Consider the following 238,295-nt stretch of genomic DNA (forward strand, 5'->3'; position numbering starts at 1 on the left):
CAGGACATTTGCACTATGCCTGTCCCCTTTGCATAAGCTTTCATGTGAGCCTATTCATTAGCTGGCACCAAGGTGTAGATTTGCTGCCCTCAGCCTTTAGTGTTTATTAACTCTAAAAAGAGAGTCCCATCTGATTCACAACCAGCTGGGGGCAAGTACTGCTGATGGGAAGTCATTTCCTAGAAGAACAGTAATGAAGAAAGTGAGGGGAGCGGTGTGTGCAGAAAACAAAGGCGCAAAGTTCATTTAGATTGAGCAACCTCTGCTGGACCAAAATGCAAAATCTAAGTGTCTGTCACATTACTGCGAAGCCCGACCTCGGTCTTACAAATAGCAAATAGCTAAACATATAAATGTGGAACAGGAGGGTTTATACTCTCAGGAAGGTTTGAAAATTTCTACTCTTAGAACAGTGAAGGGTAGGAGCAAAGCTACAAATATTTAATAACAGGCCCCACTACTTGTTAGCAACAGGAAGCTGGTGGGCAGTCCGTCCATCAGTAGGGTGAGGAACGAATTGCTTGTAAGGAATGGTCTTTTCAGTCTCACCTAAATACACTGGTAACATTTCAATATCTACAGATATGAAATGCATTGGTTTGTGCAGGGGGGAAAGATAGCTGTTCTGTCCTTTATTCCCAGAGAGTAGAGGCTCTTTGCTTTTAGGGATGGTAATTTTTTATGCTTAATTAGACAATAACCAGCCGGAAAAAAGAAGGTGATAGACTACTGTGCCTAAAGACTAATAGACCGAATATTTGGATTCAAGTTGAGGCCTTATGTTGGTTTGTCTTTACTAGGTGAACATTTGAGGCTCACAAAGTACACTTATTAGGCATGTTGGTCGGGCTTCCCTGGTGGCGCAGTGGTTAAGAATCCGCCTGCCAAGGCAGGGGACACGGGGTTCGAGCCCTGGTCTGGGAAGATCCCACACACTGCGGAACAACTAAACCCGTGCACCACAACTACTGAGCCAGCTCTCTAGAGCCTGTGAGCCACAACTCGTGAAGCCCACGCGCCTAGAGCCTGTGCTCCGCAATGAGACAAGCCACCGCAATGAGAAGCTCGTGCACTGCAATGAAGAGTAGCCACCCGCTCGCTGCAGCTAGAGAAAGCCTGCACGCAGCAATGAAGACCCAACGCAGCCAAAAATAAATTAAAAAGGGCTTCCCTGGTGGCGCAGTGGTTGAGAGTCCGCCTGGCGATGCAAGGGACACGGGTTCATGCCCCGGTCCGGGAAGATCCCACATGCTGCAGAGCGGCTGGGCCCGTGAGCCATGGCCGCTGAGCCTGCGCGTTCAGAGCCTGTGCTCCACAACAGGAGAGACCACAACAGTGAGAGGACCGCGTACCAAAAAAATAAATAAATAAATACATAAAATAAATTAAAAAAAAAAAAAGATGTGTTGGTCTGTCAAAACACTCAGCCAAAGAAATGAATAATTATTTCTTTATATTGTTCCCAAGCACAGTACAGACAAGGTTCCTTGATGTAGGGAGCATGTACGTATCAGATGCTGCAGAAACCAACACTCTAGGGACAGGTTGGCGGCGAGTCAGATGTTCAAAGCTGCACATAACCCACTCAGGACACAAAATATGTATATCCACTGCTCTACAAAATGCTTTCATCATTGTGTTTAATAATTCCTTATTATCTCCAAAGTAAACTTAAATGACAAGTTGCTTGCCACAGTGAAAGAGGAGAATGGCACAAGACCACGGCATGCTTCGTCTGCTGCTCTCTTAGCCTCTGTGTCACTGTCTATCCTCAGAGAAGTTCGAGTTGTGTCACATGTAAACAGGATGACAAACATAAGGACCGATGCAAAAGGCAATTTTTTGAACTTTCTATATGACTGGAAGTTATTAGTGTTTAAAATTTGGTTTTCAAAACACAAAAAGAATTGGTTCTTATTTTTTCTGTACTAAAAAAAAAAAATCTCTTCTTTATTCAGTACAAAGTCTTTTCCTTTCTCTCCCATTCTCACCTTGTACCTGCTCAATTTGTAGGCAGGAGGCCCTCTTATAGGGTAAAATCTGAGGACCACTGTTGCCATAACTACTTCAAAATAGCTTTCCTTCCCTGCAGCCTGCTGTGGCTCCACTGTTGTTTCATACTTGGCCTGAATATTTTACTGTTAGAGTTATCCCTTTGGTACAGAGGATAGAGATTTTTTTTTCCTCCAGAAAGCAACTATTTAAAGATACATATATGTCTGGGAGCACAGAGAGGCCCTCCCCAAAGCTGAAAGGGTAAAATATAGGATCATATATTTATTGAGTGAAGAGTGAAAAGAGGGTTGGTAGCATTGGAGTTGCGGTGGAGATGGGGAAATAGGAGTGGCTATCAATGGGAGGGAAAGTCCTGGGTTCAGTCTTTACACATTTATTTATTCATGCAGTATTTGTTGAGCATCTACACATGGCAGCTACTATGCTAGGTGGGAGTGGTTCACAGTGACCTCCTTTCCCTCCTGGAATTTATGGCCATGTTGGGACTGGGGCTGGCCTAGCATAGGTCAAGAAACGTCTCCTTGAGTTTGGGATTAGCAGATACAAACTACTATATATAAAATAGATAAACAACAAGGTCCCACTGTATAGCACAGGGAACTATATTCAATATGCTGTAATAAACTATAAAAGAAAAAAATATGAAAAAGAATATGTATATATATGTTAAACTGAATCATTGTGCTGTACACCAGAAACTAACACAACATTGTAAATCAACTACACTTCAGTAAAAGGAAATGGTACTCATATGTACCAAAGCACAAAGAAGTATCCTGTGATCAAGGAATAGGGAGAGGGCCTGTGTGTGGTGGAAGCTCAGTTGGCAAAGGAAGTTCAAGGTCAGACTGGAGCCGGATCATGCAAGGCCTTGTAGCCATGCTAAAGATTTTGAACTTCATCAGGAAAACAAAGAGGAGTCCGTTGAACAGAAGAGGTGTGACAAGATCAGTCCATTTTAAGAAGATCCCTCTAGCTGCTGTGTGGGCAATGGATTGGCAGTGGTAGGGAAAGCGTGAATGAGAGCCCACTTGGAGGTTAGTGCTGAAGTCATGGTGAGGGCTGATGACGGGTTAAACTGGAGCAGAATAGTGGAGAGGGTGGGAAGTGGGGAGATTCAAGGTATGGTCTGAGGGCGGAAACAACGTGGACTGAATGTGAGGGATAAAGGAGAGCACCATGGTGTCAAGGATACTCTTAAGTTTCTGGTATAAGCAACTTGGTGGAGTGGTGCCAGCTATTGACAGAGGAAAGGCAGATTTGGGGACCTATTAAGTGTGAGATGGTTTGTGCAGAATTGGTGCAAGGTCTACTGAAACCATGGAACACACCATGATAGTTTCTCTCCCTTTCACTTTCCCTCCCTCCAAATCTTGGTCTCTGTGTCTGTCCAGTAACATTGCCTCATTCCTTCAGAATTTTCCATGGGATGGGTGAAGGATGATGCTAACATTTTTAAGGTCACATCCTTACAGCTCTTGATCCAACAGGAAAGAAAGAGCTTCCCTTCATTTCCAATTCAGAAAGTTTCAGAGAAGGACTCCAATTGGCTCAGCTCAGGTCACATCCTCTTCTTAGCCAATGGTCAAGAGAACACAGCACTTAAATTGATCAAGCTTGGGTTCATGTCTCCCCTGTTTGTTTTTTTGTGGAGGGGAAAGGGTAGAATACTATAATTGGTAACCTCATCAGCACCTCTGGTGGGTAGAGGGTGGGGAGGAGCAGTTCCCCAAAGGGCAGAGACAGTGCTGGGCTGTCAGAACTAACAGATGTTTCCTGCCTCCTAAGCCTTCAGTGTTTCATTCTGTGTTAATCCTGCAGTAATACTGCTATCTAGAAATGCAGAATGTTCCAACTCTGAGCTAATGGGGTAGTTAAGGGCCTGGCTATGTTGATGAACTTATTGTAATTTTGAACTATAAAAACAATATATTTATGAAAATTTTGAAAAAAGGAAAAGCATCCACTATTTCACACTGACACCTTTTCATTTTATGCATTCCTTTCCCACATTTATCCTTAAGCATATACCTTTCTTTTTTCCCTCCTTGCATGCGGGAATCTCAGTTCCCTGGTCTCAGTTCCCCAACCAGGGATCCAACCCGTGCCCCCTGCAGTGGAAGCACGGAGTCTTAACCGCTGGACCACCAGGGAAGTCTCTTAATTCGTTTATTATTTTTAAAAATATTTATTTAGTTATTTATTTTGGTTGCGCTGGGTCTTAGTTGTGGCAGGCGGGCACCTTAGTTGTGGCTTGCCGGCTCCCCAGCTGTGGCATGTGAATTCTTAGTTGCGGCATGCACGTGGGATCTAGCTCCCCGACCAGGGATGGAACCTCTGGCCCCCTGCACTGGGAGTCCCAACCACTCTGCCACCAGGGAAGTCCCAATTCATTTGTTTAAACATCAATATTTACATGAAAATAACTTGAATATGTAAGTTTGTTGTATTGGTATGCGCTGGGAAACTGGAGGGACAAGCTGGTAACTGTATTGCAGAATATTGCTTGAGCTCTTGTTATGGGCATGGTAGCCTGGAAGCTGATGGAGATACAGACATCATTAAAATCTATTTCTGGCCTTTAAAAGTTCATAATCTCATGACTTTTGATAAAATTAAAGTATTCCTCAATTGTAACTAAAAACAGTTATTAAATCAAAAGAGCAATATGGACATTGGAGGATATAAATACAGTAAAAAAAAAAAGTATCTTGTATCCTTGCATAGGGAAGGGAAAGAAAAGTGAGGGGAGGGCTTCCCTGGTGGCGCAGTGGTTGAGAGTCCGCCTGCTGATGTAGGGGACACGGGTTCGTGCCCAGGTCCGGGAAGATCCCACATGCCGCGGAGCGGCTGGGCCCGTGAGCCATGGCCGCTGAACCTGCGCGTCCAGAGCCTGTGCTCCGCAACAGGAGAGGCCACAACAGTGAGAGGCCCACGTACCGCAAAAAAAAAAAAAAAAAAAAAAAAAGAAAGAAAAGTGAGGGGAGTGGAAGAGGATGGGACAGAAAAGGAGTGAAAAGGCTGGGGAAAGCGGGGCAGTAAGGCCTCTAAACTGTGGTTAGTGTCACCCCATGCAATTGTTAAGTTAAATGTTGAAAGTGAGACCACACTTGAAGACACGCGTCCCTTTAAAAGGGAAGGTGGGTGTTCAGAGCAATTCTCATTTTGCCTAAAAGGGGCTGTTTCTCTCTATACTCTCTCCAGACGGAGCCAGATTAGCAGACATAGGCAGACTTTGTATAGAAACATTTTAATCAAGGGCACCCTTCTCCCCAGAAAAATGCACTCACTACCAATACAAACAGTATTCTAAGTTTAACCCAGAGGACCATCCCTGGGCTCTCTGGGCTCGGTGGATCCAGGTTAGACAGGCCCCCAGTTCAACGGTGGGCCTAGCTGCTTCAAAGGTAGCAATACTCCCAGCTCCAAGACTCAGGAAGACCACGCCTCTAAATGTTTTGCAACCTCGTCTATTTCAGATTTTTCAGGGGTCCTGGGTAAATCGGTCTCACCAAGAATTCCGCCCCATGTGGCTGCTCCCATTTTTAAACACAGACCCGTGCGTGGGAGAGGCCATTATTTTTACGGGATCACTGTGCTTCTGGAGCAGCTAGGGACAGGCAGAGTTGCTTTACCGCAACGCCGGGTCCATCCTTAGCCCGGGCTCCGCCCTCAGGCCGCCTCCTCAATCCGAGCCCCCTCCCCTCCTCCCCTGCCAACCCCCGACCCGCTCCACCCCTTTGCTCTGAGAGCCCCTCGACCACTACCCGCGACCGGGTTCCACCTGCCCATCTCGTGGCTCCGCCCCGGGGTCACTGGTCCCGCCCCCTTCCGAGGGGCCCAATGAGCGTGCCCGAGCACTCCACAGCCCCCCAACTCAACTGGAATCCCCGCCCTCTGGCCGATTTAACCAATGAGAGCCACAGGGTGTTCCTGGCCACGCCCGCTACGCATCATCAGGTCACGCCCCCGGTGCCCGCCCCCCCCCGGGGCGTTGCCGTGGCCGCGCCTCCGCCGCCCGAGCGGAGCCAGATGCCGCCCCCTCCGCCGGTCCCTCCCCCGGCGGCCTGGCGCCTCCCTCCCTCCCCGCCGCGGTGACTCACTGAACGGGAGGCGGAGGCTGAAGCGGTTGCTCCCGCTGTTGCTGCTGCTGCCGCTACCGCTGTTGCTGCTGCCGCCGCCGCGGCTGCTCGGGCTGTGCGCGCCCCGGAACAGGCCGCCGCGCGCCGCTATCGGACCCGCAGCCCCCGCCCGCCCGGCCGGGTCGGGCGGCCCAGGTAAGCGCCGAGGCCGGCCCTCGTCCGCAGCGCATGGGCCCGCGCCGCGCCGGGGCTCGGGGGAGCCGCCGGCCCTTTGTCTCTCGGGGAGGGGCCGTGGAGGGCGCCCCCGACCCCGCTCGGACCTACCGGCCGGACCCCCGGCATGGCGCCCTGGTCTGGGCCGGGCCTCCTGCCCCACCTGGCCCCCGCTGCTCCTGCCGCCCCCGCCCCCGCGGCAGACCACCATCCAGCGGTCCTCAACCCCCCTTGTCCCGGGGGTCGCCTCCACAGGTGTCCGAGCCATCCACTCTGTTGCTCACCCCACCGCGTCGGCGGGGTTGTCACCGTCTGTCGGCACTCCAGGTCCCGTGCCCTCTTGTCTCTTCCCTCACCTGCGCCCTGCTCTCAGCATCCTGACCCTCTGTATAGAGCCCTCCCATATTTTCCCAAACTAAATGCTGCCAAGGTCTGGTCACTGGGCCACGGTTCCTCTCCCTAGTCTGGTTGAACTGTCGTGTCCCCATCCCACCTCTCCTAGTGAGTGTTCCTAGACGGTGCACATTGTAGGCGTACGTCTCACCTGTATGGCAGGCGTGTGTATGTGAACCTGCAAGATTAACCACTCAGAGCGCCAGACTGCACTTCTCTCCTCCTTTCCTTCATCCCCACCCCGACCATTTTCCTTTTTCTTGAACCTGGTAACCGAGACACTTAGGTCTGATACCCAAACTCTGTTAGGCCCCGCATGCCTGCCTCTCTCGTGTGTGCTGAACTTGTCTGAGCAGTACCTGCTGTCAGGTTAGCCCCTGGGAAGGCCCAGGAGGCCTGTGTTGGCCGCAGATGAAGAGCTTTATGAATAATGAGATGTGAGGCTGGCAGCACCTCCTATCTGAGGATCTAAGTACACTATAGCTGTTAATTACTTTGTCTCCTGTCACTCACACTACTTAGGGAAGTGTGCCTGGCCGACCGCTGGGTAAATTGAGGCACAGGGTGTGTGGGCAAGGGACCCGGAGGCAAGTCAGAGTTTGTCCTGAGGTTCTGCTCCCAAGTGTCTTGGCTCTTAGCTCCCTGCTACAACTACTGGGCTCTAGTTCCTGGCTTTAGACTCTAAGTGATACTGATCTCTTGGGCCATTAAAGTGTCCAGAGAGACCAAGTTTCCTTTGATTTAAAGCAGGACTTTGAATTATAAATAAAGGTGCTGGCTGTTAAATGCCAGTGTGTCATTCATGGTTTCCTGGTGGAGTGAGTGGTCCTTGTATATGTGTCAGGCAGCATTCCAAGCACCGGGGGCTACAGTGGTGAAGAGAGACACAGCCCCTGCCCTCCTGTAGCTGACCTTCTGAAGAGAAGGGATTGAACAAGTAAGTGGACAAAATAATTTTAGTCATGGTAAGTGCTGTGAAGGTGGGAAGAGCCAGTTTGGATTTTATTCCAAGTGCAGTTAGAAACCACTGGAGGATTTTAAGTAAAGAGGTGATAAGATCTGATTTGTTTTCAAAGATCATCCTGGCTGCTATATTGAGACTGGATTGTAAGGAGCAGGGGTAGGAGCAGGGATACTAATTGGTGGACAGAGTGTTGCCGCTGCCGGGCAAGAGAGGATGGTGGCTTGGACCAGAGTAGGGGTAGCAGGAGTAAATAGGTAAAACCAGTCTGCTCCCCCTGAGAGAGGCTCAGAGCTTTAAAGCAAAACTTCAGGGAACACCGACTTCGATTGAAACTTCTGGCAGAGAATTTCTAGACCTGACCATGCTCAGGTTTAGCTCAGGAAACCTTACTGAGCTCCTGCTGTGGGCCGGGTACTGGGCTAAACTTGAGAGACACTGATGTGAGCAGGGCGAACAGGGCGCAGTCTCCGTGTTCTAACAAGGTGCTCACAGAAACGTCACCCACCCCCTCCTTGAGGGAGGAGGGTTTGTAGGCTTAAAAATCAGTTGGAGGTGGAGGAGGGCAGAGCACACTGGGCTTCATTCCCACATCCGGCTGCATTATTTAAATGAGAGCGTCATTGCCCTGCCTCTGCTGTACGATGTTGCCCAAAGATACTGGGACTGGTCTCATGGTGGGTGGGAGAGCAGCTCAGTGGCCATGAACTTGAACCATTAACCAGAATAAAACTTGATCTCCACACTGCTCCAAGTCTGTGCTGTCAGAACACGTCCGAGCTAAAGGACCTCGGGGCCGGGCCCCTTTTACGGTTGGGCACCTGTGGTCCCTAGAGAGTGAGTAACTCTTTTGAAATCCCAAAGCAGTTTGTACATTTGCTAATGGCATCCGTCACTTTCTACCTCTCTTTCAGCTTCGTATGCACTTGCATGACCCTAAGCTTTCTGAGGCCAGGGTCTCTATTGGATTCAGCTTTTCCATCCCTCACAGCATCTAGATCCTGCCCCAAAAGTACACTCATCAGGTACTGGTTGACTTGCCTGGGTGTCTCACAGCACCTAAAACTAGAGCCCTGGAATCCTGACCTTGTCCATGTCTTTTTTTTTTTTTTTTGCTGTACGCAGGCCTCTCACTGTTGTGGCCTCTCCCATTGCGGAGCACAGGCTCTGGACGCGCAGGCTCAGCGGCCATGGCTCACGGGCCCAGCCGCTCCGCGGCACGTGGGATCCTCCCGGACTGGGGTATGAACCCGTGTCCCCTGCATCGGCAGGCAGACGCCCAACCACTGAGCCACCAGGGAAGACCTGTTCATGTCTTTTCATTAGATTCCTCTTCAACCAGAGTGTACCACGGGGGTCACCCCAGCAGACTCCGTGTCACTGAGCTCACAGCTCTTCCTTGATGGGTCTGCTCTCTTTCCAGCTCTGCCTACAAGGAACAGCTGCTGAGGGTGCTGACCAAGTAGTTACTCGACACTCTTCAGATAGGAAGCAGAGCTCTTAATCAGAGCATGGACTTCGTACTAAAACTACCTGGGTTTGGAGCTTGGATCTGCCATCATGAGCTTCGTGACCTTCAGCAATAACTTAACCTCTCTGTGCCTCAGTTTCCCCATATATAAAATATTAATACTTCCTTCATAGAGTTGTTGGGAGGCTTAAATTAAGTAATACCTATTCGATGCTTAGAACAGCACTGAACACCTTGGTATGGCTTGGTTGAAGTAGTAGCTGTTATTTCGCTATTATTTATTTATCTGCTTTTTATCTCCCATCAGAATTTAAGCTCTTTTAGGGCAGAGATTTTGTCTTTTTTTTTTTGGTCTACAGTTAGACTTTGTAGGCACTCAATAAATATTTCTTAAATTGAATGGCTTATTGAACACCTACTGTGTGCCAGGCACTGTTGTAGATCCTGGGGATATAGCCAAGAACAAGATCACCAAGTTGCATGATCTAATGAAGTTTACATTCTAGTGGGAGAGACAGACGGTAAATGAGTATACAAGTGAACAAAATAATGTAGGATGGTGAAAAGAGATGCAGGGAGAATAAAACAGGGCCATGAGGTGGAGAGTGCCTGGGTCATAACTTTAGCGAACTCTGAGGAGGTAACTTTGAACGGAGACCCAGCTGACGGGCAAAGAGGACAGTAGAAGCAAGAAGCCTGTGGTGGCTGGAGTGGACTGAATGAGGAGCTGGCAGGAGTTGGGTCTGTGGCCACGGTGAGGAGTTTGGATTTTACTCTTCAATTCTGAACAGTGGGAAGTCACTGCACAGGAACCTTTCCTGGGGGTCCAGACTAGGAGAAAGATCTGGACACTTGGAAGAGCAGTGAGCGGGCTCTCCTTGTCCTGGGAAGGCTTTTGGAGGCCAGCAGTGTTGCATTTATTCCCCTCCGGTTTCTCATGTCTCTGACCTAGGTACCCAGGAGATATGGGATCCATGAGCTAGCTTAAGGAAGGTCCAGGTGTGTGTGTGTCTGTGTGTCCTGCAGATTCCATCAAGCCGTCTTTCTCCCCTGAGTATGTAGGTCATCGGTCAATGTTTCTTGAGTTGAATGAATGAGCATCACCAGCTCTTAGCATCTTGTCCTGTACAGCGGCTTGTCGTATGTTCTCTGCATAAGGAAAAGCTTCTTGTCACGGTAGTGACTCTGGCGTAACCTTGGAGTTTTGCTGCTGTTCTTATGTGCATCAAGGACCTCCACATACCTGTGTGTCACAGTGTTGTGTGTTTTTGGCTTCACCGCTCGGCTTGCGGGATCTTAGTTCCCTGGCCAGGAATTGAACCAGGCCCTCGGCAGCGAGAGCACAAGAGTGCTAACCGCTGGACCGCCGGGGACTCCCTGTCACAGTGTCTTTGTTGCAAGTGTACCGAGATTGACTGGGCAGCTTTCCTCCCCCCCGACCCCATCCCCGTTTCTCTTTCAGTCCCTGCTGAGTACCACCAGGCCACACTGTCACCTCTGAACGCTTCCTGTATCATTACAGGATCTACACTCCTGCACATCACTTGATCCAAGTATGATGGTACCTGGAAAGCGCTGGCCGTCTTTAGTCTGGGCTGAGTGGCCTTGGGAAGCTCAGCAGAAATGGAGTTTCAAACCCAGAGTTCAAGTCACCAGGAGTCCAAAGTTGGCCTCTTCAGACTGAGGGCAGTTGGCCAGCCTTTCAAATCCTCACTCAGGCATCCCCTTGTCTGTCAGTGTCCGTGATGCCACCCTGCTCTGCTGACCTCGAGAGGCCAGTGAGAGTTGGTAGGAATCAAATAGGACTTTTGTGCTGCAAGTCACTCTCAGGGTTCTGGCGTATTTCGGTGGCCGAATCGGAGATGCTCATTAGTCACATGTCGCCTGTCTCCTTGTAAAAACTACCCGGAGTGGGTACAGCCTTTTTCTCTCGTTACTGTTGTTCTTTTTTTTGTTTTTTGAATTATGAGAGTGATATGTACTCATTTAGAAAATGAGAAAATGAATGATGACATTTCCTGTACTTTTTCTCATTTAGTCTTCACTGTAGTTTCTGAGATAAGTGGCATTATTACCATTTTGCATATTCAGAAGCTGAGGCCTGGAAAGGTTAAGTACAATAAGCTGTTTGAAGTGAAGATAGTTGGGAACAAAGTCAAGATTCAGACCCAGTTGGTGGGACTCCTGTGTGTGAGTTCTGGGCACCATATTAGATGCTGCCTTTCAGCAGAAACAACAGAGAAGAAAAGACATCTCCCTTAAGCCCAGCGTGGGTGACATTGTGAAGGTGGCCAGAGTGAGCGCACTGGCTGCTGCAAAGAGTTTGAATCCTGTGCCTTTTCCCTGTCTCATCTGACCTTGGGCAAGCTAAGTAACCTCCCTTTGCCTTACTTTCCTCAATTGTAAATGGGGATAACGATCCTTGTGCCTTAATAGCTCCCAGGGGCATCATGATGTTTGGGCCAAAGTTCTTTTGAACTTCTTTTATGAAAGGGCACTGAGCCCCGACTGCTGTTATACTCTGTTATTAAAGACCTATTATGTTCTGATCCTGCACAGAGCCTTGCTAGAGGGGGAAGACAGACAGCCCCCAGAGGGAAAGGTGTCCTTCTGCGGTGGGCGTGGCTGGAACAAACATCGTGTTCCTCCTTCCGAAGTTTCTTAAGGATTGAAGGTCGTGAAAGTTTCTCCATTTTTCATGTTCGTGTTGTTCTGTAGAAGCTTCTGGAAGCAGGCATGTGAACTGCATCATAACAGGTTCCAGGACCATTGATGGCAGGGCAGGGAAGGGGGTTGTAGGGCTTGGTTTCTAATCCCAGCTGTGATGTCTTTGTAATATAAACCAAGAACACAGAGATAACAAGAAGTAATGACTATCTTCCATTCATCCTTCCTTTCCTCACTGTTGTGGCCTCTCCCGCTGCGGGGCACAGGCTCCGGACGCGCAGGCTCAGCGGCCATGGCTCACGGGCCCAGCCGCACCGCGGCATGTGGGATCTTCCCGGACCGGGGCACGAACCCGTGTTCCGTGTCCCCTGCATCGGCAGGCGGACCCTCAACCACTGCGCCACCAGGGAAGCCCCCTCCTTCCTTCTAATGACTCACTGATTCAAGTAATAACTATTTACTGAACTTTTATTACGATCTGGGCCCCATGGTAGGCCCTGGGAATACTGTGGTGAGCAGGGTAGAATTAGTTCTTATCATACAAAACTTAGAGTCTAGGGCCAAGAGGCTTATTATCTAGTTGGAGTCGTGTGAATAAAGCAAGAACACGTTGGTGAGTGTTTTGAACTCTCAGGAGGAGAGTCAGGATATAATTTCCAGATGTCCACATCAGCCGCATGGGTACCTGCCCTGGACGGACGTTATGGTGGAGGGTTGTGTTTGGCTTCCCAGAAGAGCAGGGGAAGAGTTAGTAGATTAGAGCCCTTGTGTGTCACACTTAACAAAAGCTGTGCTAGTGTGGGCATCTGTAGAAACAGTTAGCACCTTGGCAGTCCCAGTTAGTAAGAACTACGTTTCCACTTAAAGGCTTATTAACCCTTTGTTACCCGAGTTCAAGTCAGGGAAGAATGATCATGGCATTGAGCTCTTTCCACAGTTTTTTTAGAAAATAAATTTTATTTATTTATTTATTTAGTTTTGGCTGTGTTGGGTCTTCGTTGTTGCGTGCGGGCTTTCTCTAGTTGCGGCGAGCTGGGGCTACTCTGTTGTGGTCCACGGGCTTCTCTTTGCAGTGGCTTCTCTTGTTGCGGAGCACGGGCTCTAGGCACGCGGGCTTCAGTAGTTGTGGCATGTGGGCTCTGTAGTTGTGGCGCACGGGCTTAGTTGCTCTGCGGCATGTGGGATCTTCCCGGCCCAGGGCTCGAACCCATGTCCCCTGCATTGGCAGGCGGATTCTTAACCACTGCGCCACCAGGGAAGTCCCCACAGCTTTCTGAAGTTATGCCATCAATCCAGTGCCTTTCTTATGAGAAGACCATCAGCGCTTGTCTCTCCGGAATTCCCTGCCTGCCTGACAGGTCTCCCTTGGGCAACTTTGGAAAGCAGGCATATGGCGGCAGGCAGGCTGTGGGGCTGGCTGCATCGGTGCTCTCGGCATGATGCCAGGGACACCTGTGTCTGCGAGTCCCCGCTGGGGTCAGTTTACGCAGAGTGGGGTGGGGGAGGGTTCTTTCTTCCCCAGATCTGCCCAGCCACAGGCCTCGGGATCCCTCCAAAGAGCGTGGTCGGGGAGGCCCAGCAGTTTCTGCAAAAGCACTCAGTGTTCTTCTACTTGCCCTCAGGCCGGGGCTGGGGTGGAGAGGGCACAGGACTGGCAGAGGCGCCTGCCCACATCCAGAGTGAGAGGAAGGTGCCGGGACAGGGCTCCGCTCCCGAGCAATGCCACTTTCACCAGCCCCTGCAGTGACACTGCCTTCCTGGTGCTGACCAGCTGCCCCTTCAGCCTGGAGGGCCTCAGAACCATGCAGCATCTGACCAGGAGGGAGGGAAAGGCCAGCCTGGTGAGGAGACCAGGTCACTCAGTGCCCTGGAACTTGTTCATGTGTGGTCGGAGCCCACCGTGATGCCGGTTCAGCTGGGAGAATGTGACCCACTTCCATCTCGTCTCCCACGTGGAGAGCTGGGTGGGAGGCTTTTGGAGACCAGCTCCAGTTAAGGCTTTTGCAGCCTGAGTATCTCCTGAGTATCCAACCCACGTGTTTCCTGCTGCTGGAGTCCTGTGGTCCGTGTCCTTGAACTGAATAACAACTCCAAAACAGATGAAGTTACCGCCTTGTCGTTCTGCAGTTCTGGCTTCCGCGAGCGGGGCTTCCTTCGGGGGTCAGGGTCCCTTTGGATTCAGACACCTTTCACAGTGTGGGCCCCACCCTTGTTCTTCCGGCTAAATCACCTGACAAACCAGGGGCCCAGTTTCCAAAGAGATGGGTTAGCCTTGACCTCCCTGCCCAGACCAAGGCCTCCCCGCCCCCTGCCCCAGGCAGCCCTGGCTTCCACGATCCATCCTGACCCTTGTCCTCACAGTATGTCCTTCTGCTGCAGGAACAGGAACTAAAATGTGTTTCGGACCCTCTAGGTTTCTTCCATTCTCTCCAGGTGTAGAGGGCATTTGGATGATTTTCCATTTATAATTTTATGTTTCTCATGTGGCGGGGCTGGGGGGAGCGGGGGGTGGAGCAAGACAGTTTAAACACACGAGGCTGTGGGTGCTGCCGGGATGATCTGGAGATTTTAAATGGTGAGGGGGTAGTTCTGAGCCCCTGAATGATGCAGTCTTACTTACTAAGGAAGGAGCAGAGGTGATAGAGAAACCATCAAGGTCAGGTCCGCTAGGCTGTGGTCTCAGACCTCTGTGAGTGCTGTTCCCCACCATGCGCTCCACAGCCGATCGCTGGAGTTGCAGGAGGATGGGGTGCTGGTGATTTTTAGAGGGAGCACGGTGGGGCCTACAGGCTGGTAAGCTGGCTTACGGGTGTCTCTCCAGGGCCCTGGCTCTACTTTCCTGCACAGAACAGCCTCCCGGTGCTTACGGTGGGACATGGCGGGGCGGAGTCAGCCAGCACAGGGGCAGAGTCCTTCATCCCTACCCCAGGGAAGCTGCGGCTGCCACCTGAGCGCCATCACTTTACGTCTGCTCCGGGTGCTGGCCGTCCGCCCTCACTTCCCGTCCCCGAGGAAGGGAAGAGGTCTCGCAGGCCTGTGAGCGATGGTGGCAGAGCTTGGATCCTCACCATCAGCCACGGCACTGGACCTGCGGGCGGGGCAGCCAGCCACCGACGTGGAGGAAGATCTTTTATTCTCCTCTTCTGACCCGATTCCACGTCCTTTAAAAGAAATACCGTTGGGATTTTTTGGAGTAGGTAATATATACATAGTACAGAACTCAAAAGGCTAATTGGTGAAAACGAAGTCTTCCTCCCTCCCTGAAAGAGACGCCTCGAAACAGACGTCTGTTAGTGGATGTCTTGTGCATCTTAACCAGAGACCTCCTACACACGTCCAAGTGCATCAGGTACGCGCTGACTGCACGCGTGCCGACACGCGCTGTTTTTCTTCCACACTGTAATACACACTGTTGTGCACCTTACTTTTTTCACTTCACGGTAAATACTGGAACTTATTCTATTCCACCATCATCATCGTTGTCATCATTTGGCTAATACCGCTTCACTTCCCCTGTGCTGGGTATTGTTAAAAGTGCTTTGCTTGTGGTAATGCATTCCTTCCTCACAACAAACCTGTGAACTAAGGATTGTTATTGTCCACAGTTTGCAGATGAGCAAACTGAGGTACAGAGCCATTAAGTTACTGTCTGAGGTCATTTACAGCTACCCCATTCCTTTTAATGGTTCCCTGGCATTCTTTTGATTGGTTATACTTATGCTGAGCGATTTGAAAGCAAGTTGTGGGCTTCCCTGGTGGTGCAGTGGTTAAGAATACGCCTTACAGTGCAGGGGACACGGGTTTGAGCCCTGGTCCGGGAAGATCCCACGTGCCACAGAGCAACTAAGCCCATACGCCACAACTACTGAGCCCACGTGCCACAACTACTGAAGCCCGTGCTCCTAGAGCCTGTACTCCGCAGCAAGAGAGGCTGCCGCAATGAGAAGACTGTGCACCGCAATGAAGAGTAGCCCCCGCTCGCCGCAACTAGAGAAAGCCAACGCATAGCAACGAAGACCCAACGCAGCCAAAAATAAATTTATTTTTTAAAAAAAGAAAGCTGAAGAGCTGCCCTTATTAAAAAAAAAAAAAAAAAAAAAAAAAAAAGCAAGTTGCAGGTATCAGATACTTTGCATCTCCTAAGGCCATGCTCCGACATTATCCCAATACTATTTTCAGCCCCAAGGAATTTACTGTTGACCCAGCAGTGTTCTCTGATGTACAGCCCACATACAACTTTCCCAACCACGCCCCTTACTTTGGCCTGCACCAGTTTTTAATCTGGGATCCAATCGAAGATCTCAACTTCACTAGGTTCCCAAGCTCTTTCCTCTCCCTTAGCCTAGAGTGTTCACTAGCTTTTCTTTGTCTATCACGACATTAACATTTTTTTAGAGTCCAGGACCGTTGACTATTAGTCTGGTTTTCCTTAGAATTGGAGTAAGGGTAAACATTTTGGTGAGAAATGATTGTAGCTGACGTTGTCCACGTCCCACTGGAGGCACACAATGCCAACCTGCCCCACTTCTGGTGAGGCTGGTTTGTGGATCACTCAGTTATGGAGCAAAGTTTTAAAAGTACAAACTAGTAAGTATATTAAAAGAAAACAGTGGGAGAAGGAAATAATACGAAATGAAATCTGTAAGTTATAAAATAAAAGATGTTAAAATATGATTACATAAAAATCAAAACTCTACATGGATAAAACAATACAATCGAAAGAACAATGACAAGTTGGGGAAATATGTGTAACAAATATCATAGCCATAGGACAAACTGCCTTGATATATAAAGAACATCTGTAGATCAACAAGAAGACTGCCAACCCAAGAAAGAAATGGGCAAACGACATAACAGATTGCTCTTAATGATCTAAAATGATGCTCTATTTCCTCATCAGGAAATGCAAATTAAAACTATAATGATAATACCACTTCCTACCTATCAGATTAGCAACAAATCAACTTCTGCCAAGGTATGGGGAAAAACAGATGTTCTTGCACAATTTTGGTGGGCACATAAAAGGTCACCATGTCCATAGAGGGCAACTTGGCAAAATACTAAACATTTAAACACATGCACCCTTTGCTGTAGCAACTAAGACTGTAGGGATTTATCCTATAGACAGACAAAAGCATAAAGATACATGTAGGAAAATACTGCTTCTTAACAGCAATGAAAGAGAGGGAGTTCCCTGGTGCTCTAGTGGTTAAGATTTGGCACTTTCGGGACTTCCCTGGCGGTTCAGTGGCTAAGACTCCATGCTCCCAATGCAGGGAGCCTGAGTTCGATTCCTGGTCAGAGAACTAAGATCCTGCATGCATGCCACAACTAAAGATCCCATGTGCCACAACTAAGACCTGGAGCAGCCAAATAAATAAATTTTTAAAAAAAGAGAAAGATTTGGCACTTTCACTGCTGTGGCCCAGGTTCAATCCCTGGTTGGGGAACTGAGCTCCTGCAGCCAAAAAAAAAAAAAAAAAAAATTGGGCTTCCTTGGTGGCGCAGTGGTTAAGAATCTGCCTGCCAATGCAGGGGACATGGGTTCGAGCCCTGGTCCAGGAAGATCCCACATGCCGTGGAGCAACTAAGCCTGTGCACCACAACTACTGAGCCCGTGTGCTGCAACTACTGAAGCCCATGCTCCGCAGCAAGAGAAGTCACTAGAATGAGAAGCCTGCACACCACAACAAAGAGTAGTCCCCACTCACCACAACTGGAGAAAGCCCACGCGCAGCAACAAAGACCCAGCGCAGCCAAAAATAGATAAATAAAATAAATTTTAAAAAATATTCAAAAACAATAACAGTAATAAAAGACAGAAAATTTAAGTGCTCAGCAACTGGTTAAAAAAATTCTTTTTTTTTTTTTGGCTGCATTGGGTCTTTGTTGCTGCACACAAGTTTTCTCTAGTTGTGGTGAGCGGGGGCTACTCTTTGTTGCGGTGCACAGGCTTCTCATTGCGGTGGCTTCTCTTGCTGCAGAGCACAAGAGCCTGGGCTCTAGGCATGCAGGCTTCAGTAGTTGTGGCGCATGGGCTCAGTGATGTGGTTCGTGGGCCCTAGAGTGCAGGCTCGGTAGTTGTGGTGCACGGGCTTAGTTGCTCCGCGGTATGTGGGCTCTTCCGGACCGGATCGAACCCGTGTCCCCTGCGGATTCTTAACCACTGTGCCACCAGGGAAGTCCTGGAACTTCTTCTTTGGGTGAGTTATTCTATTTGGGACTTGGAAGTCTTATGACTGAGTTACTTTCTGGCAGGCTTACATGACTTTTCTAGAAGCAGGTAAGAACCAGTGTGCCTTGGTGCCTATATTTTCTGTTTTTGTTTTGTTTTAACATTGTGTCATGTGCACCAGGTAAATTTGCAAGGAAGTTTAGTTCTCTGAGACTTAAAGTCTTAATTCTCAGGAATACCATCAAACTAATGTGTAGTGTAACTAACCTCTCTCTCTCCCTAACCTCCATATAAGCTTTTTCCTCTCAGCTGAGAGTTTTTGCAAGAGGTCAGGTTTTGCTTGCATTCTGTGGATATGGGCTTGTGAAAGGTCCTGGCTTTCATTTTATGAAATTTAACAGTCTGGGGTGAATAGCTGGCCTGTAAAACCAGGAGTCTTTTTGCCAGGGGAGCGCTTGCAGGCCAGTTTTGCTGGGAGCTTCTCCCTCTCTGTGACTTTGGTGACTAATGGTTTCGTGGCTTTGGGGGTGGAGGGTGTCATGACAAATGGATGATGGGGCTTTGGCTTCTGAACTGGATTATCTGGGTGTGCTGAGTGGGTGGGGAGCAGAATATGCCATCCCCAAATATACCACTTTGGCATATTGATTATTTTGAATTATAGTTTCCTGAGAAACAGCCAGTGCAGGAAGGACACTCTGACCCTCCTTTATCCCCCTGAAAGAAGGAAATAAATCTCCCATGTGAAAGGTACCTTCCCTGTACCAGGGGGTAGAAGGCATCCTTATCACCAGAGACAGGGGATTCAAGGCTGAGAAGGCTGTATAAACAAACCTTGTTACTTCCTTACTAATTTACTACTCCAAGCGCAAACTTCTTTGTCTTGTCAGTTCTTCACAAATTTATCGTTTCTTTGTCTAAAAGATATAAGAGATGCCTGCTCTGGTCACTTCTTCAAGCCACATATCTTTGGGGCTCCCTTATGTAGGAAATTAAGTTTGTTTTTCTCTTGTTAATGTCTCCTGTCAATTTAATTATTAGACTAACCAAAGACCTTAATGGGAAGAAGGGAAACGTTTTCCTCCCCTACACTGGTCTGGGTGTTTGTGTCCAGCCCGTTGGGACTGGGGGGAGTTTCCTTCTTAGAGCTTTCACACAGGCCCCTAAGGCCTCGCATCCGTTTCTGTCCAGTCTCCTGAGCTTTTCCACAGTGGCCCTGGCCCTGAGCAGGTACCTGTGCGTGGATTCCTGCTGTCTGGGGTGCTGTGTTTTCCCGTCTCCGTCTCCGCAGAGCCTGTGCATTTTCCCTGATCGTCCGTCCCTTCCCCTCCAGCGTCCGGCATCATTGTCTCCAGACTGGATGAGTTTTGTGACCCATCAGAAGTTCTCATCTTCATGCGACTTCCCCAGCAAGTTAATGGAACGAACACATGTAGATTCTGAAGTTGCCTCTGTTTAAAATCTTTTTTATTTTGATTATTAGCTTGTTAAACATTTAGGGAGGAAGGAAACAGTGTTCCGCAGCCTCTTTGGGGGAGGTTTCCTTCTTCCTTGGATTATTTTTTGTTCTGAGGTGGCTGGAGGGAAAGGAGAGGGAAGGTCATGGCCTGTGTCACGGAGCAGAAGCCGTTATCCAAACAAACAAACAGTGTGGCTTATGTGACATGCGGGTGTAATGAATGCTTGCAGTGTATTGCAATCGTATGGATGTGTTTTCGAGGTAAACAAACGTAGCTTTATTTTTATGCAGATTGGCACATACCTGTATGCTGAAAGCCTATGGGAAAGAGGAGGCAGTAATCCTAGAACTTAGGTTCTTAAGAGTTTATAAGAATTTTCACCCAGGAGGCCAGGCCTGGGGCCTCTCAGCTGGTTCCTGAGGACAGCCATCCCCAGAGCTGGGCAGTGAGGAGGGGGCTGGCTCTGGAGGCTGAGCCATTGCCCTGCGAGCAGCCCAGTTGGTTTCATGACCTAATTCTCACAACAGGAAGCTGGAGGCCTTTCTGGCCCCGTTCTGAGGGGATGCAGTGAGCCTGGTCCGGGAAGCTTATTTATTTGAACCAATTATAGGAGACTTCAACGGAGGGAAGGGATGGAGGGAGAGTCGGGGCAGAGCTGGAGAGGGCGGTGGTCCTTGAGCAGCCCACCTGCTGGCAGGCATCGGAAGACCTGGGCCACCTTGTCTGGGCCTGCCCCTGAGAGCAAGGCCTGTCCCCTTCAGCAGGAGGCTGCTGTGAACAAGCCCAGGTGGCTCCGAGTGAAGGGACCTTATGTAGCTCCTGATAAATAAACAGCACTGTGTCAGTTTTTCCCCTTCCTCATTAAAAAAAAAAAAACAAAAAAACAGCCTCGCCACCAAAAAAACAACAACTTTTAAATTTCCCAATTTAATTAACGTTTTAAATGGTGACCCTGCAAGAGTTGGCATAGCTGTGGGCAGTGGGGTTGATGGAGCTTCCGTGGGTTAAAATTTCCATTCTGGCCTCTTTCTCTGGAGGTGACCCAAGGTCTGTGAAACCTGGCCAGGCTCCTTCCCCGGGATTATTAGGCTTGGAACTGGTCCTTCCGGCCCAAATTTGACTTCAGCCCGATCCCTAAGAAGGCTGACCAGCAGTGCAAATTGAGTTTTCCCTCTCGGCGGGGGGGGGGGGGGCGGGGGGGCGGTGGTGGGTTGTCAGCACGCTGGGGGCATCTCAGATGTTGATCTAGGTCACAGGAGAGAAGAAGTGTTTCTTCTGCCACCAGCCTGCACAGGTGAGCTTTTGACACCGCCAGGTGCGCTCAGCCCGCGGTGAAGAGAGAGCCTGCCCAGGAGAGGGAGGCGGTGCTTGCACCCGCTCGAGTGCTGAGAGCGCCTGCCCTTACATCCACTCATAAACAGACAAGGGCTCTGGAGTCTGCATTACCCACCCCCTTGGAACCTGCAAGAGGCCAAAGGTCAGACTGAATCAGAGGAAAATCCGGAGCTGGATTTTGTAGGCGCACTGGTTCCTGATTTCAGGTCTCAGGCTCCGGTTTGGCCAGGTTCCAGGCCTCCAGCTGTTCTCTGCGAAGGAAAAAAGAACCTCTTTTAAAATTAGGTCAGAAGATGCCTTTCTTTCCTTCTGTCCTTGTCCCCCGACTGTGCAGGGATAAAACCAGCCACCTGCACGTCCCTCGGTCAGAACTACAGAGCTTAAGGACTTCGCCCGGGACCAGAGTGTCCCAGTGCAGCCGAGAAAACTTCCCCCGGCTCCGCGTTCCCTTCCTGTTTGCATTGTGCTGGCTGAACTGCAGAGGCTGTCAGAGCAGGCCTGCCAGGTACTCTTGCTTAGCTGTAAAAAGGACTTGAAGAGACAGGGAGCTCTGGGTAACCTTTTCTACCAATCAGGCCAAAATCACAGGATAAATTTTTTTTTTAACCAGAAGTTTTTGTTTTTATTATTATCATTATTATTGGCCATGCCGCATGCGGGATCTTAGTTCCTTGACCCGGGATCGAACCTGGGCCCCCTGCAGTGGAAGCGCAGAGTCTTAACCACTGGACCGCCAGGGAAGTCCCCAGAAGTTTTAAACAGATGCCTTTTACCAGTCCAGTTACATCAACACTTATAGTCTGTACATGCAGGCTCCTTCAGTTCCTTGATGGCTTAGGTTCTCTGAGGTGAGGACATTCTGAGGCTTGGGGCTTCCTTCGTGGTTCCCAGGTGAATCTGAAATCTGTTCATTCACTTAACTGTGCATGGGACTCCAGATGCGACTGACAGCAGCAGGAACCCACCGGAGTCCTCAGCACAGAGCCTACAGTCTTCAAGCTTTTCGAGGGTCCACAAAAATACTGGAGACCTGAAAAGAAAAAGTGTCTGCTCCCTCTACTCATAGGAGTTCTATGAGAATCCTATTTAATGAGAGATATGGGTCCATTTTATTATTTATCTATTTATTTATTTGGCTGCACCGGGTCTTCGTTGTGGCACGCGGGATCTAGCTCCCTGACCAGGGACCGCACCGGGGCCCCCTGCACTGGGCGCGCGGAGTCTTAACCACTGGACTGCCAGGGAGGTCCCTGGGTCCATTTTAATATGTCTGTGAGAATAAGGCTGCCTGGGCCCACGAAGGACTTAAACCACCTTGTGGCCTGCCCTCAGAGGGCTTCCAGTTTGGAGGTGGAAATAGAGGCACAGACACCCAGGTGCAGTGCTTGTGCAGTGCTTTGAGTAGAGGAAGTTTGGGTGAGTGTGCAAACACAGGCTTCAAAAAGCTAACGATTGAACAGTGAACAGTAAATAGGGAGGAACGTTCTAGGCTGAGGGTACAGCGGATGTGAAGGCTGGAGATGCTGAAGGAGCCTGGTGCAAGTGGTAACGAAGGTGGCCAGCCGGCGGGGTTTCTCGTCCTCGGCGCCATGGGCGTGGAGCTGGGGGGACGGGGCGCGTCCGTGCACTGCAGGTGGTTCTTTTCCAGGAGCATCCTCCCGGCTGTGACAATCAAAACTCCTCCTTTCTCCAGACATTGCCAAATGCCCCCGTCTGAGAACCAGCGCCGAGCGGGGACCGTGGTGAGTGGCCAGGGGCTGCCTGCCCACCCCTGCCCAAGGGCGCAGTGGAGGGAGCCCCTTCCTGTCCAGCATGCAGGTCTGTGCCTGCCCCCGTGTACTCTGGTTTGTGTGACGCTCCATGTGCAGGAGTGGCCGGCAGGCTCCGTCCGAGGGGAGTCAGGCCACGGAAAGGAGGGTGCACCCCGAAGCCCCCTTCCCAGGCTGACTGTGGTTTTCTGTGTTGATGCCTTTCCCCCTGTTGTCTGGGCAGCCAGGCAGGGTGGCTGCGCTCCGGACGTTGGGCTGTTTTGAATGGTGTCATGTGGACTTGATTTTAATGCTTCGAGAAGTTCACCGGAGGGCCTTCATCAGAGCAGCTCACACCTGGAAGAGAAAGTGCCCTGTTGCTGTGAAGGGGCAGGTGGCAGCTCTGAGGTAGAAGGTGTTGGGAGGGTGGGTGTTGAGAGTTCCAGAATCTCCTGTGCAGCAGACCTGTGGCCGGGGAGGAGGGCCTGTTGGTGTCTGGGCTTCCCAGCTGCTCCCCACCGGATGAGGGCCGCCCTGGGGCCTCCAGAGCAACTGCAGCCTCTCCTGCTGCGACCCCACTTCCCAGGGGCTTTTTAACGTTTTCCTGACCTTTAATTTTGATTTCAAATCTACAGAAAACTTGGAATAGTGCAGTGAACACACCTGTGCCCTTTACCTGGATTCACCAGTGTTAACCTTTGCCGTATTTGCTCACGCACTGTGTCTCTGTTCATACTCACACTCACACACATTTCCGCATACACACACACACACACACAAACACACATAAACACACACACATACTCTAACACAAACACGTGCATATACAGACACGCTCACACACATATACACATACACACACCCATATACACATACACACCTGCACACACACACATATACACACGCACACTAATACAAACACACACATATATACACATACATATATACATACAGCACTCACACACACTGACATACACACATACACTCACATATACATGCTCGCACATATACACATACACATACTCACACACATGCCTACATATACACACACACTCATACACACACTTTTTTTCCAGAACCATTTCAGAGTAAGTTGCAAAGCATTGAGACATTTCACCGTTAAATACTCAGCCTGTATCTCTCAAGAACCAGGATATTTTCCAATGTAACCACAATATATTCAACACATATAACATTGATACAATACTAATATTTAATAAATACTCCCTATTAAATTTTCTCCGGTTGCCCAACAGCGGCCTATGATGCCCTCACCTCTCCCCTCCCTGGATTCCATCAAGAACCATTCCCTGTATTTAGTTCTTATACTGCCTTATTTCATTTTCTGATTAGCAGTTATTTGGGGCTCTGGCTTGCCTTTTTGCTGTAAAGTGGATTTTCATTTCAATTTCAGTTAAAATGGCTAATGGGACTTCCCTGGCAGTCCCGTGGTTAGGACTCCGTGCTTCCAGTGCAGGGGGCACAGGTTCGATCCCTGGTTGGGGAACTAAGATCCCACATGCCATGGGGTGTGGCCAAAAAAATAAAATAAAATAAAATGGCTAATGTTTCTATCAGCTTCTGAACTAGACGGGGCTGGTAGGATGGAGAGAAAGCATGGGTTTTCAAATCCAGGCTTGTCACCTGTTAGCTCCATGGCCTTGAGCAGGTTACTTACCTTCTCTTAGCCTTGGTTGTCTCATCTATAAAATGGGAATAATTCCTGCCTTGCAGGCTTGTCATGAGGACCCCACGTGCTCAACAGGCCTGACATTGTGCCTGGCCCTTAGGAATGCTCTAGCAACCACAGTAATTATCACTGTGGTTCTGCAACTTCACCTGGCTTCGCAGGGCAGGAAGGAGCTTTGGGGCAGGTTGGAATTTGGGTTGGTGACCTCAGGACAAATTCCTTATCCCGAGCTCATCACCTACGAATGGTGCTGCGTCCTGCAAACTGCCTGAGCTGCAGAGCCGTCATTACACCTGTTTTGCTCCTGCTGGTGGAGTGCGGTTCAAGAACGCCGAGCCTGGCTTTGGGTGGAGGAGGCTGAAATGTGGAATTTATTAATTAAGGTGGTTGCTCATGAGGCCCTAGAGTCCGGGAGGTTGCGGTTTAATTACTGAGAGTGGAGCTCGTGGAAGTTCTCTCTGGTGCCCCAGCTTTGATGTCGCTGGGGGACCTGAGGCGCCGCCCCAAGTGGGACTCGCAGCCGGGGCTGCAGATGAGGCTCAGGGCGGCCTCCCTCTGCTGAGCGTGTTTCTGTCCACTTACTTGTTTACTGGAGAGCAGTGTAGCATGGGGGGGGGGGGGGGGTACCTGGACGTTCTGGGTTCGAATCCTGCCCCAGAATGGACTAGGACGGGCTAGCTGGGTGAGCATAGACTAGTGCCCTCATCTGTAAAACCTTATAGGGATGCTTGTTGCAAAGACTGAATGATTCATATACGTGGAGGGTTCAGAGCAGCGCCCGGCCAACAGCAGGCCAGAATATATGTCAGCCATTTCTTTCTTTATTTTTTCCGGTACGCGGGCCTCTCACTGTCGCGGCCCCTCCCGTCGCGGAGCACAGGCTCCGGACGCGCAGGCTCAGCGGCCACGGCTCACGGGCCCAGCCGCTCCGCGGCACGTGGGATCTTCCCGGACCGGGGCACGAACCCGCGTCCCCTGCATTGGCGGGCGGACTCTCGACCACTGCGCCACCGGGGAAGCCCCCTCAGCTGTTTCTTTAAAGCAGTGTTCTCACCTGGTGGGGATTTTACCCCCCAGGGAGCACGTGGCAAAGTCTGGAGACATGCTTGGTTGTCACAACCAAGGGGGAGGTGCTTTTGCCTGGTAGAGCCCAGGGATGCTGCTAAATAACCGCCCATGGGTGGCACAGTCACCGCAACAGAGAACTATTCAGTCCAGAATGTCACTAGTGCTGAGGTTGAGAAACCAAGGATTTTGGGCAGCACGTGGAACATGGAAGGAGGTCCTGCTCCTCACCACCCCCACCCTTATCCTTCTTTTGATCCGCTCCCCTCCCGCTCCTCCCCTCGCCGGTGTCCCTCCCGCTGCGCCCAGGGCCCCAGTCCAGCTCCCCCAGGCTTCCCCTGGCTCACCCGCTCACCTGACCGCTGACACCTCCTTTTCCCCTCAGCCAGCTCGGCTTTTTATCAGAGTGCCTATCTCCTTCCTCCTTACTAGGTTATTTACCCACTGATTACTTCTTGTTTATTTCATTTTGTCTGTTCTCCCTTCTCCCCAGAATGTACATAGGGGCTTTTGCCTGTTTTTGCACTGCTGTATCCCAGTCCCAGTAAGTGCTCGGAACGTCTGTCGATTGAATGAATGAACGCGTTCCCCAAGGCCACACGGCTGGTACGTGATATGCCAGGATGTCAGTTCTTTGCCATCACACGTCACTCCTTCTCCCCAAAGTGCCCCCCATAGCCCCCCGCCCCATCCAACACAGCGTCTCCTGGAAGTGCCCCGATGTCTCCTGGATCTGCTCAGTCGCCACGTTCTGACTCCGTCTCCAGAACGCTTTGTGGATGTGCGCGGTGGTACCGACTTCATCTGAAGGACGAGCCTGCTCTGTTTCCACCCAGGGGCTTCTCCGTGGCCCGGGGAGCCCAGCCCCAGCTGTTGGCCTGTCTTCAGGGCCGTCACTGGCAGACCGGCAGCTGGCACATCATACCCACACCCCCTCCCGCAGCTGCAGTGGCAGTCCAGGCTCCGAGGCTGCTCCTGTCCCGCAGTTCCACCTGCCGAAGTGTCCCAAGCCCTCCCATCCTCACTGTCCCTTCTCCGTCACCCCGCAGCCCAAGCCCCGGCCCTCCCCTGGCCCAGCAGGGACCTCCCCTCCAGCTCCTCCCCATCTCTCCTCACACCGCAGCCCTCACGCCACAGCCACAGGGGTCTCGGGCTTTACCCGACTCTCCCGCTTGAACCTCTCCTCACCCTGCCGAGACCCATGTGGCCCAGCATCTTGACCCCCCTCACCCGCCTCCCCGACCTCAGCTACACCTTCTTCCTCCGGTTTTCCCAAAGGCCCAGTCTCTCCCTGTTTGAGGACCTTTACACGTGTGCGTGTGCGTGTGCGTGTCCCAGCCCAGCTTCTCCTGACCTGGGTAGCAGCTCAGAAGTCACCTCCAAGGGTGCCTGCCCCCAGGGCGAGGTCAGATTCCCAGCTGCGCGTCCTAGGGCACCTTGCACTTACCACCCCCGGCCCCCATCATTTATCATCATCTGAGGCTCCGTTTACCGGGGTGTGACTTGCTTCGTGCCCGTCTCCCCTGATCACGGGGAGCCATCATCACAAGCTGCTCGCCGGTGTTTCCTCAGTGCCCAGCACAGGGCCCAGCATATAACAAGCAGATGCTCGGTAATTGTTTGTTCAAAGGACGTCTGTTCCCTCTGCTTGCAGCGCCCTTCCGCATCTTCTCTACCAGCGTCTCCTACTAGGCATCCTTCAAGACCCAGTTTCAGGGTCCCCTGCTGGGAGCCGGCCCCTCCCCTTCCTCTGTGTCGTCACAGAGCTTTGCACACCTCCTTACTCTGCCAGTCAGCTACACCGGGTCGAGGCCCTGGGTGTTTTCCTCCCACCTCTGAGCTGCTCAGGGGGAGGTGCCGGGCACGGCACGTTACATGCAGTTGGCACTCTTGGAAGTGTTTGTGTTTTTAACCTGACCTGCCTTTTTGGTTCATTGTTACATATGATCTGTGTTGTTTTCCATTTGCCTTGTGCAGTGTGGTTTCCTCAGCCATTCTGGTAGCTCCTGGAAGGCAGGCTTAGTGTCACAGCCCCACCTTTGTAGCTCCTGCTTCCTGAGCCTGACACAGGGCTGTGTTCACCTGGAGAGGTTTTATTTTAGTAAATCTTTCCTGAGTCCATGTGATGTCTGCTTGAGGTTACCGGCCCCTTGGCGGTTGAGAGAGCCTGACATCCTTTCCCTCATTCTGGACTGGCTACATAGTTTGTGGCACCCGATGCAGGACCCCTTGTTAAAAAATCATTCAGAATTGTAAGACGGCCACGGGAGAGCATTAAACCAAGAGTAGGGCCCTTATGAATGCTCGGACCGGTGCTGGTGCCCAGGCCTCATCCCCTTGCGGCCTCCGAGGGAGGACACGGTAGAGGTCCTGATTTCCTTTTGACCAGTGGCAAACTGGAGGGCTCAGAGGGCAGTGACTGACCTCAGGTTTGCACCGCTGACCATCGACAGGGTAGAACGGGAAACAGAGTCCAGCTCCGGGAGCGTGCTCTCTGTCTCCACCGGCTCTGGGGCCCCAGGAGCTTTGGTCCTCGGCTTCCTCCTCTGTAAATTGGGAACATTGACCTGATCATCGGGTGGCAAATGGCACAGCTGGAGTGAGTCCCCAGATGGTCCCGTCAGGAGACATCTCATCCCGCAGGCGCCCTCTCCTTCAAGTCATGAAGCCAGGGTTCCTCTCTGCTTCTTGGACAGTCGGAGCCCTGTAGACAGTAGGAGGCTAATTGGCTGTTGTGATAGTTGGAGAAATTAAAGCCCCTCAGAAGTGGGAGAAGGTTGTCTCTTTTCATCTCTTTTTGAAGGAATGTGGGGACTTGGGTAGAAGGTTCCCCAGGGCTCCTTGGTATTTCAGTGCTTTGAAGTCTAGAGGAATAAAAGAGCAATTAATCGCTGTAAATGTCTTTCCGGTACGGTAGGCTGAGGTGGGGGGGTGACAGTGGCGGGTGACTGCTCTTCCATCCCAGGGCCATCACTGGTCAAAGGGCTCTGCAGACCAGAGACCCAGGGTCAGAGCAGCATCTCCCTGTAGGGGAGGCTTCTAAATCTCACTTCCTCCGGAAAGCACATTTTCCTCAGCCTCTCGGGTGAGTGAGTAGCAGAGATTGCTGAAGACAGATGGGTTGCAGAGCTCCCCTTGGTCCTCTAGAATAGGTTTCTCAATTTATCCAAAGACATCTGTCCTCGCCGCAGGGCTGAGAGCCAGGAGTCCACCTTTAAACCAAGTGCTCCGAGGCCCACGCGCCGCAGTGGAGGGGTGGCCGGGCTGCCACGGGCAGGCGAGACTCCGGCCCCCCCGCCTGCACCTCCACCCACCATTAGCAGCCTCCCTCCTGCCCGGTCAACCTGCAGAGGACCCAAACGATGAGGGTGTGTGTGGAAGGCCAAAGAAGAGAAGAGAATGTTCTCTGATTCCTAGAAGAGGTGTGTTTGGGGCAAGCAGACCTGTGGCCAGACTAGCAGGCTGTAAATTATCTGCATCTGTGTGTGTGTGTGTGTGTGTGTGTGTGTGTGTGTGTGTGTGTGTAAACTTATGTTTCCATATACAACTACAGATGTTCCCCAAGCACACAAACACCATGCAAGTCTGAGCACAAAGTGGGCGGAGCGCCGAGGTAGCTGTGCCTGGCTCGTTGTGCTGTTTGCTTCTCGGGCAGGTGCAGGACTTGCCCATCAGCTGCCCGGGAGTGATTCACTCTGGTCCTCGACCTCTCCCAGCACGGCTCTCAATTGGCCTCGGTGACTAACCCAAGGGGAGGAGGGTGTGTGGTGACCTGCTTTGGCTGGAAATGACAGTGCATAGCTGCAGTCAGCACCTTATCCCAGGGTGCTGGTGCAAGTTCCTGGGCTGGCCAGACATACAGATATTTCTGGACCGTGCAGGTCCCTTGGCCACAAGCTTCCCACCGTCCGCCTGTATCCCACAGCACCGGCCATGGGCTCCTCCGGCTCCTCCCGTGACCCGGGTTCTGTGTTTCCACAGGGCTGCACCTTCCTCCTTCTCCCCGGCCACAACCTGCCCATCACAGTTGAGCACCTGTTTTCCTGAAGGTGATTTCCAGAAGCAGGTAAGGACCCCAGGGGAAGGACGTCTGGTAGAGTGGGCATAGAACGGTGCTGAGGAGAGGGCCTTGGGTACCGGCTCTAGGGCTGACCGTGAAGCTGGCACATCTCATATCCTTTCTTCATTGTCCTGATAATGCTCATTGCTTCAGCTGTGTGGGTTCTTAACAGTGAGCGTTGTGGTTCTGCTGATGTCTTTTAGGCTGTTAAGATGTGTAAGGTCTGAATTCATATTTTATATTAGCTCTGTGAATCACACAATTATATGCCATGGTATTTTCATACAGTGTAAACATTGTACAGATGAAAATGTACATTTTAAAACATGAACATTTAAAATATATCACTTTTTTTTTTTAATGGACAAAAGTCAAGTGCTGGGACCCATGGGGGAGAGGTGGCTTGTGTACCTATAGCCCCCCCTGTTTTCTGGCCAAACCTGAGGTCAGGCAGCATTTCCAAGCAGGTGGTAGGCCACCCTGGGTATAAACGTATATTCCAATTTACATAAGTGTGGGTGTTAAACAGCATTAGCTTTAAGTTTATAAACCAAAAGGAGTGCAGGTCGCCGTGTTTGTATTTGCCCCCCCCCCCGACCCCCCGCCTGTCAAAGGGAGGCCAGCTTTCAAAGTCGTTTATCAGAATGGGTCTGACTTCTGCGTGTTCTGCTCTCTGGGTCTTTCCTGCTCTACCTCCCAGTTCTTCCAGAGTGAGATCAGCTGTTTCCAAGCTGGAGCTCATGTGCATAGAGATTAGGTTCCTCTAATCTCTGGGCAGGAACGTGGTATCTTATGGACGGACGACCTCGATGCCTCCCAGAAAATGCGGTGTGGCCTCCCAGGCCATGAGCCACATTTGTCACTTTGTATGCATCCTTCCCAGTGGTTGGGAACCCCTTCCTGACTGTCTTCTACCTACCAACCTTCCTTCAACAGAGATGCAGGCTCAGAACCAACAGAAGTGTGTGGAAGGGGTGTGGGGGGATGAATGCATCTGTCTGTCTGCAATGAATGTATGGACCTCAGTTTCTCTGAAGTGCATTTGTCCCAATCAGGTGTAATTTCCTGGAATCACACCCATTTTTGCATAGGCCGTGGATATCTGTGACACAACATCCATTTAGCCACAAGCCTCTCCCCTCGCCTTTTGTTTGCATAGTTGCCTGCTTCTTTCCATTTTCTATTTTTTGGCTCATGTATTTGTCGTTTCCCTGTTTAGCTTCCAGAATGTTATATCTTTTTTTTTTTTTTTTTTTTGTGGTACACGGGCCTCTCACTGTCGCGGCCCCTCCCGTCGCGGAGCACAGGCTCAGGACGCGCAGGCTCAGCGGCCATGGCTCACAGGCCCAGCCGCTCCGCGGCATGTGGGATCTTCCCGGACCGGGGCACGAACCCGTATCCCCTACATCGGCAGGCGGATTCTCAACCACCGCGCCACCAGGGAAGCCCCAGAATGTTATATCTTAAGACAGGGAGCAGGTCTGTCTCTGACTTGGGCAGTTAACACTGAGGGATTTTCTTAGGATTTAGGATGGAAGCTCCACCATCTTAGGCGGTGGTGTGTTTATGGGGTCACCAGGGGACCATAACTGAGAGGCAGCGTTACCTTACCTTCGACTCTCACGGCTGAGGACTGAATGAATAATGATTGTGTCCAAATTCTTTGCAGTTTGCACTTAGGTAATTTAAACACATTTTAGTGGGGACCAGTTCTTGATCCCTACAGGGAGGAATAAGAATTCTCAAGTGAAGTTAATCTGATGTGTGTCAAAACTGTGATGAAAACTTAACCACATGTTCGCTTGGACAGGCGCCAAACTCAAACACACTGTAACACACTTGCGGCATACCAGCGACTGAAAGGTCGTCGTTGTTTGGGTTGATTGTGATTTATTCTCTTCAATTATTTCCTTCACGTTGGCACCCTTGATGCAGCTTCTGTTTAGGACGGAATTAAGTAAACAGGTCCCAGTGTTCTCACCCATCAGGATTGGAGTGTGGAGGGCAGGAGCACGTGTTCACACCACAGTCTGCCCTGACCCATCCCTGGGTGTTCTCTCTGTCAGGCAGCAGGGTGCAGTCAGCTCAAACTAGAGCTCGAAGAATCCTAGAAGACCAGAATTTTTAGGAATGGCAGGAGTCCTCCCAAGGCAAGGAGAAACAGTTTAAGAACTGGTCTCTGCCAGGGAAGTGTGAACAGGGAGTGACCTGGCCCCAAAGACCCACTGAGGCACCAGTGACACCCCAGGCCCACGGCTGGGTGTGTGAGGCCCCCTGGTAATCACAGTGTGAGTGTGGTGGGTGCCCGGGGATAGTGGAGCTACAGTGGAACAGCACCGGTCTGTACAGGACGCCAAGGGTAGGATTATTGGGAGGAGCAAAGTTCTGTGAAATAGACCCCGTGTAAAATGATTGACACGGGCACCCCCTCACACACACACTCCTGTGGGTTCTGAGCCCTCATATCCCTGTTGGAGGAAGCTTGGCTGGTCAGGAAAGGACAGTGAGGAAGGAGCTCTCAACCTCTGTGAAGCCAGCGTCCCGAGGTTCTGGGACGCACAGCAAAACCAGAGACATATCCTTGCCTGGGTAGAGCTGGCCCCTAAATGGGGGGATAGAGCTTGCTCTGGGACCCGGGACTGGGGGTGGTTTGTGACAGTAGGACCACTACGAAGCCTTGAACCAGAAGGGCCTTTGGGGGGCTTGTGTTGGGGGCCGAGGGGGTGGGGGGTGAGGGGGCAGTAGCACGGGGGTAGGGGAGCGGGTGGGCGTGGCCCTGGAGCTCTGTTTCTTGTGTGTGTGGCGACATCTAGTGGCCAGTCCCTTGTCTTCCACAAGGAGAGGGCCAACTGACCATTAGCCCTTGGACGCGGGACAGAATCAGAAGACTTTTACCCCTGGAAGCCCTAATTCCCAATTTGAAGGCTTCGTGGAGCATTTCAGATGACCTCGGAGAACACGACAGCCCAAGGCACACAAAATACTCAGGAATGAGAGTCTTTGGAAAAGCTAAATTTGGTTATGGAGACTGGATTAGGGACTTGCATTTGACCGTAAGTGATGTGGACATGGTAGGACGTGGAAGTCCAGGACCCACAGGCTGTCTGGGTTCTCTCTTCAGCCAACTGGCCAGGGCTGCGGGAAGATGGGGCAAGTGAAGCAGCCGCGGCCCCGGCCCTCCAGCAGGTGCAGGAAGACCGTGAGCTCGCACCCTGGCAGGTGCTCTAGGAAGTGGACGAGGGACTTCCCTGGCGGCCCAGTGGTTAAGATTACACGCTCCCAATGCAGGGGGCACAGGTTCAGTCCCTGGTCGGGGAACTAAGATCTGCATGCTGCATGGTACAGCCCAAAAAAAACAAAAGAAAAAGAAACTGGGACGTGATGGGACCGCATGCCGAAGAGGGCCTGGGTGGGGCGCGTGACCTGCTTCGGTCATGCAGTCAGGAAAGGCTCCCCAGGAACTCATCTAAGCGAGCGGAAAAGAAGCCAGTTCCAGCCTGGGGGGCCCAGTGCAAAGGCTGCTGGGGAGGAGCTTCTTGGCAGGTCCTAGAAACAGACTGGGGGCCAGCGAGACGGAGGGGAGGAGTGGGAGCGAGAGGCATGGCCGGCCATGTGGGGTCCTGGCAAGGGCGTGAAGCGTATCCTGGGGTAGGTTGGAGTGGGGAGAAATGTCATCCATTCTGGCTTTTAAAAAGATCATTCCGGTTAGGTAGCCGCACCCACCAAAGGGCAGACAGCAGAAGCAAGAAGAACTATAATACTGCATGCAGCCTGTGGAACAAAAACCACATTCACAGAAAGATAGACAAGATGAAAAGGCAGAGGGCTATGTACCAGATGAAGGAACAAGATAAAACCCCAGAAAAACAACTAAATGAAGTGGAGATAGGCAACTTTCCAGAAAAAGAATTCAGAATAATGATAGTGAAGATGAGCCAGGACCTCAGAAAAAGAATGGAGGCAAAGATTGAGAAGATGCAAGAAATGTTTAACAAAGACCTAGAAGAACAAACAAACAGAGATGAACAATACAATAACAAATGAAAACTACACTAGAAGGAATCAATAGCAGAATAACTGAGGCAGAAGAACGGATAAGTGACCTGGAAGACAGAATGGTGGAATTCACTGCCACGGAACAGAATAAAGAAAAAAGAATGAAAAGAAATGAAGACAGCCTAAGAGATCTCTGGGATAGCATTAAACGCAACAACATTCGCATTATAGGGGTCCCAGAAGGAGAAGAGAGAGAGAAAGGACCAGAGAAGATATTTGAAGAGATTATAGTCAGAAACTTCCCTAACGTGCGAAAGGAAATAGCCACCCAAGTCCAGAAAGCAGAGAGTCCCATACAGGATAAACCCAAGGAGAAACACACCAAGACACATAGTAATCAAATTGGCAAAAATTAAAGACAAAGAAAAGTTATTGAAAGCAGCAAGGGAAAAACGACAAATAACATACAAGGGAACTCCCATAAGGTTAACAGCTGATTTCTCAGCAGAAACTCTACAAGCCAGAAGGAAGTGGCATGATATACTTAAAGGGATGAAAGGGAAGAACCTAAAACCAAAATTACTCTACCCAGCAAGGATCTCATTCAGTTTCTATGGAGAAATCAAAAGCTTTACAGACAAGCAAAAGCTAAGAGAATTCAGCACCACCAAACCAGCTCTACAGCAAATGCTAAAGGAACTTCTCTAAGTGGGAAACACAAGAGAAGAAAAGGACCTACAAAAACAAATCCAAAACAATTAAGACAATGGTCATAGGAACATACATCTCGATAATTACCTTAAATGTGAATGGATTAAATGCTCCAACCAAAAGACACAGGCTCGCTGAATGGATACAAAAATAAGACCCATCTATATGCTGCTTACAAGAGACCCACTTCAGACCTAGAGACACATGCAGACTGAAAGTGAGGGGATGGAAAAAGATATTCCATGCAAATGGAAACCAAAAGAAAGCTGGAGTAGCAATACTCATATCAGATAAAATAGACTTTAAAATAAAGAATGTTACAAGAGACAAGGAAGGACACTACATAATGACCAAGGGATCAATCCAAGAAGAAAATATAACAATTATAAATATGTATGCACCCAACATAGGAGCACCTCAATACGTAAGGCAACTGCTAACAGCTATAAAAGAGGAAATCAACAGTAACACAGTAATAGTGGGGGACTTTAACACCTCACTTACACCAATGGACAGGTCATCCAAAATGAAAATAAATAAGGAAACAGAAGTTTAAATGATGCAATACACCAGATAGATTTAATTGATATTTATAGGACATTCCATCCAAAAACAGCAGATTACACTTTCTTCTGAAGTGCACACGGAACATTCTCCAGGATCGATCACATCTTGGGTCACAAATCAAGCCTCAGTAAATTTAAGAAAATTGAATCATAGCAAGCATCTTTTCTGACCACAACGCTATGAGATTAGAAATGAATTACAGGGAAAAAAATGTAAAAAACACCAACACATGGAGGCTAAACAATACATTACTAAATAACCAAGAGATCACTGAAGAAATCAAAGAGGAAATAAAAAAATACCTAGAGACAAATGGCAATGAAAACACGAAGATCCAAAACCTATGGGATGCAGCAAAAGTAGTTCTAAGAGGGAATTTTATAGCTATACAAGCCTACCTCAAGAAACAAGAAAAATCTCAAACAATCTAACCTTACACCTAAAGGAACTAGAGAAAGAAGAACAAACAAAACCCAAAGTTAGCAGAAGGAAAGAAATTGTAAAGATCAGAGCAGAAATAAATGAAATAGAAACAAAGAAAACAATAGCAAAGATCAATTAAACTAAAAGCTGGTTCTTTGAGAAGATAAACAAAATTGACAAACCATTAGACAGACTCATTAAGAAAAAGAGGGGGCTTCCCTGGTGGTGCAGTGGTTAAGAATCCGTCTGGCAGTGCAGGGGACGCAGGTTCGTGCCCTGGTCTGGGAAGATCCCACATGCTGAGGAGCAACTAAGCCCATGCACCACAACTACTGAGCCTGTGCTCTAGAGCCCACGAGCCACAGCTACTGAGCCTGTGTGCCACAACTACTGAAGCCTGGGCTCCACAACAAGAGAAGCCACCGCAATGAGAAGCCCGCGCACCACAACAAAGAGTAACCTCCGCTTGCCACAACTAGAGAAAGCCTGTGTGCAACAACGAAGACCCAACATAGCCAAAAATAAATAAATAAAGTAAATAAATAAATTTTTTTAAAAAAAAGAAAAAGAGGGAGAGGACTCAAATCAATAAAATTAGAGATGAAAAAGGAGAGGTTACCACAGACACCGCAGAAATACAAAGCATCCTAAGAGACTACTACAAGCAACTCTATGCCAATAAATTGGACAACCTGGAAGAAATGGACAAATTCTTAGAAATGCACAAGCTGCCGAGACTGAACCAGGAAGAAACAGAAAATATGAACAGACCAATCACAAGTAATGAAATTGAAACTGTGATTAAAAATCTTCCAACAAATAAAAGTCCAGGACCAGATGGCTTCACAGGTGAATTCTATCAAACATTTAAAGAAGAGCTAACACCCATCCTTCTCAAACTCTTCCAAAAAATTGCAGAGGAAGGAACACTCCCAAACTCCTTCTATGAGGCCACCATCACCCTGATACCAAAACCAGACAAAGATACTACAAAAAAATGAAAATTACAGACCAATATCACTGATGAATATAGATGCAAAAATCCTCAACAAAATACTATCAAACAGAATCCAACAACACATTAAAAGGATCATACACCACGATCAAGTGGGATTTATCCCAGGGATGCAAGGATTCTTCAATATATGCAAATCAATCAATGTGATACACCATATTAACAAATTGAAGAAGAAAAACCATATGATCATTTCAATAGATGCAGAAAAAGCTTTTGACAAAATTCAACGCCCATTTATGATAAAAACTCTCCAGAAAGTAGGCATAGAGGAAACCTACCTCAACATAATAAAGGCCATATACGACAAACACACAGCAAACATCGTTCTCAATGCTGAAAAACTGAAAGCATTTCCTCTAAGATCAGGAACAAGACAAGGATGTCCACTCTCACCACTATTATTCAACATAGTTTTGGAAGTCCTAGCCAAGGCAATCAGAGAAGGAAAAAAAATAAAAGGAATACAAATTGGAAAAGAAGAAGTATCACTGTTTGCAGATGACATGATACTATACATAGAGAATCCTAAAAATGCCACCAGAAAACTACTAGAGCTAATGAATGAATTTGGTAAAGTTGCAGGATACAAAATTAATGCACAGAAATCTTTTGCATTCCTATACACTAATGATGAAAATATGAAAGAGAAATTAAGGAAACACTCCCATTTACCATTGCAACAAAAAGAATAAAATACCTAGGAATAAACCTACCTAGGGAGACAAAAGACCTGTATGCAGAAAACTACAAGACACTGATGAAATAAATTAAAGATGATACCAACAGATGGAGAGATATACCATGTTCTTGGATTGGAAGAATCAATATTGTGAAAATGACTTTGGTACCGAAAGCAATCTACAGATTCAGTGCAATCCCTATCGAACTACCAATGGCATCCTTTATGGAACTAGAACAAAAAAATCTTAAAATTTGTATGGAGACACAAAAGACCACGAATAGCCAAAGCGGTCTTGAGGGAAAAAAACGGAGCTAGAGGAATCAGACTCTGGCTTCAGACTATACTACAAAGCTACAGTAATCAAGACAATATGTTACTGGCACAAAAACAGAAATATAGATCAATGGAACAAGATAGAAAGCCCAGAGATAAACCCACGCACCTATGGTCAACTAATCTAAGACAAAGGAGGCAAGGATATATATACAATGGAGAAAAGACAGTCACTTCAATAAGTGGTGCTGGGAAAACTGGACAGCTACATGTAAAAGAATGAAATTGGAACACTCTCTAACACCATACACAAAAATAAACTCAAAATGGATTCGCGACCTAAATGTAAGACTGGGCACTATAAAACTCTTAGAGGAAAGCATAAGAAGAACACTCTTTAACATAAATCACAGCAAGATCTTTTTTGACCCACCTCCTATAGAGTAATGGAAATATAAACAAAAATAAACAAATGGGACCTAACGAAACTTCAAAGCTTTTGCACAGGAAAGGTAACCATAAACAAGACGAAAAGATAACCCTCAGAGTGGGAGAAAATATTTGCAAATGAATCAACAGACAAAGGATTAATCTCCAAAATATATAAACAGCTCATGCAGCTCAATACTAAAGAAACAACGCAATCCAAAAATAGGCAGAAGACCTAGATAGACATTTCTCCAAAGAAGACATATAGAAGGCCAAGAAGCACATGAAAAATTGCTCAACATCTCTAATTATTAGAGAAATGCAAATCAAAACTACAGTGAGGTATCCCCTCACACCAGTTAGAATGGGCATCATCAGAAAATCTACAAACAAATGCTGGAGAGGGTGTGGAGAAGAGGGAACCCTCTTGCACTGTTGGTGGGAATGTAAATTGATACAGCCACTATGGAGAACAGTATGGAGGTTCCTTAAAAAATGAAAAATAGAATTACCATACGACCCAGCAATCCCACTACTGGACATATACCCAGAGAAAACCATAATTCAAAAAGACACATGCACCCCAATGTTCATTGCAGCACTGGTTACAATAGCCAGGTCATGGAAGCAACCTAAATTCCCATTGACAGACGAATGGATAAAGATGTGGTACATATATACAATGGAATATTACTCAGCGGCCATAAAAAGGAACAAAATTGAGTCATTTGTTGAGACGTGGATGGGTCTGGAGAGTGTCATACAGAGTGAAGTAAGTCAGAAAGAGAAAAACAAATATCGTATATTAATGCATGTATGTGGAACCTAGAAAAATGGTCCAGATGAACCGGTTTACAGGGCAGAAGTTGAGACACAGATGTAGAGAACAAACATATGGACACCAAGGGGGAAAGCCACAGGGGCGTGGGGATGGTGGTGTGCTGAATTGGGAGATTGGGATTGACTTGTACACACTGATGTGTATACAATTGATGACTAATAAGAACCTGCTGTATAAAGAAATAAAGTTCAAAAATAAAGAAAAACCACACAACTTATTTTTTAAAATAAATAAATAAAAATAATTTTTTAAAAAAGATCATTCCGGCTACTTGCACTGGGTGGTGGAGTGGAAGGAAGTGAGAAGGGGTGGACAGGAGGAGGAGTGATCCCCCAGAACCAAGCCTCCCCACTCAGCTGTGCTGGGAACTGAGGGCTGGCCGCTGCACGGGTGCACCTGGCCCCAGGGGACGGCTGGCTGCCTCTCACCAGAGGTCGTTCTGCAGGCAGCTCACCCCTCCTTCCTGGTTACCAGTTCTTAATTAGACCCTTTTCTGAACCAGGAGGAGGTGACAGGGTAGCAGACAGTAGAAGAGGGAGCCTGGGCTTTGGTGATGGAAAGGAAGGACCTGTAAGAAGACGGCACTGCACTGAGTGCACAACTGCTACGTTCTTTTGCAGCTATGCGTATTGCTATGCAATACGCATTTTGCCCTATTGTGCAGGCATTTAGGGCCGCAGCCCCTGTTAGCTTCTGGGGACTGAGCGGTTGACAGGAGCCTCCAGGGAGGCAGCCGCCCAGGGCTCTGGCGCCTTTCTGAGTCTGCCCTTCGCCTGGGAGAGCCTGCCGGTCCGAGGCGTGCTGGCCCCTGAGGGATGGGCGGTGTGAGGAGTGCCCATGGCCGGCAAGCCCGGCTCCCCTGGTCCTCCGAGTGCGGCTCCTTGGTACCAGGGCTGCCAGGGCTCCGCCCCCACCAGCTGCTGCGTTATTTCTGACTCATCCAGGAGTTACAAGTGTGTAACCCAAACCCCTCCACGCCCGGCTTCCTCGCCCCCAGCTCCTCCCAGAGGGAGGAAACCCTGGGACTTCTCTCCTGGGACCTTCCTGCAGGTCGGGTCCCTGCTGCACCGGGACTCAGCTGCCGCGTGCAGGAGCCACCCTGTGACAGGTGGGTGGGCTTGTGAGGGTGGCGGCAGCAAGCCCGGGCGGGTGTGTGTGCCCGGAACCCCGGGGGACTCTTTGGAGCCCAGCCCAGGAGGCAGCCTCTTGAACTCGTCAGGGACTTTTGCAGAGGAAGCTGTCTTGGTGTTTGGGGGCTGGGTCCTGATCCCATGGCTTCTCCAGCTACAGGCTCCAGTCGGCTGCCTCTGGTCACGTCACTTTGCTCGTGGAAGTTGCTGGCTTTGAAAGACGGGGACACTTTGGCTTTCATGCAGCACGTCTCCTGGGCTCATAGCAGGAGCCTTGCTGAGGGGTGGCTGGAAGGCAGAGCTGGCCAGGAGTCTGGGTGAGCTCAGCCACCTGGGCCTGACAGCTCCACACGCAGAGGGCCACCGGTGCCTGCCCCGGGGAGATCCCTGCTCAGTCTGGCTGTCGGGCCAGCAGGCGTGAGGCAGGAACGGGCAACTCGCCACCTGCTCTGGGCTCTCAGAAACTAGCCCCTGATGCAACATGGGCGGCCTGACAACTCGTCCTGACACCGCCCCACCCCGCGCTTCTCCTTGCTCTGCAGGAGTCCCCAGAGCTGGCCAGGGGATGAACCGCGAGGGGGCCCCCGGGAAGAGTCCGGAGGAGATGTACATTCAGCAGAAGGTCCGGGTGCTGCTTATGCTGAGGAAGATGGGCTCCAACGTGAGTACCTCTGGGGCGTCGAGCAGCAGGCCCCCCCCAGGGAGGGTGCCTGGTGCAGGCGGGCAGAGGGGCTGTAACCACCTTCTGTAGCAGCTGTGGTCTGGGGAGGGGGATGCCAGGCCTCTGGCTTGGCTGTGGCTAATTCAGGCTCCCGGGCACAGGCACCGGCATGTCCAGTTCGGCGGGGAACTGAGGCTCCAAGTTTGGACCAAGTGGGTGAGGGTCCTAAAGGCCCTGACCTTCCTCTCCTCCACTCTCCGAGAGTCTTCTCTTCGTGGTGACCCGGGGGCAGGAGTGCCGCCGAGAGGGCAGCAGATGTGCAGTGGCCCTTCTCAAGAGGAGAGGGAGGGGCTCCCCAAGCAGGGCCCGCCCTACGCTGGAATCCCCGTCCCCGATCCGATCCCGGTGGCGAGGCCTGTGGGCCCCGTGGACCAAGTTTCAGGGATGGGAGCAGAGGGGAGAGGGTGCTCAGCCTGGAACTAAAAGGTCAGTTCTCAACAACAGAGGCCCAGGGAGCGGGTGCGGGCCGCCCTTCACCCAGCCCTTTCGCCCTCGCAGCTGACGGCCAGCGAGGAGGAGTTCCTGCGCACCTACGCGGGGGTGGTCAACAGTCAGCTCAGCCAGCTACCCCAGCACTCCATCGACCAGGGTGAGTCCATCGACCAGGGTGAGTGAGGCCATGGACCAGGGTGAGTCGTCGAGGGCCCGCATGGCCAGCGACAGCAAGTTGTGACTCCTTTAGAAAGCGTAGCTCCAGCCCTTCCAGATGGGTGGTCCATGAGAGAGAGATTTCGGGGCTGCAGCTCCCTCACCCACAGAGCTGAGCCCCGGGTGGCGGCAGTGTCCAGACGTGGAGCCTGCGGAGCCTCCAGAGCCTCCAGGCCGGTCCCTTCTCCTTCCCCAGCTGGGAGCCAAGGACCCAGCCAGGTAATGGTGGGGGGGGATCCCTTTCTAGGCCTGGGGGAGGAAGAGGAAGAAATGGAGGTGTCTGGGGGCCCCATAGCTGCAGAGGCTCTGGTGGTTGCATTTCTTCAGCCTTTGCCTGCCCCCCGCCCCAGTAGCCTGTTCAGGACAAGGAGACCACCCTCGTGTGCAGGGGCCTGCTCTGGGCGCAGGCTGCACGGTGGCTGCTGTGCTCCTGGCTGTGCCCGGGAAGGTGGCCCCAGTGGCCCTGGAGGTCTCCACGTGCCCAGGGGAGTTACTGCTCTTGGGTACCCTCAGCCGGTTGTAATGATGGTAGTGAGTAACGCTGAGTGTTTATTGTCTAGTAGGCTCGAGCTGCCGGCTTTATTACTTCTACTTAGCAGGCAAGGAAACTGGGGTTCAGAAGCAATAAGCCACTGCAGCCAGTTGCTGGGGGGCCCAGGATGCAAACCTGCAGCCCGATTGCAGAGCTGGGTTTGTCTCTGTCCTGGAGCCGCAGGAAGCTGCCGGGCACCCAATGGACTCTCCCTTCCTGGAAGCCTTATCCTGAGCCTGTAGCCCAGGACCCTGACCACCAGTTTCCAGTTGCTTGGAATTCTTGGCCGTTAAATGGTGCAGCCGGCGGCCTTTCTGGTGTGAGTGGGCTCCCAGGAGCAGAGTGCTGATGGGTGTGTTTGCTGATCCCTGAGGCCGGGGAGGTGAGCAGACCTGGCACGCGGCCCTGCTTTTCCTAGGCTGCCCTTCTCCCGGATGTCACACGCAGGGCTCTGCCCTGGCGCAGGGCCCGGCTCCCGAGCTCTGACGCTGGGTGTGACCCAGCCTGTGCGTCCAAGTCAGCAGAAATGTACAGGGTGTTGCTGCGGCCCCAGCAGCTCCCAGGGACAGCCGCTCGCCCGGGCCACCCTCGTGCCGCAGCCTGTCTGCGCTGAGGAGGAGATAAGGGGTGTGGAGTCTGCCCCCACCCCCACCCCGTCCTGGGATATTTCTTCTGGGAGAGGTCTTTTCTCCTCCAGGGCTGATCTGGGTTTTAGCGTGGTCCCTCTCCCCTGCTCCCGAACTGTATTCCCTTGAAACCCTCAGGCTTCTGAGTCCCTGGGGCATCACCTTTTCTCCCAGCCTGGTCTTGGGTCACTGGGTTAACCTGAATTTGAGCTGCAGGGGTGAGAATGCCTCTAAGTAGAGAGCTGTTAATGGGAACGTAAATCAAAAGAAGCTATAGAACTGTATGTCAGTATAGGAAACACCACCACATACACTCTCCACCCCCCGCCCATATATACACACGCACGAATGTATGTGTATAGAGCAAAAGAAGCTGAAAGAATATTTACCAGGTTGTTTGTAGAAAATTTTGATAGAGGGTAGAACCACATAAGGGACTTTGACTTTCCAAGTCACACATCTTTTTGTAAAACTAATTTTTTTTAACATTGCGCATACATTTCTTTCACAATAAGGGAAGTTTTTTTTTAGATTCTGAATTTCTTTTTGGTTTCCTATTTTTCTTTTCCTTTTTTTTTAATTGAAGTATAGTTGATTTACAGTGTTGTGTTAATTTCTACTGTACAGCAAAGTGATCTAGTTTTACACACATATACATTCTTTTTTAAAATATTCTTTTCCATTATGGTTTATCAGAGGATATTGAATATAGTTCTCTGTGCTCTACAGTAGGACCTTGTTGTTCAAAGGGGAAGTTTTAAAAAGTGTTTTTAAGAGAACTCTTTTTGTCTTGCTCAGCTAAACCAACAACTGAAAATAAAAATGAGCTCTGCTGAGTCATTTAAGGCGGTCACGGTGACCTCACCTGGCCTGAAACTGCTGAGCAGTCAGGAGTGAGCCGTGGGCATGTGGGTGTGATTTCGTGGCCCTGGAATCCGGGCCCTCCTGGGTGTGGGGCGTCCGCAGGCAGACAGGCTGGCCTTGGGCGCTTCTCTCCGGGAAGCAGCCTCCTGGGAGTGAACCGGGAGCTGGGTGAGAATCCCTGGGGAGCTGGTCCTCCGCTGCTGGGCTGCCCTTCAGCCTGCCCCCCGCCCCACGGCCACCTCCAGCGACAGGCCTCACAGGCATACCGTATTTTCTCTGTGCCGACAACACAACAAGCAGTCCAGTCTCTCCCACTGTGGAGGTTCCAGCCTGAGAGCAGGACCCTACAATTCTGCCCGCGCCATGGGGCCAAATGGGGCTTTGATAAAATTCCAGCCTGCCCACCTTCCCCGTTGGCAGAGCTGACCTCAGCTGATGCCACAGGGCATGTTGCTGTCAGAGTCTCAGGTGCCACCCAGGTGGCAAGAGCCCTGGATCATTGCTTCCAGTGCTCTGGACCCCAGCATGAAAGGCCCAGAAAGGCCTAGGAGCATTCGGGGTGATGGGCCGGGCCGTCCCATAGAAGCCTGGTGTGAGCGCCTCCTGCCACTAGGCGGCACTGTCTCTCAGCGAATGCCTGTGCTCTGCTCCGCCGGCCCCCGCAACTCTGACCTGCTCCAGCTGTTCCACCTGCCCTCAGTAGGGGGCCTGAGGCCGCCCCACCAGTGGGTCAGTGCTTGGCCGTCCTTCCCGGGGTCCTGCCCACCACCTTGGACCCGCACACGCTTCCCCTCTGGGGCTGGAGGGGTCTGGTGCCGGGAGCACTGCTTGCCCTCCCCAGACCCAGGTAGGAGAGCGGCAGGCTGGGCATCCATCCCTCAACACACGCCTCCCGGCCGCCCCCGATCCCATTCTCCCCTCGGTGAACACGTGTTCAGTATCTGCGGGGTCCGGGTAGGTGCTGGAGACCCTGGTGCACGGGCCTGCACCATAGGGCCTCACCAAATGGTTCCAGGAGAGGGCCCCAGAGGCCCCCCCAGTGCTGCACTGGACAGTGGGTAGACCTGCCTGGCCTGTGCTGTTCCAAGACCACCCTCGAAAGCCTCCTTCTGGAAGCCCTCCTTTCCCTCCCTTGTCTTCCATACGACACCCCCCCCTCCCCCCTCCCCTGTTTTCTGCCTCTCTCTGCTCACTGTCCCCCTCCCCCCACCCCAGCACCTCCTTTCCCCTCACCGTGGTCACGCTGGTGTTCTCCATATTCTGTCCTCTCCTCTCAGTGTCACACGCTCTCCCTGGGAGGTCACATACACTCCCGTGACTCCAACGGAGCTCTGGTCGACGCCTTCCAAATACACCCCCTCAGCCCAGACCCCCTGCTGACCCCAGGTTGATGCGTGCTCTCCACTGGCCGTCCGGCTGCACACGGCCCACATTCAGCAGGTCCAGGGTCGTAACCTCTCCCCACCCTGGGATCTGTGCTCCCGCCTGTATTCTCTGTCGTGAGGATGTGCCACCCATGAGCCCAGTGTCCTGGGGACCAACCACTGACTCCCGTCTTCCCCAGGTATCAAGGAGGTGACCAAGTCCTCTTGATTCTCCCGCCTTAATGCTCCCCACATCTGCTTTGTCTTCTGCATCTTGGTTTGAACCCCCACTTTGGTCTGAGCCCCTGTTAATTCTTGCCTTGATCACCACAAGCAGCCCCTAACTGGCATCTTGACTTCTCGTCTTGCCCTCTCCGTGCACTTTCTACCCTGTACCCAGAGTGAGTATCGAAGGCTACATCAGCGGGTCTCTTCCCGACTTAAAATCTTTCAGTGGCTCTCTACTGCCTTGAGGATAAAATCCAAGCCCCTTCGCTTGATGAGCAGGACCCCTGCCCGCCCGACACCAGGACCTCATGCTCCACAAACAGCCACAGTGAATGGCTTTCAGCTCCCGTCTCATGCGTTCAGGCCTCGTGCATTCTCATCTTTCCGTCCCTGCATTTGCCTCTCGGCTGCCAGGAGCCCAGCCCTGAGCCCACCCCCTCCCCTGCCTCCCACAGGCAGGGCCAGGCCCTCCTGTGATTCCCCACCGCACACATGTACCTCGGCCCTGCTACTCCCCGCACTGTCTCCTGGTCCATCTCTTGACCAACTCTGAGCCCCTTGCGGCTTCCCTCTTTGTATTTGTGGGGCTGGGTCCCCCAGAGCGCCAGCATGTTCTTGGGTGAATGAAGGGACCAGGCTCTGGGTCTGGGAGCGCTTAGTCCCCCGGAAAGGCAGGAACATGGAGCGCTTGTCTCCTGGTCCCCAGGGTGGCTGAGCAGGCCCAACATTCTCGCTGGACTGACTTTGAACCAATGGCAATCATGGCTTCTCTGGGAAGGTCGCCTTGCTGAGAAGCCCCAGCTGTAGGCTCGGGGGCGGAGAGCTGTAGCTTCCAAAGCAGGCTCAACAGAATGCTGAGTTCGTGCCTTTCTTGTTGTCAGTGCTGTTCTCTCCATAACATATGTCGATCGTTTTTCCTGGCTATAAAAGAATGCATAGTCATTGTGGAAAGTCATTGGGAAAGACAAACAGCAGAAAAGCTTAGAGGATTGACTCCTACTATGTAGCTAGAATCACTATTCCCTTGCATTAAGTTCCCAGCAGACTTTAAAAAATGTATGCGTGCATTTTCATTACAGAGTTGGCGACCATACAGTGTAAACGTTGTAATATCCATTTTAACATCCATTTTCTTACTTATGATAATTTTACCATGTCCTCAAACGATTTTCAAGAAAACATTTTAGCAGTCGCATGATATGCAGCCATGTGGCTGTGCTATCATTTTTTGACCGATCCTTTACGTTTTTTTTTTTTTTTGGTGGCCGCGCCGGGTCTTAGTTGCGGCACGTGGGATCTTTAGTTGTGGCGCACCCTTAGTTGCAGCACGCATGTGGGATCTAGTTCCCCGACCAGGGATCAAACCCAGGCCCCCTGCATTAGGAGTGAGGAGTCTTACCCACTGGACCACCAGGGAAGTCCCCTGATCCTTTACTACTCGACATTTGTTTTTCATTTTTGCTATTAATTATAATTAATTTAATTTATTGAGCTCCTCCTGTGTGCCACGTTCCATGTCAAATAGCACATAAAGTTATCCCAGAGAACCTTCATGACAGCCCTGTGAGGCAGCCACTGTCACAGGCCCACTTTCACGATGAGAAAACAGGCCCTGAGAGGTTGAGTAAGACCCTCAAGGTCATAGAACGGGTCACGTGGGTCCAGGGTGTGGTAAACAAAGACCGTCTAGGAGTGGCTTATAGGCCATGTGCTTTTTTTTTTTTTTTTTTTTTTTGCGGTACGCAGGCCTCTCACTGCCGTGGCCTCTCCCGTTGCGGAGCACAGGCTCCAGACGCGCAGGCTCAGCGGCCGTGGCTCACGGGCCCAGCCGCTCCGCGGCATGTGGGATCCTCCCGGACCGGGGCACGAACCCGCGTCCCCCGCATCGGCAGGCAGACTCTCAACCACTGCGCCACCAGGGAAGCCCCCATGTGCATTTTTAAGCAGAACAGTGTTTTACCTGAGGAGCAGGTGTGATGTAGGCAGTTAGCATGGTATTTCAGGAGGGCGTGAGAAAATTGGAAGGGTTTCCTGCTGCCTTCTTTCTCTGGGCCTTTCACCTCCAGGTGCCTTTGAACGTGCTGGTTCTCTTTGAGCTCCAGGTCTCTCCCTGCCCCAGCACCACACCGGGGGTGGATGCGGCGAGTGCCAGTTCCGGGCCCCTGGTACGCTGGGCAAAGGCCTCCTCATGGCCAGTCGCCTGCAGAACTGCCATCCTCGAGTCATGCTTCGTATAGACCCTTGTCCAGCTGTCCCGGGGCTGGAGGGACCCTGTCTTGATGTGGCCCGTTTTGTCAAGGAAGCCCTCGTCCTTTCTCTTCCCCTCTTCCTGGCCCTGGAGCTGCGGTGCTGGCACGCTGGCTCCCCAGGCCTGTTCCAGCCTCCGTCTGATCACACTCTTGCTCGAAGAGACTTTCCAGGGAAGGTCCCCAGCCTGAGCCAGCTGGGCGGTCCCAGGGCTCTTCTGGCTTTTCCCCTGCGGAAGCCAAGGCTGCGGGCTCAGGGTCCACTGCCAGCAAGCCTAAAATAGGTCATTTGGTTTCAGGGTTACACTGAGAACCTTGTTAAAATAGCTGTGGTCATGGGCAACCCAGCAGGGAGCCAGCGGCCCAAGGGGAGGGCCGCGCCCGCCCCCAGTGCGCGGCTCTCCCAGGTCCCGCCCAGTGCGCGGCTCTCCCAGGGCCCCCCCGGTGCGCGGCTCTCCCAGGTCCCCCCCCAGTGCGCGGCTCTCCCAGGTCCCGCCCAGTGCGCGGCTCTCCCAGGTCCCCCCCGGTGCGCGGCTCTCCCAGGTCCCCCCCCAGTGCGCGGCTCTCCCAGGTCCCGCCCCCAGTGCGCGGCTCTCCCAGGTCCCGCCCAGTGCGCGGCTCTCCCAGGGCCCCCCCAGTGCGCGTCTCTCCCAGGTCCCCCCCCCCCCAGTGCGCGGCTCTCCCAGGTCCCCCCCCAGTGCGCGGCTCTCCCAGGTCCCCCCCGGTGCGCGGCTCTCCCAGGGACCAAGAAAGCTCACCCCTCTGCTCATCACCCCACTTGACCCTCTCAGCGGCCTTCGAGTGGGGTGCTGGCACAATCTCCGTTTTACAGCCGGCATTCTTCCTGGAATCCTTTCCCACACCATCTGGCCTCTGCTCTTTCGCTTCCTCTGCCGCCCTCTCTGCCCTTCCAGGGTCGGCCCGCTTTCCTCCTCTGGCTCCTGAACTGCCTGCGGATCTTCCGTCCCGTGTAGCGGTTATCACATCAGGTCAGGATCCCCTAGGGGCCACGGTCCGTGCTGCGCTCTCAGTCTCACATGTCCCCGCGGTCCAGCTCTGGCACAGAGTGGGGTCTGTCAGATCCCTATGTAGACCGAGGCTCCCCTCTGTGTGGACCAGCTGCTGGGGTCCCGGGACCCCCATCTGCTCACGTGCGGCTCTGAGGCTTCTCTCCCAGAGGCTCCAGGTGATAACCAACTCTGGACTGAAATTACTGTCAGGCCCCGGGAGAATTCCAGTCAGTGGGATGGGAAGCTAATCTTTTTAAACTTTAATCAACACTTTCATGAGAATTACCTGTAACCCAATAATAATGAAATTGAACCCAAAAATCTCATATACGTAGGATCCGACTGAAAAATCGACCAGAAGGACTTGGTACGTGATAACTTGTATCACAGAAAAAGAAAAAAAATACCCCGTGTCGAGGGGGATGAATTGGGAGACTGGGATACACACTACTGACACCATATATGCCACTGTATATACACTATTGATACCATGTACAAAATAGGTGACTAATGAGAACCTACTGTACAGCACAGGGAACTCTACTCAGTGCTCTTCGGTGACCTAAATGGGAAGGAAATCCAAAAAAGAGGGTAGATATGTATACATAGGGCTGATTCACTTTGCCGTGCAGCAGAAACTAACACAACAGTGTAAAGCAACTATACTCCAGTAAAAGTTAATGTAAAAAAATAACCCCGAGAAAGGGGAAGAGCTCAAGAGCAGGGCCGGTTGCTCAGTTTGGCCTCTGGTTCCGGCCGGTGAAGGGCTGCCTTGACCCCCCTTCACCAGCGTGATGGGTTCTGTCGTGTAGAGCTGAGAGCAGGGGCCTCCGAGCCCTCGTGCACCTCTGCTTCCGCCTCCTGGCACCCAGAAGGGGCAGACCTCTGTCCCGGAGGAGAGCGTCAAGGGCCAGCTGGGCCAGCGATGGCACAGTCCGCTCACAGTAGCCCATTGATCTGGATGCCAGGCGACCGCCCCCCGGCCTCGAGCTGCCAGCCCAGCAGGGCAGACGGAAACAGGAGCAAACACGTAAAGAATTTTGAGTGCAGATCACAGATGACTGACCCTGAGGGAAGGGAACCCCCGCCAGAAAGCCCCCGAGGTAGGATGTGTGTGCTGGGCTCAGTGGGGTATTGGGGGGGTGAGGTGGGTTTGGGGCACGTGGGACTAGAGCAGAGCAGGTGTACTAGCACCTTGAGGGGTGGCCCCACGAGATGCTGTTTGTGATGCTTTATGCTGCGGACGTTATCCGGGTCAGTGAGATGGGCAGGATACGTGTGTTTTGCAAGTGAGGAAAGGGAGGTGGATGTGCAGGGACTTGCCCAGTATCGCACGGGTAGGCCGGGGTCAGACCCAGGCCCCGGTACCGGGATCCACCAAGGGAGCCCAAGCCTGGGGCGGCCCTCGTTGGTCTGTCAGGAGGCCCAGGACCTCTGCCGGGAGCCGCCTCACACCTGGGCCCAGTAGGCGTCACCAAGCCTGGAGCCTGCCTTGGCTGCTGAGACCTTGGTGGATCCGGGGCGCTGTCCTCATGGCGATGAGTGTCGTGCTGTCTCTGGGTAAAAGCCATCCTCTGGGAACTTTGGGCGGCAGAGCTGAGCTGTATAGCACCCCTGGGCTCCTAGGCCACGGCTGCTAAAAGCAGCACATGCCACCAAGCGGGTTTGGGCTTGTCTGGGGGGAGACCTAGTCCGGGTTGGTGCCCGAGTCTCACCCCCGTGGAGACTTTTGCCCTTGCAGGGGTGTCTGGGACCTGTTTTTCTGGGAGCCTCGCTGCCTGGCTCATGTCCCCAGAGCCGGTAGCTGAGCCGTGCAGTTTTCGGGTAGGCCGGTAGCCGAGTAGCAGATGCTGGTTGGTATGCACAGCAAGTTAGCGAGCTCAGGGGGCAAAGAGGAGGCACCAAAGCCAAAAACCATGTGGTCGGACAAGGGCAGACGTCGGGAATGGGAATCATTCCCTGGACGCTTTGGTGCGTGTGACCGTGTTTCCTCTCCAGCCGGTCGGCCGTGTGTGTGGATAACCCGGGCTTGGCAGGTCGGGTTCCCTGGACGGTTTTGAAGAACTTTTGCCAAAGTTAACTCCCTATGCGAAGGTAACTTTGCCAGAGTTAACTTCCAGAGTTAGCCTCCAGCAGGAATGGGGAGACTCTGGGGTGTCGGGGTCATATTTCAGAGTTTTCCAGGCCCCGGTCACTGGCCCTCATTGGGGAGGTGTTAGGCCCATCAGGAGGTCAGGAGGTCAGGAGACCCCCGAGCCCAGAATGCAGTAGTCCTGTTCAGCCCCGGCCAGGGATGGGCTTGAGGGTTTCAGAGAGGCTGGGGAGCTGCTGCCCTTGGAGGAGCCCAGGACCCTGAATCGGGTGACGTGGGTGTCCCCACCTGCGGCTGATGCTGGTGCTGGGAGGCCCCCCCCTTTTCTCTGGTGACATCTGTACCGGGCTGTGTCCTGAACTGTGGGGCACTGGGGCTGGCAGGCTCTGGAAGCTGGCCCAGGCTTTTGTACCTTGTGTTGGTTTCTTGGGGAGGGTTTACTCTCAGGGCTATTGCCTCTCTCCAGCCATCTATGAGCATCCACTCCTCCCGGCCGGACTCCGCAGGAGCTGGAAGAGCTCTCCGCAGCCCGTTCCCCCGCAGCCAGGCGCTTTGCTGGGCTGTAGCACGGTCCGCGCATCCCTGCTGCCCGAGGAGGCCTCGTCCCTTCCTTCCGCTGCCTGGTCTCTCTCTCGGCAGGGTCCCTCCTGGAGAGGGAGTGGTGGTGGTGTCTGGAGCAGTCCTCGTCCGCCCTGGAACCGGGCCGAGCTCCATGGGAGCTTCAGGGTCTGTGCCTTTCCTGGAAAAGGGCAAAGGGCTCCACTAGGACGTCCCCGGCCAGGTCTGAGAAGTAGAGGCCGGGTGTACACCCGGCCGGACGTACGCTGTCCATCACCTTAGGGCTGCAGCCGTCTCCCTGTTCCTCTTTCCTGTCCTTTCTCATTCCGGGGCCTTTCTCCAAACCACACTGCTCCCTGCCCCCTGTGCCCCAGCGCCCTGTAGTGAGTGAGCCGGCTTCCCGAGGGCAGCACGCTGGTTCCCTTCGGTGAGCGGGACGTGGGCTGAGGGTGGTGCTGGCGTGCGGAGCCTGGGCTGGGCTTGTGATTCTGCTCGTGTGAATTCATCCTGAGCTTGCAAACAGACCAGTGAGCCCATTGTCTGTCTCCCGCCCCCAGCTAGGGGCCAGCCTCCCTTTTCTAAGCTCCTGAATATTTGTCATTTTTCTCTCCCCAGTCACTTGACGGGACGCCATTAAAGGGGCAGAGCTGGCACGGCCCGTGGGGTGGGATGGCCCCCTCGGTGCCCTGCCCTGGTTCGCAGAGCTGTGCCCTCGCCAGTGCCTTGGCCCTGCTCCCCGTGGCAGGGGAGCCATGGGACTAGGGGGGCACCTGGCAGAACAGTAGGCGGGGGCAGGGGGTGGGCGTCTGGGCTCCTCCCAGGTTGGCCTTCTGGATTCCGTGTTGAATTTTCTCCAAGGTACCCCAGGGCTGCTCTGGTGTTGCTTTATAAATCCTGGGTCTTGGTTCCATTCTAATGGGAGTAGATGGGTTACTGCAGTCTCTGCCGGGAGGCCTGAGCAGCCTCAGTGCTCGGGGTAACTGGAGCAGGACCGTTACTTCCTCTTCCTAATAGAAAACGACAGAACGTGTAGTGTAGCATGGTCTCCGGAGTCTGTGTCGGGGCCTCCCTCTGCCTCTGGTTCACCGAGTTGCTTCATCTCTCTGAGCTTCAGGCTCCTCACCTATAACGATTCCTCCCGTATCACTGGGTTAGATGCTGTGGTCAGGGAGGGCCTGGGGAGGTGATTTTACACAGACTGGCATGAAGTGCGAGAGCTGTGAGAGAGACTTGGGGGGAAGAGCATTGAGGCAAAGGAAACGGCAGGTGCAAAGGTCCTGGGGTGCAAGTTCCTGTGCCTGAAGGACAGCCAGGAGCCCATGTGGCTGGAGCGGAGTGAGGGGTGGGAGGAGGCCTATAAAAAGGGGTGAAAAGACGGTGAGAGGCCAGATCATGGTGGGTCTTGAAGCCACGGTGTAGAGCTTGGAGTTTCCCTTGAGTATGCGGAGAAATCTTATAATAAGCCACCTTTGGAGAGTTTTGAGCAAAGGAGTGGCAGGATCTGACTCATGTTTTTAAGAACTTCCTCCTGACTGCCATGTGGAGAATGGACCCTTGGGGTCCAGAGAGGGGAAATCCAGGAAAAGAGGGTAGAGGAAGCTAGTGAGAGGGGTAGTGGTGGTTTGGACCAGGGTGGTAGTAGGGGAAATGGTAATGTATTCAGGATACATTTTAAAAGTATAGTCAGCAGGATTTGCTGACGTGTTACACGTGGAGTGTGTGTGTGAGTGAGGGAATCGGGAAGACCCCAGGGTTTTTGACCTGAGCAACCAGGGGATGGAGGTGCCATCGGCTGAGATGGGGAAGGCTGCAAGTGGAGCAGGCTTGGGGCTGCACCATTTGACATTCCACCAGCAAAGTCTGAGGGCTCAAACTTTTCCACATCCTTGCTAATGCTTGTTATTGTCTGTCTTTTTTTTTTTTTTTTTTTTTTTGTGGTATGTGGGTCTCTCACTGTTGTGGCCTCTCCCATTGTGGAGCACAGGCTCCAGACGTGCAGGCTCAGCGGCCATGGCTCATGGGCCCAGCTGCTCCGCGGCACGTGGGATCCTCCCGGACCGGGGCACGAACCCGCGTCCCCTGCATCGGCAGGCGGACTCTCAACCACTGCGCCACCAGGAAAGCCCTATTGTCTGTCTTTTTGATTCCAGCTGTCCATTAGGTATGAAGCGGTGTCTCATTGTGGTTTTGATTTGCATTTCCATAATGACTGATGATATTGAGCATCTTTTCATGCCCTTGTTGACCATTCATATATCTTTTCTGGAGAAATGTCTATTCGAGTTCTTTGCCCATTTAAAAAATTGAGTTGTTTAACTTTTTATTATTATTGAGTTATATATATATATAAGTATATATATAAATAATATATTATTTATATATTCTAGATAGGAGTCCCTTACCAGATATATGATTTGCAGATATTTTCTCCCATTCTGTAGGTTGTCTTTTCAATTTTTTTGATAGTGGTTTTTGAAGCATAAAAGCTTTTAACTTTGGGGGCTTCCCTGGCGGTCCAGTGGTTAAGACTCCATGCTTCCAATGAAGGGGGTGCGGGTTTGCTCCCTGGTCGGGGAACTAAGATCCCACATGCGGCGTGGCCAAATTGTAGGGAAAAAAAAAAAAAGAGAAAGAAAGAAAGAAAGGCTTTTAACTTTGATAAAGCCCAATTTATTTATTATTTTCTTTTGTTGATGGTGCTTTGGGTGTCATATCTAAGAAACCATTTCCTAACCCAAGACTATGAAGATTTACTCCTGTGTTTTCTTCTAAGAATTTCATAACTTCAGCTCTTATATTTAGGTCATTCCTCCATTTTGAGTTAATTTTTGTATATGGTGCAAGGTAAGGGCTCAACTTCATCTTTTACTTGTGAGTATGTCTAGTTGTCCCAGCACCATTTGTTCAGTTCTTTCCCACTGAACCCTCGGCACCTTTGTCAAAACTTAACTGACCATAAATGGGAGGGTTTATTTCCAGCTTCTCAATTCTATTCCATTGATCTATGCCAATTCCACCCAAACTTGTTTACTGTAGCTTTGTAGGAAGTTTTGAAATTCAAAAGTGTGGGTCCAACCTTGTTCTTTCTTCTCAAGATTGTTTTGGCTATTCTGGATCCTTTGCGTTTCCATATGAATTTTAGGAGCAGGTTGTCAATTTCTGCAAGAAAGGCAGCAGGGATTTGATAGAAATTGTGTTGAATTTCGTTCAGCGATGTTTTAGACATTGATGTTTTGTTCTTTTTAGGGTACAAACTTCATACTTCACTTGTTAAATTTATTCCTAAGTATTTTATTATTTTTGCTGCTACTGTAAATGAAATTGTTTTCTTAATTTCATTTTCAGATTATTCATTTCTAGTTTATAGAAATACAAATGATTTTTGTACATTGACCTTATATTCCTGCAACTTTAACTTGTTTATTAGTTCTAATAGGCTTTTAGTGGCTTCCTCAGGATTTTCTGTATGTAAGATCCATGTCATCTACAAATATAGTTTTATCAATACTTCTTTCCAGTTTGGATGCCTTTTATTTCTTTTTCTTGCCAAATTGCCCTGGATAGAACCTTCAACACAGTATTGAAGAGAAATGGTGAGAGTGGACATTGTTTTCTTGTTCCTAATCTTGAAGGGGGAGAGCTTTCAATCTTTCACCATTAAGTATGATAGTAACTGTGGGTTTTTAGTAAATGCCCTTTATCAGATTGAGGAAGTTCCCTTTTATTCCTAGTGTGTTGGGTGTTTTTATCATGAAGGGGTATTGAATTTTGTCAGATGTGTTTTCTGTGTCTATTCAGATGATTATATGGTTTTTGTCCTTTTTTCTATTGATAGGATATATTACATTAATTGATTTTTGGATATTAAACCAACCTTGCATTCCTGGGATAAACGTCACTCGGTCAGAGTATATAATCCTTTTTATACGTTGATGTATTCCGTTTGCTACTATTTTGTGAGTATTTTTGCATGTCATAGGTATTATGAATGTCTATATTCATAAGAGAGACTGGTCTGTAGTTCTCTTTCCTTGCGACGTCTTCATCTGGTTTTGGCTTTCTTTATCTTTTAATGGGTCAGAGAGTATGGAACAGGAGAGACTGATCATCTTCTCCCCTCCTGTGCTCATGGCATCTGGTGGGAGAGGACAAACAGAAAGGACAAACTCTGAACCCAAGTCCAGACAGCGTCAGCAGGGGTACCAGTGGGGTGGACCAGCCTTGTCGGTAAAACGGGATAGTAAATCTAGCTGACGGCGCAGAGGCAGTGGGCTCGGCCTGCTGGCTTCCTTGTAGCATCTTCCTGTTGTGAGCCCTGCGTCTCCAGGACAGTGAGAGCATCTGAGGGAGCCCCCACATCCTACCCTTTAAGGGAGAAGGGAGGGACCGTGAGGATTAACCTTGGAGACCCCTCCTGGCTCTCAAGCTCTAAGAGCTTGAATCTTCGTAACTAACTAAGCAGCTCACCCTCCCTGTTAGGTAACTGGACCAAGTTCTGTGGAAAAGAGGAAAGGGAAGGGCAGCATCCTCACCTAGAGGCCTGTGGGGCTCAGGTCAGGCCCTTGTTGAATGATGAGTACCAGGCCAACCAGTGATAATGACAGGTCAGACAATGCTCTGGAAGAGCCTGCCCCCTCTTGGGCCCCAGAGGAAAGCAGATCCCTGGTGGTGAGGCCTGGAAAACAGCAAGTCCTTTAGGGACAGAACAGAGTACGGATGGACAGCAGCTCTGTGGGCCCTTTCCGCACCCAGCTAGCAGCAGAGTGGGAGGCTCTATAAATGGGAGCTGCAGATTCCTAGCCTTCCCCACCCCAGCCAGGGATGGGGCCGCCAGCTGGTGTTGCAGCACTGCCTCAGGTGTCTTGCTAAATGGTTGTTGGAGTCCCTGCGTGACCTTGAGGAGGTGACTTCTTTCTCCACCGCTCAGGGTGTAGCCCAGCTACACACACTGGGCAGCCCCTGAGTCCGGGCTCCTCCAAAGAGCCAGTGGCCTTTCGCTCTGCGGACTCACCCTTCCCTCCTGGGGCAGCTGGTGCTATTTTTGTGCCTGCAGCTCAGCACAGAGGCCCAAGGTCCCTTCGAGAAAGCCCACGAGACAGGCAAGGAAAGAAGTGAGTGGGCTGTCCCTGTTCCTTGCATCTTTTGCTCACAAGTCCCTTTTCGTGGTCTCTCTGCAGCCCCCTCCTGCTCAGCGAGCTGGAGAGGCGGCACTCGGGAAGAGCCGGCATCTGTTAGGTAACCAGCTCAGCTGCCGTGCAGGGTATGATGTAACCTTGGATTCTGTGGTTGCTAGGAAAATTCTGCCTGCAGTGATATTGCGTGGTCCGAGGACTGAGGCGAGAACAGAATGTTCCCAGGACGACAGGGGAAGGATTGGTAGGGCTTCCCAAGCAAAGGAGCCCAGTCCCGAGAGGTCGGACGATTTGAGCGCCTTTCTTGAAGCTCCTTCCCCTTTGCGGGAATAGAGGTTGTGCTGGTAACAGCAGAACCCCATCGAGGCAGATGGGGCACGTGTGGCAGGGTTACTCCCCTGGGTAGCACCTTGGCCCTCTGGTGCCAAACCGAAGGACACATCTGTAATGTTACCTCCTTGTGGACGGTCCCCCCTTCTACAGCACCCATGGCTGCACGCCTCCTCCACGTGGCAGGGCAGTTAGGAAGGTCAGGACGAGGCTGCCAGTGGGAAGGGGTGACTCCCTGTGGCGTGGACGGAGGTGGAGGCGCCAACACCACGCCCCGGGGTGGGGGCCGGCCGTGGTGGCATCCTGCCCTCTCCCTGACTCCGTTTCACGTGTCAGCAGCTCCACCCCGCCCCGCTGCCTGCGCCCCCCCGAGGGGCCTTTCCTGTTTCTGCTGCTTCGACCCTCCCCTCCCCGGGAAGAATTCCTCCAGCAGAACAGAAGTTCGTCTTAAAGGCCATGGGCAACCGACTGTTACTTCACGTTCAGGGTGCCACCAGGAACCATCCTTTAGGAAGAGGGGAGAGCGGGACTTCCTGGGTGGTCCAGTGGGGAAGACTCTGCGTTTCCACCGCAGGGAGCACGGGTTCGATCCCTGGTTGGGGAACTAAGATCCCACATGCTGTGCAGCCAAAAAAAGCGGGGGAGGGGGCAGGGGGAAAGGGGAGAAAGTGGCAGGGCCCAGGCAGGGTCCGGGCCCAGGAGGTGGGGTGGGACCTGCAGGTCACCTCACCTGCCCTGCAGGGTCTGTCACTCAGTCCCTCCCGCCCAGCAGCTTCAGGTGGGGGAGGCAGGTCAGCGTTTCAGGCTCTTTCCCTCTCCTTCCTGCCTTTTCTGGCTGCATGTCAGAGCCTGTCTTATGGAAAACAAGACAAAGGAAGTGATTTCATGAGTGCCTGGACCGGAATCCTCAAATCCACCATTAAAAATAACAACAAAAAGATTATGGCCATTATCTGTCTCCATGGGAGCCGAGCCGACCACGGGCTGGAAAGGGGCCTGGCTGCGCTCCCCTGAGCAGGTGTTGGGTTTGGGCAAAGAGGACTGGCTGTTAGAAATTATGAGCAAGATCCTCCAGAGGGATCAAAACAAGAGTCTTAAGAAGGAAGAGAGAAGTTCCCAAGGGCCCCCGGCTTTGGTGACCTTGGAACAAGGGTCACAAGCAGAGCCCTGCTCCAGGACAGCAGCCTGGGTTCTTGGCATGCTCACCTCTTCACCGTGTGGTCTTGAGCAAGCCTCTGAGCCTCACCCCTGCAGCCTGCAGCCCACAGCCGTGCAGCAGGGCTGCTGGCCTACCCTGGCCAGGCTGTAGGGGAGGCCCAGGCCCGAGGGGAGGTGGGCTTCCCCAGAAGCACTTTGTTCTCGGAAAGCACCCCGCTACAGTGGACTGACTGACACTGCATCGGGGGCCGCAGCCTCCTCGCCTTGTCCCAGGTTGCAGCCCAGGGCCAGAGGACCATCCAGCAGCAATTCTTTCGCCCTGGTCTGCAGGTGCAGAGGATGTGGTGATGGCGTTTTCCAGGTCGGAGACGGAGGACCGGAGGCAGTAGCTGCAAACCCCTTGGAATACCCTGGAGGCTGGCAAAGGCCAGGAGATCTGTGTGGACCTCACCGGCTAAGTGGCAGAGGGTCACCTTCCCTACCCCGACCCCCCACCCCACCCCTTCCCGTCCCGCCCCGCCCCACGGCCACTCAGCATCCTCGAGGGAGACACCAGTGGTGCAGTTATGATTGGCTTAAAGGGACGGACTCATGATTGGCTGCGGGAAGAAACCTTTTTATTTTTAAATCTCGACCAACACAAACCTTTTTATTTTTATTTCTGACTCTTTTTTTTTTAATTGCGCCTCGGTGTATGGCTTCTCAGGAAGCTCTCCGAGCTCTGGTGCTTTATTTCGGTCACGTTTTAGGAATGTGAAGAGGTCCGATTGGCTGCTTAAACTGGAAAAGGATTTTGATTGGCTGGCTAATGGGAAACGGTTTTTTTTTTTTGATTGGCTGCAGGTGTTCTGCTGATGGCAACAGCTCCTCTCTTTTGAACGCTGAAAACAGGGTTTGGGACGTTGGTTGTTATATTTGACTTGAAAAAAGAAAGAAAGAAAGAAACCAAGTGCGCTTTGCAATATTTATTACACAAAGAGCTTGCTGCTGCTGCTTTGACGTGTTTTTGTTTGTGTTTGCATTTGATTGGCTTTCGATATGTGTGTTTGGTTTCCCATTGGCTCACCCATGACTCCCGTTGCCATGGGCTGCCCACCCCCCTGCTGCGTGCAGGCCCTCTCCAGCCCGGGGGTCCACCTAGAGAGTGCTTTTGCGTTAATGACCACGCCAGGCTCCATCAAGCAAGGGGACCCCTAGGACGCCAAGCAGGGCCCACAGCTGGAAGACAGGGCTCCAAGGAGGTTTGTGTTGTCCTGAACGAGCAGCCCAGAGCTTAGAGGTGACCATTAGCCAGGATTTAGATGCATCACTTCATGAGCTGGCAACCAGCCAGCATCCCTTGGTGAGAATGGAATCGCTCACATGCGCCATCCGGGCCTCTCCGGCCTGCCCGCGCTGAGCCATTCCCTCCATATTCTACTTCCTGAGGCCTCATGGTGGGGGGGCTCCTCCTATAAGGGGCAGGAGCTGCTCCCAGCTCTGAGACCCCCAAACATTGCAGAGGTCTCTGCCCCAGAGCCCAGAACCCACACAAAGGCCCCAGCTTGGCTCACAAGGCCCAGGAGGCCTTTGGCGCTGAGCGCACCCTCCCACCTCCCCCAGCCTCCACCCGAGGTGTGTGCTGCCAGCGCAGTGGGTCCTGACCAGCCCTGGGAGCTCTCTCATCCGAGGCCGTGCCCTTCACTGCACTGCCTTCAGAAGGGTCTCTCTCCACAGCAGCCTGGAAGGGACAGTGTCATTATTTATGAAGTGCCCACTGGGACCGCTGGCTGGGTCTTCAGTGAGCGAGTCCCACCAGGCTGGCCCTCAACCCCACCCCCAGAAAGACATTGCAGAGCAGTGGTCTTCGAAGGGCTGCAGGAGCCCCAAGTCTTCCGACCCTGCCCTCCTCCCCCTGGAGGCGGCCCGTCCTCTCCCTGCGTCTCTCGCAGGAGTGGAATCTGGGTGGGGAGTTGGAGGAAGATGCGGGCCTGGGGAGGGGAAGCCTCCCCACGCCCCCGCCGCCACCTCCCACCCCCATCCCGGAGGTAGTAGATGGCTGAGGCCCCCTTCTCACCCCAGGTACCCAGAGCCCAGGAGAAGACGCTCCGAGCCAAACTTCCCCCTTGTCAGGGCTCGGGGCTGTCGTGGAGCAAGGGAGCTGAACGCCAGCATGTCCTGGGCCTCAGCCCCCGGGAGCCCGGTGGCCCCGTGGCCGTTCACACTGTGCTCTGAGCTTCCTCTGAGCCTCGACCCAGCGGAGGACTTGACACGACCTAGACACCCCATCCTCCTACACACACGGCCCCCCCCCCGCCCTTGTTAGCTGGCCATTAGTCTGAAAAGGCCGTTGATCCCCAGGGGACGAGGACTGTGCGGACCCCAGCAGGGGCCTGAGAGCATCTTCCTCCAGGAGGGGCAGTGCGTGTACGCACACACGTGTGACCGTACTCATTCCCAGCTCAGTGGCCTGCGGCTCCAGCTGAGCCCCTGGGGAAAGGGGAGTTTTGTTCAGTCTCCCCCCACCACCCAGGTTGTAACATCTGTTATCAGCTGTCGTTGCCAGTGTTGCCGGCTGGCCCCTCTCCTTGTACCTGTAGCTCCCATCAAGGGTCCGAGTCCTGGCTGATGGTGTGTTCCTGCCCCAGTCTGTCCTTGTCAGGGTCATGGGCCTCCCTCTTAAAACTGCGATGGCCCTGATCTGTCTCATCTTCTGCAGAAGAAAAGTGGAAATGTTGCTGTGGCTTTGTATTTCAACTAAAAATATTTCTGTTGAAGAAAATAATTAACAATAAAGATTTTTAATAGTTTGGCTCGTGAGCTGATTTCCCCGCATCACGTGGGCTCTGCTGCTGGGGCCCGCCCTCCCCAAGGAGGGGTGAAAACACCATGTGTGCTAGTTGAATTGTCTATGACCTGGAGTGGAGCTGGGGGTTTGGGAGAATTCCCAGATCTACCCACCCCAGCTGACATGTCTGTAGGAAGGGTGAGTCCCCTTTTTGACCTGGAGGTTCCCCATATTGTCCTAGTTGGGCTGAGGTCGGTACTCCTCAGACGTGGCCTCCCCCCTCCATGCTCTTAAACAGACACTGAGCACCCCGTCTGTCCTAGACACCCCAACATCCTGTGTGATGGCAGTGGTCTTAGAATGCTTGTAACAAAAGTCCGAACGGAGCATCCGTCCCGTCCATCATCCCAGAAACAGAAGATCCGTTGGTGTTCGGCTGTATATTCAACTTCGGAAGCCAAGGTCATTTCTGCTTGAGGAATTTTTGCTTTGGAAGCATTTTCTAGAATTTTTCATTTCCACCCTTCATCGTCCCATTTTAGGTCTTTATATTTTTTTTTCTGCTTACATGGACTCGGTGCTTCTATTTCCTTTTCAAAGCGTTTCACTGGGTGCTGAATGCTATGAGGTTTATAGAACATGGGGACTGATGGAACAATTGACAAAATTAAATCCTAGGGTTGGAAGAGATTTCGGAGGTTATCTGGCAGCCCATGTAGTAGCCGGATGTGTGAGCCCCCTCTGAAACATCTCAGAAAGGGCTTGTCTGGCCTTTGCTTGAATACCCCCTAGGACTGGGGAACTCACTACCTCACAAGATAGCCCATTCTACCTTCAGGTAATTTATGCTCGGCCTTATATTGAGTTGGTCTGCCCTTCTCTGTAACTTCCTTTTCCAGGAAGGAAATTACAGTTCTTGAGAGAAAGACAAAAAAAGACAGCTGTGTTAGCCAAAAGCTACGTATCAAGGGACTCATGTTAGGTAAATGATGTATAGAATCTCCCCACCCCCAGCGGGTGTTCTGAGTGGCACTGTCGCTAGCTAACCTTGGACTTAAACAGCTCTTCTAAGCTGGGCCATCGTGCAGAGGGAGGGATTGGCTGGCCCTGATACCACCTGCCCAGCCCCCAGCAGAGAGCCTGGCACTGGAGCTGGGAGGGAGGAGTCGCCCAGAGCTGTCTGATGGGAATTAGGCTACTTCAGCAGGGGAAGGGGAACACTGGGGGGCAGGCCTGGGTCTCCCGGGGTCCGTCAGCCCACACAGCAGGCAGCCTTCTGGGTTCACCTTCCTAGGTACAGGGGCGGGGGCCAGCAAAGACCCCAACCTCAGGCTTGGGACTGCTGAGGCCTGAGACAGCTGGGGGCCAGGCTGAGCCTGGGGGAGGCCAGGGTGGGCCTAGGAGGGAGGCAGGGCACCTGCACTTGCTGGTGTTTCCCAGGCCTGGGGGGAGGGTGGTGGAGAATGAATGAAGCCTTCTCCCTGGCCCCGCAGTGAATAGCACCCGTGAGTGCTATATCCAGGCTGCTCCTGCCTTTGAACAGGGCCCTTTGTGACAGGGAAAAACGATCCCTCCTGGGCACCTGGTTCAGTGGTGGTGGCGGCTTCCGGAGCAGGGGAGCTGGCTGGGCCCCAGGGGACCACCCCCCCCCCATCACCCACCTGCCCCTCCCGCTCAGTCTCTTTCCCTCCCTCCCTCCTCTCTCTGTCTCTCTGGCTCGCTCGCTCGCTCCTGGCTGCCCACTCGTCTTTTGGAGGATGAGCTAGGCCTAGACTATCCTGAGGCCATGGTTAGAAAACACTTCTGGCAAGTTACCCGGTGGTCTAGTGGTTAGGATTTCAGGCTTTCACTGCTGTGGCCCGGGTTCAATCCCTGGTTGGGGGGGACTGAGATCCCGCCAACCCCAACCTGCCCCCCCCAAAAAAAAACAACCCCAAAACACTTCTCCATCCAATGAAGCAACTTTCTCTTCTGGGGCAACGAGTGGTGTGTACAAGACGTGGGGGCTTGGGGCACCATGACTGCAGAAAGTCCTCATCAAAGGACGAGGGCAGTAAAAATGCCTTTTGAATACCAGCCAGTGCATCGCCTTGGCTTGGGACTGAACCTCACGGATGGTTTCCGAGTGGCGGGGGCGGAGAGGTCAGGGAAGGAGGAGAGCGTGCGGCAGGTGGCCACCCCGTTGGCACACCTGTGGGAGGCCCGCCGCACCTGCACAGCCCCAGAGCCTCTGAGAGTTTTCTCCTCTGGGCCCTCGGCCTTGGCCGTGGAAGGAGGTGGGTTTTCGCAAACATCTTTCATGCAGGTGACACCCGCACCCGCATAAAGGATTTTTTAAAAAAATCTTTTGGCTGCACGGTATGTGGGATCCTAGTTCCCCGACCAGGGATCGAACCCACGCCCCCCTGCGTTGGCAGCGTGGAGGCTTAACCGCTGCACCGCCAGGGAAGTCCTGTGGTCCCAGTCTTAATAACACAGTGAACGTGTCTTGGGTGGGTGTTACGTGTGTACAGGTGCGTAGTACTTTATGTCCACCGTCTTCAGTCATGTGTGAGCTAATATGTTATTATCCCCATTTTACAGATGAGGAAGTGGGGGTTACATAGTTTGCTACAGGTCAGCATGGTACAGCCAGAACTTGGACGCAGGTTGTCTGACCCCAGACTCCATGCGTACAGCCACTACTTCCAGCTTTGACGGGAGGGGGCGGGCGGGGCCTGGGGGTAAATCCTGCGCGGCCAGGCAGCCCCGTACCTTTTCCCGAGGGCCACTCTGGCGTTGCGCTCGTTCTCCAAGCCCCTTTGTGTGCGACTCTAGTAGGTTGTTAACAGGTATCTGTCAGGCGGGTTAAGCCACTGCTGGGTCCTCGGCACAGCCCTCACCTCCAGGGTGAAGCTGCTGCCCCAACCTGTCCATTCTGATGCCGGCTCCTCACCTTTCACCCGTTCTGAGGCCTCCTCGTGCGGACCTTGCGGTTCTCCAGGCTAAGCTGGTTTTTCTAGAATAAGTTCCTCTTCCACTTTGCCCTAACTCTTCCTGTTCACAGCCCCCCGCCAACACCTGGCAGTCCCACCTTGAAGCACACCTGTGTCCAAGTGAGGGCAGCGGGAGAGCTCTGAATCTGGGGACAGTAGGCCAGGTTTGTGACCCTCTGTACCTCTGGGCAGGTCTCAGCCTGATTTTTCTCATCTGTAAAATGGCAATAACAATAGAAACTAGTGGACCTTTGACAAACTACATGAAAACGCTTTGAACCCAATAAAGCTCTGGACAAGCATGGTTCTCTCCTGACCTTATTTTATGCTGTTTACTCCCATAGTATAAATCATTACATCTTTATGTCCTTGGGGGCTGGGGAGACATTAAGGGTCCACAGCAAGAACTCTGAAGGCCACCTGGTGGGACTGAAGCAGCTGTGTGACTTGGGGCAAATTACCCACCATTAGAAAGACAGAATAAAGCAGAGCATCTATTCTATAAGGCTGTTGCTGAGAATTAACGAGATAAGGCACATGACAAGCTTAGCCGAGTGACCTGCCCCCAGTGGGCGGTCAGCACGTGTGGCCATCATTAAGTCACCGTGATGGTGTCCTCCACCCCCACCTTCCCTGCTTATAAGTCACGCAGAGCCAGGTCTTGTCTGCAGCTCCCGGCGTGCGTGGGGGGAACGAGCCTCAGGTCCGATCAGATGCTTGTTGAACGCTTTTCTGATGAGGATGAAAGAGCCGAGAGGCTCCCTTGTTGAGGCCAGAGCTGCCTCCTGCTTCCGCCCCCCCAGGGCCTCTCCCTCTGCTAAGCAGCTTTGCACGCAGGAAGAGCTGTAATTGGAGCAGAGTCCCTCAGCCTTCCGGAGCCTGCAGAGCTGAGGGGGGTCCCCCAGATGGACCTCGTCATGGCTGGACAGGCAGGGAGGGGCCTCTCGGAGCCTGGGGGTGGGCCGTTCTGCCAGGGTTCCAAGGGCCCTCCTGCTCACTGGCTCTGCTTCAACTCTAAATAGAATCAGAGGCAGCCAGGGAAGGGGATAAAATTAAATCCTTGATCATGATCAAGTGGTTAAAGAAAAGCCCATCCCAGCCGGAGGCTCCTTCCCACAGCGCTGGCTCCGCCTGAGAGCAAACCGAAGAAGATGGAGCCGCTGGCTATGAGCGCCCAGCCCCCTCCTGCCCCTCCTCCCTCATCAGAGATCCCCCCACGCCGCACCCCCCACACCTGAGGTCCCCCAGCCAGAGCCGTGGAGTGGAGCAAAGCCCCCGTCAGTCCCTGGGGTGGCCGCGGGCGGGGCAGGCCCTCCCGGACTCTGGACTCGGGAGCTGCACAGACCCGGGTTCAAACCCAGGCTCTTGCCAGTTACCAGCTGCGTGACCCAGACGAGTCACTGAAGGGCGCCAAGCCTCTGCTTCCTACTCTGGAACGCGAGGGTGATGACAGCGCCTGCCTCCTGGGCTGCGGTCTGGGTGCAGTGCGTGGACACGAGCAGTGGCGGGCCCAGGGTGGGCCGCCGGTGGGAGCAGCCTGCCTGGGGTCGGGCGTGTGTTGACTAGAGGGAGTTTCAAAACAGTAAAACTGGCTAAAGTTCCGGTCTGCTCCCCCCCCCCCCCCCGGCGCCCCGTCTCCACGCACCAGCAACTTGACCTCCGCTCAGGCAGCCTCTTCTGAGCAGGTCTCACTCAAGACTCTGGCTGAGATGCCACCGAGGTGATGGGCCTCCCGGGCCCTCCGTGCACTTCCCCGGCCCCAGGGCCACCTCGGGCAGCGCAGGGACAGCCTCCTGTCCCCACCCGTAGCCCGGCCTGTCGGAGGCAGCTGCTAGGGAGAGGTGAGGGCTGAGCCGCTGGCACCTGGCAGCCTAGCCCGTGAGAGGAGGAGGCCTGAGGTGTACCTTGGCCGGGAGCTGGGACGCTGGGAGAGGAAACAGTGAGGCTGTAAAACTAGCCTTTGTTTCCCAAAGCCTGCACGTCCTCCCGCGTCCTGGCTCACAAGAGAAGCACCCACCGCCCCGGGGAGCCAGAGGCCCAGGCCTGGGCGTGGGGCAGGGGCCCGGATGAGGGGGAGGCCGACGGGTCCCCGGTGGCACCAGCCTCACCCTCAGCTGTTTTCACAGACCCTCCCAACACCCCGACGGTGCCCAAGGCAGCCTCTGCCGGGCCTCCCTGGCCTGGCGTGGCCCCTCCTGGCCAGGCCTGTTGTGCTGTCCCTGCTGTTCTCCGTCAGAAGCACTCTGCGCCCCCCACCCCCCAAGACTCCAGCCCAGGGGAGGCCGGGGGAGGCCGGAGGCGGGGGGCTGGCTGCCCCTGCCCCCCCCCCCCCCCCGCCTTCTCAGCCAGACTGCTCCTGCCCGCTCGCTTGCCCCCCTGGGAACTGGGCCAGCATCCCAGGGGAAGGTGGTCTGTGGGCTTTCCTCTGGCTGAGTCACCCGCCCAGGCCACGTCCGAAACTGCTGAGGCCGCAGGGAGGCCATGCCCTGGGAGCGGCAGCCTGGACTCTGGCCCCTCAAGGTTTCTATCTAGAACCTTCCTTAGTGGCTCCCACGGGTCCCCCCAGCTCAGGTGGCCAGCTGCAGAAGGGGAGCCCTGAGACCTCTGGCTGGCCCCCCGGACCTCTCCAGACTTCCAGGGAGTTAACCCGTCTGAGGACCTCCTGCGTGTGAGCTGGAAGGTGGCGAGTGATGAGAGGGACCCAGCCCCGGCAGACTGATCTGGAAACAGGCCACAGTGCAGTGTCCTGGGAGGGAGCAAAACCCCTGTCACGGAGGAGGCAGATGCGGAGCTGGCGGACTCAGGCCCGTTGCCGGGAGCCCAGGCACTCAGAAGGGTCCCTCGGAGCTCGGGCACGTGGCCGTGGGGCTGTCCTCCTGGCCTGTTGTGAGGCCCAGGGGGCGGGGCGGGGCGGGGCATCAGGGCAGGGCAGTGGCAGAAGCCCGCGGGTCCACTGGGGTCGCTGGTCCCTGGCTTCTCTCCGGCAGCCAGACCCAGAGAGGGCAGCCGGAGGAGCCCGGGAAACTGCTTGTGAAGGAGAAAGCGTCCGGGGGCGATGCGCCGGGGCCAGCCCGGGAGCTCAGGCTGGAGCCTGGCGGTTGCCGGAGAGCTGGCAATGCACCCGCACCGCCCTGGCCCGCCTGGCGGATTCCTGCTGCTGCTGGATGGGCAGCTGCCAGCACTAGCTCGGGCCTGCTCTGGCCGCCCCCTCTCCAGGCTGTGTGATCTATTCAGGGCCCAGACATTTCTCCTGGGGGACTAGGAGGGTGAGAGGGGGTGTCCCAGTACCCTGTCCCTTCTCTGAGACGTCGGGAGGACGAGCTCATGCTAGTATGTGCAGGGCACAAGCAGCTTATGAGATTAAGCTCTTAAAGGTCATTAGGCAGAAGAGGAGGCTGGGGTAGGGTGGGGAGGGGGCGGGGCATCGCAGAGGGAGCACTGGACCGCGCCCAGCGTCTGGGTGCTGTGGCTGCGTCCGCCGCTAACCTTGAGTGATTCCATCCCGTGTGTCTGAGCCTCGGTTTCCCACCCGTGAAGCAGGGGCTTGGAGGAGTCATTGGTGCTGCTCTCCAAACACTCCTGAGCTCTCTCCCTTCCAGGCACGCAGGAGGATTGTGTCCCCCTCGCCCTCTTTTTTCAGTTAAGCGTGACCCTGACTTGCTCTGGCCAATGAAACGTGGGCAGAAGTGCTGGGCCATTTCAGGCGGAGGCTTTTTAAGAGCTGCTTGGTAATCTTCCAGAGGCGTCTGGCCTATCAGCCTGGGCCCTGGCAGAGCCCTTGTGCCGGTCTACCAAGGAGGAAAGAAGTGTGTTGTTGTTTTGTGCCCTGAGGGTCTTGGGCCTGTTTGTTTCTGCAGCATCACCTGGCCTCTCCTGACCACTAGATAGCACCGGTGATCTCGAGCCTTTGAGGCTGAGTGGCATTCTGACTCTTGCTGGATCAGAGAAGGCTCTGTTCTGCTCACCGCCCAAGGGCTCCCCTGAAACCTTGTGTCTGGGAGCTGCTTGCCTTTCCGGTAGCTGAGAAAACACAAGTAAGGCTGCCCGCATTCCCACCCTGTACCCTGCAAGGCAGTGGCTGCCCTTTGCACGCAGGATACAAATCTCCCCACCCTTGGGTAGGCAGCCCAAGGCCCTGGTGACGGGGCTCCTGCTAGCCTCTGACCTCATCTCCTGCCACTCTTCCCTGCCCTCCACACCCAGCCCCTTGTCTCCTTTCATCACCCAGACACGCTGAGCCTGCCCCCACCTCAGGCCTTGTGTGCTGGCTCTTCTTTCTACCTGCAATTCTTCTCCACGTGGCTGAATCCTCAGTTTTCAGATGTCAGCTCAAATGTCTGTTTGACACTCCCTGTCTCAGTCTGTTCAGGCTGCTATAACAAAATATCACAGACCGGGTGGCTTATAAACAACAGCAATTTATTTCTCACACTTCTGGAGGCTGCAAGTCCAAGATCAGGGTGCCAGCACGGTCCGGTTCTGGTCTCACCAGCCCTTTTCTGGGAGCAGACTGCCAGCTTCTCCCGGTGTCCTCTTGAGGTGGAAGCAGGGAGGGAGCTCTGTGGGGTCTCTTTTATAAAAGCACTAATCCACATTCATGAGGCCTCCACCCTCGTGACCTAATCACCTCCCAAAAGCCCCACCTCCTAACACCATCACATTGGGTGTTAGGATTGCAACATACAAATTTTTTTTTGTGGGGAGGGACACAAACATTCAGACCATAGCTCCCCCTTGAAGGGTCTTCACTGACCACCCTATTTTCTTATCTTTTTAAAAATTTATTACTTATTTATTTATTTTTTTGCGGTACGTGGGACTCCCACTGCTGTGGCCTCTCCCGTTGCAGAGCACAGACTCCGGACGCGCAGGCTCAGCGGCCAAGGCTCACGGGCCCAGCCGCTCCGCGGCATGTGGGATCTTCCCGGACCGGGGCACGAACCCGCGTCCCCCACAGCGGCAGGCGGACTCCCAACCACTGCACCACCAGGGAAGCCCCTGACCACCCAATTTTACTTTCTCCTCCCTGACATGCTCTATCCCATTTTTCTGTTTATTTTCTTTACCTGAAAAAGCCTTATTTATGAATTTCTTCCTTTGCTTGTTTATCTCTCATTCCTCCCACTAGAAGGTAAGCTCGTGGGAACAGGAACCTTGTCTGACTTCTGCACTGCTATGTCTCCAGTACCTGACATATTGTAGGCCCTCAATAAAGATTTGTGAAATGAATGAATAACCTTGACCTTGAAATAGCTCCTCTGCTGAGCCCTCTGTGACCCACAGATACAGTGACCCTATTTTCTGAACAAAAACAAAGAAATTTGGGACCTACAGAGAGAAGGGCATTGTCTGTTTCTCTGGCTGAGGCCTCAGGGCACGTTTCAGCGGGGCTGGGCCCTGACATCTGTGTGGCAACCCACACCCACAGCCCCGTTGGGCCTGTCTTGGCCGGTAAAGCAACTCCAGGCTCAGGGACGTGCAGTGGTCACAACCTTCTGACTTGCAGGCAGCAGAAACCCATCTCCAACTGGATCCCATCGCTGGGGAGGCTCTGGGGGTAAGCTTGTAGGATGAAGGCAATTGCTGCAGGAACCAGGGCCTCAGGGACTGGAACCGGGGACTCAGTGCTTTTGAGGAGATTCTCCTCTTCTAGGTCCATCGCTGCTTGTTTCTGCTTCACCATTTGGTCTTATCATCTCCTTTCAGACTGACCTCCTCCTATAGCAGCCTCAGTGCCCCAAACAATCCCAGGGCAGCGTCTGATTGGCCCTGCTTGGGTAATGTGCCACCTTTGGACCAATCACAGTTGCTGGGGCCTTAGCCACATCCCCTTCCTGTGACCAGGGTGGGACAGGCTCTTGAGGGCATCATCGCCACCAGGGCCACATGCAGAACAGCAGTGGTGCCTAAAGGGGATGATGCTGTGTGACCGGGGACAAGCCGTCCACCACTGGGCTCTGGTGCTGGCTGAACCCCAGGGGGTGAGAAATCCCACGGTGACATCGATCCTGGGTGCTCAGCTAACCTGCCACGGGAGTAGGAAGGGGACCTGCCCCTTGAGATCAGGGTTTTCTTCTTGCGCATGTAGACCTGGTTTTGCCATCCTAGAGCAGCACTGTGGTGTCATGTAGCCCCTACCTAGGAGGGCAGGTGTCCCACAAGAGTAAAAGAAGGCCGGAAAATGCTCCATGCTGCACACATTCTTTTGGAGGGTGGCAGAGTATACTGAAGGTTCTGAGAAGTCCTGCAATAAAGACACATCCATCTCGTTTAGCTTTTCATCTGGCTTCTCACCTATTGGAACACAGAACTCAAGTTCTGAGCCCTGCTGCTTATGGGTTGTGTGTGACTTCTCCAAGCCTCAGTTTCCCCACCTGTGAAATGAGTGATAATACCAACCCCCACAGGGTGGTTTCCAGAGTGGAATGGAAGCAGGTCTTTGGTAAGTATCTTGTGAGCCTGAAAGCGCTGTGCAGACACCTGACCATTTTCCGGTTTAACCCGGGAAATAACACATACTCTGTTTACCTTACACAAGGTAAGTAATCCTGAGTCATTAAGATTAGGGGATGACAGAGGGAAAGGAGGTGACGCATCCAGGATTGGCCAGACGGGTGACTAATTCGAGGTGGGTGCAGAGGAATTCCAACAGCAGTGCCGTGGAGACTAAAGGCTCGGGGGCCAGGAGAACAGAGGCCACGGTGATGGGAAACGCTGGGAAGAGGCGCTGGGCAGGAGGGAGGTGCTGGCTATCACTGCTGAGTCTTTCTCAAGCCTTCTAATCAGACAGCATCACTGGCGTCCACTCCCCGAGCCTTCCTTGTCCCCCATGGGGAACTGTGCGTAGGATAGAGGTGGGTCTATGAGTTCGCTTGGGCTGCCTTAACAAACACCATAATTGACTTAAGAGAAATTCATTTTCTAGGGAAGTCCCTGGCGGTCCAGAGGTTAGGACTCCATGCTTCCACTGTGGGGGGCGTGGGTTTGATCCTTGGTCGGGAACTAAGATCCCGAAAGAAATTCCTTTTCTCACAGTTCTGGAGGCTAGATGTCCAAAATCAAGGTGTTGGCAGCGTTGGTCCTGCTGAGGACTGTGAAGGAGAAATCTGCTCCAGGCCTCTCTCCTTGGCTTGTAGATGGCTGTCCTCTCCCACGTCTCTTCACATCATCCATCTTCCCTCTACGTGGCTAAATTTCCCAATTTTTATGAGGATGGCAGTCATATTGGATTAAGGCCCACCCACAATGACATCATTTTAACTTGGTTCCTTCTGTCGAGACCCCCTCCCTCCACATAAGGTCGCATTCTGAGTTACTAAGGGTTAAGACTTAAACATAACGAACTTTGGAGAGGCACATTCTACCCATAATGGCAGGCATCCTCCCGAGTAGGAATCTCCCCCCATCTCACCAGCCCAACTCCTTGGCCAAAAGCATGTGGATTGTGGCCTCCTGGAAGAGAGATGGAGCCCGTAATTGTGTTAATTGCCACAATACCAAATCTGCAATTAATATGCCACGGGAACATAGAACAAATGCACTAATAGCACATAATTGGACCTAAACTATACCCTCAGCAGGGCCGTGCGACTGAGCTCCGCTGTTCATGCTCCGTTCCAAATTAGCAAAGACGGGCGAATTCACATCCGTTTCCCCTTCACCCTGCTCCGAGGGGAGCTGAGGGGGAAACTCGGGGAGGGGGGATGCTTGGCAGGCACCCTAGTTGGAACCCGTCCAGAGCCAGGCACCAGGCTGGCCTTTGGAGATGTGGGCAAGAGGAGGGTGTTGAAGGAGTGAGGGATCCAGAGCTTTCCACAAGTCCTGACACTGGGGCTTTGGCTGACCCCCCCCCCCCCCCAACCAGGATGGCAGAGAGTCTGGTGACTAGGGCATGACTCACATGCAAGTGGCAACTATTTTGGGCCTGGGGCAGGATGGGTTCGGCTTTGGAAACTTGAGGCCTGGTGCTGGGATCTCTCGTCCTTATTCCTGAGGTGGTGGCCAAGTCTTGGGGCAGCTGGCAACCCTCCTCAGAAGGGCAGATACAAGCTCCTCTGCCCTTTCCGCACGCAGGCCTGACAGCCTTGTGTCTCCTCGGCCCCAGGGAAAGCTTTCTGGAGCCTCCTCTGCCCGTGCTTGCCTCCTTCAGCTGCAAGGTGCCCTGCTCGGGCCTGCTGGCAGCCACAGCCGGAGCTTCTGTCCTAACACGTGGCATCCCCGGCCCAGCCAGCGCCCCGCAGAGCCTCCACCTCCTCCACCCACCACGGGTGATACAGCTGTGGAGATGAGTAGATGTTATAGAGCCCAGGACTCCTCTCAAAGTTTCGGGTATGATGCCAAACAAAACACCTCTCCAGGGCTTCCCTGGTGGCGCAGTGGTTGAGAGTCCGCTTGCCGGTGCAGGGGACGTGGGTTCGTGCCCCGGTCCGGGAGGATCCCACATGCTGCGGAGCGGCTGGGCCCGTGAGCCATGGCCGCTGAGCCTGCGCGTCCGGAGCCTGTGCTCGGTAACGGGAGAGGCCACAGCAGTGAGAATCCTGCGTACCGCAAAAAAAACCCCAAAACAAAACACACCTCTCTGTGGGTCCAGTCCAGACTCCAGCCCATTCGCAGCCATTACTACTTATCTGAATCAAGTGCCACAAACTTCAAGGAGCTGCACGCTTGGACCTGGTGTGGGAGTCCTTTCTGCAGCTACCTCCACCACCATGCGTCTGGGGCTCCCTGTCTTCATCCTTGGCCGCCCCATCTGCTTCTTCCTTCTTCCCAGCTCCTAGGTCCCCAGGGACACAGGAATGGACCGAGCCCGTGGCCTGCGCTTCAGATGGTCTTCCCTCGCCCATCTGTCCGGGCTCCTAGCTGGGCCTGTGCAGCTGGGGGGAGTAGGATTCACAGCCTCCTCAGCTGGCGCCCTCCCCTCCCCTCCAGGCCACTAGGGTGCTCCTGCCCCCCAGGGCCTGGGCAGAGGGCGAGGGAGGCCCTTCTCGCTCCAGCGCCTTCCTGCAATTTGCTTACCTGCCTTTCCCAGGCTGTGCTGGGCCTCCTGCCTGGCTCCTGCTAAGCCAGCCACAGCAGAGCTCATTAATTCTTGGGTCCTGTCTGCGGTTGGTCCATGGCTTGGTGTCGGGGAGACTGTCTGCCTCTTGACAGTCAGCTTCCTCATTTGCATCCCCTAAATCAATGCCTTCAGATACTGGAAGCCCAGCGCAGCAACTGAGGCCAGCAGGGGAGAGGAAAAAGGGCTTCCTGCTGCCCCTTGGGGCCCAGGGGTGACTGGAAACAGGAGGCCGAGGGAGGGCACAAAGAGGCAGGGGCAGAAGTCCCTCCCTAGGCCTTCCCTGGTCCTTCCGACCTGCTGGACAGGGAAGGAGGGGGCGGCACCAGCCCTGTGGCTTGCTGTGACATTCTGGGCCCTGAAGATGCCTAGGGCTCTGACCCAGGGCCAATCCTGACCATGCATCCACCATACCAGGAGCTCCCAGAGCTGGAAGAGGTATTGGACAGGACGGAGATCAGCCAAGCACTTCTGTCTGGATGCCCCTCTGACTTTTCCTGGTCTTGCGGAAACTTTCACCATCAGAGCAGTTTCCGGGAGCTAGTGATGTTGTGGGTAAGAGCTTCAGCTTTACGGCCAGACAGATCTAGGTTTGAATCCTGGCTCTACCACTGAGCTTTGTGACCCTGGGGCAAATCACTTTACCTTTCTCAGCCCCAGCGTCTTCCTCTGTAAAAGCAGGATAATCACGGTATTCATTGCGTGATTGCTGCTAGCATTGAAATCAGATAATGCACAGAATGCTTCCTGCACAGCAGACACTCACTATGTGAGTCATGCTTGTTATTTCTTGATTTCTGGGCGTGATTAATCCCTGCTCCGCAGATGAGGAAGGAGGGGAAAAAGGTATCCCTGAGCAATAAATGAGCTGGAGGCTTGAAAGAGCCAGAATTTCTCAAATCTGGCTCTTGATTTTTATTGTCATTTGCTGGTCCAGGAGAAAACACAAAAAGGCCAGAGGAGCCTCTGCTAATTCTAGGCTGCACGGTCTTGGCAAGTCACTCAACCTCTCTGAACTCCTGTTTCCCATGAGTTAAATAAAAACCCCTATGGGGGAGATTGTTGTGAGTCCCAAACGCACGAGATGCCCTTGAGAAAGGAAGTATGCTAAACAGATGCAAAATCTAAAGGTATGAAGGTAGTTATTAGAACCACCATCAACTCCTTAGGCATCTCAAGTACATTCATATACATCATCAGCACCACCACCATCATCGTGCGAGCAGTTACCACTAACTGAGCAGCTGATATGTGTCTCTGGCTGAGCTAAACCCTTTATATGCATTCTCTCGCTTGATCCTCACAATAATCTAAATGAGGTATGGGACTTCCTTGGCGGTCCAGTGGTTAAGCCTCCGAGCTTCCATTGCAGGGGGCACGGGTTTGATCCCTGGTCGGGGAACTAAGATCCTGCCTGCTGCATGTCGTGGCCAAAAAAAAAAAAAAAAAAAAAATCTAAAGGAGGTTGATGGTGATGGTGACCCTTTTACAGATGAGGAAACTGAAGCTCAGAGCATCTAGGTGGTCTGGTCTTTTCTGCTAGTAGTCGGAACCCAGGTACATCTGAAGGAAGATCGTGTGAGTAAAACAACCTTCCCATCTTTTTTAACCACTTTATTCTATAACCTCCCCCGTAATTCTAGGAAAATCATGACGGAGCTGCGGGTAGAACCCAAGTTTGGTGCTGTTTCCACTGTGCCCAAACAGTGGCCGTGTTTCCTCTGGGCAGTTTCTGCCCTCGCCTTTCCCTCCTCCCTGGAAACCCAGTCTAGTCCTTTCCATCAGCGTGTTGTATGCAGACAGGGCACATCATATTTGGCTTGTGTGCCCTCAGAGGGACCACGTTTGCCCATATGTGGTGTGTGTGTATAGCGGGGGTATGATTGGTGCTGCAGAATAAAATAGCCACCCCTCCTCTCCACGGCGCAGCAGTGAGTGGCAAGCGTGCATATCCCCTGGCAGCCCATCCAAAGAGAGGAGAAAAGGCTGTGTGTTACCTTGGGGAGTGAGGATAAGCAGGAAAGCTCAATCTCTGTCCCTTTTAGGGGTGCAAAAGTGAGCTGCCTGGCTTCCGTGTCAAGGTGAGTTTTCCTTGCCTGGAAAATCTCACCAGCCAGAGATAGCCGATGCTTCATGTGTGGGAATTCCTGGTTCCTTTGCAAATGGAGAGCTATAGAAAGCTTTGGACAGTGTCTAACCGAAACCCACGCGCCCCAACCTGACTCCCTGGAGACCACAGGAATGCCCCTTCCTAAGTCAGGGTTTCTGCCACTGCCAGAGAGACGGAAAGCCCCGAGCCATGGACAGAAATGAATAATGATAACAGCTGATGTGTGCGTTGGTTCCTCTATCCCTCACGTCTACCCAGGGAGGCGGGCACTGACTTACCTCCATTTTACAGATGGAGATACAGAGATTGGAGAGGTGGAGAACCTTACCCAAGGCCACAGAGGGAGAAACCGGTACAACTGGCAAAAATACGAAAAGGCTCACTGCCTCGCTCTTTGGAAAAGCAAAAGACTTTAAAACAACCCATCGTTAGGGGACTGATGAAATAAACTCCAGTGTGTCCGCAGGAAGGAAAACTCTTTCTCTACTCACAACACCTCTTTTTCTTTTTTTTTTTTTTAATTTTACTTTTGGCTGCATTGGGTCTTTGTCGCTGTGTGCAGGCTTTCTCTAGTTGCGGCGAGCGGGGGCTACTTTTCATTGTGGTGTGCGGGCTTCTCATCATGGTGGCTTCTCTTGTTGCAGAGCACGGGCTCTGGGCTTAGCGGGCTTCAGTAGTTGTGGCTCACGGGCTTAGTTGTTCTGCGGCATGTGGGATCTTCCCGGACCAGGGCTCGGACCTGCATTGGTAGGCGGACTCTGCATTGGCAGGCTGACTCTCAACCACTGCGCCACCGGGGAAGTCCTCTCTACTCACAACACTTCTGACACCAAATGTGTGGGTTTTCCACACCAAACAATTCTCTGATTCTCTGTGGACATCAACTGGGTGTCCTACAAATTAACGTAATCTACTAATTACCCAGAGTTAGTGCAGACCCCACGGGTTAGGGCTCAGCCCCACCTGCCCCTACTTCTTTTGCAAAACACAGGTAGTGGGTCCCCAGGTTACGCACACTTCTGTCTGACCTGGCTGTGACCCTCCCCCTTCAGTTTCAATAATTTGACATAATGACCCACAGAACTCGGGGAAACACCCGACTTACCTTTCCCAGTTTAGTATAAAGGATATTATAAAGGATCCAAATGAACAACTAGATGAAAATGTACCTAGATCAAGATCCTGGAAAGGTCCCAAGTACAGGAGCTGCCTTCTGTCCCTGTGCAGTTGGGATGCACCACTCTCTCAGCAAGTGGCTATGTTCACTGGCCCAGAAGTTCGCCGAATCCTGTAGTTCAGGGACTTTTATGGAGGCTCCGTTATGTAGGCATGATTGATTATTAGCTGAATCTCCAGCCCCCTTCTTCTCCCTGAGGTTGGGAGAGAGTGGCGCTGAAATTTCCAAGCTTCTAATCATGCCTTGGTCTTTCTGGTGACTGGCCCTCATCCTGAAACTAAGAGCCCACCAAGAGTCACCTCGTTAGAACAAAAGATGCTCCTATCACCCAGGAAATTCCAAGGCATTTAGGAGCTCTGTGCTAGGATCCGGGGACAAAGGCCAAATATGGATTTCTTATTATATTACAATATTATGCCACGTGAAGGAGTACTATGCATCTGTGAAAAGGAATGAGGACTGTTTGCACACTGAGATGGAACCATCTCCAGGATATTTTACTAAGTGAAAAAAATCAAGATGCAGAACATCTGGTGCGATATGCTGCTTGCTTTTTTTTTGGCTGCACTGCATGGTATGGGGGATATCAGTTCACTGACCAGGGATCGAACCCGTGCCCCCTGAAGTGGAACTGCAGAGTCTTTATTGCTGTGCCACTGGGGAAGTCCGTGATAGGCTGCTTTTTATCTAAGAAAGGGAGAGACATATTTAAATATTCATTTGCATTAAAAAAATCCCACAATAGAAGGATAAGCCAAAAAAGACAAAATGGTAATCTTCAAGGGGGGGTGCGGGGGACAGGAAGGAAGAGACAGGAATGGAACTAGACTTCTCTGAGCATCTTGCTTTCTAGATTTGACTTCGGACCCATGCCAATATTTAATATAATCATATAAGATTAAATGGAGGGACTTCCCTGGTGGTGCAATGCAGGGGACATGGGTTCGAGCCCTGGTCCGGGAAGATCCCACAGGCCGCAGAGCAACTAAGCCTGTGCACCACAACTACTGAGCCTGTGCTCTAGAGCCCGCGAGCCACAACTACTGAGCCCGTGTGCCACAACTACTAGAGCGCCACGCGCCTAGAGCCCGTGCTCCGCAAGAGAAGCTACCACACTAAGAAGCTGCGCAATGCAACAAAGAGTAGCCCCCGCTCGTTGCAACTAGAGAAAGCCTGTGCGCAGCAACAAAGACCCAAGGTAGCCAAAAATAAGTAAATTTAAAAATAGATTAAATGGAAATATTATAAAAGGGAAGGAAGTGGGTAGATATGGGTTTCACCCAGGTCTGTCCCACCAGAGTTCCCGCTCTTAATCACACATCGTCTCGTCCCTCATTAATTATCCCTTCTAACAGCAATGGAGTGAGCTGGCCAGGCCACCAGAAGGCAGCGATGGAGCCAGACCTCCTGGCTTCCAGGGCCTCAGGGAACCCTGGTGGTGGTGCTGGGGCTGTGCTTTTAGTCCTTTAGGGAATCCGTAATCTGTCGCTCTCATCACGATTCTCACAACCTTCTCCCGCGCAGCCCTGAAGTGGGTTTGCCCCCAAGAACATCATTAGGAGAGCGGCCACAACAATGGCCTACCTGCCTCCAGCTTGGGTTCCACAAACACTGGCCGAGCAGCACATGCTGTGTTAATAGTAATAACCTGCCCACCAGAGAAGGACTCGGCCTTCTGGCAAAGCGCCTTCCTGCACGAGCCATCATTTCATCTGTTTCTGCTCCGGACTTGGGAATGAACAAGCCGGTGAGGAACCCCACCCTGGAAGAGGAATGCCTCCCAGGGCCTCGGACAGCTGGAGGGTCTGACGTGGAGAGGCAGGCTGGCTCCAGGTTGTGGGATCCCGCGCAGGGCTTTTTTTTTTTTTTTTTTGCACCTTGGGCGTAATTTCCTGTAGGGGCGAAAGCATCGTGTGCGCTCCAACATGAAATTGAATCCCAGGTGTCCTTCTTTCTAGCAATGAGCTGAGCAAATTTTACATTTTTCTCATCTGGAACCATGAAAGTACCTTCTGGAAAGGGTTGCTGGAGGCATAAGTGATATGTCACTTCCAGGTAGAAAGCTTAGGCTATTGTTATTAGCAAAAGCCATTTCAAACGGTGCAGCACCATGGAAATTCTGTGTCCTCTCTACTTACTCCACAGAAAGGCTGACTGTACATTCAAAAGATCAAGTCTTCCTTGCCTGGCTGACAAAGCCACCTGCTCAACCTCCCAGTCACTGCCTAAGGATGGGCCTGGGTGGTGCCTCATTTCCGCCGCCCCCCATCCCCCCCCCCCCCCCGCCTCACTCCGGGGCTCCCAGAGCTGCTGCTGCTGAGTCAGCAGCTGGCTTGGCTCAGGCCAGGACCCTCTCTCCTACCCACAGCCTCAGCTTGGGTCGATCCCCATCTCAGGGCCATTTTGAGGATTAACTAATCCATCACGTGGAGACCTCTGAAAAGTGCCAATATGGCTGAGGCTATTGTCAGGCCAACCAGAGACTGAGTTCACTGGTTGCCCTGGCTTCTAACACGCTCAAGCTGAGCCTTGCAGCTGGACTTACTGTCCTATGGGCAATATCTCAGTGTGTGCAGCTTGCAGTGAGCTCTGGGGCCGCCTGCCTGCCCACCTGCCGCTGGACCTGCTTACATCTATCTGTCTCTCTGTTTCTCTAAGGGACAGAGTGGGTGAGAAGATAAAGGGATCAGGATTCCAGACACCAAAGAGCTTTAGTTTGTGTTGCTTATAGAACGGAATACATTTTCCCTCTTGGCATCAGCCTGTTGACTCAAAACATAGCTCTGAGATTATGCCTTTCTGATTTTATGTTTTGTAAATCTCCAAGGTCCCTGGAAACCTACAGGCTATGTTTTTTACTCTCTGAGATGTGATCTGCATAATAACAATAAAAAACCAACTCAGCAATTCATTTAGTTCATCACCGAGTGTTTATTGAGGACCTACTGTATGTTCAGCAGTACACTAGGAGCTCGAAGGAAAAGAACAAAGTACCATAGGTTTAGACCTATTGTATATTAGTCTCTAGGAGGCACTTTAATTGCATCGTCTCATTTAATTCTCACAGCTCTAGGAAATAGGTATCATTATCCCATTTCACAGGTGAGGAAAGAGGTTCAGAAGGTTCTGTAACTTGTCCAAGGTCATTCGTAGTAGCAGAAGCCAGAATTCCCATCCAGTGCTATCTGACGGTACTATCTGGGTCCTTCCCACTAGAATAGTGTGGAGAAGAAGAGGACACATGTGGAGTAGTCAATCAACAGCACAAAGTAGCAGATTATGAAGCCTGGATTGTTGGGTTAAGAGCATGTGGGTTTGGGGAGCGAGGGCCTGATCGTCCAGAGGACTTCCTGGAGGAGGCAGCCCAGAAAGTGCACTGGTAGGACCCGAGGCTCAGGGCAAAGGTTGGGGATGGTGTGCCATGTGACGCTGCCCCTGGGAAGGAATGAACTTGAACTCAGAGGGTGGTAAGACAGTGGGCCCTGAGGTCAGCTGGGTGGGGCCCAGGCATGAGGGGTGGGAAGCCCAGCAGAGCTGTCTGGGCCTGATGAGGTGGCAGCAGGGAGCCACTGGGAACCAGGAAGGCCCGGAAGCAATAGCAACACCCGGAGAGGATGACTCTGCAGTGCTGGTGAGAAGGAGTGGGGGGGGGCATGGCTTGGAGATGGCAGGGGCCAGGCAGGTGCCTGGGGGAGGGAGCTACCCAAGGGAGTCGAGTCCTCTTGGATTCAGGGGTGGGATGGGCAGGGGGCTGAGATGTGGAGTCTTTAGGCTTTGGTGGAGGATGACTCTGCGGGACAAAGGACAGGGAAGAGCATATTCCATCGCAGATTGCTTTGAAACTCCCTCCAAGGTCACATCACACCTCTGTTCACTGCTGTCCAAGGTCTGCCTGTGGCCTGTCGGATTAGGTCCAAATCCCTCATCCTGACATTTAAGGCACCTCACAATGGCTTCGATCTACCTTTCTGGGCTCTTCACCCACTACTCTCCTAAATAAGTCCTCTGCTCTCCACAAACTGAGTGACTCATTCTCCCAGCCTCCCAGGCTGCCTGCCCACCCTCCTTCACCCCATCCCAAGCTGGTCTCGACAAAGCCGTCTCCACAAAGCCCAACAGCCGGCCAGACCCTCTCAGCAAACAGGGCCAGGACAATCCCTGTGCTGTGAATCACCTTTGATAGCTCTTCCAGCAGAGTCTTGAATAATTAACATTTTATCGTTGTTTAACCTTTGCTGTGGGTGTCTCCTTAATGCCAGCCCTGTCCTTGAGGGCTGATCTTTTTACAGTATTTGTTTCAACTAGGGAAGTCATTTCATCTTAGTTTCCTTCTAGGGAAAATAAAGCCAGTAAAGTCGGCTCATAGGGCACAGTGCCTGGCACTCAGGAGACCATCCATGACCGTTCTGGTCCTTTCCTCTAGTGTGAGGCGTCCCCAGGGGTCGCGGGGAGGTAGGGACCCCAGGACAGGAAGAAAAGAGGAGGACCCAAGAGCCCTGAAGGGACCCTTCTTCATCCATTTGGATTTCTGCATTTCTAAGGCACCGTTAGCACCACACTAAGATCTAGAAAGGGTCACCTGCACAACCCGCCTTTAAAAACCCACAAACGGATTTCTTCAGCAAATGGAGGAATCCTGAGTTACACATTCAGGACGGACTTGGGACAAGCAAGCTCCCTCCCAGCGCTGGAACCACTGCAGCACGTGCTGCGCAGCCCCTGATTGTTTGTTTACAAAGCGCGTTTCGCTGACCTCGTCTCCTTGAATACCTTTCACGACCCCGCAAGCTCCCTCTCATCACCGCCACCTGGCAGAAGAGGGCACCGAGGTTCTGGGAGGCGACGTGACTTGCTCGAAGTGGCGCAGGGTGTTGGCGCTCAGCGGCCCTGGGCTGCACCCTTCAGCGGGGTCTGCACTCCTTGAGGTGGGGCTGGGAAGGGGAGAAAGGGGAGGCACGGGACCTGGGTAGCTCTCGCTCGGCTCCGGGGCCTGTGAGCGCGCGTGGGAATGAGGAATTGATGCTCTCGGCTGCGGCAGCCGACAGGGGCGGCTGCAGCCCCCGGGGCCTCTCCCAGCCTCTCTCGAGCCCAACCCCCGGCGCGGCCCCGCGGGCGCGCGCTCCAGGCCCCGGCGGCGGGCTCGGAGGCCCGCGCGCCCCGCCCCCGCCCCACGCCCCGCGCGCTCCCCGGGGCGCCGCGCGCGCGCCTCGCCGTCGCTCCCCTCCCCGCCCCTCCCGCCGCCACCCCGCCCCCGGCCGGGTACCCTCACCGGACCCGAGAGAGAGCGCCGCCGCCATCTTAGTTGCTGCCGCTGCCTCCAGCGAAGCACTGCCTGCGCCGAGGGGAGGGCGCCCGCGGCCCGAGCGCGCGGCCCAGCGTCACGGCGGCGGCGCCTCCTCGGATCCCGGTGCTCGCCGCGGCGCTGAGCAGCCGGCCCCGGGCCACGAGAGCCCCGCTCGGCGCCCCGCGCGTGTCCCTGCCGCTCCCGCCTCGGGCGGGCCGCGGCGCCGGGAGCCGGAGCGATGCTGCGCCGCCCTGCTCCCGCGCTGGACCCGGCCGCCTGGCTGCTGCTGGCCGGGCTGCTGTGCGGCGGCGGGGTCTGGGCCGCGCGAGGTAAGCGTCGGGGCCGGGTAGGGACGCGGGGTTCGGGGCCCAGCGCGCGGCTCTGGGTAGGGGCGCAAGAGGCTGGGGGCGCGCGCTGCAGGCGCCGGGGGTAAGCTGGCCGCCTCCATCGCACCCGCGCCGGGCTGGTGGCTGCACGGATCTGGGGGGACGTGCAGAAGGGCCGAAGCGTCGGTCAGTCTTCCTCGGCAGCGCCCGCAGGCTGGGGAGGCATCCCTGGGGTGAGATACCGGGTACGTGTGTTGTGTGCCGAAATGTGCATCAGGCCGGGGGTGCACGCACAATTTTTGGTGTGTGCTTACATAAGAGCCCACTTCTCCGCATCCTTTTCCCAGATCCCGATTATCTGCTGCTGCTCTACCGCGGACGCGGCGTCTTCGCCCTTTTCCGCCTCCTTCCAGGGTCTTTTAAACGTGTTTTCGAACGAGCCGAGGCTGAAACTTCTGGCTCCCCTCCCACCTTTTCACCCAAAGGTGAAATTGTGATGAGGTTTACGACCGTCGTCTCACCCGGTGTCAGAAATCTTCCTCTCCTCCACCCCCGACGCCTTGGTGCAGTTTTTCTGACAGTAATTTAGGTCGTGCAAAAACGAGAAACCCCTCTCTGATTCCTTAGGGCCGAAATTATTTTATGGTTACTTGGCAAAAACATATTTATTTGTGAATCGATTGTTTTGTTGTTGTTTTAACCTTCAACCGCTTAACCTTTTCAGCGTTACACGCTCTCTGATATTGACTGATCTTGCCAATGAAAAGCTTACGCATTGCAGATATATGCTTCCGAGTGGATCTTGGAATCATAAACATTTTCCTCGGCCTTGGAGCAAAGTAATCTAGGTGTAGTCTATAGAGTACTTGGATCTATCGTTCTGATTTTTTAAATCAAAAATTTTGATGGAGGGAGGGTTGATGGAAGGCCGAATGAAATGGTCATATTGCAATTTAGCAAAGCTTTTTAAAAAATTATCATTTTCTTTTTCTGAGCATGACATATCAAAAGAAGTATGGTGTTCACAAATTAAAAGGCAGGAGAGGCAAGTGCATCTTTTTTTTTTTTTAAACATCTTTATTGGAGTATAATTCCTTTACAATGCTGTGTTAGTTTCTGCTTTACAAAAGTGCATCTTTTGTTGTATGTTCCTTTCTTCACATCCAGGATGATAAACTTTGAATACTTCTTTCATTTATTTCATTTCTAACATTCTTTTGACTCTGTCAAATTCAGGTCTCAGTCACTAAGTATCTAATTGCTCTCAGTTTGATTTTACATCAAGGTGAGTTTGGAATGTTCTTTCCAGATGTGGGATAGAGGTCTCTAAGTGTAATAGATCCAAGAAAAAATGTCAAAGTTTGCTTCTCTTGGGGAAAATCCACACAGCTTAAAAATATGTGCTTGGATTGGGTATTTTGGGAACGGTACAAGTATCTTTAGTTTAGTCAGTGATAATATTTCTTGTTAAAATCCACATTTTCTTAAGTTTGTCCATTCACCTGCATTTGGTGTTCATTATTGAATTAGCAAATGGGCGAATTAATTAGCCCATTAGCATTACTGAAGATTTCAGCTATCAAATGTCTTATGGCTTGAGTCCTTTGTAATTTGCTAACTTTTTCTAAGCTTTTCTTGGTGCATTTATAATGCTTAAGAATCTTAGTCTTCCAAATAAAAACACATTTTAAACATCACTTATTCTATTGCATGTGTTGTTTTTTTTCCAGCTTGCAGGTCAGAAAAACGTCTCATGAATGTTCTATGAAATGCTAATAAAACGATTTCATTTTGAGATGCTACAAATAAATTTTGTATTTAAATAGGCAGTTTGTGGAGACACTTTCTGTGGGCTAATTGTAAAAGATGATCATTTCAACTAATACCTGAATTTTTAATCCTGCAAGACAGTGTGACATTAGTAACTGCTGTTCATTCATACTGTAGCTACCTCTAAAAATAATGGGGGAAAGATAACGTATAAACAAGTAGAGAATGTGAGGTTTTGTAATATAAATTCCATTGTGACTATTAATTCGTAGTTTTATGGAGAACCATAAATTTCACTTTAATTGTAGCTGTAGTTCTCAAAAAAAATCAAGTAAACCAAAATATTAGGAGAAGTTTCCTTGGCATGCCCTATACTGCCTTCCTTTTTCTCCAATCCGTCAGTGATCGGGAAATAGAAAACTGAAATAGAGAAAATAGAAAGCTTATATGAATATTAAATAAAAATAAATGCAATCTTGTAATGCATTTCAAAACCAATAAATAGCATTCACTGTTACTTTTCTGTTTGCACACAAACTTCTCAGTGGAGCCTCTCCTCACCATCCTGGTTGAAATTTCATCTCTCTGAACCTGAATCCTCCCTCCCATGCTTCACTTTTTTTTTTTTTAAATTTTATTTATTTATTTATTTATGGCTGTGTTGGGTCTTCGTTTCTGTGCGTGGGTTTCCTTCTAGTTGCGGCGAGCGGGGGCCCCTATTCATCTCGGTGCGCGGACCTCTCACCGTCGCGGCCTCTCTTGTTGCGGAGCAGAGGCTCCAGACGCGCAGGCTCAGTAGTTGTGGCTCACGGGCCCAGTTGCTCCGCGGCATGTGGGATCTTCCCGGACCGGGGCTCGAACCCGTGTCCCCTGCATTGGTAGGCAGATTCTCAACCACTGCGCCACCAGGGAAGCCCCCTGCTTCACTTTTTCTTTTCTCCATAGCACTTACCCCCATTCTGACATGCTCTGTTATTTACTTATTCTGTTGATTGCCTGTCTCCCCTCACTGGAACATATGCCCCAAAGTGGAAGGGTATTTTGGTCACATATGTGACCAAACAACACACATGTGTGTTGTTCACGTATGTATCCGCACACAGTAGGCACTCAGTGTTTTGTGAATGAAGGTATAACTCTGTTCCAGTTTAGGCAGCGTAGTGTTTTTACATCCTGATTTTTACCTGCCAGATAAGTGTTACGTACTGAGAAAAGCATCACCGACAGAGTATAAAGGAACTTGAATTGTACAACACGGATATAAGATTTCATTAGTAGATAATTTTTCAAGGATTCACTATGTTGATTGCAGCATTGAAGTATTAGATCATAAAAGTCTGTATCAGCCTTTGACGGCTGGAGCTCTGTGACTACCACTTCGAGTTCATTTTTCAAAAAAAAACTGTAGTTCTCAGCTTTTGGGGAAAGCTTAATTTTTTACCTTGTTTTTCACAAGCAACTTTGAGGAAAAATAATTTTATCGTAGACCTAAATATTACACTTAATTTAACATTTTTATTGCTGAAAGTAAATTTATTTCACAAGACCTATAACTGCTAAAGAAATAATAAAATATTAATTATCCTGAATGTATTCCGATTTAAGAGCTGTGACTCGCTTAACTGGAACCCTCAGTTAACTGGAATCCAGCTTTTGGCTGCATACTACTTTCAGGAAAAAAACCAAAACCAAACAGTTTCCTAGAAATTATTTTTTAAAAGAAGTTTTAGGCATTCATATCATACATTATCTGGGTCAGTACTATTTAATTTTGGGGCCAAAAAAAGCAGTTAATTAAGTTTTAAGTATGAGGAATATGACCAATAAATGAATTTTTTATGAAATATGATAACATTATTTTTGTATTGGAATTAGAAAATGCTAGAATTCCATGATACTAGTTTTAGGACTTGGTTACGCTTACTCAACCAATTCTTAATATTTAAAATGAGGAACCTGAGGGTTATTAAATATTTAAGACATGAAAGAAAAGGATTGCATTATTTTCATTACTGTTTCTGAGACAGGAAAATATAATTTTTTGGATAGAGTGTTTGCTTATAAGAGTTGAAACAAAATAGATTTGGTTATTCTGAAAATCATTGAGTCTTATTTCTCATCCCTTCTGATTAATTGAGGTTTTAGATCATTACATTCTTAAAAATATACTTTGGTCATGATTTGGTAAGAGCAGAGGCACTTAAGAAATTTATCTTTTATAATTGAAATTTAAGATATTCATTTGTGATATTAGATTTTAGTAGAGCTATTCTATCTCCAGAATGTAGATTCAAAGTTGGTGGAAATGATTTATGCAGTGTCATGTTCTTGCACTGTTTGAAAAGCCCCAAACCCTCACAAGTGACATTTTGACACCAGTAGAGGCTATGCAAAGGCCAGAGTTAGGAACCTTCAGACTATGACAGTCCTGCCCTGCCCGCATGTCAGCCTGATGCAAGGTGCCCCTTTTTCCAAAGAGTCACCACCACCTAGGAGTTGGGGCACAGCATCCAGTTGTCCCCTATTTGTTAGGTCCTTTCCTCCCTATGTTTTAGAGAGATTTTTGTTCATTTTCTCATTTAGCTGTAGGATGATATTAGATTAAAAACTTCCACAAGATCTGTTGCTAAGGCTTTTTTATTTTTAAAGTTCTAGGCAAAGATTCAATTACTTCAAAGTCATGGAATTTAGAACTTCTTAAAAACCAATAAGATACATCTGAAAGTTAACTTCTTTCTATTCCAGAACCCCAGTGAGAAGTATGCAGTGGCATGGTAGAGGAAGAAGCGTGTGTTTCTTTTTTACCTTTGGTCAGACGTGAATTTTTTTTTTCTTGGAATTTTTCTTTGTAGCAGTTATGTCTGAATTTCATTTTTTATTATTTTTGGCTGCGTTGGGTCTTCATTGCAGTGTGCAGGCTTTCTCTAGTTGCGGGGGGGTGGCTACTCTTCGTTGCGGTGTGCGGGATTCTCATTGCGGTGGCTTCTCTTGTTGCAGAGCACGGGCTCTAGGTGCAAGGGCTTCAGTAGTTGTGGCTCGCGGGCTCTAGAGCACAGGCTCAGTAGCTGTGGCGCACAGGCTTAGTTGCTCCGCAGCATGTGGGATCTTCCCGGACCAGGGCTCAAAGCTTTGTCCCCCGCATTGGCAGGTGGTTTCTTAACCACTGCGCCACCAGGGAAGCCCACGGATATGTTTTGAACTAGTCTTATTCTCTCGTGACAAGAACTGTTGTATCAAGTCTGCTACTCTTCAAGTCTACCTTGATCTGTACTTTCTGGAACTTATTGTTTTAGGGCAAAAGAAGACTTTCCTTTCCCGCATCCACTCTTTTTTAATTTGAAAAACAGGTTTATTGAAATATAATTCACATACCATAAAATTCAGCCTTTTAAAGTATGCAGTTCAATGATTTTAGTATATTCACAGAGTTGTGCAACCATCCCCAATATCTAATTGCAGCACATTTTTATCGCCCCCAAAAGAAGCCCCATATCCCTTAGCAATCAATCACTTCAAATTCCCCTTTTTCCCATTCCCCCCCGGCAACCATTAATCGTCTTCCGATCTCTGTGGATTGGCCTGTGCTGGACATTTCATATCAGTGGCATCATTATAATATGTGGCCTTTGCGACTAGCTTCTTTCACTTAGCATGATGTTTGCAGGATTTATCCACGTTGCCGTGGGTGTCGGCGCTTCATTCTGTCTCATGGCTGAATAGTATTCGCTGTGGGCTGAACGTTTGTGTCCCTCCGGAATTCGTACGTTGGAACCTAATCCCCACTGTGACAGTATTTTGAGGTGGGGGCTTTGGGGAGGTGATTAGATCATGTGGGTGGAGCCCTCGCGAATGGGATCAGTGCCCCTGTGCACGAGACCCCAGAGAGCTCCCTCGCTTCTTCTGCCACCGGCGGATACAACGGGAAGATGGCTATGAACGAGGAAATGGACACTCACCAGACACTGTATCTGCTGGCACCTTGATCTTGGGTTTCCCAGCCTCCAGGACTGTGAGAAATAAATTTCTGTTGTTTATAAGCCACCCAGTCTATGGTATTTTGCTACAGAGCCCAGAGAGACTAAGACAATGTTCCATACTATGTGGATAAACCACGTTTTCTATATCCATTCATCAGTTGATGGACATTTGGGTGGTTTTCCATTTCGTGGCTACTATGAATAATGCTGCTGTGCACACGCATGTGCAGTTCTCTTGGACGTATATTTGTGTGGACATACATTTTCAGTTCTCTTGGGTGTATAACTGGAGTGGAATTGCTGAGTCTTAGAACTCTATGTTTAACATTTTGAGGAGGTGCCAAACTGTTTTCCAGAGTAGCTGCACCATTCTACATTCACTCTTGACCTCCATAATCACTCCCAGGAGCATCTTTTTAAGTAGATACATGTTTCACAGTTGTCTAAGCGTTTTCTTATGACAGTTTTAAGTTGCTGATTTTTTTTTTTCCTGCTCTCGGGATAAATTGGCATTTCATCCAACCAACTCCTTCCTTCACCCCTATCTCCCATATCATTTCTACCCAGGACCTTAGACTTTGAGTTGAAAGGAGCTTTGAGAGGTCTGTCCTCTGCACTTAAGTAGCCTTCCCTGTAAAAGAGCCGTTTCTTCACACGTCCCTGACAATTGATCATTCAGCCTGGGCACTTGCTAGCTCACAAAGAAACCATTTTCTTTAAAACATTGTTTGGGACTTCAGTCAGCTTTCCTTAGGACTAAATCTTATCAATCCCTCAAACCTTTGCAGGTACCCAGCCGTGCAGCTCTTTGTTTCTGTCACCTCTCACTTGAAGAAAGGCTGAGAGCATCTGTGGCCAAGCATGCATCCCCCAGGCCCTGATTTCCGCCTGAGGTCTGAGGAATGAGCTAGTACAATGCTGCAGACCCAGGGATACGGGGACACCCTAGTCACAGCAGGGTCAATATCCAGGGCTTAACTTTATGAAATGAATTGTAAGAAACACTAGAATTCTTAAACTATGACTAGTTTAGAAAATGACATTTCTTCATTCATTACATTTTTGTTAATACTAATTGGCTAAAAAGTACTTTGTTAAAGTAAATTAGTTTGTCTGGTCCTTTGATTTATTCTTTAATTAAACTGTTTGTTATTTACCCTATCTTTAATTCATAGTATAAAACACTTAGAGGGCCTCCCTGGTGGCGCAGTGGTTGAGAGTCCGCCTGCCGATGCAGGGGACGCGGGTTCGTGCCCCGGTCCGGGAAGATCCCACGTGCCGCGGAGCGGCTGGGCCCGTGAGCCGTGGCCGCTGAGCCTGCGCGTCCGGAGCCTGTGCTCCGCAACGGGAGAGGCCACAACAGTGAGAGGCCGGCGAACCAAAGAAAAAAAACAAACAACACTTAGAAATGTCTTTAGAGTGAAAGTGGATTTTAAAACAGTAAAAATGAATGTCATCTTTAATACCTGCTTAAAGTATAGTGAAGACATATTTATTCTGAGCTCTTCCTAAATCTTAAAAGTATTAATACAGTACTTTCATTTTAAGGACCACCAAGAAAAAAAAAATTGAAGGTCATAAACTCAAATTGTAGATAGTGTAAAATGTGAGTGATTTGTATGAGGCTGTCTACTAAGTGGCTTTTAAAGAGCAAAATTTATTCCATCTGAAATGCAGAATCCAGTCACATTTAATTTTGTGTATCTCAGACGTAGTTAATGGTGAATATTGATAGGACCAGCTGCATAGTCAAAGTGTGGGGCTCCTTTGTTCAAAAATTATTAGGAATTTCAAGATGGCAGCAGAGCATTAAACCAAGCGTGGGACCCCGGCACGCTCAGGAAACTGGTCCTGAGTATTGATAGACTTAATGTGGCCAGAGTATTAATAGGATGTGAGCCTGACCCTGAGATTTTAGCCAGAGCCCTTGGTCCTCTGGGCACCTCTCAGATGAAGCAGCTGAGGCCCAGCCCTCCTCGGGGGCACCTCCCCACTGATGCACCCCCCTCCCACCACTGGAAGACTTATTCACTGGTGGCCTCGGGGTGGAGACTGCGCAGTCTGCCCTGTCCCCCAGCACCTGGCGAAGGACAGAGCACACTCAGGTCACAATAGACAATGCGAGCACATGGGAGGTAGAGGCTAATTGAGGAACAGGGTAGCTTTTGATTTGGGGGATTAAAGCCTTTCCGTCAAGCAGATTATATTTACCTTTAAAAAGCCTTGACTAATTCATGCCAGTTCTCTGTTACTCGTGGAATTAGTAACAAGGATAACAGAAATAATTAAAATTCTTGGGTAATCCCTAATTTTTTTTTTGCCATGCGTTTCACATGTTTATCAGAGTAGCTAGTAAGTAGCAAAATGCACTGGCTTGAATTTAATTTTCTCCCCAGGCCGCTGTCACTTTGGGCCACAGTCATGAAGAACTGTGGGAGGACTGAGAGGTGGGCAGCAGCCATTCTCAGCCTTTGAGCACCTCCTCTGCTAGTGCTGTGTGAATGCTAGGGTCCCTTGATAAACCCTCGGCCTGAATTATAAAGCCCCAAGTTGGCAAAGTTTCTGATCTTGCTTCTGAGTTGTTTGTAAATATCCCTTAATATCTGCACATGATTCCTGAATACAGCACTTTCATTTGGCAGGGGTTTTAAAAAGTCCGTGCCCAAGCGTACGAAGCCTTCTCTTGCTTAATTAAGGGAAGCAACTTGTATCTTAGAAACATTCAAAACGTAGAATGGAAAATGAATTAAATGCTTTTTTATATGAAATCTGACATTTTAAAACCTTTTCTAATTGCAGGAAGATGTACCAGTGGGATAATTTAATAACATAGCCTCTCCCCCAATTGTGACTTCAATTAATAATAACTGCAGCATTAATGCTTGTTTGATGAAATGTTTTAGAAAGGTCATAAGTGCCAGTAATTAATATATATCTGCTTATTCAGTTAATAAAGTTTACTGACTCTGTTTTTTTCTAGAATTAGTCCTTTCTGAGTATTGAAAGGTTTGATATATTTATCACTACTTTTAAAGAGTAATGCGTAAGGCAAGTATGTCTTCACTGCATTTTTTTCTTTTCTATGAAAATGGTGTCTGCTTATGTGGTCAGCGCTGATGGACAGGGTGAACCAGGGGCAATGAGAAGGCAAACATGGGCCACTCAGGCCAGGCTTCGGTTGTTTAAGCCTGAAGGGAGAAGGCTAAAAGGGTTTCCTGAAGTTTCTGCTTTATCTAGAAACTCATCTCAGGGGTATAGGAGAGCCGATGGGGATTTGGAGCAGAAGCTTTGCCTTGGAATAGAACAGCTCTGACTGTACCTGCTTATCTTTTGGAAACCCAAGTACAGACAGGTAAACTGAGGCAAGCTGGTGCAGTGGGTGGTGGTGGGACCCTGGCACCTGAGGAAACTCCCAGTGGTGGCTAACAAAAGTCAGTCCGTGTCTGGTTCTGGTCAGATTGAAATCTGGTCTCCCGAAATGCTCAGGCACATTTTATTTCTCTGAGCTCAGGTTGCCTGGGTCAGGGGAACTCAGCCCACGTGAGACTACCTCAGCTCTGTGCTGTCTTCTAGTGCCTGTTCATCAGCTGCCTTAACCTGGCTTTGTCTTGATGTATTGTTTCCTGGGACCCATTTCTGATTCCCAGATGACCTGGAAAGGCAATTCATATCACTCTATTAGGAATTCAGATTCGAACTCAAGTTATTATTTTCCCCTGGAAACACTGTTACGAACTGCTTAAAGCTCCAAAAGTGATGGTCAGAAACCAGTTTACCCGTTACGAGTTGAAAATCAGGCAAATTTGCAGTAAAACACAGCCCACACACAGCATTATAATATTAATCATTATATAAACCAACGAAATGCTGGTTCCCGTTTTGTGGTAAGTAGGTCTTGGGGTAGTAGAGCAGCTTCAAAGAATGTATGAGGCGTGTTGGCTTAGGCCTGGAGTGAAGAGGAGCCTCCAGGAAGAGAAAGGTCGAGAAGGACTAGGAGCCCGATGCTCTGAGTGACCCAGCCTGCGAGAGGAAACCGAGGCAGTGAGGCCTGTTCATTGTGAATCCCCCAAAAGAAAGAGAGGCAGCGGCAGAGAGGAGCCCCCTGGTGCCCAGGTGGCAGCACTGCCTGGGGTGGCAGGGGTGTAGCAGGCCCTCAGCAGGCGGCGTGTCAGCCACGCCAGGAACTGCCTGTATGTGCGGGTCACCCCTTCAAGAGAACACTCATTGATGTGCGTCGTTTAAACGAATGACTTAGGTCCGATGTACTGAATGTTTTTCATCAAAGAAAATTTTACTTAAGAGTTGCTATTTATCGGCTTCCCTGGTGCCGCAGTGGTTGAGAGATCGCCTGCCGATGCGGGGGATGTGGGTTCGTGCCCCGGTCCGGGAAGATCCCACGTGCAGCGGAGCGGCTGGGCCCGTGAGCCATGGCCACTGAGCCTGTGCGTCCGGAGCCTGTGCTCCATAATGGGAGAGGCCACAACAGTGAGAGGCCCGCATACCGCAAAAAAACCCCAAAACCTTTCCGGGGCTTCCCTGGTGGCACAGTGGTTAAGAATCCGCCTACCAATGCAAGGGACACGGGTTTGAGCCCTGGTCCGGGGCGATCCCACATGCCGCGGAGCAACTAAGCCCCTGCGCCACAACTACTGAGCCTGCGCTCTAGAGCCTACGAGACACAGCTACTGAGCCCGCCTGCTACAACTACTGAAGCCCGCGTGCCTAGAGCCCGTGCTCTGCAACAAGAGAAGCCTCTGCAGTGAGCAGCCAGTGCACCGCAACAAAGAGTAGCCCCCGCTCGCCGCTACTAGAGAAGCTTGCACGCAGCAGTGAAGACCCCGTGCAGCCATAAATGAATGAATGAATGAATGGAATTGTAATGGTCGGGTTCCTTTGAAAAAAAAAAAGAAAACCTTTCCTTGGGGGACTTCCCTGGTGGTCCAGTGGTTAAGACTCCACACTCCCAGTGCAGGGGGCCCATGGTTCGATCCCTGGTCAGGGAACTAGATCCCACATGCATGCTGCAGCTAAGACCCGGTGCAGCCAAATACATAAGTATTTTTAAAAAGTAAATAAAACCTTTCCTTGGGACTTCCCTGGTGTTTCAGTGGTCAGGACTCCGTGCTTCCACTGCAGGGGGTACAGGTTCAATCCCTGGTTGGGGAATTAAGATGCCACGGGCTACAAAGTGTGGCTAAAATAACTAAATAAATAATAAAACCTTTCCTTGAATTTTTCAAGTCCCTGAATCTATATGAATTAAATTTATACCTTTGTGGAATTATTTTACTAAAGCATATGTAAAAAAATGTATTTGACGTAACCCCCCAAATTCTCAATTGGATTTGTAGGTGTCACTTACTAGAGGTCATCCTTTCTAAATAATGGTGACATGGTGATTTCTAACAGTAATGATAAAGGATCAGTTGTAGGCTTCCTCTTCAAACTGTTACCTGGGATGCGTTGATTGCTAAGGTGGTGTTTCCCTAAGGCTGTTACATGGAGAGGGGTTCCTTGGTGAAAGTTGTTGGTCACCTACGTTTGGGAAATGCTGTTAAACAGGTTTCATTACTGTGGGACTTCTCAGAATCCTTCGTGTAGTCGTGTGTGTTGAACAGTCGCTGTGCAGGGGTGTGATCAACATTTATCCAGGTAACTTGACCATGAACTCTTCCTGGAGCGTGTTGTGGCACTGGTGTTCCATAGAACACACTTTGGGAAATGCTGCTCCAGATTTTTCCCCCACCCACCGTAATACAATTCAGTACAAAAAAGAAAAAGTTAAAATGACTGAAAATACTGCCTTTGAGATCCTTAGTCTTCACACTTTTGTACCTGTCTCTAGTTTTTTTCCCCCTTGTAAAAATTTATCTACGTAGCCAAAGTTTTAAACAAAATGAGTTTATTTTATTCAGAGTGTTTCCTCACTCTCTCAGTGTCATTCATTAAACATTTGCCCTAGGTATGGTGGGTATAATAATCCGTTAGAGGGATATAGTGCGATCTATTTAACTAGTCCTTTAGGATTTCCAGACTGTTTAGACTCCGGACCCCCGTGCTCTCAGAAATTACTGGAGACCTCAAAGAGCTTGTGTTTATGTGGGTTTTATCTATCAATATTACTCTATTAGAAATTAAACTGAGAACCTATTAAAATATTTAATTATTAATTTAAAATAGCAGTAATAACTTATTAGATGGTAGCAACATATTTTTGATTAAAAATAACAACATATTCCAAAACAAAAAACAATTTAGTGAGAAGACTGGCATTGCTTTACATTTTTGTTATCTCTTAATGTGGGCTTAAGAGAAGGCAGTGGGGGCTTCCCTGGTGGCGCAGTGGTTGAGAATCCGCCTGCGGATGCAGGAGACACGGGTTCGTGCCCCGGTCCGGGAAGATCCCACATACCGCAGAGCAACTAAGCCCGTGAGCCATGGCCGCTGGGCCTGCGCGTCCGGAGCCTGTGCTCCGCAATGGGAGAGGCCACAGCAATGAGAGGCCCGCATACCGCAAAAAAAAAAAAAAAAAAAAAAGAGAGAGAGAAGGCAGTGGGATTTTTGGGGGTTTTTTGGGTTTTTTTGGTGGGGGCTGTGTTGGGTCTGCGTTGCTGTGCACGGGCTTTTCTGTAATTGTGGCGAGCGGGCTCTTCTCTTCATTGTGGTGCACGGGGCTTCTCATCGCGGTGGCTTCTCATTGCAGAGCACCCGATCTAGGCACCCAGGCTTCAGTAGTTGCAGCACATGAGCTCAGTAGTTGTGGCTCACGGGCTCTAGAGTGCAGGCTCAGCAGTTGCGGTGCACAGGCTTAGTTGCTCCGCGGCACGTGGGATCTTCTTGGACCAGGGATTGAACCTGTGTCCCCTGCACTGGCAGGCGGATTCTTAACCACAGGCAGTGGGATTCTGCATTCAGCCTGTTGCTGCCTGATGATTGGTTGAAGTAGGTGAAGAAAATCTGGCCTCACAAAGACAACGTAGCTGGAAAAGGGAGGCTTGGGGACCCTGCCCCGCCAGAGTCTTCAGACCACATTCTGATAACTGCTCCTCTAGGGCAGTGGTTGATGTAACTGTCAAAATACAGTTGGGGGATATATGTCAACAGTGTTTTGCTTCTAAATAATATTTGAAGCAGCGAAGCAAAGCTTGCAAATGATATTCTTAAAAAAAAGAGGGTAATTAGAGTTAATTCACTTATTCCTGTAATCCTGTCTCTTACTTACATTGTCACTTGCTTTCCTGAGTGTGGAAGATGGGATTGGGGTTACAGCCCTCATTGTAGACCTGGATTTGCCTGTTGTGTGAGGCACGTTCCGCAGCCAGCGAGGGACTCTTGTAAGCGGGCAGTCGGTACTGAATCAGCAGCTTGTGTGCTTGTGGATTATTATGTTGGTTTTCTTTTTAATTTCACGGTAGGACACGTTTTTAATGAGGGAGAAGGCAAGAATAGGTGACAAAGTATAAGTAGATGTTAAAATCAGATTCATTGGGGCTTTTTCTTCGGTAGTGTACAATTACTCACTAGTATTTTCTGTAGGATGTGATCTGGGAAAAAATTGTCTTTTTAAAAAGAATTCAATACTTAAAAAAAAAAGAGATTACTATCTCTGTCTTTCCTCACATGATGGCCCTTTTGAGACCTTTAAATGGCTGATTTTATCGTAAAAATGTTTTTTATAACTACCACAATAGAGGAAGTCTGATTTATTTTCCTGAAAAATCTTTTGGTGTTTTCTCAGAATCTGGAGTAAGTTGTGCATGGGTGTGTATGTGTCCTGTCTGTCTGGGTGGGGAATGGTTGTTTGTTTGTTTTTGTATTTCCCTTGGTGACCGGTGAGCTTGTTCTCAGCTAGACTACATTCCATAAATTCGGTTTCCTCTTGAGAGGTCGTCTCCCCTTTTATGATAAAGTCCTTTACTTTTAAAATCTGGCTATTTGTCTTCCCACTTAAATAATGTCTGGTTACTTGAATATCATTGCATTAGAACGTTAAGTACTTTTAAACCACTAAATTAAAAAAAATCTCCTACTAATCTATCTTAAAAAATCAGTTTCTGCATTAATCTGGCTAGAATTCTAGAAAGGAAGGTATTTTAGAAATCTAATTTCATTTAGTTTAATCAACCCATTTTACCAAAGAGGAAACGAGAGAAGTTGTTATTGTTATCAGTATGCTATTTTTATAGCTCAGAATATGAAAAGTAGGAAACATAGTGGAGACCAGCCAAGAGTATCTTTAACCCCGTTTCTTTCTATAATAAATAATATTCAGAAAGCATAAACTTGGGTGATTTGTTATGAACCTTTCATGTGCAGTTGAGTCAGGGTGGATGATAAAATTGGAGTAGAGTTTTAAAAATTCTGAAGAAAGGGTACGTTGTATTGACAAAGTTACATTTTAAAATTTTGTATCACTTTTTAATGCAAATATCTCGGAAATCTGCACACTGTGCTGGAATCAGTATTTGACGAGAGCTTTAGAGATGATCTTGTGCAGCTTTGGATGTGATCCTCTCTGTCTGAGCACTGACATCAGTTGACCAGTCCCCGCTGGAACTCATCTAATCAGGGAACTCCTTCCATTTTGGAGGGCAGCCTTCATTGTCAGAGAGGCCTCGGTATTGGTTCTGCGTCTGGATCCCCACAGGGTAAGTGCGGGCACCCCAGGAGTGCCGTGGAGTGGCGAAGAACGTGGACTCCCTAGCCAGCTCCTGGGGTTCACGTCCCAGCTCGGCTCTTCCCTTATTTGCCTTTTACAGAGGAAGAAACTCAGGCACACAGAGATTAAGGAGCCTGTGGGTGTTTATATGTTTAACCCTATAAGATTAAACAGATTTTGTCAGTGTTTAGAACACTAGAGTATACCTTATGTGTTGGCTGTTTTATTACCTCAAATCCATAGAACTCTCCCCTCCCTTTTTAAAATTTGAGGTGACATTCCCATAGCATAAAATGAACATAGCATTTTAAAAAACTAATAAACTTTTTTGGTTATATTTTAATGGACTCGAAGAGAATGGATAACAAGTGTGCCATGTGGAGAGTTAACAGTGGCCTTGCAGATAAGCCTAGAGGTTTTTGTCCCCCTGAACTCCAACCTGAACAGCATCTGCTAGAAAATAAATGAAGTCAGCCTTCTTCCGTATTGACCCAACCTAAGTGATGATTATTACTGCATCTCATTAGCCTTCAGTGCAGCCAGAAAGTCTCTTCTGCCTGAAAGTTTGAGTCTGGAACCCCTTCCCTTGTAGCCTTAACTCACATCCTGAATGTACCTCTATTCATTGTCTGCTCCAGAGCTTCTTGAGAGTACCTTGCGAGCCTCAGTAATCTTTTCACAGAGCCTTCAAGCTAAAAGAAATGCCCAGCAATTCTGTTTAATTAACTCCTTAGGTCCAGACAGCTTAATATTTATAGCCTAACATCTTCATATCTATCTATCTATCTATCTATTTATTTATTTATTTATTGGCGGTACGCGGGCCTCTCACCGTCGTCGCTTCTCCCGCTGCGGAGCACAGGCTCCGGACGCGCAGGCTCAGCGGCCATGGCTCACGGGCCCAGCCGCTCCGCGGTGTGTGGGATCTTCCCGGACCGGGGCGCGAACCCGCGTCCCCTGCATCGGCAGTCGAATCTTAATATTTATATCCTAATAACTTCGTAGCTGTTTAAAAAAACACAAAGAAATTGAAAGAAAAAAATAATATAATAACACTTTTAATTCATCTTAAAATAATCACAGGAACTTACTCATGGGATATGTGCTCCTGTTGAGCACAGCAGCGAGTTCTCAAAGCTTGAAGTGAGATGGGACACGGATGCCCTCTTTTCTGTTCCCTGTTGATTTTCACAGGCCACTTCCTTGGGTCATAGCAACTGCTAAAAACTCAGCCTTGCAAAGCTGTGACACCATAAAAAGGAATGCATCGCAATCTAATGTTGAGCTGTGAACTACCTCGAACTAGCAGTTTGTCTGGTACCTGACAGACTCAAAGTATCACTTGTTTCCTTCAAATTTAAAATATCTTATGTCTCCCCTGTACGTTTGCAGGGACGCCTTGGTGCATAGTTTAGGGAACATGGATCTACTTAGAAGTACAGAATTAATTAAATGCTAAGAAGCTTCGAGAAGCCACTGCATTCAAAAATAATAATAAAAATTAATAAACTATATTTTTAGAACAGTTTTGGGTTCATAACAAAATTGAATGGAAAGTACAGAGAGTTTCCTTATACCCCAGTCCCAATACATGTACAACCTCCCCCATTACTAATATCCTGCACCATAGGGTATGTTTATTTCAATTGAGGAACATTGACACAGTGTCAGTGTCCATAGTTTAAGGTTCACTCTTAGTGTTGTGCATTCTGTGGTTTTTGACAAATGTATAACGACATGTATCTACCATTGTAGTAGCATACAAAGTAATTTCACTGCCCTAAACCTTCTGTGCTCATCTGTTCATCCCTCCATCCCCTTGAACTCCTACTGACCACTGATCCTTTTACTGTCGCCGTAGTTTCGCTTTTTTTTTAAAGAGAAAGTTTTTATTTATTTATTTGCGCTGCATCTTAGTTGAGGCACGTGGGCTCCTTATTTGCGGCTCACCAGCTCCTCAGTTGCAGCACGCGAACTCTTTTTTTTTTTTTGCGTTACGCAGGCCTCTCACTGTCGTGGCCTCTCCCGTCGCGGAGCACAGGCTCCGGACGCGCAGGCTTAGCGGCCACGGCTCACAGGTCCAGCCGCTCCGTGGCACGTGGGATCTTCCCGGACCGGGGCGCGAACCTGCGTCCCCCGCATCGGCAGGCGGGCTCTCAACCACTGCGCCACCGGGGAAGCCCAGCACGCGAACTCTTAATTGCAGCATGCATGTGGGATGTAATTCCCCAACCAGGGATCGAACCCGTGCCTCCCACAGTGGAAGCTTAGAGCCCTAACCACTGGACCGCCAGGGAAGTCCCATCCTTAGTTTTGCTTTTTCCAGACTGCCCTATAGTTGGAATCGTACAGCATGCAGCCTTTTCAGGTTGGCTTCTGTCACTCAGTAATGCATTTAAGTTTCCTCCATGTCTTTTCATGGCTTGACAGCTCATTTCTGTTTAGAGCTGAGTAATATTCCATTGTCTGGATGCACCGCAGTTCATTTATCCATTCACCTGCTGAAGCGTGTCTTGGTTACTTCCAAGCTTTGGGCAGTTATGGATAAAGCTGCTCTAAACATCCGTGTGCAGGTTTTTGTGTGGACCTACGTTTTCCACTCATTTGGGTAAATACCAAGGAGCATGATTGCTGGATCACATGGTAAGCATATGTTTAGTTTTATAAGAAACTGCCAGACTGTCTTCCAAAGTGTCTGTACCATTTTGTATTACCTCCGGCAGTGAACGACAGTTCCTGTTGTTTTACATTCTTGCCCACGTTTGGTGTTACCAGTGTTTTGGAATTTGGCCATTCTAATAGGTGTGTGGTGGTATCATGGTTGTTTTAATTTGCAGTTCCTTAATGACATATGATGTTGAACATCTTTTCATTTCTTTCTGTCTGTATATCTTTATTGATGAGGTAGGTGTATGTTCACATCTTTTGCCCATTTGAAAAATTGTATTGTTTTCTTGTTGAGTTTTAAGAGTTCTTTTGGTGTATTTCAGATAACAGTCCTTTATCAGACTTGTCTTCTGCAATTTTTTTTTTTTTTTTTTTTGCGGTACGCGGGCCTCTCACTGTTGTGGCCTCTCCCGTTGCGGAGCACAGGCTCCGGACGTGCAGGCTCAGCGGCCGTGGCTCACGGGCCCAGCCGCTCCGCGGCACGTGGGATCTTCCCGGACCGGGGCACAAACCCGCGTCCCCTGCATCAGCAGGCGGACTCTCAACCACTGTGCCATCGGGGAAGCCCAATATTTTCTTTTAATTAGTGTTAACAGTATATCTTTCTCCATCCCTTTACTTTTTTTTTTTTTTTTTTTTTTTTGAAGCATTCAACATCTTTTTAATAACAAGGTAGGATCTGGGGTTAGTTCTTGTAGCCACGGCTGGCCCGTCGGCCTCTGGCGTGCTTGAACTTCCGGCCCTTGGAGCATACGTAGGGTTTGGTGTGGCTCTGTGGGGTTCCTGGGGCCTTGCCGAAATGCCTGTACACCTCTCGGCCCTTGCGAGGACCAGAGAGGAGGACAGCGCCACAGCCCTTGGGGGAGTCCAGGGCCAGCTGGTCGAAGGTGAGGATCTTGCCCCCGGCCTTGAGGATGAGGCTCTGGGTGCAGCTGCTCACTTGGAGAGAACACACCTTCGGTTTGGGCACCTCCTGGACATGCACACCATCAGTTATAATCCCCACCACCACAGCTGTTTTGCCTTCCCGGCCAGGAAGCTTCATCTTCCTAGTCCTCTGGGGAGGGGACAGAGGTGGCCGGTTGGTGTGGCTCATGAACAGCCCCTTCAGTACAACTTGATTGAAGGTGAAGTTGGTTCGTCTGGACAGAAACCTGTACAGCTTGACCAACAGCTTTAAGTGGGTGTCCTGGCTCTTGGGCTCCTTGCGTCGAACGTTTCGGTCCTTGTTGTGGCAGGTGTCAACTCCCATGATGGCGCCTCCTCCTTAGCCAGGTCCGGAAGGCATCCTTTTACTTTTAATCTATATGTGTCTTTATAAAGTGGGTTTCTCGTAGAAAACACATAGTTGGGTCTTGTTGTTTTTTTTTTTTCTAATCTGACAGTCTCTCTCTTTTTTTTTTTTTTTTTTTTTTGAGGTACGCGGGCCTCTCACTGTCGTGGTCTCTCCCGTTGCGGAGCACAGGCTCTGGACGCGCAGGCGCAGCGGCCACGGCTCACGGGCCCAGCCGCTCCGCGGCATGTGGGATCCTCCCGGACCGGGGCACGAACCCGCGTCCCCTGCATCGGCAGGCGGACTCTCAACCACTGCGCCACCAGGGAAGCCCTGACAGGCTCTTTTAATTGGTATATTTAGACCTTTGATGTTTAAGGCGATTGTTGATATAGTTGGTTTAATATCTATCATATTTGTTACTGTTTGCTGTTTGTTGCGCTTGCTCTTTGTTCCTCTTTATGTTTCCCATGTTTTTTTTGCTTTTTTTTGTGGTGTTAATGAGTATTTTATGTGACTCCATTTTCTCTCTTTTCTTAGCATATCAATTATACTTCTTTTCCTTACTTTTTTTCACGGTTGCCCTAGAGTTTCCACTGCACATTTACAACTAATCTAAGTCCACTTTCAGATGACACTATTACTGCTTCACAGGTAGGGCAAGTACCTTTTAATGACAAAATATTCCTGATTCTTCTCTCCTATCCCTTGTATCATTGTTGTCATTGAGTCAGTTTTATATATATAAGCCTTCAAGAACATATATATGCACATAAGTATACAGTATCAAGTACATTGTTGCTGTTATTATTTTGAACAAACTTACTGTTAGGTCAATTAAGAATAAGAAAAAATAAAAATAAGAAAAATATTTTTTCCTCACTTATTCATACTCCAGTGCTCTTCTTTATGTAGATCTGAGTTTCTGACATGACTTTCCTTCGTACTAGCAACAGATTCCCTCAATTTTTGTTTGAGAAAGTCTTTAATTCTTCCTCAATTTTGAAGGATAATTTTGCAGGGTACAGAATTCTAGGCTGGCATTTTTTTTTTTCTTCTCAACACTTTAACTATTTCACTTTGTTCTCTTCTTGCTTGTATGGATTCTAAGAAGTCAGATGTAATTCTTATATTTGCTCCTTGGTAAGTAAGGTATTTTTCCCCACTCTGGCTTCTTTCAAGATTTTTTCTTTAACTTTGATTTTCTGCAGTTTGAATATGATATGCCTAGGTGTAGTTTTTGTTTGTTTGTTTTGCATTTATCCTGGTAGGTGCTCTCTGAGCTTCTTAGATCTGTGGTTTGGTGTCTGACATTCCTTTGAGGGCAGGGGCAGTTCTTTCGTTGTTGAAAGAACTGTTCCTTCCTTCTCCTTCAGGTATTCCCATTTATGCATATGTTATACCTCTTGTAGTTGTACAAGTTCCCACAGTTCTTGGATTTTCTGTTCTGGGTTTTTTTGTTTTTTCAATCTCTTCTCTCTTTACTTTTCAGTTCTGGGAATTTCTGTTGTCATATCCTCAAGCTCAAAGAGTGTTTCCTCAGCTGTGTTCAGTCTCCTAATGAGCCCATCAGAGGCATTCTTCGTTTCTGTTAGAGTTCTTGATCTCTAGCATTTCTTTTTTATCCTCTCTTAGAACTTTCATCTGTTTACATTATCCCTCTGTTCTTGCATGTTAGTTTTTCCATTAAAGCTCTTACCATATTAATCATAGTTTTGTTGTTTTTTTAAAAATTCCTGGTCTGATAATTCCTACTTTCCTACCATATGTGACTCTGATTCTGATGCTTGTTCAGTCTCTTAAAAGTGTGTTTTTGCTTTGTGGTATACCTTGTGGTTTTTTTTTTTTTTTTTTTTTTTTTTTTTGCCTTGTGGCTTGTGGGATCTTAGTTCCCCAACCAGGGATTGAACCCAGACCATGGCAGTGAAAGCACTGAGTCCTAACCACTGGACTTCCAGGGGTCCCCTGCCTTGTAATTTTTTGTTTCAAGGTGGACATGATGTACTGGGTGGAAGCAACTGTGGTAAAGCGGCCTTCAGCGATACAGCAGTAAAGCTGTGGGAGAGTCAGTGTTCTAGAGTCCTGTGATTAGGTCCTGGTCTTTCAGTGAACCTGTTGCCCTTGGTCTGTGAACTTCACCAGGGCTTCTCAGGCCCCCTCCCCTCCTTAAGTGGGACAGGATAGCTAGAGTGGGCTGGATTTGTGTATTTCCCTTCCCCCAAGTAGGTGAGGCTCTGATACAACCCCAGCAGGTTAGTTGGGCTCTGGCTAAATAGCTAACCTGTTGAGAAGAACAGAATGCCCTGGCTTATTTCAGAATGGTTCCTTTCCCCTCCCCCTGCTGGAGGCACAAGGGGACTTTTCCCCGGATAGTCACTGTAAGGACCCGGCAGGGCTCCGGGAGGTAAAACAGAAGTGTGGGGGACCCCGGATGACTGGGTCCCCCTGGAGGTTTTAGCCCTCAGAGTTGTCCATGGTAGCCTCCAGCAGTTCATCAGTTTACAGTTTGCATTTTCCTCCCCTGGCACTGGTTTCCTGGAGGATTCTGCCCATGGGTTTCTGCTCTGGTAGGTTGTGATTCTCTGTGTAGTTCTGCTGTCTGTCTCTGCCATTTTGGGGGCAGCAGTTTGCCCTGGGACCTCACTTCTCTGATGGATCTAAGAAGAGCTGTTGATGTTTCAGTTCAGCTTTTCCCTTGTTAGCACGGAGTGATGACTTTTTTTTCTTAATGTATTAAACATTTTTAAAATTTTATTTATTTTTGGCTGCACTGGGTCTTTGTTGCTGCACGTGGGCTTTCTCTAGTTGCGGCGAGCGGGGGCTACTCTTTGTTGCGGTGCGTGGGCTTCTCATCGCGGTGCCTCCTCTTGTTGCAGAGCACGGGCTCTAGGTGCGCGGGCTTCAGTAGTTGTGGCACACGGGCTCAGTAGTTGTGGCGCACGGCTCTAGCACGCAGGCTCGGTAGTTGTGGCGTACGGGCTTAGTTGCTCCACGGCATGTGGGATCTTCCCGGACCAGGGATTGAACCCATGTCCCCTGCATTGGCAGGCGGATTCTTAACCACTGCGCCACCAGGGAAGCCCCAGAGTGGTGACTTCTAAGCTCCTTACATGCTGAACCAGAAACTGCGAATTCTCAACATAACATTTTAAAGCGTGTAGGTAATTCAGTGGCATATAGTATATTCACAGTGTTGTGTAGCCACCACCTCTGGGTAGTTCCAAAACATTTCATCACCCCAAAGAAAACCTTATATCCTTTAAACAGTCACTCCCCATTCACCTCTCCCCCCAGTCCCTGGCAGCCACTCCTCTGCTTTCTGTCTCTATGGATTTAATTATTCTGAATATTTCATGTAAGTGGATTGAATTATTCTGCATATTTCATGAGACCTTTTATGTATGACTTCTTACACTTAACGTAACATTTTTGAGGTTCATCCCCGTTGCAGCGTGTATCAGTACTTCACTCCTTTTTATGGGTGAATAATATTCCACCGTATATATATACCACATTTTGTTTATCCATTCACCTGTTGATGGACCTTTTGGATTGTTTCCACCTATTAGCTGTCCTCAATGGCACTGTTATGAATATGCACGCATGGGTCATCGTTTGAGTACCTGTTTTAAATTCTTAGGGGCTTATACCTAGGAGTGGGATTATCGGGTCATACGGTAACTTTGTTTAACTTATTGCGGAACCGCCAAACAGTGGCTGAACCGTTTTGCATCCCCGCCCACAAGGGGAGTTACCATCCCCTGCCCTCCCGACGCCAGCTTTTTATATACCAACTTGTTCTTCATGTGATGTATTTCCGACATCTCTCTGCCAGCCCGCCTGGTTTCTTTGTCCTGGGTGCTCCGTGGAGTAGACACCACCTTTCAGACAGGGCGGAAGGTTTAACAGAGTTCCACACACAGGAGCGGAGTTGGGGTGGCGTGTCGCCAGTACCCCTTGTCCGAGCTTCTCAGCTGCCCCCTCACACCGACTTCGTTAACCTGAACCCCAGGACCCCCCACTTTGGTGCTGAACCCCAACCGGATGCTCTGCACTGGTGCAGGTGTTCACGTTCGTCTTCATCACGTGAGCCGCCTCTCCGTGCTGTCAGGTAGGTTTGAATCCTGACCCCACAGTTTCTATCCGTCCATTCTGGCTTCTTGTGATTTTCCACGTTGACATAAAGGATGGAGCGCACCAACCAGGAATGAGCCTTTGGAAGCTTCAGAGTCCGGTCCGGGCTTCCTGGGGGCGTGAATCCGTGGCCGTTTGGGGGGCCATCATAAATCCACCCACTTTCACTGACATTCAGTTTCCATCTCGCCGCGCAAAAGGACATGAGGAGAGGCCTCCCCAGAGGCCTTTTCAAGGTTTAATACACTATTGCTGGAGTTTCAAATGGGTCTTGGTAAGTAACGTTTTTATCAAGGCACTTTGGAAATAGAAGCTGATGTTATTTTTCCAGCTTTCCTGTGACTTTCCTAATAACCCTCTCAAAAGAGAAAATGTTTCATACCTTGTTCTTGTGAATAATGTCACCAGCTCTTTGTGATTTTTCTTTCCCTCTCTAAAGGCACAGAAGCCAATCTAGAATTTTTTCCACGGTCAGTGTCAGACTCGTTGAAGTGTAGCTAAAAATGTCCATCTTCTTCCATTCTTGAGCCAGGTTACCATCTTTCACAGATTCCTTAAATATCAACCGTAGTGCGGGGGCTTCCCTGGCGGGCCAGTGGTTAGGACTCTGCGCTTCCACTGCAGGGGCCTGGGTTTGATTCCCTGGTCGGGGAACTAGGATCCCACAAGCCGTGTGGCACGGGCAAAAATTAAAAAAAAAAAAGGTCGGCCACAGTGTAGGTTCGAAATTCTTCCCCCCCGCCCCGCCACCCCCACAATTCTATCTATAAGTTTTCTCAGTGTCCTGGGGTTTGAAACACCCAGAATAACTCAGGGAAGTTACGTCCTTGTCGTTTTCCTTTCTGTCTTCCCCAGTCTTGGACTTTAACTGCCTCATCATTATATTGATTATGCTCTTCTTTTTTAAAAAATATTTATTTCTTTTATTTATTTATTATGCTGCGCCAGGTCTTGGCCGTGGCCCTCGGGATCTTTTAGTTGTGGCACGTGGGATCTAGTTCCCTGACCAGGGCTCAGACCCGGGCCCCCTGCGCTGGGAGCGCAGAGTCTTAACCGCTGGACCACCAGGGAGGTCCCAGTTCTGCTCTTCTTCATGTAAATGTGCTTCTTGAGAGACTCGGTGGCAAAATAAGATTGAGCTGTTTCATTTTCCGTGTTGATCACAAAACCTTTGCATTTATTTTAAATAGGGTAAGAATTCTATGGAAAAGCATTTATCTTTTTATCGTTGGTATCGTAGGAATGTAAGTTAATAAAGGAGCAAAAAATAAACAAGGGAGCAAAGACAGGATTTTTATATTTTTGCAGTCAGCTATCACGGGTTTTTAAGGCAATTCTAGTCAACTTAATGACAGTACTTTGGGTAACAGCTGTTAAGAATGTTGTATTGATAGTGAAGGTCAGAAGGTCTTGAACACTGTGTGGCCTTTTCTGAACTATATATGATAAAGTTTTCCATTGTATATGAAGGTCAGGAGACTAAAGAAACACGCAGAACTTGGAAATTGCCACCGGACTATTATGTTACGATTCAGGACAGCGCCCTGTCCTACTTTAATTCAAGGCAAATGTGATAACGATAAGAAGAAAGAAAAGGGCAAACCCGGCCTGTATTTTCTGGTAACCTAGCAAAAAAAAAGGAAATTTAAGGAAATCATGACAGGTGCTTTTTTGCATAACTAGATTTCTGATTGACTTGCGTTGTAAGCGTTACTTGAAAAATGGATGTGTACAGACCACCGACTTGAAATGCTCTAACAGTGGTTTGGCAGTAGATTTGTTCCTGTCATGCTATATATTTAATTCTGTAGGAAACTGCATAAAAATATATGTACTCTGAATAACTTCCATGCACTTAAGATATGAACTGAGAGGTGTCAAAGGGCTCCGTTCCAAAAATATTTTCCTCCACCAGCTGGCAAGGCGCCTGCGTTTCTTACCTTAGTTTCTACTTTTGTATTAAATCATTGAAATCCTTGGCACAGTGCAGGTGTGGCTATCTTGTCATTATCCTTCATTTGCACCCAACTCACGTTGGTTTCTCAGACTAGCAGGCCAGTCCTGGCAGGATTGTGAGGAAGTGGAAAGCTGGAGCAGGTGAGTTTAGATTTGGTACAAATGAAGAGGTCAGGAAAATCTGGAAGCACACACTGAAGGGGGTGGCTGGGGGGTGGGGAGGGAGGCAGGTGTATACGTTGGTAACCCTGCGTGTGCAGAAAGGCAGTGGGGTGACCTGAAGATAAAGTTCACAGTTTTGCATGGCATCGCCTGTGAAAAATGCTGTCTATTACATCTCAGCGAATTAAGTCATGCATGAAATGCTTTTGCTTACGGAGGGCTCCTGTGCTAGGACAAAACCAGTGGCCATAGGTGGTACCAGTTGTAAGTATCCTAGAAGAGCGAATCCAAAGACAGCTGTCTCCCAGAATAGCTCTCTGGGGGTGGGGATGGGGTGCGGTAGGGGTGCGTACAGAGGGCAGGAAAGCATTTAAGGGAGCAAAAGTGGAAATTGCCCAGTTTCTCTTAAAGAGAACTCTCCAAATGCCTCTATTCATGAGCCTCGCTTGATACGTTCGTTCATTGTTGGGGAGTGCAGCAGAATCTCCGGGAGAACGTCCCGTTCCAAACCTGCCCAACCCCAGGTCAGTCTGACTGGCTCAGATTCCAAGGTGCAGCCCAGGAGACAAGGTCTGGAAGATGTGGCCTGGACCCCGGTTATGGCGCACTGCCGTGGTGCATGAAGTCACTGTATTCCTTGCCCTCTGTGGTTTGAGCTCCCCTCGTCTGTTAGGATACAAATTTTAAGAAGTTTCTCCAGTTTCCCACCTCTTCTTCCCGTCACAAAGCCGCATTCTGAGATATCTCAGTAATCATGCGTGAACAGTCACCACCAGAGGGAGCAGAGCATGAGAAGAGCTCATAGGGCCCCCTGAACCTAACCCGGGCACCCACCACGCTGGTCAGAGAAGATCCCCGGGTTCCCTGGGGATGTCAGCCTGCAGACCGCCCACCTGTGGGGTATTGTGGGACTCCGGCCAGGTGCCTTCTCCGTTCCCAGGGATGCTGAGCTGAGGGCAGGGCTCCCCGCACAAGGGGCTGCAGAGCATTCATGACCAGGACCCCGGAGGAGTCCTGTGAGCCCAGAGCACTTCCGCCTGGACCCCTCCCAATGCAGACACTGAAGTTTGAGGACTGTCTGCCCTGTGCATCTCGCCCATCACCTGGAGCTTCTGGAGGAGTCGGGCAAGAGCTTTTGCCGTTGCAAATTGTGTGGCAGCTGAACACAAGGCTCCCACGCTGGAGTGGCTGCCGCGTCACGTTTGTGACATTCAAGAGAGGCTCTCGGCATGTGGGATAGTTAGTTGTCCATGGAGCTCAGGAGACAACAGTGGAACACAGACATCACGGTTAGACCTGCGGGTTATGTTTCAGGTTGGTACCTGACCTGTTCATGTGATGCAGTGAATCTCAATATTGAGTAAAACAGAATTTGATTAGAAAAGTAATTGATTTCACTTCTTGTTAGGGAAGTGTCTTCATTTGCTTACTAGAAAATCTGTGAATGTGATATTGTTACTTTGGAGCGTTAAATCCAACTTACTGTGAAAATCAGAGTGCTAGAAAAATGAGATAATGGGCAACTGAAGGGTAGGTAGCCTCATATTTATTTATGTATTTATGTATTTATGTATTTGGCCATGCCGTGCGGCATGTGGGATCTTATTAGTTCCCTGACCAGGGATCGAACCTGTGCTCGCTGCATCAGAAGCACAGAGTCTCAACCACTGGACCACCAGGGAAGTCCCTAGGTAGCCTATTTAAATGTTAAAAGAATATTTGTTGGAGGCTGCTTAAAATATTCACATTTTCCTGATAATTGTGAGTAAAATATGCTAAATACCTCCCTTAATGGCTTCGGATCGGTTATTATACTGTGTTGTGGATGGTACCTGTAGATCTTCGTGGACCCGTCTAGAGAGCAGACTTGGAACTTGTTTAAAGAGGGATATCCTGATTCTATTGCCTACCTGCCCATCGGCCCATCCACCCACCCAGTTTCCTTTTCATCTTTCTCATAACAGTGAAGTAAGCATGTTTAATTATGTAACCTCCTGACTAGTGTAACGAAGATGCTCGTCTATAAAATCAATTAGGGGAACAAGATGGAAGCAGCCCTCTTGGAAGTTATTTTTTTTTATTATTCTCAATAAAAGCGTAAGGCTTTTGTCTTTATCACTTGGGCTTTTCACCGTTATTCAAAGCATACTCGATCGGGGCTTCCCTGGTGGCGCAGTGGTTGAGAATCCGCCTGCCGATGCAGGAGACACGGGTTCGTGCCCCGGTCCGGGAAGAGCCCACGTGCCGCGGAGCGGCTGGGCCCGTGAGCCGTGGCCGCTGGGCCTGCGCGTCGGGAGCCTGTGCTCCGCAACGGGAGAGGCCACAGCAGTGAGAGGCCCGTGTACCGCAAAAAAACAACAACAAAAAAACAAGAAAAAACATACTCTATCATTTCAGCTTCAAATTAACTTCTTTATTACTTTCAGCCTCTCTGTGTCACTAGCCTTTACTTTCTTTAAAGATGCGGCAAGCGTCTTTCCTAATTTGTATTTCTTCCTTGGCTCTCTCCTGGGGTCATGTGGGGAAGTCTCCATGAACTATTAAGATATTGCTGCTGAAGGCTGTGAAATACAAATACAATTGGAGAACCACAAGCATAAAAGAAATGTAGTTTTACAGTTTGATTTCCAGTTACATCAGGGTGCTAGGTGAAGACGCCAGGTTTCTGAGGGTCAGCTAACAGAGATTTCACTGTGTTTGGGAATAGTGATTCTTACCTGGACGGGTGTCAGCAGTCGTATGAAGCCCCTAAAACCTCCTGCCATGTGCCACATGTATTTTCGCATTTTTACCTTGGGAGGGGGTTCGTGGCTTTCATTAGATTATCAAAAGAGTCCATGATCTGAAAAGGTCCTGAATGTTGTTTTAGGAGGACCTGCCTCTTTACTAACAGATCTTCAGTTATTTGTCTCTCAGGTGTGTGGGGATGCTGTGTTTAAGCCAGATTTAATATCAGAAATTCCACTTGGCTTTTTTTAATCCTAATTTTTTTTTTTTTTTTTTTTTTTGCGGTACGCGGGCCTCTCACTGCTGTGGCCTCTCCCGTTGCGGAGCACAGGCTCCGGATGCGCAGGCTCAGCGGCCACGGCTCACAGGCCCAGCCGCTCGGCAGCACGTGGGATCTTCCCGGACCGGGGCACGAACCCGTGTCTCCTGCATCGGCAGGCGGACTCTCAACCACTGCGCCACCAGGGAAGCCCTAATCCTAATTTTTTTAAAGCACATTTGAGATCATCACACGATTGCTCAAAAACAGCATTGTGACTGTTGCTGTCTCCTGCCCCATTGTGTAGCTACATCTTTTAGGAAATCAGTCTCAGTGGTGAGTAAAATTGAGCATATACAGTGCCCAGCACATAGTCAGTGCTCAGGAAATAAGTGTTGTATTTGATGTTGAATCTACAAAACTAGATATATTCAAGCCAGTAGAATTTTCAGGTCACAACAGAAGCAAATTGAAACATATTGATGAAAAAAATTTTTAATGACAGTCTCGATAAACATCAACAAATACAAAGTAAAATTCCTCTGTACAACATCAGCAAATCAAATCCAACAGTATATCAATACAAAAAAAAATGATACACCATGACCAAATGGGAATTATTCTATGTGCACAAGGCTGTTTCAGCATTAAAAAATCAGTAATCCACCATATCAACAGGTTAAAAAAAATCATGATCATATAAATCAGTGCAGAAATAGCATTTGACAAAATCCAACACTCGTTCATGGTAAAAACTCCAGCAAGTTAGGAATAGAGGGGAACTCTCTCAACCTGATAACATCTACAAAAAAACCTACTTAATAAACATAATTAATGGTGAAACAAAAATTGGGAGGTTGTGGAAACCGTTAAAGCTTTATTGTTTAAGGGTGATCAGTGGTTTAAAGTTTTTTTCTTTCATAGCAGTCAAATTCATGATGAAACATCACAGACAGAGAGATGTATTGAGTTAACTTATTTGATATACCAAAACAGATTAGTATGAATCCTGACTGGATACTTGATGATATTAAGTAATTACTGTGAATTTTTAGGTGATAGTGCCATTATGGTTGGTTCCCAAAAGAGTAAACTTTTAGAGATGTATGTTGAAGTATTGAGGGGTGAAGTTATATGATGTCTGGGATATGTGTCAAAATATTTGAAATTGGTGATAGGAATGGGGGTGTATAAATCAAACGAGATTGGCCCTTTGTTGATAATTGTAGTGGTTGAATCATGGTTCCATGGGGCTCATTATTCTAGTCTTTCTACTTTTATATCTTACATAATATAAAAAGATAAAATTACATGATATAGAACTTGTTTCATCTCACCCATTAGGATGGCTGCTATCAAAAACCAGAAAGTAGGGCTTCCCTGGTGGCGCAGTGGTTGAGGGTCCGCCTGCCGATGCAGGGGACATGGGTTCGTGCCCCAGTCCGGGAGGATCCCACATGCCGCGGAGCAGCTGGGCCCGCGAGCCATGGCCGCTGAGCCTGCGCGTCCGGAGCCTGTGCTCCGCAGCGGGAGAGGCCACGGCAGTGAGAGGCCCGTGTACCGCAAAAAAACAAAACAAAACAAAACAAAACAAAAAACCAGGAAGTAACAAGTGTTGGAGAGTATGTGGAGAAATTGAAACCTGTGCACTGCTGGTGGGAATGTAAAATGATGCAGCCACTATGGAAAACAGGATGGCAGTTCCTCAAAACATTAAAAATAGGATTACTGTATGATCCATCAATCCCACTTCTGGGTATGTAGCCAAAAGAATTGAAAGCAGGGTCTCGATACATGTACACACATGGTTCATGAAGCGTTATTCACAGTAGCCAAAAGATGGCAGCAACCCAAGTGTCCATTGATGGATGAATGGATAAACAAAGTGTGGTGTATACATACAGTGGAATATTCTTCAGCCTGAAAAAGGAAGGGAATTCTCACACATGCTATAACATCAGTGAACCTCGAGGACATTATGCTGATTGAAATAAATCAGTCATAAAAGGACAAATATCCGACTGTGTGAGATCCCTAGTGTCGTCAAATCCATAAGAGACAGAAAGTAGACTGGTATTTGCTGGGGGCTGGAATGAGGAGGATGGAGAATCATTGTTTAATGGGGACAGAGTTCCAGTTTTGCAGGATGAAAACAGTTCTGGAGATGAATGTTCTTAATGCCATCGAGTGGTACACTTAAAAAGGTTAGCATGGTAAATTTTAAGTTGTGTATTTTACAACAATTTAAAAAACTTGGAATTTGGAGGAATAAATAGAAGGCTCCCTTTAAGCTTGGAAAAGTTGGAATTGTAGAAAATGTAATTTTGCTCCCTGTGAATGAATTCTTTTGCAGCATGTACTTAAAACTTATCAACCATAACATAAGCTGTACCGGGGGTAGGGAGTGTTCTCTTCGCCGTTATTTCCTCAGCACTTAGAAGACTATCTGGGACTCAATAAAGATGGATGGACGGGATGATGGATGGATGGATGGACGGTGGATGGATGGATGGTGAATGGATGAACGATGGATGGGTGATGGATGGATGGACAGTGCATGGCTGGGTGATGGATGGATGGACGGTGAATGGATGAACGATGGATGGGTGATGGATGGATGGATGATGGATGGATGGACGGTGGATGGATGGATGATGGATGGGTGATGGATGGATGGATGATGGATGGATGGATGGTGAATGGATGAACGATGGCTGGGTGATGGATGGATGGACGGTGAATGGCTGAACGATGGATGGGTGATGGATGGATGGACAGTGGATGGATGGATGAATGGACGGTGGATAGAAGGAAGGTAAAAGAAAGAAGCGCCTTTTGCTGGATTCTCCCCAGCCTGTCATCTCTCCTTAACTCTCAGTCCAGGATGGGAACAGCTCTCCCATCAGCCATGTGCTGTGGAAGCCTAGACACCAAACCACAGTCTGGGGTCAGCCCCTTCAGCCATTTACTGTTTCTTGTCTTGTCCTGACGTCTTTGACTGATTTCTCTGATTCCATTCTCGCCCCTTCCTGTCACCTCCACCCCGAGGCAGGGGGTCCTCCCCCAGGCGCCCCGTCTGGTCTCTCCTTTGCTTCCGTCTGCATCGGCTCCCCCCACTCACATTGACGTGAAATCCACATAAATTATAAGATACACAAATCATAAAAAATAATTTGGATTATTTTTGAAGTCCTCAAATGATTTTAATGTGGAAGACCTTGGTTTTCCTTAAGGTGGTGGACTTCAGTCAGTGGCTCTAGGGCAGCTGGGGAGGGCGTTTGCATTTGAACTTGGGAGAAGGGCAGCCAGGCTCCTCCCTGCTCCACTCCTCCTTACTCTTTGGTCGCACCTAGTGACACACATCCTGTTCCCTGGCACGTGGAACTGCGGGTACCACGGGCGGGTCACCAGCCCCCTCTCATAAAACGGCACCGCTTAACATGTAGGGCTGCATGTTCAATGTAGGTGAAATGTGAGTAAACACAAGCAACGTTTCACTGTACCATTAAAAAGGTTGTTTGTTTGCTTAATTTAAGGACTTATTTTACACTGAAATGTGATTTTATTTTAAAAATGAACTTCATATTGATGTAATACACAAATTATTAAAAATAATTCAAATTATTTTTGAAGTCCTCAAATGATTTTAATGTGGGAAAACCTTGGTTTTCCTTAAGGTGGTGGATCTAAGTCAATGGCTCTAGGGAAGCTGGGGAGGGTGTTTGCCCCCAGTGGGGTCTTGGCAGAGTCTGGAGACATTTTTGGTTGTCACAGCTGGGGAGGTGCTACTGGCGTCTAGTGGGTAGAGGCCAGGGGTTCTGCTAACCAGCCTACGGTGCCCAGGATGGGCCCCACCTAAAAATTATCTGGCTCAGAATATCAGCAGTGCTGAGGGTGAGAAACCCTGATCTAAACAATATCTAATGCATATAGATTTTTCCAACATTTTGACATTAAACTTATTTGGGATTGTGATGAAGAGGCCCTTTAAGACTGCTTACAGAATTTGTCTAGAGATTCTTTGGACGTGTTCAGTTTTAATTATTAGTTATTTAAAAATATTTTATTGGAGTATAGTTGATTTACACTGTTGTGTTTCTGTTGTACAGCAAAGTAAGTCAGGTACACATACACATATATCCGCTCTTTTAAAAATTCTTTTCCCACATAGGTCATTACAGAATATTGAGTAGAGTTCCCTGTGCTATACAGTAGGTCCTTATTAGTTATCTGTTTTATATATAGTAGTGTGTATATTGTCAATCCCAATCTTCCAATTTATTCCCCTCCCCCATTTTCCCCCGGTAGCCATAACTTTGTTTGTTGTTGGTTTTTTTTTGCGGTACGCGGGCCTCTCACTGTTGTGGACTCTCCCGTTGCGGAGCACAGGCTCCGGACGCACAGGCTCAGCGGCCACGGCTCACAGGCCCAGCCGCTCCGCGGCACGTGGGATCTTCCCGGACCGGGGCGCGAACCCGCGTCCCCTGCATCGGCAGGCGGACTCTCAACCGCTGCGCCACCAGGGAAGCCCGTTCCTGCCTTTTCTACCAGACCACATTGTTTATAGCTTTTAACAGCTTCTTACTGTCTAAAGGATCGAGAGAGCTCATTGGTGTAGCACAGAAGAGGGATGCTCCCCATGTTACCCTAAAATCACAGACCAAGCCCCCGTGCAGCTGCACCTCCTTATACGCTTAGAGACGTGCGTTCGTCGCAGTCTTGCTAGTCCCAGAATGAGCCATATCTTTCTCCACCTTTCTACCTTATGTGTATTTTTTATAACTATTTTTAAATCGAAGTATAGTTAATTTACAATGTGGTGTTTCAGGTATACAGCAAAGTGATTCCGTTATACATACATATATGTGTGTATGTGTATATATATATATATATGTTCTTTTTCAGATTCTTTTCCATTATAAGTTATTAAAATATATTGGATATAGTTCCCTGTGCTATACAGCAGGTCCTTGTTGTTTATCTATTTTATATATAGTAGTGTGTATCTGTTAATCCCAAGCTCCGAATTTATCCCTTCCCTCTTTCCCCTTTGGTGTAACCATAAGTTTGTTTTCTATGTCTGTGAGTCTATTTCTGTTTTATAAATAAGTTCATTTGTATACTTTTTTTAGATTCCACATATAAGTGATAACATATGATACTTGTCTTTGTCTGACTTCACTTAATGTGATCATCTCTAGGTTCATCTGTGTTGCTGCAAATGGCATTATTTCATTCTTTTTTATGGCCGAGTAATATTCCATCGTATATGTACACCACATCTTCTTTATCCATTCACATATCCGTGGACATTTAGGTTGCTTCCATGTCTTGGCTGTTGTAAATAGTGGCCCCGTGAACACTGATACGCATGTGTCTTTTCGAATTACAGTTTTCTCCGGATATATGCCCAGGAGTGGGATTGCTGCGTCATATGGCAACTCTCTTTTTAGCTTTTTAACAAACGCTGATATGTATTCTTATTCTGTTTAAAATACTCCCTCACAGCTCAGAAACCTCACTTACCCTTTTAGGAATGGCCCTGGGCTGTCTCCACTTGTACTTCTGGCAGTCCCTGGAGTTGACCTCAGCTATTTCCAGCTCTCTTTCCAGACACGTAGAATGGCACTTCCCCACCCTGGGGAATTTGGGTGAGGCTGTGTGACTAGTTCTGGCCATGAATTAGGTCCCTTTTGGGTGGAAGGTTCAGCTCCCACTCCCACTGGGAGACCCTCCGGAGCGCTCTCTTTCCCTCTGGCAAGAGGTGTGGCCACATTTGGGATGGTGGCTCCTTGGTCATCTTGGTTCCTGCTGATTGATGAAGTTCCTGGCACACCTCATAACCCCTTAGTTGAAGCCGCATCATTTAGAATGTAGACGGTCTTTGACATGTTTGTGTTCTCCAGAGATTGTGCCTTGATTCCCCAAGAGCCCAGCACCTTGCCGTGTGCGTATGCATAGCAGGTGTTCAGGGAAGATCACTTGGAAGAAACTCCACGTCAGTGGTGATGTGAGGCTGAAAGGACCTTTGATGTCAAGCTGCTTTGAAGAATCAGGGACGGTCTGATCTAAATAAGAGTATTCAACCGGGACAGTACTGAGAGAGTCCCAGAGAAAGTGTGCCTTTTTATATTTTGCTTTGGGTGCTATGAATATTTTATTACAGTTTTCGAGAAAAAAATCATCTGGAGATTTTATACGCGTATAATTTAAGACACTTTTCTATACATATCATCTTTAGCAAAGGGCCTGCTAACTCAGATTACATTCTGCTCCTCTGGTAAGTAAAGAGCTAGATTTTTAATCAAAGCCCGGTAATTTGCAGCATGGAATCGGAGGCACCTGTCGCCACCTAGTGTCAGCGTTCCTTAGTTGTAGATTGAGGTTAAACTGAATCTGCAAACGAAACATGTAACAGCATCTCAGATATGCCAGCAAAATGCCTATAATCCCTTAAAACTAAGTCACCTGTCATTATTTATTATGATATCAGTATTGGCCCGATATGAGCAAACTAAGTGTTCTGGAATGCGGAGGGGCAAACTGGATTGATGTCAAGGCCACTGCACACAGGCTTTGGAACCACATTGCCTGAGTCTGTGATTTGTGTGTCCTGGGTAAGGGGCCATCCTCTCTTTAGTCCGGAGAGTTGGGATGTACTTAGGGAGATGAAAGTTTTATATTTCAAGTTAATCCTGAAATTGACTCATATTCTTTTCATTTTGCTTTTTAAATTGGTGGCAATTTCTGATGATTAAAGTCTACCACAGCCACGGAAACTAGCCATGTCCTAAAATGACAGGTATGTTTCCCAGGTGTAGCCTCTACCTTTATAGGGTTGATTGCTAGCCTTGTTAACTTGATAGGGATGCACTGAATCTGTAGACTGCCTTGGATAGTACAGTCATGTTGACAACACTGAATCCTCCAACCCAAGAACATGGTATGTCTCTCCATCTTGTTTGTGTCATCTTCAGTTTCTTTCATCAGTGTCTTTTAGTTTTCTGAGTACAGGTCTTTTGCCTCCTTAGGTAGGTTTATTCCTAGGTATTTTATTCTTTTTGATGCAGTGGTAAATGGGAGTGTTTCCTTAATTTCTCTTTCTGTTCTTCTGTTGTTAGTGTATAGAAATGCAACAGATTTCTGTGTATTAATTTTGTATCCAGCAACTTTACCAAATTCATTGATGAGCTCTAGTAGTTTTCTGGTAGCGTCTTCAGGATTTTCTATGTATAGTATCATGTCATCTGCAAACAGTGACAGTGTTACTTCTTTTCCAGTTTGGATTCCTTTTATTTCTTTTTCTTCTTTGATTGCTGAGGCTAGGACTTCCAAAGCTATGTTGAATAAGAGTAGAGAGGCAAGAGTGGACATACTTGTTTTGTTCCTGATCTTAGTGGAAATGCTTTCAGTTTTTCACCATTGAGTATGATGTTTGCTGTGGGTTTGTCATATATGACCTTTATTATGTGGCAGTAGGTTCCCTCTGTGCCCACTTTCTGGAGAGGTTTTTTTTTTTTAATTTATTTTTATTTTTATTTATTTTGGCTGTGTTGGGTCTTCACTGCTGTGCGCGGGCTTTCTCTAGTTGTGGCGAGCAGGGTCTACTCTTTGTTGCGGTGCACAGGCTTCATTGTGGTGGCTTCTTCTGTTGCAGAGCACGGGCTCTAGGTGTGCGGGCTTCAGTAGTTGTGGCATGCGGGCTCAGTAGTTGTGACTCACGGGCTCTAGAGCGCAGGCTCAGTAGTCACGGCACATGGGCCTAGTTGCTCCGCGGCATGTGGGATTTTCCCGGACCAGGGCTTGAACCCGTGTCCTCTGCATTGGCAGGCGGATTCTTAACCACTGAGCCACCAGAGAAGCCCTTTGGAGAGTTTTTATCATAAATGGGTGTTGAATTTTATCAAAAGCTTTGTCTGCATCTACTGAGATGATCATATGGTTTAGCCTTGCTATTCTGTGATTTTGGTTAATGCTATGCCATTCAAAATTTAGTTGGCTTTTTTATGATCTGGAATGTAATGAAATGAATTGGGTAAAGACTCTGAACATGGGTGACCTGCTTCTAGACTTATGGCCCGTAGTCTCATGTCTTTCTGTATGACTTTTTTTGGATGATTACAGAAACATCAGTCATTTGTTTCCATAAATGTTTTATTAATGCCAGTTGAATGTGATGAAATATTAAAAATATCATTTATTAAATATTTAAAAGCTCAGTCAATGGAACTGGCTATATCTCTTCATTCTACGGTCAGCTTAAGGAGCAATTCAGAAATTTTGAGTTATAAAATTAGAATAGTGGGGGACAATAAAAGGATGGGGACTGGCTCTTCAATTATTATTCCCCTTGAACCATTAGCCATTTTCCGCTGCAGGCCTTTCCATTAGGGTGGGCAGAAATGCATCACAGGTTTTCTGCAGTTCGCTTTGCCTAGTATTTTTACTTTCCTACTAGTCTAAATAAATCCACTTGGTTACGTCTCAGGGGTTTTATGGACTCACATATTGGAATAGTCTTCTTCAGTTTTATTTGCTGTGCTTATAATTTTATTAATAAAATCTTAAACATGAAAATAAATTGGAATTGAATATTGCTGTTAATAGTACATTATCCATAGTGAATTGATCTAATAGCCTCTCTGTTTCAAAATGAGAGATTAGTGACAAACGATGCAGGTTTTGGAGTTTTCTTTGATGGTCTTTTTTTTTCACAACTCACGCGCACGCGCACACACACACACACACACACACACACACACACACACACACACACACACACACACACACACACACATACTGTGTTTTATTTTTACAAGAGATAAATAAACTGACACCAAGCACTGTCAATGGACGACCACAACAAAAGCAGCAATGATTGCAATGACCAAACACGAAACACACTCATACTACGTCATAATACTGACCTTCAGTCCAGTCATCCTCCACTGTACCAGCTCCTTTACTTTTGGGGTACTTTCTTTAAAATGGCCTGTTTATCTGTATTAGGTCTGTAACTCCAGGCAGTGTTCCAGCCTCTCTCGCAGGACAGTTTCACAAGACCTGGAGAGGACGGGGACTTTCAGCAGTTAGGGAAAACATTCAACCTGATTGCAAAGCGAGGCTCTTTTCTGTGCTCACTGGCGCCCTCTCGGCTCAAAGGCTGCGGCCGGCTGTGCGGCCCACGCAGAACACTGTGCCAGTTGACTTACCACTGTCCTGGGTGGTATTTCTGAAGGAGAAGGGCAGGTGTACCCCAACCAGCTGAACTCACTCCACCAAATCTCTTGTCCTGGGAGCAGCTCTTGTGAGGGGAGATGTTTTCCAGAGGCACTATAAACTTTTGGCCTTTGTGACCTGGATTTGGGCTCAGCTTACTTTTCCAGGCAGTTCCCTCGGTGTTTTGATGTATGCGATGCCTCTGGATTCTTGTCTCCTTTGCTTAGAACATCCACCTTCCAGAAACAAAAAATAAAAGACATCTTCCCAATGTCTAAAACACCAAATAGAACCTTTTTTTTTTTTTAAAATCCTCAGCACCAAAACTTTCTTCTCTATTAGAGAATTTATAAACCAGGGCACCGGTTTTATTTGTACTCTACATGGGGTTCCTTGTATACCCATTTACCAACTAGTTCCTGAGGAGTGAGATGCTACTGTGGCCCGAGGTACAGGGAATTAGCAGAGAACAAAGGTCACGCCCTCCTGGAATCTCTGGTTTTGTATGGGTATGTGTGCAGGAGAAGTAACAACGACACAGCGCCTTTGTGGCATCTACTGAGTGCCTGACAGCGTCCTCAGCATTTGACACATGACTGGTTTGATCACACAGGAACCTACCAGCTGGGTACTGTTGCTGTCCCCAGTCTACGGATGAGGAAACTGAGGCCAAGGGAAGCTAGGAAATCTGCCCCACGTCCCAGGCTGACTGCCTGTGGTCGGGAGGAGTAGCAGAGAAAAGAAGAAGGAAGTGGGGGGCTAGAGGGCAGAGCAGCAGATGCAGTTATAACTGGAGGAGGAAACATTTGAACAGAGGCTTGAAGCGAGGGACCTTGTCAGGGCATTTGAGAGGTCAAAGCTATTTTAATTATATTAAGATATGACTTGCCTTTTCCTCATTTTCTCACGAGGGCGCAGCGGAGTTCTCTAGAGGCTGCATGACGTGTAATAAGCAGCATATTGGCTGCAGGAGTGGCAGTGAGAACCCAGCTGTCTTCTACTCAGCCAGAAAGGTGAAAGGGTTTGCAAAAGTATAGAACATTGCCAGTCTTCTTAGTAAAAACTCTGTTTTAAAAAATAGTTATTTTCATTAAAATATTATTTATGATAACTTACAATGGGTTTTTTTTTTAATGACTTAATAAATACTAGCATTTTTCTTGGTTTTAACTTCCAGCACAGTAAATACTGATGGATGGGCCCCACCTAAGCCAAAGCAGTTTGGGGTCCTCAGTACCTTTGGTGTAGACAGATTCTGAGAGCACAGGCCTTGAGCCACCCCCGTGTGAGAAGCGGTCCCCCGGCCACCGTGGGAAGGAAGAGTCAGTGCAGGAGGCAAGGATGCAGCTGTTACTTGGCTTTTGTCGTAGATCTAAGTGGGCAGGAGAGAGGATGAGAAATGGCTGCGTCTGGGTTTCTTTTGTGGGTGTGGATTTTTAGAGAATGTGGAAAAATACCCGTAACATAAAATTTCCCATTATAACCATTTTTAAGTGTGCAAGTCAGTAGTGTTGAGTTTGTTCTTTCATACTGTTGTGCAACCAACCCCTGGAACTCATTTCATCTTGCAAAACCGAAACCCTGTACCCTTTAACCAGCTCCCCACGGGTCTGGGTTTACTCTGAAAATGAAAGCAGAAGGATTTGCTCTTGGTTTGGATGCAGCACGTGTAAAATGTCTGGTGGATGCGTCATTAAGTAGAGAGATGGTAGCTTTTCTCCCCCCTTGCAGACAGAGGCCTACACGTGCCTACTCGTTTGGAATTTCACCTGTGAGCGCACTGCTCCTCCCGTAGGTCACGAGGGAGTTAAGTGCAGGTGAGGCTCAGGTGCTTCTGACCTCACCTTCTCCCATCATCACATAACAGCACAAAAAGTAGTATCACATCATGGCCACGTTGTATTAAAGATGGTTAAACATTTAAATTTATTTTCAGTTACTTCTGGGTTGACTTAAACTTACGGAAGAGAATCTGGGTAGTTAATTCAAGAAATAGGCACCAACTACCTGGAAATAAAGTTTCATAACATTCCTTTTAATCAGATCAGCTTCAGGAGTTGTTCCGTGGTTAATTACATACCCTGAGGTTATAATGTGAACATTCAGAAGGTGAAAGTGAAAGGAAAATGGAAAGGTTCCAACTGTGAGATGAGCCCAAAACAAGCTGGTGGAGATAGGAACCCGGGGAGGGGCTTGGTGGCCACAACCAGGGAAAATCGCAGCACAGACCCCCCTGGGGGCAAAGCCCGGGGCAGAACAAAATGGACAGAAACTACAAATTCATTTTCTCAGGTAAGCGGACTTCCAGAGCAGATATTCTTACCTTAAAAACAAAAGTAACAGTGCTAGTGCCTAATTGAGTAGGAAAAACACCACTTCTTCAATTATCCACCCCAGCCCTGTGGGTTGTAGGGTGTCCCTGGTTCATAAAAGAGGAAATTGAGATCCGGAGAGGTCACTTATATATGCTTCAGGTCAGGCAGCAAGTAACAGAGGAGAGCCGGACTCTGAGTCCAGGCTGGCCTGATCCCAAAGGGGTTTTTTTTTTTTTTTTTTTTTGGCTGCGCTGGGTCTTCGTTGCTGCGCGCGGGCTTTCTCTAGTTGTGGCGAGCGGGGGCTACTCTTCGTTGCGGTGCACAGGCTTCTCACTGCAGCGGCTTCTCTTGTTGCGGAGCACAGGCTCTAGGCACGGGGGCTTCAGTAATTGTGGCTTGCGGGCTCTGGAGCGCAGGCTCAGTAGTTGTGGCACATGGGCTTAGTTGCTCCGCAGCATGTGGGATCTTCCCAGAGCAGGGCTCGAACCGGTGTTTCCTGCATTGGCACGTGGATTCTTAACCACTGTGCCACCAGGGAAATCCCGAAAGGGGGTTTTTCTTGAACACTGTGTTTTCAGTCAAGTTTTTCAGAAATTTTGCATTTCATTTTCTTTTAATACCTCATATTTGTAATTTTATATTCATAAGTCTTGTTTCACCTCTTTTATGTTTTTGTTTGTAATGCTAATTTTAAATAAATAATGTGTTATTGTCATAAAGAAATAACATTTTAAAATTGAAGTATAGTTGATTTACAATGTTAGTTTCAGGTGTACAACATAGTGGTTCAGTATTTTTTAGATTATACTCCTATAAAGTTATAACCTAGGGACTTCCCTGATGGCGCAGTGGTTAAGAGTCCACCTGCCAATGCAGGGGGACACGGGTTTGAGCCCTGGTCCGGGAAGATCCCACATGCCGCAGAGCAGCTGGGCCCGTGCGCCACAACTGATGAGCCTGTGCTCTAGATCCCGCGAGCCACAACTGAGGCCGTGCTCCACAATGAGAAGCCACCTCAGTGAGAAGCCCATGCACTGCAACGAAGAAGAGCCCCTGCTCGCCACAACTAGAGAGAGCCCGCGCGCAGCAACGAAGACCCCAAAGCAGCCAAAAATAAATAAATAAAGTTTTAAAAATAAAGTTATTACCTAATAATGGCTATATTTCTCTGTGCTGTACAGTATATTCTTGTTGTGTATCTATTTTATACGTAGTAGTTTGTATGTCTTAAAAAAATTTTTTTTGAAGTATGGTTGATTTACAATGTGTTAGTTTCCGGTATACAGCAAAGTGATTCTCTCTTTTTATATATATGAAATATATATATATATTCTTATATATATATATTCTTTATATATTGGGTTGGCAAAAAAGTTCATTCGGATTTTTCTGTAACATCTTACAGAAAAATCCATACAGACTTTTTGTCCAACCAAATATATTATTCTTTCTCAGATTCTTTTCCATTATAGTTTATTAGAAGATATTGAATATAGTTCCCTGTGCTATGCAGTAGGACCTTGTTTAGTTTGTATCTCTTTATCCAAGAAACAACATATTTTATTTGTAACTTTTCTAAGAGAGGCTGAAAACAGAGGTAGTAAGATATGATACCGTCCATAACCATCAGTCTTTTTTCTTTCTTTTCAATTTCTAGAGCAATTTATTTCTTATTTTTGGTTGCTTCATGGCCTCAGATAATTTCTACATCACTTTAGAATTTAGGATTTCATCCCATCTGGGCGTTGATACCAAACTTTGCCACAAAAAATAGCAGCGTGGCCTTCCAAACTCATGAGAGTTTTATTGTTTTAATAATGGATGTGTGTCTTCAAAAGCAGTTGAGTTGAAAATAATAATTCTAACCTGGCCTATGTTCTTTCTCCTTTTTCTGTTTTTGAACACAGTCAACAAGCACAAGCCGTGGCTGGAGCCCACGTATCACGGCTTAGTTACGGAGAGTGACAGCACCGTGCTCCTCGACCCACCACTGATCGCCCTGGACAAAGATGCACCTCTGCGCTTTGCAGGTACCGGCGTGTCTTTGTTCTCACTCCCCGTGAGTTTGGGCTTGTGGGAAGCATTTCACACATCCCCTTTGGGTTGTTTCTGAGCCTTTCTGAGAACGTCTTGATAGCGAAGGGTTGTGTGTGGCCCCCACGTACCATTGTTTTTCCTTTTAATTTTAAGAGTTGGGGTACCTGACCCCCCCTAGAAGCCTGTACTTGTTGAAAAGCAAAATATTTAATTGCATCACTGTGTTCCTTGTCTGGATGTAACCAGAGAGAGAGCGTCTTAGACCAGTGCATCTCAAACTTTAGCATTCATGCAGACACAGGGATCGTGTTAAAATGCAACCTTAAAAAAAAAAAAAGCAAGCTTAGATACAGTGGGTCTGGGAGGACCTGGGATTCTGCCTTTCTAACCTGTTCCCTGCTGCTACTGGTCCATGCGCCGCGAGGATCTAGTTAATTGCGGCTCAAGATTTTCCTTGTACTGCCTAGGTTTCAGTTACGTGAAAAGACTTATTTAAAGACGTTGAGCAATCTTTTATAAATGAATTCTTTGGCTTACATTTTACTTTCAGTAAAGTTTTTATTTTATTTATTTATTTTTTTTTTTGCGGTACGCGGGCCTCTCACCGCTGTGGCCTCTCCCGTTGCGGAGCACAGGCTCCGGACGCGCAGGCTCAGCGGCCACGGCTCACGGGCCCAGCCGCTCCGCGGCACGTGGGATCTTCCCGGACCGGGGCACGAACCCGTGTCCCCTGCATCGGCAGGCGGACTCTCAACCACTGCGCCACCAGGGAAGCCCACTGTCAGTAAATTTTTAACTTGAGTTACTTCATAAGATTGTCAGCTAAGTGTTTATAGGGACAAATCTCTAGGGTTTCTTTGGAGATTTGCTGGTTTGCTAACATTCAGTAGCACTTTGCAAACCAGAACTGTCCTTGCTTTACGTCGGGGCCATAGTAACTTCCTTAACAGGAGGAGGAACGGGCTGCTTCACCCGTTCTTTGTCAGAATTGATGTCGCGAAGTTAATTTTTAAAGAGCAGTTTCTGCATGATGTTTTTCCAGAACAAAATTTCTGTTTGTTCTGTTTGCCTCGGGATAAATGAGGAAAATTCAGTAGCTCTTGTAGATCATTGCATACGTTAAATTTAGTATGGTAGCCGGCAGCAGTGAATGTGAGCTGCCTCTGAGGAGCTATTTAACACGTGAATTTGTTCTTCTTTCTGTTCAAGTGCCACATCCCATTTCCAGGAAAGTAACCCGAGAAGCAGCTTATGGTGTTGGAGTCAGTGGTAGAGACAGACCTTTCCAGCTAGTTTTACTTGTTTATTGGTTTTTAGACAGAAATCCAGTTAGATGGATGGTAGAGGAAGCGCTCTGTGCTAGGCGTACAGTATCTGTCTGGTAGCCAAGGGGATGTTTTTGTTTGTTTGTTCCCCCCCCCCCGCCCCCGATTTAAAATCACTTTGAGCATTACCTAGTGGTTTCCTCTGTGAATAGCTAGATTTTTGAGTGTTTGCATATATCATATATACACACACTTTGCATGCAACACCTTTGGTTATTATATGCAGTTCCTCCTTATGGGTGTGATGTTTCAGTGCCTTGTAAATAACCTTAATAGGGTTATCTGGCTCATGTTTCTGAGGGGACTTGTACACCTCTGACATCTCATGCATTCTGAGAAGTGATTGCAGTCAGGAGTTTTGTATTTACTCCCCCAGGCCTCTCTTTATGAATTCTCATCTGTGTCCGGTCCTGTTGCTGGTGGAGCTCGGTCCCATTGCATCACTCGTGATATATAACACTTATCAAGCATTTTGTGTCCCAGGCACTGTTGTAAGTGCTTTACAAATACGCATTTGTGTTTAATCCACAGCAACCTTTTGAGGTAAGTATGCTTCCTGCCACCCCTGTTTTAAAAAGAGGCAGCCGAGGCACAGAGCAGCTGACTTTGCTCTGGGTCACACAGCTAGTATGTGGCAGAGGCCAGGTTCCAGCCCAGGCAGGATGGCTCTTCACTGTGATGCTGTATATGGCACCACAGGAAGGTACAAAGGAAGGGAAGTAGGAAATGAAATGTACATTGAATACTGACTCTGAAGTCATATTAATAAAGTTACTTATTTTTTCTTTCTCGTTGGATTTAATTTTATTGGGTCATTTATCAAAACTTAATGTATTATTGTGAATGAAATAATACTTATAAAGTTTTATGTTTTTAGAGATTCTCGGGTATTTTTTTATTGATGTGCCAAAGTTATATATTGGGATTTTAAAAAACCATATAGAGAAGCACTTTAGAGCCAGGTATAGTGGTAACTTGATTGTATTTGCCATAGTTCCTCCTGGAGATTTTCACAGGGGAGCACAGTTGCTCTTATATTCTTTTTAAAAAAATACAATTCATGTACCATAATGTATACAGTTCACTGGTTTTTAGTAGATTCATAAGATTGTCCAACCATCAGCCACTGTCTAGTTCCACAACATTTCATCTCCCCAAAAAGAACCCCTTGCACCTGCTAGCAATCACTCCCCGTCTACTACTTGTTTGTGGATTTGCCTATTCTGGATATTTCATATAAGTACAACATGTGGCTTTTTGTGACTAGCGTCTTTCACTTAGCATGATGATTTGAAGGTTCACCCATGTTGTGGCATGTCCTTCAGTCCTTCATTCCTTTTTTTTTTTTTTTTTTTTTTTGCGGTACGTGGCCTCCCACTGTTGTGGCCTCTCCCGTTGCGGAGCACAGGCTCCGGACGCGCAGGCTCAGCGGCCATGGCTCACGGGCCCAGCCGCTCCGCGGCACGTGGGATCTTCCCGGACCGGGGTACGAACCCGCGTCCCCCGCGTCGGCAGGCGGACTCTCAACCACTGCGCCACCAGGGAAGCCCTCTTCATTCCTTTTTATTGCCAGATAATTTCGATGTACGGCTGGACCACATTTCATTCATTCATCCATCAGTAATGAGCATCAGAACTGTTTGCACTTTGTGGTGATTGTGAATAATGCTGCTGTGAACATTCGTGTATGAGTTTCTGTGTGGACGTCAGTTTTCAGTTCTCTTGGTTAGACACCCAGGGCTGGAATTGACGCTCATCTGCTCTTCCTGAGGCATGGTCCTCACCCCACCAAAGTGAGTAGTTGCACAGTCCAGGGCAGGGAACACCTGTCTCCTTCCCTCTTCTGTTGCCGTGGTACCCATCCAACTACCCATCCAGCTGCTATACAGAACACTGCCCCCATGAGGCTGTAGCAGACGGGTACGTAGGAAAACAAACCCTAGAGCCAGCAGCCTGTGCTTGAATCCTGGCTCTGAAACTTACTGGCTCTGTGGCTTTGGGCAAATTACGTAACATCTCTGTGCCTCACTTTTCATCTCTTGTAAAATGAGGATAATATCACATGCCTTGCAGGGTTTGGGGAATATTAACTTATTTATGTATAAATATTGAAGAGCTTAAAACAATGCCTGCTGTGTAGTGGGTGCTGTGTACAGTGTTTGCTGCCTCTGTTATGAATCTTTTAAAAATATTTCTTAATGTTCTGTGAGAACTGTTTTTCCATCTTTATCTAATAGTCTTCATACTGTTCCATTTTCTCACTGATTTCTTAAATAACTTTTGGGTGAAGCAGAGCCTAGGTCTGGAGCCTTATTTTGGTCTTATGTTGGTCTTGGTGGTGGCGTTGAGTTTACTTTAACACCATGATGATGGTGGTGGTGGAGGCAGCGGGCACACCTGACCTTTATTGAGCTCTTCAGTGTGGCCGAGGGTGTAGGGTGTTCTCAGGGCTCTGCACAGTTGCTTTGATTCTTTCCAGCAATCTCACGCGGTGGGTACCCTCCTGCCCCCATTTTCCATATGAAGAAGCGGAGACTCAGAGCATGTCTGTCAGCAGCATGACTACCGTATTCTCCGTTTAATCCCTGGTCCCTAGACCAGCACCTGGGACTAGTTGACGCTTCCATAAATATTTGTAGAAGGAGCGAGTGAGTTTGCCGCAGATCACACAGCTCACAAACCAGCCGCGCTGCCTTCGAGCCAGGCGGTCTCACTGCAGCGTGATTCTTAGTTTCACCGGCTCAGCTCTCGTGATGTTGACTTTGCAACGTTGCCAACATTCTGGTCCACAGCCTCATCCCACCGCAGGACCTGGGTGTGGGTAACCACTGGGGATCACCCATGCGGGCTCCGGAATAAATGCCCGCGTGGTGTGGGAAGCCTGGTCACCAGGGTGTGTTGTAGGTTGTCACTCCTCAGACGTTCACGTGGAGCGCACAGGGCCGGGCCCACGCTGTTTTCCGGGGCGTGAGACTAAGACAATAAAGTCTTGGTATTTGTCATGCATTTTAGGAAATCGAAACGACTCGATTCCTTATTCAGCCCCTTTTCCTTAATCTGCTGAAAGCCTGAGTAGAGCTGAGGGTAAGAACATGTATTGTACGTTTTATACATTTAATGGGGAGTTAAGAGCTGGGACCACTTCACAGGCCACGTCGTTGCCGTTTTGACGGTTACCCCTTCTTCGCTGCCTGCATCGGAAGCTGGACACGCTGCACTCCCCGCCCCCCTTTTTGAAGCTCTTCCCCTTAGTAGGTGGTTCCAGAGGCATTCTTTTCCCTGCCTTCCTAGACTGAGTACAGACATTCTACAAGATGAGTTAAAACAATTATGATACAAATGGAATCCAAAAGAAATCTCAGGGCAAGAACGGGGACTTTACTTTTGTTGATATTAGAACCAGCTCAGATCTGTGCTACTGTTTTCTCCATAGGGCTTCACTGACTCACATCTCTGCCCAGTTTCGCTTTTTCAGCATGTGCAACTGGGCTGGCATTGTGTTTGCAGCAGTGAGTTGGACGTATTAGGTTAAGCCACATGAAAATGCCATTTTTGTGTATTGAAAATGTCAAAATACTTGAAAAAATGGAATGTCAGAAATTTTATATGATTCAGCCTAGCATAAGGCAATAATCAGTTGAGTAGCAGTTTTAAATAGGTAAGGATCCGGATGTCAGGACAGAAACTTCCTATTAACAGTTACTGACTAGAGTGAACTCACGTTGGATGCATTTGCCTCCGGGAAAGGTTTGAGATCAATAATCATTAAATATGAGGTAGCTTTGCTAAGTCTTCCAGAGAGTGCACAAAAACATTTCTCAAAACACTGATCATCTAGGTGGGAAGGCAAAACCAGCACTGTCCGAGGGTTAAGCGGGGTTGCCAGGATGTTTATAGTTCAGTGTCAGGTGAGAGACGCAGCGTGGGGTGGACTGGAGTTCATGAAAAGGCAAGGTGATGGGGCTTAAAAAAGGAAAGAGGGGCTTCCCTGGTGGCGCAGTGGTTGAGAGTCTGCCTGCCAATGCAGGGGACACGGGTCTGAGCCCTGGTCTGGGAGGATCCCACATGCCGCGGAGCAGCTGGGCCCGTGAGCCACAACTACTGAGCCTGCGCGTCCGGAGCCTGTGCTCCGCGACAAGAGAGGCCGCGGCAGTGAGAGGCCCGCGCACCGCGATGAAGAGTGGCCCCCGCTCGCCGCAACTAGAGAAAGCCCTCGCGCAGAAACGGAAGACTCAACACAGCCAAAAATAAATTAATTAATTTTAAAAAAGGAAAGGAGGTGATTTCCAAAGGCAGGCTTGAGCTCCGGTCGAGGATGGGAAGGAGGTCCATGGGCGGTGAAGGGCGGAGGGGAGGCTGGGGCAGAGGTGGGAGCTGGCGGGGCTTCCAAAGAGGTGGGTGAATAGTCAGCTCGTGTGGCTTGTGCAGGAGCAGAGGGTCGGAAGGGAGCTCAGCGCTGCACGGTTTCTGCTGTTAAGCAGAATGGACGGGGTGTTACCTTGCACGTGGTTTTCTAATCAAGTTTCTGTCCGGACATCCGGGTCCTTACTTATTTAAAACGGCTACTCAGCCGACCACTGCCTTATACTAGGCTGAATCACATCAAATTTCTGACATTCCATTTTTTCAAATATTTTGACATTTTCAACATAGAGAAATGGCATTTTCATGTGGCGTAACCTAATACATACCTCCAGGTGGTCCTGGGGCCCATCCGTTGAGTGCAGGTAGCCCTGATCTGCTCCTGCCTGTGTGAGTCTGTACTTGCAGGAGCACAGTTTAGAAATCTGTAACCAGCCCGTGAGGTTTGGAAACCACTGATGGGCCAGTCTCTCAAGTGCACACAGCAGCCCATCTGCATTGGAGCCACCTGGCAGCGCTTGTTAGATTATTGGACTCTGCCTCAGAGCTGCTGAGTCAGAAGTTCGGGGAATGGGGCTTGGCGGACCACATTTTCAACGAGCTTCTCAGGTTCTTGGCACACTGAAATTTGAGAGCCATTGCGGTAGTCTGAGGAGCTTGGAGGACATAACCCTTGGGTGTATGCTTTTTGTACTTTTAAGGTATCTTGGAAAACTGTTCTGATTAGAGCCACACGTGAGCTTGTTCTAGAAACTAGCCTGGACCAGGAAACAAGGAAGTCAAAAGTCGCCATAAATAAGAGTCAGCCGGAGAGACGCCAAGGAGAGAGAAGTGGGTTAGGGAGGAGAGTTGGATTAGCAGGGACGTTGTAGTGGACACTTGCTGCTCAGGAAGTGTCCATTTTCCCTTAACAGCCCCTGGTCCCTTTCCTGTTGGGTCCAGGTTGGTGGCTCTACAACCCATTGCCCCGCTTTCCCCAGCCAGGCACACGCATGACCCTAGCAGGGCCGACCAGATGCTCCCTCTTGGGATGTGAATATCAAGCAGAGGGACAGAGGCGCTGGTGCCAGGTGTGGTCACATTCATTCCTGTCCAGACCACTTTGCTCTGGGACTGTTGTGGCTCTTCTTTGCTGGTCTCTCAAGCTGCCTTGGTTTCTGACAGGTTTCCTAAGTCCCTTTCTCTGGCCTGCAGTCAATTCCATGAGTTCCCAGTGGCTCTTCAGTGAAGGCCCTTTTGCTGAGTTAGCTGGAATGGATATCTGTTGCCACCAGAGGACCCTAAGTGTTTTTTTGTTTTTTTGTTTTTTCCTCCCACGTCACGGCTTGTGGGATCTTAGTTCCTTGACCAGGGACCAAACCTGTTTTCCCCTGCAGTGAAAGCGTGGAGTCCTAACCACTGGACCGCCAGGGACTTCCCCGAGCCCTAAGTGTTGGAGCTGGCGCCCGTGATCTCCATTAGCACTGTGGTGTGAGGGCAGGACGGCACCAGAGCTGGTGAGGCTGCAGGAGAGGCTCTAGAGACACCCCTCTCATTTGGGGACGAGTTTGAGACCAAACTCAGATTTGGAAGAAGACGGAGAAAGAATGCCAGGCCAGCCAGAAACCAAAGGGACAGAAGAGAAAACACTGTCAGCCGAGAAGCTGGATGCAGCTGGATAGTGAGAAGTCATATCTTTACTTTGCTGGGTTCATCCATTGTTATAGTTTTGTGTTTTGCTTTTTAAGAGTTCTTTTGACTATTTTAGATGGTCTTAAGGGAATGAAGAGTGTAGAGAGACAGGGGAGGGTTTGGTCCATTCTGAGGCCATCATAGCTAGAGGGGTCGTCCAGGAAGCCTGGTGGGGCGTTTCAGATATGATGGGAGCAGGGTTATAGGTAGATTTATCTAGCGGAGCAATGGTACGTGGTCTGGATTGAGTGGGAAGGAACAGGACAGAAAGAAAACAACATGAGAGGTGATTTTGACGGGTCCTTCTTGGCTGAGGTTGGGAGAGAAGGCTGAGGATGCAAAGGGCAGAGGGGCACTTTCCGCGTCATCAGCATGGTGCAGCTCCACCTGATACATGCGGCTCCTGCGTAACCACATGTGTGTAACGACCATATGTGTGTCACTGGGAGAACTGTACCCACAAGTGTGAAGGAGACGGGAGAAGAATGAATCAACGGCCACTTGAAAGTTTAGAAAGATTAGCTCGCAGGAGAACTATTGACAGAAATTGGTCCCTGGTTTGGAGGAGGAAAATCATAAACTGAATGAGAGACAGTAGGATACACTCCCTATGAAGATATCCAAGGGATTGTTGTTCATTTTGTTGGCTGCGTAATGTGATTGTAGTTACGTTAAAGAGAAAGGAGCTGGCAGGGCTTCCAAAGAGGTGGGTGAATAGTCAGCTCGTGTGGCTTGTGCAGGAGCAGAGAGGGTTGGAAGTGAGCTCAGGGCTGCACGGTTTCTGCTGTTAAGCCGAATGGACGGGGTGTTATGTTACTTGCACGTGGTTTTCTAATCAAGTTTCTGTCCTGACATCCGGATCCTTACTTATTTAAAACGGCATCCAGTGAATTCTGTGTGGATGAAAGAGATTAATGTGGGGCTTTAAAATCCTCCAACAAACAAACCAGCGAGTAGTTTGCTTGGGATAAACAGGCCAAACACCTTTTTTTCGTGAATCTTTTCCTCTTTTCTCCGCACCTCAGTTCCCTCAGGGGCACCAGCTGAAAACCCGGGCGTCCCTCCCAGGCCTCTCACGCTCTCTGCCCGGTGGGTTGCCTTAAAGCCCTGTCGATCCTCCTAAAATCCCTTAAATATTTCCCGCTGACACCGCCTTAGTCTAGCCCTCGTCAGATCTCACCTGAAATACTGCAGCCGCTTTAACGCGTTCACTCGCCCCTCGCCTGCTCCAATCGGGTCCGTCTTCGTTAGAATCGGGGTCCCCGGTTGGACGAGTAGCTGGACCCCGGCCAGTCTGCAGACGGTGGCCTAGAAGGCCCAGCAGAGACACGAAGGCCACGCAGGTGGCGTGGAAAGCCCAGGTCCGCCCGGGGCGAACTTCGTGCCGCTCCTGCCGCCTCAAGCTGCCAGCCGGCGAGATGCTTTTGAAGTCATTCCGGGCGAGAGGACCCAGTTGACCGAGCTGTGACATGCGCGCCGTGGATCTGAGGCGCCAGATGCTAATGACGAAGCCCATTTGAGTAGTGACTGAGCCACAGTCGGTGGGGTGTGTGGGGAAGGTAACACGTGTACGTTTTTGCTGTTCTCATTGTGAATAGATCCTGTCTTCTAGAGAGCAGCCTGGAAATACAGGAGTTTCAAAATAACGTCTATTCTTAGATTTGATAATCATCCGTTTGAGGTGTTATTCCGTAACAAATGGTAGTAGAGGTACATGTTCAAAGCTGAAGTACAAACTCCCATTCCTCCCTCCAGGCCTTCCTTCCATGGTTTCTCCCATGTCGGCTGAAGGCAACTTCATTCTTTGCGGTTTCTCACTCAGGATCCCTCGGCCTTGGCCTTACTTTCAAAACCCATCTGACCACTTCCCACCGTCCCATGTCCTCCCTGGTCTGTCCTTCAGCATCTCTGCCTGGGTCACTCCAGGATCCACCTTTGCCCTCTGACAGACTTATTTTCAGCACAGCAGTCAGATGGATTCTTGCAGACTATGAGCCATATTTATTTATTTCTCTGCTCAAAACTCCCCAGTCATGCCCTTCTCACTTGGGGGAGAAGCTGCAGTTGTGTAGTAGGTGCCGTAGCTTCAGATTGCTTGTCTGCATCTCACCTCATCGTTTGTCCTCCCCTGTGCTCAGCCACTGAGCAGCACACGCCTCCTTGTTCCTGAGCCGGGCCAGGCTCAGGTCTGCCCCAGGACCTTTGCACTCACTGTTCCCTCTGTGTGGAACTCTCCCCCGGACGAGCGTGTGGTTTGCTCCCTTGGTTTCCTCTTGTTTCTACTCTGACGTTACCTTATCAGTGCAGCCTTCCCCGGACACCTGAAGTATAGTCTGGAAACACCCCAGTGCCTTTCTACCCTCGGAGCCCTCCCTCACCCTCCTCCTAGCCCGATAGCCCGAAGGAGTGACTGCGGGAGTTTGAGCTTTTGGCAAACAGTTCCCCTCTCCTCATAATCTCAGAAACAGTCTCAAGGACATTTGCCTGAATGACGAGTGTCTTTAAACTCTGACTCAGCAACGCACCAAGCAGGCGGCACCACCCAGGTCAGATGCCTCATCCCAGGGTCTTAAATCTCACTTTCCTACACAGCTGCCTTTTCGGGAAAGCACATGCCGTCACGGTGAGTGATGTGGGATGGCCTCACCATTTTCTCTTCAGAACAGCAAACTCCACGTCAAAAACCGAGACGTTACCTCTGAATTAAAGCAGGGCAACTTGATTTATCTTAACATGTACTATGCTGTATTAGTATACACCCGAAAAGGGTGAACGTAATCTAGTGACTTAGCATTCTGGAAAACAGCTGGACACAGCTGGTACCCAGCGGTTCTGCTCATGGTGGATTCTAGAGCAGTGATCAGCCAGCCTTTCTGTAAAAAGCTGGTAGTGAGAGTTTGAGGCTTTGCAGCCCACAGGGTCTCTTTGGCAGTGACCCGACTGTGCCACCATGGGGGGAGGGGAAAGCAGCCCTAGACAAGACATTAGTAGGTCTGTGTCCCGATAAAACATTACTTATGGACACTGAAGTTGGAATTTCATGTAATTTTCTTGTGTCATGAAGTGATACACAGAAGCCATTTTCAGCTCGCAGGCCGTTCAGAATCATGCCCTGGCTGGACGTGACCTGCGGGTTGGCCGCCCCCCCCCCCCCCCCCCACGAGCAGCGCTGTCCCGTAGGGCTTGTGATGCTGGTGGAGTTCCCGTCCATGTCTCCATTCAGTAGTTACTAGTCACGCGTGGCCGTTGAGTCCTTGAAATGCAGCCACTGCGACCGAGGAACTCAGTTTTTAATATCACGCACTAAAATATGAATTTTAGTTCAATTTTTAGCAGCCCCGCGTGGCTGGTGGCTCCTGTACCGGGCAGCACAGAACTGGAGAGAGCCTGTGTATGTACCCAGGAAGCAGGACAGAAGGCTGCACGATAGCCTTGTTCATACACAGCAAAACACTGGAGTTACGGTGTGTTCACACAATGGGAAACAATTACAGTGACAGCAAACGTTCGCGGAGCGCTTTCTTTGTGCTGGGCAGTGTGTTAAGCCCTTACGTTTTAACTCACTGGGTTCTCCCTGCGCGTGCTAGTGAGAGCGAATGAACTATGTGACTGCATGTGCCAACAAGGACAGAGGCATCTTAGACACACACAGTTGGAAAAGGTCAAGTGAAAAAGCAAGTCACAAAAATTGCACACCGTATGATGGCCATTTTTTGAAACTCAAAAATAAACAAAATTAAACAACACTGTTGAGGGATATGCAAATATGTGGTAAAACCATTAAAAAAAAAAAAAAAAAGGCAGGGAATTGAGGCTGTGTAACCTCTGGGGGGGAGGGACGGTTTCCAGGCGAGGCCACTCTGAGTCCGGGGAGAGGGACTCCTGATCTTCTCGCATCTACTCTGTAGGGGTCGTAGGGTGAGGTGAGCGGGATTTATATTGACTTGGGAGAACAGCTGTTTTCACAGAATAAAAGCCATGATGGTTGTAGCATTGCTACAGTTAGTACCGAATCTGGTTTCAGTTCACATTTAAGTATATGTTCCATTAGAAGAGGGCTTTGTATTTGTTGCCTTGGTTGGGTACTTTAGGTGAGAACACATTATTATTCAGCTCAAGAACAAAGGGTTAAACTAAAACCCTTTCCTCCAACTGTTTTGTTAAATCTAACGACGAGTTGAATGTTACCAGGATCTAGCCACTGAGAACTTAGCTTGAAAATGAAAATCCGAAAACTGTAAAATAACAAGTAGACTTACTTAGAAACCGTTACCATCAAAGCAGTCATGAAGAGGAAAATCCTCACGATACCTGAGGGTGTGGGGAGACTTTATAGCAGTATTTCATCACTAGGCTAGTGTAACCTGTGGTAAGTTGGATTCATAGAGATGTTTTGTTACTGAAGATGCAGTTTTGCTAAAGCTGGCTGCTGAATTTGTTGTTAAATTATGTCAAGCTTTTCTATGTAATATGTGCATCTTTGACTTTTTTTTGTCCGTATTGTTTCGGCTTCCTTCTTTCCTGTATTACTGACATGGGTTTATCTTTTCTCCCTTTAGAGAGTTTTGAGGTGACAGTCACCAAAGAAGGTGATAAAGGGTTCTTTCTATGCCTCTTATGAACATTAACCCACTAACTTTGTTTATAAAATTGGGAATCAGCCCTTAAACAGAAGAAACTGTCATGTTCTCTTACCCCTATTTATTCTCCTACTTTGTTTCTATTTTTAAGTATATTGATAGAAATTGTATGTAACCAGACCCTTGGTTAGAAATATCTGGAAATCAGACATCCATTTGAACTATATGGATAATCCTGTTCGTTTTTTAAAAATTGGATTTAAGAGATTCACTTTGTAACCATTTTCTACTAGTTGTAATTTTGAAAGAGTTCAGTTTTATTTTCATGTGAAATATACTCTGTGAAGTTTTATACATACATCAAAGTATTTATAGGTATTCTCCCATGGGCCAGAATGGAAACCTAGATTTTAACTCCTAATTAAGCTTGTAGACCAACTTGGACGTGCTTACGTTCCCAGGCAGGCTTCTTTTTCAGGTCTGATAGGATAAAGTCCGAAAGGAAGGCAAGTCTAGCAAATCCCTCCCGAGAATGGAAACTGTATCTTAATCGTAGCTGATAGCTGTTGAAATGGATGCCTGAAAAGTTGGTATTTCTACCTTTTTCTCATTCAGTAGTTTGTTTTGATTCCCTAATTTTAGCCAGGCTCATTGCACAGGAAGACTTGTTTCTTCGATACATATATATATATATATATATTATTTTTTGTTTTGACAGACTTTCTGTAATAATGGTGCTGAACCTATGCCTCACGCTTCTTCCTTTCTCAACACTTAACTGTGCCTTCTAGCCTCCTCTCTGGTCCAAATCAAAATAGCTGCCCAGCCCTCCCAGGTAGCTGGGCAGTTTCTCCGTGTTATCAGGCCTTGGCTGTTTGCTAATGAAACTACTTTGCCCTGGAGCTCTCTTAAGTACTCCTGTGAAATGCCTGTCTATATTTTTTCTCTTTCTCTCTTTTGTATTCCTGCATGAATGGATGCAAAGTTTAAACAAGTTGCTTGGAAAGCCAGAACATGCTTCTTTTTACTAAAGCCCCAGAACTTACCCCCTGTCCAAGCACAAGTGCCCCTGCTTTGTTCACAGACCCCCCTAAACCCCTGGCTGCCAAATTGTTGTTGTTTATTTTCTTTGGGGGAGGAGGGGAGTGTGCCCTGGGTTTGTGTAGCGGAAATTCTAACCCATGCTGTTTTGACTCCCTAGGTGAGATTTGTGGATTTAAAATTCACGGGCAGAATGTCCCCTTTGATGCAGTAGTGGTGGATAAATCCACTGGCGAGGGAATCATTCGCTCAAAAGAGAAACTGGACTGTGAACTCCAGAAGGACTACACGTTCACCATCCAGGCCTACGACTGCGGGAAGGGGCCTGATGGGGCCAACGTGAAAAAGTCTCATAAGTAAGTGAGCTGGACAAGGAGCGTGTGTGTGTGTGTGTGGAAAGTGGTGACAGTTGCCGCTGCCCCAAGACTTCTTGTTTTTGAAACATGAGGCAGAGAGGCTAGTTCCCAGTCGTCCCCAGTGAGATTGTAAGCTCTTTGAGGGCAGGTATCCTGTTTACCCTTGTGTATGGCTCCCAGCAAGTGCCTGGCGCATAGTAGGTGTTGAATAAATGAACAAGTGAGTAAGTTTATCCCACCAGATACTCTCGTAAAGAAACTAGGGCGTGACACTTAAAATTCAAAAAGCCTACTTTTTCCCAGAGGAAGATATTTTGTTGCTACGTTTATCTTTTTTTTTTCCTGTAAATTTAAAGGGCATGAAATGCTTTTGAGCTGGTGGAAGAAAGCTGACTTCTGCACCCCATCCTGGGTGTGTTCACATCGATCCTGCCAGTCGAGAACTACTGGTGTAACGGGGAAGATTGAACAAGACTTGGATTTAGCCTTTTTCTAGTCATTTCTCCGCCACTTACTAGCCCTTCGACATTAGGCAAATGTAATTTTGTCGTGTCTGAGTTTCTCCTTAGTGTGTTGGCTGAGGAAGGAGGACACATAGGTGAGGTGAGGTCACGTATCCCATTGTGAGGCTCAGGATGGGTGGGCAGCACTGGGGTGCGGGGGTCTCGGTGGACAGCGGGGGTGCTGCACGCCAGTGAATCACGCCTCATCCTTTCTACAAAATGTGATACTGTCATTTTCCTTGAAAAAGACCTCATTTCAGTCGGGGACCTTGTCTGATTCAGAAACGTGCCCTGGTCAGTAGCACGTGAGACTGACAGTTTTCTGTTCGTAGCCTGGTCTGATGACGCCCCTGGTTTTCTTGTGCCCAGGCTGGCGAGATGGAACATGGAACCGGGAAGGGCAGGTAGAGGCCCTTCATTTGTTGGGTCAGCCGTGGATGCGACCCCAGCAGTGGGTTCCTGATGGTCTCTATTCCACAGAAGCAGGGCAGAACTTGGTTTTTTTTTTTTTTTTTTTTTTTTGCGGTACGTGGGCCTCTCACTGTTGTGGCCCCTCCCGTCGCGGAGCACAGGCCCCGGACGCGCAGGCTCAGCGGCCACGGCTCACGGGCCCAGCCGCTCCGCGGCACGTGGGATCCTCCCGGACCGGGGCACGAACCCGCGTCCCCTGCATCGGCAGGCGGACTCTCAACCACTGCGCCACCAGGGAAGCCCCAGAACTGGTTTTTTTGTTTGTTTGTTTTGGGTTTTTTTGCGGTACGCGGGCCTCTCACTGTTGTGGCCTCTCCCGTTGCGGAGCACAGGCTCCGGATGCACAGGCCCAGCGGCCATGGCTCACGGGCTTAGTTGCTCCGCGGCATGTGGGATCTTCCCGGACCAGGGCACGAACCCCTGTCTCCTGCATCGGCAGGCGGATTCTCAACCACTGCGCCACCAGGGAAGCCCCCAGAACTGGTTTTAATGCTCATAATTTCCCATGTTCTATCTGTGCTTCTTAACCCTTCTTCCTAATTATTTCCCGGATTTTGCAACAAAATATTTATTTTTCACTTGTTGATTGGAGAGCAAACATGCCTCTGATATAGTTTATCTCCCTTCCGCCAGCCCTGCGACACATTGTCAAGAAAATCCCAAGTCTCTTATTTCCTATTACTGCCTTTTTACCAGCTCTCTTACTCACTAGGACTTGGAAGAAACAACCAGATTCCTATTTTACCTTTAAAAGTTAAAGGAAATTTAAGAATAGGGCGGAATTTTATTCTTGGGGTAAAAAAAACAAGCAAAACACACAGCCTTTCCCCTCCCCCCTTCTTGCAGAGCAACTGTGCACATTCAGGTGAACGACGTGAACGAGTTCGCCCCGGTGTTCAAGGAGAAGTCCTACAAAGCCACGGCGGAGGAGGGGAAGCAGTATGACAGCCTCCTGAGGGTGGAGGCCGTGGACGCAGACTGCTCGCCCCAGTTCAGCCAGATCTGCAGCTATGAAATCGTCACCCCGGACGTGCCATTTGCCGTCGACAAAGACGGTGGGCACCCAGGAGCCTTCTTTCCTCACCGCGGGGGGGGATGGGCTAGGCAGCCCCTCTGTGCCAGTCGGCTTCAGACCCAAACTTTGTCTGCACTCCGGTGAAACTCACAGTTAGTCCGTTCAGGCTGCCCTAACAAAACACCGTAAACTTGGGGGGCCCAAAGAGCAGACACTCACTCTTCACAGTTCTGGAGGCTGAGGAGTCCAAGGTGGAGGTGCCGAACGACAGTGAGGACCTGCTTCTTGCTGTGTCCTCTCGTGGCAGGCAGAGCGCTCTAGTCTCTTGCTCTTGTAAGGACACTAGTCCCGTCATGAGGGCTCCACCCTCATGACCTCGTCTAAACCTCGTCACCTCCCAGAGGCCCCACCTCCTACTACCATCACATTGAGCGTCAAGAGTTCAACGTAAGAATTTGGGGGGACACACACATTCAGTCCATAGCGAGACCTAACTTGGTGTGTCTGCCTCACATTTAAGTTTTCTTGTTTTTTAGTTAAAGTGTAGTTGATTTACAGTGTTGTGTCAGTTTCAGGCATACTGCAAAGTGATTCAGTTATATATATATATATATATATATTTTTTCAGATTCTTTTCCCTTATATGTTATTGCAAAATATTGACTATAGTTCCCTGTGCTATACAGTAGGTCCTTGTTGGTTATCTATTTTTTTTTAAACTTTAAAAAAAAATTTATTTATTTTTGGCTGCACTGGGTTTTCGTTGCTGCGCGCGGGCTTTCTCTAGTTGCGGTGAGCAGGGGCTACTCTTCATTGCGGTGCGTGGGCTTCTCATTGCGGTGGCTTCTCTTGTCGTGGAGCACGGGCTCTAGGCACGCGGGCTTAGTTGCTCCGTGGCACGTGGGATCTTCCCGGACCAGGGCTTGAACCCTTGCCCCCTGCACTGGCAGACTGATTCTTAACCACTGCGCCACCAGGGAAGCCCTATTTTATATATAGTCGTGTAGTCGTGTGTGTATGTTTATTCCAATCTCCTAATTTATTTCCCCCCCTTGCCCTTTGGTAACCATAAGTTTGTTTTCCATGTCTGTGGGTCTATTTCTGTTTTGTATGTAAGTTCATTTGTATAATTTTTTTAAACATTCCACATTTAAGGGATATCATGATGTTTGTCTTTCTCTGTCTGGCTTACTTCACTTAGTATGATAACTGCTAGGTCCATTCATGTTGCTGCAAATGGCATTATTTCATTCTTTTTCTTATGGCTGAGTAATATCCCATTGTATACATATACCGCATCTTTATCCGTTCATGTGTCGATGGACATTTAGGTTGCTTCCATGTCCTGGCTGTTGTAAACAGTGTTGCAATGAACCTTGGTCTGCATGTATCTTTTTGAATTATAGTTTCATTCAGATATATGCCCAGGAGTGGGATTGCTGCATCATATGGTAGCTCTATTTTTAGTTTTTTAAGGACCCTCCATACTGTTCTCCACAGTGGCTGCACCAATTTACATTCCCAGCAACGGTGTGGGAGGGTTTCCTTTTCTCCACACCCTCTCCAGCATTTATTACTTGTAGACTTTTTGATGATGGCCATTCTGACTGGTGTGAGGTGATACCTCATTGTGGTTTTGATTTGCCTTTCTCTAATAATTAGCTATGTTGAGCATCTTTTCATGCATGTACCTTTTGGCCATCTATGCCTTTGGAGAAATGTCTGTTTAGGCCACGTTTAAGTTTTTACTCTGTCCCCTGAAAGCCTCTTTTCTGGCACCAAATCTTGTGTTCTCTTATAGGGTGACCCTCTTTTTCCTTTTTCCCACCAAAATCTAATACAAACCCCCCACCTGAGGTGTTTTTATTCTTTATCTCCCTACCTTTCAGTCAGTGTGCCTCCGAATGAGACTGCCTCTTAGGGTCGTTTTCTGTTCTCCATCAGATTTGGCTTTTCTGCCTCGTCTTGAAGATGAAGGTTGATACCTCGCTGCCAGACACCCTGCCATCCGTAGTAATTGACTAGAATTAACTTATTCTGGAGCACAGCTTCTTTATTAGGTTATGGCTTCTGATGATGCTATGGTGTCTCCATTGTTAATGCACAGTCCAGAATCTTTGATGAAACGATGGACATTGCAAACGCTTTGCAGACATTTGCACTCATGTTCAAAAAGCAGGCTTCTGTTCTGCTGGCTGAGGGTAGGAAATCTCTCTCTAACAAAGTAAATCTTTTAGCAAGAAGTATTGAATGCAGCTCCATCTTGTAGTTTTATAAATTTATTTATTTGTTTTTCTTTTTGGCTGCGTTGGGTCTTCGTTGCTGCGCGCGGGCTTTCTCTAGTTGCGGCGAGCGGGGGCTGCTCTTCGTTGCGGTGCGCGGGCTTCTCACTGCGGTGGCTTCCCTTGTTGTGGAGCACGGGCTCTAGATGCACAGGCTTTGGTAGTTGTGGCACGTGGGCTCTAGAGCGCAGGCTCAGTAGTTGTGGCGCACGGGCCTAGTTGCTCTGCGGCACGTGGGATCTTCCCAGAGCAGGGCTCGAACCCGTGTCCCCTGCATTGGCAGGCGGATTCTTCACCACTGTGCCACCGGGGAAGCCCTCCATCTTGTGTTTAATATTTGAAATACTTGAATTATTTTGTCTCTTTCATCCCTTACATGTTAACTATTAAATCTTAAATATAAAACCAAATACAACTATAAGAATAAATGGAGCCTCATTCCTCTGCTTAAACAATCCTTCAAGGTGGATTTGGTGTGTGTTCAAGCTCAGGAAAGCATGAATGTTAATTATCTCAAGCATCAGTTTATTTCTATGTCAGTGTTTCCAGGGCTGAAAGCACGTGCATTTTGTGTTTCAGCATAGGACGACAGAAGTCAAAAACAGTGGGTTTGAAAATAATCGGGGGGGGGGGGGGAAGAAATCTGAATCACTTTGCTGTACACCTGAAACTGACACAAGCAACTGTACGTCAATTAAAAAAAAAGAAGAGAGAAGCAGAATGGGTTTGGGTTCTCACTGTTGTTTTTCCTCTTGGAAGGTTATATAAAAAACACAGAGAAGCTGAACTACAGGAAAGAACAACAGTACAAGCTGACAGTCACGGCTTACGACTGCGGGAAGAAGAGGGCAACAGAAGACGTTTTGGTGAAGATCAACATCAAGCCCACCTGCACCCCTGGGTGGCAAGGTGAGCCTCACTGTCTCTCTGCTGCTGTCACACCGGCCCTGAAAATTTGTTCACCACGGAGACCTAACAGGAGTTTTCTTCCACCCCCCGCCGCCCGTGCGTGGGCCCACACAGGATGGAACAACAGGGTCGAGTACGAGCCTGGCACCGGTGCGTTGGCGCTCTTCCCAAACGTCCACCTGGAGACGTGTGATGAATCGGTGGCCTCAGTGCAGGTGACGGTGGAGCTGGAGACCAGCCACATAGGGAAGGGCTGTGACCGCGACACCTACTCTGAGAAGTCCCTTCACCGGCTCTGTGGTAAGGAGGCGAGAGAGGGACCCTGAACCCCTAAAAGTCTGTGCATAAGTCTGTGTGTGTGTGTGTGTGTGTGTGTATGTGTGTGTGTGTGTGTGTGTGTGTGTGTGTGTGTGTCTGTGTGTGTGTCTGTGCGTTTTAAGAACCACTGATTTGAAGCAGAAGTATTTCTCTAACATGCATTGAGAATCATCAAAATAGGCATTCTGTAAGTGGAGTGAGCTTTAAATGAAATGAGACGTTTACGTAAGGACTGAAGGAAAAAAAAAAAAAGCTATAGGTGATGCAGTAGCTTTTGGCAAACGTGAAGTAGAAAATGAAAACTAAGGAAACCTGCATCGAATTTATAGTCTTTGTGTCCCACAAACAAGGCGTGGAGCAGCTGAGAGACAGAATGATCGCAAATCTGACCCAAGGCTGGTTCTCCATCTTCACCGTCAGTTTGGATATTTTTCTGGTTTGTCTGAATGAGGTAAAGGTGAGGTATGGATGCCTCTTGGGGAAAATGCTGAGGAGGGATGTTCCACTTGGCCGGTGGTAAAACACCAGTAACTTCAGTGGCCTCTTGATGCTTGGAAGGGCCTTTTGTAGGGAGCATTTTCCAGTACTCATCTGTCTTTTCACTAAGTGATAACGACAGTTAGATTAAGGCAACCAGTTTTCTTTCAGAATTGGAAATTGTCATACAAAGAATAAGCACAAGGGAAAAAGTATATTCTCTGCTGGCTCATCCTGGTTCTGAGTCCAAATATTCATAATCATGTACCTAAACGTATGTAAGTGAAGAGGTCTGGAATAGTTTCTATTTTATACTATGTAAGTATAGTGTAAAAGGTGTACGTTCTCGTAATGCCGTTATTTTTTATGGTATTAAGTGAACATTCTCTCAGCAGAACAGTTTGAAGGTAGAAAGAATTTTCTCTTTGAGCGCTTACTGCGCGCTAGGCCCTTCCACATGTGTTATCTCATTCAGTCTCCCCATTGGGCCCACCGAGGTGGCAGCCTTGGCCTCGTCTTTAATTAGTTGAGACCGAGGGAGGCTGAGTGGCTTGCCCAAGGTCACACTTTTAGGAAGTGGCCGAGCTGGGATTTGGACCAAGATCGTATGATGCTCAAAAGACCAGGCTGTGCCAGCCAAGTCATGCTTCCCCTAGGAATAGGGAAGTCAAGGGCCCAGTGGCTGTGAAAGGTTGCAGAATCCTCTGTGGATGAATTTAAAAGAAGATCGAGCCTGGCAGTGTGTAACAAAAGTTGTGAGAATGTTTCAGGTTCTTTGGCTTAGTATCCCATTTCTAGGAGTTTATCCTAAGGGAATAATCATGGAGACACACACAGAAGTCCTTGTCAAGGCAAGGTTTGTCACAGAGAAAAAACAGGGACAACTCCATGTGCACAGGACAGATCAGTTAAATATATCACAGCTCAAATTCTATACAATGAAATGCTATTCAGACATTTAAAATTATGCTGTAAAGAATATTACTGGGAATATATGTAGGTATGTACATAGCAGTACTCCATTTTTATAATATATTCATATTATACATATTTTATAACATATATTCATACGTATTATACATATTTTAATAATATGCGTACATGCATAAAGAAAGGACTGGAAGTGTTTATACCCAAATGTTAATAGTGAATACATTGGGGTGGGATCACAAGTAATGCTTCTTTTTAAAATTTTTTTATTAACGTATAGTTGCTGTACAGCATAGTGATTCACAGTTTTTAAAGGTTATACTCCTCGTTTTTTCCTTTAAAAAAATCCATGGTTATCATTTATGAATCTTTTAAATAAAAAAAACTCTTATTTTTGAGGAAAAGTAAACTGAAACTAGCAAACTGTATAACCATTAAGACAAAAGTGGTACCTTAATACATGCACCCCAGTGTTCATAGCAGCACTGTTCATAATAACCAAGACATGGAAGTCATGTAACTGTCCTCTGACAGATGAATGGGTAAAGAAGATATGTATATATATATGTGTGTGTATATATGTATACACACGCATACACACACACAGTGGAATATTACTCGGCCATAAAAAGCAATGAAATATTGTCATTTGCAGCAACATGGGTGGACCTAGAGATTATCATATTAAGTAAAGTAAGTCAAAGACAGATATCATATGCTATCGCTTATATGTGGAATCTAAAAAAAATTATACAAATGAACATATTTATAAAACAGAAACAGACTCACAGACATAGAAAACAAACTTATGGTTACCAAAGGGGGGGAGGGGTGGGATAAATTAGGACTTTGGGATAAATATATACACACTACCATATATAAAATAGATAAACAAGGAGCTACTGTGTAGCACAGGGAACTATACTCAGGATCTTTTACTAACCTATAACAGAAGAGAATGTAAAAGAAAGAATATATATATTTATATATGTATGTATAACTGTACACCTGAAACTAACACAACATTGTAAATCAACTCTAGTTCAATAAAACAAAAAACCAAAAAAACAAAGACGGTACCTTAGTGTGGCTTTGAAATGCTTATACCTTTTGAGTTCGTCGCATGATGCATAGTTGAGTGTCTCCATGTTGCTTAGGCGCCGCCTCTGGCACGGCTGAGCTGCTCCCTTCCCCGGGCGGCTCCTTGAACTGGACCGTCGGCCTCCCCACTGACAATGGCCACGACAGCGACCAGGTCTTCGAGTTCAATGGCACTCAAGGGGTGAGGGTCCCAGATGGCGTCGTTTCCGTCAACCCCAAGGAGCCTTTTACGGTCTCTGTGTGGATGCGGCACGGGCCGTTCGGCAGGAAGAAGGAGACGGTCCTCTGCGGCTCAGACAGAACAGGTGGGTGAGCTTCGCTGTCAGGGGCGTCTGCCGCAGTGGTGCCTGGAGGCGGGCACCTTATTCGAGCCCTAAAGGCTCCCACGCGCTCTCGGTGACACACGTTCTGTGCTCAAGACACTGCACCGGTGTCTGGGCGTTTGTTAGCTTTACTCAGTGGATTGGGCCCCTCTTCTCAGTAAGGCCCAAGCGTGTTTTTTCCTAAACCTGCCTTGGCCCACCACGGAGAGTCCACCCGTTAAAGAAATAGCTTTTATTTCTCCTTTGGGTCTTAAGTCGGCAGTTTACTAGTAGGATTTCTCTTCGCAGATATGAACCGACACCATTATTCACTCTATGTCCACGGCTGCCGGCTTATTTTCCTCCTCCGTCAGGATCCTTCAGAAGAGAAGAAATACAAACCTGCAGAATTCCACTGGAAGTTGAATCAGGTGAGTGCATGGAAAACTCACTGCTATGGATGTTTTTTCAGAGATGAAACGGGCTCTGTGACCGTGAACAGGACCAGCTGTTTATGGGCAGGGGGTTTCTTTAAGATTTTATGATTTCTGTGTCTGTGGGTAATAGGACAGCAAATTAAATCCACTGAACTCCTTTTTACTGAAAGCCTAAGTTTGTTTTTTTACATGTACGTGTTTTATAATAAAATATTAATACAGGCGTACCTCATTTTATTGCGCTTCACAGATATTGCAGTTTTTATAAATTGAAGGCTTGTGGCAACCCTGCATTGTCAGATACTTTTAGCATTTTTTAGCAGTATTTTTAAATTAAGGTATGTACACTGTTATATTTTAGACATAATGCAGTTGCACACTTAATAGACCACAGTATAGTGTAAACATAAATTTATATGCACTGCGAAACCAAAATAAATTCGTAAGACTCGCCTTATTGTGATACTCGATTTATTGGTGTGGTCTGGAACCAAACCTGTGATATCTCCAAGGTGTGCCTGTATAAAGAAATGATACATTTTAAATCCCAAATATCGTGTTATAATTTATTGAGATAAGCAGCACTTGCTTAAAAATTGGGATTGAGGTCCTTGTATTTGTTTATTATTTAAGGCCTTGGCTCCCAAATTGTGCCAAGGACCCTGGGTGCCTCAGCAAATTCGGGGGTGTGATGGGATATTTTAAATATTCAAGGAACCAGCAATCTTGACATCTTTCAGACATCACACGAACTACTAGCTCGTGGGAATTAATAGTTTCAACATTAGAGCACATTTTACTTCTTGTGATGATGTCATATCTTTGCAAAGCTGATTTCCTAACAGTTGCTATGATAACGATCAGGTGTCATGTGCAAAGAATCAATGTGTGTGTTATACAGGAAGTGAGGAGATGCTGTAAACTGAGAAAGCCTTTTCATTAAAATCACAGCAGGTCGTTTCCTCTTGTGATTTAGAGTTGGGACAAGAAGGAAACCTGAGCTTAATTTATTTGCCTCGTGGAGTTTGTGGATAAGAGCTGACATAGTGTTATATGTGCCTGTAGCTGGTAAAATATAACATTGTCTGAAACAGTGACAAGATAGATAGATACCTAAGAGCACATATGAGAAAGGAAAAAAGTATGTGATGGTGGAAAGATGAAGTGACTGTCCAGTTGGCAGTGTTCATCTCTTACTGTTGTAATTTTCATTTACATAGATCATTTCTTTCTCGGAAACTTTTGTCATCAGTTTTTTTCAAGAAACTAAGAAAGGTATCATCCAGAAAAAAAATTTGCAATGTAGGTAGACATTTTAGGTATAGTTCTGTTTTAGTAACCACAGTCTACACTTATATATTCAGTTTCTTCTGATTACATGTTTTAGAAACTTTATCATGGAAAATTTCACACATAGGTAAAAGTGGACAGATGAGTGAACAATTTTTTTGTTCAAATTGTCTCATAGATGCTTTCGTGTTTACAAATTTGTTTGTTTGAATCAGGATCCAAATAAGGGGCCATACACTGGGATTGGCTGATAGACGTTTTGAGTTTATTTTAATCTATAGATTTTCCTCTTCTCTCTTGGAATTTCTTTGGTGACAAAACATGCTCCTCTCTCTGTGGTGTCATTTAATACGCTCCTCTCTCTTCCTTATACCCTGTAAATTGGGACTGGGCTCTAAAGCCTTGATCAGAATGGGGTTTGTATGTTTCGGATCTGTTTAAGCTCCGTTGGGTTGTTTCTCTTTGTGATTTAAGCAGCCGTCAGTGGTCAGTGTCACCACCCTTGTGGCACTTGATCTCTGGTCACTTGGGTCCTAGGAAGTGTGTTCTTAGGAAGGGCTCATGGGAACAGTCAATTCCTGAGTTCTTACGTGTTGTTTTAATAGTTTGTGGCCTTTATACTGAAGGTCACTTTGGCTGGGTATAACATCCCTGGCTCCGATGTAAGATTCCCAAGAACAGAAAATCTGTCTCTCCATTGAGTTTTGATGTAAAATGTTGCTGTTAAAATCTGACAACAACCTGATTTTCTTTCCTTCATAAAACACTCCTCAGTCTTTTTGTTTGGATGACCATGGGACGTGTTTTTTTCTTCTTCTTCTTCTTCTTTTTTTAAAGGTCATTGAATTTTACGAATATGTCCTTGTTGTTTTAGGTCTGTTTTCCCAGATATGTGGTATGCCTTTCAGTATCTAGTTTCAAAAGTTTTGGTATTTCAGGAAAGTTTTTGTTATAGTTTTTAGTATTCTCTTCTATTGCTTTGGTTTCCCTCTCTGGGGACTCCTCTTATCTTTTGTTGATATTCTTTACCTGTTTTCTGTATCTTTCCCTTTTGTTTAAATCATTCCTGTGCTTCGTCACCTCATTTCTGAGTTGCTCTAATTACAAACTATGTTCTTCTGTTTTGTCATTTTCCTCATGTCTTTTAGCATTTTTTTTTTTTTTTTTTTTTTTTGCGGTACGCGGGCCTCTCACTGTTGTGGCCTCTCCCGTTGCGGAGCACAGGCTCCGGACGCGCAGGCTCAGCGGCCACGGCTCACGGGCCCAGCGGCTCCGCGGCATGTGGGATCTTCCCGGACCGGGGCGCGAACCCGCGTCCCTTGCATCGGCAGGTGGACTTTCAACCACTGCGCCACCAGGGAAGCCCTTCTAGCATGTTTTGAAGTAACAGATTCTCACTGTCATCTCTTTCCTTAGGTATGTCTTTCAGGGATGGTTTCATTATCTGAAGGGAGGTTATTCCCTTTGGTTGTCTTTTTTTTTTTCTTTTAAAAACTTTTCGGGATTGAGTCATGATCATTCCCCCCCCCTCAGTTTTACATGAAATTAGCTTTCCTACACTTTGAAAAGCATGACTTTTTTTTTTCCCACTAGCTTTAGGGTTTGATCTCTCCCTTCTGTTGTTTTCATAAAGTATTTTTTTTAAATGTGGCTTCACGCACTCTGGTATCACCGGGATCAGAAGCCCTGTTGCTTTCCTGCACCCAACTTGTTTCAGCATTCATGCAGTGACTTTGTCACCACTGTCGTCCTGGGTGTTGTCTGTGGTTTGGGGTTTCACTACCCTAATCACCGCGTTTTCAAGGAAGTTAAAAAATTATACTAATTCTCCTACTCTCTTCTCAGAATATGCTCATGGTATCTCCCAAGAAACCTGTACTATTTTAAAAAGTGGGGGTGTAATACAAATTACTTTCTGAAGCAGCATATATTACGGAACTTGTTTTAAATAAAGAAACTAAAATTAAGATCTGTCTCAAAAGTGAATTACTGTGCAATTTCTTTATTTAGAAATATGTGATTATACATTTATACACATGTACATTATGCATATATGATAAACATATATACAATATTAGAGATTTGAATATTTTCCTCAGACTTATCAAGAGCAGCTGCTTTTCTTTGGAGGGTAATCTCTGGTAATTTCTTCATTTATTTTGATGTTTCTGGTCTGTTTTAGCTTTTGATTTCTCCTTGGTTCAGTTTCTCAGAATTTAAAGGTAAATTGGGCAAGCTTTTGATTTATTTATTTATTTATTATTTCTAAATATTTATTTTTGGCTGCGTTGGGTCTCAGTTGCGGCACGCAGGCCGTTCGGTGCGGCACGCGGGCTTCTCTCTAGTTGTGACGCAGGGGCTTCTCTCTAGTTGCGGTGTGCGGGCTCAGTAGTTGCGGTGTGCGGGCTCAGTTGCCCTGCTGCATGTGGGATCTTAGTTCCCCAACCAGGGATCAGACTCATGTCCCCTGCATTGGAAGGCGGATTTTCTTAACCACTGGACCACACAGGGAAGTCCCTGGGCAGGCTTTTTAAAAATACAGTTTTAGAAATTTCATCCCATAGCGTCTCCTTCTCTGCCTGTCCCTGTTCCTGCATGTCTGCCTCTTCCTCTAAAGCCAGAAATCAGGGAATGCCAGACCAGCCGGGCCTGAGAGACTGCAGACCAGCACCCCACGTGACAGCAGGGGAGATATTGGGGGGCTGCTCCTCCATGATAGGAGAGGAGTTCAGTTGAATTTGGCCATCTGAGCTATATGTTCGTATTTATTTAGACCGTCACCTTTGAACCGAAAAAGAAAGCACATATGCTGTAGTGGGCCTCGTTCAGAAACTGGAGGCATTTTTCATTTTTTAAAAATTATTTATTTATTTATTTATCTATTTATTTATTTATTTAGGGCTGTGTTGGGTCTTCGTTGCTGCGCACGGGCTTTCTCTAGTTGCGGCGAGCAGGGGGCTGCTCTTCGTTGCGGTGTGCGGGCTCTCATTGCGGTGGCCTCTCTCGTTGCGGAGCACGGGCTCTAGGTGCGCGGGCTTCAGTAGTTGCAGCACGTGGGCTCAGTAGTCGTAGCTCGCGGGCTCTAGAGCTCAGGCTCAGTAGTTGTGGTGCACGGGCTTAGTTGCTCCGTGGTGTGTAGGATCTTCCCGGACCAGGGCTCGAACCCGTGTCCCCTGCATTGGCAGGTGGATTCTTGACCACTGCGCCACCAGGGAAGTGCCACGTTTTTCATTTTGATCCAGAAAAGGGATGGCCAGCCCCCTGGATGGTGTCCATCCTGCCGATACTAGAATTTCCTGGTGTCGTGCTCTTGGCAGAAGGGAATCGGGCAACTCCCTGTCTGGAGTCCTGTCGCATGACAGATGAGTAGCGCCCCCATGTCTGAAGAGCCCTAGAGATGGTAGTGTCACCTTGACCTTTTGGGGTGAGATGTGGTGGGATGAGATGTACTTTGTTGTTGTCATTTTAAGTCTTTTCCTTTTTAGGAAGACAGAGGTTCACTCTGGGTGACTTGTTCTCGTGTCCAGCTGTGTTGCTCTCATGGCTGCGTCTTTGGGTGAGAGGGAAGGTGGACGTTTCACATTTAACCACCCCCCCCCCCCGCTTGGCCTTGTAGGTCTGTGACGAGGAATGGCATCACTATGTCCTCAACGTGGAAATCCCAAACGTGACTCTTTATGTGGACGGTGTCTCTCACGAGCCCTTCTCTGTGACTGAAGACTACCCACTTCACGCATCCAGGATCGGAGCCCGGCTCACGGTGGGAGCGTGCTGGCAAGGTACCGGTCGTCGGCACGCCGTCCCCTCCAGGCTGCGAGAATGCAGTACTTCTTCTCTGCTCTCTTGGTGGAAACAGGCTCCTCTCAGAGTCTCACGTCCCTTACTGTCCTCTCCTTTCTCTCTTCGTTCCTTTGCCCGCTGTAGCCTTTCTGGGGGCTGTGGCTGCTGCCAGGCTCCAGGAGGGGCTCTATTTACGATGCTTGATGAAGGCGTTAAAGGATGGGGACTCCTTTCCCGGGGGTCCAGGCGGAGATATGCAGAGGGAGGGTGTCATTGAGGACCTTGTTTATAAATTATTTATAAATTAACCTGTTCGTTGGAAAGTTTACAAAAACAGAGGGGCAGCCATCACATCGGGCACAGACATGGGAGTTGCTTCGGCCAGGGGGGCTCGTCAGAGTGATTAGCACTTGATAACCTGGCGGGAGCCCCTTCAGTGAGGATTGGGGGAGAGGCCGCGGCCGTCTCTGCTGGAAGACCAGGACGGGACGGGATGGCAGCCACCGGCGAGACGATGCCTTTTATTCTTCCTTTCTGAGTGGCAGGCTGTGTGCCAGTGGCTTCACATACATTATCTCATTAATCCTAATAATGCGTTTGTGGGGCAGCAGCTCTTTTTAGCCCTATTTCCTAGCTGAAAAACCGGGGCTCAGAGAAGTAGTGAGCTGTGTTACCAGCTGGTTCTGTGGTGCTAGGATTTGAACCGCTGGAGCCAGTGCACTCAGGCCCAGCGCTCTGACCCACCAAACCAGGGGTGCTAACCTTCTCTGTGCCACGGAGTCCTTAGGTGGTCTCTGAAGCCTGTGGACCTTTCTCAGGATAATTTCTTAGTAATCTATAAAACAAAATAAAATACATAGGACTTCAAAGGCGACCAATTAAACTGAAATACAGTTATCAAAGTACTAAAAGGATAAGTTTGTAAAGTAGTAACACCTGTGCCGCTTTATTAACTCATGAAGATCAGGCACCTCCATTAACCGCCAGGAGGCAGAGCAGGAGGGGCTTTGTAACCATGCTGTGTATCTGCAACAGAGCACGTGGTAGGACGTGATATCTGTCGGCACAGTCATAGTTTCTTCTAATATTCCTGTGATTTGTGGCTGACGTTTATAACCAAAGGGGAACTAAATTTTAGAAGTTAGTAAAAATTAAGCATGGGATTTTTCCCAGACCCCTTGGTCTGCCCTCAAGATTCATGGCCCCCCCCACTCCAACTTTGCCCTTGACTCTGTGTTGTGTCACTTCAGGGTGTCATCACTACATGTACCTGCTAAATAGGCCTTCTTTTTCCTTCCCTTTGGAAACATTATACCTTGAGTTAGGATAGAAATTTATGAAAGAGCCTAACTGCCAAGACAGTTTTGCTGCTTTTAGGAGAATTTGAATTTCATAAATTTCCCGCAGATCCTTTCAGATGAAAAAGAATAAGACAGTATTTCACAGTGAACTTCTTCAGCAAATTCCCACATTTATTATTGGTGACAGTCCATCTGTGAGAAAGTAGAACGTGAGACCAAGGAGTGAGGAGTAAATTATTAGAAAGTTTTTAGTTGTTACCCTTAAAATTTCAGGAAGCTTTTAGTTGTTACTCTTAAAATTTTAGTTCAAACTTCCTTCCCAAAATTAAACAATAATTTCTGAGTAATGATTTTAAAAATAAGAATAAGAATACGGGGGACTTCCCTGGATGTGCAGTGGTTAAGACTCTGCGCTTTCACTGCAGGGGGCGCGGGTTTGATCCCTGGTCAGGGAACTAAGTAAGATCCCACATGCTGCACAGCGTGGCCAAAAAAAACAAAGAATAAGAACACAAGTGTTGGACTTCCCTGGTGGTGCAGTGGTTAAGGATCCTCCTGCCAGTGCAGGGGACACAGGTTCGAGCCCTGGTCTGGGAAGATCCCACATGCCACGGAGCAACTAAGCCCGTGCACCACGACTACTGAGCCTGCGCTCCAGAGCCCACAAACCACAACTCCTGAGCCTGCGTGCTGCGACTACTGAAGTCTGTGTGCCTGGAGCCCGTGCTCCGCAGCAAGAGAAGCCACTGCAATGAGAAGCCTGCACACCTCAACCAAGAGTAGCCCCTGCTCGCCACAACTAGAGAAAGTCTGTGCGTAGCAATGAAAACCCAACGCAGCCATAAATAAATAAATAAATATTTTTTTTGAAAAGAGGCATGATATTTACATATTAAAAAAAAAAAAGAAGACAAGTGTGAACCTAAATGTTATTTTGTATTCTGGGAACTTTGTTACATGGGTTAAAATTACCACCACCACCACCACCCCGCCCCCCGTCCCACCCTGCCTTCCTCTTCATGTCACGGTGTCTCTGCCATCAGACGGCAGTCACTTTTCATCCTTTCTCATCTCTTTCTACCTCAGCCCTCTCAGCATCCTCAGCCAGAAGAATCTGCCTAAATTTCCAAACCAAACACAAGTTTTAAAAATTTTAGTTAATGGGGGAAGAAGATCTCCTTTCTTCCTTTCAGGGGATTTGAAGTCCCTTTCCCTTCAAGTTCACTGTGGGGAGCCTGGGCTGGAGGCCCGCTTCATGGGATCAACCGAAACGTCAGTTGTAACTGTGTGTCAGGGGGACGTCGGAGCTGTGTGGGCTCCGGGGCTCACCTGTGCGCACCTGACCTCGTCCCCGTGTGGCCGTGGCAGGAGAGGTGGTGAGGCCTGCACCGTGGTGTGGGGCGGGGAGAGGGAAGCCGTGTGCCCACTGTGTGGCCTGGAGAGAGGAAATTCTGTCCTCCGTCTCTGGGCGGGTGCCTCCACCCAGAACCCTGGTCGGGAACCACAGCCGCCGTCCCCAGACCCGTCACCGATTATGTTTCTCTGGGTGAGTTCCTTAACCTCCGACTCTCCCTTTCTGTTCAGAAAAACTGGTTAAAAATGCCTTCTTTCCTCTGTCACGTGGAAGTCAAAGTCTAAACCGATGTGAACTCCTTTTGAGCTTTCAGAAAAGACATACATGTTCACTACATACCAGGCTTTGGACGCTGACACGTGTCTTCCCCGTTAAAAAGGCCGGCGCTGTGGTCCAGGGTGGGTGCCTTTTGCACCAGGTACGTCTCTGCCATCAGCGCCAGCTGCCACGTCGCAGTGTCCTGCCTGGACAGGTTGAGGAGATCAGTGAATTCAGCGCACAGCTGTTACTCATCTCATTTTGCATCCGACCTGTGTTTTGGCAAGGAGGCTGCGGGAAGGTGGAATAAAAGAATGGAGAGAGATAAACAACAAGGTCCTACAGTAGAGCACAGGGAACCACAGTCTATTCAATACCATGTGATAAACCATAATGGAAAAGAACATGAAAAAGAATATGTATGTATGACTGAATCGCTTTGCTGTAAAATTAACACAGTATTGTAAATCAAATATACTTAAATAAATTTAAAAAGAAAAAGAATGGAAAGAAGCACCCGGGGGTGGTAAATATCCCTGTGGGAAAAGGTGACCAAGTACAGGTTTCATCCAGGTGTGGAGTGTGTCCCCAAGAGGGATGGGAGGGGAATTTTTCTCTTTGTGTTTGTGTTTGGTAGCTTTTCAAAACTGATTTTCAGGGTCCAGTTTGAAGAGCCTAACCTCTCGGTCCTTTTCTATTGTCTGTCTTGCTTTTCTACAGACTATTCAGGAGTTGAGAATGACAATGAAACTGAGCCTGTGCCTGTGGCCTCTGCAGGTTGCTGGACTTTCTTGCCTACGGTTCACTGTTGTGTTTCATTGAAAGACGAGACATCAGTTCATTGTGCATTTCGCATGAGACACCCAAGTTGCATTTTGGTCCCAGACACTATTTGAGCTGCTGCTTTGCCTTATGCTGCCCCACTGCATCATGGGATTTCCCTTTTCTGTCCTTTCTGATCCCAGTTGAAGTGAGAGCAAATGACTCATTAATGCAATGCACTGATGGGAATTTTTTGTTTCCTCATCAGATTTGACCCCCCCCCACCGTGCGGGGTGTCCCGCTGAAATCTCACAGGCTAAGTTTGGTTGGGAGGCCACACCTCCTGCTTCTCGTGTGTCTGAACCAGGAGACGGGAAAGGACTCGTGTCTAGATATTCTGTCCTGACTGATAATAAGTTTTAAATAATGTTTCTTAGAAATCTCAATCCCTAGTGACGATTTAGCGTCTAATGTCCCTTATCCGGAGTGAGGCATGCTGCTGACAATTGGTCTCTCCTCCTCCTTCAGTGTAAGAACAGGGTTTAGTACCTCCTGCTTTTGGCTCTTTGTTACAGTCTGTCAAGTGCCACCTTCTGGCTTTTTCTTGTAACGTCTTCACTCTTCCCAGTTATCCTCAGTAGTAGGAGACAGGCACACTGGGACTCAACGAAATAGCCGTGTAGGCGGCCTTGATACCTAGGCTTTGTGCAGGGTGGGATTTTCGCATTCCTTTTATCTTTCTGCTGCTGCCTGTGTACGTTCATCCCCGAGTTTGTATGTATTCCCCAAGTATGCTCAGTTAGGAAAAGCAACCCAGGGGAATTACCTGGCGGTCCAATGGTTAGGACTTGGCGCTTTCAGTGCAGGGACCGGGGTTTGATCCCTGCTCGTGGCGCAGCCAAAAAAAAATAGAAACCCAGCGCCTGATGCAGCTGATTGAGAAGGCAGTGGTTGAAGAGGCTGGCAGTGGTAGGACATCACTTGTGTACCATGATGACGGGTGCAGCAAGGGCCACCCTTACCAGGAAGTGGCCGCATGTGTGGGGACACTCACGGGACCTCTTGGCTTCCGGGCTTCGGGGGAGGGACCCCCAGCTCATCTCTTCTCCGGGCCACACGCATGATCATAAACCATTTAATTTCCTCATTGTGCTTCCATGTCGATTGCAAGGCTAACAGGATCTGGTAGGAACTAACCCGCATGTCCACCCATCAGGCTGCCACCACCGGTAACATCACATTGAAGAGTGAAGCAGGAGGCCCTGGGCTGCACTCACAACTGCTGCTTTTCCACCCCCGTGTTCTGCAGGTGGTGACCTGCACATGACTCAGTTTTTCCGAGGTAATCTGGCTGGCTTGACGATCCGTTCCGGGAAACTCACAGATAAGAAAGCGATTGACTGTCTGTATACCTGCAAAGAGGGGCTAGACCTGCACATCCCCGAAGACAGCGGCAGCGGTGTCAAGGTAACACCAGCACCCACCTGCACGGCACCCGCGACTTCCTCCAGCACAAGTGCGGAGGCTGTTGGCATGAGGATTGATCCTGAGCTGCTTTTACTCACAGCATCTCCGACACCACACGCGTGGGATGTCTTTCTCACACCAATTCTCCAGCTCCTGGACCCCAACTCCCCAGGCGTCCTGTAAATCCAGTTCAGTCCTGACACGAACTGGGCACCAGGCCCCACTGCCCCCCACACGCCTGCTCCTCTGGTGCCAGCTGCAAGGATCCGGGCCTCCGGTACCCACGCTTGGCTGAAAAAAGTCAAGGGTTCCCACAATCCCTCGCCCTTTTCAGGTTCAGTAATTGGCTAGAACTGCTCAGAAAACAGTCCACTTACTATTACTGGTTTATTATGAAGGATACAACTCAGGAACAGGCAGGGGCAAGAGAGGCACAGGACCAGGAGTGGAGGAGGGTGCACAGGCCTTCCACGCCCCCTCCAGGTGCACCACCCTCCCGGCACCTCGCTGTGTCCACCAGCCCAGAAGCTCTCCAGACCCTGTCATTTAGAAGGTTTTGTGGAGGGTCTGTTATGTAGGTATGATTGATCAAATCATTGATGACTGTTGATTAATTAACTCAAAATCTCCAGTCTCTCTCCCCTCCCCAGAGTCTAGAGGTGAGGCTGAAGGTCCATTGTAATCACATGGTTGGTTTCTTTGGCAGCCAGCCCACATCCAAGAGTCACCTCATTAAGATAAATTCTGGGGTGGCTGAAAGGGGCTTATTAGGAATAAAAAAAGATGCCCCTGTCCCTCAGGAAATTCCAAAAGTTTTAGGAGCTCCGTGCCAGAAACCAGGGACAAAGACCAAATATATGTTTCTTATTATATCACAGATCTGTCTGTGCCTTAGATATTTACCATCATATAATAGGGTCACGGTCACTGGAATTATGTGAGCTTTTCTTCTCCAAGTCACCAATTCGAATCAATCCCAAGCTAATCCTCTTTGTCGGGGTGTTCGTGGTTTCAGCTTCTTGCAGTTAGAACCTTATTCTGTTCCCGTCTCTCTGTTTTGGTGCCATTTCAGATCCAGGCCAACCCCAGTCGGTCGGTGTTGACCTTGGAGGGAGAGGATGTGGGGGAGGTGGATAAGGCCATGCAGCACATTTCCTACCTGAATTCACGACAGTTTCCCACACCCGGGATCCGAAGACTCAAAATCACCAGCGTGGTCAAGTATGTGCTGACTTTTAACAATCAACCTGTCTTTGCTCAGTGACCCTTGAGAAGAAAATGCGTGTATTTAGGTTTTTAAGTCAACCCAGTCTCCCTTCCGTAAGGAAAGGTGATCCGTCCCTCGCTACCAGAAAGCGTGAGTGATGTTTGAAAGCACATTCCGAGGGTGGCCGGCGTCTCGCCCCCTGGGTAGTTGTGGAATCCTGTGGTCCACCTCCGAGCGCTTTTGTCTGTGTGGCTGGAGGAGCCGCCTCCTAAAGCCCTGACCCTTCCGTCCCCTTCCCTGTGGGCAGGTGTTTTAACGAGGCCGCCTGCCTCCCAGTCCCGCCGTCGGACGGCTACGTGATGGTTTTGCAGCCCGAAGAGCCCAAGATCAGTCTGAGTGGCGTCCACCATTTTGCTCGAGCGGCTTCCGAATTTGAAAGTTTGGAGGGGGTTTTCCTTTTCCCCGAGCTTCGGATCATTAGCACCATCACGAGAGAGGTGGAGCCCGAAGGAGAAGGGGACGAGGACCCCACAGGTAACAGCCTGGACCAGTCGCCCACAAGTGCGCGGCTGAAACCCCACCGCTGCTACTTATTTCTTGGCCCTTTTCCTCTGTGATCTTGTAGACTTGAATGTTGTAATGCTGCTGTTCTTGGGTCTGCTTCCGGAGTCTGACCCGTGGGCTAGAGCTCATTGGGATCTTCGGAAACCCACCTGGAGGGGCCTTTCATCTTTTTTTCCAGCTTGACGTCAGTGTCTGGGTGGCTCTTGTGGGTTGAGAGGATGGAGACCAGGGCAGGGGTTGCTGCTGTAGGGGTGCTCCTGCTGGCTGGCCCCCCCGTTCTCGGGCCTTCCTGGTGGCCAGTCCTCCTAGACACATAAAGCACCCCCAGTTCTTGAAAATGACTGTCCCGTACCTCCGTCCGTGGTCCCTCAAAGGCCTCTGTGAGTTTGAGGGTGAGCAGACAGGCCGTCGCTGTGAGCACCGCCCGGGGCTCCATCCGCAGCCTCTGCTTTTGCCGGTTGGGCCATTTTTGCAGTTCAAGAGTCACTGGTGTCGGAGGAGATTGTCCACGACCTGGACACCTGCGAGGTCACGGTGGATGGAGAGGAGCTGAACCGAGAGCAGGAGAGCCTAGAAGTGGACACGGCCCGTCTGCAGCAGAAGGGCATCGAAGTGAGCAGCTCTGACCTGGGCGTGGTCTTCACAGGTGAGAGGCCAGACCCCAGGCCGGGAGAGTGAAGGCTCAGAGCTCAGCGCCCACCTACCTCCTCCCAGCTCAGCAGCTGGAGAGAGTCCTGGAGGGAGGTGGGAAAGGATGAGTGGTGGCCACACACCTTCTCCCAGACGGGAAGGGAAGCGCAGCTCTGCCTGGTGTCCCGTCCTCATAGTGGGTGGAAGTTTGGGCGCGTGTGGCACCTGCCCCTCAGCAGGGGACGACGCCCCCACAGCTGGCAAGCCAGACGCGCGGCCGGGTGGCTCTGGGCCCGCCTGCGGCCTGCCTTTGCCCTGGGCCCGTGTCCCTAAGCTCAGCCACCGCTGTCTTCCCCGCAGGTGTCGACACCATGGCCAGCTACGAGGAGGTCTTGCACCTCCTGCGCTATCGGAACTGGCACACCAGGTCCTTGCTTGACCGGAAGTTCAAGCTCGTCTGCTCCGAGCTGAGCGGTCGCTACGTCAGCAACGAGTTCCAGGTGGAGGTGGGTGCCGGGCGGTGCCGGGCAGGGCCAGCAGCATGGTGACCGGGCGCCTCGCTCTCGGCCATGATGTTTGCAAATGCCGATTTGTCAGAGCGTTCGTGGTGGCCAGTGTTGGGGCTCAGCCTGGGGAGGGTCGCCTTTCCCAGCCGGGGGGCTGCTCCCCATTAGACCTGCAGAGGGTTGCGGGGACACAGGTCGCACACGGGCGGGCCGGGGCACAGCACGGTGCCCCCTTCACAGGCTGCCTTAGCCGGAGAGTCAGAGCGGCCTCTGGAGGGAGGTGGGCAGGACCGAGTGGCGGTCCGTGCCTCGGGCTGAGGGCCAAGGTGGTTTCTTGAGGTTTGACACTGCTTTCGCCGGGGGAGCCGGGGCTGCTTTGCAGACGGCGGGCCCTGCCGTGAACAGATCCTCGGCCCAGGGCGAGGCTTGCCGCCGGCACCGGCAGGGCTGCTCTCCACTGAACGTGGTCGTGGGGACTCAGGCTGCGGTGGCCCGAGGGCACTCGTCCTGCTCGGACACTTTTCCTGTGTCACTCAGCGCTCCTGTGCCCTGGAGAGAGGGACCCAGAGTTACCCTCAGCAATTGAACACTTCCCTTGTGACCCAGTAGCCGCGGGATTAAACTCACAGGGCTGAGGAGCCCGTGAGGGTTTCCTTTGAGCCACAGGGTAGCGGATTTGAAAGGAACTTCAAGGCTGTGACTTGTGCTCTTTCACGTGGCTAATAGTTTTGGGAAAAGAGGGGCAACGTTGCGTGCCCGGGCTTCTCCAACCACCCGTGGTGAAGGGCCGCTGCCGCCGCCGCCGCGTCTTCTCCTCTAGTCTGTGGTGGATGGATTATTTAATTGGATACAATAAAAGTGAGCTGTTCCAGCAGCAGGACGTTCTTGGCTGTGTGACAGCCTCCCACGGTTACAGCGGCCTCCTTGGCCGCTTCTCCTCTCCTCTCCGCGCACCAGCACCGGTCCAGGGCCCACTTGGGTGGTGCGGGTCGGGTGCGTGGCCGTCCCGTCCGCGGACACACTCGGGCTGCCCCCGTGTCTCCGCCACAGGTGAGCGTCATCCACACGGCCAGCCCCGTGGAGCACGCCAGCCACATGGCTGCGCAGCCGCAGTTCGTCCACCCCGAGCGCCGCTCCTTCATTGACCTCTCGGGTCACAACCTGGCCAACCCCCACCCGTTCGCAGGTAGGCCTGGGGCGCCCCTCGCGACTCCTGCCCGGAGCTCAGCCCCCCGCTTCCCCCGCCGCCGCTCCGAACAGCCACCGGCGGCCTGGCCGTTGTGCCACGTCACACGGGGAGCCCGGAGCGTGGACGGGGCAGCGGGGGGCCGAACCCGGACTTGAGCCCGTGCTGAGCCTTTTCTCGGAGCCCGGCCCGTTGCCTGGGGGCGGCCGGGGCGAGCAGGGGAGGCCGCGGGCCCACGGCGGACGGGCCGGGTCTCGTCATCGCGGCCGTCCTGTCTCCGCTCCCCCGCAGTCGTCCCCAGCACCGCGACCGTCGTCATCGTGGTGTGTGTCAGCTTCCTGGTTTTCATGATCGTCCTGGGAGTGTTCCGGATCCGGGCCGCTCACCAGAGAGCCATGCGGGACCAGGACGGCGGCAAAGAGAACGAGATGGACTGGGACGACTCCGCCCTGACCATCACCGTGAACCCCATGGAGGTAGGCGAGGGCGGCGCCGCCCCGACCGAGAACCCGCGGGCCGGGGCCCCAGGGAGGCCCGGTGACCTTCACGCCCGCGCGCTTTGCGTGGCCCGCGCGCTTTGCGTGGCCCGTGCCGTGACCCCGCCGTGACCCCGCGCGGCTAACCTGGGGCCGGGTGCGGGGCTGCTTCAGGGCCATGGTCCTGCTGTGTGGGTGGTGACCGGAGCTTTGTTTCCCTTGGTCTGTGGTGAGGCGCCTGGTCCGGCCCCTCTTGCTGGGTCGTGGGATGTGGCTTCCAGCAGGTGGACAGACCCTGGGTCCCAAGCTGGGGCGGGGGAGGGGGCGGGGAGGGGGCTGGATCCATTGCCTGGCCGGGCCGTCTCTTTGTCAGACGTATGAGGACCAGCACAGCAGCGAGGAGGAGGAGGAGGAGGAGGAGGAGGAGAGCGAGGACGGGGACGAGGAGGACGACATCACCAGCGCCGAGTCGGAGAGCAGCGAGGAGGAGGAGGGGGAGCACGGAGAGCAGCAGCCGGCGAACCGGCAGCAGCAGCTGGAGTGGGACGACTCCACCCTCAGCTACTGAGCCGCGGCCGCGCCCTTCGCCGCCTCCTTGCCTGCTTCGGGAGACTCTGCTGTCTTCTCTGCCCGCCCCGAGGGTCCACGGTGTACAAAGTCATTCTGGCCAGTAGGTCTGCAGAGCCTCCCCGCCGCCGATCTCCGCCCGCGCTTGGTGTGCAGGACCGTAGGCTCCCCCTTGCTCCCTCCGTGCGTCCGCCCCGCTCGCTCTTAAGTTATGTGAGGAGCTGACGCTCGCTCTGCGGCCGATGTCAACTCCGGAGAAGCTGCAGTGACTGGACTCCTTGACAAAGGGTTAGAGTCGCTCACTCCTACCTGGTAATCCTCTTCTGTTTTTTAAAAAAAAAAGTTTTTATTTTTTCCAAACTAGTGCATGTATAAAATGGCAGAATGGGGTTAATATGTAGATGATGAACTGACTTTTTAATATTTTGTAAATAAATTGGGATTCCTCGTGTCTTTTGTGCTAGCATAATCCGGGGCTGGATGCAAAGTGGAGAGCAGACACTGAGCGTGGGAGGGGAGGGACCGGAGACCCTGCCCATCCCGCCGCCCCCGCCTCCCCAAAGATGAGGAGAAAGGAGCGCAGACGTTGCTCTGCTGCCCGGCAGGAGGGGACCGGATCAGGGACCCCTCTTTGGAGGCTGGAAACGGCCAGGTCTTTTCTTTGGGTTTCTACCCATTGAGGGCTGCGGGGAGCTGGGGTCCCTGGCCACGTTTGCTCCCTTCTCCGAGGACCCGGCAGCACCTCATGCAGGGACCTGGACTCAGGTGCAGCCTTGGGGTCCATACCGAATAGATGGAGGTTTCCTTGCTCGTGAGAGTATGTTTCGATCATGTGGATGGTGCAGACCCTCTGACCACTTGGTCTGGAGACAGCAGCAGGCCTGGGGGATCTGTACTCAGAACCTGGCGGAAATGACGCCCAGTGGCCTGAAGGCAGTGCTCGATTCCCGGAGCACCTGCGCCCCTCCTCCCCAGAGCCCCCGGCGGTGAAACCCATGCCCAGTAGGTGGTGAAGGGAGAGAACCGCAGTCAGGAGCGAGAACCCCTGCGGCACGTGGTTTTTAATTTACATGTAAATTTTTAGATTTCTAAAACGGGGGAGAAAATAATTCTGAACGCTGTTCCGTGATCGTGACTGCTAGTTTCGAGGACACTGCCAGCTGTCCTGTGTCGTGTGTGGCCACCCCTCCATGTACTGTCACTGTCGCTGCTCTGTTTAGACCGTGGATAGACGCTAACGTGTAGACGGGACCCTCCGCGCTGTCTGTAGCCGCCGTGGTATCACTTTTCAGATGTGTATATTGATGATAGGTCAGAAAGTGTATACATACAATAAAGTCTGTTCTAACTCCAGTGGGAGAGTGGGTTGTTTTTGGTCTTGTTTTCATCTTAATCCTGCATTCCCTTGTGTCTTTCTGAGCCAAGAACGTAAAATACCAAGGCTTTTATTTCTTTTAATCTGTTTTGACCTCTCATTTCAAGGTTTCAGACTGTTGAACCTACATCAGTTAGGCTGAACTCACCTTCCCCGTACAGAAACATCAAAGGATTAAAAAAAAATAGAAAATACTCTTCTCATCAGGCACACAGGCCATGCACCCAACCAGCTATTGCTGTGTATATGCAGTGTGCTGCCCACACCAGGAAGCACAGACTCGTTCAAATAAATAACAAGTAGACATACACTCGGCTTTTCCTATTTCCACACGGGTGGGTGGCTTGTGGGTGGGTCTGATGAATTCAGCACTTAGTTGGGAACCAGAGTCTGGTCAGTGGGGCTCTGTGGGTGGCATGGATTGCTGTGGGCAGTGCCTCTCGGCCACCTCTCGTGAACCGAGAAGCAGAGTTGGCACCTGGACTCTTCTGGAAGCCGTGTACCTGGGCTGCTGAGAGGGCAGCTACTTCTGGCTCTGCTGAGCTGTGCAAAGCCTTTTGAGAGGTAAGTGGGGTGTCACCCCTGTGGGTCCCGAGTCGACTGCTAATACACGAAGCTCACCTGTGGGCTTCCAGAAGCCCGGATTCTTAGCCCCATCTCTACAGTTGGCTCCAGAAGGCTGAGGGAGGCCTGGGAACCTGCATTTCTCGAGCTCCTCAGATGCACCTAAGGCTGGGCCTGAATCATTTCAAGCCGAGTACCGTCGGAGGAAAAGATGCCACCACACCCCTAACTCTCACGCTTCTGCTGCCTGGGTACTGGGAGCAGGTTCTCAAAGGTGAGCGTTGTGGAGAGGATGTCAGGTCCTTCATGACCTAAAACCTGCTTTAGGAGGAGGGAGGTTACATACAACTGCACAAAGCACTCACACCTGCTTGCGTCTTGATCCACGACCAGGATGAGCTGAAGCAAGCTCAGACCTTTTTAATGTGTCTTGAGGACCAGCGTGCGCCATACGTGATGGGCGCTGGGGCCTTTCTCCCGAGCCATAGAGGTTCACTGAAGTCGTTTGGCTATTTTTTTTCTCACCCGCAAACAGAATCACTTTACAGCAGAGATGGGAGAATTCCCGTACCCAGGAGTCGCTTTAAAAGTGGAAAGCAATCATCCCTGAATCTAGAGGGTACCCAGGCCTCCTCTGGGGGCTGCCCAGAACTCAGTCAACGGAGGGCACGCAGGTGGAGGGGGTGAACAGGCGTGGGTGCCCTGTCTGGACAGCAGGCACCGGGTCACTGCCAGGCACCAAGACCGGTGCAGCACGGTGGGAGCCGGGGGAGGAGGCAGCTCCCGCACGGGAGAATCGTCTCTGCCGGCTCCAGACCCAGCAGCTGGAAGACTCGAGGTCACAGATCCTCGGCGAGATGTGGCCTCGAGGTGCCAGGTTCACAGTGTCTTCCCATCAAAGCCCAGGGCTCGGATGGGGAAGCGGGAGGACGGCGCCCCTCCCCACATTCGGGTGCATTTCCATGTATGGCTGTTTAGTTCCCGAAACGTTTCAAGTCATAAATAAATTAACCAGTGTAAACAAAAGGCAGTCGTGTAGGTTCCTTCCCAAGGATGCCGTCCAGCCTTTCAGGCCCTGGAGGGTGGCCGAGGGTGCCCGGCTCCCAAGACTGACAGCTCGGTTGTCTTCAGGCCCAGGGCTCGGACGGGCTGCTATTGCCTGTTATCTTTGGACACGTTGTGGGCCAGCCAGTTCACTTTGGTTTTCCAGCTCTCCCGGAGGGCTTCGTTAAACTTCACCCGGAAGTGCTTTAGAGCCTCCTCCTCCGTCTTCCCCAATGCCAGAGAATCCTGAGGCAAGATCGAAGCAATGGGCGTCCCACGGAGGGGCCTGGGCCCTGCTCAGCAGGGAGCCCCGTCTCCCTGCACCTCCACCCTCTCTGGGCAGGTAACGCTCCCTCCTAAGAGAACTGCACCAAGGGAGCCAGGAGGGCACCACCCAACACCTCCCCCGGGAAGAGCTCTTGGTTCCGACCCCAACCAAGGCGGCCCCCGCCCCGCCCCATCCTCAAATTGAAGATGTCAACTCGAGCCGGGAGGTCTTGGCCCCGAAGGCAGGCGGCCTGGCCTTCTCCGCTGGAAGTTGGCAGGAGGAAGGAGTGAGGGAGTGGCTTCTTCCCAGGAACTCGGGGGCCATGCCCCCCCCCCAATCACTCCCCGCCCCAGCGTCTCATAAACTGAAAAGACGCAGGAAGGAAAGACAGTTTTTAACCTCGGAGGGAACCCTTTAGTACAAGTGGAAACACCGCAGCCTGCGGAGGACGGGAGGGTGGGCCAGAACTGGTGGCTTCCCGCCAGACCTGGGTCCCAGGCCGGTGTGAGCACACACGAGTCAGCAGGGCCCTGTGGGTCCACCACGCTCGGGGGTTGTGTGTGTGGGGGGGCTGCCTCGAGGAGTCTGGGGCTCCCTGGTCTCCTGCCTGGCGGGGCCCTGCCCTGGCGTTTACCTTGAGGTACTGGATGTCTTTGGAGCAGCTGAGCTCAGGCAGGCCTGCCGCCCGCATCAAGGCAAAGAGGTGGAGAAAGAGCAGCCCGTGGCGCCGCAGGATGGTGTAGGCCCTTTCACAGTAGCCCCGGAACCTGTAGTGGGAGGTCAGGGAGGGGGCCCTGGGTCCTCCCGTCCACCCGCACCCCGGCCAGCCCGCCCTCACCCACGTCCTCTGACCGCCCCCAGTGCACCCCGCCTGGGGCCCCCAGCACCAAGGGGCATCTCGGGGGTCTGAGGCACCCTCACCTTTCAAATTTCTCACTATTATTCGTCTTCCCCTGCTGGATCACGTGGACAAAGTCATAGGTGAGGATGAACGGGACGCGCTCACGGTTGATTCCAAACTTGGTCTTGAAATTCCCCAGAAAGTGGCCGAAATCAATGTGGAACAGCTGAGGGGAGGGGAGGGGAGGGGAGAGCAAAGACCCAAAAGGGGTCAAAAAGGAGGGCGCCTCACCCAGAGGAGCCTGGGGAGGGAGAGGGAGCTGGAGGGGCTTAGCTAGGGGGCTCTGCCAGCAGCCGCGTGCAGAGCAGAACGGCCAGCGGGCCAGCGCCGGGCAGCAGGCGCCATGCTCGTGGCAGCCCCACACCACCCCTACCTGCCCGTTCTCTCGGATCATGATGTTGTCGCTGTGCCGGTCACCGATGCCCAGCACGTACGTGGCCACACAGTAGCCAGCGCAGGAGAGGGTGAATTCCTCAATGGCTCGATCCAGGGCGTCCCTGGGGGGCAGGGATGGAAACCACGGCCACACCACTTTGCAGCTTCTTCTGCCAAGAGGTGGGGTCTATGTCCCCTGCCCTTGAATCTGGCCTTGTGACTTGCTTGGACCAACAGAACGTGGAGGAAGTGATGCTGGGCTCCTTCCAGAGCCTGGGCCTTAAGACACCTTGCAGCTCCTGAACCTTCCCTACTGCCATGGAAGGAAGCTGAGGCTAGAACGAGAGGCCACATGGAGAGAGGCCCCAGAGGTGCAACCCTCCAGGCCCAGTCAAACTACCGGATGAGAGCAGTCGCATGAGTGATTAAAGCAGAAGAACCACTCAGCTGAGCCTGCTCAAGTTGCAGATTTGTGATTTAGGCCCCTAAGTTCGCGGTGGTTGTTATGCGGCAATAACTAACTGATACATGTGGGGACAGAGACCTGACCCGCTCCCCCCCCCCGCCCCACCCCACAGAATCTGTGGGATGGTCCTCAGCTGAGCCAAGAAGCCACAGAAACTGTCAAAGGCCCTCCTCCTTGCCTTTGATTCCTGAGGTCTGCCTCTTGGGAAGGAGAGGGCGTCTGTCCCTTGGGCCCGAAACCTACCCAGGGTTCTTGGACTTGAGCCAGTTGAGCAGAGCATCCTTGTTGAAGGCAGCCGTGGCCGCCATGTTGCTCTTGTTCAGCTGGATGTTGGCAATGGTGTCTGAGTGAAGCACCACCTCGATGAGGCCTGTGTGGTCCCCAGTGGAGAGGCAGCCGTAAGGGGTCATCCTAGCCAGGTGGGAGGAGGGGCAGGTGGACACAGTGGTCAAGGGCTGTCCCAGGGGCTTCTTAACCCCGAGGAGCTTAACCCAAAAAGGCTGCAGGAGATGCTACTCAAGTTGCTGAAAAGAGGAGGCAGGTACTGGGGGCGAGCCCTTGACTCCCAGGGCTCCAGGGAAGGTTCCTCGGAGAGGTCACACCAGCACCCAAGATGCAGAGAGGAAGACTCGGCACCTTGGCTGAACTCATGTTTGCTCAGACAGAAAAATCCAGGTGGCTCGGAAGAAGATGGGGCAGGAAGCCAGGGATGCTTGAGGCAAAGGGACCAATGGCGGGAGACAGTGCAAAGGGCTAGGGCTGGCCTTCTCCACCCTCATCCTGCGGCCCTATCGCCTGGCTGACCCCGAGTTTCAAACTGGTCCCTGCTCTTCTTAGAAAAGCCAGTCTTTTTTCCAGCTGAGGTGGTAATGTCAGCTCTGACAGGGGACCCCTCCAACGGGGTACGGTCCTGGGCCTGGGGCAGGCACAAGTGGATGACGGGAGGGCCTCTCACCTCAGGTCCAAGCCCTCCTGCTTCCACAGAACGTCCATCAGCTGGATCATCTGCAGGGTCAGCATGTCCTGGCGGAGGTCTGCGCGGCCACCCCCGGGGAGGAATGGCACGAGTTTCTGGTGGGTTCTCCAGTCCCAGCCATGCCCAGGCCCCAGAGTCCCAAGACTCTGTCTTTTCGTCAGCTCGCCCTCCAGGAGACCCGCCCCCCGCCCCATTGCAAGGTGCCCCCGCCGAGGGCAGTGTGGCAGGGCGAGGGGAAGCCGGGGCCTCAGCGGGTCCGCCCCCCGGGCCCGGCCTGCTCACCGTCCCCGTTCTTAAAGATGATGCCCACGGTGCCATCGCTGCCCGCCTCCTCATTGCTGTACACGACCCAAAGGGGCTTCATCTTGGAGTCCATGAAGGTGCACTGCTCCACGCTGCCGGACCAGAGAGCAGTCAGCAGCGGGCGCCCCTCGGGGCCTGGCGGGAGGGGAGGAGGTGGGGAGGCCCCGGCTGGGGCCTGGGGCTCACCAGACTTCAGCCAGCAGGGTGCAGGGGTCGAGCGGGGACTGCAGGTGGGAGAGGGCCTCCAGGTAGGTCTCCTGGCGCATGTACAGGTGCATCATCTCCTTGGTCTGGGGCTTGGTGGTCTTCTGCGAGCTCACTTTGACGACGTCGTTCAGGGCCTTCAGCTTGCTCAGCGCTTCCCCCTGGCCAGGAGGATGGGAGGGCAGCGTGGGCAGGCTGGGAGGGGCAGGCTCCGGGCCTCGGCCTGGCCCACGCGCTTCTACAGGGGCCGGGGCACCTCTGCCCCAAAGCAGAGCCCAGGCAGGGGTGCGGGGGCCCCGGGCCTCACCTGCTTCATCAGCACCTTCATGTGATGGGTGCTGCCCCTGCAGTACGCCTCCATGATGAGGCCGAAGCGCAGGGCCACCGAGGGTACGTGCATCTCGGAGCTGGAGAGAGGGAGGAAGAAGGGGCTGAGCCTCGCCTCGCCAGGCGGGGCCACACAGCCCCTCCCAGCCCGGCAGGACCCAGCCACCGAGGACACCCGGGCTGGCCGGCGGCGGGAAACGCGAGGCCCGCAGGCAAGAGGCCCCTCCTCCCCGTGGCCTTTCAGGTGAGTCCAGCTACCGCAGGTGCCAGAAGAGGAAGTGGCCGATCTTGCGATTGGCCAGGGCCCGGTCCAGCAGGAATTTGGTCAGCTCGCAGTCGAGGTAGGACTCGTACTTGAGCACCTGCACCAGCTGCAGCAGGTACTGGAAAAGCTCGTCGTCCCTGCAGAGAAGGGAGGCTGGCTGGGGCCCGGAGCTCCACGGCTCGGGAGAGGGTCTGCCGCTGGCGAGGGGGCAGGGTAGGGGTGGGAGGCCAGCCTCACCTGAGCAGGCCCCCAGGAGAGGTCCCCAGCCAGCGCCTAGACCCGGGCCATTGGGGCAAAGCCGCCCTCGGAAGGTGAGGAAGCCCGCGGGACTCACGTCAGTTTCCGCAGGGACTTGATGGCAAAGGAGCCCACGTGGCGGTCGGGGAAGCTGAAGTCCAGCAGCTCCAGGGCGCTCAGGACGGGCAGCTCGGGCCAGGAGCACAGCAGGTAGAGCATCTGGGGGGCGCTGGTGGTCAGGGCAGCGGGCGCAGGCCGCGGCCTGGTTCCCGACTCTGCCCCCTCCCCCGGCCCCGGCGCCCACCTGGGCCACGTCCTCGTGCTTGTTCCACTTGGTGACCAGCAGCAACCGGGCCAGCGCCTCGGGGAAGTGCTCCTGGACCTCGTGCCGCATCTTCCACACCAGGTCCTTCTCGTGCTCGTACAGCTCCCCAGACGCCCGGCGCTCCAGGACCTCCCGCAGCTGCAGCTGCTGAGGGGCACAGGTGGCGGGGGGGGGTGAGGGCTGCAGCCAGGTCCACGCCCCACCGCCCACGGCCCCCAGCTCACCTCCTCCTCCGTGAAGCGCCCGTGCTCCCCATGCCGCCCCAGCTCTAGGATCTGCAAGAGCGACCCTGCCGTCAGCGGCAACCCGGGGCCTGGGCCAGCCTGGCCGGGGGGGCCCCCGGGGCGGTGTCAACACCTCGGCAATGCCAACTTTGTGTGCCAACGACTCTCAGGGGTGGGGACCCTCCCGCGTGCTGTAGGGCGTTTAGCAGCAACCCTGACCTCCACCCATGAGATGCCAGGCGCATCTCTCCCACTAGTTGTGACAACCAAAAATGTCTTTGGACGTTGCCCAGAGTCCCCTGGGGGGCAAAGCGGCCCCCGGCTGAGAATCGCTGCTCTAGGACGCATGAGGATTCCAGAGAGTCAAGGAAGCCCCCGAGCGTGTGTGGGCACCCAGCTCCCAGCCCCGGGCAACTCACGGGGTGCAGGGACCGTGTCCTGGGGAGCCCCAGAGGCAGGGCCAGGACAGTTAACCCTTAGCTTCGAGGTTTCTGGGCAGCGTGGGTCCTGGACCCCAAAAGGCGCGGGCCCCTCACTGACCTTGTCCAGGGCGGGGTAGTATACGGGGTGGGGGGCCGCCTCAGGGAGAAAGATGACCAGGGCGGCCGCGCTCTCAGTGTTGGGGTTGCTCTGCACGGTCCCACAGGGGTTCAGTAGCTCCCCTTTCTCGTCTGGATACAAGGACAGACGGAGTTGCAAGGGGAATGTCATCTCGTGGGGGACCCACCTCCCCAAGCCCCAGGCCTCTGCCTCTCCCTCTTGGCCTGGCCCAACCTGGGACGGAGGGCCACATGTAGAGGCAGCGCTCGCCGGTCTTGAGCTGGTCCTTGTAATCAAACAGCATGAGGTTGGCCCAGGCGATGGGGCAGTCCTGGGAGAGAAACCGGGCGGGTCACAGCCGGCCGCCAAAAAGCCTCTGTCTGCTCGTCGGCAGGATGGGCCCAGCCAGACCAGCCTCCCCACCCTGGCCAGACTCCCTTTGAAGCAACTGGCAGAGTCAGTCAGCCCTCGGCTCCCTTCCGCTCCGGGATGCATCCACTCTCGGCTCCTTGAGAAAGCCTCAGACAAACCACATAGGCCCCAGGGGGCTGGCCCAGCTCAGCTACGAGTGAGTCAGGGTGGCTCGGTGGTCAGTCACATCCTGGGCCCAGTGACTCAGTGCTCGACCACCACTCTGTCTCCAACTGGCTGCTGACTCAGGCCACCCGGCTCCCTGCAAGGACACTGCATTTGTCCCTCCAGGGCAGGGAGCTCCCTCCGGGTTCCCGCAGGGACCAAAGGCCCAGATATTCCAAGTCACTGTGCTCACAAGCCCAGGAACCCAGCACCATCACACGGCAGGCAGGGGTGGTGGCCAGCGTGCGTGCGTGCGTACGTGCGTGCGGTGTGCGCCCAGCGTGCGTGCGTGAGTGCGTGCGGTGTGCGCCCAGCGTGCGTGCGTGCGTGCGGTGTGCGCACGCGCGGTGTGGAGAGGCTGGGGTTCACAGGCGCTCCTGGACCCCATCCCCAGGCTGCGTGCCAGCTGGGATGCTGGATGAGCAGTGGCCCCGGGGCGGGGGCTGCGGGACTGGACTGGGCCCATCACGGAGTGCCTCCCGACCGGCCCCACCCACCGCCTTCTTGGACTTCTTCTTGGTGGAGCGCGCCTTCTTGGCCTTCTCGATCACGGCGTAGAGCGCGAAGCAGAGGCGGGCCATGCGCGGTAGGTCGCAGATGTTGATGTCGAACTCCAGCCGCTGCTTCCACACAGGCTCCGAGCACACGCTCACCTCCGAGCTGGACACCGTCTTGCACAGCGTCTCGTTGCCGTGGAAGAGGCCGGCCTGCACCACCAGCTGGGGAAGGCGCAGTGCGGGTGGCAGGCGGCAGAGGCCCAGCCTCCCTCTCCCGCCCCCGGGGGTCCCTCCCACCTAAGGCTCGAATCTCCTCCTGAAAGGTCCTCATTTCACGTGGGTCTGAACCCTCCCCCGCCAGGTGCTTGAAGGTGGTCCAGAAAAGGGAGGGCTGGCTGCCTGAGGGGGAGGAGTGGTCCTGGGCGGAACGGGAGGAGGGCGGTGTGGGCTGTGCTCCCCACTGACTGCAGAACCCTGGGGCGTGTCGGTTCCCTGCTCTGGGCCTCAGTTTCCCCATCGGGGCTCGGGAACTCCAGGGGTCCTCCTAGCTCAAGCACCCAAGGGTGCCCCCACTGCTCAGAATGGTGTGAGCCCCTGTAGGCAGGGAAGGACTTAATGCCGCCTGCACATCTCACCCTGCCTCCTCATCGCCCGGCCAGAAAGCTGCCCCATCCAGCCCTCCAGGATTCATCCACGGGAGCCCACGCCTGCCCTGCTTGTGAAATTACCCCAACAAAAAAGTGCTCCCCAAAGAGCCCCGACTCCTTGGACCCGGGTTTCCCTGCAAGACGAGAAAACCTGCACCTCACAGGGCCGTCCTGAGGCCAGAGGAGGTGGGCGTGTGAACGACCCAGAGGTGGCCTTGGCCCCGGCCCAGCTGGAGCGGCTCCCCTTCTGCGCCTGTCACCTCCCAGGCTCTGCAGTTCCTCTGTCCCTGGGCTGGGCCCGGCCCCACTACCTCCACCAAAGTCAATACCCAGAACTCGCTGGGCCCGGTTTCTCCGAATTGTCCTCTCTGGCCAGCCGGCCTGCTCCCCTCCCCCCTTCCTGTTTTGAAGCAGCTCATCATCACCCCCGGCAGGGATGCTGGGTAATGTGGTCAGGTGGCTTTCGTGTGACACCCCCCCCCACTTCTTCCTCCGCCACCCCTCCAGGCCACAGCCACCGTGTTTGTGCAAAAAACACGCACTCCCCGGGCCCTTCCCGGCCCAGGAGCCTCTACCTTCATCCGCTCATCAGCATTCACTTTGCTGCCCTGGATCAGCTCGATACAGAAAGGCTGCTCCAGGGACCACAGGGACACCGAGGTGGGCTGGACGGGGTGGAGGGGAGAAGCGGGGGCGTTAAAGCCAGGGAATTCAGGGGAGGCTCGCGCTCCTGGCCGCTGCCAGGGTGTGTGGCCACCGGCACGTGGCTACCCCAGCCTCAAGGGTGTTGCAGGTTTCTGGCAAGGCTCAGGTTCCTGCCATCCTTTACCAGAAAACCTGCCGTGCGGGTGCCCCAGGGGGCCCAAGACCCCCGAGCGCTGCAGGGCATGGAGTTCTGCCTACAGCACGGGAGACAGGAGGGGCAGGCGGCCCGAGCGCCGGGCCTGGAGGCTGCCCCGGGAGTCCAGACAGGAGTCCACCCCAGCCCAGAGGCCCAACTCTCAACCCCGAGCAACCAGAAGGCGTGAGACAAGGGGCCCCTGGACCTATGGCTGGTCCAGGGCGATGCCCAATAGGTGCCAGGCTGGACCACAGGTGGGAAGGAGGGCTGCGGGGGAGGGTAAGCGCAGGGCGCCGGCTCACCTTCTTCAGAGGAATGGGGGGCGGTTTGGCGCGGGGCTTTTGGACTTGGGGGGCGGGGTTGCTCTGCTCGTCCCGCATGGCGAGGATGGAAGAGGAGTGCACCATGGTCAGGTGGGGGGTCAGCCCGCTGTGCAGGCAGCTGCAGATGTACTGAGATGGGGGGCGGGGTGAGCGGCTCCACTGTTCCCTGGACGACCGGCTACCCAGGGATGCCCCACGCGGGCCCCTGCCCACGCCAGGCCTTCTGGGGCCTCTCCTGCCGGCCCTTCCTGCCCCCGCCCACCTCCCTGTGCTCACGGGGAGAGCCAGCCCAGCAAGGGCGCACTCTCACTGTGACCCCCAAAGTCTGGCTTGTCGGGCTCGAGAGGGGCCGAGGACCAGCTCCCCCCGCACCGCCCCAACCCAGGCCCCAGGCCAGGACTGCAGGGAGCCCAGGAACCCCTCCCGGACCCTAGCCCTCACCTGGAACTGGCAGAGGGGGTAGCTGCCGTACAGGTACTCGTGCTTCCCGTTCACCTGCAGTGTGTAGTCCTCGGGCTGCTCCACCAGCGGCTGCCGGAACACCGTGGCCTTCTTCCGGAGCGCGCAGGCCATCAGCGCCAGGGGCACATCCTTGGTGGACACCTGGAAGGTGAAGCTCTCCTAGGGGGAGGAGGGAGGGTCAGCCCTCCACGCCTGCGAAGAGCCCACGGGGTTCTGGGGCACAGGGGGGTGGGCCGGCCCATCTGCAAGTATTAGGTGCCCCCCTGCCCCCCGAACGTGAGCTCCACGACGGCAGGCTCTGATGACGGCATGTGGCCGACACCAGGAAATACCTGTTGGATGCTTGAGTGGACCGAGGGCCGAAGCCTCTTGGTCACTTTGCATTGTGGAACTCACCTGGTGGGACGTTCGACCAAGCCCCTCGTATGCAATGGACGCCCTACAAATACCACCCGATGTTGCTGGGAGGAGGATGAACCGGGGAGGCTGGTGGGTGACTGGGAGTCTCACAGGGGAAGTGTCCCCCGTGGACACGACAGCCTGCGTGCAGCACACCGGCCGGCGAGAGCCACCGCTCACCTCGCTGCCCTCGAACTTGACGTTGACGAGCAGGGCCCGGCTGGGGACGCGCAGGGTGCCCGGCCCCCAGCTCCGCGCGGAGGGCTCCAGCTGCAGGGGGAAGCTGTACTGCAGCCAGGCCTCCCAGCCCAGCTGCTGTCGGTGCGCCGCCGCCTCCTCGCAGAACTGGCGCATCTTGGCTCGGAAGTCATTCACCTCTGGGTCTTGCAAAGAGTCAAACTCGTGGAGGCCTGGGGGGCAGGGGAGCCGGGTCAGCGTGGGGTGCGGGGGCGGGGGCAGGGGCGGGGCGGGGGGCGGGGGGCAGGGGCGGGGCGGGGCGGGGGCGGGCCCAGCGGAGGTCGGACAGCCTGGCCTCAGCAGGGTACCTTTGCCGATGAGCAAGCTGATCTGCGAGTTGATGAGCTTCTTCACCCGGTCACCCTCGCGGGCCACGAGGCGCAGGACGGGCAGGAAGGGCTGGATGTCGCACAGCCGCCGCTGCTCGTCCTCCAGCTCTTGCTGCTCCGCGGTCTGGTTGACGCAGGTGAACACGTAGGCCTCGGGGTCGCTGAGCATGTGGAAGAGCGGCTCATACTGGGCTCGGCGCCACAACGCCTGGGAGGGAGAGTGGCCGGTCAGCTCCTCCCCTAAGGTGGGCGGGGCCCCAGGGAGCCGGGAGGCAGGTGGAGGCTGGTCTCGCGACCTTGACAAGGGGGCGAAGGCAAGATCCCAGGACCACTACTCTCTCCATCCCTTGAGCATTGACCACAGGGTCACCGAGAGTCTCCGTCCCTGCCCTTTTATGAAGGGGGCCAGGTAGGCGCTAAATCTGGAGCGGAGCGGTGGGTCCTACGGTCTCCCTTGTAGGCTATCCTGAGAGATGGCCAGCCAGACTTGACCTCCAGGCACCCAGCTAATCGTTCCTGGTTCATCACCCTGATCTTTAAATGGTGGCAAGTAATTCAGAAAAGTTTCACACACCGAGGGGGCCATAAACGCCTCTGCGGGCTGTGTCCAGTGTGTGGCCTCGGAGTGAGGAGTCCCCAGGGATCACAGGAGCGCCACTGGGGCGCCAAGTTTTAGTGCAAAGGTGCTCATGGCTGAGTCACAGAGAAGATGGAGAAGGAGAGAACAGTTCTATTTTTCTTCCACGGGGGATGGATAATTATGGTCCATCAATGCAAAGGGATAGCACAGGCGTGTGACCCAGAATCTAAGGATACCTGTACCAATGCACACAGGGCTCCCAGATACAGCATTAAGTGGGAAAGGACCCCAAGCTGTGGAACAGCAGTTGTAATTCAAGCCCATTCCCGTAAAAAAACGATGATAAACGTATTAACTACCGCAAGCTACAGTCTGCCAAGTTACTGGAAGACAGACACACCCGTTCACTTACATACACACCGTCTATGGCTGCTTCAGCCCTACAATGGTAGAGTTGAGTAGTTGTGACAAACACCGTATGACCAGCAAAGCCTAGAATATTAACTGTCTGGTCCCTGGTATAAATTAAAATATTAACAAATTGAAACTGGGGACTTCCCTGACGGTCCAGTGGTTAACACTTTGCCTTCCGATGCAGGGGGTGGGTTTGATCCCTGGTCGGGGAACTAAGATCCCACATGCCTCTCGAACAAAAAACAGAAAAACAGAAGCAATACTGTAGCAAATTCAACAAAAATGGTCCACATCAAAAAAAAAAAAAAACTTAAAAAAAAAAAGAAATTGAAATTGAACTGGGATATGAGGTGAGACTGCTGAGACTGATGCGTTTTATATTTCTGTGGTATTTGGAATTTTAATAATATGCATGTGGAGCCCTGTAAGCAAAAAAAAAAAAAAGATTAAAGTTATTTACACAAGGTTAATAACATGAAAAGGATGTTATAATGTTAACTCAGAAAAAAGATAAAAATTCATAATCAGAACTATCACACACAAAAAACACTACATAGAAAAGAAAATAGGAAACAGCCAAAGTGTTAACTGTGGTTGTCTCATATGGCTGGATCATGGGTAATTTTTTCCTTCTACTTTTTCTTATTCTCCTAAATTTCAATGTGTCCATAGTCCTTTTGAAATGGAAAAAAAGAGATTTCATTTTTAAAGAAACACCCAGGAAGGGAAGATTAAAAAACAAAACAAAACTCAAGGATGGTCCATTGCTTCTCTCCTTTTTTTTCTGCTCCCAAGTATAGCTTTTCAAATTCTGTGCTAAGGACTTGTCCTCTGCCATGACCCATTAAATCCCCCACTTTACAAGTGGGATAAGCCCTTTGAAAGGTCACAAGACAAGATCTACCAAATACCATCCAGATATTTCATCCTTTGACTCAGTAATCCACACTGAAAATCCAACAAAGCCAAAAACCATTTCCAAAGACGATGCTGACTGTGATGACAGCTCTGAAGACAAAACACCCGGCAGAGCTCGGGCGGCCGCGGACAGGGTGTGGTTTCAAACGTGATGGCACAGTTACGGAGAAAATGAAAGGCCACCATGGGAACCAGCACCCTGAAGCTTTCACAGGACTCTAGGGAGGGTAAACGTGCCATGATAAAGGCGGGAGCTGAATTTGGAAAGCTAGGTGGATTTCAACTGTGAGTTTTTAAACAATTCTTGGACATTATTTTTATCTTTTAATTTTTTTTTTTTTTTTTGGCCGCACCACGCTGCTTGCGGGATCTTAGTCCCCTGACCAGGGCTTGAACCTGGGCCCCGGGCAGTGAAAGCGTGGAGTCCAAACCACTGAACTGCCAGGGAATTCCCATATCTTTTTTTTTTTTTCATTTACTTGTTTTATTATTTATTTTATTTTTTAAGATTTTTGGCTGTGTTGGGTCTTCGTTGCTGTGTGTGGGCTTTCTCTAGTTGCCACGAGTAGGGGCTACTCTTTGTTGCGGTGCGCGTGCTTCTCATTGCGGTGGCTTCTCCTGTTGAGGAGCATGGGCTCTAGGCATGTGGGCTTCAGTAGTTGTGGCTCGCGGGCTCTAGAGCGCAGGCTCAGTAGTTGCGGTGCACGGGCTTAGTTGCTCCGCGGCATGTGGGATCTTCCTGGACCAGGGCTCGAACCCATGTCCCCTGCATTGGCGGGCGGATTCTTAACCACTGTGCCACTAGGGAAGCCCCCCCACCACCATATCTTTTAAAATTCATAGCTGAGGATCTCAAATCTGAGAGTTGCGAGAGTCCATCTGTCTGCTTCTCTGAGTTCCAAGCTCTGAGAACTAGTTTTAAGGTCAAGGTCGTACCTTCTTGATGGTGCTGAGGTTGGCATTTCGGGACACAGGGAAGTTCAGATAGACCCCCGTGGGCAGCAAGAAATCAACGACCACGCTCTGATTCTCCTCCTTGGTCCAGAATTCCATGGGGCAGTCAACCCCGGGGGGCATCCTGCTCTTTTAATTCTCGGATACCAATCGTCCTGCAAAGGAAGCAAAGGCAAAGTGAGGCCCTAAGGTGTGCTGGGAAACACAGGATGTCAGGACTTTTGTCAGCAGGAAGCTTGGGATGGAGTCCCAGCCGGGAGGTGGCTTGTGGCTCCTGCCGCCCCCAGGTCACTGTCTAGGCTCAGCTGCAGGCACTCTGTCGCATCCTTCACGGCAGTGCCCCCGGTTTAAACCACCAACAAACCCATGCCAAATCATATTTTCTCAGGAACACACACACGTGGGAGACCTCACCATGGCCACCAGCCAGCAAAGATGGAAAATGGCAGGATCACTGGGCAGACAACCCCAGACTTGAGAGGGATCGAAGGCTGAAGTTCTTTGAAACTTTTTGACCAGAAACCAAATGGCTTGAAAATGGCCTTAGCCACCAAACAAGCTGTTGAAGTATCTCAGCCATACCAAACCCACTGCCCGGTAAGTAACAAAATGTTACAGACACAGTAAGAGGTCTCTGAGTCTCTCTCCCACCCAGGGTTACCACCACCTGGATTCTGGTTGTTTAGAGTTTCCATGCATGTTTTTATCCTTTCATGATACTAAAATGTGTCCACAAACAATTCCTAATATTTTTCCATGCTTTAAAGCATCGTATACATTAGTGAGTCTTCTGCATTTGTTTTCGCCACTCAGCGCTGCAATCTAGATTCATCCATGCTGATAGATGTAGCTCTAGTTCATATTCACTTTAACTCTTGGGAGATATTTCACTGTGTAAATAAACCACAATTTATTTACCCCCCTCTCTTGTTAAGGAACCTCAGGGTTCGTGTCTACTCATTTTGGTTATTACAAACGACGCTACAGCGTACACTCTTGCACACATCTCCTTGTGTACAAGTGAGAGTCTTGGTGAACACTGTCTAAGAGAAATATAATGTGAGCCACAGGTGTAATGTCAAAGTTACCAGCAGACACATTTTTAAAAAGTAAAAAGACACAGATAAAATTCAGTTAGTAATCTATTTTATTTAACTCAATATATCCAAACTATGGTCATTTCAATGTTATCAGTACAGAAAAATGACAAGATATTTTACATTTTGTTGGTGTTAAGTCTTTGAAATCTGGTGTGTACTTCACACTTACAGGACAATTCGGACGCTAGGGTGTCATCAGAAGTATTTCATCTTGCGTAGATTTCATACAATTAACAGGTTTAAAAGGTAGGTTCACAGACTCAAGTTGTCCCAAATATACTTAAGTTTTCCAATGACCAAATCGAGTATGAATTCTCACATTTAAATGAATTAAAATTAAATAAAATGTTTAAAAATCCCATTCCTCAATCATACTGTCCACATTTCAAGTGCTCAGGAAATACATGTGGCTGGCGGCTGCCATACTGGGCAGTGCAGGTAGAGGGTATATGCCTAAGAGTGGAATTGTCAGATCATAAGTATAACCTACAACAGGTACAACCACATCCTTAACTTTTTAACCTCCGTATCTTTGCCAGCACTTGGTACTGTCAAATTTACTCATTTCTGCCGATCTGGTGGGCATGAAATGCTCTCGTTTTAATTTGCATTTCTCTGATTATCCATAAAATGTTTACCTTCTGCAAATATCCAGCTTATAAACTTTGCCCATTTTTTTCTGTGGGGTTGTCTTTTTCTTACTGCTTTGCAGGGTTTCTTACATTCTCTTGAGTCAGTTCTTTTGTTGCTTGAGTGAGTTGCCAATATCTGATTCGAGTCATCTTTTCACTTTGTTTATGTGTCATTTTAAGGAGCAGAAGTTTTGAATGTTGATGTAGTCAAATTTTTTCCTTCATGTTTTATCATTTTTATTCTTTAGACAAATACTTCCTTGCCCTAGGGACACATCCTCCGAGATTTAAATGACTTTTAAAAATAGTTGAAAGGAAGCATTTAGTTTGAGAGAGCTGTTATTCTGGTGGCTCTGCCAGCTGGCCCCAGGTCTCACCCTTGGTTAGATGCAGAAGCTGCTCTGAGCTGCAGGGCAGCATGTCTCCCTGTGCTGCCGTGTCACCACCGCTGGGATTCACTTCCTCTGATTGTGAAACCACATCCTACTTTGGGTTCCTCTTTCTGAGAATGGCCAGGCCAAAGGCTTTTTTTTTTTTTGACTCAAAATGTGGAGGACAGTCAGGAATTCTGGAAGATCCATTTACAATGCTTTGGCCGAGCTCAGGAAGGCATCTTTGGCCACTCAGTCCTGAGGCTAAGACGAGAGCACACAGAGCAGGAGCCCCCCAGGGCTCTAGCCAAAGGGGTGGGCGGGGCTACCTCAGCGCTGTGGAAATGAAGCCTCACCTGCACTCATCCGTGTGCGATGCAGGGAAACACTGATATTAAAAACTCATTCCTAGGGCAACTACGCCCGTGCGCCACAACTACTGAGCCTGCGCTATAGAGCCTGCAAGGCACAACTACTGACCCTGTGAGCCACAACTACCGAGCCTGCGCGTCTGGAGCCTGTGCTCCGCAACGAGAGGCCGTGACAGTGAGAGGCCCGCGCACCGCGATGAAGAGTGGCCCCCGCTCGCCGCAACTAGAGAAAGCCCTCGCACAGAAACGAAGACGAAAGAAAGAAAGGAAGGAAGGAAGGAAGGAAGGAAGGAAGGAAGGAAGGAAGGAAGGAAGGAAGGAAGGAAGGAAGGAAGGAAGGAAGGAAGGAAGGAAGGAAGGAAGGAAGGAAGGAAGGAAGGAAGGAAGGAAGGAAGGAAGGAAGGAAGGAAGGAAGGAAGGAAGGAAGGAAGGAAGGAAAGAAAGAAAAGAAAGAAAAGCTTTCATTTAAAAAACAAAAAACCTCATTCCTAAAAGAGGAAGACTCAGGATAGTGTGGGCAGGACAGAATCAAATGCCAGAGAGGGGACAGGAGAAAGATGGGAACTCTGTCCCTCTTTGTGGGCCCAGGACCCAGGACGCAGCTGCTAACAAGCCCCAACTCTCCATGAAGCCCAGACCTGTCGCTCTCAGCATGTATGGGACACAGAGGTCAGCTAATCCCGAGGCTTTAGAACCGCTCCAAGAATGCGGATTGGTACAACCACTTTGGAAAACTGTTTAGCAGCATCTACTAAAGGTGAACACATATGCCCTACGACCCAGCAATTAATCCCACTTCTAGGGATACACTCACCGGAAGTGCCAGCACATGTGCGCCGGAAGAAGCATATATAGCATCGCTATTCGTAATGGTCCCCAAACGGAAACTTCCCACGTGCTCATCGGCAGTAGAATGGAAACATAAACTGTGGTTTCCTCTCCCGATGCAATGTTATATTAGCAGTGAGAGTGGATGATCTATAAATTCAACAATATAAACGAATCTCTCACATAGAAAGCTGAGAGAAAGACATCAGGCACAAAAGAGTATGTGCTCAAGATCCCATTTATACGGAGAACACACACGGGCAGAGCTAGTCTATGTTGGCAGGAGAAGAGATAGGGGTTACCTCGGGTGCAAGGCAGTTTACCCGGGGGGGAAAGCGGCACAGGGGTGCTGGTAGCTTTCGGTTTCTTGATCTGGGAGCTGGGGACCTCCCACAAACTCATTCACCCTCGGTCCAAGTGGCTCAGATGGGTTGACTTCTCTCCTGGCTCCCGGAGTGGCCTGAGCCCCAGGCCCAGCCTATCAGAGCCCTGCATTTCCCCTGGTCACAGGGACTGGGTTGGAAGCAGGAGCGGGACGTAGCCCCAGCCAATTGTCGCACCTCTCTGGCTACAGGGATTCTAGGATGGGCATGTGACTATCAAGTCAATCTCATGGGTTTTGACATCTGGGCTTCTTTGGGGACTTTCTCCTGGGAGAACAGAAAGGGTAGAATATCTGCCAAGAGCTGCTGGCGACCACCCACTGCTCTGAGGGGTGGAACCTGAGAAAGCACCCACGTGGAGGAAAGCAGAGCTCAGTTTGGAAAGTGAAGCAGGGTCCTGAGGACAGCCTTTGATTCCCTGGATCCAGCCGTGCCTGAAGCTACACTCTCCACCCCTAGAATTTTCAGTTCCATCAGCCAAAAAATCCAGCCCAGCCCCACCTTTTTGTTGTTAACTTAGAGCAGTTTGAGTTGGATTTTCTGTCACTTGCAGCTGAAAGTATTTATTTCCATGAATAGAGCAGCACATTCCATTTTGGGAAGCTTCTAGTGTTAGAAATTTCTTCCCTTGGACACTGGCCCACCTCTAAGAGCCAGCCCCGTCCTTTGTGCTGCCACCTAGAGGCACATGGAGTTGTTATCTGATGGCTCTTCTGCTGGATGGTGGCCCCAGCACCCGTTCTCCCTACAGAGCAGATTTAGACTCTTGCCAAAGTTTGGCACCCCAAGGAAACAAGATGCTCCGGATGGGGCCTGGCGGGCCAAGTGGAGAGGAATGTTCTAGTCACCAAACTCCCATTTGTTTGGCCTAAAAGTGTATCAGGCTCCCCTCCCCCACCTCCCCTTCCCACCCAAAGTTCTTTGGTGACCGCATCACCAAGTCTGCTGGCTGCCGCCCCCCAGATATTTCTCACAGTAAGCCAGGATCTCCCAGTCTGTACAGGAACACTAACTTCCTGAATCTAAACGCAGGAACTCACAATTATTCTTGGTAATTTCATCTCACGGAAATAATCAGCACTCATGTATTATTGGATTTGACATTTTGTATATATCACTTAGTCTGAGATATTTTCGTTTTCTCGACTAGTATTTATGAAGTGCCAGGAATCGTGCGAGGCGCTGGGAACACAGTGGTGAATGAGACAAAGGGTCCCTCCCCAGAAGGCGCTTACACACCAGTAGGGGAGACACAGTGGACAAGAAGGATGTTCCCGTGTTGTATCAGTGCGGTGAAGGATAGAGTGTCTAGTGACGACGTGACGGAGGACAGCAGGAGGGGCTCCTGCATATAGGGAGGCCGAGAAAGGCCCATCTGAGGGGAGGACACTGGGGCGGAGGGCCAGGGTGGGCCACCACGTCCTGAACCGACAGGAGGCAGGCCCTCGCCGCTGGAGCGTAGGGGAGGGTGGGGGATGAGATGGGCTGAGGAGGCCAGCAGGGACCAGTCCTGCAGAGCCTTTGCTGGGGAAGCACCTGGCTTCCACTCTAGGAGCGACGCAGTGAGTGCACAGCCCTAGAGGGTTTTAGGAAAGGGAGCCGCCAGATCCTATTTGCATCTGAAATGACGCTGGAGGGTTGCAAGCATGCAGGCGAGAACGTAGGGCAGCTTGTGCCACAGATGACTGTGGCTTGATCCAGGAGGAGGAGACCGAACCGGAGAGGGAGGGAATCAAGGTGTATCTACGAGCTGGTGGCGGGGAGTGCGGTGCAGGGGCGTCAGATGGGGGACAGTGAGGGAAGGAGCAGGATGACAGGCAGGTTTGGGCTTGGGAGACTGCATGGCTGGTGGATATTTACTGAGATGGGAAAGTATAAGGGAGAGACAGAGTTGCGGGGAATTGAAACAGCAAGAGCTCCATTTCAGACATACTGAATCTGAGCTGCTTACTGAACGTGCCGGTGGAGAGAGCCGAGGGGCAACGTCCCAGTTTGGAGCTCAGGGGAGAGGTCTTTGGGGTCACAGAGATATCGTTTGGGATCAGCAGCCTGCACACAGATGTGGAGCCACGGGGCCAGGAAGGTACGTAAGGGTCACGACCCCCCTCAAGGCACTGAAGTGGGATGGACCAAAGAAGAACCATGAACAATCCTCCCTCTGTCATCCCGAATCTTGGGAGAGGCTTCCTCTGTCCGTCCACAGCTGCATGGTTAATGAAATAGTAAAGAAACCTGCGCAAGGAGGAGCTCGCTTCCGTTCACCTTCCCACTTCCGGCCCGCACAACCCACAGGGCAGCTGCGTGGCAGCGGAGTCACCCTGGCTGGGGTGGGGTGGGGGGTCTCTGTCGCCAGCGCTCTGCGAGCTGTTCCTAGACATTCCCAGGTAGATGCACCTCCTCTGGCCTGAGGCTGAAGAACAGTTTCTCAGCTGGGAAGGTCTGAGGCGCCTGAGGTCCTGAGTCCTGAGCGGCCGGCAGAGGAGTTTCTCTAAAGATTCCGATACAAGGACAGCTGCCACCACCATCCTTCTCCACTGGCAGCAGGGGACGCCTCAGGGGGCCCTAAGTCATTTCTAAGGGAAAAGGGCAAGCAAAGGATGTAGAATCCCACAAATGCTTCTCCGGGACTAGGAGTGACCTTGCAGCCCATATAGTGCCCCTGGGCTGGCAGACCAGCTAGCTGGCTGACGGCTCGTCCCAAGCTCAGGACTGCCGAAGGATCCCTTTCATTCCTGTTGAAACTCCACCATTTGGGGGCTCTGAGCTGGCGTCTCCCGAGTCTGTCGGACCTCTGCCTCTTTCCAGCGGCCGTCTCACATGTGGCTGACACACTGACTGGGAGATGCTGCCCAGCCTTTGTCAATGTAAAGACAGGCTTTTTGGTGCCTGGGGAACAAGCTCATACCCTAGGGAACAGCTTCCCAAGGGAACACATGAGTCACTCTCAGCAGGGGACAAGGCGGTGGGAAAAGAAGGGAAGTTGTGTGTCTTGCTCGTCTGGGAGATAAGCATCCTCCTCCCTGAGGGGATGCCCTGGGCAAAACATGCCCTGTACCTTCAGATGTCATTCTAAAGCAAGAGTCTAGAGGTCCCCCTGGACGGCTCCTATGAACCTGTATAGAGAGAGAAGTTCATGTCCTTAACCTGAGGACAAAACATCTGTCCAATGCCTGGATTTCAGAGCCCAAAGTTACAACCTAGTCAGCCCAAGGGAAGGAGCCTCAGCACAGAAAGTTGTAGAAGGTAGTTAACGCACACAGTCTAAGTATCTACAGTCCACCCAGGCTGGGAGGGTGCAAGACCAGCAGCCACGTGACGAGGGCCAGGGGCCCACAGGGGCCAGCCTTCCACATCACGCTCAACAGAGCAGAGTTCACACTGGGCCTCTTGACCCGGGTTTATTTTCAGGACTTCTCAGCCTCAAAAAGTCCTTCTAATCAAGTGTTGTTTCCAGTCAGTCTCCCACGGAGAATGAAATGGACACTTTTCCTGTTGCCCAACTTAGGTGGAAAGTGAGAGCAAGTGAGCGCTTCAGAAGCAGAGCGGAAGATGCTTTACCTGCAGGGCCCACCACCTGGTGACTCTCCTGGATGTTTACCCCGAAGGAGCTTTCCAGAAACCGCCACCTTGCTCTGGCTGCCAGGAGATCCTTCAACCACCACATTCTCCTGGAGACCCTCAGGAAAAAGAATGAGGGGCCCCTCCTTGACCCTGAAGGCAGAAGGTCCCAAGTCCTATTCATTCATTCACTCGCTCATTCATTCATTCAGCAAATATTTATTTGATCACCTTCTATGTGTCCATCAGGGAATGGGACAGGCACCATCACTGCTCTTACGGAGTTTTTAGTCTAATGGGAAGAGACAAAAAGAAAAAAAGAAACAACTGAATAAACAAGATGATTTCAGAGAGTATAGGATTAGGATGTGATAAAACGGGTTTGCAGGGAGCATCTCCTTTGGATGGCAGGTCAGGTAAGGGTCCTCAGGTGAGATATTGCAGATGAGGCCCAAATGACGAGAAGGATCCAGGAAAGATCTATGAAATAGGGTTCCAGGCAGCTGGAACGGGAAGTGCAAAGGCCCTGAGGCAGAAGAGCAGGTAATGGGAGTCACAGCAGAAGGGGAGACTGGGGAGAGACAGTGTGGCTGATCCTGCAGGGCCTTGGAGCCTCCGTGAGGAGCCAGACTTTGTCACCACTGCAGTGGGAAGTCACTGGGGGGTTTTAAGCAGGGGACTGAGACGGCCTGATTTTACGCTTTACGAAGAAGACTGCTTTGGCTGCTGTGAGGAAAATGGAAGGAAGGGAGGCAAGAATGGAGCGGGTAAAGCAATGAGGCCAGGGCCCCAGGCCAGAGCTGGCAGAGCAGATGAATGAGGGAAGGCGTTGGGCCCTACAGGCCACGAAACACCCCAATCGTCTGCTCTTAAGGAGCTGGGGAGCAGACAGCCCAGCAGCCCAGCCTTGAAGCCTGCAGCCTTCACCTTCTTGAAAAGAATGAAGCCAGAGGCCAGAGGGGACTGCATGGCCCAGGGCCCTCAACAGGTACAGTTTTAGGATACATGTGCTATTCTTCCAAGATAAAAGTGCTTTCTTTTTTTGTTTGTTTTTTGTTTTAGTCCAGGCAAGTAGGACATCCTGAAGACCATCCCAGGAAGAGGAAGGATGGGCTTGTTTGGAGGGCTGTCTGACACCCCAGCTCCTGCCACCTAGAGAAAAAGAGGTCAGAGGGGTGAAGGATGGGATTGGACAAAATAACAAAGTCATGTGACACCGTGCAGAAGAGGACATCCCAATGTCTACTTGGAAGGTAAGCTGAGGACATGAACGACCTTATTCCCTGGTTTCCTGGTCTACCCACTTCTGCCTCCCTCACTTTTTTTTTTCCTTCTTCCTTTTTTTTTTCACTCCCATTTTAAATGTGTCTCCTTTGAGTCCACATTATTCAATAGGACAGTAACTTCTAATTTGAATATTTTAAAAAGGAAAAAAATCCTCAGGGGGGAAAACCAAGACAGACATCAGAGAAGGAGAGGTGTAGGTCTTTGGAAATTCTGTTCTATATGGGGAAAAAAAAAGAGAGAGAGAGAGAGAGAGAGAGAGAGAGAGAGAGAGAGAGAGACTGACTCCTGCTACTGCCATCAGAAAAAAAAAAAAAAGAGCCAACTACCCTACAAAAAGTTCTATCCCAATGATCTCCTATGATGCTTAGTTCATGTTGCACCCAGGGGGGCCTTGGGCCTGCAACCATGCAGGGTCCCCCAATACTACACAGCAAAATCAAGAGAAAGATCCATGGTCTCATATCTGGTAATTTGGGGAATCTGGAAACTGTCTTAAGGAAGCAATACAAAAGTGAAAAAGAAAAAGCTATATGCACAAAGATATTGATTGTGGTATTGTCTGTGAAACTCATAAATCAAAAATAATAAAGAAATGTCTGAGTAAATGATAACATCACAAACAACAAGAGTGAATGTAGTCATTATAATGACACAGCACTGCAAATAGTCCCCACATTAAATGAAACCAATAATGCACATATATTTATCATGGCAACATGTGTTTGTGGACAAAACACTTCAGAAAGCATAGAGAAAATGAAAACAGCTATGGGTGGATGTGGCCATCATACTAATGACTTTTAAATTTTAATATCTGTGAAAGTTATGCAAGCACATCATTTTAAAAATTAATTAAAACTAAAAATGCTTGCAGCAAAAAACTAGCAGTCCCCTGACCTCCATATCCAAACAAACCACCCCCAATTTCAGTTGTATCTTTTGGTATTTATCTCTGCATTTCTAAATAACAGGTTGATACTGATATTTCTTGATCTTCAACTTTTAACTTCTTACCCGAGAAGATGAGTTTGTGCTTTCCTGCACATACACACATGCATGGGTCCTCTCCCCCATTTCCTGGATATAGTTATGTGATCACTTTTTGTTAATCAATCTTCAGTGCTTCCATTATTATAACTATGTAAATATTGTTCAAAGCTAAAACACATACTTATACTACGGTTTCCTTTCTTGTTCAACTTTTTGTTACTCCTACAGTTGCCTCGTTTTTAATTTTCTTTGTTTTCTATGTGTGAATATGTACTTCTTCCTCAAACTCTCTAACAGCACTATAAAATCCTCATAATACAGCAAATATGTCAGATAATCCATCAGCTCCCTTTTTTTTCTTAGAGATTCCTCCTGGGGCCCTCAGCCATCTTGCTCCAAATTGGGCGGGTTGCTCTCTAGACCAGCTGCACAACCGTGATATTGGAATTTCTCTTCACTAGCATTACGGGAATTCCCTTCACCTTCTCTCCACCAGTCAGGGTTCTTGGTTGCAAGTAAAGAAGCTGACTCTCACCGATTAAGCAGGGAAGGAGCTCACAGGTTGTCTGACATATTTGCTGCATTGTGAGGGGTTCAATAGTTCTGTTGGAGAGTCTGAGGAAGAATTAGTGATTAGTGCATTGAAAACAAAGCAAATAAAAATAGGAGGCAACTATCAACTCCAGGAAAAACAAAAAGTTGAACAAGAAAGGAAATATAACTGTCGTACACTATGTGGACTCCATGATACAGAGTCATGTCTGATGGCAAAATTGCTGGCATTGCCACTGAGTACTGGATGCTACTTTGTACCCCTGCCACTTCTGTGCCAAGAACTCAACCTTGCAGCCCATCCCCGCTATCACCACCATAACCATGGAAACAACACACGTTTCATCCCTCTCTTCTCTGTCAAAATATAACATAGGAACATTTCATCAGTGGAGCCCACGTCACAGGTGCTGGCTGCAGGGGAGGCTTGGAAGAGAGTACTTTTCAGTTCCCATGGTGGGGTAGGCGTTTTTTCCCCTCCCCACTCCCAAGGCTCAAAGTAAGACAACAGCTGAAATACAGAAAGTCATTTGGTGGCTGAGCCAAATGAGAAGCAAGAGACAACTGCATATTGTACCACTTGTTCCTCTTTCTTGGTTTATTCTCTCATTTTAGTAGAGCACATCCTCTAGTAGCTTCCTTGAAAAGGGATGCAAAGGGTGGGGGTGTGTATGTGAAGTTTTTGAAAAATTACATGTCTGAAAAATGTCTTCATCCTATTATTTTGCTTGAATGATGATTACAGAATTCTGGGTTGGGAATTAATTTCCCTCAGAAATTTGAAAGAGTTGCTCCACTGTCTTGTAGCTTCTGGTGTTGATTTTGTAAAGTCCAATGCCATTCTGTGCTCTGATCTTCTGTATGTGGCCCCTTTTCCCTGCGCTGGCTTTTAGTAACCTCTCTATCTCTGGACTTTTAGAAGTTCATGTTGATGTCCCATACAACATCTTTTACTTTGATGTAGTGTATCTTTTTTTTTTTTTTTTTTTTTTGCGGTACGCGGGCCTCTCACTGCTGCGGCCTCTCCCGTTGCGGAGCACAGACTCTGGACGCGCAAGCTCAGCGGCCATGGCTCACGGGCCCAGCCGCTGCGCGGCATGTGGGATCCTCCCAGACCGGGGCACAAACCCGCGTCCCCTGCATCGGCAGGCGGACTCCCAACCACTGCGCCGCCAGGGAGGCCCGATGTAGTGTATCTTTTTAGAAATATATATTTATTTATTTTTATTTTTGGCTGCATTGGGTCTTCATTGAGGCACGCAGGATCTTTTTGTTGCGGTGCACGGGCTCTTCGTTGTGGTGCACGGGCTTCTCTCTAGTTGTAGTGTGTGGGTTTTCTTTCTTTAGTTGTGGCGCGTGGGCTCCAGAGCGCGTGGGCTCTGTAGTTGCGGCACGTGGGCACTCTAGTTGAAGCGCACGGGCTCAGTAGTTGTGATGCTTGTGCTTAGTTGCCCCGCGGCATGTGGGATCTTAGTTCCCTGACCAGGGATTGAACCCGCGTCCCCTGCATTGGAAGGCAGATTCTTTACCACTGGACCAGCGGGGAAGTCCCTGATGTACTGTATCTTATTATTCGTTGGGCTGAGTGCTACACAGAGATTCATAATGCAAACTCTTGAGTTCTAGATTTTTTTTTTTCCTGGAGTTTAATAACTTTTCCTTATCCATTTCTCTCCCTTGAGCTCCTATGAGATGGACACTGGGCCTCCCAAACAGCTCTAATTTTCTTATCTTCTCTTTCTTATTTTCCATCCCTCAAGTCTTTCTGTCTTACTTTCTAGAAATTCATTGTTCAGTCTTCTAACTCTATTCTATTGAAATTTCTACTTCTACTATCCTAGTTTTGATATCCAACAGCTTATTATTGTTTTATAAATATGCCTTTTTTTTAGAAAAAACAACCATGTTTATGACCTGTGGGTCTCTATCTTTCATGTGAGAGGACTCATTGGGCGTGGGACGATCCAGGTTGCCCATTCAAATTTAAGAGAGAGGCACTGAAAGGTGCTTGTGCAGGGCCAGTTGCTTGGTAGGTGTCGCTGAGAAGTAGCTTTTTTTCACATGAGGCTGGGTTCCTTAGAGAGGAGTTCAAGGCCACTGCCTGGCGGGTGGGCAGAAGCCAGGCTGCCATGTTCCGGGAACCAGCTAGGAGAGGGTCTGTCTATTCATCATGCAAACTTTCACTGAATCTTCCTGTTCTCCATCCAGAGCCGCCCCTACCTTCTGCTGCTCTGGTTCAATACTGCCTGCAGGAAACCAGCCATCTTCTGCCGGTGGAGGAGGGAGCTGCCTGGCTACGTGGCCTGGGAGAGGGGTCTGTGGCTCTAACACACACTTTAAACCAATATTCCTGCTTCCAGCCCCGTTCCCCGCCCCCATCGTTGGGAACACTCTGTGGCCTCCATTCTTTAGCCTTTGGTGGGTCGTGTGTACAAGTCAGCTTGCTTCCCTCACAGCCAGGACATTCAACATTCTAAGCGTTGCTTTCCTTTCACCCACCTGCTTCCCATCTTTCAAAAGTTTTGCTCATATCCCTCCCCCTCTATCATCATTTTCTGTTTTCTTAAGGATTTATACCTTTTTATTCCTCTACTCTCATTTTAGCGGGCTTTTGAAACAGAGCAGAGATAAACACATGCATGCAGTTATGTTTTTGTGGAAGTTCATGACAATATTTACCAAGAAATAAAAATCAAGTTTCTAAAGATACACACACAGAAGACTCTCCGGGGAGGATACTCCAACAAGGAAACAATGGTTCTTTCGGGAGGGGGGTAGGATTATAGAAGAGTGATGCTTGTAATTTTCTTGTATTTTGTAAACTTTCGACAGTAAATAGGCATCCTTTACAAATCAAAAAGTAGGAGGGTTAAAAATCATATTAAAGGCAACTTCTGAAACGCAAATCAAGATAGTATAAACAGGTGTGTAGCAGAAAAAGAAACTCTAATTCCTCTACACAGGTCTACATAATCTATGGTTTTCGCCTATGTGCCAGGGAGTCCTGGGGTTCCACAGAAGCACCCCAAGGCCTTCAGAGGGTGGCAGGAGTAGGACAGGTGCTCAGCGGGAGGAGTTCTGTGCCAGTCTCTACTTGTACCACAGTGGCACTATTTTAATCTGCTTTATAGGTTAAAATTCTGCTTAATACTTTGATCTTTTTCAAGAGGTCCACACTAACAAAGAAGTTTGGAAAGCACTGATGAAGACCTAGAAAAAATGAGGTGGGGTGGGGGAAAGCCTCCAAGGATGACATCACGTAACCTCGTGCCCTACCTGAACCATCAGAAATGACAGTAGCTGCTCAAGCATCTGTATAAGGAAGATGGTGCTATGTAGCCACACAGCTTGCAAATGGGACCAGTCTGCACACTTGTGAATCATATCCAGCTACCCCCAGATACCAAAGGCAGGTGTTCAGCCAAGGCTCGGTCAGCGTCAGTCTCTGACCTCAATTTCTTCATTTGCACAATGAAGGGACTACATTCAGCTTCCAAGCTAATGTCCCAGAAGTTCCAAGGAACATCCTCTTACTGATACAGTGACTGCCAAGTCTCTAGAGAAACAGAATGTCCCCACCTAAGGACTCCTTGAGAAGCAACATCAAGTTATGAAAATCCAATCCACTTCCTTTGGAAGAAGGTTTTAATTTTTCTCTCACCAAATAGGTCAGCCCAGCTCTGTCATGAACGCAGCAAGTCAGATACCAAATGCTGCAGTTTAATAACGGCCTCCAGGGCTCCTCGGAGCACAGCCATCCCTTCCTTCCCAGGTAGAAGCATCCCTCTCTTGGGAAGCTGGCTGGGGTCAAGTTCACATCCCCCTTCATAGGCTCTGAGCACTAATTGGGGTCACTCTCTTCCTTTTAGCATTCTAGTCCTAAAGAGAAGTTCTCCTTTGGCTAGATAGTCAGGGAGGGTGGATTCCATTCAAATTCTTAACCTAGCTACAAAATAACATCTCTTCTTCCCCCAACACTTGTTTCCTTTGCCCAACCTACCTCTCTGGAATGGTCCCAGAAAGACCAGCAGCAAAGGTCCCTCTGCCAGGCAGGTTAAAGATGCTTTGGGATCAATGAGAGTCATTCCGCCCTTGCCTGACTCTGAGCTCCTTATCTGTCTGAAAAAAAAAGAAAAGAAAAGAAAAAGAAAGAGAAAGAAAGAAATCTTTAAAAAGAGAAAGTCTCAGAAAACTTCTGTGCGTTCTCTTAGAAGACTTTAGCTCAAAAGCAACTGTTTCACCAAGGTTTCCTTTTTGCAAACCAGTCACACTGTGCTTGATGGGCCTTTTTCACCATCTGTGTCAATGCCACCCCCAGCTCCCTTTGGTGGTACTGAAGCAAACCACAGGAACACTTCCCGTGCCTGAAGCAGGAATTCATATACATACAGATGACGCAGATCGTTTTTAGAGTTGTTTGTTGTTTTGTTTGTTTTTTTGAAAGCAAAGTAAGTGATCTGAGTCAAGCCTGGGTTCAAGTTCCATTCAATGGCTGCAAAAAAGCAGGTCTGTGAACTCGAGGTCCCCATTCAAGACTCAAATTGCATCATAAAGGAAGATTCATCCCTGCTTGCTGGAGATGAAAAGGAAGGGTGTGTGGGGAGGCGTCGGCCCACTCACTGCATCTGTGGTGCTTCTTTCCCTACTGTGGGAGGCTCCTGGAAATAATCTGACCCCAGAGACAGAAAGACACCTGAGTTCTGGGAGCCCAGGCGGCTGGGTTCCGGCAGCAGGACCTGGCCCCCCACACTTCCCCGCCAGCTACCTGCACAGCAGGATTCTCCTGCCTGGAACCCACTGGGCTCCTGAAGAGCAGGAAACCTAAACCGCTGGTTTCTCCATGAGACAAAAAGCCCAGTCCTAGGAAGCCGTTGGAAAAGGTGTCATTCCAAGAAGACATTTCCCAAGGTCCAAGCTGGAATTCTCCCGGCTGCCAGCCTAATCCCTGGAAGGATACCCCATGGACCCTGCTGCAGGAGCCCGGGAACATGGGCTTGGATGGTCTCTCCATTTAGCATCCAGGTGAGGATGGCAAGGCACTTCCCAAAGCACTGTCACCAGAGAAACGGGAGGTCAGCGACAAGAGCTAAGAAATAACTTCCATTCTGACCAAGAGAGTTAATTAACAAGAGGACAAAAAAACAACAGCTCAGTCACAGGGAAATGAGACAGGATCGTAGAGAAAGCACTTTCGAAACGAGGAAAGACGAAGCAAAAAGAGTGATGGAGCCGAGAGAATGAAAGATCAGAGAAAAATTAGTCCTTAGGAATTCAGGTCAGGAAATAGGGAGCCGGGACAGAATTCACAAGAGGGGACTAGGGAGGACGTCTTTTGCTCTGGCCCTCAGGCTGGCCGGGTCCTCAGGAGCTGGGTCTACCGCCCTCTAGCCCTCTGGGTTCAAGGGCAAAGCTTTGGGAAGCAACGCTAGGAATGGCTAGAGCGCAGGATGCTCGGTCCCGAATCGGGGGCAGGGGGAGGGGAGGGCGCGCGCGGCAACTGCTCGGTCCCTGACAAGTAAACAGCTTGCCCCGAACAGGCGCGCGTCCTCGTCCGGAGCCCGGCTGAGGGCCCTGCTCATTCCCATCTAGGGCGGTAGCGGGACACCCTGGATTCCCGGCCCCCCAGAGGCATAAAAGGGATACAATGAGATCAGAAAAGGAGAGTATGAACCAGCCCACATCAGAGAATCACAACGCGAGAGCGGCCCGCTGCCTCGGCCTCCCCAACGGGGTCCGGCCCGCCCCGGGAACGCGCCTTCCTCCTCCAGACCCCACACGCCCCCGGGCCCCGGATCTCCCCAGGCGGACAAAGCCCGGCGCTAGGCTGGGCGGGGCGTGGCGGGGCGTGCGCGGTAGCGGGGGGGGGGGGGGCACTGGGACCCCGCAGACGCCCGCACAGGTGGGCTCCGTACCGGGTGTCGGTGCCGGGGGCGGGGCCCGGTCTCCCTGGAGACGGTTGCCCAGGGGACGCGGCGGGCGGGCCCCGGAGCGACCGGAGGGCGCGAGCCTCTGGGCTGCGGCGCTGAGTCCGCGGGGGCCTGAGGGCAGGCCCGCGGTGCGGAGCGGGTGAGCGGGGCATCCGCGGAGGGGCGCGGTCCTGGGCGGGGCCCGGACGACGGGCCGACGCGGGCAGGGCCAGGGGGCGGGGCGTCCCCGGGGCTGGGGCGGGGCCAGCGGCGGCGCGGGCACCGTCGGCAAATTCTCACAGCCCCAGCCAGGCGAAGCTCTGGAGAGAAGGCGTCCGCTGCGCGCCTAGTGGACGCCGCTGCAAATCCTCCCGGACCCCCGATGCTCCCTGCTGGCGGGTGGGGTTGCGCCTGGAGTCGGGAACTTCAGTCGCCGCTGGACCCCGGACGGCTTGCGCACGCTGGCCCTGGCCCCCCTTCTGCCTTGTAACCGGAGGATAGAAAATGCCACCTGCCAAGTGAGCTAGGGCCGGTCGTCCGCCAAACTGCTTTCCTCTCCCGGGTTCCCAGGGAATCACCAGAAAGGGCGGAGCAAGGGACCAGTATCACTTGTCGGGAGCCGGGGTCACCCGGGTAACTGGCCAACCCTGGCTCTGTGCTCAAATCCAGTGTGCGGGCTGTTCCCCAGTCGCTGGGCCTCCCTCTCCATCGGAGTTCCCCTCACATGTCGGATTTAGAAAATAAATGGGTTAACCCGGGACTTTCAGGATACACCTATTCATTACAATGAACTATGCGTGTGCTGGCACAGCGTGCGTGCAATCGCGCGGTCATCCCCCTGCACTTTGCTCCAGTTTGTAACCAGGCATCACACTGTAAAGTGGGTATTGTTCTCCCCTGGGTTGTAAATGAAGCCGAACCTCAGAGTGGCAAGGAACTCACACACTCACGTCCGCACCCAATCCCACAGCCTCTTAGCAGCAGAGCTAGCTTTGGAAGCACTTTGGACTGGTACCGGGCCCACAGGCTTCTTGCTCTGCAACGTCCCAGGTCCCCTCGACTGTTCTTTCGGGTCCACAGCCGGACTTCAACCTATGTCACAGTGGAGCGCAAGAGAAGGAGGGGAGTGCGAGGTTCAGCGTGACCCCAGGGTGTCCCACCCGGGCGGGGCAGACGGGGGGGGGGGCAGAACCAAGTGGCCTGAAGCACAGCCCTCGGTGGCCCAACTGCTCCGCGCGTCTCCGCCTCCAGCGAGTGTTCCAGGTGAGGCGCCCAAGGCAGGGCCCGCCCATCCGAGCCCAAAGAGCCTCCCTCCGCCCCAGCGTCGCCTGCAGCCTGCGAAGAGGGCAGGAGAAAAACTCGGCCAGGAGCTCCCGGGAATGTTGAAGAAGCCTGGGATGCTTAGACCCGGCGGCCCGGCCGTGGGAGGTCCAGGGACCCTTGGTGAGCTCGGCGTCGCCAACCCCAGCACCCCTGTCAGGGCCGGGGTTCCGGGCGCCCCGGCCACCTCGAGGAGAAGAGAAAGGGGGTTCAGGATGGGAGGACCCCCCTCCGTATCCCGTCCCCGGATGTCACACACAGACACACTCACAAAAACATACACTAGCATGCACGTTCACGCACACGCACTCGGGCAGTTACGCACATTGACACCATGACGCATGAAGTCACACACTCCCGCACAAGTACTCAGACACAGAGACCGAAGACATACACACACAGTTACTCTATGTAAACACACAATGACACAGACACCGAGACCACAGACACACACACACGCACTCGAGCGCATTCACACCCAACCTCACTCTCTACCCGCACCGTGCAGCGGGCTGTGCACTTTGACGACCATCTCTGGAAAAGGCGGAGCCTGGCCACTGGGTGGGAACCGCCCCGCACCCAACCCAGGGCTCCACCGGCTGGCTTCCTCCACCTCCACCTTCACTCCCGGGGACGCTGGCGACTCGAACCCGGACTCAGCCCGGGTAGGGAGGGGTACCTCGTGGGGGTGGGGGGAGGCAGGACCGCCCTTGACCCACAGGAAGGGGGTTTCCCAGGATGAAAAATAAGCCTCAGGGTCACAGCTGGACCTTGAATGGGCAGACAGAGGCTGGGAGGGGTTCTCTGACTGCCATCCTGACTGGGGAGGGGTTGTATCCCTAACAACCCCCAACCAGGAAGGGATAACGACCCCACAGGGCCAGGCCACCGAAGAGATTTTCCAAGGGGCAGACAGGCTTTGGCTGTTCCCATCTCCACAGGCGGGTGCCCTTCTCCCCAGGCCCCCTATCCTGCAGACTTACCTTTCTCTCCAGCCTGGGTCTGGTTGAAAGTCAAGCTCAAAGACAAGGTCCCCATTAGCACTGTTCAAATTGGGGTATTATTTTCCTCTGGAGCCAAGAGAAAAACCCAAGATTCTTTGAAATGGCAAAAGCCACAGAAGTCATTCACAGATGTACTGGAACTGCACTGACAAATTCCCAAAAGATACATAATGTAATCAGTTGTTTGGGAGAGAATTAAGTGAACTAATACAGACACATGGAAAGTCTCTATAACAGTGCCCGCTGTGTATACTAACCACTCAGAAGTCTTTGCTCTCACAGATGGGAAACAGACACAAAGAGATGCTGCAACCTGGCAGAGAGGGAAGAAGAATCAAAGTCTCCTGATCTCCTCGTTCCAAGCTCAGGGATCTTAAGTCCTTTTTGAAATACTAGTGAGGGTATAAAGAAATTAGTTTGGTGGATAAATAAATTAGTTTCACCATTGTTAGAAAGAATAGGGAAATTAGATTCCCAGTCCTCCACTAGCGACTCTGCCAGAAGGAGTGGATCCTCTTTATAAGCTCCCGAGCTTGAGGCAAGAAATTCGAAGAGCCTCTGCTCGCACCCATGAGAACCCTTGGTACATTCAACAGACCTGTAAGAGGGGAGCTGATCTGCTCCATGAGGCGCTCCGTCTCCCTATCCTGACACTTCCACGTGAGCTCGCTGTGGTGAAATGTCAGCTTCTCTCTGCTGCCCGCTGATATCCCAGCCTCTAACCTTCCTGGAATTCTGCTTGGCTCTTCGTATTCAAACCTGGCACTCAGCATTGCAGGGGCTCAGAATATATCAACCCTACATATGCCACTTTGGCCTATTGATTATTTCGAATTAAAAGGAGTTGATAAACAGCCAGTGCACAAAGGACACTCTGAACCTTCTTTATCCCCTAAAAGCAGGAAGTAAATCTCCCATGTGAAAGGGATCTTCCCTGTTCCCGGAGGTAGAAGGCATCCCTAACCACCAGAGACAGGGAGTTTAGGGCCAAGGAGGCTGTGTAAACAAACCTGGTTTTCTTTTTTTAAAAAAATTAATTAATTAATTAATTTATTTTTGGCTGTGTTGGGTCTTTGTTGCTGCGTGCGGGCTTTCTCTAGTTGCGGTGAGCGGGGGCTACTCTTCCTTGCGGTGCGCGGGCTTCTCATTGCGGTGGCTTCTCTTGTTGCGGAGCACGGGCTCTAGGCATGTGGGCTTCAGTAGTTGTGGCTCACGGGCTCTAGAGCGCAGGCTCAGTATTTGTGGCGCACGGGCTTAGTTACTCTGTGGCATGTGGGATCTTCCCGGACCAGGGATCAAACCTGTGTACCCTGCACTGCCAGGTGGATTCTTAACCACTGCGCCACCAGGGAAGTCCCAAGCCTTGTTAACTTCTTCACCATCTTACTACCCCTAGCCCAAACCCCTTGTCTTGTCAATTCTTCACAAATTAATTGTTTGCCTAAAAGATACAAAAGCTTTCTGCTCTGGTGACTTCTTTGAGTCTCATATCTTTGGGGGGCTTCCATACATATGTATGTGTTTAAATTTGTTATTCTCCTGTCAATCTGTCTTTTTATTACAGGGCAGGTGTGGGGAGGCCTCAGCCAAGACCTTAGAAGGGTAGAAGGAAAATCAGTTTTCTTTCGCTATAGCATTTTTAGGTGTGGTCAGATAAGAAAGCTGAGTAGGGACAAGACTAAAAAGGCTACAGTTGAAAAAAAAAAAGATGAAACTAACAACAACCAAAAAAACAAACAGTTAAATGTTTGTTTTAAGTTCTATTGGGAAAAACAGGAAGACTCTGAAAACTACTCCTCCTCAAAGGCGGAAGACAGTTACCACAGTTATTCACATAATTCCCCTGTCCTTTTGTTCCCTTGATCTTTTTACTCTCAAGGCACAAGGATGAGGGAACCTAATTACAGGAGTGTCTGGCTCCTGCTTGCCTGTCATCTTTACATGTTTTCATTAATCTTTGAGACTCTCACCCCCAGGTAACTCAAAAAGTGGCTCATCTGTAGTTAAAAAGCAAAGTTAATTAGAATCTGGAGCTTCCTTCTTTCTTTTGCCAATTCCCCAAGCTTAGACCAAAAAAGTCTGTCTGGACTGAGGCTTCCAGAGTTCGTGATCTGGGGGTGGGGGAGGGGAGGCACAGATTTTAAAAGTGGTGCTCTTGTCTGCAATGTCAACCCCAAAGCATGCGTGGTTGCAGGGAATCTCCCCAAGAAAGGAAGGAGTACCAGCCCTGGAGTTAGATCTGCCTTTGGATGACTGTGCTTATCTCTCCAGAGCCATATCCTCCCCTGTAAGAGAGGAGCCACCAGACATACCGACTTGGCTAGTAGAGGTAAGGAGCAATGGGACAGCACAGGTAGGGGGCTCCCAGCCGGGCCTCGCGATGGGGCACCTGGTTATATCCTGCATTCCACCACGGTTTCCTGTGAGTCTTAGGTTTCCAATTCTAGCATGTGATCCTTGTGGGAGGACATGATGTCTTAGACTTTTTTATACATTTTAGAGAAGAAAAGCTATTCCTCTGTTTCTGGAAAAGGTCAATTGTGAATTTTTATTCTGAGAAAATTAGAGTAAGGGGATAAAAAGGGTGCCTGGAACATCAGGGGACTGTGTGAATCACACATCAAAGCTCACGAAAGATACCCCGGGGGACTCGGGAAACTGACCTTCTAGAATCTCCTTGTGAAAACCTCTAGATGTGTTTGAGAAGCCGTTGAGGGTAAGGAAATTCAACTAAGGGCTAGGAAATTTTTTAAAGTTGGGTCCAAACTTGAAGAAGGTAAAAAGAATGAATCTGGCAATATTAGACTAAACATATTTCCTGAGCTGCAGCTTAAAGATCATTTAGTTAAGACAGGGTCAGGGGGCTTACGTAAGTCACACAGTCAGATCCACAGCAGTCAGTACCTGAGAGACACCAAAGTGGACAGCACCTAGTGGCAGGGCAGGAATAAAGACGCAGACATAGAGAATGGACTTGACACGGGGAGGGGGAAGGTAAGCTGGGTACCTTGAAGTGAGAGAGTAGCACTGACATATTTACACTACCAAATGTAAAATAGATAGCTAGGGGGAAGCAGCTGCATAGCACAGGGAGATCAGCTCGGTGCTCTGTGACCACCTAGAGGGGTGGGAGGGAGACGCAAGAGAGAGGGGATATGGGGATATATGTATACATATAGCTGATTCACTTTGTTGTACAGCAGAAACTAACACAACATTGTAAAGCATTTAAACCCCAATAAAGAGGTGGAAAAATAAAAAGCAGCAGCAGCAGAGGGGAGGGCAGCTAACATGATCTGGCCCAAACAACATGGGGGTCATCACGCTCAATGTTCTTACATTTATCACGAAGGCTTTAAAACATGGTGGCCAATTCTCATAGAAAAGGCATCTATGTCTCCTCCCCTTAAATCTGGGTGGGCTTTTGACTTCCTTGACTAAGAGAGTATAGCAGGAGTGGTGCTAAGTGACTTGAGAGTTTAGGTCATAAAAGGTCATACAGCTTCCACTTTGGTTTGGAACCAAGCACCGATGCTTGTCGTTGGAGTCCTGGCATCAAGAAAGTGTGACCCGGAGCCGCCATGCTGGGCGGAAGCCCAAGCCCGAAAGAGAAGTCAGTGTGGGCACTCAGCTTGACCGTCCCATCGGAGCCCGGCCTTTGAGTCACCCCTGCCCAGGCACCGAGACAAGCGAAGCAACTTCCAGGTGATTCCAGCACCCCCCCAACCCGATGTTCAAGTAATCTGCAGCCCTTTGAGAGTCTTCCCTGCTGACCCGAGACACCACAGAACACGGCCAAGCTGGCCTGTCCAGCCCTGTCTGAGTTCCTGGCCCACAGAATCTACGCCCATAATAAAAACACTTGTTACTTTATATCTCTAAGTTTGGTGTGGTTTGTGCAGCAGTACTTACCTGGGACTTTATCTCATCAAATTGTCAAAACAACCCCACAAAGTAGGTATTATCATCATCTCCTTAGGGAAACGGAGGCCCAAGACTTACCCAAAGTTACACAATAAGTGGCAGAGCAGGGGTCAGAACCCACATCTACCAACAACTAAAAGTGCTTCTAACAATGAACCATCCACCTCCTATAGGGCGCAAGGGTCGATTTTTTTATGCATGATATATGCCCATTTTATCATGACCCAGTCCTGCCCCTCAAGACAACCTTATGGACCACTTGGAAAAGGAGGGGTCTCCGGAGACTCTGTTAGATGATGTGACCCAGTGCCCTGGTGGGAAGTGGTCAAAACCACCGGGGTGGGTCCTGGGCCTGTTCTAGTCAATACCCTTCTTGACGACGGGAATGAAAGGAAATTCAAAAACGGGCTCACCCATTCGAGAGAAATACAAACAGAATTCACAAATACCTGGAGAAAGAATCTGTAAAAATTATTCTACTATTCGAACAGAAGTGGGTAAATCTGGTAGAACCAAGTTCAAGGCTATATATAATTACATGTCAAGCTCCCTAATTCCAAATACAGAGTAGGGGGAGAGGGAAGAGGCCTCAGTAGAGCATGGAGCCCAGAGAACTCAGAGCTGACCCAAAGCTCATTCAGAGGCAGCACCCTAAGCCCTTCATGAACGAGCCCGCTGGGTCCTGGATCTCATAAGAACCATTCTCTATATGAAACTATATCCAGGTACTTGTCCTTCCTGGTAGTCACACCTTCGTGCAGCTCCCCCACCCACATAATAGCAGGGTTGTAACCAAAAGAATATGGCAGAGTGATGCCAGGTCATCTTCTAGATTAGGTTATAAAAGACCGTAGGGCTTCGGTCTTGGGCAATCTCTGTCTCTTTCTCTCATCTATTTTTTTTTTTTTCTCTTTTCTCTTTCTCTCATCTTTAACTCTGGGCTAAGCCAGCAGCCATGTTGTAAGGACACTCAAGCTGCCCTATGAAGAAGCCCACATGGCAAGGAACCTTGCCATCAAAACCTTGGCAGGTACCCCCAGCCACGTACACCTGCAGCCCCAGCTGCTCCCAGATTCTGACCCAAAGAAACCGAGATGGTAAGTGTGTGTTGTTTAAGCTAAGTTTTGGGATAACTTGTTACACAGCAATAGATAACGAATACACTAATGGCTGCAGTGTTCCTTGCTGTGTGCCCAGCACCTGCGCCAGGCTTAGTATAGCAGAGGCTCCGTCCGATCCCTGTGACTGAGTAAACAGTCAGTACAAACAACTCCTCCACTGTAATTATGAGTCAGACACGTTCCTAAAGAATCAGCAACAGGCTGAGTGAAAGAAGCCAGCCACAGAAGACCACATCCTGTATGATTCCATGTGTATGAAATGTCCAGAACAGGCAAGTCCATAGAAACAGAAAGTAGACCAGTGGTTGCCTACGGCAGGGGGGGTTGGGGAGAACTGGGGAGTGACTGCTAGTGAGTACAAGGTTTCTCTTTTGAGTGATGAACATGTTCTAGAATAGATTCTGGTGATGGTTGCACAATTCTGTGAGTAGATTAAGAAAGCACGGAATTGTGTACCTTAAATGAATTTTATGGCATGTGAATTGCATCTCAATAAAGCTTGTTGTATTAGAAAAGCGGGAGAGGAGGGCTTCCTTGGTGGCGCAGTGGTTAAGAATCCGCCTGCCAACACAGGGGACACGGGTTCAATCCCTGCTCCAGGTAAGATCCCAGATGCCGCAGAGCAACTAAGCCCGTGCGCCACAACTATTGAGCCTGCGCTCCAGAGCCCGCGAGCCACAACTACTGAGCCCGCAAGCTTCAACTACTGAAGCACCCACGCCTAGAGCCCGTGCTCCACAACAAGAGAAGCCACTGCAATGAGAAGCCCGCGCACCTCAAGGAAGAGTAGCCCCCACTCACCGCAACTAGAGAAAGCCCGCGCAGCAGCAAAGACCCAACTCGGCCAAAATAAATAAATAATAAATAATTTTTTAAAAAAGAAAAGGGGGAGAGGAAACCAGGCGAGGTCACTGTCCAAAATGCGAAGTGGCACCAAGGGAGGCTGGTTCCCCACAGAACTAGGAAAAGCCTTGGGATTCTCAAAAGTGGAGGGCCCCCCCGCCAGGCCTGGAGCAGAGAGCATGCTAAGGTCTCAGGGAGGCTAACCAATGCCTCGGGCACCATGGGGTGGGGTGGTCTGCGCCAGCCCGCCCACTCAGTGAAAGGGGGTCTGTGTGCTCACCATACAGGGTCTCAAGCTGCCTGGAGCCCAACGTGCAAGGCCTGGACGTGTCCCTGACTTCCTGTCCCCCAGAGAGCATTCCACCCACCCATGGTCAACACCCAGCTCTCCTGGGCTGGCTTTTCCACCTGGCCAAGCCAAGGCCCTTCACGCAGAAGGGGTTGGTCGGAGGGCACAAACCCACAGGCTGCAACTGTCCCAAAGGACAGGCGGGCTCCGCAAATGAGCCGATCCTACGGGGGAGTCACCCAATGATGCCGGAAAGCCGGTCCTGGCTGAAAGCCCCCCAAAGGAGCAGTGAATTTAGGGCAAAGAAAAGGACTTAAACGACACAGAGCACACTTGTACATCGTATCTAAGAGGTGGTCAAGACTGGAAACAGAAACAGCTTCAAAGCAGACTTTGAACAAGTGTGTCTCACAGAGGCCTTGGGGTGGTCAGAATCTTCCGTCTCTCTCTGGCCTCTGAGGTTGGTTTCAGAGTCAGAGCCTCACAATGTGAAGAAGCCAGTGGTCGGACCCAAAGAGCTCTTCCCTGCACCCTCCCAGAGTCTAGGGTGAGCCTGGGGGCCTGGGGAACCTAATGAAAGTATACACACAAATGTTCTCCTAGGAACATTTTCTGGGGAGAAGATCTGAGATTTTTCAGTGGATTTTCCTTTCTTTTCTTTCCTTTTTTTAAGTTGCAGCATGCGGGATCTTTAGTTGCGGCATGTGAACTCTTTAGTTGCAGCATGTGAGATCTAGTTCCTTGACCAGGGATCGAACCCGGGCCCCCTGCATTGGGAGCATGGAGCCTTAGCCACTGGACAACCAGGGAAGTCCCAGCAGATTTTCAAGAGGATTTAAAATCTGAAAAAGGTTAGAAACCATTGAGTGGTGGATTTCTAGGGCAGGTGGATGATAGATTTTTTTTTTCTTCCTTTGGCAAATCTGTATATTTAACAAACTTTTCATAACTAGCTTGTATTGATTCTGTACAATTAAATCTATATAGTATACACACACACACACACATAAAACATATAGCACATATATTAAAAACATGCGTATGCATAATCTAGGAAAATCACAGTCTATGATACCTGGAAGACGTAGACCACCCCAATCTCAAGACCCCCAAGAAATTAATATCTTTTAAAGCTACAAACTCGACTTCCTCTCTTCTCTCCTGATCCCAAACAAGTCACACACACACACACACACACACACACACACACACACACACACACACACACATTCAGGGTGGCAATGGAGATGGGTGCCCCTCATAAGGGTCTCAGCTACTTGGCAGCTTACTCCGTTCTCCTGGGTACCCCCTCCCCAGGCTCAGCCCCCAGCCTCCTTCTCCACCCAGCCATGGGCTTACGTGTCCTTCTCTCCTGTTGTCATGAAACCCTAGACCTGCAGACAACCTGTAGGCCTTGGGGATGACAGAGGACTCTGAACATCTCACTCCATCAGCCTGACCTGGTCCATCGCTCCTTGGCAGGTGCCCCCCTGCCACCTCCTTCCACTCCCAGGTCTCCAGGCTGCTCCTGCCCTGGGAGCCTCCGGGATAAGTTCAGAACAACAGCCTCTTCATCAGTTATCAGGCCTATCTCTGGGGCTACGGCAAGCAGCTCCCATCACTCAGCATCTCCCACGATAAGGCACATTTTAGGTGCCTTATGTCCATTTTCGACTTTAAGGATCACAAGTAGCCCTGAAGGCAGGCCCTCTGTTTCACAAAGGATGAGGGTGAGGCTCCGGGAGGTAACGCTGCACAGCTAGTGACGCGAGAGGCAGGTTTGAACCAGGTTGACTCCAGAGCCCTGCTCTTACCAGTGTACCACGCTGCCTTTCCTGGGTTAGTGCAAAGGAACCAGACTGGGGCCACTGGTCAAGAAGACACCTGAGTCCTGACGCCCTGACTGTGTCACCCATTAGTTTGAGGACCCTTAGGTGGACTTCCCACAAAAGGTTCAAGAGTTGGGAAAGGAAGCAGTTGAGATTTCAGAGGCCAGGCCCTGCTTCCTCTGGACAGAGGGGGAGGACGGGCACCAGCGGGGCAGGCTGGGGCCAAGCTGGGTACCGGAAGCTGCATCCTCGTGGCACTTCTCTGTAGAAGAACAGATCCCAGGAAGACACTCCACCAGAGACAAAGGACCGGCAAGAAGAGAAAGGCTGCCTGGAGCCCAGCTCCTCTGCACAGGCAATGGACTCCCAGAGGCCTCAGCCCTCCTCCCACCTGGGATCCAGATTCCCCTGCCCCAAATAAATGCTTCCTCCTGGGAAACAGGTGGCCACATTTGGAGACAGTACAGGACAGGGGGTAGGAACAGGCCCTGCCACTTCCTAGGGCAATACCCAGGAAGTGCCTAGGTATTCCTGGGTCATAGCTACGGAAGTGACTAAAGCTTTCTGTGCCTCAGTTCCCCCTTCTGTAAAACAGAGATCGCGATAGTGCTTCAAAGAATTAATTCGTATTTTCAAAGCGCCCCGAACATTGTCTAGCAGAGTCGGGGGCTACGGAAGTGTCTGTGTTGTTATTATCATTAGACAAAGACAGAGCAAGTTAGAGCAAGGAAGGTGGCAATTCAGAGCCGGCCAATAGCAAGGTTCATTAGTACAAATGCTGCTGATTGGATCTGCAGAAAAAGAAACTGGTGTGAAAGGCCTCCCTTCTAGAGCATGTGAGGGGCTGGTGTCGTTGAGATGGGAGTTCTAAGTCAAACCCCGCCTCTCGCCCAGGCTCTGCGGTTCTCACGTCTTACCTGACCTCTCCCTAGAAGAATCGGGGGAACCGTGCTCTGCATTTGCTCTTGAAGACATCCTGACCACTCGTGCTGGCCACCCGGGGTGCCAGGCTGCCAGGTCCCGGTTGGCCGTGATTGTGCCCAGACACACCCACACCAGCTGTTCACCTTTGTAAGGACACAACGTGGTCAGTGGATAAGCGGAAGAAATCCGGGTGTGAAAAAAGAAAGGGCTGTTTCCATGAAGACGGAACTGACTGCTTTAGAAATAATAAAGACAAGTCACTAAAACAGAAGTTTCCGTTGAATGAGACCGAGGAAACAACTGTAAAAGATAGCGAGCGGAGAGGGACTTCCCTGGTGGTCCAGTGGTTAAGACTCCACACTCCCAATACAGGGGGGCCCAGGTTCGATCCCTGGTCAGGGAACTGGATCCCGTGTGCCGCAACTAAGACCCGGTGCAGACACATAAATAAATAAATATTTAATAAAAGAGAGAGAGAGATAGGGGAGAAGAATAAAAATGGACAAGGTCGATACGCCTTATGTAAGAATGATGAACCGACCAAACAAAAGCTCTTGGCCTTACATCAGTACGTCAACGTACATCGATGTTTTAGGTTAAAATGAAATGCTTAGATTCGAGGTGTAGCATGTTAATCAGCAACGTAAACCAAAGTTGCAGTTACTCAACCAATGGATCACATAGGATAAAAGGGCTCTTACGAAGCTAGACATTTCTTGTCACATTTGCATGTAATCTAATCGCTATTTTGCCTTGATCTATGTTTTTCAAACTATAGTTGAAGGCACTGGGCTGGGAGTAGCGGAAGCCACAGGAAAAACATAAACATCTTCCCGGAGCATCCATCTGACTCAAGTAAGGGAGAAATAGTCCTCATAGCAAAACAAACACGGATAATCATGGAAGAGAATGTAAAATTAATGTTAGTGTTAAAAATAAAACTTGAAGCTTCAAAGCAAGGTCACGGTTGGGGTGGGTTGCTGCAGGCTAGGGTCGGAATCCCATCTCCTCTGGCAGGAAGAGCCAGTGGGAAAGTTGGAGAAGCACACTCCGTGAGGGTCAAGGTCACTGCCAGCTGCCCAGCCATCTCCCAACCACGTTCCCACAAACCTGCAGCACAAGGGCCTCTGGGACAGCTGCCTCCAGAGCAGCTTGCCCACTTGGCCATCCCCGTCTCGCTGCTGCAGCTTGCAGGTGACAGGGCCAAGCCAGAGCCCACTGCCATGGCCAAGGCCGCTTGATGGCAGACCTCACCAGAAGACCTCACCTCCACCCTCCTCAGTCCCTGTCCTCCAAGCTCCTTCAGACCTGGAAGGGTTAGAAAAAGCTGAAAAAACTAAACCTTCTAGCTTTGGCACATCTGAGAGCAGCAGGCTGATAACAAAGGCGAAAGCGATTCCAACCTTTATCTGTAAAATGGCGGTATTTATTAATACACACCTTGTGCATTCCAAAAAGATCCTTCATGGGAGGGTCCAATAAGGTAGTGGTTGAATAAACCTCAGCACGCAAGCAAACCTCAATGCCTTACGACAAAGATACCTGTCATTTAAAATCCATTCACCCCTACAGCGTGGGCTGCAAAGATTCATTCATCCACTGGCAAAACCAGCAACTTTTGGATGCCCATTACCAACTATAGGTTTTTCCTTATTTCTAATCCTCACAACAATCCAGTAAAAGAGCTACTGTTATCCCAATTTTCAGGTGAAAACCTGGAGGCTCAGAAAGGTTGAGCAACTCATTCAGGTCACTGCGTGTTAGGGGTCAAAGCCACGCTCTGAACTTCTGTCCAATTTTAAAGCTTGCCTTTTTTTTTTTTTTTTTTTTTAATTGGCTGAGTGGCACGTGGGACCTTAGTTCCCTGACCAGGGATCGAACCCGTGCCCCCTGCAGTGGAAGCACTGAGTCTTAACCACTGGACCACCAGGGAAGTCCCAAAGTTCTTGCTTTAGACGCGAACGTAAGGCTTCCTTTCTACCCATTCACAAAACACTGTGCCTCCCGCTGTGCTTCCCGCTGGAAATATGAAGCCACACACATCTTACGAAGCTGCCACATATTAGATGTGCTGCTGCGCTTAATTTAAAAATAGAGCACGCTTCATCGCTGGTTTCCCAATGACAGTAGACGACCTGTAGTATTCAAATATTCGTCACACCACACAATAGGGAAAAAAGATTCATGACCCGGTGAGCCGCCTTTTGGACCCAAGAGCCATTAGAAACAGGAGGTGTGGTTTTGCTCACCCTTTCATTGGCTCTGAACATGAGAAATGTTTTCTAATGGAGTTTTTTGAGAGGGACAGATAAAGGGGAAAGTTCGGGTTTTTTTGGTGTTTTTTCCCCTTAGAAGAAATTTCTCATGAAGCTGTTTATTTGAGACCAAGACCCTGGTTTTTATTAACTTCCTCCTCAGACACAGATCAGCAGCAAAGAGGAAAATGCATGCATTAAGCGTGGATAAATAATCTGTGTGCTGGACTTACATCCCCCCCTCACCTGAGGCTACCTGATGCCCACTTGAGAGGAGCACGGAGGCCTCTTTACTCCAAGGGACTGCAAAAGCCTGCTTCATGGGCAGCAACCCAAGCTGGTGCCATGTCCCCCAGAGTCCCACACCTGAAACACCTGCCTCAGTTTCCCAAACTGCATGAAGGAGCATCCGGATGTGGACGCAGAACAGTCACCAAGATGAATTCTGGACTCCACCGTTTGTAAGTCTTTACCCCCACTTCCTTGCTATGGAGGCAACAGGGCCATGGAGCACAGGGTCCTGCAGCCCCTCACAGCCCCGCCCTTCAGCGAGGTTAAGCATCACCTGGCATCGGTTCATGTATTTATTTGCCCCAGGGAGGCTCACACCTAAATGCAGCCAGTCAGACAGCCGGCGAAAGGATCCATTTCGACAGAGAGGGGCTGTCAGCTTCCTCCTAGGATCGGCTACCTTTACAGCAGCAGAAAAATGGATCCCTTTGGCTTCAGAGTAAATCGTCTCTCCTTGCAGAAACAAGGTGAATCGTGAGAGTGAATGGGGACTTGTTAAATTAAAATAATGGTAATAACGAAAACAGCTAGTGTTTACTGAGTATCAGCTATGTGCTAGGTCATGTTCATTATCTAGTTTATCTCACTTAATCCTTAACACAACCCTAAGAATAGGTCCCTTTAGCTTCACTTTATAGAAGAGGAAACCAAGGATCAGAGAAAGTAAGTAATCCACTCAAGTTCACACAGCAGGGTTGCGGAGAAACTACAGTTTAAATTCCAGAGTTCCATCCAGTTCCAGAGTTCAAGGGTTTAACTGCTGTATTACACTGCAGCAAACCTCATGCTGTACATATAGCTAGCAACCAAAAAGAAAGCTATTTAGTCTCATTGCAAAAACAAACAAACAAACAAACAAAACAGAAAGGGCTTCCCCGGTGGCGCAGTGGTTGAGAATCCGCCTGCCGATGCAGGGGACACGGGTTCGTGCCCCGGTCCGGGAAGATCCCACGTGCCGCGGAGCGGCTGGGCCCGTGAGCCATGGCCGCTGAGCCTGCGCGTCCGGAGCCTGTGCTCCGCAACGGGAGAGGCCACAACAGTGAGAGGCCCGCGTATCGCAAAAAAAACAAAAGACAGAAAGAAAACAAAGCACATTTAAGATGACTAAAAACATTTAGCTTCAGGAGCCATAAAAATGGTCAATGCCTTTAATGTGATAATTTGTGAAAATGGTCAATGCCTTTAATGTGATAATTCGTGAAAACTCAGATACCTTAAAATATACGTTACAGTATTTCAAAAGTGGTTTGTGTGTGTGTGTGTGTGTGTGTCTGCCTGTCTGTCTAGAAGCAACATAAATGTCCCACAATGGAGGATGACCAAGAAAATGATGGTGTCCCTGCATTATGACACTTATGCTGCCAATAAAAGGATGGCCAGGTGATGAAGCAATGTGGAAAAATGCTAATGTGCCCATGTTAAGTGAAAAAGCAAGTTACAAAAGCACATGCTTTGCCCCTCAAAAAATTAAGTATAGGATTACCATATGAGCCAGCAATTACACTTCTGGTTATATGTGCAAAAGAATTCAAAGCAAGGACCCAAACAGATATCTGTATATCCACATTCAAAGTGGCATTATGCACAATCACCCCAAAGTGGCAGCAACCCAAGTGTTCATTGACAGATGACCGGATAAGCAAAATGTGGTCCATCCACATAATGGAATATTATTCAGCCCTAAAAAAAGAAGGGGATCCTGGCACATGCTGCAACGTGGATGAGTCCAGAGGCCACTGTGCTAAGTGAAATAAGCCAGAGTCACAAACGGACAAGTACTGTGCAATTTCACTTAGAAACCGAGAGAAGTCAAATTCAGAGACAGGAAGTTGAATGGTGGTTGCCAGGGGCTGGGTGGAAAGGGGTATAGGGAATTAGGGTTTAAGGGGTAAAGAGTTTCAATTTTGCAAGACATGCCTACTAGTCACAATTAAAGATGCACATTTTAGGGCTTCCCTGGTGGTGCAGTGGTTGGGAGTCCGCCTGCCGATGCAGGGGACGCGGGTTCGTGCCCAGGTCGGGGAAGATCCCATATGCCGCGGAGCGGCTGGGCCCGTGAGCCGTGGCCGCTGAGCCTGCGCGTCCGGAGCCTGTGCTCCGCAACGGGAGAGGCCACGGCAGTGAGAGGCCCGCGTACCGCAAAAAAAAAAAAAAAGAAAAAGAAAAAGCACATTTTAAAAAAGGAAAAGTTACCCACATTGGCAGTGGCTATCTATGTTGGTATAGTGGGAAAATAATAAATCACTTACAGATCACCTTCTACACACCAGCTCCTTTACAGACGTTGTGTGTTTCACTGTGTGCCTGGCATTTTACACATGAATGTATGCAATCTTTAAGACTGGCGGTAATACTGCTATTTCAATGTTACAACTGGGGATTCTGAGGCTTGCGATTTCCCCCAGAGAGAGTGAAACAGTAGCGAACTGAAATACCACTTTAGAAACAGCCACGCCCATCATTTCCAATACTCTCCCTCTCGGCTCAGAAAGTAGGTGGGCTTGGAAAGCACCCATTTCTAGGAGAAGCTCAGAGAGCCTTCTCCGAATGGGTGAGGTCACCACTTCTGGGGCGGGAGTGGAGCGTTCTCCTACACACCAAGCTGGTGCAGTGGCAACCTCAGGCCCCAGAGACTGGGCTGACCCCCAGGGAGCGGGGAGTGGGCCATATTTTGGAATGACCCGAAGAAAGTCAGTGTTTGTCTGCAGGGGGGAGAGTGAGGAGGGAGGTTCCCGGGCTTTAAATTTTTTTCTTTTTTCCATCTTGAAATTGGCAGCATTTCTGATATGATTGCAGGGGATTTCCACCAACCAAATAGAAAATTCAGTTTTAGCATTAACTGCAAGGAGAGAGGAGTTTTGCAACCTTTGTCATTTATGAAACACTGGCAGTGGCGCCAAGACGAGAATGTTTTCCTCCTCAAACCAGTCAGGCTCCAGCCATCCTTGGCTGGTGGTTAATTACCACACGCGTCTCACTCCCAGACAGCAGCGCACTGACACTCCCTGACCCGCCCAGAGCACTGTCCTCCGGACCTGACCCTCCCACAGCTTGGCTGGGAAACGTGTGGGCCCCCTGGAGAGTGGCTGAAAGAGCTCTTCTGAGGTCCCACGGTAAGGAAACATTTGATGGGGCCCCAAGCCCCACGGTCTGACCCACAGAAGCAGCTGGAGGGAGGAAACTGCTCTCTAAACAAAAATGGGTTTGAAAAATAAGCCAGCCAAAGGGGAATTGCTTCATAAGTTGCACATTCACTTCTCCCTTTAACTGTGCAATTGAAGAAAAACAAGGTGAAGCAGGAACTAACCCCTCACATCCCCCCATTCACCCCCCACCCCCACTATCTCCCCTCGACCAAGCACAAAGGCTAACCGGGTCTGAAGCCGCGTAAGCTCCCCCTGGGGCTGGTACCCACCCTGCCTGCCTACCTTGCTGTTAGCACAGCCTCTTGGCCCGCCCCCCGCGCCGCCCGGGGGGGATCACGGTAAACACTTGCTAAACTAGTAAAGCAAGACAAAGGATGGAGCCCGCAGCATCATGCAAAGATATGCTTTATGTGCCCACCCCCCCACCCCCACCCCCACCCCCACCCCGGGGCATGGACCGAGGCTGCAGAAATGCAGTTTATCCTGCTAGAAAGGGGCATCGGCATGGCCGGAAGGGCCTCTGGGGCAGTTGCCCTAATTCCAGAAACAGCTATATTCGCAGAGTGGCCAGCGTTGTTTCCAGACACGGGTGGAGAAGGTGAGGGGAGTGGAGCTCAGGAGGTAAGCTTGGCTGTCTTCAGAGCTGGCAACTGCCAGCTAGGTTTTGAGAGCACACCCCCTCCTCCCACCCAACCCCACACTCCAGGGTGTCTTCCATTACTCTGGTGGTGAAAGCACCAAAAGAGACTCCTCAGCATGTGCTAGGCAGTGCTCTCATAAGCCAGGATGGACAGAATCTCAAAGTCAAGGAATCAAGCCACAGCAGGGCGTGGGAAGGCTAAAGGGTTGGCAATTTCTGCTCCAGCGAGAGCAGAAGAGAAAGCTCTGCTCCTGTCTCCTTGCGTTTGGTGACGGCCTGCTAAATCAGAAGGATCTTCGTCCCCACTTGTCACATCAATCAAACCGGGTGGGTGATGGCAGTAGGGTTTTACAGGACAGTACCCAGGTGGCTCTGAAAGGACACCCCGAGTTCCCCGTCCCCACAACAAGAGAACTACTAGCAAACATTCTCCTTCACCTGCAAGCAGCTACACCATCAAATGATTAAACGCTTTGGCATCTGAAGGAACCGGGATTCTGGATCAGCTAATCGTAAACGTGTGGGTCGGGAAGTTATTTAACTTTCCTGAGCCTTCGTTTCCTCCGGGGAAAATGGAGACATCATTCAGCTCCTACGGTTAACCGAAAACCATCGGTAAAAACAGTCAATTCTTTGGAGGGGAAGAGTGCCCGGTGGTACCATTCACCTGACAAGCGCACCAAGGTACAGTCAGTCACTCCAGCGCCCCTTGGAGAAGTGCTCAGTGGGATTCGTCCTCGGTTTCAGAGTCCCTTTGGAGCAGTGAACCTTCCCCTCCGAGATTCCTGGAGGAGGCACCCGCTCCCGGCCCCAGGGCACCACCGCCCCGCACACACGTGTGACCGTGCAGGACATTTCTGAGGGTGGCGTCCACTGGGGCTCTGCAGGAGCCCGGGCGAAGAAGCCCCACTTGATGGTACGGTGGGGTTCGAGTCCCCGGGCCCTCCTTCCAGGGGACACCTGAACGAAGTGAAAGCTGCTCGATCATCCGAGGGCGCCAGAGCGCTCCATCTGCAAACTGGGGGGGGGGGGGGTTCCCAAGGGTGCTGCGCGAGAACCTGGTACGTGGGCCGCCCCAGGTCGCCCCCCACTTCGGCCCCGGAAATCCCATCCCCACCCGCTTCTCCTCCGGGAGCGCGCTTTTCGGGGCCTCCTATCAGCCCTCTCCTGGCCCCCTGGACCTCCATCTCCCCACCAGAGCGGGGCGCAGACGGCAAAGCAGTAACCCCCATCCTGGTCCCCAAGAAAGTTCTCCCTGTTCCCCTCTCCTCGATCTCAAAGAAAGGGGTGCAGAAGACGTAGCCTAAATATAAACAGGAAACGCGATTTTTAAAAAAAGCAGAAGAAGAAGAAGAAGAAGAAGCAGCCTCATTCAGGCTGAATTACGGGTAAGAGTATTTAAAAGAAGAAAGAAAAAAAGAGTCCGGAAATGCAAAGCTGAAGGCGGTTTTGCCGCCGTAACCCGGGCGCAGCCGCAGATCCGGGGGCTGATCTCCGCCGCGCGGCTGCAGTAAACACGCGGTGAGCGGCGCCCGCGGCCGGAGCCCGGCAACGTCCCCGCCGGCCGCTCTCCGGCCCAGGGCCCCGCTCACCAGAGCTGCGGAGGGCGCGCCGGGCCAGGGCGCCGGGGACGTGTGCGCACCCCTCTCCCCTCTGCCCACCGCTCGACGGGAGCAGGGGGGCGGCACCGCCGCTAAGGAGAGTAGCCTGCGCCCCGCGGCGCGGCCGGGGCGCCCTGGGGTCCCGCTCGCCAGCGCCCGGCACAGGACGCACGCGGCTGAGCGCTGTCCGTCTCCCCGCCGCCGGGCCCGGGGGCTCCCCCGTCCCGCTCCGCGGGGCAAGCAGTCCAGGCGCAGGGGAGCTGTGCGCACCCCTCTCGGCGGACGCTCAGGGGGCGGCCCCGACCCCGCGCACAGCCTTGGCTCGGGTCCCGGGCTCGCTGGACGCGGGCGGGCGCACAGAGCCGGGGCGCACGGGCTGTACGCGCCGGGAGAAGAGTCCGCCAGCCGGTCCCGCGGCTCCCCGAGGTCCCCCGAAGTCCCCGGCCCCGGTCCTCCCCCCGACCTCCCAGACGCAGCCAGAGGCGAGCGCTTACCGGTCCCGGCGCGGCCGGCAGCGGCTGGGGCGGCTCGGGCCGGCGGCCGCTGGGCGCGACGGCGCTGGGCGCGAGTGAGCGTCGAGGGAGGGAGGCGGGGCGCGGTAGGGGCGCCCCGCCTGCTGACAGCCCGCACACTCCACTTCCCACCTTGTTTCCTTTTTACTTTTGCAGCAGGACAAACAACAGGTCCTCCTGCCGCTGCGCCCTCCGCGCCCGCCCCCCGAGTCCCCACCCCGTCTGCGGGTGGAGGGGCGTCCTTCCAGGGCCTCTGGAAGCTGCACCTTGACCTTCTTCAAAACGACTTTATATGTATTTATATATAAAAGAAGACAACCAAATGAAGGTCCTAAGAGCCCATAAGAGCCCATAAGAGCCCCACGCCTTCCACATTCGCACACTAAAGAATTTCAACAGTGGCCGGAGAAAAGCGGGAGGCAGCCAGGAGCGCCCCCAAAGCCAAGTGTAGGGAACTGAGCAGGAGGGAGGGTAAGTGGGGCGGAGCTTGGAGCTCAAAGTCCCACTCCTCTCAGCCCCAGAGGGAAACGGTGGCCTCCAGGCTTTGATGGGTAGAGAGCATGGGGGTTGGGGGCCAACGCCCCGCCCCCTCCACCGCCCAGCCCAGCCCCAGATTACAGTAGTGGCTTCAGATCGTTCTAGGATGTGATGGGGGATGAGCCAGTCAATAGCTTAATCAGATGACTTAAAGGACCCTCCCCAAACCAGTCTGGGAGGTAAAGCACCTGTTTGGTTCCCTTGGACAGATGAGGACACTGAGGCTTGGGGAGGGGGTCTCTCTTTCTAACCAAGAGATTCCCTGCCCTCTCAGGACCATCTTGGGCTCAGTGCTGGCTACAGCAACGGAAGGAGCAGGCGGTTCTGTGTCTAGACAGGAAAGGGGAGAGAATTTGGGCAAGACGAGTGGGTTACTAAGTGGTCCCAGTTTTCTAAGATCTAGGCTGCAGGCTCTGATCTCTCAACTGGATGATACCTGTGGAGGAACCAGGAGGGACCATGGGTCTCTTTGGCAGAGAAGGTTGGGTCTGATCCCAGGAGTGTACATCCTTCCCAACAGAACATCTGAGGCTCACAGCCTCACTCCTACCCCAGGCCAGGACCACTCCAGGGCGATACTGTCAAAAGCCGGAAGGGAATGGACATTTCAGAGAGAAAATCTGATGGCAGGTTTGGATGTTTCCCAACATCTGTCCTAGCCCTGCTCTTGCCTGGTTGCAATTTAAACACTGCTTGCTGGTTTTCAGAGCTGGTTGTAAGAAACAGATCAGGAACGCTTTTGCATCTTCCAGAGGAACTCTTCGTTGAATACGTGTTTGCTGACAGCCAGTCAGATCATGCTTTGTAATATGCGAGACAGGAGACCTGCCAAGTACTCAGATGGGCTTCACACGCTGTTATCTCTGATCTCGACAATAGCCTCCCAAGAGAAATCTTATCATCCCCACTTGACAGATACGAAAACTGAGGCTCAGGAAGGTTGAATCCTTTTGAGGGGCCACACAGTTAGTGTCTAACTGCTTCCAGGTCCTCGAGTCTTTGCCCATGCCGCACTGCTTACGCCCCAGTCCAAGAAGAAGTTTCAGTTTCCTGAAACCCCAATGCACTTCCTTTTAGAGACCAAACCATAGGACTTATCCCCGTCTTTTGCCTGGGGTACCAGGAAAGTCAAGATAACTGTTGCATCAAGTACAGTCAATATGGCCCCTCAAGTTCCCGGTAGACTTCTGCCTTCCTCTCTACAATTTCTGATCTCTCTTTCTCACTTTATTTTTAACTGTTGTCACGTGTGTTTTGGAGGAAGCTACTTCAAGTTCCTTTTGAATTGTAAGTGAAATGGACCCTCCAAGGTGGAGAATTTATAGCAGTCCTAGAAGAAAAGTGGCACTTGGGCTGTAAGGAAGTCAACACGTGTTAGTCCCATGACCTCCTGACTGGGAAAGACTTGGGCCCCATTTTATGGAAGGGAAAAGAGATCTGAGTATTAAGGGGGCAGCTGGTTGGTGCAGAACAGCTCAGATGGACAGGAGGCACTCTGCGGGCCTCTCAGAGGAACACACAGAGCCCTCCGGACCAGTTTCCTTCTGGGCCTGCCACCTTGTCCTGAAGAACTTCCCCCTCCAAAAGCCAAGCCAGCCTCCACAGCTTCTCACGGATGCAGTAAGCATCTTTGCTCTCGACCTGGAGTGCTTTCACCACCGCCACCCACACGTGCCCACAGCAGGGGGTTAACTCAGTGCAGCCAGAGCCAAGATAAGCACCCTGCTGTAGGGGTACTGAGGAGCTCACTTCCTCAGCCCCTCCACAAAGGGCTCCAGACACCTGCCTCCATGCCCCATCCTGGCACAAAGCCCACTTTGCTGCGGGGCCTTTCCTTCCAGGCAGGGCAAAAATTATCCAGCTCAAACCCTTGCCCATTTGCCTTGGCCAAGGAAAGTGTGGTGAAGATTCACAATTAAGAGCACCTTCCCTGCAGCCAAAGTGCCTGGCACTGCCACTGTAGAGCTGTGTGACCTCAGGTGAGTGACTTAAGCTCTCTGTGCCTCCATTTCCTCATCTGAAAAACAAGGATGCTGATAATGGCTTTCAACATTTAGAATTGTTGTTAGGATTAAATGAGTTAATACATGTAAAGTGCTCCTGAGAATACCTGACACAGAGTGAACTCAATAACTAACTCAATGTTAGTTATTGAGTTATTCCAGAACAGCATCTTTGTGCTTTGTGGGATTGGATGTTTCTGCTCTAGGACAATATTTTTCAATAGCAGTAACAGCAGGTTGTGACATATTAACACATTAGTGTACTGGAGATCCATTCAGCAGGTCAAGTTTATAAAAATGCAACAGAATAAACAATACCAGGCTGTAATCCACTGAGTAAGGGTGGCATCCCTCCCTGAGGCTTTTTGTCCCATTTATAGGTATGTGTGGGTGACCATTAAGTCACGATGTAAAATGCATCCTCACTGCAGGTCCCTGTCAACACAACTAGAAAGCTGCTGCCTTCTGGGGACAATACCATAAAGGTCGTGGCAATGGAAGGGCAGTGCAGATGGGTAGAGAACTTGGCCAAGGTCAGGCTTGATTCCTGGAGAGTCTGACTTTTGAGGACACAGGCTCCAGCGAGTGCAGAGAGACGGCCAGGGGGGAATAGCTGAGGAAGAGAAGCTGGGGCTCCAGGCTGTGCCTGCCATGTGGGGAATGAGGTCCCAGGGGTGGATGGTTTGTGCCCTCGCACTTCATTCACCTCAGATCAGAGCTGGACCGAAGGGCCCGGGAAGACCCAGACAACCCAGAGGCGGCCCAGATGAACCCGGCTCCAGTGGGACCAGGGCTGAACTGATGGGGACTGAGTTTCTGGGCCCACCTGGATGGGAGCTCCAAACAGAAATCGAGTTATCCTTTTTGTAAAACACGCACACTCGGGAATTCCCTGGTGGCGCAGTGGTTGAGAATCCACCTGCCAATGCAGGGGACATGGGTTCGAGCCCTGGTCCGGGAAGATCCCACATGCCTCAGAGCAACTAAGCCCGTGCGCCACAACTACTGAGCCTGCGTTCCGGAGCCCGTGAGCCGCAACTACTGAGCCCGCGTGCCACAACTACTGGAGCCCGTGCTCCACAACAAGAGAAGCCACTGCAATGAGAAACCGTGCACCACAAGAAAGAGTCGCCCCCGCTCAGCGCAACTAGAGAAAGCCCGCACGCAGCAACGAAGACCCAACACAGCCAAAAATAAATAAAAAATTAAATCTTAAAAAAACCCCACCCTCGAAACCCAGGCTGCCTGGGTTCAAATCCCAGCCATGCAACCCTGGGGTAGTCACTTCAGCAGCTCCTGACCCTGCGCTGGGGAGGGTTCCCTGAGTGGATGATGCTGCCCCTAGCACAGTCAATATTCCAGAAACAGCAGTTGGCTTTAAACAAATGCTCTAAAGCTCTTCCTAGTCTAGGATGTGGGGGAAATGTGGAAAGGGGAGGGGGGAGTAGCAGGGTTTGGGGTCATGAGGCTGTATCCAGCCCCCACACCTGCATACACTGGGGGTGACCCAGGTTTTGCAACACTGATTCGTTTGGCAAGTTCTGGGTATAGCACTATACGAGCCAAAGACCTGCCCGCCTGGGGCTTGCACTCCAGTGAGAAGAGAAACCATGAAGAATGAAAATAGGATACAGTGTGGTGAAGTACTAAATGCTGCAAAGAAATATTCAGCAGGTTAGGAGGGGAGAAGGGTGGGGGAGGGGACGCTGGAGGTCAGGAGCTTCCAGCACAGCGAGGATCTGAATGAGGTGAGGGAAGGGCATCCCCGGCGGAGGGAACAGCCGGTGCAAAGGTGCTGAGCACGTTGGAGGACCAGGAAGGAGGCCAGGGAGGCTGGAGGTGGGGTGGGTGCAAACAGCAAGGGGAGGGATCTGGGGAAGGACAGCGGGGTATTTGGGATTTGGCTGAAAGAGTGATGAGAGACACAGGGAGGGTTCTAGGCTGAGCTGGGGAAGGGCGGGGCTGTGATTGACATGTTAAAAAGCCTGCAATATACACGCATATACTTCCTTGCTCTGCCAGCCCTAAAGTTCTAGCAACGGTAACCCCCAAGAAGCAACGAGCACACAGCCAGCGCCCAGATCTGGGTCTCTAATCCCACTCTGCTCAATAAAAAAGACCAGGACTCCTTGGAGAAATGGCTGATTCTTTGATGAGGACAGGAAATAGACGAGAGGAGCCTGGAGCATCTTACGGTGCCAGAAAGGGAAGAACACCGCCAAAACAACAAAACAAAACGCCAGGGCGATGGGGTTAGGGACACAGGCAGTGAACTGAACAGCTTTCTAAGGGCCAATGAGGGGACAGTTTGAGCAACAAAATAAAGCATTATTGGATTAGAACCCAAGGTATAAAATCTGTACCCAGCTCTTTCCCTAGGGACATATTATGGGGTGGTAATAATCAGCCATGAGACTAGAGCCCTCGGGAGAGTGTAAGTCTCCTGCAGAGCTATAGCCATCTGCCCGGAGTGTTGACACCTTAAAAGCTGAATTCACATCCCCCATATTATTAACACTACAGCTGTAAACTTCTAAGAAACAAATGAATACTTCTACAAAGTACGTCTGGGAAGAGAAATGAGGAAATTAAATTTAAAACTAATAGTATTTAAATCCTAATAAGCAGGAAAGATTGAGAATTTAAATTCTTTGAAGGCAGAGATCCTTTTTTATTTACCTTTACTATCAGAACAGTTGTCATTACATTTAATTCAATAAATTACTTTAAAAGTGAATGACCAAAAAAAAAAGATCCCAAGGTGTAAAATAAATATCTGTGAGTCCAGACTGATATAAGTAAATGATTGAATAAACAAATAAACAAGGGAGGCTAATCTCTTCTCAGAGAAGAACACCGGACCATTTGGGAAGAGGCTCCACCTGCCCTCACGCGGGAGGAGCTGGACTCATCGCCCCTGCGGAGCGGGCTTGTGACTTCTTCCAAAGAGGACACAAGGGAAGGGGGCACAAAGATGGACTTCCCAGTGGAGACTCCTGGCAGCCACTGCCACAGCCGGGTGGTCAAGGTTCCCGCCATCAGTGGTAAGTATGTTGACAGCAGGGTGCCTACCCTTGATGTGATGTGATGAGAACGACACTTTGCTCTGTGGTCTTCCCCCGCCGAGAGCCTGTAAACACCAGTCTAGTCATGAGAAAAAAACCCAAAAAACCCCCAAACCACCATGCGAACACAAATGAGGGATCGGTCTACAAAACGACCTGACCAGTCCTCTTCATAACTGTCAAGATGATCAAAGACGAGGAAAACCTGAGAAACTGTCACGGCCAAGAGCAGCCCAAGGTGACATGGCAACGAAATGTCATGTGATGTTCTGGGTGGGATCTTGGAACAGAAAAAGGACATTAGGTAAAAACTAAGGTAGTCTGGCTGAAGTATGAACTTCAGTCAATAGTCATGTACTTGTGACAGAAGTACCGTCTCAGTGTAAGATGTTAGCAATGGAGACACTAGGTGTGGAATACATGAGAACTCCCTGTGCTATCTGTGCAACTTCTCTGTAAATCTGAAACTATTCTAAAATTTAAAATTTATTTATGGGACTTCCCTGGAGGTGCAGTGGTTAAGACTCCACGCTGCCAATGCATGGGGCGTGGGTCTGATCCCTGGTCGGGGAACTGAGATCCCACATGCCATGTGCCGCGGTCAAAAAATAAATAAATTTGAAAATTTCTGTTTAAAGAAAAAAATATTAGAATGATGCTGGGGGGATGCGGGGAAGGACCAGGCTGAATGCCTTGGGGCCAGGAAGGATGTGCAGAAAGCAGGGGCATCGCGTTAAAAGCCTGGAGTACGATGATTCGGGCTGGAGTCACAGAATGGGAGGCGCTGCAGCGCAGAAGGTTCAGAGGCCTTTCATTCTCTGGCCCTGGAGACTCAGCCCGTGGAGTCTGAGGGGGGTGGGGGATGGGGATTCTGGAACCTTCTCTTCTGGGAGCCCTGAGACCCAGCCCTGCTCCTACATCGTCCAGTCTGTCTCCTCCTCTGTAAAATGATAATAAAAAGTTGTGACGCCAACTTCAGAGAGCTTGCCAGACTAAAAAGACGTGTTTCAGTGAAAGTGGTCTGGAGACAGACAACACTTTGCAAATAGGGTGCAGACGAGGCAGTGCTGTATGGAACTGGGCCTTGCTCTCCCCCGACTACATCCCGGTACACACTTTACCCCCTGCTCTAAAAGCTTCTATCTACCTAGAAAATGCCCCTCTAGACAGCTATCTTTAAAGGCACCCATTCTGAGGAGCCCTGCCACGCGAAACGCTAAAAACCTCAATGAGAAGGCATCCAACTGGCTTCTTTTCCCACAGACAGAAAAAGCATCAGTAAGAGAAGGACAGAGGAAGATTCGAGGCAGACAAGAAGAGGACACAGAGACAGGAATGGGAGAGGGCCACGTGAAGACGGAGGCAGAGATTGGAAGGATGTGGCCACCAGCCGAAGACCTCCTGCAGCCACCAGATGCTGGAAGAGGCCAGGAAGGAATCTCTCCTAGAGTCTACAGAGGGGGCGGCCCTGCTGACACCTTGAATTTGAACTTCTGGAAGGAAGAAACTGAGACAGTGCCTTGGGTAACTGGCCAAGGTCACCCAGTGGGCAGGTGGGAGTAGCGGACCCCGTGTGCCTAGGTCAATAGCTTCACCACTAGGTGGCAGCCTTCCTGTGACCCTGAAGTCAGATGACCCGGAGGGTGTGGAGTCTATCAGACAAGCAGTAGCAGTAAGTTGGCCCATGAACCAAACGTGAGAGGAAGAAAATGTGTCACCTCTGCGTTGTGGAGGGTCTTCCCCTTGGCTAGAACTATCCGGAGGAAGGCATGGTCCATCCACTGAATGGAATAGTACGCAGCCGTTGAAAATGGTGATTCTGAAGACCTGGGGCATCATGGGAAGTGATCCCACCACGAAGTGAAAAGGGCTCAATGCAGAATTGCCTCTGTGCTGGGTCACCACAGCATAAGTGCCCCATACACGCACGTGCGTAGCAGGAGGTGACTTAGAACAGTGAAAGCTGTGTGGGAGGAGGGTGACAGATGTTTTTCTTTCTGTTTCATTTTCTAGTCACACTCTGCCAAACGTGTGATAAAAATGCAAAAATGTAAAACTTGATTTCCTCTCCCCAAGTCAGAGCTAATCCCTCTAACTGCTCTTTGCATCAGGACATTAGATGAGCCATCCTTCCATCTTGCCTGGGCTCCAATCATATTGTACTGCAGCCAGATGGTCACGTGTCTGCAAATGAGGAACAGGGGTGACCCTGTACAGGGATGAGCACCCAGGAGAAGGACTCCTTTGGGAATACAGGTGGCATCTGGGAACTCCGTCAGTGGATGGCAGGTCCTCAGCCAATGGGAGCTCCAGTCCGGGGAGGCACCAGATGGCAGGGGCACCGTGCTCTTGGGGGGTGTGTCCAGCTCCTTTCTCTAGAAGCACTCCCCCCCGGTGCATCCCCGCGGCTATAGCACAGTCTTGGTCAGGAGTGCTTGCCTTTGAGCCTGCCCAGGTTGATGGAACCAGGGGTGGTCACCTGTTGCCAGGTTTGCCAAGCAGTGATCTTCCCCAGAATATGGGTTTAGAACAGTGTTCCTTCAGGTACGTGGAGCCTGGGCGCTGTAACATGTGAGCTGGGGAGCTGTGGGGCCTCTTATGCCCGTCGAAAGGATGCAAGAGGGGAATCCCTTAGTGGTCCCGTGGTTAAGACTCCGCACTTCCAACGCATGGGACGAAGGTTCGATCCCTGGTCGGGGAGCTAAGATCCCACATGCTATGTGGCAGGCCACCCCCCCACACACACCAAAAAAGGACTAAAGAAATCAGAGAGTCTGCTGTGCAGAGCAACGGAGGTTGAGAGAAGATTGTGAGGCAGGTGCATGGAGGGCAAGAGAGGATCACAGACAAGAGACAAGATTCGGGGCAACTTTTCAGCTCTCGGTCCGTGCATCTTTTTCAGGTCCCGTTGTGTTCTTACCCTTGGGTTCTTCTGAAAGCCCCCTGCACCCTTAAGCCTTCCTCCCATATGCTGCTCAAAACCTGGACCCGTTTCCTAGAGCTGCTGTAACAAATTACCACAATCTGGGTGGTTTAAAACAACAGAAATTTATTCTTTCACAGTTCCAGAGGCTAGAAGTTCGAAATCGAGGCGTTGGCAGTGTGGATTCCCTCCAGAGGTTCTGAGGTAGAATCTACTGCAGGCCTCTCTCTTATCTTCTGGGGGCTGCCTGCAATCCTTAGCATCCAACAGCTTGTACATGCTCACTCTAATCTCTACCCCTATCTTCAAAGGGTACTCTCCCTACGCATCTGTGTCTTGGTCCGAATTTCCCTCTTCTTATAAAGACACCCTCATCCAGCATGACCTCATCTTAACTCATTAGATCTGCAAAAACCTATTTCCAATTAAAGTCACATTCTGAGGTTCCAGGTGGGCATGAATTTTAGGAGGACAATAGTCCACCCAGGACAAACTCTCTTGACTTAGGTTCTGTCATTTGAAACAAACAAACAGATCCCAATTAATATAGAAATTGGTATCAGAAGGGGGGTGTTGAAAGAAATAATTTTTCAAAGAAAGTATTGAAACTAGATATCTTTTTAAAAAATTTTATTGAAGTGTAGTTGATTTATAATATTGTGTTAATTTCTTCTGTACAGCAGAGACTCTAATATATATATTATATACATATTCTTTTTCATATTCTTTTCCATTATGGTTTGTCACAGGATTTTTTAAAATAGATCTTTACTGGAGTATAATTGCTTCACAATACTGCGTTAGTTTCTGTTGCACAGCAAAGCGAGTCAGCCATATGCATATACATCCCGTCCCCATATCCCCTCCCTCTTGAGCCTCCCTCCCACCCTCCCTGTCCCACCCCTCTAGGTCCTCGCAGAGCACAGAGCTGATCTCCCTGTCTATGCCGCTGCTTCCTACTAGCCATCTATAGTACATTTGGTAGCGTATATATGTCAGTGCTACTCTCACTTCGCCCCAGCTTCCCCTCCCCGCCCCATGTCCTCAAGGCCATTCTCTGTGTCTGCGACTTTATTCCTGCCCTGCAACTAGGTTCTTCAGTACCATTTTTTTTTTTAGATTCCATATATATGCGTTAGCATATGGTGTTTGTTTTTCTCTTTCTGACTTACTTCACTCTGTATGACAGATTCTAGGTCCATCCACCTCACTACAAATGACTCAGTTTCATTTCTTTTTATGGCTGAGTAATATTCCATTGTATACATGTGCCACATCTTCTTTATCCATGCATCTGTCGATGGACATTTAGGTTAGTTCCATGTCCTGGCTATTGTACATAGAGCTGCAGTGAACATTTTGGTATGTGACCTTTTTTAAATTATGGTTTTCTCAGGGTATATGCCCAGTAGTGGGATTGCTGGGTCGTATGGGAGTTCTAGTTTTAGTTTTTTAAAGAACCTCCATACTGTTCTCCATAGTGGCTGTATCAATTTACATTCCCACCAACAGTGCAAGAGGGTTCCCATTTCTTCACACCCTCTCCAGCATTTATTGTTTCTAGAGTTTTTGATGATGGCCATTCTGACCAGCGTGAGGTGATACCTCATTGTAGTTTTGATTTGTATTTCTCTAATAATTAGTGATGTTGAGCATCTTTTCATGTGCCTCTTGGCCATTTGTATGTCTTCCTTGGTGAAATGTCTATTTAGGTCTTCTGCCCATTTCTTAACTGGATTGCTTGTTTTTCTGATATCGAGATCCATGAGCTATTTGTATATTTTGGAGATTCATCCTTTGTCTGTTGTTTCATTTGCAAATATTTTCTCCCATTCTGAGATTTGTCTCTTTGTCTTGTTTATGGTTTCCTTTGCTGTGCAAAAGGCTTTAAGTTTAATTAAGTCCCATTTGTTTATTTTTGTTTTTATTTCCGTTACTCTAGGAGGTGGGTCAAAAAAGATCTTGCTGTGGTTTATGTCAAAGAGTGTTGTGTTTTTTGGTTTTTTTGTTTTATTTTGTTTGCGGTATGCGGGCCTCTCACTGTTGTGGCCTCTCCCGTTGCGGAGCACAGGCTCCGGACGTGCAGGCTCAGCGGCCACGGCTCACGGGCCCAGCCGCTCCGCGTCATGTGGGATCTTCCCGGACCGGGGCACAAACCCGTGTCCCCTGCATCGGCAGGCGGACTCTCAACCAATGCGCCACCAGGGAAGCCCTCAAAGAGTGTTTTTCCTATGTTTTCCTCTAAGAGCTTTAGAGTGTCTGCTCTTACATTTAAGTCTTTAATCCGTTTGGAGTTTATTTTTGTGTATGGTGTTGGGGAGTGTTCTAATTTCATTCTTTTACATGCAGCTGTCCAGTTTTCCCAGCACCACTTATTGAAGAGACTATCTTTTCTGCACTGTATGTTCTTGCCTCCTTTGTTGTAAATTAGGTGCCCATGTGTGTGTGGGTCTATCTCTGGGCATCCTATCTTGTACCATTGATCTATATTTCTGTTTTTGTCTTGATGACTGTAGCTTAGTGGTATAGCTTGAAGTCGGGGAGCCTGATTCCTCCAACTCCGTTTTTCTTTCTCAAGATTGCTTTGGCTATTCGGGATCTTTTGCATTTCCATACGAATTGTAAAATTTTTTGTTCTAATTCTGTGAAGAATGCCATTGGTAGTTTGATAAAGATTGCGTTGAATCTGTAGATTGCTTTGGGTAGTATGGTCATTTTCACAATATTGATTCTTCCAATCCAAGAACATGGTACATTTCTCCATCTGTTTATGTCATCTTTGATTTCTTTCATCAGTGTTTTATAGTTTTCTGAGTACAAGTCTTTCGCCTCCTTAGGCAGGTTTATTCCTAGGTATTTTATTCTTTTTGTTGCAGTGGTAAATGGGAGTGTTTCCTTAATTTCTCTTTCTGATTTTTCATTGTTGGTGTATAGGAATGCAGAGATTTCTGTGCATTAATTTTGTATCCTGCAACTTTGCCAAATTCATAGTAGTTTTCTGGTGGCATCTTTAGGATTTTCTATGTATAGTATCATGTCATCAGCAAACAGTGACAGTTTTACTCTTCTTTTCCAATTTGTATTCCTTTTATTTCTTTTTCTTCTCTGATTGCCGTGGCTAGGACTTCCAAAACTATGTTGAATAAGAGTGGTGAGAGTGGACATCCTTGTCTTGTTCCTGATCTTAGTGGAGATGCTTTCAGTTTTTCACCATTGAGAATGATGTTTGCTGTGGATTTGTCATATATGACCTTTATTATGTTGAGGTAGGTTCCCTCTGTGCCCATTTTCTGGAGAGTTTTTATCATAAATGGGTGTTGAATTTTGTCAGAAGCTTTCTCTGCATCTATTGAGATGATCATATGGTTTTTCTCCTTCAGTTTGTTGATATGGTGTAGCACGTTGATTGATTTGTGTATATTGAAGAATCCTTGCATCCCTGGGATAAATCCCACTTGATCGTGGTGTATGATCCTTTTAATGTGCTGTTGGATTCTGTTTGCTAGTATTTTGTTCAGGATTTTTGCATCTATGTTCATCAGTGATATTGGTCTATAATTTTCTCTTTTTGTGTGATATCTTTTTCTGGTTTTGGTATCAGGGTGATGGTGGCTTTGTAGAATGAATTTGGGAGTGTTTCTCCCTCTGCAATTTTTTGAAAGAGTTTGAGAAGGATAGGTGTTAGCTCTTCTCTAAAAGTTCGATAGAACCTGTTAAGCCATCTGGTCCTGAACTTCTGTTTGTTGGAAGATTTTAAATTATGGTTTCAATTTCATTACTTGTGATAGGTCTGTTTATATTTTATAATTCTTCCTGATTCAGTCTTGGAAAGTTGTACCTTTCCAAGAATTTGTCCATTTCTTCGTGGTTGTGCATTTTATTGGCATATACTTGTTTGTAGTAGTCTCTTAGGATGCTTTGTATTTCTGTGGTGTCTGTTGTAACTTCTTTTTCATTTCTAATTTTATTGATTTGCATCCTCTCCCTTTTTTTCTTGATGAGTCTGGCTAAGGGCTTATCAATTTTGTTTATCTTCCCAAAGAACCAACTTTTAGTTTTATTGATCTTTGCTATTGTTTTCTTTGTTTCTATTTCATTTATTTCTGCTCTGATCTTTATGATTTCTTTCCTTCTACTAACTTTGGGTTTTCTTTGTTCTTCTTTCTCTAGTCGTTTTAAGTGTAGGGTTAGATTGTTTATTTGAGATTTTTCTTGTTTCTTGATGTGAGATTGTGTTGCTATAAACTTCCCTCTTAGAACTGCTTTTGCTGCGTCCCATAGGTTTTGGGTTGTCGTGTTTTTGTTGTCATTTGTTTCTATGTATTTTTTAATTTTTTCTTTGATTTCTTCAGTGATCTCTTGGTTATTTAGTAGTGCACTGTTTAGCCTCCATGTATTTGTGTTTCTTACAGTTTTTTTCCTGTAATTGATTTCCAGTCTCATAGCGTTGTGGTCAGAAAAGATGCTTGATATGATTTCAATTTTCTTAAATTTACTGAGGCTTGATGTGACTCAAGATGTGATCTATCCTGGAGAATGTTCCATGTGCACTTGAGAAGAAAGTGTATTCTGCCTCTTTTGGGTGGAATGTTCTATAAATATCAATTAGATCTATCTGGTCTATTGTGTCATTTAAAGCTTGTGTTTCCTTATTTATTTTCTGTTTGGATGATGTGTCCATTTGTGTAAGTGGGGTGTTAAAGTCCCCCACTATGACTGTGTTACTGTCGATTTCTCCTTTCATGGTTGTTAACATTTGCCTTATGTATTGAGGTGCTCCTATTTTGGGTGCATAAACGTTTATAATTGTTATAGTTTCTTCTTGGATTGATCCTTTGATCATTATGTAGTGTCCTTCCTTATCTCTTGTAACAGTCTTTATTTTAAAGTCTATTTTATCTGATACTAGTATTGCTACCCTAGCTTTCTTTTGATTTCCATTTGCATGGAATATCCGTTTCCATCCCCTCACTTTCAGTCTGTAAGTGTCCCTAGGTCTGAAGTGGGTCTCTTGTAGACGGCATATATGTGGGTCTTGTTTTTGTATCCATTCAGCCAGTCTGTGTCTTTTGGTTGGGGCATTTAATCCATTTACATTCAAGGTTATTATTGATATGTATGTTCCTATTAGCATTTTCTTAATTATTGTGGGTTTGTTTTTGTGTGTCTTTTTCTTCTCTTGTGTTTCCGGCTTAGGGAGGTTTCTTTAGCATTTGTTGTAAAGCTGGTTTGGTGCTGCTGAAGTTTCTTAGCTTTTGGTTGTCTGAAAAGCTTTTGACTTCTCCATTGAATCTGAATGAGATCCTTGTTGCTGGGTAGAGTAACCTTGGTTGTAGGTTTCTCTCTTTCATCACTTTAAGTATATCCTGCCACTCCCTTCTGGCCTGCAGAGTTTCCATTGAAAAATCAGCTGATAACATTATGGGGATTCCTTTGTATGTTATTTTTTGTTATTCCCTTGCTGCTTTTTTTTTTTGGTGTGTGTGGAACGCCTGCCTCTCACTGTTGTGGCCTCTTCCGTTGCGGAGCACAGGCTCCGGACGCGCAGGCTCAGCGGCCACGGCTCATGGGCCCAGCCGCTCCGCGGCATGTGGGATCTTCCCGGACCGGGGCACGAACCCATGTTCCCTGAATCGGCAGGCGGACTCTCAACCACTGCGCCACCAGGGAAGCCCTCCCTTGCTGCTTTTAATATTTTTTCTTTGAATTTAATTTTTGTTAGTTTGATTAATATGTGTCTTGGTGTGTTTTTCCTAGGGTGTATCCTGTATGGGACTCTCTGTGCTTCCTGGACTTGGGTGACTATTTCCTTTCCCATGTTAGGGAAGTTTTCAACTATAATCTCTTCAAATATTTTCTCAGACCCTTTCTTTTTCTCTTCTTTTTCTGGGACCCCTATAATTCGAACGTTGGTGAGTTTAGTGTTGTCCCAGAGGTCTCTGAGACTGTCCTCAGTTCTTTTCATTATTTTTTCTTTATTCTGCTCCTCGGCAGTTATTTCTGCCATTTTGTCTTCCAGCTCACTTATTCGTTCTTCTCCCTCCATTATTCTGTTATGGATTCCTTCTAGTGTATTTTTCATTTCAGTTACTGTGTTGTTGATCTCTGTTTGTCTGTTCTTTAGTTCTTCTAGATCCTTGTTAAACATTTCTTGTATTTTCTCAGTTGGTGCCTCCATTCTACTTCTGAGATTCTGGATCATCTTTACTATCATTACTCTGAATTCTTTTTCAGGTAGACTGCCTATTTCCTCTTCATTTATTTGGTCTTGTAGGTTTTTTACCTTGCTCCTTCATCTGTGACATATTTTTTTGCTGCCTCATTTTTTTTTTTTTTTGATGAGTTGTACTGTGTTCCTGTCTTACTGGTTGTTTGACCTGAGCCTTCCAACACCAGGGTTTGTAGCCTATTGAGTAGAGCTGGATCTTGGTGCTGAAATGAGGAACTCCATGAGACCTCACTCCAATGAATATTCTCTGGAGTCTGAGGTTCTCTGTTAGTCCAGTGGTTCAGACTCAGAGCTCCCACCACAGGAGCTTTGGCTGGACCCGGGGCTCATGAACCAAGATCCCACAAGCTGCTGGTTCACTTTGGGGCTCCTTCCATCTCCTTGGGTGTCTGAGTCCTCCACCAGTGGTCAGCAGGTGCCCTAATTGTAGGGAGACAAGAACTCCACGTCTTCCCATACCACCCTCTTGACTCTGCCTCCAGGATATCTTTTTAAACATTTTTTTGGGGGCCGTGCCTCACAGCTTGTGGGATCTTAGTTCCCCAACCAGGGATTGAACCCAGGCCCCCAGCAGTGGAAACGTGGAGTCCTAACCACTGGACTGCCAGGGAAGTTCCCTGTCACAGGATATTGAATATTGAAACTAGGTGACCTGAGGTAGAGCGAGGGGCAGTGAGGGTTCCCTATCCTGGGACAGGACACTGGCAGGTCTAGCTTCGTGGTAACAGATCAGTTTAATTACTTTCAATGGGACTTCCCTGGTGGTGCAGTGGTTAAGAATCCGCCTGCCAGTGCAGGGGACACGGGTTCGAGCCCTGGTCTGGGAAGATCCCACATGCCTCGGAGCAACTAAGCCCGTGTGCCACAACTACTGAGCCTGTGCTCTAGAGCCTGAGAGCCACAACTACTGAGCCCGCACGTCACAACTACTGAGCCTGTGTTATAGAGCCCATGAGCCACAACTACTGAGCCCACGTGCTGCAATTACCGAAGTCCCCACACCTAGAGCCCGTGCTCCGCAACAAGAGAAGCCACCGCAATGAGAAGCACGCGCACCGCAACAAGGAGTCGCCCCCACTCACTGCAACTAGAGAAAGCCCGCGCGCAGCAACAAAGACCCGATGCAGCCAAAAATAAATAAATTAAAAAAAATTACTTTCAGTGGTCTCATGTGGCCCAGAACGTGTACCAATCAAGGCTGATACTTCCGGAAACTTGGTAGCAAAATGTCCAGGCTGCCAGTCTGTGCGTTACTTCTAGCTGTCTTCAGAAGGTGCTACAAGATGAGTTCAATTCTGTTCAGTTCTGCTCAGGATCAGGAAAAAGCAGGGCAAGTATTTAAGTCTGTCAAGGGAAATTCTGTTTTCCTATAGCTGGTGACTACCCAGGGTCTGCTGACCATGCACCTGTTCTAAGGAGCAGCCACATTGTCTGTCTCACCCTGTTTCTAACGCTCAGGGAGCACTGAACAGAAAAGTCTGTGAGCTTAGTGACTGGAATGGGGATATCTGGGAAAAGCCACAGGAGTGAACAACCCTTAACCTCTGGTCCGTCTAAAGCCTCCTATTGTCAAGTGGCCAGAGGGCAGGCAGGGGTAACATCCCAAGAGAATTTAGAGAAAAAGTCTTCCTTCCACCCCAAGTCAGATGATGATTCCTCTTCTCATCTTTAGGCTACAAGAAGAAACTGGCCACCGTGTTTGCTGCTAAGAAACCCCAGCCCTGGGTCACGGCCCAGCCTAAGGCTGAGTATTGAACTGGGCAGGATTTCGTGGAATTGGATATTAGTAAATGATGCGACCCAAAATAAAATGGACAGGCAACCAGCTAGGGTTTTATAGGGGTTGAAACTCCAGGAAACCCTAAAACTTGGCAGTTGGGGCTTGTGATGTCTTACCCTCTGGGCAATTCCCAGGCCCGAGTACTGGAACCAACAAGGAGCAGGCTGCTGGGGCAGCTGCATCCTCTTCTAGAAAAAGCCTTCCCAAGAACCTCTCAAGGGCAGACCTGAAAGGCTCTAGACAAGGGGTCTCTTCCCAGCGGGCTGAACCTGAGGCAGCCACACTTGCCAACAGAGGAGCCGAGGTAGGTAACCGGCAGAGCAAACCCCACGTGACAGCTTATTCCTAAAGTTTCATTTACCGTGCCCGTCTAGAAGGCCATGCTGTGTGCTCTGTACGGTGCTTCCCTTTTTTGCTCTACAGATCAAGTACGGTAGGGGAGGTTAAATTGATCATTTAGTCTATCAATCGAGAGGGATCCTGGGGGGGCACCGTAGAGGAGATTCAGCAGAAATAGGGGGGCCGGGGATCAGCTGGAGATGGCGGCTCTGAGGATGGAGCCCTGGGCGCAACGGTTTGACAGGCCTTGGATTGCCTCGCATTCGGCGGGGGCGGGGTGTGTGTGTGAAGCATCTGTGGTTGAGTTTGTGGTGTCAAGGTTAAGCAAGGGCAACTGGAACGGAGACGTCTGGGGAAAGCCAAAGGAGAACAGCAAGGCCGTGGGTACTGGGCAGGACAGACCGTCTATCCGGCCCCCTTTTCTGCTCACCCTCCCTTGTGTGGTCATGAGGACAGGCAACTCGGAACAGAAACTTGACCACTAGCCATCGCTCTCTGGGCCAGAAGGGAGGCCTTGATCCAAGAGGGAGTAGTCAACTCCTTCCCCGGAAATGGACTTGGGACCTGGAAATGGTTCTCTTTGGGTGAAGGGATCCAGGGTCCATCCGCTTGGCAGGCGCGATGCAGGTGGGCAAATGGGAACGAGCCAGCAGCGCTGAGAGAGTGTCCAGGGCTGTCTGGTCCCGTCACCCCAAAGCTGCGCTGCGTCTCTGGGTCCCATGGGCACATCCTATACGTTGGCCGTGGAGTCCCCTTTCCTCTTGCAGCTAACAGCGCTGATTTCCGATTCTCGGAACCACACACGGGGTGGGACAGTGACCTACACTGGGGTATCCGGTGAGGCTGAGGTTCAAGAACACAGTGGACACGGATAACCAAGGGAGCCGACACAGCTAGCCCGCCAGGGTTGCGGGCTGCCCTCCGTGCTGTACCGTGAGCTGTGACTTGCAGCTCCAGAGCGCCCCGGGCTCTCTCAGGCTCTGGGCCTTTGCTTGTGCTGTGCCCCTTGCCTGGAGCACTCTTCCCAGCTCCTCCTGCTCCTACCACATACTTTATTTGCCTGGCTACTCAGCACAGGTGTTACCCACCTGGCTCCCTTGCCCAGAGGGGGTCCCCATCTTTACTCCAGGCTGTGCCATCCCCACTGCAGACTCGGTCTGCTCGACTGTGACTGCCTGTGTGCTCGGCTGCTCCCTGGGATCAGGGGCTCTGCACGGATCTGGCCTGACTCCCTGGCCCCGAGCTCCGTGTCGGGCACCCAGAGACTGTTGCAAGTGAGTCTGTGGAAATGCTGAATCAATCGGGTGAATGAATGGCGCAGTCACTGCTGGACGAGTCAGGCTTTGCCCAGGCGAAGGGTCAGGGGACTGTAGCCAAGGGAGAGGAGAGTTCTGGTCCCAGCCAGTATGGAAACAGCTCTTTCATTTCCTTCCAGCAGGAACCTGACCCCCAGTGACACTGAAACTGGATGCTCAGAGGCCTAACAGCCTCAGGGAGGCAGGGAGGCTGGACTCACCTTTCAGAGTGGCCCCTCCACCCCTCATATCACCAGAGATGTGGCTTCAGCCTGGATCAGTCCATCCCTAGGTCCTGCCCCAAGCACAGGAACAAATGCTGTTTCCCGATTGAGGATGAGGACGTAGGAACCCCCGCTCCTCCCATCAGGCAGGCTCCTAGCCTCCCCCCACCAGCCTCCCAGGTTCTAGCATCCTTGTATACTCTGAACAGGAGCCCACAGAGTCCAGAGCTTGTAGCTGGGTGGCAGGGTATGCCCCGCTCACCCCTCTCTCTGGCTTCCCCAGGTTGCCTTCCCAGGCAGGCCTCCGCCTTCACCCCACAACCCACCAGCTCGCCCTGATGAAAGAGCAATGGTGCAAAATTCGTTGGGGAGAAAAACAGGAAGTGGAGCTGGAGAGCAAGGCCGCAGAAGCACTACCCAGCGGAGACTGTGGCAGCCCCCTTCCACCCGCAGTCTTACAGGAAAGCGGTGAGCGGGCAGCCCCCGCCTGAGCATGGGGGCGCGGTCGCGGAGAATCCAGCAAGGACCCTTTGCCCTGGAGGGGCTTTTTTTTAGACCAAACCTCACACCTGCGTCCCGCATTTTACGTCTTCTCTCGTAACAACTCCTCAAGGATGGTAACTTTACCCCATTTTACAGGTAAGCAAATAAGCCCAGAGAAGTTAAGTGACTGGGTGGAGGCCACACAGCCTTTCCCACGGCCGGGTCAGGGCTCCTTGATTCTTTCTCAGACTTCGATTTCTATTTGTGGTGTGTTTTTGTTCTGGGCCTGTGAGTGCGCAGTGGGGGAGGGGAGGCTGGGAGGGGGAGGGCTGTTTCTGGCTCCTGCATCTCAGCACATCTGAGCTGGTGGGAAGAATGGGAGCAGGGCCGGCAGCTGAGGGCCTGTCCCTTGAGGTTCTGGTTCCTGGAATGTGTGAGCTGGGAGGACCAGGAGAAGAGAAGAGGGCCATCAGGGAGGGGAAGGCACCCAAATGACAGCCTCAGAGGGAGGACACGGCCCCCCCCAAATCCAAAATCAGGTGTTTATGACCTCGGCGGCCCACAGTCCAAAGGACTCAGAACTTCAGGTGAGTTCAGAACTCGCTTTCCCTCGCGTAGCCCCAATTCTCTCTCTACATATAAGTGTCTGAGAAGCATCATCAGAATGGGGCCCCAGGGGAAAGAGGCGGGACTGTAGGTGGCCTGAGCAGCGAAGTGATGGGGTGGGGAGGGTACCCCGCAAAGGCCGCTCCCCCCCCCCCGGGCCCAAGGTCTCACCTTGACCCCAGCTCTCCCCGACCCCAGGGTCGTGAAGCCCACCTCACCCTGCTTGCCCCGCCCCGGGACAGACCCCGGCGGGCAAACCGGGGCTTCTGGGGACCCTCCCCACTAGCGTCCCCACCCCCAAGCCTCTCCCTGGCCAGGCCCCCCCCGAGATCTTGACCCACGGGGTGTCCCCTGTGCTTCAGCCCCCTGTGCCACCCCCCCCCGCTTCCTGGCCACCCCCCCACCTCCAGCTGCTGCTGGCTTCCCCCCAACATTCCCCAGAGCCCTCCCGCCCCCGCGGAAGGCACCGCTGCCCCGCGGTCCCGAGGGGGGGGACCGTGGCATCGCGCTGCGGCCTTCGCTCGCTGCCCCACGCCACCGAGCGACCTCTGCCGCGACAGGGGCCCCCTTCCCAGAAGCGTCTGCGGCTGTGAGGCCACACGGAGCGGGTGCTCTCCCCGTGGACAAGCAAGCCGGGCTCCCGCCCTCAGCATCCAAGGCGGTCCCTCCTCTCCCTGCCCCCCTCAGCAGCACCCAGGGGCCTCCTTTCCTGTGCAGGAGCCTCGGCCTCGGGTCCCCAGCCACTCCCAGGTAGGAGGGTTCTGTGAGCTGGGCTAGGACAGGAGCGTGCTTAGAACGGCGCCCGGCCCTTAGCGAGAGCGCAGTAGATGTTTATTATCAGCAGCCTCTCATTTGATCCTCACAACAACCCCCTGAAGTCTCAGCATTATGCTCCTATTTAACAGGTGAGAAAACCGAGGCGGAGAGAGGGGAAGCCACAAGGGGCTGATCAGGGGTTTGAACCTAAGTCTCTTGGGAGCTGTGCTCTCAGTCACTGTACCTGGGTGGGGTTTTCCAGTCTCCCCTGATCTAGGGGCCAGCTTTGGATGTACACACACACACACACACACACACACACACACACACCAGCTTTGGATGTACACACGCCGCACACACACCCCAGCTTTGGCACACTGCACACACACACTGCACCCAAACCCGCACACTCCTGGGCCGCTCCCACCCCCACAGGAGAGCTGGATGGGATGCGAGGCTGCACCCCGACCAAGAGGCTAAGGTGGAGCCCGGAGCGGAGCCTGCCCGCTGCCCACCGCCTTCTCCCGCGGCTCCCGCCGCCCCAGCCTCCGGGCCTCCTGTTTGGGCTCCAGGGGAGCACAGGCGCCACCTGGTGGCCATTTGGGGGTAAACGCCACCTCTGTCCCAGCCGCGCCTCGCTGCGCTCAGCCCGCGCTCCCTGCGGCCGGTCGGGTTAAGTGCTACCCAGCTCCCTCCAGGGATGGGAAAATGAGCAACCCCTGTGTTGCTGTGCCTGGGCTGCTGGTGGTTTGGGGCAGATATTGTGCGCCCCAATACATTGTGTACTTCCCCAAACTTCTTCTTTTCTCAATCCCGTACGCAAGCGGCAGGTTACTCCAGAGGAGCTTTCCCGGCTTAGCTTGGAGCTGGCAGCTCAGCCCAGCTCTTGCCTCTTCGCGCCGCTCGGCTCCTGTGCCTGGGGCGCCCGGCTGCATCTCCTTCCCGGGCTTTCCTCCCAAGCTCCCCGCTGGCTCTGCAGCAGCCTGCTGGCCTCTCCACCTGGGCACGCGGCAGTCGCCTCCAAGGAATCTGCCCCCAGCCCGCCTTCCCATCAACCTGCCCTCATCCTGCATTTCCTTCCCGCTTTGGTGAAAGTTGCCCCACCCTCACCGCCCCGCAGTGGCCTAAGCAGAAACCTGCCTCAACGCGCGTCCACCTCTCTCTCTTCTCTGCCACATGCAGGTGTCACCGTCGAGGGCCAGGGCGCTACAGGGGTCACTCACTCATTCGACACGTTGTCAGATGCCACCAAACGTGGTCCTATGCACTGAGGATACAGTGATCAACGTCCCCACCCTTGAGGACATTCTAAGGGTGGGCGGTTTGGGGCGAGGGGAGGGGCAGATGTTACAGGAAAAAACCAAGAAACAAACAGGCACATGCGTAATACCTTGCAAGGCAGTATGCGTTATGCAGAAGAAAGCAGGGCAGGGGCCCCCATCGCCAGACCCCCGGGTGCCCTCCTCACCCTGCTTGGGCTCCACATCCCACATCAGGAGGCTGCTGCTCTGCCTGGCCTCCCGCCCTCACCGTGGAGCTCCCCAGCCTCTGGGGTTGGGGAAGGGAGGAGTGTGAAGCTGGAGGCACAGCAGGCCGGCTCCCACCTCCCCCTGGCCCAGGCCTCTTGGCTGAAGCTGGTTTGAGCCAGTTTCTTTCACTTTATCACCTTGAACATTTCACTGGAACCTTCTAAATGCAGCTTCTTTTTAAAAATAGATTTATTTATTTATTTACTTTGGCTGCGTTGGGTCTCTGTTGCTGCACGCGGGCTTTCTCTAGTTGCGGCGAGCGGGGGCTACTCTTCGTTGCGGTGCGCGGGTTTCTCACTGCGGTGGCTTCGCTTGTTCCGGAGCACGGGCTTCGGTAGTTGTGGCATGTGGGCTCGGTAGTTGTGGCTCGGGGGCTCTAGAGCGCAGGCTCAGCAGTTGTGGCGCACGGGCTTAGTTGCTCCGCGGCATGTGGGATCTTCCCGGAGGAAGGCTCGAACCTGTGTCCCCTGCATTGGCAGGCGGATTCTTAACCACTGTGCCATCAGGGAAGTCCATAACTGCAGCTTCTTTCCTCTAATCTATCTGCCCTCCTGTCCCAGCCAGATCCTATTTCCAGAAGAGTTCATAGCTCTACAGGCTAACTAGGCAAAGACAAAGTTCTGGAAAGTTCCAGGGTCCTGAGTGGGAGTGATCATAACCAGTGCTTACGAAGTACCAGGCACTGTTCTAAGCAATCCTCACCCAGTTAACTCACTCAGGTCTCACAATGGTCCTTCATGCAGCCTCTACTGGGATTTCCACAGTACAGGGGAAAGGTGGGGGGGCAGACAGGGGGCTACGGTGATGGACAGGCCGGGATCCAGACCCCTGGGTCTGACTTGGTCCAGAAGCTGAAGGGCCCCGTGTTGCTGGACAGCACAGGAGGACGGGTGCTGGCAGGATCCGTGCCTAAGGTGCAAAGGGGAAACGTACACAGGGAAACCAAGAATTTCCAGATGGCTTTTCAAGCAGGGCATTAAACCAAGCATCGGGCCTCTGATCACAGTGGTCGGACACCCAGGAAGAGGGCGTGGTGGTAAAAAGAGACAGGAGGACCTTGGCTCAGGCCCTCAAGCAAGGGAGATCCAGGGTGGGTTGTAGTCGGTGATGCTCATGCTGCGGCCTTTGCCTTCCCACGGGGAGCCCCCTCCCCAACCTTCCAGGCGCCCCTTGTTGAGACTAGGAAGGTCCTCTGGGCCCTGGACCCAGAAAGCAGGGGCAGGGGTGCAGCCCCGCATGAGAGAAGAGGGGGCGTTCGGTCTTTCCTGACGCCTTTGACATGATCGTTCCTCCCTGTCCAAATCCCCTCCTCTGAACTCAATATCACCAGAACCCAGGGGGAGTTTGATATCAGGACCAGCAGCTTCCTCCCACCCACACCTTCTCCCCACCCCAGGTCATCGGCGAGGGACATTTAAAATGTGCAGGGGAAACTATAGGTCCCGCAAGCGGCAACGAAGGCCTCTTGTGTCCCTGCATGCTGCAACGAAGAGCCGGCGCAAACAAATCCATCCATCCATCCATCCATCCATAGGGCTTCCCTGGTGGCGCAGTGGTTGAGAGTCCGCCTGCTCATGCAGGGGACACGGGTTCGAGCCCTGGTCCGGGAGGATCCCACATGCCGCGGAGCAACTAAGACCCTGTGCCATGACTACTGAAGTCCTCGGGCTCAAGGGCCCGTCTGCCACAACCACTGAGCCCGCGTGCCGCAACTACTGAAGCCTGCACGCCTAGAGCCCGTGCTCCGCAACAAGAGAAGCCACTGCAATGAGAAAGCCCGCGAGCGGCAACGAAGACCCAACGCAGCCATAAATAAATAAACAAATATTTAAAAAAAAAACGTGCAGGAGATGTGTTCCGAGTATCCCTTACACACATAGGACCCGCTCGAACTCATCTTCCACTTAGCAAAGCTGCTTACTTTAAGGAAGTCTGACGCTCACAGCAGGGGATTGCTTTGAAAAAGTTACGGTACCAAAGATGAAAAAGTGTGCCATCATCAGAATCGTGTAGAAGAATATTTAAGGAAAAGGGAAAATGCTCACGATGTGAGATTTTTCTAAAAGCTGTCTTAAAAAAACAAAAAATATACACATTTTCACTCATTTATTCCTTCAACCAACATCTATCGAAAGAGGAGCCTCCTGTGAGCCAAGCCGACCCTGCAGGTATGCGGGTGGGGGCGGGTGTGAGGAAACCGAGCCGCTCCAGCCTCATGGGCGGGCGAGCTGCGGTCTTGGCTGCCAGAAGGAAGTCCCAGGGGCTATGGGAAGCTTTGAAGGCTTCCTGGAGGACAGGGCACTGGAAGGAAAAGCTGCAGGACTGAGAGCTGGGCAGAAAGGGTGAGGGAGACCCAGAGGCTGCAGAGAGCTCACCAGTTTGGGAACGAGCCAGATAGATCCCAAGCGGTGCTCGGGGCTGAAGTGGGGGTCCTGACCAGGACAGATGGGGCCCCGTGAGCCACCAGAACGGGAGTCACCCAAGGGCCTGGGTCCATCCAGCTCCCGCCCCTGACACACAGTCTTGCAAAGGAAATAAAAATGGGTGGGAATAACGGGAATGCCCAGGGAAGGCCCCTCTGAGGAGGTGATGTCTGAGCAGAGACCTACAGGAAGAGGGTGGGGAGGGCCGTCCAGGCAGGAAGAGCCACGTGTCTGCGGGTGGAGGCCTGGAGGTGGGAGGGGCCTGAGAAATTCCAGGAGCTGCGGAAAAATCACTGCACTGGAGCAGGGCTGCCCCCCAGTGCGCAGGGACCCCCAGCAGGTGTTTACGGGGCTCCTGTCTGTATAAACAATTGCGAGGAATCCAGAATCGGCGTGGCACCCCCCGTCCTTGCAGCCCAATCTCATGCAATCTCCCGAAGCAATGGCCTGCTGGCCAGTGGGGGCCACCCTTTACCAGGCTCCCTCCTGGGCTGGCTGCATAGGTGTGAAGACCTGAACTCCTCGAAGCATCTGGGCGGTTAAGTGCCACGCCTAAATGACAATTCTGGCCCCTGTTGCTCCTGGGCACCCAAGAAGATGCTCTTTGAGGAAGGGGGTCCAAAGTTTGGGGCACCCCTGAGGCATGGGGCCTGCAGTCCCTGTACCCCCTTGTCTGGGCCTAAGGGTGGTACTGAGGTGGAGGGTGGGGGGGGAGCCAGGGAGCCAGGGACGAGGGAAGGGGAGGGAGGCAGGGCCGAAGGGGGTGGGCTTGCAGGGACTTGAAGCTAAGAACCCAGGAAAGCCAGCCCTGAGTGTCCACCCCACCCTTTGGGTCCCAGGCATCGTGGAGCCACGAACAAGCCCGTCCCCACCCCTCTCTCCAAGAGCCGTAGACCAGTTCCTCGTTGCACAAGCAGGACCAGTGAATGCAATGAAGTCCTGCCCCTGGGTTTTCGGGGTCTCCTGAGCAGCTGTCGCCAGGTTCTAGCTTGGGCCGTGTGGGGGTCTTCTCAGGGCAGGGCAGGAGGGGGAGCCCCTCCTCACCTCTTCCCTCTGTTTGCTCCTGGGACCTAGCGGAGCAGCCCTCTCCTCAAACCTCTCCCTGGCGTGGGCCCCTCTGAAGGCAGAGGCCCCGGGGCGCCCTCTCTGCAGCCCCCACTTGCCTGCCTGACCTTCCAGCGCGCTCAGCACCCAGTGAACAAGTGAACAAATGTGGCCACCTTGACGGAGTGTCTGCTCCTCCCGGGTCCCCCCGGGCTCCTCCCCACCCCGACGAAACACCGTGATGTGCCATCAGCGCCCACACGATGGGAGACCCAGAGACCTTGTGCATGTTGCCCAAGCCCACCCAGATAATAAGGGGCAGAGAGGAGATTTGAGCCCCAATTCATCTGGGGACACCAAGTAACAACACCAACCAACCTTCCTCGTGGGCCAGCCCCATGCACCTAGCACTGCGTGGCTTCTGACCCACTGCAAGGTGTCTAAGCCTCGCCCTAGCTCGGGGTGGGGGTGGGGGTCCAGATTCACCATCTCACAGCCACAGAGGCGTCCAGAGAGCCCTCCATGATCAAACCCATGAGTCATTCTGCAGGAGAATGTGCGGCTTGCAGGCAAAGCGCGAGGGGGACAGGCGGTGGGTGGGGAATCCAGATCATGGCCTCACCTCAGTTCAGGTCAGAGATTTAGCCAAGTGAGTTTGTACCAGACTTCAACACTTGCCGTCTTCAGAGCTTTGGGGGCTTTGGAACTGACAATAAGGGATTGTGAGTCTGTACTGACCCCATTTTATTGACGACAAAACTGAGGTCAATACAAAAAGGATCCAACTTTATGTGGGCGTTGGCTGAGTTGGAATTTATGTACTTTTTTTTCTTGGTGGTGGTGGGTCAAAGGTCGGCCGCGCTGCACGGCTTGCAGGATCTTAGTTCCCTGACCAGGGATTGAACCCTGGCCCTGGCAGTGAGAGCAGGGAGTCCTAACCACTGGACCACCAGGGAATTCCCTGAGTTGGGATTTAAATCAGGCCGTGTTGTCAGTTTCTGTGCTCTCCTGCACACCCCCCTATCCCCAACCCAGTAACTATGTAACAAGCACCTTTATACTACAGATTCAATCTTATAGCGGCCGGAAGAGGTAGAAAACAGGTCCCCAGTTTTTTCCAGGAGGGGCCCGAGTCTCAGGAGAGTCATTAATTTATCCAAGGTGAGAAAGCCAGTAACCGACTGGTAGAGGCAGAATTTCACCCAGTTCTTCCCACTCCAAGCCCACGCACGTTGTTTCCACGGGGCGGCTAGATTGTGTCCTGGATATACGTATACAAGTTGCAAGAGGACAAATGCTCAGAAACACACATAGTGTACGGAAGGATACAAGAAATCCTTGCCTGCTTTCACTCGAACCCAACCCTATTCCCCAGGGACCACCATTGCCGATAGTCTGGTATGAGTTCCTTCCGGGCAGGAGGGGCTACGGAACTGCAGGGCCCTGTGCAAAATTAAACTATGGGGCCCTTTGCTCAAAAAAGATGAAGAATTTCAAGATGGTGACAGCAGAGCATCGAACCAAGGGGAGCACGGAGTCCTTCTGCACATGGGGCTGTGTGCCACTGCATGGGTCTCACACCCAGGAAGCCAGCTCTGCTTCCTGCTTTGCTTCTTAAATACACTTCTAAGGACGTGCAGGCCTTTAGATATATACAAGAAGGCAATCTATTGTACATGTTACTACTCTGCCACCTGCTTTTCTCATTCATGAAGAATAACAAGTCACCCTACATACCAGCTCCTGTGCTAAGCACTTTATATGCTTATCTCATTTTCAATGCTGTGAGGTAGGGATTATAGGATATAGAATAAACTATTGCTATCTCCATTATACAGATGAGAGACCGGAGGCACAGGTCCAAGGCACTTGTCCAAGGCCACAGTGTAAGTGGAAAATGGAGGATTCGCAGACAGGTGGTTTGGTCGGGAGTTTGCCCACCTAACCTCTCCCTGATCATACCTGACGCACGGGCTCTGGAGGATTGTCTGACTTCCAGGTCAGCACGCACAGGGCTCTCTCTCGCCTTCCTTTTAGGAGCTGCCCGACACGCCCACGGATGGAAATATGCCATATTTATCTGATCAGCCCCCGATGATGGACATGCGGGTTGCTTCCAATTTGTTTTAATTGGAGTCTAGTTGATTTACAATATTGTGTTAGTTTCAGGTGTACAGCACAGAGATTCAGTTTTATATATATATTTAATATACATATTACGTATATTTTATATACATATATTTATTCTTCTTCAGAGTCCCTCCCCTTATAGGTTATTACAAAATATAGTTTCCTGTGCTGTACGGCAGGTCCTTGCTGTTGTCTGTTTTATATACAGTAGTGTATATATGTTAACCCTAACCTCCTAATTTATCCCCCCCCCCACTCCCCTGCTTCCAATTTCTTGACCATAAACCCAGCAGCGGCCCTCCTTGGCCCCTACCTCTGCCAATTTCTGGGGAAATACTGTTTCCACCTTGTAGGCCAGGGGCTTGCGATCTAAGCTGAGCCCCAGCTGGTGGGGATGTAAGGTTCTCAGCAGCACGGGAAGGCAGTGTCGGGGAGATGTTTCAGTTGGAACATCCAGGCTGAGAATGAGTGGGCGGCGGGTCCAGGCGT

General features: G+C 50.4%; 3 protein-coding genes, 1 long non-coding RNA gene and 1 pseudogene across 15 annotated transcripts; 2 read left to right on the plus strand and 3 right to left on the minus strand.

The window, feature by feature from the left end:
* Window positions 1–6,011: 6,011 nt before the first annotated feature.
* CTNNBIP1 (catenin beta interacting protein 1) lies at window positions 6,012–74,364 on the plus strand. 4 transcript variants are annotated; one of them, XM_059052820.2, is made up of 5 exons: window positions 6,013–6,293; window positions 29,258–29,342; window positions 39,949–40,067; window positions 40,626–40,716; window positions 57,246–59,704. In XM_059052820.2, exons 3-5 carry the CDS (start codon window positions 39,972–39,974, stop codon window positions 57,302–57,304), a joined length of 246 nt encoding a protein of 81 aa, XP_058908803.1. In that variant the 5' UTR covers window positions 6,013–6,293; window positions 29,258–29,342; window positions 39,949–39,971; the 3' UTR covers window positions 57,305–59,704. The 4 variants fall into 4 exon arrangements, with proteins under 4 accessions (XP_066874042.1, XP_066874051.1, XP_058908803.1 ...); XM_067017937.1 differs by lacking the exon at window positions 57,246–59,704 and adding an exon at window positions 74,114–74,364 and having other exon boundaries at window positions 6,122–6,293; XM_067017941.1 differs by lacking the exons at window positions 29,258–29,342; window positions 57,246–59,704 and adding an exon at window positions 74,114–74,316 and having other exon boundaries at window positions 6,012–6,293.
* On the minus strand, window positions 74,322–79,993 carry LOC131750337 (uncharacterized). Of its 2 annotated transcripts, XR_010837583.1 has the most exons (4): window positions 76,584–76,891; window positions 75,599–75,686; window positions 74,992–75,192; window positions 74,322–74,561 (listed from the first exon to the last, which is right to left on the minus strand). It is a non-coding gene; the product is annotated as an uncharacterized lncRNA (long non-coding RNA). The 2 variants fall into 2 exon arrangements; XR_010837582.1 differs by lacking the exons at window positions 74,322–74,561; window positions 75,599–75,686 and adding an exon at window positions 79,753–79,993.
* Window positions 79,994–80,433: 440 nt separating this feature from the next.
* Window positions 80,434–160,545, plus strand: CLSTN1 (calsyntenin 1). Of its 2 annotated transcripts, XM_059052724.2 has the most exons (19): window positions 80,434–80,612; window positions 121,635–121,757; window positions 133,682–133,711; window positions 134,904–135,099; window positions 136,920–137,128; window positions 140,130–140,279; window positions 140,394–140,579; window positions 143,162–143,410; window positions 143,717–143,838; window positions 148,751–148,913; window positions 152,548–152,604; window positions 153,899–154,056; window positions 155,129–155,277; window positions 155,571–155,797; window positions 156,303–156,473; window positions 156,818–156,963; window positions 158,014–158,149; window positions 158,441–158,625; window positions 158,999–160,545. In XM_059052724.2, exons 1-19 carry the CDS (start codon window positions 80,522–80,524, stop codon window positions 159,191–159,193), a joined length of 2,943 nt encoding a protein of 980 aa, XP_058908707.1. In that variant the 5' UTR covers window positions 80,434–80,521; the 3' UTR covers window positions 159,194–160,545. The 2 variants fall into 2 exon arrangements, with proteins under 2 accessions (XP_058908707.1, XP_058908716.1); XM_059052733.2 differs by lacking the exon at window positions 133,682–133,711 and having other exon boundaries at window positions 80,487–80,612.
* On the minus strand, window positions 98,318–98,959 carry LOC131750266 (large ribosomal subunit protein eL18 pseudogene; annotated as a pseudogene).
* Window positions 160,546–160,621: 76 nt separating the features above from the next.
* Window positions 160,622–210,498, minus strand: PIK3CD (phosphatidylinositol-4,5-bisphosphate 3-kinase catalytic subunit delta). 7 transcript variants are annotated; one of them, XM_067017902.1, is made up of 25 exons: window positions 190,748–190,934; window positions 188,836–188,954; window positions 182,238–182,298; window positions 174,746–174,918; window positions 171,877–172,105; window positions 171,512–171,741; window positions 170,912–171,091; window positions 170,450–170,599; window positions 169,882–169,971; window positions 168,660–168,881; window positions 167,821–167,917; window positions 167,587–167,717; window positions 167,047–167,097; window positions 166,802–166,969; window positions 166,595–166,716; window positions 166,254–166,397; window positions 165,976–166,075; window positions 165,651–165,829; window positions 165,444–165,556; window positions 165,141–165,219; window positions 164,429–164,596; window positions 163,718–163,841; window positions 163,365–163,510; window positions 163,078–163,210; window positions 160,622–162,421 (listed from the first exon to the last, which is right to left on the minus strand). In XM_067017902.1, exons 4-25 carry the CDS (start codon window positions 174,884–174,886, stop codon window positions 162,284–162,286), a joined length of 3,135 nt encoding a protein of 1,044 aa, XP_066874003.1. In that variant the 5' UTR covers window positions 174,887–174,918; window positions 182,238–182,298; window positions 188,836–188,954; window positions 190,748–190,934; the 3' UTR covers window positions 160,622–162,283. The 7 variants fall into 7 exon arrangements, 6 of the variants coding, with proteins under 6 accessions (XP_066874003.1, XP_066873994.1, XP_066874023.1 ...); XR_010837560.1 differs by lacking the exon at window positions 182,238–182,298 and having other exon boundaries at window positions 164,429–164,555; window positions 190,748–190,952; XM_067017893.1 differs by lacking the exons at window positions 182,238–182,298; window positions 190,748–190,934 and adding an exon at window positions 210,423–210,498.
* Window positions 210,499–238,295: the final 27,797 nt, after the last annotated feature.

This window comes from Kogia breviceps, chromosome 1 (genome assembly GCF_026419965.1).
Source record: "Kogia breviceps isolate mKogBre1 chromosome 1, mKogBre1 haplotype 1, whole genome shotgun sequence".
NCBI lineage: Eukaryota > Metazoa > Chordata > Mammalia > Artiodactyla > Physeteridae > Kogia > Kogia breviceps.

Bases quoted from the DNA above. Each gene is read 5' to 3' on its own strand.
- CTNNBIP1 (XM_067017941.1), top strand. From the start codon at position 39,972: ATGAACCGCGAGGGGGCCCCCGGGAAGAGTCCGGAGGAGATGTACATT. The intron at 40,068-40,625 runs GTGAGTACCTCT...TCGCCCTCGCAG, and splicing joins TGAGGAAGATGGGCTCCAAC to CTGACGGCCAGCGAGGAGGA. The intron at 40,717-74,113 runs GTGAGTCCATCG...TCCATTTTACAG, and splicing joins CCAGCACTCCATCGACCAGG to ATGGAGATACAGAGATTGGA.
- CLSTN1 (XM_059052724.2), top strand. From the start codon at position 80,522: ATGCTGCGCCGCCCTGCTCCCGCGCTGGACCCGGCCGCCTGGCTGCTG. The intron at 156,964-158,013 runs GTGGGTGCCGGG...TCTCCGCCACAG, and splicing joins GCAACGAGTTCCAGGTGGAG to GTGAGCGTCATCCACACGGC. The intron at 158,626-158,998 runs GTAGGCGAGGGC...TCTCTTTGTCAG, and splicing joins TCACCGTGAACCCCATGGAG to ACGTATGAGGACCAGCACAG.
- PIK3CD (XM_067017893.1), bottom strand. From the start codon at position 174,886: ATGCCCCCCGGGGTTGACTGCCCCATGGAATTCTGGACCAAGGAGGAG. The intron at 168,882-169,881 runs GTAGAGGCTCCT...CGCCTTCCCCAG, and splicing joins ATGCTGATGAGCGGATGAAG to CTGGTGGTGCAGGCCGGCCT. The intron at 163,211-163,364 runs GTGAGGGTGCCT...CTCCCACTACAG, and splicing joins AATAGTGAGAAATTTGAAAG to GTTCCGGGGCTACTGTGAAA.